The 264,875-nt window shown below is 42.2% G+C and overlaps 1 protein-coding gene across 3 annotated transcripts; it reads left to right on the top strand.

The window, feature by feature from the left end:
• Positions 1-29,698: 29,698 nt before the first annotated feature.
• Positions 29,699-163,427, top strand: LOC106592074 (collectin-12). Of its 3 annotated transcripts, none has more exons than XM_045694578.1 (13): positions 29,699-30,333; positions 46,679-46,732; positions 95,682-95,804; positions 112,027-112,113; positions 112,244-112,572; positions 118,602-118,718; positions 118,846-119,443; positions 128,717-129,625; positions 144,164-144,306; positions 147,004-147,113; positions 148,306-148,448; positions 157,858-157,925; positions 162,477-163,427. In XM_045694578.1, the coding sequence occupies exons 1-12, from the start codon at positions 30,327-30,329 to the stop codon at positions 157,875-157,877; spliced, it is 2,640 nt and encodes an 879-aa protein (XP_045550534.1). In that variant the 5' UTR covers positions 29,699-30,326; the 3' UTR covers positions 157,878-157,925; positions 162,477-163,427. The 3 variants fall into 3 exon arrangements, with proteins under 3 accessions (XP_045550534.1, XP_045550533.1, XP_045550535.1); XM_045694577.1 differs by lacking the exon at positions 162,477-163,427 and adding an exon at positions 160,093-160,566; XM_045694579.1 differs by lacking the exons at positions 128,717-129,625; positions 162,477-163,427 and adding an exon at positions 160,093-160,566 and having other exon boundaries at positions 29,704-30,333.
• Positions 163,428-264,875: the final 101,448 nt, after the last annotated feature.

Here is a 264,875-nt window from a genome sequence, read left to right as displayed (position 1 = left end):
GTCAGGGTTAGGTTTAGGGTCAAGGTAAGGGAGGGCTAGAGTCGCTACAAATATGTGAGCCTCCATACTTTGTTCTTAAATCGCTGTCTGTACCTTCTCCCCAACACTGCCTCCAGGTACTTCTTCATAGCCATCTGTTTCCTGTAGCGACTGTAGCCGTCTGTGAAGATGCCGTCTGAGTGACGCTTTGATAACGGCTCCGATTCATCCTCCATACTTCTCTCCTCACTGCATTGACATGGGACAACATATTAGTACAGCATGGTACTACATTCCGCTCTCCTCACTTAAACACATAATCATATTACTACGTCATACTATATGTCATATTAGTATATAGATCCTACTAAATAGATCTTACTACATACAGTAGATCCTACTACATACAGTAGATCCTACTACATACTGTAGATCCTACTACATAAATCCTACAACACACAGTAGATCCTACTACATACAGTAGATTCTACTACATACAATAGATTCTACTACATAGATACTACTACATAAAGTAGATCCTACTACATACAGTAGATCCTACTACATACAGTGGATTATACTACATAGATCCTATTACATACAGTAGATCCTACTACATACTGTATATCCTACTACGTACAGTAGACCGTACTACATACTGTAGATCCTACTACATACAGTAGATTTTACTACATACAGTAGCTCCTACTGTACTACATACGTCCTACTACATACAGTAGACTGTACTACATACTGTAGATCCTACTACATACTGTATATCCTACTACATACAGTAGACCGTACTACATACTGTAGATCCTCCTACATACAGTAGATTTTACTACATACAGTAGCTCCTACTGTACTACATAGATCCTACTACATACAGTAGCTCTTACTGTACTACATAAGTCCTACTACATACAGTAGGTCCTATTACATACAGTATATTCTACTACATACATCCTAATACATACAGTAGGTACTACAACATACTGTAGATCCTACTACACCTGGTACGGCAACTGCACCGCCCTCAACCGCAAGGATCTCCAGAGGGTGGTGAGGTCTGCACAACGCATCACCAGGGCTAACTTGCCCTCCAGGACACCTACAGCACCCGATGTCACAGGAAGGCCAAAAAGATCATCAAGGACAACAACCACCCGAGCCACTGCTTGTTCACCCCGCTATCATCCAGAAGGCGAAGTAGGAAAAGGTGCATCAAAGCTGGGACAGAGAGACTGAAAAACAGTTTCTATCTCAAGGCCATCAGACTGTTTAAACAGCCATCACTAACACAGAGAGGCTGCTGCCTACATACAGACTTGAAATCATTGGCCACTAACAAATGGATCACTAGTCACTTTAGTAATACCACTTTAATAATGTTTACATATCTTGCATTACTCATCTCATATGTTTATACCGTATTTTATACCATCTATTGCATCTGGCCTATGCCTCTCTGTCATTGCCCATCAATGTATTTACATGTATATATTTTCATTCCATCCCTTTACTTAGATTTGTGTGTATTAGGTAATTGTTGTTGAATTGTTAGATTACATGTTAGATATTACTGCACTGTTGGGAACTAGAAGCATAAGCATTTCGCTACACTCACATTAACATCTGCTAACCATGTGTATGTGAACAATAACATTGGATTTGACTTGAAGCTGTAGACCACACTATCTACCGAGAGACATAGCCGTCTATTTACCACCACAAACCAAAGCTGGCACTAAGACCGCACTCAATAAGCTGTATAAGGCCATAAGCAAACAAGAAAATGCTCACCCAGAAGAGGTGCTCCTAGTGGCCGGGGACTTTAATGCAGGCAATCTTAAATCCATTTAACCTAATTTCTACCAGTCACATGTGCAACCAGAGGGAAAAAGAGTCTAGACCACCTTTACTCCACACACAGAAACATGTACAAAGCTCTCCCTCCCCCTCCATTTGGCAAATCTGACCATAATTATATCCTCCGTATTCCGGCTTACAAGCAAAAACAAAAGCAGGAAGTACCAGTGACTCGCTCAATACGGAAGTGGTTGAATGATGCAGACGCTACGCTATACAGGACTGTTTTGCTAGCACAGACTGGATTATGTTCCGGGATTCATCCAATGGCATTGAGGAGTATACCCCCTCAGTCACCAGCTTCATCAATAATTGCTTTGACGACGTTGTCCCAACAGTGACAGTACGTACATATCCCAACTAGGAACCATGGACTACAGACAACATACGCACAGAGCTAGGCTAGAGCTGCCGCTTTCAAGGAGTGGGACACTAATCCGGACTCTTATAAGAAATACCGCTATGCCCTCAGACGAATCATCAAACAGGCAAAGCATCAATACAAGACTAAGATTGAATCCTATTATACCGGCTCTGACGCTTGTCGGATGTGGCAGAGCTTGCAAACTATTATAAACTACAAAGGGAAACGCAGCCGTGAGCTGCCCAGTGATGTGTCTACCATTTGGGCTAAATGCCTTTTGTGCTCGCTTCGAGGCACGCAACACTGAAGCATGCATGAGAACACCAGCTGTTCCGGACGACTGTTTGATCACGCTCTCCATAGCCAATGTGAGAAAGAGCTTTAAACAGGTCAGCATTGACAAGGCTGCGGGGCCAGATGGATTATCAGGACGTGTACTCAGAGCATGTGCGGACCAACTGGCAAGTGTCTTCACTGACATTTTCAACCTCTCCCTGACCAAGTCTGTAATAGCTACATGTTTCAAGCAGACCACTATAGTCCCTGGGATTCAAAATGGTCGGTTATCTGTTTGTTAACTTGGCATTCGAAGACCTTAGAAAGGCAGGGTAGGAAAAATATAGGTCTGTAGCAGTTTGGGTCTAGAGTGTCTCCCCCTTTAAAGAAGGGGATGACCGCGGCAGCTTTGCAATCTATGGGGATCTCAGACAATACGAAAGAGAGGTTGAACAGGCTAGTAATTGGGGTTGCAACAATTTCGGCAGATAATTTTAGAAAGAGAGGGTCCAGATTGTCTAGCCCAGCTGATTTGTAGGGGTCCAGATTTTGCAGCTCTTTCAGAACATCAGCTATCTGGATTTGGGTGAAAGAGAAATGGGGGAGGCTTGGGCAAGTTGCTGTGGGGGGAGCAGGGCTGTTGACTGGGGTAGGGGTAGCCAGTTGGAAAGCAAGGCCAGCTGTAGAAAAATGCTTATTGAAATTCTCAATTATCATGGATTTATCGGTGGTGACAGTGTTTCCTAGCCTCAGTGCAGTGGACAGCTGGGAGGAGGTGCTCTTATTCTCCATGGACTTTAGTGTCCCAGAACTTTGGGGAGTTTGTGCTACAGGATGCACATTTCTGGTTGAAAAAGATAGCCTTTGATTTCCTAAGTGCCTGTGTATATTGGTTCTTAACTTCCCTGAAAAGTTGCATATCGCTTGGGCTATTCGATGCTAATGCAGAACGCCACAGGATATTTTTGTGCTGGTCAAGGCCAGTCAGGTCTGGAGTGAAGCAAGGGCTATATCTGTTCCTGGTTCTGCATTTTTTTGAATGGGGCATGCTTATTTAACCTGTTGAGGGTAGGGGGCAGTATTGACACGGCTGGATAAAAAACGTACCCGATTTAATCTGGTTACTACTCCTGCCCAGTAACTAGAATATGCATATAATTATTGGCTTTGGATAGAAAACACTCCAAAGTTTCTAAAACTGTTTGAATGGTGTCTGTGAGTATAACAGAACTCAAATGGCAGGTCAAAACCTGAGAGATTCCTTTACAGGAAGTGGCCTGTCTGACCATTTATTGTCTTTCATTGACATCTCTTTCTAAAACTAAGGATCTCTGCGGTAACGTGACACTTCCCACGGCTCCAATAGGCTCTCAGAGCCCGGGAAAAACCTGAATGTCGTCATTCCAGCCCCAGGCTGAAACACATTATCGCCTTTCTCAAGTGGCCGATCAAGGGACTGTGGGCTTAGGCGCGTGCACTGGCCGCCCCCGTCTTTGTGATTTTTCCTCTGTTTACCGAAAATGAGATTCCCGGTCGGAATATTATCGCTTTTTTTACGAGATAAATTGCATAAAAATTGATTTTAAACAGCGGTTGACATGCTTCGAAGTACGGTAATGGAATATTTAGACATTTTTTGTCACGAATTGCGCCATGCGTGCGACCCTGATTTACCATTTCGGATAGTTTCTGGAACGCACAAACAAAACGCCGCTATTCGGATATAACGATGGATTATTTGGGACCAAACCAACATTTGTTATTGAAGTAGAAGTCCTGGGAGTGCATTCTGACGAAGACAACAAAGGTAATAACATTTTTGTTATAGTAAATCTGATTTTGGTGAAGGCTAAACTTGCCGGGTGTCTAAATAGCTAGCCCGTGATGGCTGGGCTATGTACTTAGAATATTGCAAAATGTGCTTTCACCAAAAAGCTATTTTAAAATCGGACATATCGAGTGCATAGAGGAGTTCTGTATCTATAATTCTTAAAATAATTGTTATGCTTTTTGTGAACGTTTATCGTGAGTAATTTAGTAAATTGTTAGTAAATTCCCCGGAAGTTTGCGGGGGGTATGCTAGTTCTGAACGTCACATGCTAATGTAAAAAGCTGTTTTTTGATATAAATATGAACTTGATTGAACAAAACATGCATGTATTGTATAACATAATGTCCTAGGTGTGTCATCTGATGAAGATCATCAAAGGTTAGTGCTGCATTTAGCTGTCTTCTGGGTTTTTGTGACATTATATGCTAGCTTGAAAAATGGGTGTCTGATTATTTCTGGCTTGGTACTCTGCTGACATAATCTAATGTTTTGCTTTCGCTGTAAAGCCTTTTTGAAATCAGACAGTGTGGTTAGATAAATGCTGTGAAATAGTCATATGTTTTTGTATTTTTGAGGAATTTGTAATTCCCGCCACGCCTATCATTGGATATTGGAGCAGGTGTTCCGCTAGCGGAACGTCTAGATGTAAGAGGTTAGCATCAGCTGTCAGAGCAGCTTCCTGATCATTGCACCTGTACACAGCCCATCTGTAAATAGCCCACCCGACTACCTCATCCCAATATTGTTATTTTTTTTGTTGCTCCTTTGCACCCCAGTATCTCTACTTGCACATTCATCTTCTGCACATTTATCACTCCAGTGTTTAATGCTATATTGTAATTATTTTGCCACTATGGCCTATTTATTGCCTTACCTGCCTTATCTTACCTTATTTGCACACACTGTATATAGACTTTTTCTATTGTGTTATTGACTGTACGTTTGTTTATCCTATGTGTAACTGTGTTTTTTGTGTCACTTTGCTTTATCTTGGCCAGGTCGCAGTTGTAAATGTGAACTTGATCTCAACTGACCTACCTGGTTAAATAAAGGTGAAATAATGAAAAATAAAAACATTGTTGGCGTGTGCCCCTGGCTATCCGTCAAAAAAAGAAATAATAATTGTGCCGTCTGGTTATTAGGGATAGGGTCTAGTTTCCTGAATTTCTGTTTGACATACATGTCCAAAGTAAACTGCCTGTTACTCAGGACCAGAAGCCAGGATGTACATATAATTGGGAGCATTTTATAGAAAACACTTTGAAGTTTCTAAAACTGTTAAAATAATATCTGAGACTATAACAGAACTGATATGGCAGGTGAAAATCAGAAGAAAATCCAACCTGAATTTTTTTTGTTGCACTCCCAGGCTCTTATAATGAAAACCTATTGTTTCTATGTACATCTGTCTCCCAGATTGCAATTCCTATGGCTTCCACTAGATGTCAGCAGTCTTTATTCAAGGTTTCAGGCTTGTTTTTTGAAAAACAAGCAAGAATTTTGAGTTTTGGTGAGAAGAGCAACAGAACAATATCATTCTTTCGGCGCGTGAGGGAGAGTGCACGCTTACTAATTTTCCTTTCCTTTTGAACATACTACTTTCCATATGAAATATTATAGTTTATTTACATTTTAGAGTATCTAAGGATTAAATAGAAGATGTTTAGCAGTATGTTTTTGGTCTCCTTTGTCTGCATGTTGAACGAGTGGATTACTGAAATTGATTGTGCCAACTAAACTGACTTTTGGGATATAAAGAAGGATTTTATTTACCAAAATGACCATTCATGTTTTAGCTGGGACCCTTGGGATTGCAAACAGAGGAAGATCTTCAAAAGTATGTGATTTATTTAATTGCTATTTGTGATTTTATGAAGCCTGTGCTGGTTGAAAGATATGTTGATGTGGGGCGCCGTCCTCAGAGAATCGTATGGTATGCTTTCGCTGTAAAGTCTATTTGAAATCGGACAACGCAGTTAGATTAACAAGAATTTAAGCTTTTAAATGATATAAGATACTTGTATGTTTCTGAATGTTTAATATTATCATTATTTATTTGAATTGCATGCCCTCCAATTTCACCGGATGTTGTTGGCTTGTGTCCCGCTAGCAGGAGTCCTATCCCTAAATATACGGAATTTGAAATGATTAAGGCTTATAGTCAAGTATGACAATTTAGTACTTTTCCACCACTGGATGTGGCTGGGGGTTATAGCATTTCTTTCACATGACGCATCAATTTAGACAAGTGTGTCTGGGTTAGTGTCATCAAATATTTTCTGTTTACCTGGAATGTTTCCTTATTGTAGAGCACTACCACTTTTAGTCTTAAACCTGTTAGGGCTAGGGGGCAGCATTGACACGGCTGGATAAAAAACATACCCGATTTAATCTGGTTACCACTCCTACCCAGTAACTAGAATATGCATATACTTATTACATATGGATAGAAAACACCCTAAATTTTCTAAAACTGTTTGAATGGTGTCTGTGAGTTTAAGAGAACTCAAATGGCAGGTCAAAACCTGAGAGATTCCTTTACAGGAAGTGGCCTGTCTGACCATTTCTTGAACTTCTTTTCCATCTCTATCATTTACTAAGGATCTCTGCTCTAACGTGACACTTCCCACGTCGTCCATAGGCGCTCAGAGCCCGGGAAAAAACAGAATGTCGTCATTCCAGCCCCAGGCTGAAACACATTATCGCCTTTCTCAAGTGGCCGATCAAGGGACACTGGGCTTATGCGCGTGACCCCGACCGCCCCGCCTTTGGGATTTTTTTCCTCTGTTTGCCGAAAAGGAGATTCCCTGTCGGAATATTATCGCTTTTCTATGAGAAAAATGTCGTAAAAATTGATTTTAAACAGCGGTTGACATGCTTCGAAGTACGGTAATGGAATATTTAGAATTTTATTGTCACGAATTGCGCCATGCGCGCGACACTTCTTTACTATTTCGGATAGTGTCTGGAACGCACGAACAAAACGCCGCTATTCGGATATAACGATGGATTATTTTGGACCAAACCAACATTTGTTATTGAAGTAGCAGTCCTGGGTGTGCATTCTGACGAAGACAACAAAAGGTAATCAAACTTTTATAATAGTAAATATGATTATGGTGAGTGCTAAACTTGCCGGGTGTCTAAATAGCGAGCCCGTGATGCCTGGGCTATGTACTTAGAATATTGCAAAATGTGCTTTCACCAAAAAGCTATTTTAAAATCGGACATATCGAGTGCATAGAGGAGGTCTGTATCTATAATTCTTAAAATAATTGTTATGCTTTTTGTGAACGTTTATCGTGAGTAATTTAGTAAAATGTTAGCGAATTCCCCGGAAGTTTGCGGGGGGTATGCTAGTTCTGAACGTCACATGCTAATGTAAAAAGCTGGTTTTTGATATAAATATGAACTTGATTGAACAAAACATGCATGTATTGTATAACATAATGTCCTAGGGTTGTCATCTGATGAAGATCATCAAAGGTGAGTGCTGCATTTAGCTGTCTTCTGGGTTTTGGTGACATTATATGCTGGCTTGAAAAATGGGTGTCTGATTATTTCTGGCTTGGTACTCTGCTGACATAATCTAATGTTTTGCTTTCGTTGTAAAGCCTTTTTGAAATCGGACAGTGTGGTTAGATTAACGAGAGTCTTGTCTTTAAATGGCTGTAAAATAGTCATATGTTTGAGAAATTGAAGTAATAGGATTTTTAAGGTTTTGAAAATCGCGCCACAGGCTGGCAGTGGCTGTTACGTAGGTGGGACGCAAGCGTCCCACCTAGCCCATAGAGGTTAAGCAGACCACCATAGATCCTATGTCCAAGAATGCCAAAGTAAACTGTCTAAATGACTACCGACCCAGAGCACTCACATCTGTAGCCTTGAAGAGCTTTGAAAAGCTGGTCATGCCTCACATCAACACCATCATCCCAGAAACCCTAGATCCACTCTAATTTGCATAACCCCCCAACAGATCCACAGATGACACAATCTCTATTGCACTCCACACTGCCCTTTCCCACCTGGACAAAAGGAACACCTATGTGACAATGCTATTCATAGACTACAGCTCAGCTTTCAACACCATAGTACCCTCCAAGTTTGTCACTAAGCTAAGGTCCCTTGGACTGAACACATCCCTTTGCAACTGGATCCTGGACTTCCTGATGGAACGCCCCCAGGTGGTGAGGATAGGCAACAACACATCCGCCACTCTGACCCTCAACATGTGGGCCCCTCAGAGGTGTGTGCTTTTCCCCCTCCTTCATTCCCTGTTCACCCACAACTCCTACACCATAATCAAGTTTGCCGATGACACAACTGTGGTTGGCCTGATCACAGACAACAATGAGAGTATATGGAGGAGAGCAAAGACCTGGAAGTGTGGTGCCAGAACAGCAAACTCTCTCTCAGCGTCATAACACAAAGGAGCTTATTGTGGACTACAGGAAACGGAGGGTCGAACACAATCACCATTCACATCGAAGGGGCTGTAGTGGAGTGGGTAGTGGAGTGGGTCGAGAGCTTCAAGTTCCTCGGTGTCCACATCGCTAAGGACCTATCATGGTCCAAACACAGCAACACAGTCATAAAGAGGGCATGACAATGCCTCTTCTCCTTCAGGAGGATGAAAAGCTTTGGCATTGGACCTCTGATCCTCAAAATGTTCTACAGCTGGAACATATGTATTTGTATTTATTATGGACCCCCATTAGTTCCTGCCAAGGCAGCAGTTACACTTCCTGGGGTTTATTATGGGTCCCCATTAGCTGATGCCAAGGTCACAGCTACTTTTCCTGGTGTCCAGCAAAATTAAGGCAGTTATACAATTTTAAAAACATTACAATACATTCATTACAGAATTCACAACACACTGTGTGCCCTCAGGCCCTACTCCACTACCACATATCTACAACGCAAAATCCATGTGTACGTGTGTGTATAGTGCATATGTTATTGTGTGTGTATGCATGTGTCTGACAGCATGTTGTCTGGCCACATCACCGCTTTGTACGGCAACTGCTCAGCATCCGACCGCAAGGCGCTACAGAGGGTAATGCGTACGGCCCAGTACATCACTGGGGCCAAGCTTCGTGCCATCCAGGACATCTATACCAGGAGGTGTCAGAGGAAGACCCTAAAAATGGCCAAAGACTCCAGACACCATGGTCATAGACTGTTCTCTCTGCTACTGCACGGCAAGCGGTACCGAAGCGCCAAGTCTAGATCCAAAAGGCTTCTTAACAACTTCTACCCCCAAGCCATTAGACTCCTGAACAGCTAATCAAATGGCTACCCGGACTATTTGCATTATCCCATCCCACCCCCTTTTTTACGTTGCTGCTACTCTTCCTTATTATCCATGCATATTCACTTTACCTCTACCTACATGTACATATTATTATTCGTTTTTATTTTATTTTTTATTTTAGTATATACTTTCTTAACCCTTATTTTTTCTTAAAACTGCATTGTTGTTAAGGGCTTGTAAGTAAGCATTTCACTGTAAGGTCTACACCAGTTGTATGTGAAAGGTGCATGTGAAAAATAACATTTTATTTAATTTGAAGAGACTGTGAAGGATTCTGAATGGGTGTAGACAAAGAAAAGCTCTCCAGCAGGTCTGCCAAAACAGTCAAGGGCCATTTGCAGTTTTATTGATTTTCAAAGCAGAATTACTTTCCCACTGTTCCTCAACTGTAGTGTATGATATACCATTTTCTAGCTCTGAGTCTCTACTTTTATCCACTGTAAAAAAACACAATTTCAAATGTTGCTACATAGGACCGAATCGAGCTGGTCGGTCGCTACTGTAGTTACCTCAGGTCCATTCTAGTTGAATAGTCAGCTACTGTATCAGGTAGTTTTTTTCCAGCACCACAACATCTCACTGGTATTCCTCTTGTTGTGTTTGATGACAGTAGTTACTGTGCCCCCAAGACAACAACCAACAATCCCTCTCATATTCACATGTACACATACTGCCTCGTTCTGCCACATTGCTCGCAGAATATTTATATATTCTTAATTCCATTTCTGTGTATTGTTGTGAAATTGTTAAATATTACTGTTAGATACTGTATTACTGCACTGTTAGAATTAGAAACACAAGCATTTCGCTACACCCGCAATACAGCCGCTTAACACGTGTATAGGACAAATAAAATTAGATTTGATTTTGACAACAACCAACCTCACCCTGTGATATTCACATGTATACATACTGCCCCAAGGACAACAACCAACCTCACCCTGTCATATTCACATGTATACATACTGCCCCAAGGACAACAACCAACCTCACCCTGTCATATTCACATGTACACATACTGCCCCAAGGACAACAACCAACCTCACCCTGTCATATTCACATGTACACATACTGCCCCAAGGACAACAACCAACCTCACGCTGTCATATTCACATGTATACATACTGCCCCAACGACAACAACCAACCTCACCCTGTCATATTCACATGTATACATACTGCCCCAAGGACAACAACCAACCTCACCCTGTCATATTCACATGTATACATACTGCCCCAAGGACAACATGGGACAGTATATGTATTCAGTATTCTTCTCACCAGTAGAAGCTAGCAGGTTGTTGTCCTTGTTACTGAGGTGTGTCAAGGTGTACTCACCAGTAGAAGCTAGCAGGTTGTTGTCCTTGGTATTGAGTAGTTTGTTTCTGATGTACTGTGTCACCGTGTGTGTGTTTACTGTTCTGTAGGGATTGTGCTGTTGATCTGTATTTGTCCTGTTCCACTTCTGCTGTTCCAGACTGGACTGTTGTAATCCTATTAGTTTCTTTATCACCTCATGGTCACAGATAATCCACTAGTCAACACATATAGGGTCGATTTCCTGGACACAGATTAAGTCTTGGATTAAGAAACACTTTCAATAGAGAATCCATAAAAAATGCTATTTAGTCTAGGATTACAGCTTTTTAGTCCAGGAATCAGTGTGCCCCTACGTAAGAACAAGCTATACGTGCTAAAGTGCTACCTAAAATATTTAATAGAAAAACCAAAACCTGTAACACCTTCCCCCTTACGACAACAAATATATCATATATTATCACAACCAACAGAAAATAACTTCCATTGCACAACATAATCAACTTAAAAGCATCCCTACTCAAATGTGTCGCCTTCTCCAATATAAACCGGCTGTCAACCATTAAATCCAAGACAAAAACAGCCATATTTTTTCTAACTACAGTACCAGTCAAAGGTTTGGACACACCAACTCATTTAAGGGTTTTTCATTACTTTTTACTATTTTCTACATTGTAGAACAATAGTGAAGGCATCAAACTATGAAATAACACATATGGAATCATGTAGTAACCAAAATAGTGTTAAACAAAATATATCTGATATTTGAGAGTCTTCAAAGTAGCCACCCTTTCCCTAGATGACAGCGTGCACACTCTTGGCATTCACCCCCCACCAGCTTCATGAGGTAGTTTTTCATGTCTTTGTTTTTGATGTCTTTGCTATTATTCTACAATTTAGAAAATAGTAAAAATAAAGAAAACCCTTGAATGAGTAGGTGTTTAAAAACCTTTGACTGGTACTGTATATACACTACTGTTCAAAGTTTGGGGTCACTTAGAAATGTCCTTGTTTTTGAAAGAAAAGCCATTTTTTGCCCATTAAAATAACATCAAATTAATCAGAAATACAGTGTAGACATTGTTAATGTTGTAAATTACTATTGTAGCTGGAAAGGGCAGATTCTTTATGGAATATCTACATAGGCGTACAATTATCAGCAACCATAACTCCTGTTTTCCAATGGCACGTTGTGTTAGCTAATCCAAGTTGATAATTTTAAAAGGCTAATTGATCATTAGAAAACCCTTTTGCAATTATGTTAGCACAGCTGAAAACTGTTCTTCTGATTAAAGAAGCAATAAAACTGTCCTTCTTTAGATTAGTTGAGTATCTGGAGCATCAGCATTTGTGGGTTCGATAACAGGCTCAAAATGTTCAGAAACAAAGCACTTTCTTCTGAAACCTGTCAGTCTGTTCTTGTTCTGAGAAATGAAGGCTATTCCATGCGAGAAACTGCCAAGAAACTGAAGATCTAGTACAATGCTGTGTACTACTCCCATCACAGAACAGCGCAAACTGGCTCTAACCAGAATAGAAAGAGGAGTGGAAGGCCCCGGTGCAAAACTGAGCAAGAGGCCAGGTACATTAGAGTGTCTAGTTTGAGAAACAGACGCCTCACAAGTCCTCAACTGGCAGCTTCATTAAATAGTACCTGCAAAACACCAGTCTCAACGTCAAAAGTGAAGAGGCGACTCCGGGATGCTGGCCAGTTTCCGCTGTTCTGTGAAGGGAGTAGTACACAGCGTTGTACTAGATCTTCAGTTTCTTGGCAATTTCTCACATTTGATTTGATCTGGAATTCCCAGGGTAGCTGGTTAGGCCCCTTGCTTTTTCCAATCTTTACTAACGACTCAACACTATACACGTCAGCTACTACAGCGACTGAAATGACTGCAACACTTAACAAAGAGTTGCAGTTAGTTTCAGAGTGGGTGGCAAGGAATAAGTTAGTCCTAAAAATGTTTAAAACTAAAAGCATTGTATTTTGGAAAAATCATTCAATAAACCCTAAACCTCAACTAAATCTTGTAATAAATAATGTGGAAATTGAGCAAGTTGAAATGACTAAACTGCTTGGAGTACACCTGGATTGTAAACTGTCATGGTCAAAACGTATTGATACAACTTTAGCTAAGACGAGGAGAAGTATGTCCTTAATAAAGCGCTGCTCTGCCTTCTTAACAACACTATCAACAAGGCAATTCCTGCAGGCCCTAGTTTCTACCTTCTTAACAACACTATCAACAAGGCAATTCCTGCAGGCCCTAGTTTTGTCACACCTTGACTACTGTTCAGTCGTGTGGTCAGGTGCCACAAAAAAGGACAGAACAGGGCAGCACAGCTGGCCCTAGGATGTACACAGAGAGCTAATATTGATAATATGGATGTCAATCTCTCCTGGATGAAGGTGGAGGAGAGATTGACTTCATCACTACTTGTATTATGAGAGGTATTGACATGTTGAATGCACCGAGCTGTCTGTCTGAACTACTGGCACACAGCTCGGACACCCATGCATATCCCACAAGACATGCCACAAGAGGTCTCTTCACAGTCCCCAAGTCCAGAATAGACTATGGGAGGCGCACAGTACTACATAGAGCCACGACTACATGGAACTCTGTTCCACATCAAGTAACTGATGAAAGCAGTAAAATTTGATTTTAAAAACAGATAAAAAAACATGTTATGGAACAGTGGGGAGTGTGAAACAAAACACAAACATTAGCACAGACACATGCATTCACACACTATAACATACGCACTATACACACACTTACGTATGCATGTAGTACTGTAGATATGTGGTAGTGGTGGAGTAAAGGACTGAGGGCACACAGTGTGTTGTGAAATCTGTGAATGTATTGTATAAACTGCCTTCATTTACAAGCTGCTGCTTGTTTTGATCATGCAGACTGGGACATGTTCTTGGTAGCCTCAGAGAATAATATAGACTTATACGCTTATTCGGTGAGTGAGTTTATAAGGAAGTACATAGGAGATGTTGTACCCACCCTAACCAGAAACTGTGGATAGATGTCGGCTTTTGCGCAAAACTGAAAGCGCGAACCACTGCATTTAACCATGGAAAGATGACTGGGAGTATGGCTGAATATAAACAGTGTAGTTATTCCCTCCGCATGGCAATCAAACAAGCAAAATGTCAGAATAGGGACAAATTGGAGTCGCAATTCAACGGCTCAGACACAAGACGTATGTGAAAGGGTCAACAGACAATCACGGACTACAAAATTAAAATCTGCCACGTCACGGACACCAACGTCTTGCTTCCAGACAAGCTAAACACCTTCTTTGTCCACTTTGAGGACATCACAGTGCCACTGACGTGGCCCGCTACCAGGGACTGTGGGCTCTCCTTCTCCGTGGCCGACGTTAATAAGACATTTAAATGTGTTAACCTTCGCAAGGCTGCGGGCCAAGATGGCATCCCTAGCCGCATCCTCAGAGCATGCGCAGACCAGCTGGCTGGAGTGTTTACGGACATATTCAGTCAATCCCTATCCCAGTCTGCTGTCCCCACATGCTTCAAGATGGCCACCATTGTTCTTGTACCCAAGAAGACAAAGGTAACTGAACTGAATGACTTTCGCCCCGTAGAACTCACTTCTGTCATCATGAAGTGCTTTGAGAGACTAGTTAAGGACCATATCACCTCCACCTTACCTGTAACCCTAGACCCACTGCAATTTGCATTCCGCCCCAATAGGTCCACAGACGATACAGTCACCACCACACTGCCCTATCCCATCTGGACAAGAGGAATACCTATTTAAGAATACTGTTCATTGACTACAGCTCAGCATTCAACTCCATAGTAGCCTACAAGCTCATCATTAAGCCCTGGGTCTCAACCCCGCCCTGTGCGATTGGGTCCTGGACTTCCTGACAGGGCTGCCCCCGGTGGTGAAGATTGGAAACACCATCACCTCTCCGCTGATCCTCAACACTGGGGCCCCACAACGGTGCGTGCTCAGCCCCCTCCTGTACTCCCTGTTCACCCATGACTGCGTGGCTAAGCACACCTCCAACTCGATCATAAAGTTTGCAGACAACACAACAGTAGTAGGCTTGATCACCAACAACGATGAGACAGCCTATAGAGAGAAGGTGAGGGCACTCGGAGTGTGGTGTCAGGACAACAACCTCTCACTCAACATCAACAAAACAAAGGAGATGATGGTGGACTTCAGGAAACAGCGGAGGGAGCACCCCCCATCCACATCGACAGGGACAGCAGTGGAAAAGGTGAAACATTTTAAGTTCCTCGGCGTACACATCATGGACAAACTGAAATGGTCCACCCAACCGCTCCAATCCAAGATGGCATAGCAGTCAGACGTCTTTGTCCTGTCGTGTCCCTTGTATATATCTTTTTACATCTTTTCGCATATCTTTTTAAAATATTTTCCTAAACCTCAACTTCAAAATACTCTCCTGCAACCCGACTCACCCAATGTGGCGTGGATCTGCTTTTTTTTCTAAAGTATTTCTATTTACTTCGGATCAGGAATCCCTCAACTGAAGCTAGCCAGCTAACTACCTACCAGCTATCAGTCAGCAAAACATTGCTAGCGATCATCAGCTAACCTTTAGCTCGGAAAGCTCTCGCCAGTTCGAACAACGTGACTCAAACCAGAACATATATATTTTTTCTCCTTATCCGTGGATTCCCACCGCAAACTCTGAACATTTTCATCTGGATCTTTGCAACTAGCTAACCGCAATCCCGGGTGACTACTCCTGGCTAGCGTTTCCATTCCGGAGCAAGCACCAATTAGCCTGAAGCTAGCCCGGCCAGGGCTCCTGTGCTACCACCGAAGCCCACTCCTGGGCAACAATATCCGGACCACTTCTACTGCCGATAAGGGGCACGGAACCCCGTAGGATCGCCTCTACGACTGGAATACCGACATAATCTACCTGAGGATTCCAACAGGCCCCTCAGGCGCGACGTCCGCTGAAGGCCCATTCTGCTAACCGCGACCTGTTAGCTACCTAGGTCTACTTGGAACCCTACTAATTCCACGACTGGTCTACCACCATCGTATCGACGCCACCGCACGAAGAGGCAAAAACAGACTTACCCCCATCGCGACGTCCCCCAAAGGCTAACTGCTAGCTTGCCTGCCCCGGTCTGCTAAACAATCCCTGTAAAGCCTTTTTGAAATTGGACAATGTGGTTAGATTAACAAGAGTCTTATCTTTCAAATGGAGTAAAATAGTCCTATGTTTGAGAACTTTGAATTATGACATTTTGTGGTTTTAAATTTGGTGCTCTGATGTGTCACTGGCTGTTGAATAGTGCGGGACGATTTTGTCCCACCTACCCTAGAGAGGTTAATCCAGGTCCTGCAGTGCCTAGCTCCACTCCCACTCCCCAGGTGCTCTCATTTGTTGACTACTGTAACCATAAAAGCCTTGGTTTCATGCATGTTAAAACCTGTTGAGGTTCCAATGGAACTGCGTGGCGCGAAATACAAAAACCTCAAAAATGCAATAATTGCAATAACTATTTTACACCATTTGAAAGATAAGACTCTCGTTAACCTGTTGGGGATAGGGGGCAGTATTTGCACGGCCGGATAAAAAACGTACCCGATTTAATCTGGTTACTACTCCTGCCCAGTAACTAGAATATGCATATAATTGTTTGATTTGGATAGAAAACACCCTAAAGTTTCTAAAACTGTTTGAATGGTGTCTGTGAGTATAACAGAACTCATTTGGCAGGCCAAAACCTGAGTAAATTCCAAGCAGGAAATGGCCTGTCTGAGAATTTGTAGTTCTTCTTTTGATTCTCTATCGAAACTACAGTATCTGTGGGGTTACGTTGCACTTTCTAAGGCTTCCATTGGCTCTCTAAAGCCTTCAGAAAGCGGATTGAGGTGTCTTCTGTCTCTGGGCAAAGTATAGTAGCTCAGTTTCTCAGTGGTCTGCTGGGTGACAAAGAGATTGGATATGCGCTTTCACGCGAGCACACTGTTTATTTCTCTATTTTGTTAGGTCAAGGTGTGGGGTGGGCATTCTATGTTTTGACCAGGTATGGTTTCCAATCAGAGGCAGCTGCCTATCGTTGTCTCTGATTGGGAACCATACTTAGGCAGCCCTTTTGCCCTCCTTAAGTTGTGGGATCTTATTTTTGTACTGCTTGGTAAGCCTGCAAGACGTGACGGTCATTTACCGTTGTTTATTATTTTGTTTAAGTGTTCTGAGTAAAAATAAATATCAAGATGAACACTTACCATGCTGCACCTTGGTCTACTCCTTTGGACAACCGTTACAATGTGAGGCTCTTGATCATAACTTTGATCATGACATTGGTGAGGAGGAGAGAGTCCTTGTTAACTTTGACACAAAGTAGTCTGTGATAAATAGCACAATATGTTTCATCTGAGTATTTGTTATAGTCAAAATAATCCATACATTATGCTTTTTCTTTTACCCAAAAATGTGTTGTATGAACTCAGGTCAATGAGGCCTACAGGCCATAAATAGCAAATAGAAGTTCAAAACTTGTAATGTTCACAATAACTTAAATTGATAAAAAGATCTAACACAACGTTAGGTGATAATATATGGATTATTATGGATTTATAATCAGCTATAATGGGGATGTCATTTTGGACCGGGAACACAGAATGAATTAACATGAAACGAACACAACAGGAGGGTTAAAACACTTGTGGGGAACTGCGTTTTAACCACCTCTCCCCACTGTCCTAGTTCCTAACATGTGCCTCTTGTGATAGACCTGCACTTTGCCCTATAAATCCCAACAAAAGAACACACATGTGTTTGTCCACTCAGTACACCAAACATTAGGAACACCTTCCTAATATCGAGTTGCACCCATCAAATTAATAGTGCAGTTTCATCAAAACGTATATGTCAAAGTAAACGATCCTGGATAAAATTAACACATTTACAATGAGGGAAAGACGTAAAAACACGAGGACTAGCTGTACCAAACGTTACGTTGTATTTGCAGGCTCTAACATTTTGCCCCATCCTAAAGTAGTTTAGACATGATTCTTCCTCCCCATGGCTGAGTATAGAGAGAAATCTGGTGTCTCCTCTTGCCCTGGAAGCGGTGATCTGCACTGATATATCCCTTAAACAATGTAATGTGGTGTATCCTATTGCCCTGGAAGAGGTGGTCCCTTAAACTGTCAGGTGAGTTGTAAAAAGTGGACCAAGGCACAGCGGGTGCAGTGCTCATCTTCTTCTTTTATTTTAATAAACGTGAACACTAAACAAAAAATAACAAACAACAATGAAAACAGTCCTGTAAGGCTACACAGCTATACATAGAAACAACTACCCACAAAACCCATGGAAAAAACACCCCTACTAAATAGGACCTTCAATTAGAGGCAACAAGGAACAGCTGCCTCCAATTGAAGGTCAACCCAATAAACTAAACATAGAAATAGAAGAACTAGAACAAACATAGAAATATATTAACATAGAACATAACCCCCCAAAAAACGAAACACACAAAACAAACACACCCCTGCCACGTCCTGACCAACTACAATAACAAAATGACCCCTTACTGGTCAGGACGTGACATAAACAATGTACATTTTGCTTTGATCCTATTATTGCTCACGTCATTTCTATTTGGTGCAAATTTGAAAAACATCGTAACTGGGAATCAAAATGGCTTGCCCATACTCCAATATTTAACGTCTTGTCATCAGGGGGGGGGCCATTTGCATCCACCCAATGGTCCACATGTGGAATACATACCGTCAATGATATCATGGACTGTAATGGTTTGAGAACATTCAGAGATTTGAAAGACACATACACATTACCAGGCAACTCCTTTAACTATATTTACAACTTACATCAGCTATGCTGAGTCGCTTGGGAAACTCAACTACAGAACCATCTTTGATGGGATTTATAAATAAATTATCTGGACTCCCGAAAGGACTGATCTCTATAATATATAAACAACTTTTGGAAAGCTCATGTAGTCAGATAGCCATTAAAAAGCATGGTCCACAGATCTAATTGAATCTGAACAATCCTTGAACTGGAACAGAATATCAATCAAATGTATTTATAAAGCCCTTCTTACATCAGCTGATGTCACAAAGTGCTATTCAGAAACCCAGCCTAAAACCCCAAACAGCAAGCAATGCAGGTGTAGAAGCACGGTGGCTAGGAAAAACTCCCTAGAAAGGCCAGAACCTAGGAAGAAAACTAGAGAGGAACCAGGCTATGAGGGGTGACCAGTAATCTTCTGACTGTGCCGGGTGGAGATTATAACAGAACATGGACAAGATGTTCAAATGTTCATAGATGACAAGCAGGGTCAAATAATAATAATCACAATGGTTGTAGAGGGTGCAACAGGGCAGCACCTCAGGAGTAAATGTCAGTTGGCTTTTCATAGTTGATCATTCAGAGTATCTCTACCGAGCCTAATGTCTCTAGAGAGTTGAAAACAGCAGGTCTGGTGAACAGGCCAGGGTTCCAGGCAGAACAGTTGAAACAGGAGAAACAGCACAACCAGGTGGACTGGGGACTGCAAGGAGTCATCGGGCCAGGTAGTCCTGAGGCATGGTCCTAGGGCTCAGGTCCTCTGAGAGAAAGAAAGAAAGAGAAAGTGAAAGAGAAAATTAGAGAGAGCATACTTAAATTCACACAGGACACCGGATAAGACAGGAGAAATACTCCAGATATAACAGACTGACCCTAGCCCCCGACACATAAAATATGGCAACATATACTGGAGGCTGAGACAGCAGGGGACGGGAGACACTGTGGCCCCGTTCGACAATAATCCCGGATAAGGCCAAACAGGCACCACTAGAGGGATATCTTCCACCACCAACTCACTATCCTGAGACAAGGCCGAGTATAGCCCACGAAGATCTCCCCCACGGCACGAACCCAAGGGTTCCAACCCGGACAGGAAGATCACATCAGTGACTCAACCGACTCAAGTGATGCACCCCTCCTAGGGACAGCATGGAAGAGCACCAATAACCCAGTGACTCAGCCCCTGTAATAGGGTTTGAGGCAGAGAATCCCAGTGGAGAGAGGGGAACCAGCCAGGCAGAGATGGCAAGGGCGGTTCGCTGCTCCCGTGCCTTTCCGTTCACCTTCACACTCGTGAGCCAGGCTACACTCAATCATAGGACCTACTGCAGAGATGAGTCTTCAATAAAGACCGAGTCTGGGTCTCTCACAACGAGAGGCATAGATAGACAGACCATTCCATAAAAATGGAGCTCTATAGGAGAAATCTCTGCCTCCAGCTGTTTGCTTAGAAATTCCAGGGACAGTAAGGAGGCCTGCGTACGTGTAGGTATGTACGGCAGGACCAAATCGGGAAGATAGTTAGGAGAATGCCATGTAACATTTTGTAGGTTAGCAGTAAAACCTTGAAATCAGCCCTAGCCTTAACAGGAAGCCAGTATATAGAGGTTCTAGTCAAGATTGTTGCAGCCGTGTTTAGCACTAACTGAAGTTTATTCAGTGCTTTATCAGGGCAGCTGGAAAGTAGAGCATTGCAGTAGTCTCACTCCTAGAAGTGACAAAAGCATGGATACATTTTTCTGCATCATTTTTGGACAGAAAGTTTCTAATTTTTGCATTGTTACGTAGATGGAAAAAAGCTGTCCTTGAAACAGTCTTGATATGTTTGTCGAAAGAGAGATAGGGGTCCAGAGTAACGCCAAAGTCCTTCACAGTTTTATTTGAGACGACTGTACAACCATCAAGATTAATTGTCAGATTCAACAGAAGATCTCTTTGTTTCTTTAGACCTAGAACAAGCATCTCTGTTTTGTCTGAGTTTAAAAGTAGAACATTTGCTTCCATCCACTTCCTTGTGTCTGAAACATAGGCTTCCAGGGAGGGCAATTTTGGGGCTTCACGATGTTTCATCGAAATGTACAGGTGTGTGTCGTCCACATAGCAGTGAAAGTTAACGTTATGTTTCAGAACGACATCAAGTGGTAAAATATATAGTGAAACCAATAGTGATCCTAAAACGGAGCCTTGAAGAACACCAAAATGTACAGTTGATTTGTCAACTGAGGACAAACCATCTACAGAGACAAACTGATATCTTTCCGACAGATAAGATTTAAACCAGGCCAGAACTTTTCCATGTAGACCAATTTGGGTTTCCAATCTCTCCCAAAGAATGTGGTGATCGATGGTATCAAAAGCAGCACTAAGGTCTAGAAGCACGAGGACAGATGCAGGGCCTCGGTCTGACGCCATTAAAAGTAATTTACCACCTTCACCAAGTGCAGTCTCAGTGCAACAGCTTTTTCAAAAAGTTTTGAGAGGAATCGGAGATTCGATATAGGCCGATAGTTTTATATATTTTCTGTGTCAAAGTTTGTCTTTTTCAAGAGCGGCTTCTTGAGCTTTTGAGATATCCCAGCGACTCCCCACTGACTTAGATGTGAGCCCCAGACCGAGGTGTTGTCCTGTATATCCGATGCAGGAGGTGCGAGCCCCAGACCGAGGTGTTGGCCTGTAGATCCGATGCAGGAGGTTTGAGCCCTAGAGCGAGGTGTTGACCTGTAGATCCGATGCAGGAGGTGTGAGCCCTAGAGCAAGGTGTTGGCCTGTAGATCCGATGCAGGAGGTGTGAGCCCCAGACCGAGGTGTTGTCCTGTAGATCCAATGCAGGAGGTGTGAGCTCCAGTATCTATTACAGGATGTCTTTGACATTTTGCAGAACCTGGGGAGAGCTATTATATACTGTACTCTGTACTACTTCTGCCTACAATTGTATTACTAAAGGAGGATTTTAATACTTAAATTCCTGACATTTAATCCTAGTAAAAATCCCCTGTCTTTGGTCAATTAGGATCACCACTTTAGTTTAAGAATGTGAAATGTCAGAATAATAGTAGAGAGAATGATTTATTTGAGATTGTATTTCTTTCATCACATTCCCAGTGGGTCAGAAGTTTACATACACTCAATTCGTATTTGATAGCATTGCCTTTAAATTGTTTAACTTGGGTCAAACATTTTGGGTAGCCTTCCATGAGCTTCCCACAATAAGTTGGGTGAATTTTGGCCCATTCCCCTTGACAGAGCTGGGGTAACTGAGTCAGGTTTGTAGGCCTCCTTGCTCGTACACACTTTTTTAGTTCTGCCCACAAATTTTCTATAGGATGGAGGTCAGGGCTTTGTGATGGCCACTCCAATACCTTTACTTTGTTGTCCTTAAGCCATTTTGCCACAACTTTGGAAGTATGCTTGGGGTCATTTTCCATTTGGAAGACCCATTTGCGACCAAGCTTTAACTTCCTGACTGATGTCTTGAGATGTTGCTTCAATATATCCAAATAATTGTCCAGTCCCTCCAGCAGCAAAGCACCCCCACAACATGCTGCCACCCTCGTGCTTTACGGTTGGGATCATGTTCTTCGGCTTGCAAGTCTCCCCCTTTTTCCTCCAAACATAATGATGGTCCTTATGGCCAAACAGTTCTATTTTTGTTTCATCAGACCAGAGGACATTTCTCCAAAAAGTACGATCTTTGTCCCCATGTGCAGTTGCAAACCGTAGTCTGGCTTTTTTAATGGCGGTTTTGGAGCAGTGGCTTCTTTGCTGAGCGGCCTTTCAGGTTATGTTGATATAGGACTCGTTTTACTGCGGATATACATACTTTTGTACCTGTTTCCTCCAGCATCTTCACAAGGTCCTTTGCTGTTGTTCTAGGATTGATTTGCACTTTTCACAACCAAAGTACATTCATCTCTAGGAGACAGAACGCGTCTCCTTCCTGAGCGTTGTGACGGCTGCGTGGTCCCATGGTGTTTATACTTGCGTACTATTGTTTGTACAGATGAACGTGGTACCTTCAGGCGTTTGGAAATTGCTCCCAAGGATGAACCAGACTGGTTTTCTCAGGTCTTGGCTGATTTCATTTGATTTTCCCATGATGTCAAGCAAAGAGGCACTGAGTTTGAAGGTAGGCCTTGAAGGTAGGCCTCGTACACTTCCAATTGACTCAAATTATGTCAATTAGCCTATCAGAAGCTTCTAAAGCCATGACATAATTTTCTGGAATTTTTCAAGCTGTTTGATGGCACAGTCAACTTAGTGTATGTAAACTTCTGACCCACTGGAATTGTGATTAAGTGAAATAATCTGTCTGTTAACAATTGTTGGAAAAAATACTTGTGTCATGCTCAAAGTAGATGTCCTAACCGACTTGCCAAAACTATAATTTGTTAACAAGCTATTTGTGGAGTGGTTGAAAAATTAGTTTTAATGACTCCAACCTAAGTGTATGTCAACTTCCGACTACAACTGTACACACAATATCCCATAATGACAAAGAGAAAACAGGTTTTTAGATATTTTTCCACATTTATTAAAAATAAAAAACAGAAACCCCTTATTTACCTAAGTATTCAGACTCTTTGCTATGAGACTCGAAAATACATTCTGTTTCCATTTTTTGAAAATTTATTTCACCTTAATTTAACCAGGTAAGCTAGTTGAGAACAAGTTCTCATTTACAACTGCGACCTGGCCATCTCCCGTCTGGATTACTGCAACTCGTTGTTGGCTGGGCTCCCTGCCTGTGCCATTAAACCCCTCCAACTCATCCAGAACGCCGCAGCCCGTCTGGTGTTCAACCTTCCCAAGTTCTCTCACGTCACCCCGCTCCTCCGCTCTCTCCACTGGCTTCCAGTCGAAGCTCGTATCCGCTACAAGACCATGGTGCTTGCCTACGGAGCTGTGAGGGGAACGGCATCTCCGTACCTTCAGGCTCTGATCAGGCCCTACACTCAAACAAGGGCACTGCGTTCATCCACCTCTGGCCTGCTCGCCTCCCTACCTCTGAGGAAGCACAGTTCCCGCTCAGCCCAGTCAAAACTGTTCGCTGCTCTGGCACCCCAATGGTGGAACAAGCTCCCTCACGACGCCAGGACAGCGGAGTCAATCACCACCTTCCGGAGACACCTGAAACCCCACCTCTTTAAGGAATACCTAGGATAGGATAAAGTAATCCTTCTAACCCCCCCCCTTAAAAGATTTAGATGCACTATTGTAAAGTGGTTGTTCCACTGGATATTATAAGGTGAATGCACCAATTTGTAAGTCGCTCTGGATAAGAGCGTCTGCTAAATGACTTAAATGTAAATGTAATAAAGCAAAGCAGTGATACACAAACAACAACACAGAGTTACACATGGATTAAAAAAGTGTACAGTCAATAACACAATAGAAAAAAAGAGTCTATATACAGTGTGTGAAAATGGTGTGAGGAGGTAGGCAATAAATAGGCCATAGTAGCGAAGTTATTCACAATTTAGCATATTAACACTGGAGTGATAAATGATCAGATGATGGTATGCAAGTAGAGATACTAGTGTGCAAAAGAGCAGAAAAGTAAATAAAAACAATGTGGGGATGAGGTAGGTAGATTGGGTGGGCTATTTACAGATGGACTATGTACAGCTGCAGCGATCGGTTAGCTGCTCAGATAGCTGATGTTTAAAGTTAGTGAGGGAAATATGAATCTAGAGCTTCAGCAATTTTTTGCAATTCGTTCCAGTCACTGGCAGCAGAGAACTGTAAGGAGGTGTTGGCTTTGGGGATGACCAGTGAGATATACCTGCTGGAGCGCGTGCTACGGTGGGTGTTGTTATTGTGACCAGTGAGCTGAGATAAGGCGGAGCTTTACCTAGCATAGACTTATAGATGACCTGGAGCCAGTGTGTCTGGCGACGAATATGTAGCGATTGATCATCCTTGAGATGTTTCTACAACTTGATTGGAGTCCACCTGAGTTAAATTCAATTGATTGGACATGATTTGGAAAAGCACACACTTGTCTATATAAGGTCTCAGAGTTGACATTGCATGTCATAGCAAAAACCAAACCATGAGGTGGAAGGAATTGTCCGTAGAGCTGGTGGTAGAATGGCCAGACGGAAGCCACTCCTCAGTAAAAGGCACATGAAAGCCCACTTGGAGTTGCCAAAAGGCACCTAAAGACTCTCAGACCATGAGAAAAAGTTCACTTTCCAATAGAACAACGACCCTAAGCACACAGCCAAGACAATGCATGAGTGGCTTTGGGACAAGTCTCTGAATGTCCTTGAGTTGCCCAGCCAGAGCCCGGACTTGAACCCAATCGAACATCTCTGGAAAGACCTGAAAATAGCTGTGCAGCATTGCTCACCATCCAACCTGACAGAGCTTGAGAGAATCTGCAGAGAAGAATGGGAGAAACTCCCCAAATACAGGTGTGCCAAGCTTGTAGAGTCATATCCAAGAAGACTCGAGGCTGCAATTGCTGCCAAAGGTGCTTCAACAAAGTACTAAGTAAAGGGTCTGAATACTTATGTAAATGTCATATTTCAGTTTCTTTTTTAAATACATTTGCAAAAAATTATGGGGTATTTTGTGTGGATTGATGAGGAAAGAATACAATTTAATACATTTTAGCATAAGACTGTACCTTAACAAAATTCAGAAAAAGTCAAGTGGTCTGAATACTTTCCGAAGGCACTGTATATACTGAACAAAAATATAAACGCAACATGTAAAGTGTTGGTCCAATGTTTCATGAGTTGAAATATAAGATCCCATAAATGTTCCATTCGCACAAAAGGCTTATGTCTCTCTAATTTTGTGCACAAATTTGTTTACATCTCTGTTAGTGAGCATTTCTCCTTTGCCAAGATAATCCATCCACCTAACATGTGTGGCATATAAAGAAGCTGATTAAACAGCATGATCATTACACAGGTGCACCTTGTGCTGGGGACAATTAAAGGCCACTTTAAAAACACAATGCCACAGATTTCTCAAGTTGAGGGAGTGTGCAATTGGCCTGCTGACTGCAGGAATGTCCACCAGAGCTGTTGTTTTAGAGAATTTGGCAGTACGTCCAACTGGCCTGACAACCACAGACTATGTGTAACCACGTCAACCCCTCCATATCTGGCTTCTTTACCTGCGGGATCGTCTGAGACCAGGCACCCGGACTGCTGATGAAACTGAGTATTTCTGTCTTCAACACAGCGCTTTTGTGGGGAAAAATGCAATCTGATTGTCACGTCCTGACCATAGAGAGCTCGTATTTTTCTATGGTAGAGTAGGTCAGGGCGTGACTGGGGGGTTTTGTGTAGTTTATTTATTTCTATGTTTGGTTCTAGTTTCTTTTTTCTATGTTGGTTTTTGTCTAGTTTAAATTTTCTGTTGTGTTCTAGGTTCTTTTTTCTATGCTGGGGTTTTGTCTAGTTTAAATGTTCTGTTATGTTCTAGGTTCTTTTTTATATTTTGGGGTTTTGTCTAGTTAAAATGTTCTGTTGTGTTCTAGGTTCTTTTTTCTAGGTTGGGGTTTTTGTATGATTCCCAATTAGAGGCAGCTGGTCATCGTTGTCTCTAATTGGGGTTCATATTTAAGTTGTTGTTTTTCCCACTAGTGTTTGTTGGAGATTATTTTGAGTTTATGCATGTTGCACCTCTTCATCACGGTTTGTTGTTTTTGTTTATAGTTTATTGTATGTCTTGCATAGTTTCACATAGAAATAAAGATGTGGAACGATACGCACGCTGCGCCTTGGTCTCCTTCATACGACGACCGTGACACTGATTGGCTGGGCCTGGCTCTGCAGTGAGTCGGCCTATGCGTTCCTGCCCAGTCATGTGAAATCCATAGATTAGGGCCTAATCTATTTCAATTGACTGATGTCCTTATTTGAACTGTAACTCACTAAAATCGTTAAAATTGTTGCATGTTGCATTTCTATTTTTGTACAGTATAGTTAGACTATTTAGACTGTGGTACTTTCTTTGTTTTCAGGACCACAGGGAAGGTAGGGGGGGGAAGGGGGGGGGTTACGGGCTAGACTTTCAGGACCACAGGGAAGGGGGGGTTACGGGGTAGACTTTCAGGCCCACAGGGAAGGAGGGGGAAGGGGTGGTATGGAGGAGACATTCAGGCCCACTGGGAAGGGCTGGTACTGGGGGAGACTTTCAGGCCCAAAGGGAAGGGCTGGTAGAGGGGGAGACTTTCAGGCCCAAAGGGAAGGGCTGGTACGGGGGGAGACTTTCAGGCCCAAAAGGAAGGGCTGGTACTGGGGGAGACTTTCAGGCCCACAGGGATGGGCTGGTACTGGGGGGAGACTTTCAGGCCCAAAGGGAAGGGCTGGTAGAGGGGGAGACTTTCAGGCCCAAAGGGAAGGGCTGGTACGGGGGGAGACTTTCAGGCCCAAAGGGAAGGGCTGGTACAGGGGGAGACTTTCAGGCCCAAAGGGAAGGGCTGGTACGGGGGGAGACTTTCAGGCCCAAAGGGAAGGGCTGGTACGGGGGGAGACTTTCAGGCCCAATGGGAAGGGCTGGTACTGGGGGGAGACTTTCAGGCCCAATGGGAAGGGCTGGTACTGGGGGAGACTTTCAGGCTCACAGGGAAGGGCTGGTACTGGGGGAGACTTTCAGGCTCACAGGGAAGGGCTGGTACTGGGGGAGACTTTTAGGCCCACAGGAAGGTCTGGTACTGGGGGGAGACTTTCAGGCCCAAAGGGAAGGGCTGGTAGAGGGGGAGACTTTCAGGCCCACAGGGAAGGAGGGGGAAGGGCTGGTAGAGGGGGAGACTTTCAGGCCCAAAGGGAAGGGCTGGTAGAGGGGGAGACTTGGAGGATGGATGGGTGGTCAGTCAACCTTGGTTGCTGGGCGGGATAGGAAGGGTTGGGAGGTGTGTGGGTTGGTTTCCAGGTGGGGAGGGAGAATGCAGGCAGGGGGATGAGGACTGAGGGGGGAAATGGGTTGAGGTTATCTTTGGAACTATTTTTAAAATTATTTTCTTGTACCTGTAACTGCCCCCTCAAAAAATTGAAAATGAAATAAAGTTGGTCACAATGTTTTTTTTAAATGAGGTCAAGGTATTGGGTTAAAAGTCAGCAACAAACAAACACGGTTGTAAACATAACAAAGCACCAGGAGAATGAGAGGAACACTGTTGATGAGAGAAACAGAAACATGTAGATACTGTCAGAGATGTAACTCAAAGCAGTTGTAGTTGAGTAATTGGTTATTTTGGGAAGCCGTCAGCTCTTGGGATGGAGATAGATCTCACTGTTGGCAGAGCCACAACAGATGTTGGAAACAAATATACTTGAGTTGGCAAAAACAGTGAGTTAGTTTGGGACAATGTTTGAAGATCCATATAAAAGCCACAGTCACTATTCTGTAACCCTAAACCTAAAGAGAATAGATTAGAACTACTACATGTTGAATTGAACAGGTAACAATCCTAGTTCCAATGCAGCCCTTCTACCACCCCTCAGAGCCTGGTTCCTCTCTAGGTTTCTTCCTAGGTTTTGGCCTTTCTAGGGAGTTTTTCCTAGCCACCGTGCTTCTACACCTGCATTGCTTGCTGTTTGGGGTTTTAGGCTGGGTTTCTGTACAGCACTTTGAGATATCAGCTGATGTAAGAAGGGCTATATAAATACATTTGATTTGATTTGATTAGTATTTGATTAGGTTAGTTCAGAACATAGAATACGGGTAATTGATAACTTAACTAACATAATCCCTAACCCCAAAACATAACCCTTGATCCCCAAACCTAACCCTAACCTCTACAAGCCCTTAACCCCCAAACCTAACCCTAACCCCAAACCTAACCCTAACCTCTACTAGCCCTTAACCCCCAACCCTAACCCCCAACCCTAACCCCTACTAGCCCTTAACCCCCAACCCAAACCCCAAACCTAACCACTCTAGGTGACTAATTTCATATCTGACATCTATGTGAGTGTGTGTGTGAGTCTGTGTGTGAGTGAGTGTGTGATTGTGTGCATGTGCGTGAGTGCGGGTGTGTGTGCAAGTGTGCGAGCGTGTGTGAGTGTGCGAGCGTGTGTGCGGGTGATTGTGTGCATTCCTGTGTTTGTGTTAGGTAGTGAAGGGGGGGGGGCAGATGGTATTTCAGAAACCCTGCAGGCGCGGCGCTTCTCTTCCTTCTATTTTTTTACTTTTTTGGTAGCATTCTCTAGAGAAAGAGACTTTCCCACCGAGCCGTGCATTAGAGAGACTTCCTCACCGAGCCGTGCGTTAGAGAGAGAGACTTCCCCACCGAGCCGTGCGTTAGAGAGACTTCCCCACCGAGCCGTGCGTTAGACAGAGAGACTTCCCCACCAAGCCGTGCGTTAGAGAGACTTCCCCACCGAGCCGTGCGTTAGAGAGAGAGACTTCCCCACCTAGCCGTGCGTTAGACAGAGAGACTTCCCCACCGAGCCGTGCGTTAGACAGAGAGACTTCCCCACCGAGCCATGCGTTAGAGAGACTTCCCCACCTAGCCGTGCGTTAGACAGAGAGACTTCCCCACCGAGCCGTGCGTTAGAGAGAGAGACTTCCCCACCGAGCCGTGCGTTAGAGAGACTTCCCCACCGAGCCGTGCATTAGAGAGAGAGACTTCCCCACCTAGCCGTGCGTTAGACAGAGAGACTTCCCCACCGAGCCATGCGTTAGACAGAGAGACTTCCCCACCAAGCCGTGCGTTAGACAGAGAGACTTCCCCACCTAGCCGTGCGTTAGAGAGAGAGACTTCCCCACCTAGCCGTGCGTTAGAGAGACTTCCCCACCTAGCCGTGCGTTAGAGAGACTTCCCCACCTAGCCGTGCGTTAGACAGAGAGACTTCCCCACCTAGCCGTGCGTTAGACAAAGAGACTTCCCCACCGAGCCGTGCGTTAGACAGAGAGACTTCCCCACCTAGCCGTGCGTTAGAGAGAGAGACTTCCCCACCTAGCCGTGCGTTAGACAGAGAGACTTCCCCACCGAGCCGTGCACCAGACAGAGAGACTTCCCCACTGAGCCGTGCGTTAGAGAGACTTCCCCACCTAGCCGTGCGTTAGAGAGACTTCCCCACCTAGCCGTGCGTTAGAGAGACTTCCCCACCTAGCCGTGCGTTAGACAGAGAGACTTCCCCACCTAGCCGTGCGCCAGACAGAGAGACTTCCCCACTGAGCCGTGCGCCGGACAGAGAGACTTCACCACCGAGCTGTTCATACCCGATACTAAAAGCAGAGAACAGAAGAGAAGACAAGAGCAGTATACAAGCTGCAACCTTTCATCTGTATTGCCTGTTCCCTTCAAGGTTGTTTCTATTATTAAGTTCCGTATGTGGATGAAAGAGTGATTCCCCGTGGCGGGGGTTTGATATGGAACTATAAGGACTTTCGTCACCTATTGTAGCAGACCACAGGGAGAGCAGAGCCGCTATCCAGGTGTCAGCAGGACTATCACCTCTTCCTAATCTTCAGGCCGATACTCTAGCGATCCAGTGGATGTAACTTCACATTCCAGGCTAGATTAGTAGCAGAGCAGCTCTCTACAACACCATGAAAGGTAGGCTACGTCATGACGATCCAGTAAACAACAACAACATTACTGCAACATAATCAATGTTTTCTATCATAGATGACCAACTATGTATTATAGCCTACTTCAACACAACATCCTGCAGTAGTTTGGTTATTATTGGTCAACACAACTTTATCCCACAGGTCCTGCAGTAGCTTAGTTGTTATTCCTAGCACACAATGACTACATCAAGCTTGTGACTCTACTAACTTGTTGGATGCATTTGCTGTTTGTTTTGGTTGTGTTTCATTAAGTAATGTAGATGCTACCATGATTATGGATAGTCCTGGATGAATCTTAAATAATGATGTGTGAGAAAGTTAGAAGCATGAATATCATACCCCCCCAAATTTATACCTCCCCTTTTACTGTAATGGTGAGAGATTAACATGTCTTGGGGGTATGATATAAAATGCTAACCTCCTCTGTTATTGTAATGGTGAGAGGTTAGCATGTCTTGGGGGTATGATATAAATGCTAACCTCCCCTGTTATTGTAATGGTGAGAGGTTAGCATGTCTTGGGGGTATGATATAAAATGCTAACCTCCCCTGTTATTGTAATGGTGAGAGGTTAGCATGTCTTGAGGGTATGATATAAAAAAAAAAAAAAAAAAAAAAAAAATGCATCCAACACGTTTGTAGAGTCATGAGCTTGATGTAGTCATTGCGTGCTATGAATATGGGACCAAATACTACATTTGACTACTTTAATACAGGAGGAGGCTGGTGGGAGGAGCTATAGGAGAAGGGGCTCATTGTAATGGCTGGAATGGAATTTAATGGAATGGTATATAACACAAACATATGGAAACCACATGTTTGACTCTGTACCATTAATGCCATTCCAGCCATTACAATGATCTCCTCCTCCTATAGCTACTCCCACCAGCCTCCTCTGTAATACACATACAGTAAGTGATTTTGTCCCAACACTTTCGGTCCCCTAAGGGGGGGGGGGGAGGGGGGCTATGTACAAAAAGTGCTGTATTTTCGAAGCAGTTCAACCGATGTGGATGAAAATGCCCTAAAATTAAAGCTGATAGTCTGGAGTTTAAACTCATAGTCATTGTATCATTTCAAATCCAAAGTGCTGGAGTACAGAGCAAAAACAAACAACAAAACATGTGTCACAGTCCCAATACTTTTGGAGCTTTCTGTATATCCCACAAGTCCTGCAGTAGTTTACGTGTTATTGTTCAACACAACGATATCCCACCAAGTCCTGCAATGCATTAGTAAGCTAATTGAGGTTTTCTAATCTCGATGCAGGAATGCAGAGAAGTGTTGCTTCTCACATCTGGATCGCATCAGCTGTTCGTGGGGACCAGGTTGAGGGTTGTTTGGAATCCTGTTGCAGAATATTAATCCATTGAGTTAAACGTCATGATGAGAGCAGAAATAACAGACAATACACATGCTTTAGATGGATATTAGCCTCCCTAGTCAAAATAGTTACTGACCATTGTAGTAAGCTAATTGGGAATAATCTACAAATACCTCCCCTTGTTTCTATCTGGGAGCCTCTAATCAGGTTAACTAGCTATAAGATCCACTATAAAGCCATTTAACTGGTCAGGTTCTCAGAAAGCTGCGATGGGAAATACTGACTCAGGATGATATAAAGAAATGAATAGTTCTACTGTATTTCCACTCTGATGTAACTATAAAAAGGTCCAGAACTGAGCCAGGGTTTCCGAACGGTGTGAACAAAGATTCCACTCTACCTGTGTCAAGCCAGAGGAATTAACAAAATATAGTATATGCCATTACAGTGACATTGACTCATACATTGTCATTAAAACAAGATATGTTAGGAGTTTGTCTAATGTTGTTTCCATGTATTTGTATTTGTAATTATTATGGATCCCCATTAGCTAAGGCAGCAACTACTCTTCCAGGGGATTATTATGGATCCCCATTAGTTACTGCCAAGGCAGCAACTACTCTTCCTGGGGTTTATTATGGTATCCATTAGTTCCTGCCAAGGCTGCAGCTACTCTTCCTGGGGTTTATTATGGATTCCCATTAGCTAAGGCAGCAGCTACTCTTCCTGGGGTTTATTATGGTATCCATTAGTTCCTGCCAAGGCAGCAGCTATTCTTCCTGGGGTTTATTATGGATCCCCATTAGTTCCTGCCAAGGCAGCAGCTACTCTTCCTGGGGTTTATTAAGGATCCCCATTAGTTCCTGCCAAGGCAGCAGCTACTCTTCCTGGGGTTTATTATGGATCCCCATTAGTTCCTGCCAAGGCAGCAGCTACTCTTCCTGAGGTCCAGCAAAATTAAGGCAGTTATACATTTTTTAAAACATTACAATGCATTCATAACAGATTTCACAACATATTAAGTGTGTGCCCTCAGGTCCCTGCTCTAGTAACACGTATCTACTACACAACATCAATGTGTGCGTGTGTGTATAGTGCGTATGTTATTGTGTGTTTGTATGCATGTGCCTATGTTTCTGTTAATTTACAGTGATTCATTTATACTGTTGTTAATGTGTTTAGTGAATAGTCTACAGGACAATAAGACCATCCATCACTTAGGTTTTTACCAGTCTAGTTTTTATAGTGGATGGTAATGGTTAGCTGTGAGGGTTTTACCAGTCTAGTTTTTATAGTGGATGGTAATGGTTAGCTGTGAGGGTTCTACCAGTCTAGTTTTTATAGTGGAGAGTAATGGTTAGCTGTGAGGGTTTTACCAGTCTAGTTTTTATAGTGGATGGTAATGGTTAGCTGTAAGGGTTTTACCAGTCTAGTTTTTACAGTAAATATTTACGGTTTGGGGTTAGGGTTCTACCAGTCTAGTTTTTATAGTGGAGGGTGAGGGTTCTACCAGTCTAGTTTTTATAGTGGAGAGTAAGGGTTAGAGGTGAGGGTTCTACAAGTCTAGTTTTTTACATTGGAGGGTTAGGGATAGGGGTTAGGGGACTTGACAGTCTAGTTTTTATAGTGGAGGTTAAGGTTTTGTCGTTAGGGTTTTACCAATCCATTTTTCATAGTGGAAGATTAAGGTTAGGGTTTTACCTGTGTTGTTTTTAGAGTGCAGGGTAAGGGTTAGTGGTTACCAGTCTATGTCACATCCTGACCATAGAACGCTTTTATTTTCTATGGTAGAGTAGGTCAGGGCGTGACAGGGGGTTTTGTCTAGTTTACATTTTCTATGTTGTGTGGTTCTAGTTTCTGTATTTCTATGTTTTTTGGGGGGGATGATCTCCAATTAGAGGCAGCTGATCATCGTTGTCTCTAATTGGGGATCATATTTAAGTTGTTGTTTTTCCCACTAGGGATTGTGGGAGAATATTTTGAGCTAGTGTATGTTGCACCTCTTCGTCACGGTTTGTTGTTTTGTTTATTAGTTTATTTGTATGTCTTGCATAGTTTCACAGTTAAATAAAAATGTAGAACGATTCACACACTGCGCCTTGGTCTCCTTCATCATACGACAAACGTGATAGTCTAGTTTTTTTAGTAGAGGGTAAGGTTTAGTGGGTAGGATTTTACCCGTCTAGTATTTATAGTTGAGGTTTAGGGTTTTACCAGTCTAGTTTTGATAGTGGAGGGTTAGAGTTAGTGGATACGTTTTTTTTCAGTCCAGTTTGTATTGTGGAGAGTAAGGATTAGTTTGTAAGGTTTTACCTGTCTAGTTTTATAGCGGAGGGTTAGGGGTTAGGGGTTAGGGTTTTACCAGTCTAGTTTTATAGCAGAGGGTTAGGGTTAGGGGTTAGGGTTTTACCAGTCTAGTTTTATAGCAGAGGGTTAGGGTTAGGGGTTAGGGTTTTACCAGTCTAGATTTTATAGTGGAGGATTAGGGGTTAGGGGTTAGGGTTTTACCTGTCTAGTTTTATAGTGGAGGGTTAGGGTTAGGGTTTTTACCAGTCTAGATTTTATAGTGGAGGGTAAGGGTTAGTGGTTAGGGTTTAGGGTTAGTGGTTTGGGTTTTACCAGTCTAGTTTTTATAGTGGAGGGTAAGGGTTAGTGGTTAGGGTTAGGGGTTAGGGTTTTACCAGTCTAGTTTTTAAAGTTGTGGTTTATGGTTAGTGGTTAGTGGTTTACCAGTCTAGTTTTTATAGTGGAGCGTAAGGGTTAGTGGTTAGGGTTTTACCAGTCCATTTTATAAAGGTTAATATAAAGGTTAATGGTTAAGGTTAATGGTTAGTGATTTACCAGTCTAGTATTTATATTGGATGGTAAGGGTGAGGGTTTTACCAGTCTAGTTTTATAGTGGAGCTTTAGGGTTTAGTGTTTTATAGTCTAGTTTTGATAGTGGAGAGTTAGGGTTAGTGGATACAGTTTATCCAGTCTAGTTAATATAGTGGAGTGTAAGGGTTGGTGGTGAGGGTTTAACCAGTCTAGTTTGTATAGTGGAGGGTTAGGGGTTAGGGGTTAGGGTTTTACCAGTCTAGTTTTATAGCAGAGGGTTAGGGTTAGGGGTTAGGGTTTTACCAGTCTAGTTTTATAGCAGAGGGTTAGGGTTAGGGGTTAGGGTTTTACCAGTCTAGATTTTATAGTGGAGGGTTAGGGGTTAGGGGTTAGGGTTTTACCTGTCTAGTTTTATAGTGGAGGGTTAGGGTTAGGGTTTTTACCAGTCTAGATTTTATAGTGGAGGGTAAGGGTTAGTGGTTAGGGTTTAGGGTTAGTGGTTTGGGTTTTACCAGTCTAGTTTTTATAGTGGAGGGTAAGGGTTAGTGGTTAGGGTTAGGGTTAGGGGTTAGGGTTTTACCAGTCTAGTTTTTAAAGTTGTGGTTTATGGTTAGTGGTTAGTGGTTTACCAGTCTAGTTTTTATAGTGGAGCGTAAGGGTTAGTGGTTAGGGTTTTACCAGTCCATTTTATAAAGGTTAATATAAAGGTTAATGGTTAAGGTTAATGGTTAGTGATTTACCAGTCTAGTATTTATATTGGATGGTAAGGGTGAGGGTTTTACCAGTCTAGTTTTATAGTGGAGCTTTAGGGTTTAGTGTTTTACAGTCTAGTGTTGATAGTGGAGAGTTAGGGTTAGTGGATACGGTTTATCCAGTCTAGTTAATATAGTGGAGTGTAAGGGTTGGTGGTGAGGGTTTAACCAGTATAGTTTCTATGGTGGAGGGTTACGGTTAGTGGTGAGGGTTTTACCAGTCTAGTTTGTATAGTGGAGGGTTAAGGTTAGTGGTGAGGGTCTTACCAGTCTAGTTTGTATAGTGGAGTGTTAAGGTTAGTGGTGAGGGTTTTACCAGTCTAGTTTGTATAGTGGAGGGTTAAGGTTAGTGGTGAGGGTCTTACCAGTCTAGTTTCTATAGTGGAGGGTTAAGGTTAGTGGTGAGGGTCTTAGCAGTCTATTTTTTTTAGTGGAGGGTTAAGGTTAGTGGTGAGGGTCTTACCAGTCTAGATTTTTGTGGAGGGTTAAGGTTAGTTGTGAGGGTCTTACCAGTCTAGTTTGTATTGTGGAGGGTTACGGTTAGTGGTGAGGGTCTTACCAGTCTAGTTTGTATTGTGGAGGGTTAAGGTTAGTGGTGAGGGTCTTACCAGTCTAGTTTCTATAGTGGAGGGTTAAGATTAGTGGTGAGGGTTTAACCAGTCTAGTTTCTATAGTGGAGGGTTAAGGTTAGTGGTGAGGGTTTTACCAGTCTAGTTTGTATTGTGGAGGGTTAAGGTTAGTGGTGAGGGTCTTACCAGTCTAGTTTGTATAGTGGAGGGTTAAGGTTAGTGGTGAGGGTTTTACCAGTCTAGTTTCTATAGTGGAGGGTTAAGGTTAGTGGTGAGGGTTTTACCAGTCTAGTTTGTATAGTGGAGGATTAAGGTTAGTGGTGAGGGTCTTACCAGTCTAGTTATTTTAGTGGAGGGTTAAGGTTAGTGGTGAGGGTCTTACCAGTCTAGTTTTTTAGTGGAGGGTTAAGGTTAGTTGTGAGGGTCTTACCAGTCTATTTTTTTTAGTGGAGGGTTAAGGTTAGTGGTGAGGGTCTTACCAGTCTAGTTTTTTTGTGGAGGGTTAAGGTTAGTTGTGAGGGTCTTACCAGTCTAGTTTGTATTGTGGAGGGTTACGGTTAGTGGTGAGGGTCTTACCAGTCTAGTTTTTATTGTGGAGGGTTAAGGTTAGTGGTGAGGGTCTTACCAGTCTAGTTTCTATAGTGGAGGGTTAAGATTAGTGGTGAGGGTTTAACCAGTCTAGTTTCTATAGTGGAGGGTTAAGGTTAGTGGTGAGGGTTTTACCAGTCAAGTTTGTATTGTGGAGGGTTAAGGTTAGTGGTGAGGGTCTTACCAGTCTAGTTTGTATAGTGGAGGGTTAAGGTTAGTGGTGAGGGTTTTACCAGTCTAGTTTGTATAGTGGAGGGTTAAGGTTAGTGGTGAGGGTTTTACCAGTCTAGTTTGTATAGTGGAGGGTTAAGGTTAGTGGTGAGGGTCTTACCAGTCTAGTTATTTTAGTGGAGGGTTAAGGTTAGTGGTGAGGGTCTTACCAGTCTAGTTTTTTAGTGGAGGGTTAAGGTTAGTTGTGAGGGTCTTACCAGTCTAGTATGTATTGTGGAGGGTTACGGTTAGTGGTGAGGGTCTTACCAGTCTAGTTTGTATAGTGGAGGGTTAAGGTTAGTGGTGAGGGTCTTACCAGTCAATTTTTTTTTAGTGGAGGGTTAAGGTTAGTGGTGAGGGTCTTACCAGTCTAGTTTTTTTGTGGAGGGTTAAGGTTAGTTGTGAGGGTCTTACCAGTCTAGTTTGTATTGTGGAGGGTTACGGTTAGTGGTGAGGGTCTTGCCAGTCTAGTTTGTATAGTGGAGGGTTAAGGTTAGTGGTGAGGGTCTTACCAGTCTAGTTTTTTTAGTGGAGGGTTAAGGTTAGTGGTGAGGGTCTTACCAGTCTAGTTTCTATAGTGGAGGGTTAAGGTTAGTGGTGAGGGTTTTACCAGTCTAGTTTGTATTGTGGAGGGTTAAGGTTAGTGGTGAGGGTCTTACCAGTCTAGTTTGTATAGTGGAGGGTTAAGGTTAGTGGTGAGGGTTTTACCAGTCTAGTTTCTATAGTGGAGGGTTAAGGTTAGTGGTGAGGGTTTTACCAGTCTAGTTTGTATAGTGGAGGGTTAAGGTTAGTGGTGAGGGTCTTACCAGTCTAGTTATTTTAGTGGAGGGTTAAGGTTAGTGGTGAGGGTCTTACCAGTCTATTTTTTTTAGTGGAGGGTTAAGGTTAGTGGTGAGGGTCTTACCAGTCTAGCTTTTTTTGTGGAGGGTTAAGGTTAGTTGTGAGGGTCTTACCAGTCTAGTTTGTATTGTGGAGGGTTACGGTTAGTGGTGAGGGTCTTACCAGTCTAGTTTGTATTGTGGAGGGTTAAGGTTAGTGGTGAGGGTCTTACCAGTCTAGTTTCTATAGTGGAGGGTTAAGATTAGTGGTGAGGGTTTAACCAGTCTAGTTTCTATAGTGGAGGGTTAAGGTTAGTGGTGAGGGTTTTACCAGTCTCGTTTGTATTGTGGAGGGTTAAGGTTAGTGGTGAGGGTCTTACCAGTCTAGTTTGTATAGTGGAGGGTTAAGGTTAGTGGTGAGGGTTTTACCAGTCTAGTTTCTATAGTGGAGGGTTAAGGTTAGTGGTGAGGGTTTTACCAGTCTAGTTTGTATAGTGGAGGATTAAGGTTAGTGGTGAGGGTCTTACCAGTCTAGTTATTTTAGTGGAGGGTTAAGGTTAGTGGTGAGGGTCTTACCAGTCTAGTTTTTTAGTGGAGGGTTAAGGTTAGTTGTGAGGGTCTTACCAGTCTATTTTTTTTAGTGGAGGGTTAAGGTTAGTGGTGAGGGTCTTACCAGTCTAGTTTTTTGTGGAGGGTTAAGGTTAGTTGTGAGGGTCTTACCAGTCTAGTTTGTATTGTGGAGGGTTACGGTTAGTGGTGAGGGTCTTACCAGTCTAGTTTTTATTGTGGAGGGTTAAGGTTAGTGGTGAGGGTCTTACCAGTCTAGTTTCTATAGTGGAGGGTTAAGATTAGTGGTGAGGGTTTAACCAGTCTAGTTTCTATAGTGGAGGGTTAAGGTTAGTGGTGAGGGTTTTACCAGTCTAGTTTGTATTGTGGAGGGTTAAGGTTAGTGGTGAGGGTCTTACCAGTCTAGTTTGTATAGTGGAGGGTTAAGGTTAGTGGTGAGGGTTTTACCAGTCTAGTTTGTATAGTGGAGGGTTAAGGTTAGTGGTGAGGGTTTTACCAGTCTAGTTTGTATAGTGGAGGGTTAAGGTTAGTGGTGAGGGTCTTACCAGTCTAGTTATTTTAGTGGAGGGTTAAGGTTAGTGGTGAGGGTCTTACCAGTCTAGTTTTTTAGTGGAGGGTTAAGGTTAGTTGTGAGGGTCTTACCAGTCTAGTATGTATTGTGGAGGGTTACGGTTAGTGGTGAGGGTCTTACCAGTCTAGTTTGTATAGTGGAGGGTTAAGGTTAGTGGTGAGGGTCTTACCAGTCAATTTTTTTTAGTGGAGGGTTAAGGTTAGTGGTGAGGGTCTTACCAGTCTAGTTTTTTTGTGGAGGGTTAAGGTTAGTTGTGAGGGTCTTACCAGTCTAGTTTGTATTGTGGAGGGTTACGGTTAGTGGTGAGGGTCTTGCCAGTCTAGTTTGTATAGTGGAGGGTTAAGGTTAGTGGTGAGGGTCTTACCAGTCTAGTTTTTTTAGTGGAGGGTTAAGGTTAGTGGTGAGGGTTTTACCAGTCTAGTTTGTATAGTGGAGGGTTAAGGTTAGTGGTGAGGGTTTTACCAGTCTAGTTTGTATAGTGGAGGGTTAAGGTTAGTGGTGAGGGTCTTACCAGTCTAGTTATTTTAGTGGAGGGTTAAGGTTAGTGGTGAGGGTCTTACCAGTCTATTTTTTTTAGTGGAGGGTTAAGGTTAGTGGTGAGGGTCTTACCAGTCTAGCTTTTTTTGTGGAGGGTTAAGGTTAGTTGTGAGGGTCTTACCAGTCTAGTTTGTATTGTGGAGGGTTACGGTTAGTGGTGAGGGTCTTACCAGTCTAGTTTTTATTGTGGAGGGTTAAGGTTAGTGGTGAGGGTCTTACCAGTCTAGTTTCTATAGTGGAGGGTTAAGATTAGTGGTGAGGGTTTAACCAGTCTAGTTTCTATAGTGGAGGGTTAAGGTTAGTGGTGAGGGTTTTTCCAGTCTAGTTTGTATTGTGGAGGGTTAAGGTTAGTGGTGAGGGTCTTACCAGTCTAGTTTGTATAGTGGAGGGTTAAGGTTAGTGGTGAGGGTTTTACCAGTCTAGTTTCTATAGCGGAGGGTTAAGGTTAGTGGTGAGGGTTTTACCAGTCTAGTTTGTATAGTGGAGGGTTAAGGTTAGTGGTGAGGGTCTTACCAGTCTAGTTTTTTTGTGGAGGGTTAAGGTTAGTTGTGAGGGTCTTACCAGTCTAGTTTGTATTGTGGAGGGTTACGGTTAGTGGTGAGGGTCTTACCAGTCTAGTTTTTATTGTGGAGGGTTAAGGTTAGTGGTGAGGGTCTTACCAGTCTAGTTTCTATAGTGGAGGGTTAAGATTAGTGGTGAGGGTTTAACCAGTCTAGTTTGTATTGTGGAGGGTTAAGGTTAGTGGTGAGGGTTTTACCAGTCTAGTTTGTATTGTGGAGGGTTAAGGTTAGTGGTGAGGGTCTTACCAGTCTAGTTTGTATAGTGGAGGGTTAAGGTTAGTGGTGAGGGTTTTACCAGTCTAGTTTCTATAGTGGAGGGTTAAGGTTAGTGGTGAGGGTTTTACCAGTCTAGTTTGTATAGTGGAGGGTTAAGGTTAGTGGTGAGGGTCTTACTAGTCTAGTTATTTTAGTGGAGGGTTAAGGTTAGTGGTGAGGGTCTTACCAGTCTAGTTTTTTAGTGGAGGGTTAAGGTTAGTTGTGAGTGTCTTACCAGTCTAGTTTGTATTGTGGAGGGTTACGGTTAGTGGTGAGGGTCTTACCAGTCTAGTTTGTATAGTGGAGGGTTAAGGTTAGTGGTGAGGGTCTTACCAGTCTATTTTTTTTTTGTGGAGGGTTAAGGTTAGTGGTGAGGGTCTTACCAGTCTAGTTTCTATAGTGGAGGGTTAAGGTTAGTGGTGAGGGTTTTACCAGTCTAGTTTGTATTGTGGAGGGTTAAGGTTAGTGGTGAGGGTCTTACCAGTCTAGTTTGTATAGTGGAGGGTTAAGGTTAGTGGTGAGGGTTTTACCAGTCTAGTTTCTATAGTGGAGGGTTAAGGTTAGTGGTGAGGGTTTTACCAGTCTAGTTTGTATAGTGGAGGGTTAAGGTTAGTGGTGAGGGTCTTACCAGTCTAGTTATTTTAGTGGAGGGTTAAGGTTAGTGGTGAGGGTCTTACCAGTCTATTTTTTTTAGTGGAGGGTTAAGGTTAGTGGTGAGGGTCTTACCAGTCTAGCTTTTTTTGTGGAGGGTTAAGGTTAGTTGTGAGGGTCTTACCAGTCTAGTTTGTATTGTGGAGGGTTAAGGTTAGTGGTGAGGGTCTTACCAGTCTAGTTTCTAAAGTGGAGGGTTAAGGTTAGTGGTGAGGGTTTTACCAGTCTAGTTTGTATTGTGGAGGGTTAAGGTTAGTGGTGAGGGTCTTACCAGTCTAGTTTGTATAGTGGAGGGTTAAGGTTAGTGGTGAGGGTTTTACCAGTCTAGTTTCTATAGTGGAGTGTTAAGGTTAGTGGTGAGGGTTTTACCAGTCTAGTTTGTATAGTGGAGGGTTAAGGTTAGTGGTGAGGGTCTTACCAGTCTAGTTATTTTAGTGGAGGGTTAAGGTTAGTGGTGAGGGTCTTTCCAGTCTAGTTTTTTAGTGGAGGGTTTAGGTTAGTTGTGAGGGTCTTACCAGTCTAGTTTGTATTGTGGAGGGTTACGGTTAGTGGTGAGGGTCTTACCAGTCTAGTTTGTATAGTGGAGGGTTAAGGTTAGTGGTGAGGGTCTTACCAGTCTATTTTTTTTAGTGGAGGGTTAAGGTTAGTGGTGAGGGTCTTACCAGTCTAGTTTTTTTGTGGAGGGTTAAGGTTAGTTGTGAGGGTCTTACCAGTCTAGTTTGTATTGTGGAGGGTTACGGTTAGTGGTGAGGGTCTTACCAGTCTAGTTTGTATAGTGGAGGGTTAAGGTTAGTGGTGAGGGTCTTACCAGTCTAGTTTCTTTAGTGGAGGGTTAAGATTAGTGGTGAGGGTCTTACCAGTCTAGTTTCTATAGTGGAGGGTTAAGGTTAGTGGTGAGGGTCTTACCAGTCTAGTTTCTATAGTGGAGGGTTAAGATTAGTGGTGAGGGTTTAACCAGTCTAGTTTCTATAGTGGAGGGTTAAGGTTAGTGGTGAGTGTTTTACCAGTCTAGTTTGTATTGTGGAGGGTTAAGGTTAGTAGTGAGGGTTTAACCAGTCTAGTTTCTATAGTGGAGGGTTACGGTTAGTGGTGAGGGTTTTACCAGTCTAGTTTGTATTGTGGAGGGTTAAGGTTATTGGTGAGGGTTTTACCAGTCTAGTTTCTATAGTGGAGGGTTACGGTTAGTGGTGAGGGTCTTACCAGTCTAGTTTGTATTGTGGAGGGTTAAGGTTAGTGGTGAGGGTCTTACCAGTCTAGTTTTTTAGTGGAGGGTTAAGGTTAGTGGTGAGGGTCTTACCAGTCTAGTTTGTATAGTGGAGGGTTAAGGTTAGTGGTGAGGGTCTTACCAGTCTAGTTTCTATAGTGGAGGGTTAAGATTAGTGGTGAGGGTTTAACCAGTCTAGTTTCTATAGTGGAGGGTTAAGGTTAGTGGTGAGGGTTTTACCAGTCTAGTTTGTATTGTGGAGGGTTAAGGTTAGTAGTGAGGGTTTAACCAGTCTAGTTTCTATAGTGGAGGGTTACGGTTAGTGGTGAGGGTTTTACCAGTCTAGTTTGTATTGTGGAGGGTTAAGGTTAGTGGTGATGGTTTGACCAGTCTAGTTTCTATAGTGGAGGGTTAAGGTTAGTGGTGAGGGTCTTACCAGTCTAGTTTGTATTGTGGAGGGTTAAGGTTAGTGGTGAGGGTCTTACCAGTCTAGTTTTTTAGTGGAGGGTTAAGGTTAGTGGTGAGGGTCTTACCAGTCTAGTTTGTATAGTGGAGGGTTAAGGTTAGTGGTGAGGGTCTTACCAGTCTAGTTTCTATAGTGGAGGGTTAAGATTAGTGGTGAGTGTTTAACCAGTCTAGTTTCTATAGTGGAGGGTTAAGGTTAGTGGTGAGGGTTTTACCAGTCTAGTTTGTATAGTGGAGGGTTAAGGTTAGTGGTGAGGGTCTTACCAGTCTATTTTTTTTAGTGGAGGGTTAAGGTTAGTGGTGAGGGTCTTACCAGTCTAGTTTTTTTGTGGAGGGTTAAGGTTAGTTGTGAGGGTCTTACCAGTCTAGTTTGTATTGTGGAGGGTTACGGTTAGTGGTGAGGGTCTTACCAGTCTAGTTTTTTTAGTGGAGGGTTAAGGTTAGTGGTGAGGGTCTTACCAGTCTAGTTTGTATAGTGGAGGGTTAAGGTTAGTGGTGAGGGTCTTACCAGTCTAGTTTCTATAGTGGAGGGTTAAGATTAGTGGTGAGGGTTTAACCAGTCTAGTTTCTATAGTGGAGGGTTAAGGTTAGTGGTGAGTATTTTACCAGTCTAGTTTGTATTGTGGAGGGTTAAGGTTAGTAGTGAGGGTTTAACCAGTCTAGTTTCTATAGTGGAGGGTTACGGTTAGTGGTGAGGGTTTTACCAGTCTAGTTTGTATTGTGGAGGGTTAAGGTTAGTGGTGAGGGTTTTACCAGTCTAGTTTCTATAGTGGAGGGTTACGGTTAGTGGTGAGGGTCTTACCAGTCTAGTTTGTATAGTGGAGTGTTAAGGTTAGTGGTGAGGGTCTTACCAGTCTAGTTTTTTAGTGGAGGGTTAAGGTTAGTGGTGAGGGTCTTACCAGTCTAGTTTGTATAGTGGAGGGTTAAGGTTAGTGGTGAGGGTCTTACCAGTCTAGTTTCTATAGTGGAGGGTTAAGATTAGTGGTGAGGGTTTAACCAGTCTAGTTTCTATAGTGGAGGGTTAAGGTTAGTGGTGAGGGTTTTACCAGTCTAGTTTGTATTGTGGAGGGTTAAGGTTAGTGGTGAGGGTCTTACCAGTCTAGTTTTTTTAGTGGAGGGTTAAGGTTAGTGGTGAGGGTCTTACCAGTCTAGTTTGTATAGTGGAGGGTTAAGGTTAGTGGTGAGGGTCTTACCAGTCTAGTTTCTATAGTGGAGGGTTAAGATTAGTGGTGAGTGTTTAACCAGTCTAGTTTCTATAGTGGAGGGTTAAGGTTAGTGGTGAGGGTTTTACCAGTCTAGTTTGTATAGTGGAGGGTTAAGGTTAGTGGTGAGGGTCTTACCAGTCTATTTTTTTTAGTGGAGGGTTAAGGTTAGTGGTGAGGGTCTTACCAGTCTAGTTTTTTTGTGGAGGGTTAAGGTTAGTTGTGAGGGTCTTACCAGTCTAGTTTGTATTGTGGAGGGTTACGGTTAGTGGTGAGGGTCTTACCAGTCTAGTTTGTATAGTGGAGGGTTAAGGTTAGTGGTGAGGGTCTTACCAGTCTAGTTTTTTTAGTGGAGGGTTAAGGTTAGTGGTGAGGGTCTTACCAGTCTAGTTTGTATAGTGGAGGGTTAAGGTTAGTGGTGAGGGTCTTACCAGTCTAGTTTCTATAGTGGAGGGTTAAGATTAGTGGTGAGGGTTTAACCAGTCTAGTTTCTATAGTGGAGGGTTAAGGTTAGTGGTGAGTGTTTTACCAGTCTAGTTTGTATTGTGGAGGGTTAAGGTTAGTAGTGAGGGTTTAACCAGTCTAGTTTCTATAGTGGAGGGTTACGGTTAGTGGTGAGGGTTTTACCAGTCTAGTTTGTATTGTGGAGGGTTAAGGTTAGTGGTGAGGGTTTTACCAGTCTAGTTTCTATAGTGGAGGGTTACGGTTAGTGGTGAGGGTCTTACCAGTCTAGTTTGTATAGTGGAGTGTTAAGGTTAGTGGTGAGGGTCTTACCAGTCTAGTTTTTTAGTGGAGGGTTAAGGTTAGTGGTGAGGGTCTTACCAGTCTAGTTTGTATAGTGGAGGGTTAAGGTTAGTGGTGAGGGTTTAACCAGTCTAGTTTCTATAGTGGAGGGTTAAGGTTAGTGGTGAGGGTTTTACCAGTCTAGTTTGTATTGTGGAGGGTTAAGGTTAGTAGTGAGGGTTTAACCAGTCTAGTTTCTATAGTGGAGGGTTAAGGTTAGTGGTGAGGGTTTTACCAGTCTAGTTTGTATTGTGGAGGGTTAAGGTTAGTGGTGAGGGTTTTACCAGTCTAGTTTCTATAGTGGAGGGTTACGGTTAGTGGTGAGGGTCTTACCAGTCTAGTTTGTATAGTGGAGGGTTAAGGTTAGTGGTGAGGGTCTTACCAGTCTAGTTTTTTAGTGGAGGGTTAAGGTTAGTGGTGAGGGTCTTACCAGTCTAGTTTCTATAGTGGAGGGTTAAGGTTAGTGGTGAGGGTCTTACCAGTCTAGTTTCTATAGTGGAGGGTTAAGATTAGTTGTGAGGGTTTAACCAGTCTAGTTTCTATAGTGGAGGGTTAAGGTTAGTGGTGAGGGTTTTACCAGTCTAGTTTGTATTGTGGAGGGTTAAGGTTAGTAGTGAGGGTTTAACCAGTCTAGTTTCTATAGTGGAGGGTTACGGTTAGTGGTGAGGGTCTTACCAGTCTAGTTTGTATTGTGGAGGGTTAAGGTTAGTGGTGATGGTCTTACCAGTCTAGTTTTTTAGTGGAGGGTTAAGGTTAGTGGTGAGGGTCTTACCAGTCTAGTTTGTATAGTGGAGGGTTAAGGTTAGTGGTGAGGGTCTTACCAGTCTAGTTTCTATAGTGGAGGGTTAAGGTTAGTGGTGAGGGTCTTACCAGTCTAGTTTGTATAGTGGAGGGTTAAGGTTAGTGGTGAGGGTTTTACCTTTCTAGTTTTTTTTGTGGTTGGTAAGGTTTAGTGGGTAGGATTTTAACCGTCTAGTATTTATAATGGTGATTTAGGTTTTAGGGTTTACCAGTCTCGTTTTGATAGTGGAGGGTTAAGGTTAGTGGTGAGGGTTTAACCAGTCTAGTTTGTATTGTGGAGGGTTAAGGTTAGTGGTGAGGGTTTTACCAGTCTAGTTTCTATAGTGGAGGGTTAAGGTTAGTGGTGAGGGTTTTACCAGTCTAGTTTGTATTGTGGAGGGTTAAGGTTAGTAGTGAGGGTTTAACCAGTCTAGTTTCTATAGTGGAGGGTTACGGTTAGTGGTGAGGGTTTTACCAGTGTAGTTTGTATTGTGGAGGGTTAAGGTTAGTGGTGATGGTTTGACCAGTCTAGTTTCTATAGTGGAGGGTTAAGGTTAGTGGTGAGGGTCTTACCAGTCTAGTTTGTATTGTGGAGGGTTAAGGTTAGTGGTGAGGGTCTTACCAGTCTAGTTTTTTTAGTGGAGGGTTAAGGTTAGTGGTGAGGGTCTTACCAGTCTAGTTTCTATAGTGGAGGGTTAAGGTTAGTGGTGAGGGTCTTACCAGTCTAGTTTCTATAGTGGAGGGTTAAGATTAGTGGTGAGGGTTTAACCAGTCTAGTTTCTATAGTGGAGGGTTAAGGTTAGTGGTGAGGGTTTTACCAGTCTAGTTTGTATAGTGGAGGGTTAAGGTTAGTAGTGAGGGTTTAACCAGTCTAGTTTCTATAGTGGAGGGTTACTGTTAGTGGTGAGGGTTTTACCAGTCTAGTTTGTATTGTGGAGGGTTAAGGTTAGTGGTGATGGTTTGACCAGTCTAGTTTCTATAGTGGAGGGTTAAGGTTTGTGGTGAGGGTCTTACCAGTCTAGTTTGTATTGTGGAGGGTTAAGGTTAGTGGTGAGGGTTTTACCTTTCTAGTTTTTTTTGTGGTTGGTAAGGTTTAGTGGGTAGGATTTTAACCGTCTAGTATTTATAATGGTGATTTAGGTTTTAGGGTTTACCAGTGTCGTTTTGATAGTGGAGGGTTAAGGTTAGTGGTGAGGGTTTAACCAGTCTAGTTTGTATTGTGGAGGGTTAAGGTTAGTGGTGAGGGTTTAACCAGTCTAGTTTTTATAGTGGAGGTTAAGGGTTAGTGTTTAGAGTTTTACCAGTATAACAGAATAACTTTCTCCTCCGTTATTGTAGTGCCAGTTATTTAAACAGGGCTAAGGTCTGTTTGTAGCGCCTGTTATTTAAACATGTTTGAGGTCTGTTTGTAGCGCCTGTTATTTAAACAGGTCAGAGGTATGTTGTAGGGCCTGTTATTTAAACAGGTCTGAGGTCTGTTTGTTGCGCCTGTTATTTAAACAAGTCTAAGGTCTGTTTGTAGCGCCTGTTATTTAAACAGGTCTGAGGTCTGTTTGTAGCGCCTGTTATTTAAACAGGTCTGAGGTATGTTGTAGTACCTGTTATTTCAATGGGTCAGAATTTTTACCTCTGGTCTGTATGACTCTGGTTACTTAACTTGTGTTTTCTCCTCACAGACGAATTGCTTGCTGATGAGGAGGAGGTGCAGTCTTTTGGATACAAGAGGTTTGGTGAGTAGTCGGTTACTGTTAGATACATACTCACGGTTGCTACGTCAGCCTAACAAAAGGGAAGGGTAAGAGAGGAGGGAGAAGGGGGTGATTGGATGGTGGAGGAGGGTTCTGGGTCTGCTCAATGTTAAGGTCCACCCAAAAAGAGAAAAGTGGCCCCTCAAAATACTTCCTCACGTGGAGGAATTTTTGAGAAAAGTGTAAATGCTTTCACTTATGGATTATGCTCGTTAGGGGTATAATGGTTAACCTGTTGGGGCTAGTTGGCAGTATTTGCACGGCCGGATAAAAAACGTACCCGATTTAAACTGGTTACTACTCTTGCCAGAAACGAGAATATGCATATAATTAGTAGATTTGGATAGAAAACACTCTAAAGTTTGAATGGTGTCTATGAGTATAACAGAACTCATATGGCAGGCCAAAACCTGAGAAGATTCCATACAGGAAGTTCCCTGTCTGACAATTTGTTGTCCTTCTGTTGCATCTCTATCAAAAATACAGCATCTGTGCTGTGACATTTTCTAAGGCTTCCATTGGCTCTCTAAAGCCGCCAGAAAGTGGAATGGGGTGTCTGCTGTCTCTGGGCGAAGAACAGCAGGAAAGTTTGTGAGTGATCAGCCTGGGGACAGTGAGACTGCTTTGAAAATGGCTGTGTGATTATTTTTGCGTCCCACCTTGCCCAGGGAGGTTAACCTCTTACATCTAGATGTTCCGCTAGCGGAACACCTGCTCCAATATCCAATGATGGGTGTGGCGCGAAATACAAATTCCTCTAAAATCCGAAAACTTCCATTTTTCAAACATATTACTATTTTACAGCATTTTAAAGACAAGACTCTCGTTAATCTAACCACACTGTCCGATTTCAAAAAGGCTTTACAGCGAAAGCAAAACATTAGATTATGTCAGCAGAGTACCCAGCCAGAAATAATCAGACTACCCATTTTTCAAGCTAGCATATAATGTCACAAAAAACAAAACCACAGCTAAATGCAGCACTAACCTTTGATGATCTTCATCAGATGACAACCCTAGGACATTATGTTATACAATGCATGCATGTTTTGTTCAATCAAGTTCATATTTATATCAAAAACCAGCTTTTTTACATTAGCATGTGACGTTCAGAACTAGCATACCCCCCGCAAACCTCCGGTGAATTTACTAAATTACTCACGATAAACGTTCACAAAAAAACATAACAATTATTTTAAGAATTATAGATACAGAACTCCTCTATGCACTCGATATGTCCGATTTTAAAATAGCTTTTCGGTGAAAGCACATTTTGCAATACTCTGAGTACATAGCTCGGCCATCACGGTTAGCTATTTAGACACCCACCAAGTTTAGCACTCACCAATATCAGATTTACTATTAGAAAAGTTTGATTACCTTTCCTGTTCTTCGTCAGAATGCACTCCCAGGACTTCTACTTCAATAACAAATGTTGGTTTGGTCCAAAATAATCCATCGTTATATCCAAATAGCGGCGTTGTGTTCGTGCGTTCTAGACACTATCCGAATGGTAAATAAGGGTCGCGCGCATGGCGCATTTCGTGACAAAATAATTCTAAATATTTCATTACCGTACTTTGAAGCATGTCAACCGCTGTTTAAAATAAATTTTTATGCCATTTTTCTCGTAAAAAAGCGATAATATTCCGACCGGGAATCTGTGTTTCGGTAAATAGAGGAAAGAAAACAAAGCATTCTGTCGACGCGGGCACGCGCCTGAGTCTCACAGTACTGTAACCAGCCACTACCCAAACACGCTACTTTGTTTCAACCAGAGCCTGCAAAGCCACGATTCAGCTTTTTGCCGCCTTCTGAGAGACCATGTGAGCCGTAGGAAGTGTCACGTAACAGCAGAGATCCTTTGTAATGGATAGAGATGGCAAAGAAGGCCAAGAAATGGTCAGACAGGGCACTTCCTGTACAGAATCTTCTCAGGTTTTGGCCTGCCAAATGAGTTCTGTTATACTCACAGACACCATTCAAACAGTTTTAGAAACTTTGGAGTGTTTTCTATCCAAAGCTAATAATTATATGCATATTCTAGTTTCTGGGCAGGAGTAATAATCAGATTAAATCGGGTACGTTTTTTTTATCCGGCTGTGAAAATACTGCCCCCTATCCATAACAGGTTAATTATAAACATCGTTTGACATGTTTTGACAAACTTTACCAGTAGTTTTAAGATGTATTCGTCTGCATGTTTTGACTGCCTTTGAGCCAGTGGATTACTGAACAAAACGCGCCAACAAAACTGAGTTTTTGGGATATAAAGAGGGACTTTATCAAACAAAATTACCATTTATTGTGTAGCTGGGACTCTTGTGACTGCAACCAGATGAAGATCTTCAAAGGTAAGTGATTCATTTTATCGCTATTTCTCACTTTCGTGACTCCTCTACTTGGTTGGAAAATGTTTGTATGCTTTTGTAAGCGGGGCGCTGTCCTCAGATAATCGCATGGTATGCTTTCGCCATAAAGCCATTTTGAAATCTGACAAAGCGGCTGGATTAACAAGAAGTTATTCTTTAAGCCGATGTATAACACTTGTATTTTTATGAATGTTTATTATGACTATTTCTGTATTTTGAATTTGGCGCTCTACAATTTCACCGGATGTTGTTGAGGTGGGTCACTAGCAGAACGCATGCGCCAGAAAGGTTAAGGATCATATCACCTCCACCTTACCTGGCACCCTAGATCCACTTCAATTTGCATACTGCCCCAATAGATCCATAGATGATGCAATCGCCATTGTACTGCTCTATCCTATCTGGACTACAGGAATACCTTTGTAAGAATGCTGTTCATTGACTACAGCTCAGCCTTCCACACCATAGGACCCTACAAGCTCATCATCAAGCTCGGGGCCCTGGGTCTGAACCCCGCCCTGTGCAACTGGGTCCGGGAATTCCTGACGAGCCGCCCCCAGGTGGTGAAGGTAGGAAACAACACCTCCACTACACTGATCCTCAACACAGAGTCCCCACAAGGGTGCATGCTCAGCCCCCACATGTACTCCCTGTTCACCCATGACTGCGTGGCCACGCACGCCTCCAACTCAATCATCAAGTTTGCTGACGACACAACAGTAGTAGGCCTCATTACCAACAATGATGAGACGGCCTACAGGGAGGAAGTGAGGGCTCTCACGGAGTGGTGCCAGGAAAACAACCTCTCCCTCAACGTCAACAAAAGGAAGGAGCTGATTGTGGACTTCAGGAGACCCCTTCCACATCGACAGGGCCGTAGTGGAGAAGCTTCAAATTCCTCTGCATACACATCACTTACAATCTGTAATGATCCACCCACACAAACAGTGTGGTGAAGAAGGTGCAACAGCACCTCTTCAACCTAGAAATTCAGCTTGGCCCATAAGACCCTCACTGTCTTGTACGGCAACTGCACCACCCATAACCACAGGGCCCTCAAGAGGGTGGTGCAGTCTGCCCAACGCATCTTAGTGGGCACACTGCCTGCCCTCCAGGACATCTACAGCTTTCGATGTCACAGGAAGGCCAAAAAGACTGTCAAGGACATTAACCACCGGAGCCTGCTCACACCGCTATCATCCAGAAGGCGAGGTCAGTACAGGTGCATCAAAGCTGGGACCGAGAGACTGAAAAACAGCTTATATCTCAAGGCCAGACTGTTAAACAGCCATCACTAGCCGGCCTCCGTCCAGTACCCTGACCTGAACTTAGTCACACTCACTATCTGGCTACCACCCAGTTACTCAAGTCTGCACCTTAGAGGCTGCTGCCCCATGTACATAGACATGGAATCACTGGTCAATTTAATAATGGAACACTAGTCACTTTAATAATGTTTACATACTGCTTTACTCGTTTCATATGTATATACTGTTTTCTACTGTATTTTAGTCAATGCCACTCTGACATTGCTCGTCGTAATATTTATATATTTCTTAGTTCCATTCTTTACTTTTGGATTTGTGTGTATTGTTGTGAATTGATAGATATTACTGCATTGTTGGAGCTATGAAAACCTGCATTAACATCTGATAAATATGTGTATGCTACCAATAACATTATTCTATTTTTTTTTTTTAGAAACAAGGGTTTCTTTAGAAACAAGGTTGGCTCAACTTACCCCACTATCCCTTATGTATGCTATAGCTAGTTCTCCACACAAAAATCCTAGTGTTGAGTAGGTTACATGCTGTCTTTGTGTTGGCATGGAATTGTCCACCAGCTTTTCTTATTCCAGGTACTTGGCATAAGGAAAAAACGGCAGGAATTTTCTTTGACCGACTTCCTGAGTCCAAATGAAACACAGCTGTTGAACATACAGCAGTAGACATCCTCTCTCTCTCTATCTCTTTCCTTCTCTCTCTCTCTCTTTCCTTCTCTCTCTCTCTCTCTTTCCTTCTCTCTCTCTCTTTCTTTCCTTCTCTCTCTCTTTCCTTCTCTCTCTCTCTCTCTCTTTCCTTCTCTCTCTCTCTTTCCTTCTCTCTCTCTTTCCTTCTCTCTCTCCATTTCCTTCTCTCTCTCCATTTCCTTCTCTCTCTCTCTTTCCTTCTCTCTCTCTCTCTCTCTCTCTTTCCTCCTCTCTCTCTTTCCTCCTCTCTCTCTTTCCTTCTCTCTCTCTCTTTCCTTCTCTCTCTCTTTCCTCCTCGCTCTCTCTCTTTCCTCCTCGCTCTCTCTCTTTCCTCCTCTCTCTCTCTCTTTCCTCCTCTCTCTCTCTTTCCTCCTCTCTCTCTCTTTCCTTCTCTCTCTTTCCTTCCTTCTCTCTTTCCTTCCTTCTCTCTTTCCTTCCTTCTCTCTTTCCTTCCTTCTCTCTCTCTTTCCTTCTCTCTTTCTCTTTCCTCCTCTTTCTCTTTCCTCCTCTTTCTCTTTCCTCCTCTCTCTCTTTTTCCTCCTCTCTCTCTCTTTCTCTCTTTCACTTTCCTTCTCTTTCCTTCTCTTTCCTCCTCTCTCTCTTTCCTCCTCTCTCTCTCTCTTTCCTTCTCTCTCTCTCTTTCCTTCTCTCTCTCTCTCTTTCCTTCTCTCTCTCTTTCCTTCCTTCTCTTTCATTCTCTCTCTCTCTTTCCTTCTCTCTCTCTCTTTCCTTCCTTCTCTCTTTCCTTCCTTCTCTCTTTCCTTCCTTCTCTCTTTCCTTCCTTCTCTCTCTCCGTTTCCTTCTCTCTCTCTTTTTCCTTCTCTCTCTCTTTCCTTCTCTCTCTTTCCTTCTCTCTCTCTCTTTCCTCCTCTCTCTCTCTTTCCTCCTCTCTCTCTTTCTCTCTTTCTCTCTTTCACTTTCCTTCTCTTTCTCTCTGTCCTTCTCTCTCTTTCTCTCTCTGTCCTTCTCTCTCTCTCTCTTTCTCTCTCTGCCCTTCTCTCGTTCTCTCTCTCTCGCCAGCCGTATTTCCCCCCTCCACCCTCCTCTAACATATACAGCCAGACTAGACACTGAGCAGCAAATGGAAATAGCATATTTCTATAAATATTTCTGGTATTTCAAGATGATCAAGTCCTGAGGCATCAATATGGGATGTATAGCCACTACACACACTACTGATACAAGTGTTGTGTTCCAGTGGGCACAGCGCGAGCAGGCTTGCCCACTGTAGTAGGGGGCAGGGAGTCTACCTCTCTAGGGGGTGTGGGACGCTACCGTCCCACCTGGCCAACATCCAGTGAAATTGCAGAGCGCCAAATTCAAAAACAGAAATACTCATTATAAAAATTCATGAAACACACAAGTGTTATACATCGGTTTAAAGATTAACTTCTAGTTAATCCAACCACAGTGTCAGATTTCAAAAAGGCTTCACGGCGAAAGCATACCATGCGATTATCTGAGAACAGCGTCCAGCAGACAAATCATTACAAACAGTTACCAGCCAAGTAGAGGAGTTACACAAGTCAGAAATAGTGATAACATTAATCACTTACCTTTGATGATCTTCATATGGTTGCACTCACAAGACTCCCATTTACTCAATAAATGTTCAGTTTGTTCGATAAAGTCCCTCTTTATATAAAAAAACCTCCATTTTGTTTGCGTGTTTTGTTCAGTAATCCACAGGCTCAAAGGCAGTCACAACAGGCAGACGAAAAATCCGAAAAGCATCAGTAAAGTTCGTAGAAACATGTCAAACGATGTTTATAATCAATCCTCAGGTTGTTTTTAGTCATAATAATCAATAACATTTCAACCGGACAATAGCTTCGTCAATATAAAAGGAAAACAAGAAAGGCGTGCTCTCGGTCGTGCGCATGAAAACCTCTGGGACACTGCAGTGTCCACTCATTCAAAGTGATCTTACTCCCTCATTTTTCAGAATACAAGCCTGAAACAATTTCTAAAGACTGTTGACATCTAGTGGAAGCCATAGGAAGTGCAATTTGAGTCCTAAGTCAATGGAATCTGTATAGGCAGTCAATGGAAAACAACAAACAACAAATCCCACTTCCTGGATGGATTTTTCTCAGGTTTTCGCCTGCCATATCAGTTCTGTTATACTCACAGACATTACTTTAACAGTTTTAGAAACTTTGGAGTGTTTTCTATGCAAATCTACGAATTATGCATATCCTAGCTTCTGGGCCTGAGTAACAGGCAGTTTACTTTGGGCACGCTTTTCGTCCGGACATGAAAATTGTGCCCCCTACCCTAGTGAGGTTAATTAACGCTGGTAGTGTTACAGGTGTTTTAACACTAGTAGGATTAGTGATATACCCCTTTGACGCGGTCAGCCATGATGTTTTCACAGATGTGTGTTTCCAAGGCTGATGCCTTCTTCAGCCTCCCCCCTTCTGACGATTAGAACAGTTTAACCATATTAAAATGACAGTTCAGTTCACGGAACAGAGTGGACCTTAAAATGAGAGACAGACGTAAATGAATCACTAATCACATTAAATAATCATCTTCAGAAATAACTTTGTCAAAGAAACAAAATAAGTAGGGCTTAACAACGACAGTGGAATGATTCTGAGACTATTTGTGGTTAAGTTGGTTAAACTCTTCCTAGAAGTCAGGGCGCATGGAGGAACATGTAAAGCTGCTGAACTTTATTCATATTCAAAATCCAATTCATTGAATTCTCCATGTAGTCTATATTAAAGGGCATTTTATTTAAAATTACATGCTTTTAAAATGAAGGGTGGAGCAGAATTTCTACTTAAAATATCAAAAAGGAATGCAAAAGGCCCTCATTTTGTGGAATGACCCCTCTATCACCAGGCTATCACAGATATAGTGGGTCACCACTAACACTAACACTAACCCAGTTGTGTTGTTACAGAAACATGGCTGTGTTGCGCTGTGTTTCTTGTGTTGTAGGGATTGTGTGTTTTGTTGTGTTGTGTAGTGTTGGAACCAGTTTAGGGAACAGAATCGAAAACCGGAAAATAACACAATTATTCAAATCAAATGATATTGGTCACGTACACATACTTAGCAGATGTTACTGCAGGTGTAGTGAAATGCTTGTGTTCCTAGCTCCATCAGTGGAGCAGCATCTAACAATTCACAACAATAAACAAACATACAAGTATAAGAATGGAATTAAGAAATATATAAATATTACGATGAGCAATGTCGGAATGGCATTGACAGTAGAATAGAATACAGTATATACAGTACCAGTCAAAAGTTTGGACACACCTACTCATTCAAGGGTTTTTCTTTATTTTGACTATTTTCTACATTGTAGAATAATAGTGAAGACATCAGAACTATGAAATAACACATACGGAATCATGTAGTAAGCACAAAAGTGTTAAACAAATCAAAATACATTTGACATTTGAGATTCTTCAAAGTAGCCACCCTTTACCTTGATGACAGCTTTGTACACTCTTGGCATTCTTTCACCCAGCTTCATGAGGTAGTCACCTGGAATGCATTTCAAATAACAGGTGTGCCTTGTTAAAAGTTAATTTGTGGAATTTCTTTCCCCCTTAAATGAGTGTTGTGTTGTAACAAGGTAGTGGTGGTATACAGAAGACAGCCCTATTTGGTAAAAGACCAAGTCCATATTATGGCAAGAACAGCTCAAATAAGCAAAGAGAAAAGACAGTCCATCATTACTTTAAGACATGAAGGTCAGTCAATACGGAAAATGTCAAGAACTTTGAAAGTTTCTTCCAGTCCAGTTCCAAAAACCATCAAGTGCTATGCTGAAACTGTCTCATGAGGACCGCCACAGGAAAGGAAGACCCAGAGTTACCGCTGCTACAGATGATAAGTTCATTAGAGCTATAAGGATCGGTGTCCCGCTAGCGGGACAACCTCCGGTGAAACTGGAGGGCGCACAATTCAAATAAATAATCATAAATATTATGGATTTTAAACATTTAGGTAAATATAAGTGTCTTATATCGGCTGAAAGCTTAAATTCTTGTTAATCTAACTGCACTGTCTGATTTACAGTAGCTATTACAGTGAAAACATGCCATGTGATTGTTTGAGGATGGCACCCCACATCAAAATATTTTACCACCGGCACAGGTTTCATACATTCACATATAACGATAAAATATTCACTTACTTTTTGAAAATCTTCCAAAAGGGTCACAGCTATAAAAGGGTCACAGCTATAACATGTAGTGTCATTTTGTTAGATAGAATTCACTGTAAAAGTCAGTTTAGTTGGCGCCATCCATTTCAGTTATCCACCCGTTCAACTTGCATAGAAAGGAATCCAAAAATCTACCCCTAAACTTTGTTTCAACAAGTCAAAATATGTTTCAATTTACTCCTCAGATACCCTGAAATGTAATCGAACTATAATATTTATTTCGGAAAGAAGTATGTTCAATAGGAAACCGATTTTAGCAGGTGCGTAATGTCTTCATGGCGTGTGCAAACACAAATTTGCAAGACTGTGTCCTTCTACTAAAACTGTTATTTCTTATTCATTTTTGAAGTTACACGCCTGAAATCTTGAACATAGACTGCTGACACCCTGTGGAAGCCATAGGAATTGCATCCAGGGAGCTAATTTTCAATATGACCTTTCTCTTGCATTTCTAAGAGGTTGGTCTCTCAAAAAAGAAAAATTATGGTAGGTTTTTCTTTGGATTTTCTCCTACCATATCTATTGTGTTATATTCTCCTACATTCTTTTAACATTTCTACAAACTTCAAAGTGTTTTCTTTCCAATGGTACCAATTATTTACATATCCTGGCTCCAGGGCCTGAGCTACATGCAGTTTACTTTGGGCACATCATTCAGGCAGGAAGTGGAGAAAAAAGGGGCCTAGCACCTCAGATTGCAGCCCAAATTAATGCTTCACAGAGTTCAAGTAACAGACACATCTCAACATCAACTGTTCAGAGGAGACTGTGTGAATCAGGCCTTCATGGTAAAATTGCTGCAAGAAACCACAACTAAAGGACACTAATAAGAAAAAGAGACTTGCTTGGGCCAAGAAACACGAGCAATGGACCTTAGAGCGGTGTAAATCTGTCCTTTGGTCTGATGAGTCCAAACTTGATATTTATGGTTCCAACTGCAGTGTCTTTGTGAGACTCAGAGTCGGTGAACGGATGATCTCCACATGTGTGGTTCCCACTGTGAAGCAAGGATGAGGAGGTTTGATGGTGTGGTGCTGCTTTGCTGGTGATACTGTCAGTGATTTATGTAGAATTAAAGGCACACTTAACCAGCATGGCTACCACAGCATTCTGCAGCGATACACCATCCCACCTGGTTTGCGCTAAGTGGGACTATCATTTGTTTTTCAACAAGACTATGACCCAACACACCTCCAGGCTGTGTAAGGACTATTTGACCAAGAAGGAAAGAAATGGAGTGCTGCATCAGATGACCTGGTCTCCATAATCACCCGACCTCAAACCAATTGAGATGGTTTGGGATGAGTTGAACCGCAGAGTGAAGGAAAACCAGGCAACAAGTGCTCAGCATATGTGGGAACTCCTTCAAGAATATTGGAAAAGCATTCCAGGTGAAGCTGGTTGAGAGAATTGCAAGAGTGTGCAAAGCTGTCATCAAGGCAAAGGGTGGCTACTTTGAAGAATCTCAGATATAAAATATATTTTGATTTGTTTAACACTTTTCTGGTTACTACATCAAATCAAACTTTGTCATCGAATATAAGTGTAAACCTTACCGTGAATTACTTACAAGCCCTTAACCAAAAGTGCAGTTCAAGAAGAGTTCAAAAAATATTTACCAAATAAACTAAAGTAAAACAAAATAAAAAGTAACACAATAACATACCAATAGTGAGGCTACATACAGGGGGTAACTGTCCGAGTCAGTGTGCAGGGGTACAGGTGAGTTGAGGTAATTTGTACATGTAGGTAGGGGTGAAGTGACTATGCATAGATAATAAACAGCCAGCAGCAAAAGTGAACAAAACAAATGGGGGGGGGGGTCAATGTAAATTCACTTTTGATCAATTGTTCAGCAATCTTATGGCTTTGGGGTAGAAGCTGTTGGGCTAGGTGGGACGCTTGCGTCCCACCTACTCAACAACCATTGTAATCCTGTGGCGCGATATTCAAATACCTTAGAAATGCTATTACTTCAATTTCTCAAACATATGACTATTTTACACCATTTTAAAGACAAGACTCTCGTTAATCTAACCACACTGTCCGATTTCAAAAAGGCTTTACAACGAAAGCAAAACATTAGATTATGTCAGCAGAGTACCAAGCCAGAAATAATCAGACACCCATTTTTCAAGCTAGCATATAATGTCACATAAACCCAAACCACAGCTAAATGCAGCACTAACCTTTGATGATCTTCATCAGATGACACACCTAGGACATTATGTTATACAATACATGCATGTTTTGTTCAATCAAGTTCATATTTATATAAAAAACCAGCTTTTTACATTAGCATGTGACTAGCATGTGACTAGCATTCCCACCGAACACTTCCGGTGAATTTACTAAATTACTCACGATAAACGTTCACAAAAAACATAACAATTATTTTAAGAATTATAGATACAGAACTCCTCTATGCACTCGCTATGTCCGATTTTAAAATAGCTTTTCGGTGAAAGCACATTTTGCAATATTCTCAGTAGATAGCCCGGCATCACAGGGCTAGCTATTTAGACACCCAGCAAGTTTAGCACTCACCAAAGTCAGATTTACTATAAGAAACATTTTATTACCTTTGCTGTTCTTCGTCAGAATGCACTCCCAGGACTTCTACTTCAATAACAAATGTTGGTTTGGTCCCAAATAATCCATAGTTATATCCAAGTAGCGGCGTTTTGTTCGTGCGTTCAAGACACTATCCGAATGGTAAAGAAGGGTGACGAGTACGACGCATTTCGTGACAAAAACATTCTAAATATTCCATTACCGTACTTCGAAGCATGTCAACCGCTGTTTAAAATCAATTTTTATGCCATTTTTCTCGTAAAAAAGCGATAATATTACGACCGGGAGTGGTGGTTTTCGTTCAAAGAGAGAGGAAATAAAAACATCTCGTGCACGAGCGCCAATCTGATGGTACTCTGACAGGCCACTATCCAAACACGCTAATGTGTTTCAGCCAGGGGCTGCCTCAATATCATTCAGCTTTTTCCCGGGTTCTGAGAGCCTATGGGAGCCGTAGGAAGTGTCACGTTACAGCAAAGATCCTCAGTCTTCAATAAAAAGAGCCAAGATGAACAAGAATTTGTCAGACAGGCCACTTCCTGTAAGGAATCTTCTCAGGTTTTTGCCTGCCATATGAGTTCTGTTATACTCAGACACCATTCAAACAGTTTTAGAAACTTTAGGGTGTTTTCTATCCAAAGCCAATAATTATATGCATATTCTAGTTACTGGGCAGGAGTAGTAACCAGATTAAATCGGGTACGTTTTTTATCCGGCCGTGTAAATACTGCCCCCTATCCCCAACAGGTTTTAAGAAGCCTCTTGGTCTAGGTGCTCCGGTACCGCCTGCCGTGCAGTAGCAGAGATCTATGACTTGGGTGACTGGAGTCTCTGACAATTTTATGGGCTTTCCTCTGACACCGCCTATTATATAGGTCCCGGATTGCAGGAAGCCTGGCCCCAGTGATGTACTAGGCCGTACGCACTACCCTCTGTAGCTCCTTACAGTCAGATGCCGAGCAGTTACGATACCAGGCAGTGATGCAACCGGTCAGGATGCTCTCGATGGTGCAGCTGTATAACTTTTTGAGGATCTGGGGACCCATGCCAAATATTTTCAGTCTCCTGAGGGGGAAAAGGTTTTGTTTTGCCCTCTTCATGACTGTCTTGGTGTATTTGCACCATGATAGTTTGTTAATGATGTGGACAACAAGGAACTTGAAACTCTCGACCCGCTCCACTACAGCCCCGTCGGTCCACCTTTTCCTGTAGGCAACGATTAGCTCCTTTGTGTTGCTCACATTGAGGGAGAGGTTGTTGTCGTGGCACCATACAGCCAGTTCTCTGACCTCCTCCATATAGGCTGTCTCATCGTTGCAGTTGATCACTGTTGTATCATCAGCAAACTTAATGATGGTGTAGGAGTTGTGTTTGGCCACGCAGTCGTGGGTAAACAGGGAGTACAGGAGGGGACTAAGTACACACCCTTGAGGGGCCCCAGTGTTGATGATCAGCGTGGCAGATGTGTTGTTGCCTACCCTTACCACCTGGGGGCGGGTTTCTGGGATAATGGTGTTGATATGAGCCATGACCAGCCTTTCAAAGCACTTCATGACTAACGACGTGAGTGCTACGTGGCAGTAATCATTTAGGCAGGTTACCTTCACTTCCTTGGGCACAGGGACTATGGTGGTCTACTTGAAACATGTAGGTATTACAGAATCGGTCAAGGAGAGGTTGAAAATGTCAGTGAAGACACTTGCAAGTTGGTCAGCGCATGCTTTGATAACGCCGAGAGCGTTATCACACATTCATCCAGAACAGCTGATGCTTTCGTGCATGTTTCAGTGTTGCTTGCCTCGAAGTGAGCATAAAAGGCATTTAGCTCATCTGGTAGGCTCGTGTCACTGGATAGCTCATGTCTGGGTTTCCCTTTGTAGTCCATAAATAGTTTTCAAGCCCTGCCACATGCGACGAGCGTCAGAGCCAGTGTAGTAGTATTCAATCTTAATCCTGTAACGACGTTTTGTTTGTTTGATCGTCTTTGGGCATAGCAGGATTTCTATACGTGTCCGGATTAGTGTCCCGCTCCTTGAAAGCGGCAGCTCTAGCTCGATGTGAATGTTGCCTGTAATCTATGGCTTCTGGTTGGGGTATGTACATACGGTCACTGTGGGGACGACGTCGTCGATGCACTCATTGATGAAGCCGATGAATGAGGTGGTATACTCCTCAATGCCATTGGATGAATCCCGGAACATATTTCAGTCTGTGTTAGCAAAACAGTCCTGTAGTATAGCATCCATGTGGATTGGACCTCTGGCAGTCTCTATGGGGGTGCCACAGGGTTAAATTCTTGGGCCGACTCTTTTCTCTGTATATATCAATGACGACGCTCTTGCTGCTGGTGATTCTCTGATCCACCTCTACGTAGACGAAACCATTCTGTAGACATCTGGCCCTTCTTTAGAGACTGTGTTAACAAACCTCCAGACGAGCTTCAATGCCATACAACTTTCCTTCCGTGGCCTCCAACTGCTTTGAAATGCCAGTAAAACTAAATGCATGCTTTTCAACCGATCACTGCCCAGACCCGCCCGCCCGACTAGCATCACTACTCTGGACGGTTCTGACTTAGAATATGTGGACAACTACAAATACCTAGGTCTATGGTTAGACTAAACTCTCCTTCCAGACTCATATTAAACATCTCTAATCCAAAATTAAATCTAGAATCGGCTTCCTATTTCGCAACAAAGCCTCCTTCACTCATGCTGCTAAACATACCCTCGTAAAACTGACCATCCTACCGATCCTTGACTTCGGCGATGTCATTTACAAAACAGCCTGCAACACTCTACTCAGCAAATTAGATGTAGTCTATCACAGTGCCATCCGTTTTGTCACTAAATCCCATATACTACCCACCACTGCGACCTGTATGCTCTCATTGGCTAGCCCTCACTAGATATTCGTCGCCAAACCCACTGGCTCCAGGTCATCTAAAATTCTTGGCTAGGTAAAGCCCCGCCTTATCTGAGCTCACTGGTCATCATAGCAACACTCACCCGTAGCACGTGCTCCAGCAGCTATATTTCACTGGTCATCCCCAAAGCCAACACCTACTTTGGCCACCTTTCCTTCCAGTTCTCTGCTGCCAATGACTGGAATGAATTGCAAAAATCACTGAAGCTGGAGACTCATATCACCCTCACTAACTTTAAGCATCAGCTGTCAGAGCAGCTTACAGATCACTGCACTTGTACACAGCCCATCTGGAAATAGCCCACCCCACTACCTCATCCCCATATTGTTATTTATTTTTGCTCTTTTGGACCCCAGTATCTCTACTTGCACATCATCATCTGCACATCTATCACTCCAGTGTTAATGCTAAATTGTAATTATTTCGCCGCTATGGCCTATTTATTGCCTTACCTACCTAATCTTACTACATTTGCACACACTGTATATAGATTTGTTTATCCCATGTGTAACTTTGTGTTGTTTTTGCTGCACTGCTTTGCTTTATCTTGGCCAGGTCTCAGTTGTAAATGAGAACTTCTTCTCAACTGGCCTACCTGGTTAAAGGTGAAAATAAAAAATAAAAATAAAATCTGACCACTTCCTGCTTTAGTTTTAGCTTGTAAGCAGGAATCAGGAGGATAGAATTATGGTCAGATTGGCCAAATGGAGGGCAAGGGAGAGCTTTGTATGCATCTCTGTGTGTGGAGTAAAGGTGGTCAAGAGGTTTTTTCCCCTCTGGTTACACATGTGACACACTGGTAAAAATGTGGTAAAACTGATTTAAGTTTCCCTGCATTAAAGTCCCAGGCCACTAGGAGTGCTGCTTCTGGATGAGAATTTTCTTGTTTGCTTACGGCCTTATAGAGTTGGTTGAGTGCGGTCTTAGTGCCAGCATCGGTAGACAGCTATGAATAATATAGATGAGAACTCTCTTGGTAGATAGTGTGGTCTACAGCTTATCATAAAGTACTCTACCTCTGGCGAGCAATACCTCGAGACTTCTTTAATATTAGACATCGCGCACCAGCTGTTACTGACAAAAAAACACACAACCCCACCCCTCGTCTTACCAGACGTAGCTTCTTCTCTGTTCTGTCTGTGCATGGAAAATTCTGCCAGCTCTATATTATCCGTGTTGTCGTTCAGCCAATACTCTGTGAAACACAAGATATTACAGTGTTTAATGTCCCGTTGGTAGGTTAATCGTAATTGTAGGTTATCAATTTTATTTTCCAATAATTGTCACGATTGTCGTTGGTAATGGAGGACCAAAACGCAGCAGGTATGTGTAAGCTCATCTTGACGTTTATTAACTCAGAATGAACGTACAAAATAACAAACAAGAGAACGAACGATCAACAGACAGTCTGGCAAGGCACAAGGCTAAACACAGAACAATCTCCCACAAATACACAGACAAACACACCCAACTAATATAGGACTTCCAATCAAAGGCAACACCACACAGCTGCCTTCAATTGGAAGTCCACCCCAATTAACTCAACATAGAAATAGATCAACCAGACTACACATAGAAATACATCAAAATAGACCATAACTGAAAACCCGGAAATAATAAATCAAACGCCCTCCTAACTAACACACCACCCTGAACCACATAAAACAAATAGCCTCTGCCACGTCCTGACCAAACTAAAATGACAATTAACCCTTATACTGGCCAGGACGTGACAGTACCCCCCCTTAAAGGTGCTAACCCCGGAAGCACCTTAAGAAAAACAACCCCAAACAACAACAAAAACAAAAATTCCCCCCTACTAAAGGGAGGGAAGGGAGGGTGGCTGCTGTCAACGACGGCACTGTGCTACACCCCCCCTCCCCAACCCACCTATATCTGGAGGTGGCTCCTGTTCTGGCCGTTCCAGGCAGTCGGGCCACTCTGGCAGACCCGGGGGGCAGTCGGGCCACTCTGGCATCGCCGGGGGGCAGTCGGGCCACTCTGGCATCGCCGGGGGGCAGTCGGACCACTCTGGCAGCTCGGGGCAGTCTGGCCAGTGGCAGCTCGGGGCAGTCTGGCAGCTCGGGGCAGTCTGGCAGCTCGGGGCAGTCTGGCAGCTCTGGCAGTTCCGGGCAGTCTGGCCACTCTGGCAGTTCCAGGCAGTCTGGCCACTCTGGCGGCTTCTGACTAGCGGGCGGCTCTGGCGGCTCCTGACTAGCGGGCGGCTCTGGCGACTGTTGACTGGCGGGCAGCTCTGGCGACTGTTGACTGGCGGGCAGCTCTGGCGACTGTTGACTGGCGGGCAGCTCTGGTGACTGTTGACTGGCGGGCAGCTCTGGTGACTGTTGACTGGCGGGCAGCTCTGGTGACTGTTGACTGGCGGGCAGCTCTGGTGACTGTTGACTGGCGGGCAGCTCTGGTGACTGTTGACTGGCGGGCAGCTCTGGCGACTTTAGACTGGCGAGGCTGGGTTTACGCACTAGATGCCTGATGCGTGGTGCTGGTACTGGATATGTCAGCTTTGAAACACACACCTTAGGGCTAGTGCGTGGAGTGGGAACAGGACGTACTGGACTGGGCTGACGCACTATAATCCTGGTGCGTGGTGCTGGTACTGGAAATGCCAGCTTGGGAACACGCACCTCCAGGCTAGTGCGGGGAGCGGGAACAGGACGAGTCGGACTGGGCTGATGAACTGGCACGCCAGCTAGCACGCCTCTCAGGACTATTAATAAAGGCTAACACAGGTGAAAACATTAGGACACGCTCTGTAGGGCGAATGTCGTGCCTAACACACCAACACAGTAGCTCTCTCATCCTTTTCTCCTCCAATTTTCCCATCAAATCAAATGTATTTATATAGCCCTTCGTACATCAGCTGATATCTCAAAGTGCTGTACAGAAACCCAGCCTAAAACCCCAAACAGCAAGCAATGCATGTGAAAGAAGCACGGTGGCTAGGAAAAACTCCCTAGGAAAAACTCCCTAGAAAGGCCAAAAACCTAGGAAGAAACCTAGAGAGGAACCAGGCTATGAGGGGTGGCCAGTCCTCTTCTGGCTGTGCAGGGTGGATATTATAACAGAACATGGTCAAGATGTTAAAATGTTCATAAATGACCAGCATGGTCAAATAATAATAATCATAGTAGTTGTCGAGGGTGCAACAAGCACGTCCGGTGAACAGGTCAGGGTTCCATAGCCGCAGGCAGAACAGTTGAGACTGGAGCAGCAGCACGGCCAGGTGGACTGGGGACAGCAAGGAGTCATCATACCAGGTAGTCCTGAGGCATGGTCCTAGGGCTCAGGTCCTCCGAGAGAAAGACAGAAAGAGAGAAAGAGAGAATTAGAGAGAGCATATTTAAATTCACACAGGACACCGGATAAGACAAGAGAAATACTCCAGATGTTAGAGACTGACCCTAGCCCCCCGACACATAAACTACTGCAGCATAAATACTGGAGGCTGAGACAGGAGGGATCAGAAGACACTGTGGCCCCATCCGATGATACCCCCGGACAGGGCCAAACTGGCAGGATATAACCCCACCCACTTTGCCAAAGCACAGCCCCCACACCACTAGAGGGATGTCTCCAACCACCAACTTACCGTCCTAAGACAAGGCCGAGTATAGCCCACAACGATCTCCGCCACGGCACAACCCAAGGGGGGGCGCCAACCCAGACAGGAAGACCACATCAGTGACTCAACCCACTCAAGTGACGCACCCCTCCCATGGACGGCATGGAAGAACACCAGTAAGCCAGTGACTCAGCCCCTGTAAAAGGGTTAGAGGCAGAGAATCCCAGTGGAAAGAGGGGAACCGGAAAGGCAGAGACAGCAAGGGCGCTTCGTTGCTCCAGCCTTTCCGTTCACCTTCACACCCCTGGGCCAGACTATACTTAATCATAGGACCTACTGAAGAGATAAGTCTTCAGTAAAGACTTAAAGGTTGAGACTGAGTCTGCGTCTCTCACATTGGTAGGCAGATCATTCCATAAAAATGGAGCTCTATAGGAGAAAGCCCTACCTCCAGCCGTTTGCTTAGAAATTCTAGGGACAATTAGGAGGCCTGCGTCTTGTGACCGTAGCGTACGTGTAGGTATGTACGGCAGGACCAAATCGGAAAGATAGGTAGGAGCAAGCCCATGTAATGCTTTGTAGGTTAGCAGTAAAACCTTAAAGTCAGCCCTTGCCTTAACAGGAAGCCAGTGTAGGGAGGCTAGCACTGGAGTAATATGATCAAACTTTTTGGTTCTAGTCAGGATTCTAGCAGCCGTATTTAGCACTAACTGAAGTTTGTTTAGTGCTTAATCCGGGTAGCCGGAAAGTAGAGCATTGCAGTAGTCCAGCCTAGAAGTAACAAAAGCATGGATTAATTTTTCTGCGTCATTTTTGGACAGAAAGTTTATGATTTTTGCAATGTTACGTAGATGGAAAAAAGCTGTCTTTGAAACAGTCTTGATATGTTCATCAAAAGAGAGATCAGGGTCCAGAGTAACGCCGAGGTCCTTCACAGTTTTATTTGAGACGACTGTACAACCATCCAGATTAATTGTCAGATTCAACAGAAGATCTCTTTGTTTCTTGGGACCTAGAAAAAGCATCTCTGTTTTGTCCGAGTTTAAAAGTAGAAAGTTTGCAGCCATCCACTTCTTTATGTCTGAAACACAGGCTTCTAGCGAGTGCAATTTTGGGGCTTCACCATGTTTCATTGAAATGTACAGCTGTGTGTCGTCCGCATAGCAGTGAAATGTAACATTATGTTTTCGAATGACATCCCCAAGAGGTAAAATATATAGTGAAAACAATAGTGGTCCTAAAACGGAACCTTGAGGAACACCGAAATTTACAATTGATTTGTCAGAGGACAAACCATTCACAGAGACAAACTGATATCTTTCCGACAGATAAGATCTAAACCAGGCCAGAACTTGTCCATGTAGACCAATTTGGGTTTCCAATCTCTCCAAAAGAATGTGGTGATCGATGGTATCAAAAGCAGCACTAAGATCTAGGAGCACGAGGACAGATGCAGAGCCTCGGTCTGACGTCATTAAAAGGTCATTTACCACCTTCACAAGTGCAGTCTCAGTGCTATGATGGGGTCTGAAACCAGATTGAAGCGTTTCGTATAAATTGTTTGTCTTCAGGAAGGCAGTGAGTTGCTGTGCAACAGCTTTTTCTAAAATTTTTGAGAGGAATGGAAGATTCGATATAGGCCGATAGTTTTTTTATAATTTCTGGGTCAAGATTCGGCTTTTTCAAGAGAGGCTTTATTACTACCACTTTTAGTGAGCTTGGTACACATCCGGTGGATAGAGAGCCGTTTATTATGTTCAACATAGGAGGGCCAAGCACAGGAAGCAGCTCTTTCAGTAGTTTAGTTGGAATAGGGTCCAGTATGCAGCTTGAGGGTTTGGAGGCCATGATTATTTTCATCATTGTGTCAAGAGATATAGTACTAAAACACTTTAGTATCTCCCTTGATCCTAGGTCCTGGCAGAGTTGTGTAGACTCAGGACAATGGAGCTTTGGAGGAATACCCAGATTTAAAGAGGAGTCCGTAATTTGCTTTCTAATGATCATGACCTTTTCCTCAAAGAAGTTCATAAATGTATTACTGCTGAAGTGAAAGCCATCCTCCATTTGCGAAGGCTGCTTTTTAGTTAGCTTTGCGACAGTATCAAAAATAAATTTCGGATTGTTCTTATTTTCCTCAATTAAGTTGGAAAAATAGGATGATCGAGCAGCAGTGAGGGCTCTTCGATACTGCACGGTACTGTCTTTCCAAGCTAGTCGGAAGACTTCCAGTTTGGTGTGGCGCCATTTCCGTTCCAATTTTCTGGAAGCTTGCTTCAGAGCTCGTGTATTTTCTGTATACCAGGGAGCTAGTTTCTTATGACAGATGTTTTAAATTTTTAGGGGTGCAACTGCATCTAGGGTATTGCGCAAGGTTAAATTGAGTTCCTCGGTTAGGTGGTTAACTGATTTTTGTCATCTGACGTCCTTGGGTAGGCAGAGGGAGTCTGGAAGGGCATCAAGGAATCTTTGGGTTGTCTGAGAATTTATAGCACGACTTTTAATGCTCCTTGGTTGGGGTCTGAGCAGATTATTTGTTGCGATTGCAAACGCAATAAAATGGTGGTCTGATAATCCAGGATTTTGAGGAAAAACATTAAGATCCACAACATTTATTCCATGGGACAAAACTAGGTCCAGAGTATGACTGTGGCAGTGAGTAGGTCCAGAGACATGTTGGACAAAACCCACTGAGTCGATGATGGCTCCGAAAGCCTTTTGGAGTGGGTCTGTGGACTTTTCCATGTGAATGTTAAAGTCACCAAAAGTTTGAATATTATCTGCTATGACTACAAGATCCGATAGGAATTCAGGGAACTCAGTGAGGAACACTGCATATGGCCCAGGAGGCCTGTAAACAGTAGCTATAAAAAGTGAGTGAGTAGGCTGCATAGATTTCATGACTAGAAGCTCAAAAGACGAAAACGTCATTGTTTTTTTTGTAAATTGAAATTTGCTATCGTAAATGTTAGCAACACCTCTGCCTTTGCCGGATGCACGGGGGTATGGTCACTAGTGTAACCAGGGGTGAGGCCTCATTTAACACAGTAAATTCATCAGGCTTAAGCCATGTTTCAGTCAGGCCAATCACATCAAGATTATGATCAGTGATTAGTTCATTGACTATAACTGCCTTGGAAGTGAGGGATCTAACATTAAGTAACCCAATTTTGAGATGTGAGGTATCACAAGCTCTTTCAATGATGGCAGGAATGGAGGAGGTCTTTATACTAGTGAGATTGCTAAAGCGAACACCGCCATTTTTAATTTTGCCCAACCTAGATCGAGGCACAGACACGGTCTCAATGGGGAAAGCTGAGCTGACTACGCTGACTGTGCTAGTGGCAGACTCCACTAAGCTAATTCCTTTATCGTCTCTGTTTCTCTCACCTCCCATTTTTCCCCGACTCGCTCTGGTTCCATCCTCGGCTCCGCCGATCTGTCCGTGTGCCCCCCCCAAAAAAAATCTTGGGGGTGCCTCTCCAGTTTAAACGCCAGTCGCGTTCCTCGGTTCTCACTGAATTCCCCTCGCTCCTTCCTCTGCTGCTTGGTCCTGGTAAGGTGGGAGATTCTGTCACGATTGTCGTTGGTAAAGGAGAACCAAAACACAGCAGGTATGTGTAAGCTCATCTCAACGTTTATTAACTCAGAATGAACGTACAAAATAACAAACAAGCGAACGAACGATCAGCAGACAGTCTGACAAGGCTAAACACAGATCAATCTCCCACAAATACACAGACAAACACACCCAACTAATATAGGACTTCCAATCAAAGGCAACACCACACAGCTGCCTTCAATTGGAAGTCCACCCCAATTAACTCAACATAGAAATAGATCAACCAGACTACACATAGAAATACATCAACATAGACCATAACTGAAAACCCGGAAATAATAAATCAAACGCCCTCCTAACTAACACACGACCCTGAACCACATAAAACAAATACCCTCTGCCACGTCCTGACCAAACTAAAATGACAATTAACCCTTATACTGGCCAGGACGTGACAATAATTGCATGTTAGCAGTAGAACAGGTGGCAGTGGGAGTATACTCACTCGCCTACGGATTCTCAGAAGGCAGGACCGGCGCCCTCTTTTCCTCCGTCTTTTCTTCACGCAAATGATGGGGATTTGGGCCTGTTCCCGGGAAAGCAGTATATCCTTCTCGTTGGGCTCATTAAAGCTTATTCCAGTTTGTGGTGAGTAATCTCTGTTCTGATGTCCAGAAGTTATTTTCAGTCATAAGAGATGGTAGCAGCAACATTGTGTACAAAATAAGTAAAAAAATGAGTTACAAACAATGCAAAAAAACGAACTGAAGAGCACAGTTGGTTAGGAGCATGTAAAACGTCAGCCATCCTCTTTGGTGACATCTTAAATGTGATGGTTCCCGTTTTAAGTTTTGTGCGAATGCTGTCATCTATCCATGGTTTTTGGGTTGGGTAGGTTTTAATAGTCACAGTGGGAACAACATCCGCTATACACTTCTTGATGAACTCAGTCACAGTGTCAGTGTATATGTCAATGCTATTCTCAGAGGCAACCCGGAACATATCCCAGTCCGCATGATCAAAACAATTTTGAAGCATGGATTCTGATTGGTCAGATTCCAATTCTGATTGATTAGCATGGGTTCTTCCTGTTTGAATTTCTGCCTATAGGAAGTGAGGAGCAAGATGGGAGGGCAGGAGGAGGGCCTTGTAGCCATCCTGGAAGGGGGAGTATCAATGGTCGAGAGTTTTTGATGCCCGAGTACTACAGGCAATGAACTTCGGTAGCGTTTTCCTCAAATTTGCTTTGTTAACCTGTTAGGGCTAGGGGGCAGCATTGACACGGCTGGATAAAAAACATACCCGATTTAATCTGGTTACCACTCCTACTCAGTAACTAGAATATGCATATACTTATTACATATGGATAGAAAACACCCTAAATTTTCTAAAACTGTTTGAATGGTGTCTGTGAGTATAACAGAACTCAAATGGCAGGTCAAAACCTGAGAGATTCCTTTACAGGAAGTGGCCTGTCTGACCATTTCTGGAACTTCTTTGCCATCTCTATCATTTACTAAGGATCTCTGCTCTAACGTGACACTTCCCACGTCGTCCATAGGCTCTCATAGCCCGGGAAAAAAGAGAATGTCGTCATTCCAGCCCCAGGCTGAAACACATTATCGCCTTTCTCAAGTGGCCCATCAAGAGACACTAGCTTATGCGCGTGACCCCGACCGCCCCCGCCTTTGGGATTTTTTTCCTCTGTTTGCCGAAAAGGAGATTCCCTGTCGGAATTTTATCGCTTTTCTACGAGAAAAATGACGTAAAAATTGATTTTAAACAGCGGTTGACATGCTTCGACGTACGGCAATTGAATACTTTGAATTTTATTGTCAGGAATTGCGCCAAGCGCGACACTTCTTTACTATTTCGGATAGTGTCTGGAACGCATCGAACAAAACGCCGCTATTCGGATATAACGATGGATTATTTTGGACCAAACCAACATTTGTTATTGAAGTAGACGTCCTGGGTGTGCATTCTGACGAAGACAACAAAAGGTAATGACATTTTTATAATAGTAAATATGATTATGGTGAGTGCTAAACTTGCCAGGTGTCTAAATAGCGAGCCCGTGATGCCTGGGTTATGTACTTAGAATATTGCAAAATGTGCTTTCACCAAAAAGCTATTTTAAAATCGGACATATCGAGTGCATAGAGGAGGTCTGTATCTATAATTCTTAAAATAATTGTTATGCTTTTTGTGAACGTTTATCGTGAGTAATTTAGTAAAATGTTAGCGAATTCCCCGTAAGTTTGCGGGGGGTATGCTAGTTCTGAACGTCACATGCTAATGTAAAAAGCTGGTTTTTGATATAAATATGAACTTGATTGAACAAAACATGCATGTATTGTATAACATAATGTCCTAGGGTTGTCATCTGATGAAGATCATCAAAGGTGAGTGCTGCATTTAGCTGTCTTCTGGGTTTTGGTGACATTATATGCTGGCTTGAAAAATGGGTGTCTGATTATTTCTGGCTTGGTACTCTGCTGACATAATCTAATGTTTTGCTTTCGTTGTAAAGCCTTTTTGAAATCGGACAGTGTGGTTAGATTAACGAGAGTCTTATCTTTAAATGGCTGTAAAATAGTCATATGTTTGAGAAATTGAAGTAATAGGATTTTGAAGATTTTGAAAATCGCGCCACAGGCTGGCAGTGGCTGTTACGTAGGTGGGACGAATTCGTCCCGCCGGTCCCATAGAGGTTAAAACCCCCAGCTACAATAAATGTGGCCACAGGATATGTGGTTTCCAGTTTGCACAAAGTCCAGTGTAGTTCCTTGAGGGCCGTCGTGGTATCTGCTTGAGGGGGAATATACACGGCTGTGACTATAACCGAATAGAATTCTCTTGGAAGGTAATACGATCGGCATTTGTTTGTGAGGTATTCTAGGTCGGGTGAACAAAAGGACTTGAGTTCCTGTACGTTATCACAGTCACACCATGAGTAGTTAATCATGAAACATACACCACCGCCTTTCTTCTTCCCAGAGAGTTCTTTATTCCTGTCTGCACGATGTACTGGGAACCCAGCAGGATGTATGGAAGGGGACAGTATATCTGGAGAGAGACATGATTTTGTGAAATAGAGTATGTTACAGTCCCTAGTGTCTCTCTGGAAGGAAATCCTTCCCCTGAGCTCATCTACTTTATTGTCCGGAGACTGAACATTAGCTAGTAATATACTCAGAAGCTGTGGATGGTGTGCACGCCTCCTGAGTCAGACTTGAAGTCCACTCCGAATACCTCTTCTCTGCCGGCGGCAACTTGAAGCAGCCTCTGGGATAAGTTACATTGCCCTGGGGGGTACGAACAAAGGATCCAATTCGGGAACATCGTATTTCAGGTTGGAATGCTGGTTAGTTACCGCCGCTCTGATATCCAAACGTTTTTTCCGGCTGTATGTAATAACACAAGAAACATTCTGGGCTAATAATGTAAGAAATAACACACAAAAAAAACAAAATAGTGCAAAGTTGCTTAGGAGCTAGAAGCAGAGCTGCCATGTCTGTCGGCGCCATCTTGGAGGAGCAGAATCCAAACCAGAAACAAAATTGATCTACACTGTTCCTGTCATGTCTATTCCTGCTCCCTCCCTCCAGCGCCCAACGTCGCCAATCTATTAACCACCGGTCCTGGCAACCCACATTCCGCACACCTGATCCCCATCGTTAAGCACACTTGGACTTCATCACTATCCTGATTACTCTCCCGTCATATAGCCCTCACCAACCTCAGTCATCAGGCAGTATTGGTTCTGTTTTCATGTCCTGACACTTCTCTTGTTTTGTAACTCTCCATGTTCATTATTATAAAACTCACCATCTGACTCAGGGAGTCAGGAAGTACCACCTGCTTCCTAACTCCCTGCGTCTTCATTGCAGCTTGGATGGAAAATTACTGTGGATAATAGCTGACGATATTGCCACTCCTATTTGCCATATCTTCAATTTAAGCCTACTAGAAAGTGTGCGCCCTCAGGCCTGGAGGGAAGCAAAATTTATTCTGCTACCTAAGAATAGTACTGGCTCAAATAGCTGACCAATCAGTCTGTTACCAAACCTTAGTAAAGTTTAGAAAGAAATGGTGTTTGACAAGATACAATGCTATTTAACAGTAAACAAATTCACAAAAGACTTCAGCACGCTTATAGTGAGGACATTCAACAAGCACAGCACTTACACAAATGACTGATGATTGGCTGAGAGAAATTGATGACAAAAAGATTGTGGGGGCTGTTTTGTTAGACTTCAGTGCGGCTTTTGAAATTATCGATCATAGTCTGCTGCTGGAAAAACATATTTGTTATGGCTTTATATCCCCTGCTATATTGTTGATAAAGAGTTACCTCTAACAGAACACAGAGGGTTTAATAGAAGCCTCTCTGACATAATCCAGGTAGAACCAGGAATTCCCCAGGGCAGTTGTCTAGGCTCCTTACTTTTTTCAATCTTTACTAATGAATTGCCACTGACTTTGTGTAAAGCTAGTGTGTCTATGTATGCGGATTGAAATTACTGCAACACTTAATAAAAAGCTGCAGTTAGTTTCAAAATGGGTGGCAAGGAATAAGTTAGCCCTAAATATTTCAAAAACTTAAAGCATTTAATTTAGGACAAATCATTCACTAAACCCTAAACCTCAACTAAATCTTGTAATAAATAATGTGGAAATTGAGCAAGTTGAGGTGACTAAACTGCTTTGAGTAACCCTGGATTGTAAACTGTCATGGTCAAAAATATTGATACAACAGTAGCTAAGATGGGGAGAAGTCTGTCCATAATAAAGTGTTACTCTACCTTCTTAACAGCACTATCAACAAGGCAGATCCCTACATGCTCTAGTTTTTTAAGGGGTTGATCAGCTTAATATTGAGGATAGATTGTTGCTTCCATCAGTGTAATTGTCTGCATCATTTCCAATCCCCCATATATTTTTGGGGGTACATATATACAGTATCTCACAAAAGTGAGTACACCCCTCACATTTTTGTAAATATTTGAGTATATCTTTTCATGTGACAACACTGAAGAAATGATACTTTGCTACAATGTAAAGTAGTGAGTGTACAGCTTGTATAACAGTGCAAATTTGCTGTCCCCTCTAAATAACTCAACACACAGTCTTTAATGTCTAAACCGCTGGCAACAAATGTGAGTACACCCCTAAGTGAAAATGTCTTTTCTTTCTGTCTTTTCAGGTAGATTAAACTGAAATTGCAACCAACTTTCTAAGGCTTGTTTAAAAAATAACGATATTTTGGAGATTATTTCCTTTTCAAACAACCGAAAGTGAGCAGGTGTAATCTGAATAAAGGGAAAAAGGCCATTCTTGAAAATAGGATGAGACATTCCTTCCAATTTACTAGAGATCCAGTTTAGAGTTAAGTATAACTTTGTCTGACTGATGCCTTTTTAAAAATGTATTTCACCTTTATTTAACCAGGTAGGCTAGTTGAGAACAAGTTCTCATTTACAACTGTGAACTGGACAAGAATAAAGGAAAGCAGTTCGACACATGCAGCAACACAGAGTTACACATGGAATAAACAAACATACAGTCAATAATACAGTAGAAAAAAAGTCTATATAGGTGTGCAAAAGGTAAGATAACCTCTATGGGCTAGGTGGGACGCTTGCGTCCCACCTACGTAACAGCCACTTGCAGCCTGTGGCGCGATTTTCAAAACCTTAAAAATCCTATTACTTCAATTTCTCAAACATATGACTATTTTACAGCTATTTAAAGACAAGACTCTCGTTAATCTAACCACACTGTCCGATTTCAAAAAGGCTTTACAACGAAAGCAAAACATTAGATTATGTCAGCAGAGTACCAAGCCAGAAATAATCAGACACCCATTTTTCAAGCCAGCATATAATGTCACCAAAACCCAGAAGACAGCTAAATGCAGCACTCACCTTTGATGATCTTCATCAGATGACAACCCTAGGACATTATGTTATACAATACATGCATGTTTTGTTCAATCAAGTTCATATTTATATCAAAAACCAGCTTTTTACATTAGCATGTGACGTTCAGAACTAGCATACCCCCGCAAACTTCCGGGGAATTCGCTAACATTTTACTAAATTACTCACGATAAACGTTCACAAAAAGCATAACAATTATTTTAAGAATTATAGATACAGACCTCCTCTATGCACTCGATATGTCCGATTTTAAAATAGCTTTTGGTGAAAGCACATTTTGCAATATTCTAAGTACATAGCCCAGGCATCACGGGCTCGCTATTTAGACACCCGGCAAGTTTAGCACTCACCATAATCATATTTACTATTATAAAAGTTTGATTACCTTTTGTTGTCTTCGTCAGAATGCACACCCAGGACTGCTACTTCAATAACAAATGTTGGTTTGGTCCAAAATAATCCATCGTTATATCCGAATAGCGGCGTTTTGTTCGTGCGTTCCAGACACTATCCGAAATGGTAAAGAAGTGTCGCGCGCATGGCGCAATTCGTGACAATAAAATTCTAAATATTCCATTACCGTACTTCGAAGCATGTCAACCGCTGTTTAAAATCAATTTTTACGCCATTTTTCTCGTAGAAAAGCGATAATATTCCGACAGGGAATCTCCTTTTCGGCAAACAGAGGAAAAAAATCACAAAGGCGGGGGCGGTCGGGTCACGCGCATAAGCCCAGAGTCCCTTGATCGGCCACTTGAGAAAGGCGATAATGTGTTTCAGCCTGGGGTTGGAATGACGACATTCTGTTTTTTCCAGGGCTCTGAGCGCCTATGGACGACGTGGGAAGTGTCACGTTAGAGCAGAGATCCTTAGTAAAAGATAGAGATGGAAAAGAAGTTCAAGAAATGGTCAGACAGGCCACTTCCTGTAAAGGAATCTCTCAGGTTTTGACCTGCCATTTGAGTTCTGTTATACTCACAGACACCATTCAAACAGTTTTAGAAACTTTAGGGTGTTTTCTATCCATATGTAATAAGTATATGCATATTCGAGTTACTGGGTAGGAGTGGTAATCAGATTAAATCGGGTATGTTTTTTATCCAGCCGTGTCAATACTGCCCCCTAGCCCTAACAGGATAAGGGAGGTAAGGCAATAAATAGGATGTGTTGGCGAAGTAATTACAATATACCAATTACATTTACATTTACATTTAAGTCATTTAGCAGACGCTCTTATCCAGAGCGACTTACAAATTGGTGCATTCACCTTATGATATCCAGTGGAACAACCACTTTACAATAGTGCATCTAAATCTTTTAAGGGGGGGGTAGAAGGATTACTTTATCCTATCCTAGCTATTCCTTAAAGAGGTGGGGTTTCAGGTGTCTCCGGAAGGTGGTGATTGACTCCGCTGTCCTGGCGTCGTGATGGAGCTTGTTCCACCATTGGGGTGCCAGAGCAGCGAACAGTTTTGACTGGGCTGAGCGGGAACTGTGCTTCCTCAGAGGTAGGGGGGCCAGCAGGCCAGAGGTGGATGAACGCAGTGCCCTTGTTTGGGTGTAGGGCCTGATCAGAGCCTGAAGGTATGGAGGTGCCATTCCCTTCACAGCTCCGTAGGCAATCACCATGGTCTTGTAGCGGATGCGAGCTTCAACTGGAAGCCAGTGGAGAGAGCGGAGGAGCGGGGTGACGTGAGAGAACTTGGGAAGGTTGAACACCAGACGGGCTGCGGCGTTCTGGATGAGTTGTAGGGGTTTAATGGCACAGGCAGGGAGCCCAGCCAACAGTGAGTTGCAGTAATCCAGACGGGAGATGACAAGTGCCTGGATTAGGACCTGCGCCGCTTCCTGTGTGAGGCAGGGTCGTACTCTGCGAATGTTGTAGAGCATGAACCTACAGGATCGGGTCACCGCCTTGATGTTAGTGGAGAACGACAGGGTGTTGTCCAGGATCACGCCAAGGTTCTTAGCACTCTGGGAGGAGGACACAAGGGAGTTGTCAACCGTGATGGCGAGATCATGGAACCGGCAGTCCTTCCCCGGGAGGAAGAGCAGCTCCGTCTTGCCGAGGTTCAGCTTGAGCTGGTGATCCGTCATCCACACTGATATGTCTGACAGACATGCAGAGATGCGATTCGCCGCCTGGTTATCAGAAGGGGGAAAGGAGAAGATTAGTTGTGTGTCGTCTGCATAGCAATGATAGGAGAGACCATGTGAGGATATGACAGAGCCAAGTGACTTGGTGTATAGCGAGAATAGGAGAGGGCCTAGAACAGAGCCCTGGGGGACACCAGTGGTAAGAGCGCATGGTGCGGAGACAGATTCTCGCCACACCACCTGGTAGGAGCGACCTGTCAGGTAGGACGCAATCCAAGCGTGGGCCGCGCCAGAGATGCCCAACTCGGAGAGGTTGGAGAGGAGGATCTGATGGTTCACAGTATCAAAGGCAGCAGATAGGTCTAGAAGGATGAGAGCAGAGGAGAGAGAGTTAGCTTTAGCAGTGCGGAGAGCCTCCGTGACACAGAGAAGAGCAGTCTTAGTTGAATGCCCAGTCAATTAAACACTGTAGTGAATGAAGTGCAGAAGATGAATGTGCAAGTAGAAATACTGGGGTGCAAAGGAGCAAGATAAATAAATAAATAAATACAGTATGGGGATGAGGTAGTTGGATGGGCTGTTTACAGATGGGCTATGTACAGGTGCAGTGATCTGTGAGCTGCTCTGACAGCTGGTGCTTAAAGCTAGTGAGGGAGATATAAGTCTCCAGCGACGAGAGCGTACAGGTCGCAATGGTGGGTGGTATATGGGGCTTTGGTGACAAAACAGATGGCACTGTGATTGACTACATCCAATTTGTTGAGTAGAGTGTTGGAGGCTATTTTGTAAATGACATCGCCGATATTGGACAACCTTTTACTCCTCTAAATAGTTTAACACATTCTGAGATGTAGCCATTATTTACTATTTTACACCTCGGGTTACTATACATAACTTTAACCCATTTTATAAGAGATTCCCCCAAATTGAAATATTCTAGGCATTTATATATAACCTCCAGCCGTACTTTATCAAAAGCCTTTTCAGCTATGAAAGCCAGGCCTGGTGTCCCCGATATTTCATCGTATTCTATTGTTTCCAGTACTTGTCTTATATTATATCCAATGTATCGTTCATGTAAAAAACCTGTCTGATTAGGATGAATAATATCTGACAATACTTTTTTAATTCTATGCACCAAGCATTTTGCTAGGATTTTTGCATCACAACTGTCACATCCTGACCAGGAGAGGGAGGTATGGTATCAGTTTTGGGTCAGGATGTGGCAGGTTTTTTGTATGTTAAGGGGTTTGTGTTGGTGATTAGACTCCCAATTGAAGGCAGGTGTGTTGAGTTGCCTTTGATTGGGAGTCTTATATAGTGGTGTGTGTTTTTCTTTGGGGTTGTGGGTAGTTGTTTGTGATCACTGCTTGTTTAGCCTGTTATGCTGTTGCTGTCGTGAGCATTGTTTTGTTTTCCAGTGGATACTTTACATGTTTTTTCATCAATAAACATGAGTATCCACATTCCCACTGCGTCTTGGTCCTCCTTTCCCAACGACGGTTGTTACAACAACACTGAAGTGTAAGAGGTCTCCAATTATTTATTCTTAAAGTACTTTACTTTCTCTTTAAAAATATCATTCGCTGAATCATGTGTGACTCCATCATTTGTAACAAGTTTAAAAAAAAACATTTTGGTAGCATTTCTATATTGAAGATTGAACATTTTTTCCCCTTATATTCCATTCAGTTTGCTTTATTTTTATAATATATTACACTGAATAAGTATATCTTCTTTATAATATATTTCTTGAATATGTTCCTCCATTTATTTTGTTTTTCTGCTAACTTATTCTGTGCCTCTATGGTACAGTTTTTTATTGCTATCTAACTGTACTGTTAGTCCTTCAATTTCCTTTGTTAATATGAACTCTTTTGATCTAAATTGCTTTTGTTTTATAGATGAGTATTGAATTGCATGGCCCCTAAAGGCACATTTAAAAGTGTCCCATACAATAAGGGGATCTGCTGTACCTAGGTTATGTTGGAAAAAGTCAGTTATAAATTCTTCTGTCCTAGTTCTAAACAATTTATCATCTAGTAGGCTTTAATTAAATGTCCAATATCCTCATCCAAGTGGAAATTCTGTAAGAGTAATATATATGCCAATTATGGGATGATCCGACCGCATTCTGTCCCCTTTCAACACTTTTTAAACTTTTGGTGCCAGAGTGAATGGCATAAGAATGTAGTTGTCAATGGTGTGCGTACTGGGAGCGGAGTCAGGTGCAGGAGAACAGAGAGTTGTGGACAGCCGCACATTTTATTTAGGCAGGAGAAACCAACAGACGGACGCCACTGCGTCAAAACCTCCAGCCAATTGGCAAAAGTGCAAAACGTGCAAACAGTCACAATAATTATGTTCAAACAAATAAACATACCTCGTTATAAAACCCGGAACAAACGAACACCAGTCTTGCGCCTCAAAATTGACACGTAACAAAAAACAATTTCCCACAAGGACATGAGGAGGACCAGAGGAATAAATACATGTAGTGTGATTGGGAAATGAAAACCAGGTGTGCAGGGAACAAGACAAATGGATAAATGAAAATGGAGCGGCGATGGCTAGAAAGCCATTGACGTCGATCGCCGAACGCCGCCCGAACAAGGAGAGGAGCCGACTTCGGCGGAAGTCGTGACAGTACCCCCCCGCTTGACGCACGGCTCCAGCAGCGTGCCGACACCGGCCTCGGGGACGACCCGGAGGGCAAGGCGCAGGGCGATCCGGCCGGCGACGGTGGAACTCCCGCAGCAGTTCAGGGTCCAACACGTCTGCCACCAGAACCCAGCACCTCTCCTCCGGACCGTACCCCTCTCACTCCACGAGGTACTGAAGGCCCCCTGCCCGACGCCTCAAATCCAGGATGGACCGGATGGAGTACGCCGGGGCCCCCTCGATGTCCAGAGGAACCTCCCGCACCTCAGACTCCTGGTGCGGACCAACCACCACCGGCCTGAGGAGAGACACATGGAACGAGGGATTAATATGGTAATCGGGGGGAAGCTGTAACCTGTAACATACCTCGTTAACTCTCCTCAGGACTTTAAATGGCCCCACAAACTGCGGACCTAGCTTCCGGCAGGGCAGGCGGAGGGGCAGGTTTTGGGTCGAGAGCCAGACCCCGTCCCCCGGTGCGAACACCGGGGCCTCACTGGGGTGACGGTCCACGCTGGTCTTTTGGTGCAGTGCGGCCTGCTGGAGGTGACCATGGGCGGCTTCCCATGTCTCCTCCACGTGCCTGAACCAGTCGTCCACCACAGGAGACTCGGTCTGACTCTGATGCCACGGTGCCAGAACCAGCTGGTACCCCAATACACACTGAAAGGGGGAGAGGTTAGTGGAGGTGTGGCGGAGCGAGTTCTGTGCCATCTCTGCCCAGGGCACGAACGCTGCCCACTCCCACGGCTGGTCCTGGCAATAGGACCGCAGAAACCTGCCCACATACTGGTTCACTCTTTCCACCTGCCCATTACTCTCAGGGTGGAAACCCGAGGTGAGGCTGATCGAGACCCCAAGATGTTCCATGAACGCCCTCCAGACTCTCGAAGTGAACTGGGGACCTCGATCAGACACTATATCCTCAGGCACCCCGTAGTGCCGAAGGATGTGTGTAAACAGGGCCTCCACAGTTTGTAGGGCCGTAGGGAGCCCGGGCAGAGGGAGGATATGACAGGACTTAGAAAAACGATCCACAACGACCAGGATCGTGGTGTTTCCCTGTGAGGGAGGAAGATCCGTCAGAAAATCCACCGACAGGTGTGACCAAGGCCGTTGTGGAACGGGTAAGGGATGTAGCTTACCTCTGGGCAGGTGTCTAGGAGCCTTACACTGGCCGCACACTGAGCAGGAGGAAACATAAACCCTCACGTCCTTAGCCAAGGTGGGCCACCAGTACTTCCCAGTCAGACAGCGCACCGTCCGACAGATCCCCGGATGACCAGAGGAGGGTGATGTGTGGGCCCAATAGATCAACTGGTCACAGACTGCAGACGGAACGTACTGACGCCCGACGGGGCACTGGGGTGGAGCGGGCTCTGTACGCAACGCCTGCTCAATGTCCGTGTCCAGCACAGTGCCAGGGAATGAAAACCAGGTGTGCACGGAACAAGACTAAACAAATGGATATATGAGAAATGGAGCGGCAATGGCTAGAAAGCCATTGACGTCGATCGCCGAACGCCGCACGAACAAGGAGAGGAGCCGACTTCGGCGGAAGTCGTGACAGTAGTCAAGACGACTAGCTTGATTAAGCCTCCGCCATGTATATCTCACTAGGTCAGGGTATTTAAGTCTCCACATATCCACTAATTCCAATATATCCATGACATTCATGATTTCCTTAAGTGCCTGAGGTTGATAGTGTTGTTTGTAGAGTTGATCAATTCTTATTTATATTTTCAAAGAAGCTTAGATCATTATTATTTGGACCGTATAGGTTAATAAGCCATCTCTGTTTATTGTCCAATAACGTATTTAAAATAATCAATTTTCCTTGATGATCTGTTTGGACAATCTGCACATTTGGATCAAAATTACTGTTAAAACCATCACCACTTTTGAATTTCTTTTCCCATGGAAGAAATATATTTCACCCCTCCCCCCGTCCTTTTTCCACAAAACTTCATCTAAAATTGTTGAATGAGTTTCCTGTAAACAATAGATATTATATTCCTCTTTTAGCCACGTAAATATTGATCGTCTTTTCTTATTATCTGCCAAGCCATTACAATTATAACTGGCTGTACTTATTTCACCACTTACCATAATGAGACACAACTTTCAATTCTATTTATCAAAATATATGTTTGTAAACGTTCCATTAAAAAGTAACATGATGATTGAGTGTCTATATAGCTGTACCATGATATTTGCATTGCTACTAAGTAAATCTCCAATTGGTCCCCACTATTCCACCCGCTAAAAGCCCTCCTCATCCCGAGTTGGGTTGTCATCCCAATGCCTGGCAGACCACCCCCGACGACCCATATCCCATAACCCTGAAAAGACGGATCCATCCTTGGAAAAGAGCACACAGTGCCATTTACAGAACAGAAGTAGATCAAGCCAAATGCATTTCCATCGCCCTCACCTCGATTTGGATTATATACAGTGGGGAGAACAAGTATTTGATACACTGCCGATTTTGCAGGTTCTCCTACTTACAAAGCATGTAGAGGTCTGTAATTTTTTATCATAGGTACACTTCAACTGAGAGACGGAATCTAAAACAAAAATCCAGAAAATCACATTGAATGATTTTTAAGTAAATAATTAGTATTTTATTGCATGACATAAGTATTAGATACATCAGAAAAGCATAAGAAAAGCATATTTGGTACAGAAACCTTTGTTTGCAATTACAGAGATCATACGTTTCCTGTAGTTCTTGACCAGGTTTGCACACACTGCAGCAGGGATTTTGGCCCACTCCTCCATACAGACCTTCTCCAGATCCTTCAGGTTTCGGGGCTGTCGCTGGGCAATACGGACTTTCAGCTCCCTCCAAAGATTTTCTATTGGGTTCAGGTCTGGAGACTTGCTAGGCCACTCCAGGACCTTGAGATGCTTCTTACGGAGCCACTCCTTAGTTGCCCTGGCTGTGTGTTTTGGGTCCTTGTCAAGCTGGAAGACCCAGCCACGACCCATCTTCAATGCTCTTACCGAGGGAAGGAGGTTGTTGGCCAAGATCTCGCGATACATGGCCCCATCCATCCTCCCCTCAATACGGTGCAGTCGTCCTGTCCCCTTTGCAGAAAAGCATACCCAAAGAATGATGTCTCCACCTCCATGCTTCACGGTTGGGATGGTGTTCTTGGGGTTGTACTCATCCTTCTTCTTCCTCCAAACACGGCGAGTGGAGTTTAGACCAAAAAGCTCTATTTTTGTCTCATCAGACCACATGACCTTCTCCCATTCCTCCTCTGGATCATCTAGATGGTCATTGGCAAACTTCAGACGGGCCTGGACATGCGCTGGCTTGAGCAGGGGGACGTTGCGTGCGCTGCAGGATTTTAATCCATGACGGCGTAGTGTGCTACTAATAGTTTTCTTTGAGACTGTGGTCCCAGCTCTCTTCAGATCACTGACCAGGTCCTGCCGTGTAGTTCTGGGCTGATCCCTCACCTTCCTCATGATCATTGATGCCCCACGAGGTGAGATCTTGCATGGAGCCCCAGACCGAGGGTGATTGACCGCCATCTTGAACTTCTTCCATTTTCTAATAATTGTTGCCTTCTCACCAAGCTGCTTGCCTATTGTCCTGTAGCCCATCCCAGCCTTATGCAGGTCTACAATTTTATCCCTGGTGTCCTTATACAGCTCTCTGGTCTTGGCCATTGTGGAGAGGTTGGAGTCTGTTTGATTGAGTGTGTGGACAGGTGTCTTTTATATAGGTAACGAGTTCAAACAGGTGCAGTTAATACAGGTAATGAGTGGAGAACAGGAGGGCTTCTTAAAGAAAAACGAACAGGTATGTGAGAGCTGGAATTCTTACTGGTTGGTAGGTGATCAAATACTTATGTCATGCAATAAAATGCAAATTAATTACTTAAAAATCATACAATGTGATTTTATGGATTCCGTCTCTCACAGTTGAAGTGTACCTATGATAAAAAATTACAGACCTCTACATGCTTTGTAAGTAGGAAAACCTGCAAAATCGGCAGTGTATCAAATACTTGTTCTCCCCACTGTATAGCCATAAAAAAAAAAAATAAAAAAAATATATATATATATATAGTGATATTTTAAATCCTCTCTTATTTTCCATAATTAGCTATTAATATTTGTAGTAATATAGGCAATTTATGCAAAGGATTTTACCTCTCACCAGTCTCGCCACTACCAAAATTACATTATTGCAAGCAATTATTATATTAGCAAACAATTGTTGTGAATCATCCTCTATTGTCCCTAATATCTATTACTCCTTCGCAGCAGTTGTGGGATACGCACACACACCCACATACTCATACACACTCAACCCTTTCCCCCCACACAACCACAGGCTCACATTCTCAACAGTTGCACCATCCCAGAGCCCAACTCAAGAAAGGTCTTGATTTACGAATGCATATACAGCTGCAGCTGTATGAGAAGGCCTGCAAGACTGCAAAAAAAATAGGCAGAAATTGAGAGATTTTATTAACCATTGCCACGTTCTAGATGATGGAGGTCAAATGTACACCTTTTCCCTGAAACACCCATAACACGGTCCCCCGTATTGACCATATTCCCAAGCATCTCCATGCAGTCAGACTTTTGATTTTGTGCCACCAGGGCCACAATAATATACCCCCTCTCTGAATGTCCGAGTGTGACCCCATGGGTTACTGCAGCTAGTGTTGCCAGCACTGCCACTGCCTGGGTGGGGGCACCCCACCGGAATCCCCACCGGCTAGATACAAGGTCGTCAAGGTTCTCATTAGCAGCTTTGAGAATGTCCTTGTATAGTATGCTCTCCCTTTAGGGGGCTTTGGCTTTGCAGGACCAACCCTGCCAAGCAGGCTCAGAATCTTGAGGGGGCAGTGCTGCTCTAGGTCTCTGACCGCATTTTGGCTGCATACAGACCCCTTACAGCAGGCCAACAAAACATTTTTTTACATTTTAGCAGACGCTCTTATCCAGAGCGACTTACAGTAGTGAGTGCATACATTCCATAAAAAAATTTTTCTCCGTACTGGTCCCCCGTGGGAATCAAACCCACAACCCTGGCGTTGCAAACACCATGCTCTACCAACTGAGCCACACAGTTAGGGACTTCTCCTTAGTATCTGGGTCATTCAGGTGGGTGTCTAGGGTAAAGGGTTGTGTACCGTACCATTAATATAGGATCATAAATAAATATATTAGATATATAATTTATTTTAAAATGCTATTCCACCATGATAGGACAATAAATAAATAATGTATTATATGTATAATTCATTATAAATAGTATATCCATCATCTGAACAACATTGAAAGCTCTCTCACACCCCGGCTCACAGCAATACATTGGTTCTGGGATATGCATTTCCTTTCTCACTCAACACCACACTTTCCCCCCCCCCCCCCAAAAAAAAAAAACACACACACCATCCACACATACTGTGCCTTCTGTTTACTGAGTTTTTATCTTCACCATGTTGAATTAGTGCTTTTGTGTTCCAATTAGTTATATTTGAAGATAGATAGAAAAGCTATATTTTCTATTATATTAATACAATTCATAACCGGGCTTGAATTGTGTTTCATTATTTTCCTTGTGTCATCGACGTGTGTGTAGGTGGCAAGGAAGTCAGGCGCAGGAGAAACCAACTTGGTAAAACTGGAGTTATTTAATAAAGAATAAACGAACACGAACTCCAAAACCAACGTACATAAAAATAACATGGGTAAAGAAAATACCCGTCGCTCACCAATACAAAATACACGAAACCGATAACAAATAAAACAATCTCGGACAAGGACATGAGGGAAAACAGAGTGTTAAATACACAACATGTAATGAATGGGATTGAAATCAGGTGTGTAGTAAAATTAGACAAAACCAATGGAAAATGAAAAATGGATCAGTGATGGCTTGAAGACCGGTGACGTCGACCGCCGAGCATCACCCGAACAACGAGGGGCATCGACTTCGGCAGAAGTCGTGACACCTCGTCTATAACAACTTTGTAATTTTAAAATAACCATGGAGTAGTCTTTGTGTCTCTGAACAACTGGTTATCAATATATAGTTTATCGACGACAAGAGCTACTCGTTTCCCTTTTAATCTATTTTCCTTGAAAATTGGATACAGAACTTTACGCCGTTCTGCAAATTCCTTCGGGGACTGGTCATTCATGCCAATTTTGGTCCCAGCAAGTCTTTTACCCAGGCTTTGAACAATTATTTGATCTTTAAAGGAAGCAAATTGGGCAATGATTGGGCGTTCATAACTCTGCCCTCTCTGTTCCGAAGCGGTGTACATGTTCGAGTTGGATTTTGTCGATAGCTTGGCGTGGAATTTGAAGCGCTGTAAGGAGGAACTCTCTAACTACAGATTCAGGAACTTCTCCTTCTTTCTCTTGGATACCTGTAAGTACCAGATTCTCTCTCATGGATCTAGCCTGTATGTCAACTAAGGCTTCTCTCAGAACGGTGTTCTCCTTTTTAAGTTCATTCACTTCTGTCGCGTCCTGACCAGTAAAGGGGTTATTTGTTATTATAGTTTGGTCAGGACGTGGCAGGGGGTATTTGTTTTATATGGTTTTGAGTGTGTGTTTATGTAGAGGGGTATTTGATTTATGTATTCCGGGATTTTTGGTTTAGTTCTATGTTGTATAGTTCTATGTCTGTTCTAGGGTATTTAGATCTATGTTTAGGTAATTGGGATTGGGGCCTTCAATTGGAGGCAGCTGGTTATCGTTGCCTCTGATTGAAGGTCCTATATTTAGGAGTATGTTTATTATGGGGATTGTGGGAGGTTGTTCTTAGCACTGCTGTATTTAGCCTGCAAGACTGTTAGTTCCTTGTTTTGTTTATTTTTAAGTGTTCACTAATAAAGTTAAGATGAGCACTCGACCCGCTGCGCCTTGGTCCACTTACTACGACGATCTTGACAATTTCTGCTCAATCTTATTGACTGTCCCTTTAAGCTTGTTTGTTTCCTTCTTCAATGTCGCAGATTTTTCATCTCGAGGCTTACCTTCAACTCTTTTATATCCTTACTGACTAATTCAAGTATAGCCAGTTTGTCATTTATTTATTTTAACAGATCGGTTTTGACCTTTACCATTCCCGGTGGTGAAAATATTAAATTGTCTGTCTGTAGAAGAGTCACTTTTTCATTTTGAAATCGGTTCCCCGGTCTTACTCTCCGTCATGTTTGGGTGTTGCTTGTTTTCATAATATTTATTGATACATTTCTCTAGTTTTAAGATTTGTTTTGTGTTATTATCCAGACTGAAGGTTATTACCCACCAGATTGTGTAGTGCTAATATTTAGTCTAACTTGCCGATATTGAATATTATGTTTTTATCTTGAGATGCTCTACATAACTACGTTCAGTGTGCCATTACCTGTCTCAGTCCTGCCCTGCTGTTTCCACACTTGGACTACTGGTCATGTGCCGTGCTGCCCTGTTCTGAGCCAATTGTAATTTTCCTAATATTATGCATGTCAATCTCTCCTGACTCAAAGTTGAGGAGTGGAGGAGTGATTGACGTCATCACTACTTGTATTTGTGAGAGGTATTGACATGTTGAAAGCACTGAGCTGTCTGTTTAATTAACTAGCACACAGCTCAGACACCCATATGTACCCCACAAGACATGCCACCAGAGGTCTCTTCATAGTCCCAAGTCCAGAACAGACTATGGAAGGCCCACAGCACTACATAGAGCCATTACTACATGGAACTATTCCACATCAGGTAACTGATGAAGCAGTAGAATCAGATTTAAATAACAGATACAAATACTTATAGCACAGCAAGGACTGTGAAGCAACACAAACATAGGCACAGACACATGCATACACACACACAATAACATATGCACTATACACACATGTACACACAGATTTTGGGTAGATATGTGGTGGTGGAGTAGGGGCCCAAGGGCACACACTTAGTGTGTTGTGAAATCTGTTATGAATGTATTGTAGTGTTAACTGCCTTAATTTTGTCTGAACCCAGGAAGAGTAGCAGCTAATGGGGATCCATAATAAATACAAATACCAATACAATACAGAAAACTGCTTGTTGAATTATTGAAGCAGCAGATGATTACACCATCTTCCAGACTGTCGAGGAACAGGGTCATCTACTCCACCAACACCACGACCAGCTGGCTCTACTGGGTACGACCACAAAAGAGGTCCTCCACGTTCTCCAACGCCTCGACACCACCAGCGAGGTTCTCCATACCTCTGACGGAGGGCCTCCTACCATGGGTCGTCACGGTATGCCCGTCCCCCAGCCTACCCAGCCGTCCAGGTCAGCGATGCCCGACTGTCCCTTCCGGAAAAATATGACCGCACTCCATTGAAATGCCGTGACTTCCTACTCCAGTGCTCCCTCTATTTATTCTATCAGACGGGCGCCCCAACCACCGAGAGGTCCAAGGTTGCCACGGTCTTTTCCCTGCTGACCGGACGGGCATTGGAGTGGGCTACGGCTGTCTGGAGGACTTCGGCCGTCTGGAGGACTATGGCCTTCCTGAGGACATCGTTTCCGACCATGCCCCCCAATTCACGTCGTAGATCTGGAAAGCCTTTATGGAAAAGCTGGGGGCCACGGTCAGCCTCAAATACGACATTATTGCTTCTGTTTTCATGTCCAGACGCTTCTCTTGTTTTTTAACTCTCCATGTTCGTTATTATTAAACTCCCCATCTGCAACTGCTTCCTGACTCCCTGCATCTTCATTACAGTTCCAGAACAGAACCATTAATAAAAAATTATGGGAGCCGGTTAATAGCATTTTTTTTCAGTCCCACAAAAAACAGCAACAAAGCGCCTCTATCTTGTCAGAGTGAGGGATTTCTCAGAAACGTATTCCAACATCTGCATGCCAGCTGGACATCTTTGTCACTGTGTGTGTGTGTAGGCTACCTCTGAAGCATAGCCTACTGACAACGTTACAAGCATGATTTAGAAATTAGGATGAGAGATGTTTAATTAGAGAAGAATAGATTAACTTTTTCAATGCTAGTTAAGGATACTATAGTTATCACATTTGACATTGGATTTATTAACTTCAAAAAAGGTAAGACGTGTTTTTAGTTCTAGTGCTGCGCTGCACACACCAGCATTGCTAGTTAGCTAGCTAATGTTGGCTCCGGTCCAACATTAAGCCAACTGGGAAGTTCAAAGGCATTCAAAGTTCCTACATAGAAGCCGCTCCTCCGTAGGTATAATTCTTTGGGCCTAATTTAGATAACACATCATAACAACAAGATGCCCAGAGCTTCAAGCCAAGCTTCCCCCACCAGCAAAATTGAAGTCACACGTCGTGCCCTACATTGTCCATAGTATTTACATATGTATTTATTATGGATCCCCATTAGCTGATGCCAAAGCAGCAGCTACTCTTCCTGGAGTCCAGCAAAATTAAGGCAGTTTACACATTTTAAAAAACATTACAATACATTTACAGATTTCACAACACACTCTGTGCCTTCAGGCCCCTACTCCACCACTACCACATATCTACAGTACTAAATCCATGTGTATGTGTGTGTATAGTGTGTGTGTTATCGTGTGTGTGTGTATGCATGTGTCTGTGCATGTGTTTGTGTTGCTTCACTGTTTCATAAGGTGTTTTTGTGGCATGTCTTGTGGGGTATGCTTGGATGTCCAAGCTGTGTGCCAGTAGTTCAGACAAACATTCAACATGTCAATACCTCTCATAAATACAAATCAAATGTTATCAGTCACATGCGTCGAATACAACAGGACCTTATAGTGAAATGCTTATTTACGAGCCCCTAACCAACAATGCAGTTTAAAATATACGGATAAGAATAAGAAATAAAAGTAACAAGTAATTAAAGAGCAGCAGTAAAATAACAATAGTGAGACTATATACAGGGGGGTACTGGTACAGAGTCAATGTGCGGGGGCACCGGTTAGTCGAGGTAATATGTACATGTAGGTAGAGTTATTAAAGTGACTATGCATAGATGGTAACAACAGAGAGTAGCAACAGTGTAAAAGAGGGGGAGAAGGCGTAGGGGGGGTAGTAAAGCAAATAGTCTGGGTTCCATTCTACAGACGTGAGTGCTACTGGTCGGTAGTCATTTAGGCAGGTTACCTTAGTATTCTTGGGTACAGGCACTATGGTGGTCTGCTTAAAACATGTTGGTATTACAGACTCGGACAGGGAGAGGTTGAAAATGTCAGTGAAGACACTTGCCAGTTGGTCAGTGCATGCTCGCAGTACACATCTTGGTAATCCGTCTGGCCTTGCGGCCTTGTGAATGTTGACCTGTTTAAAGGTCTTACTCACATCGACTGTGGAGAGTGTGATCACACAGTCTTCCGGAACAGCTGGTGCTCTCATTCATTCCTCAGTGTTATTTGCCTCGAAGTGAGCGTAGAAGTAGTTTAGCTCGTCTGGTAGGCTCGTGTCACTGGGCAGCTCTCGGCTCTTTGTAGTCTGTAATGGTTTGCAAGCCTTGCCACATCCGGTGAGCGTCAGAGCCGGTTTAGTATGATTTGATCTTAGTCCTGTATTGACGCTTTGCCTGTTTGATGGTTCGTAGGAGGGCATAGCGGGATTTTTTATAAGCCTCCGGGTTAGAGTCCCGCTCCTTGAAAGCGGCAGCTCTAACCTTTAGCTCAGTGCAACTATTGCCTGTAATCCATGGCTTCTGGTTGGGGTATGTACGTACGGTCAATGTGGGGATGACGTCATTGATGCACTTATTGATGAAGCCAATGACTGATGTGGTGTACTCCTCAATGCAATCGGAGGAATCCAGGAACATATTCAAGTGTGTGCTAGCAAAACAGTCCTGTAGCTTAGCATCTGATTCATCTGACCACTTTTTTATTGATCTAGTCACTGGTGCTCAATGCTTTAATTTTTGCTTGTAAGCAGGAATCTGGAGAATATAATTATGGTCAGATTTGCCAAATGTAGGGCGAGGGAGAGCTTTGTATGTGTCTCTGTGTGTGGACTAAAGGTGGTCCAGAGTTTTATTCTCTCTGGTTGCACATTTAACATGCTGATAGAATTTTGGTAACGTTTTCTTGTTTTCTTATGGTGGAAAACAGCTCATTCAATGCTGTCTTAGTGCCAGCCTCCGTCTGTGGTGGTATGTAAACAGCTACCAAAAATACAGATGAGGTAGATAGTGTGGTCTACAGCTTATCGTAAAATAATCTACCTCAAGCGGGCAATAGCTCGAGACTTTCTTAGATATCGTGCACCAGCTGTTACTTACAAAAATACATAGTCCGCCGCCACTTGTCTTACCAGACGCCACTGTTCTATCCTGCCGGTCCAGCGTATAACCAGCCAGCTGTATGTTGATAGTGCCGTCATTCATCCGTTCATCCGTTGGTAGTTTAATCTTCCATGTAGGTCATCTATTTTATTCTCCAGTTTGTACGTTTGCTAGCAGAATGGAAAGAAGTGGAGGTTTTTCGATCGCCTATGAATTTTCAGAAGGCAGCCCGCCCTCTGGCCCCTTTTTCTCTGCCTCCTCTTCACGCAAATCACAGAGATCTGGTCCTGTTCCCGAGAAAGCAGTATATCATTCGCTCGTCAGACTTGTTAAAGGAGAAAAAGGATTCTGCCAGTTCTTGGTGAGTAATCGCAGTCCTGATGTCCAGAAGCTCTTTTCGGTCATAAGAGACGGTAGCGGCAACATTATGTACAAAATAAGTTATAAACAATGCAAATAAACAAACAAAAAAACACAATAGGTTGGGACACATAAACGTCAGCCTTCTTCTCTGGCACCATTGTTACACAATTGTTACAAGTGGTGACGAAGTCAATCTCCCCTTCCCTTTGAGCCAGGAGAGATTGGCATCCATATTTTTAATATTAGCTCTCTGTGTACATCCAAGGCCAGCCGTGCTGCCCTGTTCTGAGGCAATTGCAATTTTCCTAAGTCCTTTTTTGTGACACCTGACCACACGACTGAACAGTAGTCAAGGTGCGACAAAACTAGGGCCAGTAGGACCTGCCTTGTTGATAGTGTTGTTAAGAAGGCAGAAACTAGGGCCTGTAGGACCTGCCTTGTTGATAGTGCTGTTAAGAAGGTAGAGCAGTGCTTTATTATGGACAGACTTCTCCCAATCTTAGCTACTGTTGCGTCAATATGTTTTGACCATGACAGTTTTACAACCCAGGGTTACTCCAAGCAGTTTAGTCACCTCAACTTGCTCAATTTACACATTATTCATTACAAGATTTAGTTGCGGTTTAGGGTTTACTTAATGATTTGTCCCAAATAAAATGCTTTAAATGTTTTAAATATTCAAGACTAACTTATTTCTTACTACCCATTCTGAAACTAACCTCAGCTCTTTGTTAACCTGTTAGGGCTAGGGGGCAGCATTGACACGGCTGGATAAAAAACATACCCGATTTAATCTGGTTACCACTCCTACTCAGTAACTAGAATATGCATATACTTATTACATATGGATAGAAAACACCCTAAATTTTCTAAAACTGTTTGAATGGTGTCTGTGAGTATAACAGAACTCAAATGGCAGGTCAAAACCTGAGAGATTCCTTTACAGGAAGTGGCCTGTCTGACCATTTCTGGAACTTCTTTGCCATCTCTATCATTTACTAAGGATCTCTGCTCTAACGTGACACTTCCCACGTCGTCCATAGGCTCTCATAGCCCGGGAAAAAAGAGAATGTCGTCATTCCAGCCCCAGGCTGAAACACATTATCGCCTTTCTCAAGTGGCCCATCAAGAGACACTAGTTTATGCGCGTGACCCCGACCGCCCCCGCCTTTGGGATTTTTTCCTCTGTTTGCCGAAAAGGAGATTCCCTGTCGGAATTTTATCGCTTTTCTACGAGAAAAATGACGTAAAAATTGATTTTAAACAGCGGTTGACATGCTTCGACGTACGGCAATGGAATACTTTGAATTTTATTGTCAGGAATTGCGCCAAGCGCGCGACACTTCTTTACTATTTCGGATAGTGTCTGGAACGCATCGAACAAAACGCCGCTATTCGGATATAACGATGGATTATTTTGGACCAAACCAACATTTGTTATTGAAGTAGACGTCCTGGGTGTGCATTCTGACGAAGACAACAAAAGGTAATGACATTTTTATAATAGTAAATATGATTATGGTGAGTGCTAAACTTGCCGGGTGTCTAAATAGCGAGCCCGTGATGCCTGGGCTATGTACTTAGAATATTGCAAAATGTGCTTTCACCAAAAAGCTATTTTAAAATCGGACATATCGAGTGCATAGAGGAGGTCTGTATCTATAATTCTTAAAATAATTGTTATGCTTTTTGTGAACGTTTATCGTGAGTAATTTAGTAAAATGTTAGCGAATTCCCCGTAAGTTTGCGGGGGTATGCTAGTTCTGAACGTCACATGCTAATGTAAAAAGCTGGTTTTTGATATAAATATGAACTTGATTGAACAAAACATGCATGTATTGTATAACATAATGTCCTAGGGTTGTCATCTGATGAAGATCATCAAAGGTGAGTGCTGCATTTAGCTGTCTTCTGGGTTTTGGTGACATTATATGCTGGCTTGAAAAATGGGTGTCTGATTATTTCTGGCTTGGTACTCTGCTGACATAATCTAATGTTTTGCTTTCGTTGTAAAGCCTTTTTGAAATCGGACAGTGTGGTTAGATTAACGAGAGTCTTATCTTTAAATGGCTGTAAAATAGTCATATGTTTGAGAAATTGAAGTAATAGGATTTTGAAGATTTTGAAAATCGCGCCACAGGCTGGCAGTGGATGTTACGTAGGTGGGACGAATTCGTCCCGCCGGTCCCATAGAGGTTAAGTGTTGCAGTGCTTTCACTTGCTTTAGTAGCTGATGTGTATAGTGTTGAGTCCTCTGTATACATAGACACACAGGCTTTACTCAAAGCCAGGGGCATGTCGTTAGTAAAGATTTCAAAAAGTAAGGTGCCTTGACAGCTACCCTGGGGAATGCCTGATTATGTTGGAGAGGCTTCCATTAAAGAACACCCTCTGTGTTCTGTTAGACAGGTAAACCTTGATCCACAATATAGCAGGGGGTGTAAAACCATAACTCATAACTTTTTCCAGCAGCAGATTATGATTGATAATGTCAAAAGCTGAACTGAAGTCTAACAAAACAGCTTCCACAAGCTTTTTATTGTCAATTTCTCTCATCCAATCGTCAGTCATGTGTATAAGAGCCGTACATGTTGAATGCCCTCCCTATAAGTGGGCTGAAAATCTCTTGTTCATTTGTTTATTGTGAAATAGCATTGTATCTGGTAAAACACAATTTTGTCCAAAAGTTTACTAAGGGATTGTCTACCATTATGATTAAACCATGATGTTACGGCAAAATTAAATTTGCTCTTAACAACCTTCCTATACAGATGTAATCACTTAATCGCTCCATAGCAAGCTGCTCTATCTGCACTGATTGGTGAAGTAATTTAATGAACTTAATGTAGAAAAATATATATTTCAGAGGTTTAAAAAGGAACAGAAAGGAACAATATAATCCAATCCTTTTTTTATTTATTTGAACCAGTTCGGAACTTTATTTTGCTGGTCGGAAAAGTGGAACCAAACTAAAAAAATATTATGGTTCTGTTCAAAACTAATGGTCTGGAAAATAATTTGGGTTGTGTATTAAAATGGTTGTGTGTTGTAATGGTTGTGTCTTATAAAGGTTATGTGTTGTAATGGCTGTTTGTTGGAATATATTTTTATTTATTTATTTAACTAGGCAAGTCAGTTAAGAACAAACTCTTATTTACAATGACGGCCTACCGGGGAACAGTGGGTTAACCTCTATGGGACCGGCGGGACGAATTCGTCCCACCTACGTAACATCCACTGCCAGCCTGTGGCGCGATTTTCAAAATCTTCAAAATCCTATTACTTCAATTTCTCAAACATATGACTATTTTACAGCCATTTAAAGATAAGACTCTCGTTAATCTAACCACACTGTCCGATTTCAAAAAGGCTTTACAACGAAAGCAAAACATTAGATTATGTCAGCAGAGTACCAAGCCAGAAATAATCAGACACCCATTTTTCAAGCCAGCATATAATGTCACCAAAACCCAGAAGACAGCTAAATGCAGCACTCACCTTTGATGATCTTCATCAGATGACAACCCTAGGACATTATGTTATACAATACATGCATGTTTTGTTCAATCAAGTTCATATTTATATCAAAAACCAGCTTTTTACATTAGCATGTGACGTTCAGAACTAGCATACCCCCGCAAACTTACGGGGAATTCGCTAACATTTTACTAAATTACTCACGATAAACGTTCACAAAAAGCATAACAATTATTTTAAGAATTATAGATACAGACCTCCTCTATGCACTCGATATGTCCGATTTTAAAATAGCTTTTTGGTGAAAGCACATTTTGCAATATTCTAAGTACATAGCCCAGGCATCACGGGCTCGCTATTTAGACACCCGGCAAGTTTAGCACTCACCATAATCATATTTACTATTATAAAAATGTCATTACCTTTTGTTGTCTTCGTCAGAATGCACACCCAGGACGTCTACTTCAATAACAAATGTTGGTTTGGTCCAAAATAATCCATCGTTATATCCGAATAGCGGCGTTTTGTTCGTGCGTTCCAGACACTATCCGAAATAGTAAAGAAGTGTCGCGCGCTTGGCGCAATTCCTGACAATAAAATTCAAAGTATTCCATTGCCGTACGTCGAAGCATGTCAACCGCTGTTTAAAATCAATTTTTACGTCATTTTTCTCGTAGAAAAGCGATAAAATTCCGACAGGGAATCTCCTTTTCGGCAAACAGAGGAAAAAATCCCAAAGGCGGGGGCGGTCGGGGTCACGCGCATAAGCTAGTGTCTCTTGATGGGCCACTTGAGAAAGGCGATAATGTGTTTCAGCCTGGGGCTGGAATGACGACATTCTCTTTTTTCCCGGGCTATGAGAGCCTATGGAAGACGTGGGAAGTGTCACGTTAGAGCAGAGATCCTTAGTAAATGATAGAGATGGCAAAGAAGTTCCAGAAATGGTCAGACAGGCCACTTCCTGTAAAGGAATCTCTCAGGTTTTGACCTGCCATTTGAGTTCTGTTATACTCACAGACACCATTCAAACAGTTTTAGAAAATTTAGGGTGTTTTCTATCCATATGTAATAAGTATATGCATATTCTAGTTACTGAGTAGGAGTGGTAACCAGATTAAATCGGGTATGTTTTTTATCCAGCCGTGTCAATGCTGCCCCCTAGCCCTAACAGGTTAACTGCATTGTTCAGGGGTAGAATGACAGATTTTTACCTTGTCAGCTCGGGGATTTGATCCAGCAACCTCTTGGTTACTGGCCCAACGCTCAAACCACTCAAACCACTGCTGCCCCTTATAGCTGTATGTGTTGTAATGGTTGTGTGTTCTAATAGTTGTGTGTTGTAATGGTTGTGTGGTGTAATGGTTGTGTGTTGTAATGGTTGTGTGTTGTGATGGTTGTGTGTTGTAATGGTTGTGTGGTGTAATGGTTGTGTGTTGTGATGGTTGCTGGCCCAACGCTCAAACCACTCAAACCACTGCTGCCCCTTATAGCTGAATGTGTTGTAATGGTTGTGTGTTGTAATGGTTGTGTGTTGTGATGGTTGTGTGTTGTCATGGTTATGTGTTGTAATGGTTGTGTGGTGTAATGGTTGTGTGTTGTAATGGTTGTGTGTTGTGATGGTTGTGTGTTGTAATGGTTGTGTTGTAATGGTTGTAATGGTTGTGTGTTGTAATGGTTGTGTGTTGTAATGGTTGTGTGTTGTGATGGTTGTGTGTTGTGTGCTGTAATGGTTGTGTGTTGTAATGGTTGTTTGTTGTAATGGTTGTGTGTTGTGTGTTGTAATGGTTGTGTGTTGTAATGGCTGTGTGTTGTAATGGTTGTGTGTTGTAATGGTTGTGTGTTGTAATGGTTGTGTGTTGTGTGTTGTAATGGTCGTGTGTTGTCTGTTGTAATGGTTGTGTGTTGTAATGGTTGTTTGTTGTAATGGTTGTGTGTTGTGTTTTATATTTCCAGGGATCCAGGAAGGCCCTGAATGCAGCAAGTGTAAGAATGACTGGGCTCTGAGAGCTGCTATAGCTCTGCTCTATGTACTATGTGCCCTGCTCACCATTGCCGTGGCTTTGCTCGGACATAAAGGTATGTTTGTCTGTCTGTCTATGTGTCTGTATATCTATCTGTCTGTATGTCTATCTGTCTGTCTTTATTTCATCAGCTTGGGTAACAGTCCAAGTAAATAACCCGGTTAGTAGACCCTACTCTAAATAGCATCCTAAACACACACGGGAGACCGGGGTTAGGGTTGGGATTAGAGTTAGAGTCGTGGCTGTGTTTCTGTTGGTTGAATGTTTTAAAGGCTGTAGGGTTTCACCCCAATAATGAAAGGATAGCATTACATCTATGAGACAACATGGACCTGACTAACACAACACTACATCAATGAGACAACATGGACCTGACTAACACAACACTACATCAATGAGACAACATGGACCTGACTAACACAACACTACATCAATGAGACAACATGGACCTGACTAACACAACACTACATCACTGAGACAACATGGACCTGACTAACACAACACTACATCACTGAGACAACATGGACCTGACTAACACAACACTACATCACTGAGACAACATGGACCTGACTAACACAACACTACATCACTGAGACAACATGGACCTGACTAACACAACACTACATCACTGAGACAACATGGACCTGACTAACACAACACTACATCACTGAGACAACATGGACCTGACTAACACAACACTACATCACTGAGACAACATGGACCTGACTAACACAACACTACATCACTGAGACAACATGGACCTGACTAACACAACACTACATCACTGAGACAACATGGACCTGACTAACACAACACTACATCACTGAGACAACATGGACCTGACTAACACAACACTACATCACTGAGACAACATGGACCTGACTAACACAACACTACATCACTGAGACAACATGGACCTGACTAACACAACACTACATCACTGAGACAACATGGACCTGACTAACACAACACTACATCACTGAGACAACATGGACCTGACTAACACAACACTACATCACTGAGACAACATGGACCTGACTAACACAACACTACATCACTGAGACAACATGGACCTGACTAACACAACACTACATCACTGAGACAACATGGACCTGACTAACACAACACTACATCACTGAGACAACATGGACCTGACTAACACAACACTACATCACTGAGACAACATGGACCTGACTAACACAACACTACATCACTGAGACAACATGGACCTGACTAACACAACACTACATCACTGAGACAACATGGACCAGACTAACACAACACTACATCACTGAGACAACATGGACCTGACTAACACAACACTACATCACTGAGACAACATGGACCTGACTAACACAACACTACATCACTGAGACAACATGGACCTGACTAACACAACACTACATCACTGAGACAACATGGACCTGACTAACACAACACTACATCACTGAGACAACATGGACCTGACTAACACAACACTACATCACTGAGACAACATGGACCTGACTAACACAACACTACATCACTGAGACAACATGGACCTGACTAACACAACACTACATCACTGAGACAACATGGACCTGACTAACACAACACTACATCACTGAGACAACATGGACCTGACTAACACAACACTACATCACTGAGACAACATGGACCTGACTAACACAACACTACATCACTGAGACAACATGGACCTGACTAACACAACACTACATCACTGAGACAACATGGACCTGACTAACACAACACTACATCACTGAGACAACATGGACCTGACTAACACAACACTACATCACTGAGACAACATGGACCTGACTAACACAACACTACATCACTGAGACAACATGGACCTGACTAACACAACACTACATCACTGAGACAACATGGACCTGACTAACACAACACTACATCACTGAGACAACATGGACCTGACTAACACAACACTACATCACTGAGACAACATGGACCTGACTAACACAACACTACATCACTGAGACAACATGGACCAGACTAACACAACACTACATCACTGAGACAACATGGACCTGACTAACACAACACTACATCACTGAGACAACATGGACCTGACTAACACAACACTACATCACTGAGACAACATGGACCTGACTAACACAACACTACATCACTGAGACAACATGGACCTGACTAACACAACACTACATCACTGAGACAACATGGACCTGACTAACACAACACTACATCACTGAGACAACATGGACCTGACTAACACAACACTACATCACTGAGACAACATGGACCTGACTAACACAACACTACATCACTGAGACAACATGGACCTGACTAACACAACATTACATCACTGAGACAACATGGACCTGACTAACACAACACTACATCACTGAGACAACATGGACCTGACTAACACAACACTACATCACTGAGACAACATGGACCTGACTAACACAACACTACATCACTGAGACAACATGGACCTGACTAACACAACACTACATCACTGAGACAACATGGACCTGACTAACACAACACTACATCACTGAGACAACATGGACCTGACTAACACAACACTACATCACTGAGACAACATGGACCTGACTAACAACACACTACATCACCGAGACAACATTAATCAGACTAACACAACACTACATCACTGAGACAACATGGACCTGACTAACACAACACTACATCACTGAGACAACATGGACCTGACTAACACAACATTACATCACTGAGACAACATGGACCAGACTAACACAACACTACATCACTGAGACAACATGGACCTGACTAACACAACACTACATCACTGAGACAACATGGACCTGACTAACACAACACTACATCACTGAGACAACATAGACCAGACTAACACAACATTACATCACTGAGACAACATGGACCTGACTAACACAACACTACATCACTGAGACAACATGGACCTGACTAACACAACACTACATCACTGAGACAACATGGACCTGACTAACACAACACTACATCACTGAGACAACATGGACCTGACTAACACAACACTACATCACTGAGACAACATGGACCTGACTAACACAACACTACATCACTGAGACAACATGGACCTGACTAACACAACACTACATCACTGAGACAACATGGACCTGACTAACACAACACTACATCACTGAGACAACATGGACCTGACTAACACAACACTACATCACTGAGACAACATGGACCTGACTAACACAACACTACATCACTGAGACAACATGGACCTGACTAACACAACACTACATCACTGAGACAACATGGACCTGACTAACACAACACTTCATCACTGAGACAACATGGACCTCACTAACACAACACTACATCACTGAGACAACATGGACCAGACTAACACAACACTACATCACTGAGACAACATGGACCTGACTAACACAACACTACATCACTGAGACAACATGGACCTGACTAACAATACACTACATCACTGAGACAACATGGACCTGACTAACACAACACTACATCACTGAGACAACATGGACCTGACTAACACAACACTACATCACTGAGACAACATGGACCTGACTAACACAACACTACATCACTGAGACAACATGGACCTGACTAACACAACACTACATCACTGAGACAACATGGACCTGACTAACACAACACTACATCACTGAGACAACATGGACCTGACTAACACAACACTACATCACTGAGACAACATGGACCTGACTAACACAACACTACATCACTGAGACAACATGGACCTGACTAACACAACACTACATCACTGAGACAACATGGACCTGACTAACACAACACTACATCACTGAGACAACATGGACCTGACTAACACAACACTACATCACTGAGACAACATGGACCTGACTAACACAACACTACATCACTGAGACAACATGGACCTGACTAACACAACACTACATCACTGAGACAACATGGACCTGACTAACACAACACTACATCACTGAGACAACATGGACCTGACTAACACAACACTACATCACTGAGACAACATGGACCTGACTAACACAACACTACATCACTGAGACAACATGGACCTGACTAACACAACACTACATCACTGAGACAACATGGACCTGACTAACACAACACTACATCACTGAGACAACATGGACCTGACTAACACAACACTACATCACTGAGACAACATGGACCTGACTAACACAACACTACATCACTGAGACAACATGGACCTGACTAACACAACACTACATCACTGAGACAACATGGACCTGACTAACACAACACTACATCACTGAGACAACATGGACCTGACTAACACAACATTACATCACTGAGACAACATGGACCTGACTAACACAACACTACATCACTGAGACAACATGGACCTGACTAACACAACACTACATCACTGAGACAACATGGACCTGACTAACACAACACTACATCACTGAGACAACATGGACCTGACTAACACAACATTACATCACTGAGACAACATGGACCTGACTAACACAACACTACATCACTGAGACAACATGGACCTGACTAACACAACACTACATCACTGAGACAACATGGACCTGACTAACACAACACTACATCACTGAGACAACATGGACCTGACTAACACAACACTACATCACTGAGACAACATGGACCTGACTAACACAACACTACATCACTGAGACAACATGGACCTGACTAACACAACACTACATCACTGAGACAACATGGACCTGACTAACACAACACTACATCACTGAGACAACATGGACCTGACTAACACAACACTACATCACTGAGACAACATGGACCTGACTAACACAACACTACATCACTGAGACAACATGGACCTGACTAACACAACACTACATCACTGAGACAACATGGACCTGACTAACACAACACTACATCACTGAGACAACATGGACCTGACTAACACAACACTACATCACTGAGACAACATGGACCTGACTAACACAACACTACATCACTGAGACAACATGGACCTGACTAACACAACACTACATCACTGAGACAACATGGACCTGACTAACACAACACTACATCACTGAGACAACATGGACCTGACTAACACAACACTACATCACTGAGACAACATGGACCTGACTAACACAACACTACATCACTGAGACAACATGGACCTGACTAACACAACACTACATCACTGAGACAACATGGACCTGACTAACACAACACTACATCACTGAGACAACATGGACCTGACTAACACAACACTACATCACTGAGACAACATGGACCTGACTAACACAACACTACATCACTGAGACAACATGGACCTGACTAACACAACACTACATCACTGAGACAACATGGACCTGACTAACACAACACTACATCACTGAGACAACATGGACCTGACTAACACAACACTACATCACTGAGACAACATGGACCTGACTAACACAACACTACATCACTGAGACAACATGGACCTGACTAACACAACACTACATCACTGAGACAACATGGACCTGACTAACACAACACTACATCACTGAGACAACATGGACCTGACTAACACAACACTACATCACTGAGACAACATGGACCTGACTAACACAACACTACATCACTGAGACAACATGGACCTGACTAACACAACACTACATCACTGAGACAACATGGACCAGACTAACACAACACTACATCACTGAGACAACATGGACCTGACTAACACAACACTACATCACTGAGACAACATGGACCTGACTAACACAACACTACATCACTGAGACAACATGGACCTGACTAACACAACACTACATCACTGAGACAACATGGACCAGACTAACACAACACTACATCACTGAGACAACATGGACCTGACTAACACAACACTACATCACTGAGACAACATGGACCTGACTAACACAACACTACATCACTGAGACAACATGGACCTGACTAACACAACACTACATCACTGAGACAACATGGACCTGACTAACACAACACTACATCACTGAGACAACATGGACCTGACTAACACAACACTACATCACTGAGACAACATGGACCTGACTAACACAACACTACATCACTGAGACAACATGGACCTGACTAACACAACACTACATCACTGAGACAACATGGACCTGACTAACACAACACTACATCACTGAGACAACATGGACCTGACTAACACAACACTACATCACTGAGACAACATGGACCTGACTAACACAACACTACATCACTGAGACAACATGGACCTGACTAACACAACACTACATCACTGAGACAACATGGACCTAGACTAACACAACACTACATCACTGAGACAACATGGACCTGACTAACACAACACTACATCACTGAGACAACATGGACCTGACTAACACAACACTACATCACTGAGACAACATGGACCTGACTAACACAACACTACATCACTGAGACAACATGGACCTGACTAACACAACACTACATCACTGAGACAACATGGACCTGACTAACACAACACTACATCACTGAGACAACATGGACCTGACTAACACAACACTACATCACTGAGACAACATGGACCTGACTAACACAACACTACATCACTGAGACAACATGGACCTGACTAACACAACACTACATCACTGAGACAACATGGACCTGACTAACACAACACTACATCACTGAGACAACATGGACCTGACTAACACAACACTACATCACTGAGACAACATGGACCTGACTAACACAACACTACATCACTGAGACAACATGGACCTGACTAACACAACACTACATCACTGAGACAACATGGACCTGACTAACACAACACTACATCACTGAGACAACATGGACCTGACTAACACAACACTACATCACTGAGACAACATGGACCTGACTAACACAACACTACATCACTGAGACAACATGGACCTGACTAACACAACACTACATCACTGAGACAACATGGACCTGACTAACACAACACTACATCACTGAGACAACATGGACCTGACTAACACAACACTACATCACTGAGACAACATGGACCTGACTAACACAACACTACATCACTGAGACAACATGGACCTGACTAACACAACACTACATCACTGAGACAACATGGACCTGACTAACACAACACTACATCACTGAGACAACATGGACCTGACTAACACAACACTACATCACTGAGACAACATGGACCTGACTAACACAACACTACATCACTGAGACAACATGGACCTGACTAACACAACACTACATCACTGAGACAACATGGACCTGACTAACACAACACTACATCACTGAGACAACATGGACCTGACTAACACAACACTACATCACTGAGACAACATGGACCTGACTAACACAACACTACATCACTGAGACAACATGGACCTGACTAACACAACACTACATCACTGAGACAACATGGACCTGACTAACACAACACTACATCACTGAGACAACATGGACCTGACTAACACAACACTACATCACTGAGACAACATGGACCTGACTAACACAACACTACATCACTGAGACAACATGGACCTGACTAACACAACACTACATCACTGAGACAACATGGACCTGACTAACACAACACTACATCACTGAGACAACATGGACCTGACTAACACAACACTACATCACTGAGACAACATGGACCTGACTAACACAACACTACATCACTGAGACAACATGGACCTGACTAACACAACACTACATCACTGAGACAACATGGACCTGACTAACACAACACTACATCACTGAGACAACATGGACCTGACTAACACAACACTACATCACTGAGACAACATGGACCTGACTAACACAACACTACATCACTGAGACAACATGGACCTGACTAACACAACACTACATCACTGAGACAACATGGACCTGACTAACACAACACTACATCACTGAGACAACATGGACCTGACTAACACAACACTACATCACTGAGACAACATGGACCTGACTAACACAACACTACATCACTGAGACAACATGGACCTGACTAACACAACACTACATCACTGAGACAACATGGACCTGACTAACACAACACTACATCACTGAGACAACATGGACCTGACTAACACAACACTACATCACTGAGACAACATGGACCTGACTAACACAACACTACATCACTGAGACAACATGGACCTGACTAACACAACACTACATCACTGAGACAACATGGACCTGACTAACACAACACTACATCACTGAGACAACATGGACCTGACTAACACAACACTACATCACTGAGACAACATGGACCTGACTAACACAACACTACATCACTGAGACGACATGGACCTGACTAACACAACATTACATCACTGAGACAACATAGACCAGACTAACACAACATTACATCACTGAGACAACATGGACCAGACTAACACAACACTACATCACTGAGACAACATGGACCTGACTAACACAACACTACATCAGTGAGACAACATGGACCAGACTAACACAACACTACATCACTGAGACAACATGGACCTGACTAACACAACATTACATCACTGAGACAACATGGATCAGACTAACCTTTACACAACACTACATCACTGAGACAACATGGACCTGACTAACACAACACTACATCACTGAGACAACATGGACCTGACTAACACAACACTACATCACTGAGACAACATGGACCTGACTAACACAACACTACATCACTGAGACAACATGGACCTGACTAACACAACACTACATCACTGAGACAACATGGACCTGACTAACACAACACTACATCACTGAGACAACATGGACCTGACTAACACAACACTTCATCACTGAGACAACATGGACCTCACTAACACAACACTACATCACTGAGACAACATGGACCTGACTAACACAACACTACATCACTGAGACAACATGGACCTGACTAACACAACACTACAACACTGAGAAACATGGACCTGACTAACAATACACTACATCACTGAGACAACATGGACCAGACTAACTCAACACTACATCACTGAGACAACATGGACCTGACTAACAAAACACTACATCACTGAGACAACATGGACCTGACTAACACAACATTACATCACTGAGACAACATGGACCTGACTAACACAACACTACATCACTGAGACAACATGGACCTGACTAACACAACACTACATCACTGAGACAACATGGACCTGACTAACACAACACTACATCACTGAGACAACATGGACCTGACTAACACAACACTACATCACTGAGACAACATGGACCTGACTAACACAACATTACATCACTGAGACAACATGGACCAGACTAACACAACACTACATCACTGAGACAACATGGACCTGACTAACACAACACTACATCACTGAGACAACATGGACCTGACTAACACAACACTACATCACTGAGACAACATGGACCAGACTAACACAACACTACATCACTGAGACAACATGGACCTGACTAACACAACACTACATCACTGAGACAACATGGACCTGACTAACACAACACTACATCACTGAGACAACATGGACCTGACTAACACAACACTACATCACTGAGACAACATGGACCTGACTAACACAACACTACATCACTGAGACAACATGGACCTGACTAACACAACACTACATCACTGAGACAACATGGACCTGACTAACACAACACTACATCACTGAGACAACATGGACCTGACTAACACAACACTACATCACTGAGACAACATGGACCTGACTAACACAACACTACATCACTGAGACAACATGGACCTGACTAACACAACACTACATCACTGAGACAACATGGACCTGACTAACACAACACTACATCACTGAGACAACATGGACCTGACTAACACAACACTACATCACTGAGACAACATGGACCTGACTAACACAACACTACATCACTGAGACAACATGGACCTGACTAACACAACACTACATCACTGAGACAACATGGACCTGACTAACACAACACTACATCACTGAGACAACATGGACCTGACTAACACAACACTACATCACTGAGACAACATGGACCTGACTAACACAACACTACATCACTGAGACAACATGGACCTGACTAACACAACACTACATCACTGAGACAACATGGACCTGACTAACACAACACTACATCACTGAGACAACATGGACCTGACTAACACAACACTACATCACTGAGACAACATGGACCTGACTAACACAACACTACATCACTGAGACAACATGGACCTGACTAACACAACACTACATCACTGAGACAACATGGACCTGACTAACACAACACTACATCACTGAGACAACATGGACCTGACTAACACAACACTACATCACTGAGACAACATGGACCTGACTAACACAACACTACATCACTGAGACAACATGGACCTGACTAACACAACACTACATCACTGAGACAACATGGACCTGACTAACACAACACTACATCACTGAGACAACATGGACCTGACTAACACAACACTACATCACTGAGACAACATGGACCTGACTAACACAACACTACATCACTGAGACAACATGGACCTGACTAACACAACACTACATCACTGAGACAACATGGACCTGACTAACACAACACTACATCACTGAGACAACATGGACCTGACTAACACAACACTACATCACTGAGACAACATGGACCTGACTAACACAACACTACATCACTGAGACAACATGGACCTGACTAACACAACACTACATCACTGAGACAACATGGACCTGACTAACACAACACTACATCACTGAGACAACATGGACCTGACTAACACAACACTACATCACTGAGACAACATGGACCTGACTAACACAACACTACATCACTGAGACAACATGGACCTGACTAACACAACACTACATCACTGAGACAACATGGACCTGACTAACACAACACTACATCACTGAGACAACATGGACCTGACTAACACAACACTACATCACTGAGACAACATGGACCTGACTAACACAACACTACATCACTGAGACAACATGGACCTGACTAACACAACACTACATCACTGAGACAACATGGACCTGACTAACACAACACTACATCACTGAGACAACATGGACCTGACTAACACAACACTACATCACTGAGACAACATGGACCTGACTAACACAACACTACATCACTGAGACAACATGGACCTGACTAACACAACATTACATCACTGAGACAACATGGACCTGACTAACACAACACTACATCACTGAGACAACATGGACCTGACTAACACAACACTACATCACTGAGACAACATGGACCTGACTAACACAACACTACATCACTGAGACAACATGGACCTGACTAACACAACACTACATCACTGAGACAACATGGACCTGACTAACACAACACTACATCACTGAGACAACATGGACCTGACTAACACAACACTACATCACTGAGACAACATGGACCTGACTAACACAACACTACATCACTGAGACAACATGGACCTGACTAACACAACACTACATCACTGAGACAACATGGACCTGACTAACACAACACTACATCACTGAGACAACATGGACCTGACTAACACAACACTACATCACTGAGACAACATGGACCTGACTAACACAACACTACATCACTGAGACAACATGGACCTGACTAACACAACACTACATCACTGAGACAACATGGACCTGACTAACACAACACTACATCACTGAGACAACATGGACCTGACTAACACAACACTACATCACTGAGACAACATGGACCAGACTAACACAACACTACATCACTGAGACAACATGGACCTGACTAACACAACACTACATCACTGAGACAACATGGACCTGACTAACACAACACTACATCACTGAGACAACATGGACCTGACTAACACAACACTACATCACTGAGACAACATGGACCTGACTAACACAACACTACATCACTGAGACAACATGGACCTGACTAACACAACACTACATCACTGAGACAACATGGACCTGACTAACACAACACTACATCACTGAGACAACATGGACCTGACTAACACAACACTACATCACTGAGACAACATGGACCTGACTAACACAACACTACATCACTGAGACAACATGGACCTGACTAACACAACACTACATCACTGAGACAACATGGACCTGACTAACACAACATTACATCACTGAGACAACATGGACCTGACTAACACAACACTACATCACTGAGACAACATGGACCTGACTAACACAACACTACATCACTGAGACAACATGGACCTGACTAACACAACACTACATCAATGAGACAACATGGACCAGACTAACACAACACTACATCACTGAGATAACATGGACCTGACTAACCTTTACACAACACTATATCACTGAGAGAACATGGACCTGACTAACACAATACATCACTGAGACAACATGGACCTGACTAACACAACACTACATCACTGAGACAACATGGACCTGACTAACACAACACTACATCACTGAGACAACATGGACCTGACTAACACAACACTACATCACTGAGACAACATGGACCTGACTAACACAACACTACATCACTGAGACAACATGGACCTGACTAACACAACACTACATCACTGAGACAACATGGACCTGACTAACACAACACTACATCACTGAGACAACATGGACCTGACTAACACAACACTACATCACTGAGACAACATGGACCTGACTAACACAACACTACATCACTGAGACAACATGGACCTGACTAACACAACACTACATCACTGAGACAACATGGACCTGACTAACACAACACTACATCACTGAGACAACATGGACCTGACTAACACAACACTACATCACTGAGACAACATGGACCTGACTAACACAACACTACATCACTGAGACAACATGGACCTGACTAACACAACACTACATCACTGAGACAACATGGACCTGACTAACACAACACTACATCACTGAGACAACATGGACCAGACTAACACAACACTACATCACTGAGACAACATGGACCTGACTAACACAACACTACATCACTGAGACAACATGGACCTGACTAACACAACACTACATCACTGAGACAACATGGACCTGACTAACACAACACTACATCACTGAGACAACATGGACCTGACTAACACAACACTACATCACTGAGACGACATGGACCTGACTAACACAACATTACATCACTGAGACAACATAGACCAGACTAACACAACATTACATCACTGAGACAACATGGACCTGACTAACCACAACACTACATCACTGAGAAAACATGGACCTGACTAACACAATACTACATCAATGAGACAACATGGACCTGACTAACCTTTACACAACACTACATCACTGAGACAACATGGACCAGACTAACACAACACTACATCAGTGAGACAACATGGACCTGACTAACACAACACTACATCCCTGAGACAACATGGACCAGACTAACCTTTACACAACACTACATCAGTGAGACAACATTACCATTGGACAAACAATATACACAAAAGCAAATACCTCCAATTTCAATGGCAGATCATCCAAAACATGTTGGAAATTGCAGATGCCTAATGGACCATGTAATAAACCAAAAATCTTATAGATGGCGCGTGCGCTCTACCGTCAGAAACCATATCGCAGATTGACAGAAATTCACATCTCAATGTTGAAATTACAAATATCAAAACCATCGTAAAAAGTATTTTTTCAGTTTTTTTCTAATTGTTTGTAAATTATCTATTACTAACAAACCATATGGATATATTTTTGTCTTATTTTATGTGATTTTGTCCATAAGGCCTATGTTATGTCTGTATCAAGCATATAATACCCCAAATGCGCGAAAGTTCCACTTTTACATATGATCATAGGAAGTCAGGTTCCAAACCCAAAAGTCAGTGAAACATGTCCAAATGGCATATTTAACATCCAAATGCTACATGTAAGTATTGAAAGTACCAAATCAGGATGTCATGTTCATTTGCCACATATGATCACAGAAAGTCAGGTTCCAAACTCCAAAGTCAACAAACCATGTCCAAATGGCCTTTATAATGACCAAATGGTATATATCAGTATGTTAAGTCCCAAATCAGCCTAGAAGGTCTATTTGCCATGTTTGAGTATTGGAAGTCAGAATTTTCATTTCAAAGTAGTGAACCAACAATCCAACTGAACTGCTATGTTCTAGCACTGAGATATGGCCTGCCCAATTCAGGATATTTCCACTGGAAATCCCTTTTCAAATATATTGAAAATCGACACTGTTCAATGCAGTATAATATGCTGGCGCTGGCAATATACTATATGTGCAATGGACACTGTGGGAAATCCCTATTTATATATATTGACATTGGAGACTGTCCAATGTCGTATAACATGTTGGCAACATATTGTATGTGTAATGGACACTTTCGATTAACCATATATTACAATGGGCATTTACTATCACAAATTGGACATGCTGTTACATTGCTGAAATGCCCAATTGTTGGGCTCATTGAACTCGGGACAGACTAGCAGAGCTATTTTTTTCTCTCCCTCACTCGTTGGTGTTGATTTCAGCCTGTCTATTTGGTGATGGTAAATAACTGCTTAAATACATTGGAAATGGACAGTGTCCATTAGACATTTGCAGTATGAAATGTTAGCACTGGCAATATATAATATGGCCAATGGACACTGCCCAAAAGCAATATATTACAATTGTCATTTACCGTCACGAATTGGACATGCAGTTAAAGGGCTTAAATGAATAGTCCACTACAGGGACACTACAGTACATGTACACTCTATCTGTGCTGTCCTTGGACTGTTTTGCTCTACGACCTCCACAAGTGTCAGGAGAGTCATCTGAAGTTGATACAGCCAATCTGCCAACTTCTGAATGTACCGCCCAAATCATTTGGACTACACACTAATATGACGCCTCTGCAAAGATGAGACTCTCACGAACATGTACATGTTTGGCTCTAGGATGCCCACAGGCCTCACAAGACTCCACCACAGGCCTCACAAGGTCCCCCGGTACCAGTTGAAAAAATGTATGGAACTATATATGGAGACTGTTTACATGGGGTTAAATACATAGAAGAAAAATAACACGTTTGTTGATCTTATATTTGTCAGCTATAGGACAAACACTTCAGAACAAACTTCCTTTAGATTTTTTTGGGGGACTACCTGTTGTTCCTTGTAGTGACATGTTTTAAAAAACATATAGCTTAGTAGATGTGGAATTGACTCAGAGAGAATGCTTGTGCGTGCACTGATGTAATGCAACAATATTCAAGTAATAGGCCGTTTTAAAACTCTGCAGGCGCAATTATTTACAATAACAAATAGGGTAACACCTGAAAACCAGATGGATATGTGTAAATTAGACACTCATTTGGTTCTTATATTACTGTAGCATAGTCTACTGTATGCTGCAGCAAATGTAGGGACTACCTGTCACAAGAAAAGATTTTACCATGATGAGATAATAGGTCTACCTGCATTGTGAACCCCGTGGGAATCTAACCCACAACCTTAGTGTTGCAAGTGCCATGTTCTACCAACAGCCAAACGGGTCCATAAATCTAGGTAAATCTGTAACCGGGTTCCTGTCATTCAACCCTACTGACTGACTAGTGGAGGGATGTTGTACTGGATACCTGGCAGGATGACAGAATGACTGACTGACTGACTGGCTGGTTACCTTACTGACTGACTGACTGACTGATTACCTGACTGACTGACTGACAGGTTACCTGACTGACTAACTAGTGGAGGGATGGTGTACTGGATACCTGGCAGGATGACAGAATGACTGACTGACTGACTGACTGGCTGGTTACCTTACTGACTGACTGACTGACTAGTTACCTGACTGACTGACTGACTGACTGGTTACCTGACTGACTGACTGACTGACTGACTGGTTACCTGACTGACTGACTGGTTACCTGACTGACTGACTGGTTACCTGGCTGACTGTCTGGCTGACTGGCTGTCTTACTGGTTCCCTTACTGACTAACTGGCTGACTGGTTACATGACGGACTGACTGACTAACTGGGTGGCTGACTTACTAGCTGGCTAACCTGCTGACTGGCTAGCTGGCTGAATTGCTGGCAGACTAACTGACTGACTGATTCCCTTACTGACGAATTGGCTGACTGGTTACCTGACTTACTGACTGGCTGGCTGACTGGTTTCCTTACTGACTAATTGGCTGAATGGTTACTTGACTGACTGACTAACTGGCTGGCTGTTTTCGTCCTAGTGGTCCAGCGAGTGGACAATGTGACAGAAGAGATGCAGAACTATGGTGGGAAGATCACAGCGGTGGAAACAGACTTGAAGAAGCTTGGTGAGTCTTCAGTGTGTTAGCTAGTGTGACATTCTGTTGTTACTCTATGACTATTGTTGTTATTTTTGATGATGTTGTTATGTTGTTGTTGATGATGATGATGTTGTTGATGTCGTTGTTGACTATGTAGATGACCAGACAGGGGAGAAGGCCGCCAACGCCAGCAGTGATATCTCAACCTTTAAGTCAGACATCCAAACGCTTCAGAGCCAGCTAGACAACGTGTCCCAGAGGGCCTCTACTAACCATGCTGTGCTGAATCAGCTACAGGTCACAGGAGAGGACATGCAGAGTAGCCAGGCGTCCCTACAGAGTTTACTGGACGGCAGCACTGCCTCACTACACAGTGTCAACACTACCCTGGCCTCATATGGAGGGATAATAGGAGGGCTGCAGACAGATTCCACCAGGCTGCAGGACGGACTACAGAGACAAGTCCAGGAGCAGGGGCAGACACAGGTCTAGTATCTATTAAAAACAAACATTTTAAGTAAGAAGTAGGCATTGATCTGAAGCTGAAAAAGAAAGGAAATCCACGTGTTCGACACAGTCAGTCATATAGATATAGAGGTCTTTAGAGCCTGTCTGCATTCCTGATTTCGGTATCTGTTAGCTTACCTGTGTGATATTCAATTAAGCTCAGAACCATTTGTTTTGCAAACATGGTCCTGTTTTATCAAATGCTGTGCTGAACAATGGATAGATCACTACCTCTGTCAAATTACTATGTAGCTTAAAACCACTTGAGTGTCACCTGAATAATTCTTCTTAAAGGAATGTACTGGCAATTCTTCAGAGGCCACTGATAGCACACGCTGAAATCAAACGGAAGTACACGGGGCTGGACTTCCTTTGCGCAAGGCGGAAGAATTTCAACGTAACACAGGAAAAACAAAACGGCTGTTTTCCCTTTGTTAGCTTAGCATCTAGTGCAAGCTAATCCTACTTTGTACACTTTCAGGCATAACATAGGATCCCCTTCAGCAAGGGAAAGGTTTGACTTATAACGTATTATGTTCAAACCCTTTTCGCCGTTATTTTGACGATTTTTAACCGGAACGCTCAGCAAACAACGAAATGCACCGTGGTCTACTTGCGTGGAAATGCAAGAGAGAGAGATAATTATCGCTGGTCAAGCTAATATCTACTCAATTTCAATCGGCTGGCTCTTTGTCCTTGCTCGAGAAATTAATAATGACCGAGCCTACCCGCGGAGGCAGAAATAGCCCTTCGTTTGGCCAAATGCTCTATTTCTCAAATTTCTATAATTAGCTTTCTCAGCCCGAGTACTAGAAATGTATAGCTTACGCTACCCACTGGCTACGTCAGAGAACAACACGGAGGCAGTCTTCAGAATACACACACCACCAATAATTCCTGTCTACAATAATGTGTATAATAAACTGGGTGTAGTATGTAATCTGCTCTTCAGTTTTATATAGGCTGAATCAAAATGAAAGCATCATCCTTTTTTAGATTCCTCGCATGGGGCGTCATTAATGTCATGTCTTTGCTATGCCGGATTAAGTGATATGACATGCTATTATATAAAATCCTTAATCTGTAATTAATATTATCTGATTAAACTAATCATGTAAATGTAATTAACTAGAAAGTCGGGGCACCACGGAAGAATGTTTATGGAGCTGTTGTCTTCCAAATAAACTCTTAAAGACCTGGTAATCTTTTATATCAATAGCAGTCAATTATTAATCGTCACCTTATTCAGTCTCAACTGAACGTCGTAACATTCTTGGTTATCTTCACGAACCCTGGCTAACAAGTTGATTCAGCAATACAACATTTGGTTTTATTATTTATTTACTAAATACCTAAATAATCACACAGAATTACATATACACAGGATGGATCATATATTGATTACTAATTATGCCATACAAGGAAACGTCCCTGGGGGACAGAACCGATATGACGGATGGTTACACAAAGAAAGCGGGTTGGGTTTATCTTATGCATTCTAAATAACCGCCTATTTGGAAAAGGAAAATGCAAGAAATATTTACTCTGAGCTGCGCTTCGATAGATAGGTCATAGATGGAAGGCTGGGTTGCTCAACAGAGATCTTGTCCTTTGAAGAATATGTCTTGTGGTAGAATGGGTACGTTGTAGTACCGTCGTTGTGTGGTAGAATGGCTACGTTGTGGTACCCTGTCGTTCTGAAGAGATTGTCCATCCTTTCCTAGCCCACGTTTACAGCTGCTGCTGATAACTCGACGTCTAGGATGTATCACTTCCTTAGTGAATAAGAGTTTAAAGTTCTTACCAAGTTGCCGTACTATAAGCTCATGCTATATTCTGGCTGGTGTAGTCAAAATTCATCCTTCTAGCTTGTCGATTGTCACATCCACGTTAAAATTCTCCCATCTAAACGTATGGACATCAGTCCTCACACCACGAGGGACACAATGTTAATTTCGTTAGGTTGTAGTCATTCAACCATTTGCAACCAGAACTCACGCTGAGGTTGGCTTAGTTCTGTAGTTGATATTAGCCTTTTTAACGTATGGACAGCAGTCCTCACGTCATTGGGAAAATAAGTTGACTTTCGTCAAGGGGCTTTGTAGTGGTGGAGAGAAGGGCGTGTTTCATAGTTCACAACCAGGTATTTATGGGGGGATAAACCTCACCAACAGGGCAACGTCATGACACTACCCATGCCCTCCGTCACTAAAATGTCACAGATGCCATAACACATACCTTTTTCCAGCAGCAGACTATGATGGATAATGTCAAAAGCTGCACTGAAGTCTAACAAGACAGTCTCCACAATCATTTTATCATCAATTTCTCTCAGCCAATCATCAGTCATTTGTGTAAGTGCTGTCCTTGTTGAGTGTCCTTACCTACAAGTGTGCTGAGAGTCTGTTGTCAATTTCTTTACTGTGAAATAGCATTGTATCTGGTCAAACACTATTTTTTCCTAAAGTTTACTAAGGGTTGGTAACAGGCTGATTGGTCGGCTATTTGAGCTAGTTAAGAGGGCTTTACTATTCAAGTTTATTACTTCCCTGCCTGGGCTGATGAGACAGTGGATTGCGCAGTCAGATGGAACAGAGTAAATAGGCATTTTAACGTCATAGATTTAGCCGGTGGTATCTTGTGGAATAGACACCAGCTGGAATGCGCTTTTAACCAATCAGCATTCACGATTAGACAATTAATAATTGTCGAAACACATTGCTTGCTATAGATTTTTCACAAACATTCTATGAATTCAGGAAAACATGAAAATGACTTGCTTGTGCTCGCTTGTCAGAAAGTGTCATTCTTCCTGTGGGTGTATATGAACAGATTTTAATCAAATGTAATGTTGCTAAAACATTGTCAGCTCCACTAATAATGTGAGAAATTACACATTTAAACAAACTTACTCAGTCCGAAAGGTGTCAAGTCTAATGGTCACTGTAGTCTAATGCTTGGGTGTTGAGCTAGGTTGGTAATGCTTAGCCTAGGTATTGAGCTAGGTCGGTAATGCTTAGCCTAGGTATTGAGCTAGGTTGGTAATGCTTAGCTTGGTTGTTGAGCTAGGTTGGTAATGCTTAGCCTAGGTGTTGAGCTAGGTCGGTAATGCTTAGCCTAGGTGTTGAGCTAGGTCGGTAATGCTTAGCCAAGGTATTGAGCTAGGTTGGTAATGCTTAGCCTAGGTATTGAGCTAGGTCGGTAATGCTTAGCCTAGGTATTGAGCTAGGTTGGTAATGCTTAGCTTGGTTGTTGAGCTAGGTTGGTAATGCTTAGCCTAGGTGTTGAGCTAGGTCGGTAATGCTTAGCCTAGGTTTTGAGCTAGGTCGGTAATGCTTAGCCTAGGTATTGAGCTAGGTTGGTAATGCTTAGCTTGGTTGTTGAGCTAGGTTGGTAATGCTTAGCCTAGGTGTTGAGCTAGGTCGGTAATGCTTAGCCTAGGTATTGAGCTAGGTTGGTAATGCTTAGCTTGGGTGTTGAGCTAGGTCGGTAATGCTTAGCCTAGGTATTGAGCTAGGTTGGTAATGCTTAGCCTAGGTATTGAGCTAGGTCGGTAATGCTTAGCCTAGGTGTTGCGCTAGGTTGGTAATTGTTAGCTTGGTTGTTGAGCTAGGTTGGTAATGCTTAGCTTGGGTGTTGAGCTAGGTTGGTAATGCTTAGCCTAGGTGTTGAGCTAGGTCGGTAATGCTTAGCCTAGGTATTGAGCTAGGTTGGTAATGCTTAGCTTGGTTGTTCAGCTAGGTCGGTAATGCTTAGCCTAGGTACTGAGCTAGGTCGGTAATGCTTAGCCTAGGTATTGAGCTAGGTTGGTAATGTTTAGCCTAGGTGTTGAGCTAGGTTGGTAATGGTTAGCTTGGTTGTTGAGCTAGGTTGGTAATGCTTAGCTTGGGTATTGAGCTAGGTTGGTAATGCTTAGCCTAGGTATTGAGCTAGGTTGGTAATGGTTAGCTTGGGTGTTGAGCTAGGTCAGTAATGCTTAGCCTAGGTATTGAGCTAGGTTGGTAATGCTTAGCCTAGGTATTGAGCTAGGTTGGTAATGCTTAGCCTGGGTATTGAGCTAGGTTGGTAATGGTTAGCTTGGGTGTTGAGCTAGGTCGGTAATGCTTAGCTTGGTTGTTGAGCTAGGTTGGTAATGCTTAGCCTAGGTGTTGAGCTAGGTCGGTAATGCTTAGCCTAGGTGTTGAGCTAAGTCGGTAATGACATGGGAACAAAGGGCACATATATACAAGTACAATCAGTGGGAATAAGGGCCAGGTGTCCGCAATGAAAGTTCCAGAGGGATCCATGACAGGTACATGGTTCTCGGGGAGTGTGTTCTGTACCTCCAATCAAGCTGATTTGCGAATTTTCATTGACATTGGTGTCTTATGTGACTCACCAGCTGGATTCAGTCTTATGTAGCAACATTTGAATTTCTGTTTTTTACATTGGATAAAAGTAGATACTCAGAACTACAAAATGGTATAGCATACACTGCATTTGAGGAAACAATGGGAAAGTAATTAAGCTTTGAAAGTTGATCAACTTGTAAACTCACTTTTGAGAAAAACGTCTTTCAATGTTTTGGTACAACTATTGGAGAGCCCTTCGTTGTCTACACCCATTCAGCATTGTTCACACTCTCTTAAGCCTTAGACCAACCCATCTCTTTAAGGGTTGATCCAACCGTTCTGTACTAACTTCCAGACATCTAAGAGAGAGAGAGAGAGAGAGAGAACAGCTCACTGAACCTTACTCGCCCCATTGCTCTATCTGTGGTTTCACGTTCAGAGCGCACATTGGACACTCTGGCTAATGAGTAGGGTTGTTCCGAAAGCTCTAACCTCACAACTACAGTCAAACACCCAACTGGCTAACATTGGCTAGCTACGTCCTGACACATAATGAGAGAACACCCCACTCAGACTATTTTACTCCCCCTAGCAGAGCTGGTTAGGCTGCTTTCATGATATCCAGAGCGTTGGTAACTAACTGTGCTGCTGGCAACAATTGAATTACGCTTTGTTGCCGATGTTTACTGACACCAGACATATTCAACGTGTGTTGAACGTTCAAATGCATCAGTTATTCTGCGCTCTGGTACACTAAGACGATAAGAAATGTAGCGAGTTAGCTAGCTAGGGAAACAATGAATCCCAACGCATGACGTAACGTTAGTTAGCGAGCCAGCCAGCTAACGTTAGCTAACTGTACACTTTAACTTGAAATGAAAATACTGTCAAAATTAGAGTGGAGTCTTTTGTTATGACATGTAGCTAGCTAGCTAAACAATGGACCATAAACTCATGACGTTACTACCCTGCATGAATCTGGAGGTAGCTAACCAACCATGTTATATGGCTATAACTAGTCAAGCAAATGTGTCTGAGATACGAACAACAAGATCATACACATAACGTTAGCTAGCGAGCCAGCCAGCTAAAGTTAGCTAGTAAACAGTACACTTGAAACTTGATATTAGGTTTATGCAGATTTACTACGCACATTTTTTTTTTAAAGCCGCGTTCGACACAATTACCTAGACATACTGACCAGCTCCAATAGACAGAAGCCTGCTATATGGCAGACTAATCCAAACTCATCTCCCGGCATGTCCAGCCCACTCATTATCTCAGCCAATCGTGGCTAATGGGAAGGTTGCTCACTCTTTCTGTGGGTAAACCAACTAGGCTTGTATTTTAACAATTTTATTTGTATTTACAGATAGCATTCAAGTTTGATATTAAGGGACATGAAAGTTCACATGTTCGAGAAGGCATTTCTGCCAAAAAATGCATTTTGATGAAAATATATTTTTTACGTTCAAACGGCTCTCCTGTGAAGTCGTGACTTACGACATACGCCTAGTTTTCTGAATCGGGTCACATTTTTGCTTAGATATTATGGTTTTAATTTAACATTGAGCATCAATCAATGCCTACTATTAAAATATAGCTTCAGTCAAAGCCTACTATTAATATATAGCTTCAATCAAAGTGCCCCTAATGATATATAACTATGTTTTCCAGGTGGATATCAGTAGTCTGAACAGGACACAGGCTCAGCGGGGCCGTCTACTCAGTGCCCTGCAGCGCAGTGTGGAGGATGCAGGACAGGCCGTGCAGAGACTGAAGAACAACTTTCATGTGGGATTGAGATACCACTCCTAACCCTGACCACACCACACCACACTGTAGTCATTAGGATTAGTGTTATTATAATACTAATGATGATGTTTATAATGATGACGATGATTATTATTATTATTTACAGGGCCTGCAGCAGACAGCCAGACAGACCCAGGCGGACACTGATTGGTTGAGAGAGAAGGTCCAGAACCTGCAGGTGTTGACAGCCAATAACTCGGCCTTGGCTCAGTCCAATGGGGAGGTGCTGGAGGACATGGGTCTGCAGCTGAACACTCTGATCAATCAGATCAAGAACACCTCCTTCCTGACTGAGGGACACAAGCAGAGCCTGCGCCTCTTCGAGGACCAGCAGAAAGACCACGAAAACACCACCTCCTCACGCTTTGACGAGATGGAGGCACGCCTCGACAGCCACGAGGGGGACATCAACCGCGTAACGGGGAACTTCAGCTTTGCCAATCAGCTCCTGGGAATAATCAGCTCTGAACTGAACAGCCTGCGCACCTGTGCTGAGACGGTGACTCACCACTCTGACCTGCTGTTGGGGCTGAATGGTAGTGTAGCGGAGGTCCAAGGGGCCGGGCTGGAGCTCCGAGCCCAGCAGGATGAGCTGACGGACAGGCTGGACAGGGAGATCAACAACCTGTCGGTCTTTATGGAGGAGATGAAGATGGTGGACAGAAAACAATCCCAACTCATCAGCAACTTCACCATCCTACAGGGTAATAGATAGCATACTATACAGATGACAATACTATTAAATTCAATAATACTATAGTAGTTATCAGCAACTTTACCATCCTACAGGGTAATATATCGTATACTATACATTTATTACTACTATTATACAGTATATAATACAACTATAATAATCATCACCAACTTCACTGTCCGATAGGGTAACGAATAGTATATTATAATATAATAATACTATTATATATAATAATACTATCGTAATCATCACCAACTTCACCAACCTACAGGATAATATATAGTATACTATACATATAATTATAATATTATATAGAATACAACTATAGTAATCATCACCAACTTCACCCTCCTACAGGGTTACATACAGAATACTATACATATAATAATAGTATTATATAATACTACTATAGTAATCATCACCAACTTCACCATCCTACAGGGTAATATATAGAATACTATACATATAATAATAGTATTATATAATACTACTATAGTAATCATCACCATCTTCACCACCCTACAAGTTCATATACAGTACCAGTCAAAAGTTTGGACACACCTACTCCTTCAAGGGTTTTCTTTATTCTTACTATTTTCTACGTTGTAGAATAATAGTGAAGACATCACAACTATGAAATAACACATACGGAATCATATAGTAACCAAAAAAGTGTTAAACAAATCAAAATCAAAATCAATTTTATATTGGAGGTGGCAGCGTAGCCTAGTGGTTAGAGTGTTGGACTAGTAACCGAAAGGTTGCAAGATCAAATCCCTGAGCTGACAAGGCACAAATCTGTTGTTCTGCCCCTGAGCAAGGCAGTTAACCCACTGTTCCTAGGCTGTCATTGAAAATAAGAATTTGTTCTTAACTGACTTGCCTAGTTAAATAAAGGTTAATAAAAATAACTCAAAGTTTCCTTGATGACAGATTTGCATGCTCTTGGCATTCTTTAAACCAGCTGCATGAGGTAGTCACCTGGAATGCATTTCAAATAACAGCTGTGCCTTGTTAAAAGTTCATTTGTGGAATTTATTCCTTCTTAATGGATTTGAGCCAATCAGTTGTATTATTGTAAAGGACACCAAAAAGAAGAAGAGACTTGCTTGGGCCAATAAACACGAGCAATGGACATTAGAGCGGTGGAAATCTGTTCATTCAGACCAAATTTGAGATTTTTGGTTCCAAACACCGTGTCTTTGTGAGACGCAGAGTAGGCGAATGGATGATCTTCGCATGTGTGGTTCCAATTGTGAAGCATGGAGGAGGAAGTGTGATGGTGTGGGGGTGCTTTGCTGATCACACTGTCTGTGATTTATTTAGAATTCAAGGCACACTTAACCAGCTTGGCTACCACAGCATTCTGCAGCGATACGCCATCCCATCTGGTTTGCGCTTAGTTGGACTATCATTTGTTTTTCAACAGGACAATGACCCAAAACACACATCCAGGCTATGTAAGGGCTATTTGACCAAGAAGGAGAGTGATGGAGTGCTGCATCAGATAACCTGGCCTCCACAATCACCCGATCGCAACCCAATTGAGATGGGTTGGGATGAGTTGGACCGCAGAGTGAAGGAAAAGCAGCCAACAAGTGCTCAGCATATGTGGGAAAGACTATTGGAAAAGCATTCCAGGTGACAACCTTGTGAAGCTGGTAGAGAGAATGCCAATAGTGTGCAAAGCTGTCATCAAGGCAAAGGGTGGCTACTTTGAAGAATCTCAAAGATAAAATATATTTTGATTTGTTTAAAACTTTTTGACTACTAAATGATTCAATATGTGTTATTTCATAGTTTTGGTGTCTTCACTATTATTCTACAATGTAGAAAATAATACAAATAAAGAAAAATCCTTGAATGAGTAGTTGTGTCCAAACCTTTGACTGGTATTGTATATATTGTGGCATACAGCAGGTCAGCCACCAGGGTGAGACTCGTCGAGGCCTGGTGACAGACGGAGTATACATCAAGAGGCGATGGCTCCATCTGCTGGACGTGCCAGGTCTCGACGGGCTCTCCGGACAGGACTAATTGGGGCTGATTGGGGATTGGTGAGTAATCAGGGGCTGATTGCTCACCAGCTGTACAAGTCCCATAAAGCTGCCTGAAGGGCAGCACACAGGAGAGAGACTGGGGGACGAAAGGACTCCCGTATAGTTGAGGACGGTACCAGAGGTAACAGGAGGGAGTTCAGTTTTTGATCCCCACAGGATACAGCAAGACCCAGAGCTCAGAAGACGGTATCCCGGGGAGGGTCTCTTGGGGGAGACCTATTATTTTCTTTTGGACTATTATTTTAATAAACACCTTTGAAACTGAGCTAATCCTACTTTGTCCATGTATGATCAGTGTAAATGTTTTGACCCAACCCCCTGGTCTGCCACAAGTGGTGGGAATGCGGGCATTCTGAAATCGTGGTCAGATCAGGGTTGACGTTTACGCAGCATCAGCATGGACGAGTTGATAGCTCAGTTCATCCGGGTCCAACAAGCCCAACAGGCGGTTCAGGAACGAACGCTGGAGGAACAGCGGCTACAAAACGTCCACCTCAATGAGGAAATCAGGAAACTACAAGGAGGAGCGTCTGCTGAATTACATCCAAACGAGTTTTTAACCTCTATGGGACCGGCGGGACGAATTCGTCCCACCTACGTAACAGCCACTGCCAGCCTGTGGCGCGATTTTCAAAATCTTCAAAATCCTATTACTTCAATTTCTCAAACATATGACTATTTTACAGCCATTTAAAGATAAGACTCTCGTTAATCTAACCACACTGTCCGATTTCAAAAAGGCTTTACAACGAAAGCAAAACATTAGATTATGTCAGCAGAGTACCAAGCCAGAAATAATCAGACACCCATTTTTCAAGCCAGCATATAATGTCACCAAAACCCAGAAGACAGCTAAATGCAGCACTCACCTTTGATGATCTTCATCAGATGACAACCCTAGGACATTATGTTATACAATACATGCATGTTTTGTTCAATCAAGTTCATATTTATATCAAAAACCAGCTTTTTACATTAGCATGTGACGTTCAGAACTAGCATACCCCCGCAAACTTACGGGGAATTCGCTAACATTTTACTAAATTACTCACGATAAACGTTCACAAAAAGCATAACAATTATTTTAAGAATTATAGATACAGACCTCCTCTATGCACTCGATATGTCCGATTTTAAAATAGCTTTTTGGTGAAAGCACATTTTGCAATATTCTAAGTACATAACCCAGGCATCACGGGCTCGCTATTTAGACACCCGGCAAGTTTAGCACTCACCATAATCATATTTACTATTATAAAAATGTCATTACCTTTTGTTGTCTTCGTCAGAATGCACACCCAGGACGTCTACTTCAATAACAAATGTTGGTTTGGTCCAAAATAATCCATCGTTATATCCGAATAGCGGCGTTTTGTTCGTGCGTTCCAGACACTATCCGAAATAGTAAAGAAGTGTCGCGCGCTTGGCGCAATTCCTGACAATAAAATTCAAAGTATTCAATTGCCGTACGTCGAAGCATGTCAACCGCTGTTTAAAATCAATTTTTACGTCATTTTTCTCGTGAAAAAGCGATAAAATTCCGACAGGGAATCTCCTTTTCGGCAAACAGAGGAAAAAATCCCAAAGGCGGGGGCGGTCGGGGTCACGCGCATAAGCTAGTGTCTCTTGATGGGCCACTTGAGAAAGGCGATAATGTGTTTCAGCCTGGGGCTGGAATGACGACATTCTCTTTTTTCCCGGGCTCTGAGAGCCTATGGACGACGTGGGAAGTGTCACGTTAGAGCAGAGATCCTTAGTAAATGATAGAGATGGCAAAGAAGTTCCAGAAATGGTCAGACAGGCCACTTCCTGTAAAGGAATCTCTCAGGTTTTGACCTGCCATTTGAGTTCTGTTATACTCACAGACACCATTCAAACAGTTTTAGAAAATTTAGGGTGTTTTCTATCCATATGTAATAAGTATATGCATATTCTAGTTACTGAGTAGGAGTGGTAACCAGATTAAATCGGGTATGTTTTTTATCCAGCCGTGTCAATGCTGCCCCCTAGCCCTAACAGGTTAATCAAGCTAACAGAAGATGAAGACATCGAAACCTACCTCTGTACGTTTGAACGGACAGCTCTACGGGAAGGATGGCAGAAGTGGGCAGAAGTGGGACTGCCCAAAAGGCGTATTGGGACCTGAACGATGAACAGGCGGCTAACTATGACGGACTCAAACGGGAGATACTCAGCCACTACGGGTACAGCCTGGCCCATCGGGCTCAACTATTCCATGACTGAAGGTTCGTAGCCGACGCATCCCCCCGAGCCCAGATGAGCAACCTACTGCGCGTCACCAGGGGATGGCTCCTAACCGACGTATCCACCCTCTCCATCCTAGACAAAGTGGTCCTGGATCACGTCCTACGGGCACTACCCCACGACATGAAGAGGGCAGCAAGTCTATGCACTCCCCAGACCTTGGAGGGTCTCCTGGAAGCAGTGGAGATGCATCAGAACACTCAGGCCCTGCTGAGTGGAAGCCGGGCTGAGTCGGTGACCCGTTGAACCAGGATACTGAACGTGGTAGGAAGATGTCCATTTCCTGTGTTCACAGGGACACAAAGCGGTATCCAACCATATGGGCCAACATCGTGACGCCACAAGGGAACTGCCAGATGATGGTGGGTGCAGTATCAGAGTTTTGTACCTCTCCTAGTGGGACGAGATTGTCCTCTGTTTCGTGGCCCTGTGGGGGCACGAGCTGAGGAAGAAGGTACGAGCCGGCCGAAGACAAGAGCGTGGACGACCCATCACCTATGCGGCCCGGAAGCAAATGGTTGATCAACCTGTATCTATGTGTCTGGAGTCAGAGTCGGAGGGGGTGCCGGAACTTGACCCCCTTGGGGAACCACGGGAAGAAGAGCCCAGCCTCCCCCTCCTCGATTTCGAGGGGCCAGTCGAGACATCCCCTGGGGGCCAAATGGGACAATTCGGGACGGCCCAGTGGGAGGATCCTAACTTGAAAGCCGCTGCAGCCCAAGTGATAGCGGTGGATGGACAGCTACTTGCGGGGTGAATGACTGGTAATTCCCCCATTTCCAAATCAAGAATAACCTTTTGTATCAGGTGTCGCACCAACAGGGGGAACTTCGAGAGGTATTGTTTCTGCCCAGACGGTACGTGGGAACCGTTCTTCAGCTGGCCCACCTATTGGGGGCGCACCTGGGAATGGACAAGACCCGGGAACAGATCGCCGCCGGTTTCACTGACCCGAGATGAAGAGGGCCATGGAAGATTACTGTCGCAGCTGCCCGAAGTATCAAATGACTGCCCCAAAGGCACACTTCCATCGATCATCGAGGTGCCCTTTGAACTCATCGCCATGGACATAGTGGGACCCCTGGTAAAAACAGCACGAGGACACCAGTACATCCTGGTAATAGTGGACTATGCCACCCGGTATCCCGAGGCCATTCACCTACGGGCGGCAGTATCCAAGGGAATCGCCCAGGAGCTGTTCCACCTCTTTAGCCGGGTGGGCATCCCGAACGAGATCCTGACAGACCAAGTTACAGAGTTTATGTCCCGCCTAATGAAAGATTTGTGTGCCCTCCTGCAGATCAAGTAGATCTGGACCTCCGTTTTCCACCCGCAGATGGATGGGCACATCGAGCGGTTAAATAAAACGCTCAAACAAATGCTGCGGAAGGTCATCGAGCAGGACGGGAAGAACTGGGACCAGCTACTACCCCACCTAATGTTCTCAATCCGAGAAGTACCCCAGTCCTCCACTGGGTTTTCCCCTTTCGAACTCCTCTACGGGAGGAGGCCACAAGGCCTACTGGACCTCGCCAAAGCCCAAACGACCCCCTTACGCAGCGTGGTAGAGAACGTGGAGACGATGAGGGAGCGGATGACAGCCATATGGCCAGTCGTGAGGGAACATATGGAGAAGGCCCAACGTGCCCAAGCCCAGGTTTAAAATCGGGGAGCCCACCCCCGAGAATTCTACGTGGGAGACAGGGTGTTGGTCTTAATCCCCACGACCGACAGTAAGTTCCTGGCAACATGGCACGGGCCATACGAGGTGATCGAGAAGCTGGGACCTGTTAATTACCGCATACGGCAGCTGGGGAGACAGAAACCCCAACAGATTTACCACGTGAACCTGTTGAAGAAGTGGCACGAGAGGACAGCCTTGGCCGTGTTATGGTCGGGACCCAGGATGCCAACGGTACCAGTGGTGGTGCCAAGCAATGAGGACCTCGACCCAGCCCAGAAGCAAGAGTTCAGGGAGCTCATCGATCGGGAACACAGCAGTGTTCTCCGAGAAGCCGGGCCGCACAACCCTCATTGAACACCACATCCGTACCCGGCCAGGGGAAACGGTACGAAAGAGGCCATATTGGAAACAGGAAGAGGAGGCTATGCTGAGGATGGGGGTCATTGAAGAGTCTCACAGTGCATGGTGCAGCCCCATTGTGTTGGTGCCCAAACCGGATGGTAGCCTGCGCTTCTGTAATGATTTCCGGGGTGTGAACGACATAAGCTTGTTCAACGCCTACCCCATGCCGAGGGTGGACAAGCTCATCGACCGATTGGGAAAGGCCCAGTACATCAGTACCCTTGACCTGACCAAAGGATATTGGCAGGTACCGTTGGCAGCCTCCTCCCGGTAGAAGACGGAGTTTTCGACACCAGACGGGTTGTATCAGTACCGGGTGCTCCCGTTTGGACTCCACGGAGCCCCGCCCACATTCCAGCGACTGATGAACAAAGTACTTCGACCACACCAGCAGTACGCAGCAGCATATCTGGATGATATCATCATCCACAGCCAAGGTTGGGAAGAGCACCTGATGTGCCTCCAGACGGTGCTGGACGCACTCAGACAAGCCGGGATGACTGCGAACCCCAAAAAATGCAAACTAGTGTTTGTGGAGGTGGAGTACCTTGGTTATTTGATCGGACAGGGGAACGTCAAGCCCCAGGAGAGGAAGGTTCATGCGGTACGTGACTGGCCCGTTCCACACACCAAGACACAGATCAAGTCCTTCCTGGGACTGGCAGGATACTATAGCCGGTTTATCCCCAACTTTGCAGCTTTAGCTTCCCCTCTCACTGATCTAACCAGGGCCCGCCTCCTGAAAACAGTGAAATGGACGGACGAGACAGAAGCAGCATTCAGACGTCTGAAGGAAGCGCTGTGCTCCCATCCGATTCTCGTAACGCCCGATTTCCAGGTGCCGATGTTGGTCCAGACGGATGCATGTGATATGGGACTAGGGGTCGTTCTGTCCCAGATACACGATTGGGAGGAGCACCCCATCATGTACATCAGAAGAAAGCTGGTTCATTGAGAAGAAAAGTACTCTATTGTTGAGAAAGAGTGTCTAGCGGTGAAGTGGGCGCTTGACACTCTCAAGTATTATCTGTTAGGTACCCACTTCACCCTGGTCACGGACCATGCTCTCCTGGTTTGGAAGACCAGGGGAAAGGACTCAAACAATCGGGTCACCAGGTGGTTCTTGTCCCTTCAATGCTTATTTTTCTGTTGTGCACAGGTCAGGGGTGAAGCATGGAAACGCGGATGCCCTATGGAGAAGGGAGACATACGTTGCACTGATGACGGGGGGGGGGTGTACAGCAGGTCAGCCACCAGGGGGAGACTCGTCGAGGTGATGGTTCCAACTGCTGGACCTTTTCTTTTGGACTATTATTTTAATAAACACCTTTGAAACTGAGCTAATCCTACTCTGTCCGTGTCTGATCTGCGTAAACGCTTTGACCCAACCCCTGGTCTGCCACATTTTATATATATATATATATATATATATATATATATATATATATATATATATATATATATATATATATATATATATCACAAAAGTGAGTACACCCCTCACATTTTTGTAAATATTTGAGTATATCTTTTCATGTGACAACACTGAATAAATGACACTTTGCTACAATGTAAAGTAGTGAGTGTACAGCTTGTATAACAGTGTAAATTTGTTGTCCCCTCAAAATAACTCAACACAAAGCCATTAATGTCGAAACCGCTGGCAACAAGAGTACACCCCTAAGTGAAAATATCCAAATTGGGCCCAATTAGCCATTTTCCCTCCCCGGTGTCATGTGACTCGTTAGTGTTACAAGGTCTCAGGTGTGAATGGGGAGCAGGTGTGTTAAATTTGGTGTCATCGCTCTCACACTCCCTCATACTGACTGGTCACTGGAAGTTCAACATGGCACCTCATAGCAAAGAACTCTCTGAGGATCTGAAAAAAAGAATTGTTGCTCTACATAAAGATGGCCTGGGCTATAAGAAGAATGCCAAGACCCTGAAACTGAGCTGCAGCACGGTGGCCAAGACCATACAGTGGTTTAGCAGGACAGGTTCCACTCAGAACAGGCCTCGCCAAGGTCGACCAAAGAAGTTGAGTGCACGTGCTCAGCGTCATATCCAGAGGTTGTCTTTGGGAAATAGACGTATGAGTACGGAGTACAAAGATAAGTGTGTCTTGGCTACAGTCAAGCATGGTGGTGGGAGTGTCATGGAGCTACAGTTCATTGAGGGAACCATGAATGCCAACATGTACTGTGACATACTGAAGCAGAGCATGATCCCCTCCCTTTGGAGACTGGGCCGCAGGGCAGTATTCCAACATGATAACGACCCCAAACACACCTCCAAGACGACCACTGCCTTGCTAAAGAAGCTGAGGGTAAAGGTGATGGACTGGCCAAGCATGTCTCCAGACCTAAACCCTATTGAGCATCTGTGGGGCATCGTCAAACGGAAGGTGGAGGAGTGCAAGGTCTCTAACATCCACCAGCTCCGTGATGTCGTCATGGAGGAGTGGAAGAGGACTCCAGTGGCAACCTGTGAAGCTCTGGTGAACTCCATGCCCAAGAGGGTTAAGGCAGTGCTGGAAAATGATGGTGGCCACACAAAATATTGACACTTTGGGCCCAATTTGGATATTTTCACTTAGGGGTGTACTCACTTTTGTTGCCAGTTGATCATATTACTCCAGTACTAGCCACTCTACAATGGCTTCCTGTTAATGGCTGTGTGTTGTTTTATTTTGAGGGGACAGCACATTTACACTGTTATACAAGCTGTACACTCACTACTTTACATTGTAGCAAAGTGTAATTTCTTCATTTCTTCAGATATAATCAAATATTTACAGAAATATGAGGGGTGTACTCACTTTTGTGATATACTGTATATGTGTGTAATAGAATGTTCCCCTCCTGTGTTTCAGGTCCTCCGGGACCAAGGGGGGCCAGAGGCGACAAGGGACTTCAGGGGCCCATAGGCCAGCAGGGTCAGAAGGGGGAGCGAGGGGACAAGGGGGTGGCGGGGCTGCAGGGCCCTAAAGGAGAGAAGGGTTCTGATGGCCCCCCAGGGGTGGCAGGGCTGAAGGGGCACCCAGGGGCCCTGGGAAGCCTCGGTCCTAAAGGCTACAGGGGTTCTGGGGGTCGGCTTGGGACCTCAGGGGAGAAGGGAGAACCTGGAGCTCAGGGCCTGGTGGGCAGAGATGGACAGGCTGGTCCTCAGGGAGCCCAAGGCCCTCAGGGGGCGAGAGGCCAAGATGGATCCTCAGGAACAGAGGGACCTCGTGGGCTGGTAGGACCCATCGGCCCACTGGGGCCTCCAGGGTTACCTGGCCTCCCTTTTCGAGTTGTAATACCCCCTATGGTGACAAACTCCCCTATAATGGTGCAGGCCCCCCGTATGGAGCCAGATGAGCCTGGGCAGCCAGAGGAACCATATCAGCCTGGGCAGCGGGGGGGACCAGATCAGCCTGGGCAGCCAGAGGAACCAGATCAACATGAGCAGCAAGGGGAACCAGATCAGCCTATGCAGCCAGGGGAACCAGATCAACCTGGGCAGCCAGGGGAACCAGATCAACCTGGGCAGCCAGAGGAACCAGATCAGCCTGGGCAGCCAGGGGAACCAGATCAGCCTGGGCAGCCAGGGGAACCAGATCAGCCTGGGCAGCCAGGGGAACCAGATCAACCTGGGCAGCCAGAGGAACCAGATCAGCCTGGGCAGCCACAGGAACCAGATCAACCTGGGCAGCCTAAAGAATCAGTGGTGCCTGCTGTGGAACCAAAAGCCTCTGTTTCTCAACAGGTCCAACCTTCTCGCTCAACCACACCTGCTCCAGGTGAGCCCATTAGGATGTACAATATATGTTCTCTATGTTCAGAAATGATTGGAAAATGTTGTTGTTGTGGGACACTAACATAGCGCTTTTCCAGGCTGCCCGTCCCAGTGGAGCAGCTTCATCCCCAGCTGCTACTACTTCTGGATTCTGTAAAAATATATGTTATTGTTGTGGGATACTAACAGGGTCGATGTTGTACCAGGCTGATATAGTGTTATTGTAGTAAAGAAGCTGATATAGTGCTGTGATACAGTAATAACCAGGCTGATATAGTGTTGATATAGTAACGAAGCTGACATAGTGTTGCAAAACAGTAGTAACCAGGCTGATATAGTGTTGTGATACAGTAGAAACAAGACTGATTTAGTGTTGTGATACAGTAGTAACCAGGCTGATATAGTGTTGTGATAGTAACTAGGCATATATAGTGTTGTGATACAGTACTAACCAGGCTGATATAGTGTTGTGATAGTAACCAGGTTGATATAGTGTTGTGATACAGTAGTAACCAGGCTGACATAATGTTGTGACACAGTAATACCCAGGCTGATATAGTGTTGTGATAGTAACCAGGCTGATATAGTGTTGTGATAGTAACCAGTCTGATATAGTGTTGTGATAGTAACCAGGCTGATATAGTGTTGTGATAGTAACCAGGCTGATTCAGTGTTGTGATAGTAACCAGGCTGATATAGTGTTGTGATAGTAACCAGGCTGATATAGTGTTGTGATAGTAACCAGGGTGATATAGTGTTGTGATAGTAACCAGGCTGATATAGTGTTGTGATAGTAACCAGGCTGATATAATGTTGTGATGTGATAGTAACCAGGCTGATATAATGTTGTGATGTGATAGTAACCAGGCTGATATAATGTTGTGATACAATAGTAACCAGGCTGATATAGTGTTGTGATAGTAACCAGGCTGATATAGTGTTGTGATAGTAACCAGGCTGATATAGTGTTGTGATAGTAACCAGGCTGATATAGTGTTGTGATAGTAACCAGGCTGATATAGTGCTGTGATACAATAGTAACCAGGCTGATATAGTGTTGTGATAGTAACCAGGCTGATATAATGTTGTGATACAATAGTAACCAGGCTGAAATAGTGTTGTGATAGTAACTAGACATATATAGTGTTGTGATACAGTAGTAACCAGGCTGATATAGTGTTGTGAAAGTAACCAGTCTGATATAGTGTTGTGATACAATAGTAACCAGGCTGAAATAGTGTTACTATAGTAACCAGGCTGATATAGTGTTGTGATAGTAACTAGGCATATATAGTGATGTGATACAGTAGTAACCAGGCTGACGTCATGTTGTGACAAAGTAATACCCAGGCTGATATAGTGTTGTGATAGTAACCAGGCTGATATAGTGTTGTGATAGTAACCAGCCTGATATAGTGTTGTGATAGTAACCAGGCTGATATAGTGTTGTGATACAATAGTAACCAGGCTGATATAGTGTTGTGATAGTAACCAGGCTGATATAGTGTTGTGATACAATAGTAACCAGGCTGAAATAGTGTTACTATAGTAACCAGGCTGATATAGTGTTGTGATAGTAACTAGGAATATATAGTGTTGAGATACAGTAGTAACCAGGCTGACGTAATGTTGTGACACAGTAATACCCATGCTGATATAGTGTTGTGATAGTAACCAGGCTGATATAGTGTTGTGATAGTAACCAGGCTGATATAGTGTTGTGATAGTAACCAGGATGATATAGTGTTGTGATAGCAACCAGGCTGATAAAGTGTTGTGATAGCAACCAGGCTGATATAGTGTTGTGATACAATAGTAACCAGGCTGATATAGTGTTGTGATAGTAACCAGGCTGATATAGTGTTGTGATACAATAGTAACCAGGCTGATATAGTGTTGTGATAGTAACCAGGCTGATATAATTTTGTGATACAATATTAACCAGGCTGATATAGTGTTGGGATAGTAACCAGTCTGATATAGTGTTGTGATACAATAGTAACCAGGCTGAAATAGTGTTACTATAGTAACCAGGCTGATATAGTGTTGTGATATGAACTAGGCATATACAGTGTTGTGATACAGTAGTAACCAGGCTGACATAATGTTGTGACACAGTAATACCCAGGCTGATATAGTGTTGTGATAGTAACCAGTCTGATATAGTGTTGTGATAGTAAGCAGGCTGATATCCTGTTAGGGCTAGGGGGCAGTATTGACACGGCCGGATAAAAAACGTACCCGATTTAATCTGGTTACTACTCCTGCCCAGTAACTAGAATATGCATATAATTATTGGCTTTGGATAGAAAACACCCTAAAGTTTCTAAAACTGTTTGAATGGTGTCTGTGAGTATAACAGAACTCAAATGGCAGGCCAAAACCTGAGAAGATTCCATGCAGGAAGTGGCCTGTCTGACAAGTTGTGTTTCATCTTGGCTCTTTTTATTGAAGACTGAGGATCTTTGCTCTAACGTGACACTTCCTACGGCTCCCATAGGCTCTCAGAGCCCGGGAAAAAGCTGAACGATATCGAGGCAGCCTCTGGCTGAAACACATTATCGCTTTTGGCAAGTGGCCGATCAGAGTACTATGGGCTTAGGCGCGTGCCCGAATTGACCGAATGCTTTATTTTCTTTCGTCTGTTTACCTAAACGCAGATTCCCGGTCGGAATATTATCGCTTTTTTATGAGAAAAATGGCATAAAAATTGATTTTAAACAGCGGTTGACATGCTTCGAAGTACGATAATGGAATATTTAGATTTTTTTGGTCACGAATTGCGCCATGCTCGTAACCCTTATTTACCCTTTCGGATAGTGTCTTGAACGCACGAACAAAACGCCGCTGTTTGGATATAACTATGGATTATTTTGAACCAAACCAACATTTGTTATTGAAGTAGAAGTCCTGGGAGTGCATTCTGATGAAGAACAGCAAAGGTAATAACATTTTTCTTATAGTAAATCTGACTTTGGTGAGTGCTAAACTTGCTGGGTGTCTAAATAGCTAGCCCTGTGATGCCGGGCTATCTACTGAGAATATTGCAAAATGTGCTTTCACCGAAAAGCTATTTTAAAATCGGACATATCGAGTGCATAGAGGAGTTCTGTATCTATAATTCTTAAAATAATTGTTATGCTTTTTGTGAACGTTTATCGTGAGTAATTTAGTAAATTCACCGGCAGTGTTCGGTGGGAATGCTAGTCACATGCTAGTCACATGCTAATGTAAAAAGCTGGTTTTTGATATAAATATGAACTTGATTGAACAAAACATGCATGTATTGTATAACATAATGTCCTAGGGTTGTCATCTGATGAAGATCATCAAAGGTTAGTGCTGCATTTAGCTGTCTTCTGTGTTTTTGTGACATTATATGCTAGCTTGAAAAATGGGTGTCTGATTATTTCTGGCTGGGTACTCTGCTGACATAATTTAATGTTTTGTTTTCGTTGTAAAGCCTTTTTGAAATCGGACAGTGTGGTTAGATTAACGAGAGTCTTGTCTTTAAAATGGTGTAAAATAGTCATATGTTTGAAAAATTGAAGTTTTTGCATTTTTGAGGTTTTTGAATAACGCGCCACGGGATTACACTGGCTGTTACGTAGGTGGGACGATTTGGTGCCACCTACCCTAGAGAGGATATAGTGTTGTGATAGTAACCAGGCTGATATAGTGTTGTGATAGTAACCAGGCTGATATAGTGTTGTGATACAATAGTAAACAGGCTGATATAGTGTTGTGATACAATAGTAACCAGGCTGATATAGTGTTGTGATACAATAGTAACCAGGCTGATATAGTGCTGTCATAGAAACCAGGCTGATTCAGTGTTGTGATAGTAACCAGGCTGATATAGTGTTGTGATAGTAAGCAGGCTGATATAGTGTTGTGACAGTAACCAGGCTGATTCAGTGTTGTGACAGTAACCAGGCTGATATAGTGTTGTGATCAATCAGATTTTATCACATACACTTGTTTAGCAGATTTTATTGTGGCTGTTGCGAAATGCCTATGTTTCTAACTCCGACAATGCAGTAATATCTAGCAAGTAATATCTAACAATTTCACAACATATACACAATAAGTAAAGTAATGGAATTAAGAATATATACATATATGGACGAGTAATGTCAGAGCGGCATAGACTAAGATACAGTAGAATACAATACAGTGTATACATATTTACATTTACATTTACATTTAAGTCATTTAGCAGACGCTCTTATCCAGAGCGACTTACAAATTGGTGCATTCACCTTATGATATCCAGTGGAACAACCACTTTACAATAGTGCATCTAAATCTTTTAAGGGGGGGGTTAGAAGGATTACTTTATCCTATCCTAGGTATTCCTTAAAGAGGTGGGGTTTCAGGTGTCTCCGGAAGGTGGTGATTGACTCCGCTGTCCTGGCGTCGTGAGGGAGCTTGTTCCACCATTGGGGTGCCAGAGCAGCGAACAGTTTTGACTGGGCTGAGCGGGAACTGTGCTTCCTCAGAGGTAGGGAGGCGAGCAGGCCAGAGGTGGATGAACGCAGTGCCCTTGTTTGGGTGTAGGGCCTGATCAGAGCCTGAAGGTACGGAGGTGCCGTTCCCCTCACAGCTCCATAGGGGAACTATGTCAACTCATGTTCGGTATGTACTCAATCCAAATCTCACCGACTTGCTCCAGCAGGTAAACTACTCCACCTTCCCCTCCATCAGTGGCCTTGGTCACATCTGTCCATAGACTTTGTAACAGATCTCCCCCTTTCTGATGGTTTTACCACTATTCGGATTGTTGACAGATTCTCAAAATCTTGCAGTTTTATCCCTCTCTGGTCTACCTACCACTCTCCAGGTCGCTGAGGCACTATTCTAGCACAATTCTTCTGGTACTATGGCCTTCCGGAGGACATTGTTTCCGACCGTGGTCCCCAATTCACGTTGCGGGTCTGGAAAGCCTTTATGGAGAAGCTGGGGGCCACGGTCAGCCTCACATTCGGGTACCGGCCTCAGTCTAACGGGCAGATGGAGAAGAACAACCAGAAGCTGTGGAGGTTCCTAAGGAGTCACTGCCAGGACCGGCAGGCTGAGTGGGAACCCACTTTGTCACTCGTCCACCGGGCTGACTCCCTTACAGTGCATCCTGGGATATCAGCTGGCCCTGGCTCTGTGGACTCCGAGCCAGACCGAGGCCCCTGCAGTTGACGAGTGGTACCAGTGGAGGTATGGAACGCCACCCACCTGAGGCTCCAGCATGCCTTCTGCCGTCAGAACGATCAGGCAGACCGCCACCCCTCCCCCTCCTGGACTTCCGACGTCATGGGGGTTGGCTCCCGTATCTGGTGGACTGGGAGAGGTACGGTCCAGAGGAGCGGTGTTGGGTTCCAGTGGATGACTTTCTAGATCCCAACATCATCCGAGATATCTCCCTTCGTTGTCCGGACTGACCCGCTCCTCGCCCTTGTGGCCTTCTCCCTGGCCCGTGTAGTCCTGCGGCTGGAGCTGCACATTGGTGGGAAAGGGGGTGGGGGAGAAGTCACGTCTAATCCCACGCTAGCGCTCGCCGTCGCCGGTTTACTAACCACCGGTACTGGCAACCCATCAAGACGCACACCTGGCAACCCTCATTACACACACCTGCGCCTCATGAAGCACACATGGACTTCATCACTACCCTTAATTACTTCTCATTTATCTAGCACTCCCTAGCATCAGGCAGTATTGGTTATGTTGTCATGTCCAGATGCTTCTCTTGTTTTGTAACTCTCCATGTTCGTTATTATTAAACTCACATATGAGATGAGCAATGCAAAATATGTGAACTTTATTAAAGTGACTAGTGTTCCATTTATTAAAGTGGCCAGTGATATCAAGTCTATGTATATAGGCAGCAGTCTTAAATGTGCTAGTGATGGCTATTTAACAATCTGATGGCCTTGAGACATAAGCTTTTTTTCAGTCTCGGTCCCAGCTTTGATCAGTCAATCAATCAATCAATCAATCAATCAATCAATCAATGAATCAATCAATCAATCAATCAATCAATCAATCAATCAATCAAATGTATTTATAAAGTCCTTTTTACATCAGTAGATGTCACAAAGTGCTGTACAGAAACCCAGCCTAAAACCCCAAACAGCAAGCAATGCAGATGTAGAAGCACGGTGGCTAGGAAAAACTCCCTACAAAGGCAGGAACCTAGGAAGAAACCTAGAGAGGAACCAGGCTCTGAGGGGTGTCCAGTCCTCTTCTGGCTGTGCCGGGTTGAGATTATAACAGTACATGGCCAAGATGTTCAAACGTTCATAAATGACCAGCAGGGTCAAATAATAATAATAATCACAGTGGTTGTTAAAGTCACTAACTACACCTACATGTCCATATTGCCTCAAGTAGCCCGACTAACTGGTGCATGTATAGAGCCTAGCTACTGTTATAGCCTCGCTACTGTATATAGCCTCACTACTGTTATTCTCACTGTTTTTATTTCTTTAGCATTTCACTGTAACGTCTACAACTGTTGTATTCGGCGCACGTGACAAATAAACTTTGATTTGATTTGTAGAGGGTGCAACAGGTCAGCACCTCAGGAGTAAATGTCAGTTGGGTTTTCATAGCCAAGCATTCAGAGTTAGAGACAGCAGGTGCGGTAGAGAGAGACAGTCGAAAACAGCAGGTCCGGGACAAGGTAGCACGTCCGGTGAACAGGTCAGGGTTCCATAGCTGCAGGCAGAACTGTTGAAACTGGAACAGCAGCAGTGACAACCAGCAGTGACAACCCACTCAAGTGACGCACCCCTCCCTTCCTGATAAACTCAGTCAACATATCAGTATATTCGTTAACCTCTTACATCTAGACGTTCCGCTAGCGGAACACCTGCTCCAATATCCAATGATAGGCGTGGCGCGAATTACAAATTCCTCAAAAATACAAAAACTTCAATTTTTCAAACATATGACTATTTCACAGCATTTTAAAGACAAGACTCTCCTTTATCTAACCACACTGTCCGATTTCAAAAAGGCTTTACAGCGAAAGCAAAACATTAGATTATGTCAGCAGAGTACCAAGCCAGAAATAATCAGACACCCATTTTTCAAGCTAGCATATAATGTCACAAAAACCCAGAAGACAGCTAAATGCAGCACTAACCTTTGATGATCTTCATCAGATGACACACCTAGGACATTATGTTATACAATACATGCATGTTTTGTTCAATCAAGTTCATATTTATATCAAAAAACAGCTTTTTACATTAGCATGTGACGTTCAGAACTAGCATACCCCCGCAAACTTCCGGAGGAATTTGCTAACAATTTACTAAATTACTCACGATAAACGTTCACAAAAAGCATAACAATTATTTTAAGAATTATAGATACAGAACTCCTCTATGCACTCGATATGTCCGATTTTAAAATAGCTTTTTTGTGAAAGCACATTTTGCAATATTCTAAGTACATAGCCCAGCCATCACGGGCTAGCTATTTAGACACCCGGCAAGTTTAGCACTCACCAATATCAGATTTACTATTATAAAAGTTTGATTACCTTTTGTTGTCTTCGTCAGAATGCACTCCCAGGACTGCCACTTCAATAACAAATGTTGGGTTGGTCCAAAATAATCCATCGTTATATCCGAATAGCGACGTTTTGTTTGTGCGTCCCAGACACTATCCGAATGGTAAAGAAGGGTCGCGCGCATGGCGCAATTCGTGACCAAAAAATTCTAAATATTCCATTACCGTACTTCGAAGCATGTCAACCGCTGTTTAAAATCAATTTTTATGCCATTTTTCTCGTAGAAAAGCGATAATATTCCGACCGGGAATCTCCTTTTCGGCAAACAGAGGAAAAAATCACAAAGACGGGGGCGGCCAGGTCACGCGCCTAAGCCCACAGTCCCTTGATCGGCCACTTGAGAAAGGCGATAATGTGTTTCAGCCTGGGGCTGGGATGACGACATTCACGTTTTTCCCGGGCTCTGAGTGCCTATGGACGACGTAGGAAGTGTCACGTTAGAGCAGAGATCCTTTGTAAAAGATAGAGATGGCAAAGAAGTTCCAGAAATGGTCAGACAGGCCACTTCCTGTAAAGGAATCTCTCAGGTTTTGACCTGCCATTTGAGTTCTGTTATACTCACAGACACCATTCAAACAGTTTTAGAAACTTTAGGGTGTTTTCTATCCATATATAATAAGTATATGCATATTCTAGTTACTGGGTAGGATTAGTAACCAGATTAAATCGGGTACGTTTTTTATCCAGCCGTGAAAATACTGCCCCCTAGCCATAAGAGGTTAATATTATTCTCAGAAGCTACCCGGAACATATCCCAGTTGTCATGACGTTGCCCTGTTGGAGAAGTTTATGACCCCCATAAATACCTTTCCCCCTTTCCTCTCTCTACTCTACAGATTTGACTCTTGGAAAGCCCTTTGTTAACATGGAGAGAGTCTGGTAACATCAGAAAGGTGGGGAACGGAACCATATTTCAGTAATCCAACCAGATGAAAATATTCGTTGGTACTTAAAGAATATGATGCAGATCAGTTGTCGTCTGAGACATTATTACTGATGATAGGGTGACATAAACTGTATCTTGGAAAGTCTAAACATTCTAGTTATCAGATTCACATGGAATTGTTGTGCAATTTAAATGTTTAAATATGAAACTATTTGTGAAAAGATTAATGTAATTTTAGCTTCTAAATGAGAGAATTGTTTTCATAAAAATAAACTCTGCTCACTCAGTGGCCCCGCCCAAGTGAACAGACATTGGTTGTGAACTATGAAACACGCCTTCTCCCTTCTCTCCACCACTACAAAAGCCCCTTGACGAAAGTCAACTTATGTTCCCGATGACGTGAGGACTGCTGTCCATACGTTACATGGGCTAATATCAACTACAGAACTAAGCCAACCTCAGTGTGAGCTCTGGTTGTGAAAGGTTGAACGACAACAACCTAACGAAATTAGTATCTTGTTCCCGGTGACGTGGGGACTGCTGTCCATACGTTAAAGAGGGAGAATTTCACCATGGAGGTGACGATCGACATGCTGGAAGGATGAATTTCGACTACACCAGCCAGAATATAGCATGAGCTTATGGTATGGCAACTTGGTATAAACTTTGAACTTTTATTCACTAAAGAAGTGATACATCCTAGACGTCGAGTTAGCAGCAACAGCTGTAAACGTGGGCTAGGAAAGGACGGATAACCTCTTCAGAAAGACAGGGTACCACAACGTAGCCATTCTACCACACAACGACGGTACTACAACATACCCATTCTACCACAAGACATATTCTTCAAAGGACAAGGGAGATCTCTGCTGGGCAACCCAGCCTTCCATCTACGACCAATCTATCGAAGCGCAGCTTAGCTCAGAGTAAATATTTCTTGCATTTTCCTTTTCCAAATGGCCGGTTATTAGAATGCATAAGATTCTGCATTTTCGATAGCATAGCTTCACAAGGTCCGATAGAGACCCAATCCTTTTGTTTCTTAGTCTTCCCGCGCTTTCATTCAAACCCAACCCGCTTTCCTTGTGTAACCAGCCGTCATATCGGTTCCGTCCGCAAGGGACGTTTCCTTGTATGACATAATTAGTAATCAATATATGATCCATCCTGTGTATATGTAATTCTGTGTGATTATTTAGGTATTTAGTAAATCAATAATTAAACCAAATTTTGTATTGCTGATTCAACTTGTTAGCCAGGGTTTGTGAAGATAACCAAGAATTCTATGATATTCAGATGAGACTGAATAAGGTGACGATTAATAATTGACTGCTATTGATATAAAAGATTACCAGGTCTTTAACCCCTGTGCGGCCTCGGACATCCAGCAAAAAATCATATCGCCATTAGCATAACAACATTTAATATGTATATATATATTTTTTTCAAATTATATCGTTTTATAGATACACCTCTCCTGAATCGAACCACCTTGTCAGATTTCAAAAAGGCTTTACAGCAAAAGCAAAACATTAGATTATGTTAGAGGAGTATATCGTAAAAGTAGCCACATAGCCATTTTCCGACCAACCACATGCATCACAAATAACCAAAAAACAGCTAAATGCAGCACTAACCTATGACAGTCTTCATCAGATGACACACCTAGGACATCATGTTACACAATACATGCATTCTTTTGTTCGATAAAGTTCATATTTATATATAAAAACAGCATTTTACATCGGTGCGTAACGTTGACTAACTATTTTTCCTCAAATGCATCCGATGAAACAGAGCTACAATTTACTAAATTACTATTCGAAAACATTTTTAAAATGTAATATTGTCATTCTAAGATTTATAGATGAATATCTCTTGAAAGCACCTGTAATGCCAGATTTAAAAATAACTTTACTGGGTAATCACACTTTGCGATAAAAGGGGATGCGATACTCAGAACAATAGGCTAGCAATAGCAATAGGCTAGCCATCTTGGAACAATCGCATATCACATCTAGTCTTGTATACTATTGTCAATAATCCCTTACCTTTGGTTGTCTTCATCAGAAAGCACTTCCAGGAATCCCAGGTCCACAACAAATGTATTTTCGTTCGAAAAAATTACTCCTTTATGTTCCAAGAGCTTGTTCTTGTTAGCGCGTCTGAAGGCTGATCCAAATGCTTCGTCGGCCACGGGACAGCCATTTCGAGAAAATGCATTTTTTTCCCATTTAGGTTCGTTCAAACATGTCAAACCTTGTATAACATAAATCTTCAGGGCGTTTTTCAACAAGAGAGCCAATAAGATTCGAGGGGGACGATTGCATTGTGTTTCAAAACGTTTCGAAAGGGGAGGGTAACCAGGGGCGCCGGCGTCATAATGGTGATGGCCCTCTCCGTGTGACCACGTTCCACAGCGTCTCATTCATTCAGTTTTAACAGTAGAAGGCTCAAACCAATTTGTGAAGACGGGGCATCTAGTGGAAGCAATAGGAAGTGCTCAATGAACCATAGCTCACGGTATGATTAATAGGCAACGTGATGAAGTTGAGTTCGCAATTCAGAATTCCACTTCCTGTTTCCATCTGTCTCGGGGTTTTGACTGCCATATGAGTTCTGTTATACTCACAGACACCATTCAAACAGTTTTAGAAACTTTAGGGTGTTTTCTATCCACAAGTATTAATTATATGCATATCCTAGCTTCTGAGTTTGAGTAGGAGGCCGTTTAAAATGGGCACAATTTTTTTTCAAAAATCGCTTTAGCGCCCCCTATCCTAGGGGAACGCCAAGAGGTTAAGAGTTTATTTGGAAGACAACAGCTCTATAAACATTCTTCCGTGGTGCCCCGACTTCCTAGTTAATTACATTTACATGATTAGTTTAATCAGGTAACATTAATTACAGAGAAAGTATTTTATAAAATAGCATGCATCACTTAATCCAGCATAGCAAAGACATGACACAGTCCACGCAATCAAAACAATCTTGAAGCGTGGATTCCAATTGTTCCGACCAGCGTTGAGTAGTCCTTAGTACGGGTACTTCCTGTTTGAGTTTCTGCCTATAGGAAGGGAGGAGCAAAATGAAGTCATTGTCAGATTTGCTGAATAGAGGGTGGGGGAGGGCCTTGTAGGCGTCGCTGAAGTTGGAGTAACAGTGGTTGTATGTTTTAGCAGTGGGAGTACTACAGGTAGCCTCTTTCTAAAATTAAAATTTGCTTTGTTAAAATCCCCAGCTACAATAAATGCAGTTTGTATTAAGTCCAGTGAAGTTCTTTGAGGTCCGTCATGGCTTTGAGGCACGGCAGCCCTCTCTGTCGCCACAGTTTTTTGATTACAGTAATTACCAGGCTGATACTACCCCAGAGTAACTGTGTTATATTCCAGACTGCTCGGCTCAGTGGACCAGCTTCAGGTCCAGCTGCTACTACTTCTTCAACACTGTGGTGTTGGGGTACTAACATGTTGTTATAGTGTTGGGGTACTAACAGGGTTCATGTTGTTATAGTGTTGGGGGTACTAACAGGGTTCATGTTGTTATAGTGTTGGGGTACTAACAGGGTTCATGTTGTTATAGTGTTGGGGGTACTAACAGGGTTCATGTTGTTATAGTGTTGGGGTACTAACAGGGTTCATGTTGTTATAGTGTTGGGGTACTAACAGGGTTCATGTTGTTATTGTGTTGGGGTACTAACAGGGTTCATGTTGTTATAGTGTTGGGGTACTAACAGGTTTCATGTTGTTATAGTGTTGGGGTACTAACAGGGTTCATGTTATAGTGTTGGGGGTACTAACAGGGTTCATGTTGTTATAGTGTTGGGGGTACTAACAGGGTTCATGGTGTTATAGTGTTGGGGGTACTAACAGGGTTCATGTTGTTATAGTGTTGGGGTACCCACAGGGTTCATGTTGTTATAGTGTTGGGGGTACTAACAGGGTTCATGTTTTTATAGTGTTGGGGGTACTAACAGTGTTCATGTTGTTATAGTGTTGGGGGTACTAACAGGGTTCATGTTGTTATAGTGTTGGGGGTACTAACAGGGTTCATGGTGTTATAGTGTTGGGGGTACTAACAGGGTTCATGTTTTTATAGTGTTGGGGTACCCACAGGGTTCATGTTGTTATAGTGTTGGGGGTACTAACAGGGTTCATGTTGTTATAGTGTTGGGGGTACTAACAGGGTTCATGGTGTTATAGTGTTGGGGGTACTAACAGGGTTCATGTTGTTATAGTGTTGGGGTACCCACAGGGTTCATGTTGTTATAGTGTTGGGGGTACTAACAGGGTTCATGTTGTTATAGTGTTGGGGGTACTAACAGGGTTCATGTTGTTATAGTGTTGGGGTACTAACAGGGTTCATGTTGTTATAGTGTTGGGGTACCAACAGGGTTCATGTTGTTATAGTGTTGGGGTACTAACAGGGTTCATGTTGTTATAGTGTGGGGTACTAAAAGGGTTCATGTTGTTATAGTGTTGGGGGTACTAACAGGGTTCATGTTTTTATAGTGTTGGGGGTACTAACAGTGTTCATGTTGTTATAGTGTTGGGGGTACCCACAGGGTTCATGTTGTTATTGTGTTGGGGGTACTAACAGGGTTCATGTTGTTATAGTGTTGGGGTACTAACAGGGTTCATGTTGTTATAGTGTTGGGGTACTAACAGGGTTCATGTTGTTATAGTGTTGGGGTACTAACAGGGTTCATGTTGTTGTAGTGTTGGGGTACTAACAGGGTTCATGTTGTTATAGTGTTGGGGTACCCACAGGGTTCATGTTGTTATTGTGTTGGGGTACTAACAGGGTTCATGTTGTTATAGTGTTGGGGTACTAACAGGGTTCATGTTGTTGTAGTGTTGGGGTACTAACAGGGTTCATGTTGTTATAGTTTGGGGTACCCACAGGGTTCATGTTGTTATTGTGTTGGGGTACTAACAGGGTTCATGTTGTTGTAGTGTTGGGGTACTAACAGGGTTCATGTTGTTATAGTTTGGGGTACCCACAGGGTTCATGTTGTTATTGTGTTGGGGTACTAACAGGGTTCATGTTGTTATAGTGTTGGGGTACTAACAGGGTTCATGTTGTTATAGTGTTGGGGTACCCACAAGGTTCATGTTGTTATAATGTTGGGGTACTAACAGGGTTCATGTTGTTGTAGTGTTGGGGTACTAACAGGGTTCATGTTGTTATAGTTTGGGGTACCCACAGGGTTCATGTTGTTATTGTGTTGGGGTACTAACATGGTTCATGTTGTTATAGTGTTGGGGTACTAACAGGGTTCATGTTTTTATAGTGTTGGGGTACCCACAAGGTTCATGTTGTTATAATGTTGGGGTACTAACAGGGTTCATGTTGTTATAGTGTTGGGGTACTAACTGGGTTCATGTTGTTATAGTGTTGGGGTACTAACTGGGTTCATTTTGTTATAGTGTTGGTGTACTAACAAGGTTCATGTTGTTATAGTGTTGGGGGTACTAACAGGGTTCATGTTGTTATAGTGTTGGGGGTACTAACGGGGTTCATGTTGTTATAGTGTTGGGGTACTAACAGGGTTCATGTTGTTATAGTGTTGGGGTTCTAACAGGTTTCTTGTTGTTATAGTGTTGGGGTACCCACAGGGTTCATGTTGTTATAGTGTTGGGGGTACTAACAGGGTTCATGTTGTTATACTGTTGGGGTACTAACAGGGTTCATGTTGTTATAGTATTGGGGGTACCAACAGGGTTCATGTTGTTATAGTGTTGGGGTACTAACAGGGTACATGTTGTTATAGTGTTGGGGTACCCACAGGGTTCATGTTGTTATAGTGTTAGGGTACTAACAGGGTTCATGTTGTGGTACTAACAGGGTTCATGTTGTTATAGTGTTGGGGTACAAACAGTGTTCATGTTACAGATGTAGGACCTTAATTTGATCACCCTGATGCAGGGGAACTTGATTTTCCCATATAATTTTTTGGGTCAATCCCTACAAAAAGGTCAATGAATTATAATCCACATAATAATTCACATTTCCTGTTGCTGTAGGATTATTTTCCTGCTGTAGCAAACTCACTAAATTAAGATTCTACATCTGTAATCCAGGCTGCCCGTCCCATTGGAGTGGCTTCAGTTCCAGATGCTACTTCTTCTCTTCTGGTCTTCAGAGACTCAACTTTGACGAGGCTCACGACTTCTGTTCCAACATGACATCATCCATGATTATAGTGAGGGATCTGGAGGAGCAGGTAGGTCTAGTCACACCTAACCCCTAATCCCTAACGTTGACCTGGAGGAACAGGTACACTAAATCTAGTCAGACCTAACCCCTAATCCCTTACCTATAACCTCAACATGACATCATCCATGGTCATCCTGGAGGAATAGGTACACCTCACCCCTGACCCTTTACCCCTGACCCCTAACTCCTAACTCCTAACCTGGAGGAGCAGGTAGGTCCAGTAACACTTGATCCCTGACCCCTAACGTTGACCTGGAGGAACAGGTACACTAAGTCTAGTCACACCTAACCCCTGACCTTAAATAATAAGACCCTGAGAAATGTAAACCCATACTGACTGAATAACAACAAGACCCTGAGATATTTAAACCCATACTGACTGAATAACAACAAGACCCTGAGATATTTAAACCCATACTGAGTGAATAACAACAAGACCCTGAGATATTTAAACCCATACTGAGTAAATAACAACAAGACCCTGAGATATTTAAACCCATACTGACTGAATAACAACAAGACCCTGAGATATTTAAACCCATACTGACTGAATAACAACAAGACTCTGAGATGTTTAAACCCATACTGACTGAATAAAGTGGTCATCAACAAGACTCTGAGATATAGTTGAAGTCGGACGTTTACATTCACCATAGCCAAATACACTTAAACTCAGTTTTTCACAATTCCTGACATTTAATCCCAGTAAAAATTCCCTGTTTTAGGTCAGTTAGGATGACCACTTTATTTTAAGAATGTGAAATGTCAGAATAATAGTCAAGAGAAGGATTTATTTCAGCTTTATTTCTTTCATCACATTCCCAGTGGGTTAGAAGTTTACATACACTCAATTAGTATTTGGTAGCATTGCCTTTAAATTCTTTAACTTCGGTCAAACGTTTCGGGTAGCCTTCCACAAGAATCCCGCAATAAGTTTGGTGAATTTTGGCCCATTCCTCCTCACAGAGCTGGTGTAACTGAGTCAGGTTTGTAGACCTCCTTGCTCGCACACACTTTTTTCGTTCTGCCCACAAATGTTCTATAGGATGGAGGTCAGGGCTTTGTGATGGCCACTCCAATACCTTGACTTTGTTGTCCTTAAACCATTTTGCCACAACTTTGGAAGTATGCTTGGGATCATTGTCCATTTGGAAGACCCATTTGCGACCAAGCTTTAACCTCCTGACTGATATCTTGAGATGTTGCTTCAATATATGCACATAATTTTCCTTCCTCAAGTAGCCATCTATTTTGTGAAGTGCACCAGTCCCTCCTGCAGCAAAGCACCCCCACAACATGATGCAGCCACCCCCATGCTTCCCGGTTGGGATTGTGTTCTTCGGCTTGCAAGCCTCCCCCTTTTTCCTCCAAACATAACGATGGTCATTATGGCCAAACAGTTCTATTTTTGTTTCATCAGACCAGAGGACATTTCTCCAAAAAGTACGACCTTTGTCCCCATGTGCAGTTGCAAACCGTAGTCTGGCTTTTTTATGGCGGTTTTGGAGCAGTGGCTTCCTTGCTGGGCTACTTGTCAGTTTATGTTGATATAGGACTCGTTTTACTGTGGATATAGATACTTTTGTACCTGTTTCCTCCAGCATCTTCACAAGGTCCTTTGTTGTTGTTCTGGGATTGATTTGCACTTCTCGCACCAAAGTACGTTCATCTCTAGGAGACAGAACGCTTCTCCTTCCTGAGCGGTATGACGGCTGCGTGGTCCCTTGGTGTGTACTATTGTTTGCACAGATGAACGTGGTACCTTCAGGCATTTGGAAATTGCTCCCAAGGATGAACCAGACTTGTGGAGGTCTACACATTTTTTTATGAGGTCTTGGCTGATTTCTTTTGATGTTTTCATGATGTCAAGCTAAGAGGCACTGAGTTTGAAGGTAGGCCTTGAAATACATCCACAGGTACACTTCCAATTGACTCAAATTATGTCAATTAGCCTATCAGAAGCTTCTAAAGCCATTACATAATTTTCTGGAATTTTCCAAGGCCGTTTAAAGGCACAGTCAACTTAGTGTATGTAAACTTCTGACCCACTGGAATTGAGGTACAGTGAAATTATCTGTTTGTAAACAATTGTTGGAAAAATTACGTGTCATGCACAAGGTATATGTCCTAACCGACTTGCCAAAACTATAGTTTGTTAACAAGAAATTTGTGGAGTGGTTGACAAAACAGTTTTAATGACTCCAACCTAAGTGTATGTAAACTTTCGACTTCGACTGTATTTAAACCCATACTGACTGAATAACAACAAGACCCTGAGATATTTAAACCCATACTGACTGAATAACAACAAGACCCTGAGATATTTAAACCCATACTGACTGAATAACAACAAGACCCTGAGATTTTTAAACCCATACTGACTGAATAACAACAAGACCCTGAGATATTTAAACCCATACTGACTGAATAACAACAAGACTCTGAGATGTTTAAACCCATACTGACTGAATAACAACAAGACTCTGAGATATTTAAACCCATACTGACTGAATAACAACAAGACCCTGAGATATTTAAACCCATACTGACTGAATAACAACAAGACCCTGAGATTTTTAAACCCATACTGACTGAATAACAACGAGACCCTGAGATATTTAAACCCATACTGAGTAAATCATATTTACATGAATGATCACAGTGTCACTAACATCCTTATTAATGCGCGTTGTGTGTTTTTCAGCAATGGGTAAGGAAGCAGATAGCAGGAAAAGGCTACTTCTGGCTGGGGCTGATGGACCGAGAGGACGAGAATGTCTGGAAGTGGGTGGATGGAACTCTGCCCGTCTTCACGTGAGTCACAATCAGCTCGTCGGGTATTTAAGGCCTAAATTATGCCTGACAGTCAACTCTGTCTCCCAGGCTGCGTGCCTCCCCCAAGACCACAGCCAATCGCATGCAAGGAATAACGCAGCTAACTTGGCTATTATTTTGAGCGAGCTAGCTGGTGAGTGAGGTAGTTTTGTTAGCTAGCTTGCAAGCTAGCCTGTTATCTATCCTGGTTGTTAACTAGCTTGCAAGCTAGGACGGTATCTATCCTGGTTGTTAGCTTGCATAAGTTGTATGTTTATAATTGTAAGGGACACTGTGGATAGTATTTACATTTACAGAGTGGGTGAGCTCCATTCCTGACAGGCTGATCAGATTCAATTTCAGAGTCTGATAAATCAGGATTATACCTTGTAGGCTGATTCATATATAAAGCTCCTTGCAGGCAGATTAGCAGTGAGTGCCGTTTAGGCTGATGCAGATCTGATCCAGGGGGAGAGCTCTATTCCTGCCATGCTGATCTGATTCAATTGCAACCTCAGAGGCTGATGTCAGGATGCTGCCTTGTAGGCTGTTTCATAGGTAAGGCTCCTTGCAGACAGCCAACCCTCTGAGGCTGCTATTGAATCTGATCAGGCTGTCAGGAACAGAGCTCACCCACTCTGTACATTTAAATATTATCCACAAAATATGAAGTGTCCTTTATAATTATACACGTATTAATTATGCAAGCTAAAAACCAGCATAGATAATAAGCTTGTTTGCTAGCTAGCTAGCAAGACTACCTAGCTAAATAGCTAGCTCCCTCACTCACAAGACTAGCCAAATTAGCTGAGTTGTTCCTTGCGTGCGATTGGCTGTGGACTTGGGAGAGGCACACAGCCTGGGAGACAGTGCTGCCTGTCAGGCATCGTTCAGAGTTTAACTTTCCTCGTTACACCACCAGCCAATCAGACCACAGATGTATCTATGGTACTAAGCTCTGATTGGTTGTCTTGACTTAAAGGAGCAAAATATAGCAATCGCTTTGCCATGACCTGGTTGCTAAAATTAGATTTAAACCGCTGAGAAATATATTTTTAATAACCAAAAATATTGTATTTTCAGCTATTTGAGGACTGTGCTCTATGTGAATTTGGTCAGATTGCTTTAAGAGAGCTTTAAGAGACATTATATGTACAGTGATAAACATACTGTATATGGTGAGTTTCTATAGGAAGTGGAAGCCAGGCCAGCCAGACAACTGGTCACATGGTCATGAGGAGGGAGAAGACTGTGCCGGGCTGATCCACGAGGCCAACTGGAATGACTTCTTCTGCACTGACCGCATCGGATTCATCTGCCAAAGAGCCTACGCTTGTTAGTAACTTCTGAGTAACCACCTAGTAACCTCTTAGTAACCTTCTAGTAGGCTCTTAGTTATCTCCTAGTAGCCTCCTAGTAACCTCCTAGTAACCTCCTAGTAGCCTCCTAGTAGCCTCTTAGTAGCCTCCTAGTAACCTAGTAGCCTCCTAGTAACCTCCTAGTAACCTCCTAGTAACCACCTAGTAACCCCTAGTAACCTCCTAGTAGCCTCCTATTAGCCTCCTAGTAACCACCTAGTAACCTCCTAGGAGCCTCTTAGTAGCCTCCTAGTAGCCTCCTAGTAGCCTCCTAGTAGCCTCCTAGTAGCCTCCTAGTAATCTCCTAGTAACCTCCTAGTAGCCTCCTAGTAACCTCTTAGTAACCTCTTAGTAGCCTCTTAGTAGCCTCCTAGTAACCTCCTAGTAACCCCTAGTAACCTCCTAGTAGCCTCTTAATAAACTGCTAGTAACCTCTAAGTAGACTTTTAGTAACCTCTTAATAAACTCCTAGTAACCTCTAAGTAAACTTTTAGTAACCTCTTAGTAACCTTGTAGTAACAGCGTAGTAGGCTTTAGTAACTTCCTAGTAACCTCACTGTAACCCCCTAGTAGCTTCCTAATAACTTCTTAGTAACCCACTAGTAACCCCTGTCGTGTCTTTGGGGCACCATTAAACTGAAGACATGTTTATCAATTAACTCCCTGTAACTCCCGTCAGTAATGGGTTATACTGAATGTGCTTTGCTAAAGCAGATTTTACTGATGAATCTATTTATGATAAATCAAACCTGTAAAGGCTATCTGGGAATTAACTTTCAATTAACCTGAGATCTTTGCTTCATCTACGTTAAGTTTGGAAAAAGTTAATCATGTCTCATTGTAGAAGCCCAATCAATTTTGGATATTATTTAAAAGATCCACTTGAAAAGGTAAATCTGGCAATTTCACTTGTTAGTTAAATTGAATGAGATGTCATATCCAGTCAATTGCGATTGTCTGGATATCTTACCGTGATCCACGTTTGGATTTCCCCTAGAGATGTACTGGCAATTCTTCACCACCAGGGTATAGAATACTGAAATTAAACAGATGTACAAAGGTCGGGACTTCCGTCGCGCTAGCGGAGGAACTTTAAACGTGGTACGGGGAGGGTAAAATGTTCCCTCTCTGTTAGCTTGCAGTAATGCTAAGCTATTGCTACTTGGTTCAGGAGTATCACTTCCAAGCACCAAAATAGGGTCCTCTCACAATGGAAAGGGTGGGTTTTCTAGTGACGTCTCACCTTAACCCCATTCAGCATATTCTGCTAGCGTTTATGTTGACCGGAGCGACACGGTACTTAAATACAGATACGGATACGGTCTGCCCACACTGTCTTAGTGCGGTAGGCGAATTATTCGGCTCGGTCACCGGACAGTTATCTTCTAATTTCTAACCTTACTCTAGAAGTTAATATTGACCGACAGAAATTGTACCGTTTGGCCTAACGGACTAAATCTGGAATTTATCCCTCACTGCTATCGACATAAGACCGGAGCAGCTCTATATAGCTTCTCCCAATGGAAAATACACACAATCACCTTTTGTATAGATAGCAGGCTGTTTGTACAATTCTGTTTGCACAATTGATATATAGAATTTCACAGCAAAGTCCAATTCTATCTTAGATTCCTCGCACGGGGGCTCCATAATGTATTATCAAAATGACCCAACGTGCGTTTTAGTTTTAGAGTCCTCACAGGGGGCACCATATATGTCGTGTCTTTGGGCCACGATTAAACTAAAGACGTTTATCAATTAACTCCCTGTAATTATTATCACGCGATTAACCTCTCTAGGCTAGGCGGGACGAATTCGTCCCACCTACGTAACAGCCACTGCTATCCTGTGGCGCGATTTTCAAAACCTTAAAAATCCTATTACTTCAATTTCTCAAACATATGACTATTTTACAGCCATTTAAAGACAAGACTCTCGTTAATCTAACCACACTGTCCGATTTCAAAAAGGCTTTACAACGAAAGCAAAACATTAGATTATGTCAGCAGAGTACCAAGCCAGAAATAATCAGACACCCATTTTTCAAGCCAGCATATAATGTCACCAAAACCCAGAAGACAGCTAAATGCAGCACTCACCTTTGATGATCTTCATCAGATGACAACCCTAGGACATTATGTTATACAATACATGCATGTTTTGTTCAATCAAGTTCATATTTATATCAAAAACCAGCTTTTTACATTAGCATGTGACGTTCAGAACTAGCATACCCCCCGCAAACTTCCGGGGAATTCGCTAACATTTTACTAAATTACTCACGATAAACGTTCACAAAAAGCATAACAATTATTTTAAGAATTATAGATACAGACCTCCTCTATGCACTCGATATGTCCGATTTTAAAATAGCTTTTGGTGAAAGCACATTTTGCAATATTCTAAGTACATAGCCCAGGCATCACGGGCTCGCTATTTAGACACCCGGCAAGTTTAGCACTCACCATAATCATATTTACTATTATAAAAGTTTCATTACCTTTTGTTGTCTTCGTCAGAATACACACCCAGGACTGCTACTTCAATAACAAACGTTGGTTTGGTCCAAAATAATCCATCGTTATATCCGAATAGCGGCGTTTTGTTCGTGCGTTCCAGACACTATCCGAAGTAGTAAAGAAGTGTCACGCGCATGGCGCAATTCGTGACAATAAAATTCTAAGTATTCCATTACCGTACTTCGAAGCATGTCAACCGCTGTTTAAAATCAATTTTTACGACATTTTTCTCGTAGAAAAGCGATAATATTCCGACAGGGAATCTCCTTTTCGGCAAACAGAGGAAAAAAATCCCAAAGGCGGGGCGGTCGGGGTCACGCGCATAAGCCAGTGTCCCTTGATCGGCCACTTGAGAAAGGCGATAATGTGTTTCAGCCTGGGGCTGGAATGACGACATTCTGTTTTTTCCCGGGCTCTGAGCGCCTATGGACGACGTGGGAAGTGTCACGTTAGAGCAGAGATCCTTAGTAAATGATAGAGATGGAAAAGAAGTTCAACAAATGGTCAGACAGGCCACTTCCTGTAAAGGAATCTCTCAGGTTTTGACCTGCCATTTGAGTTCTGTTATACTCACAGACACCATTCAAACAGTTTTAGAAAATGTAGGGTGTTTTCTATCCATATGTAATAAGTATATGCATATTCTAGTTACTGGGTAGGAGTGGTAACTAGATTAAATCGGGTATGTTTTTTATCCAGCCGTGTCAATGCTGCCCCCTAGCCCTAACAGGTTAAACTGATTAATCGTTTAATTGTAATTAACTAGGAGATCGGGGCACCAAGGAAAATATTCAGATTACAAAGTTATAATTTTCCTAATATAACTTTCCTATATTATAACATTATATATTATATTATATTAAAGTATAGGCCGATTATCTTCTGGTTTAAATGGTGTATTTTACCTCGCGTCCAGTCTCATTCCAAACGTCGTATATTGTTGTATCTGCACGAATCCAGCCTTTACTAAAGTCATCCATACATCAATTGTCTTAAAATCATTTATTTACTAAACTAAGTAATTCACAGAAAGCATACAAACAGTAATTATCGTCACAAAGAATTGGTAGAGTAATGTGCCCTAGTGGGCTAAACAGGCATGGCGGGTGTCTTGTTAAACAAAGGGTCATAAAGGGCAGCTGAGGAGGCACACAGAGTTCATTAATATTAACAATTGATATGCTAAGCCTTTGCACATGAACGCTCACTCATTCGGGAACAATTGCAATCAATATATATTTACGCTCAGTGTGTCGTCGGGATCCTTGTTGGAGAGTCGTTCTGTTGGAGAGTTCTCTCTCTCTCTCGGTTAGATTGGATCTTTCAAAGCGGCATTCATTAATGTCGTTATAGAATGGATGTTTCGTTGGTCTTTGCGTTCAATGATATAATTTACTTAGCTGCAGACTAATAATTAATATCAAAGACTTGTTCTTATTCTGTCGGTATCGGTAGTCTAAAAGTTAACCTGTTGGGTCTAGGGGGCAGCATTTGCACGTCTGGATAAAAAAAATGTACCCGATTTAATCTGGTTACTAATCCTACCCAGTAACTAGAATATGCATATACTTATTATATATGGATAGAAAACACTCTAAAGTTTCCAAAACTGTTTGAATGGTGTCTGTGAGTATAACAGAACTCATTTGGCAGGCAAAACCCTGAGACATTTTCTGACAGGAAGTGGATACCTGATGTGTTGTATTGACTTTAAAGCTATCCCATTGAAAGACACAGGGGTTTAGGAATATTTTGGCACTTCCTATTGCTTCCACTAGATGTCACCAGCCTTTACAAAGTGTTTTGAGTCTTCTGGAGGGAGATCTGACCGAACAAGAGCCATGGAACGGTGATGTCCCATTAGACACCTGGCGCGCTACTTCATGTTGGGTACCCTCGTTCCAATACGTTATAAAAGGCTATGCATTCGTCCACCTTGAATATTATTCATGTTCTGGTTAAAAAGGCCCTAATGATTTATGCTATACAACGTTTGACATGTTTGAACGAACGGAAATATATTTTTTCCCCTCGTTCATGACGAGAAGTCCGGCTGGCTTACATCATGTGCTAACGAGACGGAGATTTTTGGACATAAATGATGAGCTTTTTTGAACAAAACTACATTCGTTATGGACCTGTGATACCTGGAAGTGACATCTGATGAAGAGAATCAAAGGTAATGGATTATTTACATAGTATTTTCGATTTTAGATCTCCCCAACATGACGTCTAGTCTGTATCGCACGCGTATTTTTCTGGGCACAGTGCTCAGATTATTGCAAAGTGTGATTTCCCAGTAAGGTTATTTTTAAATCTGGCAAGTTGATTGCGTTCAAAAGATGTAAATCTATAATTCTTTAAATGACAATATAATATTTTAACAATGTTTTCTAATTTTAATTATTTAATTTCTGACGCTGACTTGACTGCCGGTTATTGGAGGGAAACGATTTCCTCAACATCAATGCCATAGTAAAACGCTGTTTTTGTATATAAATATGAACTTGATAGAACTAAAAATGCATGCATTGTCTAACATAATGTCCTAGGAGTGTCATCTGATGGAGATTGTAAAAGGTTAGTGTATCATTTTAGCTGGTTTTATGGTTTTGGTGACCCTGTCTTTGACTTGACAAAACATTACACACAACTCTTGTAAATGTACTGTCCTAACATACTCTAAATTTATGCTTTCGCCGTAAAACCTTTTTGAAATCGTAAAACGTGGTTAGATTAAGGAGATGTTTATCTTTCAAATGGTGTAACATAGTTGTATTTTTGAAAAATTTGAATTTTGACATTTATTTGGATTCAAATTTGCCGCTCTTGAAATGCACCTGCTGTTGATGGAGTGCACCACAGGTGGCACGCTAGCGTCCCACCTAGCCCCAAGAGGTTAACTTTCAGTAGAGGAATTGGGTGGTCAAACTTTGGCTCTCTCTTCTGAGGTAAGCTGGTCTAAAGAAATAACTTCTAGGTGGGGTTATATACGTGAACATTGAACAGGCTTGTCACATGACGCCTTGTCCATGTCCTGGGGGGTGCGTGCCGATGACTGAGCTAAGCTTGGTACAGAAATACAATTCTATCACATTAACATCAGTACATAGCATCTCAATGTATTACAAATAGGTTTATCCTTATTAATACATTTTATACCACCATTTGGATGCAAGTCCCATAGCTGAGGCTATTATATAAACAGTTTTATGGTAATATGGCTATATTGTCTCTTCTGAGTATCACAAAATTGTACCAAGCGGACCAGTTCGTAGCTGGATTCTTCACCAATTTTTTATACCTTCTCCAGAACATAAATGTCGTTCGGTTCCCCAATTCTGTGAGTTGGAAGAATTTCCTGTGTCTCTCTATGGGCCATGTGGCAGGAGATTCTCCTTTGGAATTTTACCACGCCTTCACACAGGGCCTGGGTGGGGGGAGATAGGTTGGGGGATGGTGCAAGGGGGAGGGGTTCAACTGTCCTCCCTGTACTCAAAGAGGGCAACATCATGACACCCCATAGTAACAGCTTAGTAGGTTTTCAGTAACTTCAAAATAACCTCTTAGTAACCTCTTAGTAACCTCTAGTAACCTCCTAGTAGCCTCCAAGTAGCCTCCTAGTAACCCCTAGTAACCCCCTAGTAACCCCCTAGTAGCGTCCTAGTAACCTCCTATTAGCCTCCTAGTAACCTCCTAGTAGCCTGCTAGTAACCCCCTAGTAACCCCTAGTAACCCCCTAGTAACCTCCTAGTAGCCTCCTAGTAACCTCTTAGTAACCCCTAGTAACCTATTAGTAACCCCTAGTAGCCTCCTAGTAGCCTCCTAGTAGCCTCTTAGTAACCCCCTAGTAACCTCCTAGTAGCCTCCTAGTAGCCTCTTAGTAACCTCCTAGTAACTCCTAGTAACCCCCTAGTAACCTCCTAGTAGCCTCCTAGTAGCCTCTTAGTAACCTCCTAGTAACTCCTAGTAACCCCCTAGTAACCTCCTAGTAACCTCCTAGTAGCCTCTTAGTAACCTCCTAGTAGCCTTTTAATAACCTCCTAGTAGTCTCTTAGTAACCTCCTAGTAACCTCCTAGTAGCCTCCTAGTAGCCTCCTAGTAACCTCCTAGTAACCCCTAGTAGCCTCCTAATAGCCTCCTAGTAGCATCCTAGTAGCCTCCAAGTAGCCTCCTAGTAACCTCTTAGTAACCCCTAGTAACCTCCTATTATCCTCTTAGTAACCTCTTAGTAACCTCTTAGTTATCCCTAGTAACCCCTAGTAACCTCCTAGTAGCCTCCTAGTAGCCTCTTAGTAACCTCCTAGTAACCTCTTAGTAACCCCTAGTAACCTCCTAGTAGCCTCCTAGTAACCTCCTAGTAACCCCCTAGTAACCTCCTAGTAACCTCCTAGTAGCCTCCTAGTAGCCTCCTAGTAGCCTCTTAGTAACCTCCTAGTAACCTCCTTGTAACCTCCTTGTAACCTCTTAGTAACCCCTAGTAACCCCTAGTAGCCTCCTAGTAACCTCCTAGTAACCTCCTAGTAGCCTCCTAGTAACCTCCTAGTAACCTCTTAGTAACCCCATAGTAACAGCTTAGTAGGCTTTCAGTAAATTCATAGTAACCTCCTAGTAGCCTCCTAGTAACCTCCTAGCAACCCCTAGTAACCCCCTAGTAACCTCCTAGTAACCTCTTAGTAACCTCCTAGTAGCCTCCTAGTAGTCTCTTAGTAACCCCCTAGTAACCTCCTAGTAGCCTCCTAGTAGCCTCCTAGTAGCCTCCTAGTAACCCCCTAGTAACCTCCTAGTAACCTCTTAGTAACCTCCTAGTAACCCCTAGTAACCTCCTAGTAGCCTCCTAGTAGCATCCTAGTAGCCTCCTAGTAGCCTCATAGTAACCTCTTAGTAACCCCTAGTAACCTCCTAGTAGCCTCCTAGTAACCTCCTAGTAACCCCTAGTAACCCCCTAGTAACCTCCTAGTAGCCTCCTAGTAACCTCCTATTAGCCTCCTAGTAACCTCCTAGTAGCCTCCTAGTAGCCTCCTAGTAGCCTCCTAGTAACCTCTTAGTAACCCCATAGTAACAGCTTAGTAGGCTTTCAGTAACTTCATAGTAACCTCTTAGTAGCCTCCTAGTAGCCTCCTAGTAACCTCCTAGTAACCTCCTAGTAGCCTCCTAGTAACCCCTAGTAACCCCCTAGTAACCTCCTAGTAACCTCCTAGTAGCCTCCTAGTAACCTCCTATTAGCCTCTTAGTAATCTCCTAGTAACCTCTTAGTAACCCCTAGTAGCCTCCTAGTAGCCTCCTAGTAAACTCCTAGTAGCCCCCTAGTAACCTCCTAGTTAGCTCCTATTAACCTCTTAGTAACCCCTAGTAGCCTCCTAGTAGCCTCCTAGTAACCTCCTAGTAACCTCCTAGTAGCCCCCTAGTAACATCTTAGTAACCCCTAGTAACCCCTAGTTATCTCCTAGTAGCCTCCTAGTAGCCTCCTAGTAACCTCCAAGTAGCCCCCTAGTAACATCCTGGTAACATCTTAGTAACCCCTAGTAACCACTAGTAAACTCCTAGTAGCCTCCTAGTAGCCTCCTAGTAACCCCTAGTAACCTCCTAGTAGCCCCCTAGTAACCTCCTAGTAACATCTTAGTAACCCCTAGTAACCCGTAGTAACCTCCTAGTCACCTCCTAGTAACCTCCTAGTAGCCCCCTAGTAACCTCCAAGTAGCCCCCTAGTAACCTCCTAGTAGCCCCCTAGTAAACTCCTAGTAGCCTCCTAGTAACCCCTAGTAACCTCCTAGTAGCCCCCTAGTAACCTCCTAGTAACATCTTAGTAACCCCCTAGTAACCTCCTAGTAGCCCCCTAGTAACCTCCTAGTAACCTCCTAGTAGCCCCCTAGTAACCTCCTAGTAGCCCCTAGTAACCTCCTAGTAGCCTCCTAGTAACCCCTAGTAACCCCTAGTTACCTCCTAGTAACCTCCTAGTAGCCTCCTAGTAACCCCTAGTAACCTCCTAGTAGCCCCCTAGTAACCTCCTAGTAGCCCCCTAGTAACCTCCTAGTAGCCCCCTAGTAACCTCCTAGTAGCCCCCTAGTAGGCGGCAGGTAGCCTAGTGGTCACAGCATTGGGCCAGTAACCGAAAGTCGACAAGGTGAAAAATTTGTTGAGGTGCCATTGAGCAAGGTACTCTAACTTGCTCCAGGGGCACCCCAACTCCAGAACAGACTATGGGAGGCGCACAGTACTACATAGAACCATGACTACATGGAACTCTATTCCACATCAAGTAACTGATACAAGCAGTAAAATTTGATTTAAATAAACAGATAAAAATACACCATATGGAACAGCGGGGACTGTGAAGCAACACAAACGTAGGCACAGACTCATGCATACAAACACACAATAACATACGCACTATATACACACGTACACATGGATGTTGTGTACGTGTACCTGCTCTACTATATGTGATAGTAGAGCAGGGACCTGAGCACACACTTAATATGTTGTGAAATCTGTTATGAATGTATTGTAATGTTTTAAAAAAAAGTAGAACTGCGTTAATTTTGCTGGACCCCAGGAAGAGTAGGAACTAATGGGGATCCATAATAAATACAAAAATACAAATACAAATACTAATATGGTTGACCTTGTAAAACAACACATCACCCTGCACCAATGTGGTGTTTGTGGCAATAAAACATTTTTATTACCTCTTAGTAACCCCCTAGTAACCCCTTAGTAACCCCTTAGTAACCCCCTAGTAACCCCTTAGTAACCCCCTATTAACACCTTATTAAACCCCTTATTAAACCCCTTATTAACCCCTTAGTAACCCCTTAGTAACCCCCTAGTAACCCTTTAACTATGTTTATATCTGTGTCTCTGCAGTGAAAAGTCCAGGTTTATAACATCTGCTGGTGAGAAGAACACATGGTGAAGGACCTGAGGAAACTGAGGTAATGTGTCATTACCATCTGGCCATGGTGCCTGGGATCTGGGACTGGGACTAGTATCACCATGGTGCCTGGTACCTGGGACTGGGACTGGTGTCACTGTTATACCTGGACCTGTAGCTCTGGGACTGGTGTCACTGTAATACTTGTACCTGTAGCTCTGGGACTGGTGTCACTGTTATACCTGGACCTGTAGCTCTGGGACTGGTGTCACTGTTAAACCTGGACCTGTAGCTCTGGGGCTAGTATCACTGTTATACCTGGACCTGTAGCTCTGGGACTGGTATCACCATAGTGCCTGGACCTGTAGGTCTGGGACTGGTGTCACTGTTATACCTGGACCTGTAGCTCTGGGACTGGTGTCACTGTTATACCTAGACGTGTAGCTCTGGGACTAGTGTCACTGTTATACCTGGACCTGTAGCCCTGGGACTGCTATCACCATAGTGCCTGGACCTGTAGCTCTGGGACTGGTGACACTGTTAAACCTGAACCTGTAGCTCTGGGACTAGTGTCACTGTTATACCTGGACCTGTAGCTCTGGGACTAGTATCACCATGGTGCCTGGACCTGTAGCTCTGGGACTGGTGTCACTTTTATACCTGGACCTGTAGCTCTGGGACTGGTGTCACTGTTATACCTGGACCTGTAGCTCTAGGACTAGTATCACCATGGTACCTGGACCTGTAGCTCTGGTACTGGTGTCACTGTTATACCTGAACCTGTAGCTCTGGGACTGGTGTCATTGTTATACCTGGACCTGTAGCTCTGGGACTGGTGTCACTGTTATACCTGGACCTGTAGCTCTGGGACTAGCGTCACTGTTATACCTGGACCTGTAGTTCTGGGACTGGTGTCACTGTTATGCCTGGACCTGTAGCTCTGGGACTAGTGTCACTGTTATACCTGGACCTGTAGCTCTGGGACTAGTGTCACTGTTATACCTGGACCTGTAGCTCTGGGACTGGTGTCACTTTTATACCTGGACCTGTAGCTCTGGGACTGGTGACACTGTTATGCCTGGACCTGTAGCTCTGGGACTGGTGTCACTGTTATACCTGGACCTGTAGCTCTGGGACTAGTGTCACTGTTATACCTGGACCTGTAGCTCTGGGACTGGTATCACCATGGTACCTGGACCTGTAGCTCTGGGACTGGTGTCACTGTTATACCTGGACCTGTAGCTCTGGGACTGGTGTCACTGTTATACCTGGACCTGTAGCTCTGGGACTGGTATCACCATGGTACCTGGACCTGTAGCTCTGGGACTGGTGTCACTGTTATACCTGGACCTGTAGCTCTGGGACTAGTGTCACTGTTATACCTGGACCTGTAGTTCTGGGACTGGTGTCACTGTTATACCTGGACCTGTAGCTCTGGGACTGGTGTCACTGTTATACCTGGACCTGTAGCTCTGGGACTGGTATCACCATGGTACCTGGACCTGTAGCTCTGGGACTGGTGTCACTGTTATACCTGGACCTGTAGCTCTGGGACTAGTGTCACTGTTATACCTGGACCTGTAGCTCTGGGACTGGTATCACCATGGTACCTGGACCTGTAGCTCTGGGACTGGTGTCACTGTTATACCTGGACCTGTAGCTCTGGGACTGGTGTCACTGTTATACCTGGACCTGTAGCTCTGGGACTAGTATCACCATGGTGCCTGGAACTGTAGCTCTGGGACTGGTATCACCATGGTACCTGGACCTGTAGCTCTGGGACTGGTGTCACTGTTATACCTGGACCTGAGCTCTGGGACTGGTGTTACTGTTATACCTGGACCTGTAGCTCTGGGACTAGTATCACCATGGTGCCTGGACCTGTAGCTCTGGGACTTGTGTCACTGTTATACCTGGACCTGTAGCTCTGGGACTGGTGTCACTGTTATACCTGGACCTGTAGCTCTGGGACTGGGACTGGTGTCACTGTTATACCTGGACCTGTAGCTCTGGGACTGGGACTGGTGTCACTGTTATACCTGAACCTGTAGCTCTGGGACTGGTGTCACTGTTATACCTGGACCTGTAGCTCTGGGACTGGTGTCACTGGTCAAAAGGCAATTGTACTGCAGTCAGAGAAAATATTCAATCCATAATTTAGTCTTTCCCTGTTTGTACCAATCACACTGATCACAGATTGTATTTTCCTTTCACTTTTACATTTACAGTCATTTGGCAGACGCTCTTATCCAGAGCGACTTACAGCAGTGAGTTCATACATTTTCTTGTACTGGTCCCCCATGGGAATCGAACCCACAACACTGGCATTGCAAGTGCCATGTTCTACCCACGATGATTTCTGGCACACACTCATTATCCACAATGTAAATAAGTTGCAATTACTTGTTTATTTTATGTTTAGTCCATTTTATTTTAGGATTGGAGATATCTACTCCTTCATATCCATTATCAATATCTACATTATTACTCTAAAAATCTATCAAATCAAAGTGTGATTGATAATATTGTAAAAGACTATTGCTTAATGTGTACAGTTTTAGGAAATTCTTTGTGCTTTTTTCTGAGATGAAAAACATGCCCCCATCTCACACACATTAGACCCAATGTAAATACATTGTTTATTTTATGTATGCTACATTTTATTTTAGGATTGTTTGCAATAAAGTACATTCACAGTTAAAGCAACAGTTTGGTTTATTGGATAGTTCTCTGATTAAAATGAAGGACGGAATGGAAGTCGGCAGACCTGCAACCCTTGGGAGTGTGTGCAGGTTTTGTCATCTGGCCTCCTAGTAACCTCCTAGTAACCTCCTAGTAGCCTCCTAGTAACCCCTAGTAACCCCCTAGTAACCTCCTAGTAACCTCCTAGTAGCCTCCTAGTAACCTCCTATTAGCCTCTTAGTAATCTCCTAGTAACCTCTTAGTAACCCCTAGTAGCCTCCTAGTAGCCTCCTAGTAACCTCCTAGTAGCCCCCTAGTAACCTCCTAGTTAGCTCCTATTAACCTCTTAGTAACCCCTAGTAGCCTCCTAGTAGCCTCCTAGTAACCTCCTAGTAACCTCCTAGTAGCCCCCTAGTAACATCTTAGTAACCCCTAGTAACCCCTAGTTATCTCCTAGTAGCCTCCTAGTAGCCTCCTAGTAGCCTCCTAGTAACCTCCTAGTAGCCTCCTAGTAACCTCCAAGTAGCCCCCTAGTAACATCCTGGTAACATCTTAGTAACCCCTAGTAACCACTAGTAAACTCCTAGTAGCCTCCTAGTAGCCTCCTAGTAACCCCTAGTAACCTCCTAGTAGCCCCCTAGTAACCTCCTAGTAACATCTTAGTAACCCCTAGTAACCTCCTAGTAACCTCCTAGTCACCTCCTAGTAACCTCCTAGTAGCCCCCTAGTAACCTCCTAGTAGCCCCCTAGTCTCCTCCTAGTAGCCCCCTAGTAACCTCCTAGTAGCCTCCTAGTAACCCCTAGTAACCTCCTAGTAGCCCCCTAGTAACCTCCTAGTAACATCTTAGTAACCCCTTAGTAACCTCCTAGTAGCCCCCTAGTAACCTCCTAGTAACCTCCTAGTAGCCCCCTAGTAACCTCCTAGTAGCCCCTAGTAACCTCCTAGTAGCCTCCTAGTAACCCCTAGTAACCCCTAGTTACCTCCTAGTAACCTCCTAGTAGCCTCCTAGTAACCCCTAGTAACCTCCTAGTAGCCCCCTAGTAACCTCCTAGTAGCCCCCTAGTAACCTTCTAGTAGCCCCCTTGTAACCTCCTAGTAGCCCCCTAGTAGGCGGCAGGTAGCCTAGTGGTCATAGCATTGGGCCAGTAACCGAAAGTCGACAAGGTGAAAAATTTGTTGAGGTGCCATTGAGCAAGGTACTCTAACTTGCTCCAGGGGCACCCCAACTCCAGAACAGACTATGGGAGGCGCACAGTACTACATAGAACCATGACTACATGGAACTCTATTCCACATCAAGTAACTGATACAAGCAGTAAAATTTGATTTAAATAAACAGATAAAAATACACCATATGGAACAGCGGGGACTGTGAAGCAACACAAACGTAGGCACAGACTCATCCATACAAACACACAATAACATACGCACTATATACACACGTACACATGGGTGTTGTGTACGTGTACCTGCTCTACTATATGTGATAGTAGAGCAGGGACCTGAGCACACACTTAATATGTTGTGAAATCTGTTATGAATGTATTGTAATGTTTAAAAAAAAAGTAGAACTGCGTTAATTTTGCTCGACCCCAGGAAGAGTAGGAACTAATGGGGATCCATAATAAATACAAAAATACAAATACAAATACTAATATGGTTGACCTTGTAAAACAACACATCACCCTGCACCAATGTGGTGTTTGTGGCAATAAAACATTTTTATTACCTCTTAGTAACCCCCTAGTAACCCCTTAGTAACCCCTTAGTAACCCCTTAGTAACCCCCTAGTAACCCCTTAGTAACCCCCTATTAACACCTTATTAAACCCCTTATTAAACCCCTTATTAACCCCTTAGTAACCCCTTAGTAACCCCTTAGTAACCCCCTAGTAACCCTTTAACTATGTTTATATCTGTGTCTCTGCAGTGAAAAGTCCAGGTTTATAACATCTGCTGGTGAGAAGAACACATGGTGAAGGACCTGAGGAAACTGAGATAATGTGTCATTACCATCTGGCCATGGTGCCTGGTATCTGGGACTGGGACTAGTATCACCATGGTGCCTGGAACCTGGGACTGGGACTGGTGTCACTGTTATACCTGGACCTGTAGCTCTGGGACTGGTGTCACTGTAATACTTGTACCTGTAGCTCTGGGACTGGTGTCACTGTTATACCTGGACCTGTAGCTCTGGGACTGGTGTCACTGTTATACCTGGACCTGTAGCTCTGGGACTGGTGTCACTGTTATACCTAGACCTGTAGCTCTGGGACTGGTGTCACTTTTATACCTGGACCTGTAGCTCTGGGACTGGTGTCACTGTTATGCCTGGACCTGTAGCTCTGGGACTAGTGTCACTGTTATACCTGGACCTGTAGCTCTGGGACTGGTGTCACTGTTATACCTGGACCTGTAGCTCTGGGACTGGTGTCACTGTTATACCTGGACCTGTAGCTCTGGGACTGGTATCACCATGGTACCTGGACCTGTAGCTCTGGGACTGGTGTCACTGTTATACCTGGACCTGTAGCTCTGGGACTAGTGTCACTGTTATACCTGGACCTGTAGCTCTGGGACTGGTGTCACTGTTATACCTGGACCTGTAGCTCTGGGACTGGTGTCACTGTTATACCTGGACCTGTAGCTCTGGGACTGGTATCACCATGGTACCTGGACCTGTAGCTCTGGGACTGGTGTCACTGTTATACCTGGACCTGTAGCTCTGGGACTAGTGTCACTGTTATACCTGGACCTGTAGCTCTGGGACTGGTATCACCATGGTACCTGGACCTGTAGCTCTGGGACTTGTGTCACTGTTATACCTGGACCTGTAGCTCTGGGACTGGTGTCACTGTTATACCTGGACCTGTAGCTCTGGGACTAGTATCACCATGGTGCCTGGACCTGTAGCTCTGGGACTGGTACTGGTTCACCATGGTACCTGAACCTGTAGCTCTGGGACTGGTGTCACTGTTATACCTGGACCTGAGCTCTGGGACTGGTGTTACTGTTATACCTGGACCTGTAGCTCTGGGACTAGTATCACCATGGTGCCTGGACCTGTAGCTCTGGGACTTGTGTCACTGTTATACCTGGACCTGTAGCTCTGGGACTGGTGTCACTGTTATACCTGGACCTGTAGCTCTGGGACTGGGACTGGTGTCACTGTTATACCTGGACCTGTAGCTCTGGGACTGGGACTGGTGTCACTGTTATACCTGAACCTGTAGCTCTGGGACTGGTGTCACTGTTATACCTGGACCTGTAGCTCTGGGACTGGTGTCACTGGTCAAAAGGCAATTGTACTGCAGTCAGAGAAAATATTCAATCCATAATTTAGTCTTTCCCTGTTTGTACCAATCACACTGATCACAGATTGTATTTTCCTTTCACTTTTACATTTACAGTCATTTGGCAGACGCTCTTATCCAGAGCGACTTACAGCAGTGAGTTCATACATTTTCTTGTACTGGTCCCCCATGGGAATCGAACCCACAACACTGGCATTGCAAGTGCCATGTTCTACCCACGATGATTTCTGGCACACACTCATTATCCACAATGTAAATAAGTTGCAATTACTTGTTTATTTTATGTTTAGTCCATTTTATTTTAGGATTGGAGATATCTACTCCTTCATATCCATTATCAATATCTACATTATTACTCTAAAAATCTATCAAATCAAAGTGTGATTGATAATATTGTAAAAGACTATTGCTTAATGTGTACAGTTTTAGGAAATTCTTTGTGCTTTTTTCTGAGATGAAAAACATGCCCCCATCTCACACACATTAGACCCAATGTAAATACATTGTTTATTTTATGTATGCTACATTTTATTTTAGGATTGTTTGCAATAAAGTACATTCACAGTTAAAGCAACAGTTTGGTTTATTGGATAGTTCTCTGATTAAAATGAAGGACGGAATGGAAGTCGGCAGACCTGCAACCCTTGGGAGTGTGTGCAGGTTTTGTCATCTGGAGCTGAAAAATAGAGAGATGGGGAGGGAGAGGGAGGGAGGGGAGGGAGAGAGGGAGGGAGGGGAGGAAGAGAGGGAGGGAGAGGGAGGGGAAGAGGAAGAGGGAGGGGAGGGAAGGGAAGGGAAGGGAGGGAGGAGGGAGGAGGGAGGGAGGGAGGGAGGGAGGGAGGGAGGGAGGGAGGGAGGGAGGGAGGGAGGGAGGGAGGGAGGGAGGGAGGGAGGAGGGAGGGAGGGAGGGAGGGAGGGAGAGAGGGAGGGAGGGGGAGGAAGAGAGGGAGGGGAGGGAGGGGAGGAAGAGAGGGAGGGAGAGAGGGAGGGAAGAGAGGGAGGGAGGGGAGGGAGGAAGAGAGGGAGGGGAGGGAGAGAGGGAGGGGAGGGGAGGGGAGGGAGGGGAGGGAGAGAGGGAGGGTGGGAGGGGAGGAAGAGAGGGAGGGAGAGAGGGAGGGGAGGGAGGGGAGGGAAAGTGCAGTTTAAAGGTTCATCATTAATAACTGAAGACAAAGACGAAGAGATGAGGAAAGATGGGGAGGAAGAGTGCAGTTTAAAAGTCTTTCATTAATAACTGACACAATTCTATAATTAATACATAGAATAATAATACATAAGAGTGACCAATAGTTACTGTTTTGTGATTGTTTAGTAATAGTTACTGTATTGTGATTGATTAGTGTTTTATTTACTCAATCTTAGTGCTCCAACGAGGAATCGAACCGTGTCTCAAAAGCAGCAGAAAAGGTCAAATAAGGTCACCAAAATGTCTGTTACGGCTATACACAACTGGCTCCTACTAAGCCACACATAAGGTGTATAAATACTTTCAAAATAGTGTTTGTTTTGAGTTAACAGTGAAGCCATAAGATGGAGACAAAACCTTTGTCATGTATCCTGTCTCTATGGCAACAATCTTATTTCCCTTTTGCAATAATGAAGAGTTGAAGGTGGGAAATCCTTTCAATGAGATGTCATGCTCTTAGTGAGCAGTGCTGCTGTCCTAGCTAGGTTATGGTTAGGGTTACTCTTCCCATATAGGTTACACTGCCCACATAGGCTACACTGCCCACATAGGCAAACACTGTCCACAAGTTACACTGCCCACATAGGCAAACACTGTCCACATAGGCCAACACTGTCCACATAGGCCAACACTGCCCACATAGGCCAACACTGCCCACATAGGCCAACACTGCCCACATAGGCCAACACTGCCCACATAGGCCAACACTGCCCACATAGGCCAACACTGCCCACATGTGACCGACCACCTGGATTCGGTCCTATGTATCAACATTTGAAAATGTGTTTTTTACACTGGTTAAAAGTAGAGACTCAGAGCTAGAAAATTGTATATGATACACTACAGTTGAGGAACAATGGGAAAGTAATTCTGCTTTGAAAGTTAATAAACGTGTAACCCCACTTTTGAGAAAATGGCCTTGAATATTTTGGTACGCACAATGCCATCGGAAGTACCAAATAAAAATGTGATTAAAATTCAAAAATAAATTAAATAAAAAAAACATTTTCTTCACATATGGCTGGGACAGTGTGGTTAGATAAAGGAGAGTCTTGTCTTTAAAATGCTGTGAAATAGTCATATGTTTGAAAAATTGAAGTTTATGTATTTTTGAGGAATTTGTCATTCGCGCCACGCCTATCATTGGATATTGGAGCAGGTGTTCCGCTAGCGGAACGTCTAGATGTAAGAGGTTATTAACCGCTCTAGGGCCGGCGGGACGAATTTGTCCCACCTACGTAACAGCCAGTTGAATCCTGTGGCGCGATTTTCAAATACCTTAGAAATGCTATTACTTCAATTTCTCAAACATATGACTATTTTACAGCTTTTTAATTAAAGACAAGACTCTCGTTAATCTAACCACACTCTCCGATTTCAAAAAGGCTTTACAACGAAAGCAAAACATTAGATTATGTCAGCAGAGTACCCAGCCAGAAATAATCAGACACCCATTTTTCAAGCTAGCATATAATGTCACAAAAACCCAGAAGACAGCTAAATGCAGCACTAACCTTTGATGATCTTCATCAGATGACACACCTAGGACATTATGTTATGCAATACATGCATGTTTTGTTCAATCAAGTTCATATTTATATCAAAAACCAGCTTTTTACATTAGCATGTGACGTTCAGAACTAGCATACCCCCCGCAAACCTCCGGCGAATTTACTAACAATTTACTAAATTACTCACGATAAACGTTCACAAAAAGCATAACAATTATTTTAAGAATTATAGATACAGAGCTCCTCTATGCACTCCATATGTCCGATTTTAAAATAGCTTTTTGGTGAAAGCACATTTTGCAATATTCTAAGTAGATAGCCCGGCATCACAGGGCTAGCTATTTAGACAGCCACCAAGTTTAGCACTCACCAAAGTCAGATTTACTATTACAAAAGTTTGATTACCTTTCCTGTTCTTCGTCAGAATGCACTCCCAGGACTTCTACTTCAATAACAAATGTTGGTTTGGTCCAAAATAATCCATAGTTATGTTCCAACAGCGGCGTTTTGTTTGTGCGTTCTAGACACTATCCGAATGGAAAATAAGGGTCATGCGCACGCCGCATTTCATGACAAAAGATTTCTAAATATTTCATTACCGTACTTCGAAGCATGTCAACCGCTGTTTAAAATCAATTTTTATGCCATTTTTCTCGTAAAAAAGCGATAATATTCCGACCGGGAATCTGCAATTAGGTAAACAGACGAAAGAAAATATATCACTGGGTCGACTCGGGCACGCGCCTAATTCCTTTGTCCTCTGATCGGCCACTTGGCAAAGGCGATAATGTGTTTCAGCCTGGGGCTGCCTCGATATCGTTCAGCTTTTTCCCGGGCTCTGAGAGCCTATTGGAGCCATAGGAAGTGTCACGTTACAGCTAAGATCCTGAGTCTTCAATAAACAGAGCCAAGAACAACAACACCTTGTCAGACAGGCCACTTCCTGCATGAAATCTTCTCAGGTTTTTGCCTGCCATATGAGTTCTGTTATACTCACAGACACCATTCAAACAGTTTTAGAAATGTTAGGGTGTTTTCTATCCAAAGCCAATAATTATATGCATATTCTAGTTACTGGGCAGGAGTAGTAACCAGATTAAATCGGGTACGTTTTTTATCCGGCCTTGTAAATACTGCCCCCTAGCCCTAACAGGTTAACTCACTGTTCCTAGGCTGTCATTGAAAATAATAATTTGTTCTTTCAACCTGTTACGGCTAGACGTTCCGCTAGCGGAACATCTCGACAACATCAGATGAAATTGCAGAGAGCAAAATTCAAATTAATTTATTTGAAATATTTTACTTTCATAAAATCACAAGTGCAATACATCAAAATAAAGCTTAACTTCTTGTTAATCCAGCCGCCGTGTCAGATTTCAAAAAGGCTTTACTGCGAAAGCAAACCATGCGATTATCTGAGGACAGAGCCTCATCATACAAATACATGACAAACATATTTCAACCAGGGAGGTGCGACACGAAAGTCAGAAACAACGATATAATTCATGCCTTACCTTCAAAGATCTTCTGTTGGCACTCGCAAATGTCCCAGAAACATCACAAATGGTCCTTTTGTTCGATAAATTCCTTCTTTATATCCCCAAAATGTCAATTTATTTGGCGTGTTTGATTCAGAAATACACCAGTTCCAACTCGCCCAACATGACTACAAATTATCTAATAAGTTACCTGTAAACTTGGTCCAAACATTTCAAACAACTTTCCTAATCCAACCTTAGGTATCCTAAAACTTAAATAATCGATCAAATTTAAGACGGAACATACTGTTTTCAATAGCAATTAAAAACAACGTGGAGCGAGCTCCAGGTCGCGCTCAACAAACAATAGAGTCCACTTGGCTTGACACTTAGAAAGAACAGACGTACTTCTTCATTTCTCAAAAGAAAAACATCAACCAATTTCTAAAGACTGTTGACATCTAGTGGAAGCCATAGGAACTGCAACCAGGTTCCTCATAAATATAGTTTCCCATAGAAACCGAATTAAAAACATAGTGACCTCAATTCTTTTTTTTCCTGGATGGTTTGTCCTCGGGGTGTCGCCTGCCAAATAAGTTCTGTTGTACTCACAGACATAATTCCTTTGTCCTCTGATCGGCCTCTTGCCAAACGCGATAATGTGTTTCAGCCAGAGGCTGCCTCGATATCATTCAGCTTTTTCCCGGGCTCTGAGAGCCTATGGGAGCCGTAGGAAGTGTCACATTATAGCAAAGATCCTCAGTCTTCAATAAAAAGAGCCAAGATGAAACACAACTTGTCAGACAGGCCACTTCCTGCATGGAATCTTCTCAGGTTTTGGCCTGCCATATGAGTTCTGTTATACTCACAGACACCATTCAAACAGTTTTAGAAACTTTAGGGTGTTTTCTATCCAAAGCCAATAATTGAGTAGAAGTAGTAACCAGATTAAATCGGGTACGTTTTTTATCCGGCCGTGTCAATACTGCCCCTAGCCCTAACAGGTTAACTCTAATGAACTTATCCTCTGCAGCAGAGGTAACTCTGGATCTTCCTTTCCTGTGGCGGTTCTCATGAGAGCCAGTTTCATCATAGCGACTGCACTTGAAGAAACTTTCAAAATTCTCGAAATTTTCCGCATTGACTGAACTTCATGTCTTAAAGTAATGATGGACTGTCATTTCTCTTTGCTTATATGAGCTGTTCTTGCCACAATATGGACTTTACCAAATATATTCTGTATACGACTCCTACCTTGTCACAACACAATTGATTGGCTCAAATGCATTAAAAAGGAAAGACATTCCACAAATTAACCTTTTTACAAGACACTCCTGTTAATTAATTGAAATCCATTACAGGTGACTACCTCAGGAAGAGGGTTGAGAGAATGCCAAGAGTGTGCAAAGCTGTCAAGGCAAAGGGTGGCTACTTTGAAGAATTTCAAATATAAAATTCACTTTGATTTGATTTGTTATTTCATAGTTTGGATGTTTTCACTATTATTCTACTATGTAGAAAATAGTAAAAATAAATTAAAAGCCTTGAATGAGTAGGTGTGTCCAAATTTTTGACTGAAACTATATATAAAAATACAAAAATCTTGTAGATCTTATGAGCCTTTGCTTTGCTGAGCAGTTTCCTTTCAGAAGTGTCCTGCCTGCCGCTATCAGAGAATTAGATCTGTGAATAATGTAAAGTGAAGTTATTGCTAGTTGAAAAGACAAATTGTAGAACACAAAGGAAAATGGTAGCAGATAAATAGTAAGCTGGTTAATTAAGACTGCATTTTAGGATCCCTATTTCCCCAACATAATGGCAATGTCTTCACATTTCATTCAGGCTAATCTATTGTTTCTAATTATGTAAATGTGGGTAGCATAGTATGCTGTGATCAACTGCTGGTAGTTAAAACTTAAAAAGTATATATTTTTACTCATGGAACTCTGATGTCATCCCATTGTTTCCTATAGGGGAAATAGGGGTATGACTGTCTATTTAGCCAAATATCTCACAATGTGTATATTTAGATTTTTTTTTCAAGTCGGACACCATTTTAATCAGGAGAATCTCCTCTTTGTAATTACCACGTTTATGTGTACAAACAATAGTACGCAAGTATAAACACCATGGGACCACGCAGCTGTCATACCGCTCAGGAAGGAGATGCGTTCTGTCTCCTAGAGATGAACGTACTTTGGTGCGAAAAGTGCAAATCAATCCCAGAACAACAGCAAAGGACCTTGTGAAGATGCTGGAGGAAACAGGTACAAAAGTATCTATATCTACAGTAAAACGAGTCCGATATCAACTTAACCTGAAAGGCCGCTCAGCAAGGAAGAAGCAACTGCTCCAAAACCGCCATAAAAAACCCACAATACGGTTTGCAACTGCACATGGGAACAAATATCGTACTTTTTGTCCTCTGGTCAGATGAAACAAAAATAGAACTGTTTCGCCATAATGACCATCGTTACGTTTGAAGGAAAAAGGGGGAGGCTTGCAAGCCAAAGAACACCATCCCAACTGTGAAACACGGGGGTGGCAGCATCATGTTATGGGGGTGCTTTGCTGCAGGAAGGACTGGTGCACTTCACAAAATAGATGGCTTCATGAGGAAGGACAATTATGTGGATATATTGAAGCAACATCTCAAGACATCAGCCAGGAAGTTAAAGCTTGATTGCAAATGGGTCTTCCAAATGGACAATGACCCCAAGCATACTTCCAAAGTTGTGGCAAAATGGCTTAAGGACAACAAAGTCAAGGTATTGGAGTGGCCATCACAAAGCCCTGACCTCCATCCTATAGAAAGTTGTGGGCAGAACTGAAAAAGAGTGTGCGAGCAAGGAGGCCTACAAACCTGACTCAGTTACACCAGCTCTGTCAGGAGGAATGGGCCAAAATTCACCCAACTTATTGTGGGAAGCTTGTGGAAGGCTAACAGAAAAGTTTGACCCAAGTTAAACAATTTAAAGGCAATGCTACCAAATACGGATTGAGTGTATGTAAACTTCTGACCCACTGGGAATGTGATGAAAGAAAAATAAAAGCTGAAATAAATCATTCTCTCTACTATAATTCTGACATTTCACATTCTTAAAATAAAGTGGTGATCCTAACTGACCTAAAACAGGGAATTTTTACTAGGATTAAATGTCAGGAATTGTTGAAAACTGAGTTTATATGTATTTGGCTAAGGTGTATGTAAACTTCCGACTTCAACTGTATGTAAGTGGGCAGCGAGCTCGGTTGTCATTGGTCACTAGACCAGAAATAGTCAAAGCTTTCATTTTTTCCTTACTTCCTAATAAGGTGGACATAAGCATAGTTGACAGCAAGTTGCGCATGTTAACTTGTACTAGTGATTCACCGATATGACATTTTTTGGCCGATACCGATATCCAATATTTTCCTTGCCCCCCCAAAAAACGATTCCAATATGACATTTTATTGCTGCATTTCAAGCATTCTAGCACAGTTAAATAGTTAACACACACACACGGACACAGCGGTCTAAGGCACTGTATCTCAGTGCAAGAGGTGTCACTACAGTCCCTGGTTCGAATCCAGGCTGTAAGACGTCTGGTCGTGATTGGGAGTCCCATAGGGCGGCGCACAATTGGCCCAGCGTTGTCCGGGCCGTCATTGTAGATTAAGAATTTGTTCTTAACTGACTTGCCTAGTTAAATAAAGGTTTTACACACACTGACCAAAATGTTATTTTGGTGGCATTTATGTATGTCCCCATTACCAGTAAAACAGCATCAAAACCTATTTCTTTCACTTACTTGCTGTGCTGTTTCGTTGTTCATTTGTTCAGTCGTTTCATTCTCAACCAGGATTTCTATGGAACGCTGTTTGGGTCTTTGCATGTCAAAAAGGTACTATTTAACCCTATTTGACGTGTCAAATAAGTTTGTTGACTAATCAGGATCTGAATATGACTGCACGTCACATAATAATTTAACGCGTTCATTAATGTTTTAAGTAGTTATTACACATTGCTTACACTATCACTCGTATTTCATATCTCACAACGATTCATCAATACGTATGCTATGATGCTGGTAAAGTTGTCTCATGTGAGCCGCGCCAAGAGTGAGCTGGCGCGGCTCACTCTTGGATTGCGTCCTACCTGACAGGTCGCTCCTACCAGGTTGCGTGGCGAGAATCCGTCTCCACACCACGTGCTCTCACCACTGGTGTCCTCCGGGGCTCAGTTCTAGGCCCTCTACTATTCTCGCTATACACCAAGTCACTTGTCTCTGTCATATCCTCACATGGTCTCTCCTATCATTGCTATGCAGACGACACACAGTTAATCTTCTCCTTTCCCCCTTCTGATAACCAGGTGGCGAATCGCATCTCTGCATGTCTGGCAGACATATCAGTGTGGATGACGGATCACCAGCTCAAGCTGAACCTCGGCAAGACGGAGCTGCTCTTTCTCCCGGGGAAGGACTGCCCTTTCCATGATCTCGCCATCACGGTGGACAACTCCATTGTGTCCTCCTCCCAGAGTGCTAAGACCCTCGGCGTGACCCTGGACAACACCCTGTCGTTCTCCGCTAACATCAAGGCGGTGACCCGATCCTGTAGGTTCATGCTATACAACATTCGCAGAGTACGACCCTGCCTTACACAGGAAGCGGCGCAGGTCCTAATCCAGGCATTTGTCATCTCCCGTCTGGATTACAGCAACTCCCTGTTGACGGGGCTCCCTGCCTGTGCCATTAAACCCCTACAACTCATCCAGAACGCCGCAGCCCGTCTGGTGTTCAACCTTCCCAAGTTCTCTCATGTCACCCCGCTCCTCCGCACACTCCACTGGCTTCCAGTTGAAGCTCGCATCTGCTACAAGACCTGGGTACTTGCCTACGGAGCTGTGAGGGGAACGGCACCTCCGGACCTTCAGGCTCTGATCAGGCCCTACACCCAAACAAGGGCACTGCGTTCATCCACCTCTGGCCTGCTGGCCCCCCTACCTCTGCGGAAGCACAGTTCCCGCTCAGCCCAGTCAAAACTGTTCGCTGCTCTGGCACCCCAATGGTGGAACAAGCTCCCTCACGACGCCAGGACAGCGGAGTCAATCACCACCTTCCGTAGACACTTGAAACCCCACCTCTTTAAGGAATACCTGGGATAGGATATAGTAATCCTTCTAACCCCCCCCCACAAAAAAATATATATATAGATATACTATTGTAAAGTGGTTGTTCCACTGGATATCATAAGGTGAATGCACCAATTTGTAAGTCGCTCTGGATAAGAGCGTCTGCTAAATGATGTAAATGTAAATGTAAATGTCTCACACACCTACAGTGTTGGTCATTAACAAAAAGCTAGCTAGCTCATGATGCAAACAATGTTCTTCCCCAAAAACATATGTTTCAGTAGCTATAGTTAGCTAACTAACTATATAGCTAGGTGTCATCCTCTAAAATAACTCTCATTTATAAGACAGTTCTTATTTGATTAATGGAGGTCAGACCCCTCTATGTGAAGCTAGACACAATAAGGATTAGCCACAATAGTGGACTTTGCGGTTAGCCTTCAAAATAAAAGTATGGCATAATTCTACTATTTGTATCACTGTCAATGACACTTTTATTTTAAAGGCAAACTGCAGATTCCACTATTGTGGCTAATTCTTATTGTGACTTGCTTCACAACACATAACCTGATCCGGTCGAGCCTCACTAGCCTGATGAAGCTAGCTGGCTGCTTATAACGTTAGCTTTGGGCAACAGGGTTAAGTAGCTGGCTAGCTATTTATTTTCATGAACTGAAGTTCAATTTCAATATGTGAACAACAAATGGAAACCTAGCTAATACTTACTCACAAGGATTCCTAAATCATTGCTAAGAATAATGAAAATGACTGCAGTTTCTACTGGTCATTGCTTTCAGGCTGGTTTACTGGTGTTCTTCCATGCCGTCCCTGGGAGGGGTGCGTCACTTGAGTGGGTTGAGTCACTGACGTGGTCTTCCTGTCTGGGTTGCTGGCTATACTCGGCCTTGTCCCGGGATGGTATGTTGGTGGTTGGAGATATCCCTCCAGTGGTGTGGAGGCTGTGCTTTGGCAAAGTGGGTGGGGTTATATCCTACCTGTTTGGCCCTGTCCGGGGGTTTCATCGGATGGGGCCACAGTGTCTCCTGACCCCTCCTGTCTCAGCCTCCAGTATTTATGCTGCAGTAGTTTATGTGTCGGGGGCTAGGGTCAGTCTGTCACATCTGGAGTATTTCTCTTGTCTTTTCCGGTGTCCTGTGTGAATTTAAATATGCTCTCTCTAATTCTCTCTTTCTCTTTCTTTCTTTCTCTCTCTCGGAGGACCTGAGCCCTAGGACCATGCCTCAGGACTACCTGGCTTGATGACTCCTTGCTGTCCCCAGTTCACCTGGCCGTGCTGCTGCTCCAGTTCCAACTGTTCTGCCTGCAGCTATGGAACCCTGACCTGTTCCGCGGACGTGCTACCTGTCCCAGACCTGTTGTCCCAGACCTGCTGGAACCCTGACCTATTCACCGTACATGCTACCTGTCCCAGACCTGCTGTTTTCAACTCTCTAGAGACAGCAGGAGCGGTAGAGATACTCTCAAAGATTGGCTATAAAAAAGCCAACTGACACTTACTCCTGTGTTACTGACTTGTTGCACCCTCGACAACTACTATGATTATTATTATTTGACAATGCTGGTCATTTATGAACATTTGAACATCTAGGCCATGTGCTGTTATAATCTCCACCCGGCACAGCCAGAAGAGGACTGGCCACCCCTCATAGCCTGGTTCCTGTCTAGGTTTCTTCCTAGGTTTTGGCCTTTCTAGGGAGTTTTTCCTAGCCACCGTGCTTCTACACCTGCATTGCTTGCTGTTTGGGGTTTTAGGCTGGGTTTCTGTACAGCACTTTGTGATATCAGCTGATGTAAGAAGGGCTATATAAATACATTTGATTTGATTTGATTTTGTATTGGTGCTTGCTAGGTACCCCAGAAGTTGTGGTCGAACAAATGATGCTTTATTACCAACTTGGTATTGTAAACACATCGTTCGTGGCCGGTGTTTGCTTGTTTGCAGACTTTTTTTGTACAGCTTTGACAGTGCTACTATCTTTTTTGACACACAAAGACCCAAACGGCATTCCATAGTATGTATGTCGTGAAGCTATTAGCAGTGACGCTATTACTGTGTAACTCCGGTAGGGCAACATCTGAAAAATAGCGCACTTGGTAGTGTGTACCGATGCTCGACCAGTCGGCGAAAGCCAACATCACCCACGACAGAGAACGGATGATTGTCAACTGCAATGAATTCCATTATCTTGGCTTTAATTGATATCACCTTAGTTGTCTCGCTGAAATGTTGTTACTCTTTCAAATGACTGCTCAACTTGTTGACTGCTCGATCCACACAGCAGACAATGTGGGCTAGTTTAGGAATGCTGTGTTGCAAGTATAGCGCAACATTTTTCATGGCTTCATTACGTCATGTACCTATGTTATATAGGTGTGCACGTCAGCTTTGACATCAGTTTTGCACATCAGGGCTTTATATCGTGCATCCCTAATTTTGTTACGTTTTACAGCCTTATTCAAAAAAATATGAAATAGTTTTTTTCCCCTCATCAATCTACACACAATACCCCATAATGACCAGGCAAAAACAGGTTTTTAGAAATGTTGTCAAATTTATAAAAAAATGGAAATAAAATGAAGTATCACATTTACATAGGTATTCAGACCCTTTACTCAGTACTTTGTTGAAGCACCTTTGGCAGCGATTACAGCCTCGGGTCTTTTTGGGTATGACGCTACAAGCTTGGCACACCTGTATTTGGGTAGTTTCTCCAATTCTTCTCTGCAGATCCTCTCAAGCTGGATGGGGAGAGTCGGATGGGGAGAGTCGCTGCAAAGCTATATGCAGGTCTCTCCAGAGATGTTCGATCAGGTTCAAGTCTGGGCTCTGGCTGGGCCACTCAAGGACATTCAGAGACTTGTCCCGAAGCCACTCCTGCGTTGTCTTGGCCGTGTGCTTAGGGTGGTTGTCTTGTTGGATGGTGGAACCTTCACCCCAGTCTGAGGTCCTGAGCAGGTTTTCATCAAGGATCTCTCTCTGTACTTTGCTCTGTTCATCTTTCCCTCGATCCTGACTAGTCTCCCAGTCCCTGCCGCTGAAAAACATCGCCACAGCATGATGCTGCCACTATTATACTTTACCGTAGGGATGGTGCCGGGTTTCCTCCAGACGTGACGCTTGGCATTCAGGCCAAAGAGGTCAATCTTGGTTCCATCAGACTAGAGAATCTTGTTTCTCATGGTCTGGGAGTCTTTAGGTGGCTTTTGGCAAATTCCAAACGGGCTGTCATGTGCCTTTTACTGAGGAGAGGCTTCTTCCGTCTGGCCACTCTACTATAAAGGCCTAATTGGTGGAGTGCTGAAGAGAGGGTTGTCCTTCTGGTAGGTTCTCCCATGTCCACAGAGTAACTCTGGAGCTCTGTCAGAATGACCATCAGTTTCTTGGTCACCTACCTGACCAAGGCCCTTCTCCCCTGATTGCTCCGTTTGGCTGGACAGCCAGCTCTAGGAAGAGTCTTAGTGGTTCCAAATGTAAGAATATTTGAAAATAAATACACAACGCAGAGGACTGGAGGTCAATAGGGAATTAACGATCAATGGAAATACAGGGACAAGGAAGAATGACCATCTGCCATCTAGTTTCCAGCATAACAACTATGATTTGTTCTCTTTGAATACATCTATTTTTCAATGCTTCAATGCTGCAGACGTTTTGTGGTACCCTTCCCCAGATCTGTGCCTCGACACAATCCTGTCTTGGAGCTCTACGGACAATTCCTTCGACCTCATGGCTTGGTTTTTGCTCTGATATGCACTGTCAACTTTGGGACCTTAATATAGACAGGAGTTGTGACTTTCCAAATCATGTCCGATCAATTGAATTTACCACAGGTGGACTCCAATCAAGTTGTAGAAACATGTCAAGGATGATCAATGGAAACAGGATGCATATGAGCTCGAGTCTCATAGCAAATGGTCTGAATACTTATGTAAATTATGTATTTCTGTTTTATTTTTAATACATTAGCAAACATTTCTAAACATATTTTCGCTTTGTCATTATGGGGTATTGAGGATTACATTTGTTTTTAATTCGTTTTAGAATTAGGCTGTAAAGTAACAAAATGTGGAAAAGGGAAGGGGTCTGAATACTTTCCGAATGTACTGTATTTGTCTGATTGGTCCACAACAAAATGTGATTTTGATTTAGAGGAGAAATAGAGCTAAAAGCCCAAACTGTCAAGAGTTATGCCCCATATTACCAGATCTACCTTGTTCCCTGTCAAGAGTTATGCCCCATATTACCAGATCTACCTTGTTCCCTGTCAAGAGTTATGTCCCATATTACCAGATCTACCTTGTTCCCTGTCAAGAATTATGTCCCATATTACCAGATCTACCTTGTTCCCTGTCAAGAGTTATGCCCCATATTACCAGAGTTACCATGTTCCCTTTCTATTGTGAATTGGCGTACATTTGTATATTTTATAGACCATGTTACGAGCTGTTTTTAAACTACTCGCATGCCGTTAGTTTTTGGTTTAAATACAAACGACCCTGTTAGGTGGTTACCTGGCTAGCTAGCTAACAATATGGTTCCTTGGCTATGCACACCTTTGGATGGCACAGGGAAAAGGGATAGATGGCCTACTGAAAGAGATGCTTTAAAGCTAGGATCAATGTAATTCTAAGATAAATCTGAATTTAAAAAATCGCTCTTTTTCTGATGTTCCTTATTCTGCCCAACTTTTGGGAGCAGTGTGTCTGTGAGCGAGAGAATGAGAAAGGATGTCGCCTTTTTCTCAATTGGATTTGCTCAAATTCTGCGTCTTCTCTGGCCTCCTTTTGAAAAAAGCCAAAGGTAATAGAGGCGATGGGAAAATGCGCTTGTATGAAAACTCTCCTTCTCCAATCGCACGTCATCATGCAAATTACGTTTACATTGTGTAATCCCAGAATGAATATTTAAAGTGATAAAAACATTTAGCTAATTGTGCCAGACATTTATAGATAAAAGGAGTATAGCATTTTTTCTACGTTTCATGCTTTTCTCATTTGAGAAAACAATAGCTGATTTTAAAGAGGGTGTGGCAGATTTCAAAACTCTTCCGCAAAAGACTTCAGTGGGACACACTTGTGCTTCCTCGCCAAGAGGAAGCTATCGAGGAGGGGAGGTCAGTCTTTCATTTACCTTCTAACAAATTGACACTCCTTAACCACTTATCTGTTTCACACGGGACAGAGGAGAGAGTGGCGGAGGACTTTTTCCCAAATGAGAAAAGGCCTACAGATGGTATAGGCCGAGTGTGTTTTCTCCTTACTGCCACAATGACAATGCAGACCGTGATGCGTTTCATTCCTCCTGCCCAATCACAGGCAGGCCTTTTGATATGAGTAAATTAGCTGTTTTCTGCAGTAGCCTGTTCTATTACACAGTAAAAAGTGTTACATCCAATGTGTTGTATTGATTGGAGGTGTGACTTGGGGACAGGTTTTAGTGCAGCAATATGACTGGGGGCGGGGCCACCCCTGTGGTGCCATCATACTGCTCTCTATCGTGGTGCTTGTCCTGGTATCACATTGTTAGTAAAATGTTGGTATTGTGACAACCACATTCTGAAAATAGGCACATTTTCTTGCAGTTTAAATAGATTTTTCATGTGTTCCTGTGAAAGAAATTGCCACTTTTTTGGTCCTTTGCCGGTTTGCATCCCTGCTTCTAATGTTCATTATGTGTTGCCTCTCCAGGTGCAGACCCGCAGTGCTGATGAACCCATGACCACCTTTGTCTTCTGTAATGACTGTGGAAACAAATGGATGGTACGTTGCCCAATATACACTCTAAACACACTATTATACACACACACACACACACACACACACACACACACACACACACACACACACACACACACACACACACACACACACACACACACACACACACACACACACATACACACACACACAAACATTCTACACACACAAACTCCACACTCACACTATACACACACACACACACACACACACACAATCTACACACGCACAAACACACTCTATATACACACAAACACTCGATACACACACACACACACTCACACTATACACACACACACACACACACACACAACACTCTTCACACACAAACATTCTACACACACAAACTCCACACTCACACTATACACACACACACACTCACACACACACACTCTATACACACACACACTCTACATACACACACACAAACACTCTACACACACAAACACTATACACCCTCTCTAGAAAACACATTAAGTTACTGTTTCACTACAATCTTTTATCTGCATGTTTTACTTCTGTTTACAACTAAATAAACACGATTGTTGTTCCCACGGTAACCCACTGTTTAGTGTCTCAATGTAATGTTCTGTTCCCACGGTAACCTACTGTTCAGTGTCTCAATGTAATGTTCTGTTCCCACGGTAACCCACTGTTTAGTGTCTCAATGCAATGTTCTGTTCCCACGGTAACCCACAGTTCAGTGTCTCAATGTAATGTTCTGTTCCCACGGTAACCCACTGTTCAGTGTCTCAATGTAATGTTCTGTTCCCACGGTAACCCACTGTTCAGTGTCTCAATGTAATGTTCTGTTCCCACGGTAACCTTGTTCTTCTTGGCTGCTTGCTTTTTAGTTCTGTTGAGGAAATGAGCAGGAAGAGGAGAGCTTGTGGATTGAGATACTAGTGGACCTTCCAGACCAGGCTTAAAGTCAGGTTCAGGCTGCTACAGTCACTGCTAGCTACAGCACAGGATCTGACCCCTGGTCCCTGCAGCACCAACTGACCTACTGCCACATACAGACACACGCACTGTTTCTATTGGAAGATATTGTCCATAGCCAAGCCTGTGTTTTAACCTGACTTTCTTCCTTTTAGCCACGCACACCCTCAGCTGTTCCGATGATGATCAATATTGTTGTCTCACTGTTTCTTCATTTACCATCCATACATTTATATATGTAGTATTAACATTTTGACAAACTTGGATCTACAAGTTTTTCGTCAACTCTCATGAAAATGTTTAATTCCCAGTAATATGATGTTTGATTAAATTACATTTTAAATTAAAAAGATCAATCCCTCTGGTTTTGTTTACGTCTTCAACAAGTTCTGGTACAAACGTCCAAGATGGTTTCCCAGACCAACATTCAAGGTAGAGGCAGCGATGTACAAAGTAAACATCAATACTTTCACAACAACTAAGAACGTGAAGCGCAATGCTTAACTTTTTTGCAGCTAATAGCTATCTTGTTGACGCAGAGTAAAGCGTACCCGTGCACATACAGATGTACTTTGTGAGTGCAACGTCTTGCTTTCTACTCATCCTGCTGCTCGTGGTAACGTCATATCACTGATTCCCAGATAAAGCCAGATACTCAATTCTATATAATCTGTCCTCTCCAGTGATACTCTGTTCTATATAATCTGTCCTCTCCAGTGATACTCTGTTCTATATAATCTGTCCTCTCCAGTGATACTCTGTTCTATATAATCTGTCCTCTCCAGTGATACTCTGTTCTATATAATCTGTTCCTCTCCAGTGATACTCTGTTCTATATAATCTGTCCTCTCCAGTGATACTCTGTTCTATATAATCTGTTCCTCTCCAGTGATACTCTGTTCTATATAATCTGTCTTCTCCAGTGATACTCTGTTCAATATAATCTGTTCCTCTCCAGTGATACTCTGTTCTATATAATCTGTCCTCTCCAGTGATACTCTGTTCTATATAATCTGTCCTCTCCAGTGATACTCTGTTCTATATAATCTGTTCCTCTCCAGTGATACTCTGTTCTATATAATCTGTTCCTCTCCAGTTATACTCTGTTCTATATAATCTGTCCTCTCCAGTGATACTCTGTTCTATATAATCTGTTCCTCTCCAGTGATACTCTGTTCTATATAATCTGTCCTCTCCAGTGATACTCTGTTCTATATAATCTGTCCTCTCCAGTGATACTCTGTTCTATATAATCTGTGTTCCATTTTCCTCATGCAGCACGACATCTCATTCGCCTAGTTGATCAGGCTGTTGATTGTGTAATGTTATTCCACTCCTCTGCAATGGCTGTGCGATATTGGCGGGAACTGGAACATGCTGTCATCTTCATACACACTGTCTGCCATCTGACCAGTACAGTTGAAACAGGGATTCATCTGTGAAGAGCCCAATTCTCCAGCGTGCCAGTGGCCATCGAAGGTGAGCATTTGCCCACTGAAGTCGGTTACAACACTGAACTGCAGTCAGGTCAAGACTCTGGTGAGGACGACGATCACGCAGATGAGTTTCACTGAGACGGTTTCTGACAGTTTGTGCAGAAATTCTTTGGTGGTGCAAACCCACAGTTTCATCAGATGTCCAGGTGGCTGGTCTCAGACCATCCCACAAGTGAAGAAGCCGGATGTGGAGGTCCTGGGCTGACGTGGTCTGCGGTTGTGAGGCCGGTTGGACATACTGCCAAATTCTCTATATTCAATTAGCTGGCAACAGCTCTTTTGGACTTCCCTGCAGTCAGCATGCCAATTGCATGCTCCCTCAAAACTTGAGACGTCTGGCATTGTGCTGTGACAAAACTGCACATTTTAAAGTGGCCTTTTATTGTCCCCAGCACAAGGTGCACCTGTGTAATGATCATGCTGTTTAATCAGCTTCTTGATACACCACCCCTGTCAGGGTTGGGTAGGTTACTTTCTAAATGTAATCCGTTAGTTACTAGTTACCTGTCCAAAATTGTAATCAGTAACATAACTTTTGGATTACCCCAAACTCAGAAACGTAATCTGATTACATTCCGTTACTTTTAGATTACTTTCCCTTTAAGAGGCGTTAGAAGAAGACAAAAATGTATGTTACCAATTGAACGACATCTATCGCAGGATAAATAAATGTTAAAGTTTACAAAGCAGGACATATATGAATGTTTAATTGTACTTAATGGGTTGGTTAGGTAGGCTTCTTCTAACCCATCGCTTTCTATTACATATAATAATATGATTAAATTATATCTTTACATTAAAAACCAAAGTCTATCAGAATTCCAGTCATTCCAATAAATGTTATACCCCTTGATCTTCAAGAATAGGACTTGGAAATATGGACGTATAGATTAGCCAAATTGTTTTACCTGAGCATGACCCCAAAACTAAGGATTTATTAGCCAGCCCTACTCTGTTGTTTAAGATTGTGTTGTCATGGACGACTGATTGGGCTCATTGATTAGAGTTGAAATAAATGCTGCGCTCAGGGAATGGCTTTGAGCACTACTGAAAAGGGCTATTTACATGGGAAAAATGAATGCCATAAGAAAATGCAGCAATAGGCCTCTTGTTTACTTTTTTGTTGGCGACACTTTGATATCTTGATAATATACAGCTGTTTAAAGGGCAAATCCACAGATGAAACAATAACAAAACGGTCGCCCCGCCTCTGTTTTGGTACAAAACTGAGGGATGGGCCTGGAGAAATGTAACCACTCTCAGACTAATAGACAGAGCTATGGATGCAAGGACTGACCATCCATGATATCAAAATTATTTTAATCATGTTGTGAGGCTATACATTGTTTGTTCACATTTACAATGTTTACCAACATTGGAGAAAAACAAGCTTATATTTTGGGTTCTCATAGAGTGGGACAGTTGAACTAAGATCATGAGGCATTTCAAAGTTATATTATTCAAAAATCAATGGATACACAGTACCAGTCAAAAGTTTGGACACACCTACTCATTCAAGAATCTTCTTTATTTTTACTATTTTCTACATTGTAGAATAATACTGAAGACATCAAAACTATGAAATAACTTAAATGGAATCATGAAGTAACCAGAAAGTGTCAAACAAATCAAAATATATTTTAGATTATTCAAAGTAGCCACCATTTGCATTGATGACAGCTTTGTACACTCTTGGCATTCTTTCACCCAGATTCATGAGGTAGTCACCTGGAATGCATTTCAATTAACAGGTGTGCCTTGTTAAAAGTTCATTTGTGGAGTTTCTTTCCTTAATGCTCCCGAGTGGCGCAGCGGTCTAAGGCACTGCACCTCAGTGCAAGAGGCATCATTACAGTCCCTGGTTCAAATCCAGGCTGTATCACATCCAGCCGTGATTGGGAGTCCCGTAGGGCGGCGCACAATTGGCTCAGCGTTGTCCAGGTTTGGCCGGGGTAGATCGTCATTGTAAATAAGAATTTGTTCTTAACTGACTAGCCTAGTTAAATAAATAAATAAAAATGCATTTGATCCAATCAGTTGTTGTGACCACCCCTACCTTGTCACAACACAACTTATTGGATCAAACACATTAAGAAGGAAAGAAATTCCACAAATTAACTTTTAACAAGGCACACCTGTTAATTGAAATGCATTCCAGGTGACTAGGTTCATGAAGCTGGGTGAAAGAATGCCAAGAGTGTACAAAGCTGTCATCAAGGTAAAGGGTGGCTACTTTGAAGAATCTCAAATTTAAAATATATTTTGATTTGTTTAACACTTCTTTTGGTTACTACTTGATTCCATATTTGTTATTTCATAGTTTTGATGTCTTCACTATTATTCTACAATGTAGAAAAAAGTACAAATGTATAATAACCCTGGAATGAGTAGGTGTGTCCAAACTGTTGACTGGTAGTATTTATGTACATTCATGGCCAAATGTTTTGAGAATGGCACAAATATTAATTTTCACTAAGTCTGCTGCCTCAGTTTGATTTAGATTGAGCAATAAAATCCATACTGTTGTTCCATAGGCTGGGATCCGCACCATGCAGCTGTTATTCTATAGGCTGGGATCCACACTATGCAGCTGTTATTCTATAGGCTGGGATCCACACTATGCAGCTGTTATTCTATAGGCTGGGATCCACACTATGCAGCTGTTATTCTATAGGCTGGGATCCACAGTATGCAGCTATTATTCTATAGGCTGGGATCCACACTATGCAGCTGTTATTCTATAGGCTGGGATCCGCACCATGCAGCTGTTATTCTATAGGCTGGGATCCACACTATGCAGCTATTATTCTATAGGCTGGGATCCACACCATGCAGCTGTTATTCTATAGGCTGGGATCCACACTATGCAGCTATTATTCTATAGGCTGGGATCCACACTATGCAGCTGTTATTCTATAGGCTGGGATCCACACCATGCAGTTGTTATTCTATAGGCTGGGATCCACACTATGCAGCTGTTATTCTATAGGCTGGGATCCACACTATGCAGCTGTTATTCTATAGGCTGGGATCCACACCATGCAGTTGTTATTCTATAGACTGGAATCCACACTATGCAGCTGTTATTCTATAGGCTGGGATCCACACAATGCAGCTGTTACTCTACAGGCTGGGATCCACACCATGCAGCTGTTATTCTATAGGCTGGAATCCACACTATGCAGCTGTTATTCTATAGGCTGGGATCCACACTATGCAGCTGTTACTCTATAGGCTGGGATCCACACTGTGCAGCTGTTGTAAGAGCGCATTTTTCACTGGCTGTCCACTGGTTTCAAAAACAATGATTTGTAGTCAGCTTAAACTCTTGAATTCTACCATTACTGGGTTCAAATACACATTTAGATTTGTGAACAGCCATCCACAACAACCACAATCCGTAAGGCACAAATAGCTAAATGAGAGAGCAGCAGTGTGATTTCATCACATCAATGCGCTATGTAGATATCAATAATAAGTGATATCCGTATCACCGTAGACTACACCACTGCTCTCGTCCTTACCTCCAAGCGTTTATTCAAGTTGGATAATCTTTGGATGCCGACAGCAGTCGCACCATTGGAAGACATAGCTTGGACTGTAGCCTACCAAAGCCTATTTCTGCTCTTTTCCCACGATCCATCAAACACATTTGGTGTGTCATCATAGTTGTCTCTGACTTGTGGTCAGACTTGCTCGGGTGGAACGAACTTAAACTTGCTGAGTTGAATGTTGTCATTGAGAAAACTGAAGTGTCAAAGATTTGTTTTCGCAAAACATCCTTTCTGAATTTAAAAAAGTCACCTCGTTTTTCAAAAGTATCAATTCTGATTACAATATTTTTGTTGGTAATGTAACGGAATACAGTTACCGTTTTTTTGTAATCCTTACATATTATCCGTTACTCCCCAACCCTGACCTGTCAGGTGGATGGATTATCTTGACAAAGGAGAAATGCTCATTAACAGGGATGTAAACAAATTTGTGAACAACATTTGAGAGAAATAAGCTTTTTGTGTATATGTACAATTTCTGGGATCATTTATTTTAGCTCATGAAATATGGGACCAACACTTTACATGTTGTGTTTATATTTTTGTTCAGTGTATTTCATTTCTGTTCCCTTCCATTGATACTCTGTAATATATATGGTCGATGTTCCTGTCCGTTGATGTTGTGTCATTGGTCTGATGAATGTTAATGTCCCCGCATATAGATGAGGTCAGATAACTGATTGGAGGGCTGTGATTGGTTGAGCCAGTAGGACACAATAGAGCCTCTTCCTTTGTGGTGTCCAGGTGCAGACACTTCAAGGCATGAAGAGAGATGGGGGCTCTGTCCTCTTCTACACACAACACTGCAACAAACTCACCGAATCACCCACAGAAGAACAAACAGTCCAGAAAGGAGTCACTCTCCTCCAGTCTGTTTTAAAACACCCACTGGTCACTAAAGACAAGATATCATAGAACTACAGAGGAGTCACTCTCCTCCAGCCTGTTTAAAAAAATACATTACCACCCAGTACAATGATTGTGCTTTATTTTATTTTATCTTTATTTTATTTTAAAGACTTTAAATGCCCACATAATTTTCTTGGAATAAAACAGAAAAAAACTAGACCATATATACTGTAAACATTCACATATTATTTGATTAAAAAGGTATCCCTTAGTTAGTAAACTTACCGCAAAAGAGCACAGTTGATTATGAACAGAAAAAATGAACCTGTATAGCAGTGGCTCACCAAACCCTAACCTTTGGATTTTGAGGTTGATCTATGGTCAATTCATCAGCTCGTCCCAAATGGCACCCTATTCCCAATAGTGCACTACTTTTGACCAGGGCCTATAGGGCTCAGGTCAAAGGTAGTGCCCTATATAGGGGCAAGAGTGCCATTCGGACACGTGATTTCCCAACCCTCCTGGGGAAACACCAGGCTACACGTATTAGTTCTAGCCCTGCCCTATTTGACACCTAGGTCAGCTGGCCAAGGGCTTGGCGGTGAGGTAATCAGGTGTGTTAGTATAGGGCTGAAACAAAGATGTGGAATGTCTGGTCTCCCAAGAAGGTTGAGACGCTGTTGTAGGACAATTAGAAGTACTGTACCACCATGAAGCATGTTGGCAGACCGAGGACTGCACACGGCTACCTCCCGATTCTTCACCCTTCTCCCAAAGGATGCACTTGCACACTCCACATCGTGGATGTAAAGGCTAGAGGGAGTTTCCACCATTGTGAAATCCATGACCGTTTGTTCCATGACTGTTTGTTCTATGACCGTTTGCACCTGTGCACTTCAGAAGAAGGGTAGAGAATCAGGACACAGTCAACCTGTCCCACCTTGCCTCATAAAGGTCTAGCTCATCAAAGAAAGTCAACCTGTCCCTCCTTGCCTCATAAAGGTCTAGCTCATCAAAGAGAGTCAACCTGTCCTTCCTTGCCTCATAAAGGTCTAGCTCATCAAAGAGAGTCAACCTGTCCTTCCTTGCCTCATAAAGGTCTAGCTCATCAAAGAGAGTCAACCTGTCCTTCCTTGCCTCATAAAGGTCTAGCTCATCAATGAGAGTCAACCTGTCCTTCCTTGCCTCATAAAGGTCTAGCTCATCAAAGAGAGTCAACCTGTCCTTCTCTGATTCATTAAGTCATGTTATTCCTTATCCCTCCATTCATGATGATAGATGAACCTAACCTGAGAACTAGTGTTTTTCCTTCCCCATTCATGATGATAGATGAACCTAACCTGAGGACTACTGTGGTTCCATCCCCGTCCATCATGATAGAAGATGAACCTAACCTGAGCACTAGTGTAAGATTCAAAGCTAGGGCCTATCAAGCCTTTAGCTCTGTGGACTAATGTGGTCTTGAGGCACTCAAATTACTCTGGTTCGATACCCGGTTTGTTTGGTCACGTCTAGAATGAATAAACACAAACCTCATGCAGTCCTTCAGCCAATTAGAAGGACAGGTCTCCACAGCACGGTATTCCCTATATAGTGCACTACTTTAGATCAGGGACCATTAACACCCTATTCCCTATATACTGCACTACTTTAGATCAGGGACCATTAACACCCTATTCCATATATAGTGCACTATTATAGAGCAAGGCCCATTAGCACTCTGTTCCCTATATAGTGCACTACTTTAGACAAGGGCACATTAGCACCCTATTCTCTACAGTACACTAGGGTGCCATTCCAGATGCAGACTGGTGGAGAGATGACGTCACAACAGGATCTGATGTCAAAGCACTTCCCCAGAGAGAGAGGTTCTTGTCTTTCAGTGTCTGTGATGCACCAACATATTAAACTAGAAAATAAAACAGAATAATGTCATTATTAAACACTTGGCTAGTTCAATTTAAGTTAGAAAACTGGATTTCTAAATAATAATAATAACACTGTTTATTTGGTAGGTTTGGTGTCACTTTTAGGCTGGCGACCCTGGTCTGCTGCTGGGCTGCATCTGGCAGTCCCTTTTGATTAGAAACTCATCTGACTTTTGAGACGCAGGACTAAGTGTGAGATATACTGTAAGGGACGGTTTCCTGGTACACAGATTAAGCCTAGTCCTGTGTCAAACAACAATCTCATTTGACAATCTTCATTGAAAGTGTTTTTTTCACCCAGGAATAGGCTTAATGTCTGTTCGGAAAACTGGCCATAACTGTGGAGCCGTTGCAGTGTCACCCCGCTGTTCTACTGGCCATCAGGAGAAACAATTACTAACAGAGATCATTATCTTGCCCTAATTGGACTACTGTTAACAGATCATTATCTAGCCCTAACTGGAATACTGTTAACGGATCATTATCTAGCCCTAACTGGACTACTGTTAACGGATCATTATCTAGCCCTAACTGGACTACTGTTAACAGATCATTATCTAGCCCAAACTGGACTACTGTTAACAGATCATTATCTAGCCCTAACTGGACTACTGTTAACGGATCATTATCTAGCCCTAACTGGACTACTGTTAACAGATCATTATCTAGCCCTAACTGGACTACTGTTAACGGATCATTATCTAGCCCTAACTGGACTACTGTTAACGGATCATTATCTAGCCCTAACTGGACTACTGTTAACGGATCATTATCTAGCCCTAACTGGACTACTGTTAACGGATCATTATCTAGCCCTAACTGGACTACTGTTAACGTATCATTATCTAGCCCTAACTGGACTACTGTTAACAGATCATTATCTAGCCCTAACTGGACTACTGTTAACAGATCATCATGTATCCCTAACTGGACTACTGTTAACAGATCGTCATCTAGCCCTAACTGGACTACTGTTAACAGATCATTATCTAGCCCTAACTGGACTACTGTTAACAGATCGTTATCTAGCCCTAACTGGACTACTGTTAACAGATCGTCATCTAGCCCTAACTGGACTACTGTTAACGGATCATTATCTAGCCCTAACTGGACTACTGTTAACAGATCGTCATCTAGCCCTAACTGGACTACTGTTAACGGATCATTATCTAGCCCTAACTGGACTACTGTTAACGGATCATTATCTAGCCCTAACTGGACTACTGTCAACAGATCGTTATCTAGCCCAAACTGGACTACTGTTAACGGATCATTATCTAGCCCTAACTGGACTACTGTTAACGGATCATTATCTAGCCCTAACTGGACTACTGTTAACGGATCATTATCTAGCCCTAACTGGACTACTGTTAACGGATCATTATCTAGCCCTAACTGGACTACTGTTAACGGATCATTATCTAGCCCTAACTGGACTACTGTTAACAGATCATTATCTAGCCCTAACTGGACTACTGTTAACGGATCATTATCTAGCCCTAACTGGACTACTGTTAACGGATCATTATCTAGCCCTAACTGGACTACTGTTAACGGATCATTATCTAGCCCTAACTGGACTACTGCTAACGGATCATTATCTAGCCCTAACTGGACTACTGTTAACGTATCATTATCTAGCCCTAACTGGACTACTGTTAACAGATCATTATCTAGCCCTAACTGGACTACTGTTAACAGATCATCATGTATCCCTAACTGGACTACTGTTAACAGATCGTCATCTAGCCCTAACTGGACTACTGTTAACAGATCATTATCTAGCCCTAACTGGACTACTGTTAACAGATCGTTATCTAGCCCTAACTGGACTACTGTTAACAGATCGTCATCTAGCCCTAACTGGACTACTGTTAACGGATCATTATCTAGCCCTAACTGGACTACTGTTAACAGATCGTCATCTAGCCCTAACTGGACTACTGTTAACGGATCATTATCTAGCCCTAACTGGACTACTGTTAACGGATCATTATCTAGCCCTAACTGGACTACTGTTAACGGATCATTATCTAGCCCTAACTGGACTACTGTTAACAGATCATTATCTAGCCCTAACTGGACTACTGTTAACGGATCATTATCTAGCCCTAACTGGACTACTGTTAACGGATCGTTATCTAGCCCTAACTGGAATACTGTTAACGGATCATTATCTAGCCCTAACTGGACTACTGTTAACAGATCATTACCTAGCCCTAACTGGACTACTGTTAACGGATCGTTATCTAGCCCTAACTGGACTACTGTTAACGGATCATTATCTAGCCCTAACTGGACTACTGTTAACAGATCATTATCTAGCCCTAACTGGACTACTGTTAACGGATCATTATCTAGCCCTAACTGGACTACTGTTAACAGATCATTATCTAGCCCTAACTGGACTACTGTTAACGGATCGTTATCTAGCCCTAACTGGACTACTGTTAACAGATCGTCATCTAGCCCTAACTGGACTACTGTTAACGGATCATTATCTAGCCCTAACTGGACTACTGTTAACGGATCATTATCTAGCCCTAACTGGACTACTGTTAACGGATCATTATCTAGCCCTAACTGGACTACTGTTAACGGATCATTATCTAGCCCTAACTGGACTACTGTTAACGGATCATTATCTAGCCCTAACTGGACTACTGTTAACGGATCATTATCTAGCCCTAACTGGACTACTGTTAACGGATCATTATCTAGCCCTAACTGGACTACTGTTAACGGATCATTATCTAGCCCTAACTGGACTACTGTTAACAGATCATTATCTAGTCCCTAACTGGACTACTGTTAACGGATCATTATCTAGCCCTAACTGGACTACTGTTAACAGATCATTATCTAGCCCTAACTGGACTACTGTTAACGGATCATTATCTAGCCCTAACTGGACTACTGTTAACGGATCATTATCTAGCCCTAACTGGACTACTGTTAACGGATCATTATCTAGCCCTAACTGGACTACTGTTAACGGATCATTATCTAGCCCTAACTGGACTACTGTTAACGGATCATTATCTAGCCCTAACTGGACTACTGTTAACGGATCATTATCTAGCCCTAACTGGACTACTGTTAACGGATCATTATCTAGCCCTAACTGGACTACTGTTAACGGATCATTATCTAGCCCTAACTGGACTACTGTTAACGGATCATTATCTAGCCCTAACTGGACTACTGTTAACGTATCATTATCTAGCCCTAACTGGACTACTGTTAACAGATCATTACCTAGCCCTAACTGGACTACTGTTAACAGATCATCATGTATCCCTAACTGGACTACTGTTAACAGACCGTCATCTAGCCCTAACTGGACTACTGTTAACAGATCATTATCTAGCCCTAACTGGACTACTGTTAACAGATCATTATCTAGCCCTAACTGGACTACTGTTAACAGATCGTCATCTAGCCCTAACTGGACTACTGTTAACGGATCATTATCTAGCCCTAACTGGACTACTGTTAACAGATCATTATCTAGCCCTAACTGGACTACTGTTAACGGATCATTATCTAGCCCTAACTGGACTACTGTTAACAGATCATTATCTAGCCCTAACTGGACTACTGTTAACGGATCATTATCTAGCCCTAACTGGACTACTGTTAACGGATCATTATCTAGACCTAACTGGACTACTGTTAACGGATCATTATCTAGCCCTAACTGGACTACTGTTAACAGATCATTATCTAGCCCTAACTGGACTACTGTTAACGGATCATTATCTAGCCCTAACTGGACTACTGTTAACGGATCATTATCTAGCCCTAACTGGACTACTGTTAACAGATCGTTATCTAGCCCTAACTGGACTACTGTTAACAGATCGTCATCTAGCCCTAACTGGACTTCTGTTAACAGATCATTATCTAGCCCTAACTGGACTACTGTTAACAGATCATTATCTAGCCCTAACTGGACTACTGTTAACAGATCATTATCTAGCCCTAACTGGACTACTGTTAACAGATCATTATCTAGCCCTAACTGGACTACTGTTAACAGATCGTTATCTAGCCCTAACTGGACTACTGTTAACGGATCATTATCTAGCCCTAACTGGACTACTGTTAACAGATCATTATCTAGCCCTAACTGGACTACTGTTAACGGATCATTATCTAGCCCTAACTGGACTACTGTTAACGGATCATTATCTAGCCCTAACTGGACTACTGTTAACGGATCATTATCTAGCCCTAACTGGACTACTGTTAACAGATCATTATCTAGCCCTAACTGGACTACTGTTAACAGATCATTATCTAGCCCTAACTGGACTACTGTTAACAGATCATCATCTAGCCCTAACTGGACTACTGTTAACAGATCATTATCTAGCCCTAACTGGACTACTGTTAACAGATCGTTATCTAGCCCTAACTGGACTACTGTTAACAGATCATTATCTAGCCCTAACTGGACTACTGTTAACAGATCATTATCTAGCCCTAACTGGACTACTGTTAACAGATCATTATCTAGCCCTAACTGGACTACTGTTAACAGATCATTATCTAGCCCTAACTGGACTACTGTTAACAGATCATTATCTAGCCCTAACTGGACTACTGTTAACGGATCGTTATCTAGCCCTAACTGGACTACTGTTAACAGATCATTATCTAGCCCTAACTGGACTACTGTTAACAGATCATTATCTAGCCCTAACTGGACTACTGTTAACAGATCGTTATCTAGCCCTAACTGGACTACTGTTAACGGATCATTATCTAGCCCTAACTGGACTACTGTTAACGGATCATTATCTAGCCCTAACTGGACTACTGTTAACAGATCATTATCTAGCCCTAACTGGACTACTGTTAACAGATCATTATCTAGCCCTAACTGGACTACTGTTAACAGATCATTATCTAGCCCTAACTGGACTACTGTTAACAGATCATTATCTAGCCCTAACTGGACTACTGTTAACAGATCATTATCTAGCCCTAACTGGACTACTGTTAACGGATCATTATCTAGCCCTAACTGGACTACTGTTAACAGATCATTATCTAGCCCTAACTGGACTACTGTTAACGGATCATTATCTAGCCCTAACTGGACTACTGTTAACGGATCATTATCTAGCCCTAACTGGACTACTGTTAACATATCATTATCTAGCCCTAACTGGACTACTGTTAACAGATCATCATCTATCCCTAACTGGACTACTGTTAACAGATCGTTATCTAGCCCTAACTGGACTACTGTTAACAGATCATTATCTAGCCCTAACTGGACTACTGTTAACAGATCGTTATCTAGCCCTAACTGGACTACTGTTAACAGATCGTTATCTAGCCCTAACTGGACTACTGTTAACGGATCATTATCTAGCCCTAACTGGACTACTGTTAACAGATCATCATCTAGCCCTAACTGGACTACTGTTAACGGATCATTATCTAGCCCTAACTGGACTACTGTTAACGGATCATTATCTACCCCTAACTGGACTACTGTTAACAGATCATTATCTAGCCCTAACTGGACTACTGTTAACGGATCATTATCTAGCCCTAACTGGACTACTGTTAACGGATCATTATCTAGCCCTAACTGGACTACTGTTAACAGATCATTATCTAGCCCTAACTGGACTACTGTTAACGGATCATTATCTAGCCCTAACTGGACTACTGTTAACAGATCATTATCTAGCCCTAACTGGACTACTGTTAACAGATCATTATCTAGCCCTAACTGGACTACTGTTAACAGATCATTATCTAGCCCTAACTGGACTACTGTTAACAGATCATTATCTAGCCCTAACTGGACTACTGTTAACAGATCATTATCTAGCCCTAACTGGACTACTGTTAACAGATCATTATCTAGCCCTAACTGGACTACTGTTAACAGATCATTATCTAGCCCTAACTGGACTACTGTTAACAGATCATTATCTAGCCCTAACTGGACTACTGTTAACGGATCATTATCTAGCCCTAACTGGACTACTGTTAACAGATCATTATCTAGCCCTAACTGGACTACTGTTAACGGATCATTATCTAGCCCTAACTGGACTACTGTTAACGGATCATTATCTAGCCCTAACTGGACTACTGTTAACAGATCATTATCTAGCCCTAACTGGACTACTGTTAACGTATCATTATCTAGCCCTAACTGGACTACTGTTAACAGATCATTATCTAGCCCTAACTGGACTACTGTTAACAGATCATCATGTATCCCTAACTGGACTACTGTTAACAGATCGTCAATTAGCCCTAACTGGACTACTGTTAACAGATCATTATCTAGCCCTAACTGGACTACTGTTAACGGATCATTATCTAGCCCTAACTGGACTACTGTTAACAGATCGTCATCTAGCCCTAACTGGACTACTGTTAACAGATCATTATCTAGCCCTAACTGGACTACTGTTAACAGATCATTATCTAGCCCTAACTGGACTACTGTTAACAGATCATTATCTAGCCCTAACTGGACTACTGTTAACAGATCATTATCTAGCCCTAACTGGACTACTGTTAACAGATCATTATCTAGCCCTAACTGGACTACTGTTAACAGATCATTATCTAGCCCTAACTGGACTACTGTTAACAGATCATTATCTAGCCCTAACTGGACTACTGTTAACGGATCATTATCTAGCCCTAACTGGACTACTGTTAACAGATCATTATCTAGCCCTAACTGGACTACTGTTAACAGATCATTATCTAGCCCTAACTGGACTACTGTTAACAGATCATTATCTAGCCCTAACTGGACTACTGTTAACAGATCGTTATCTAGCCCTAACTGGACTACTGTTAACAGATCATTATCTAGCCCTAACTGGACTACTGTTAACGGATCATTATCTAGCCCTAACTGGACTACTGTTAACGGATCATTATCTAGCCCTAACTGGACTACTGTTAACGGATCATTATCTAGCCCTAACTGGACTACTGTTAACAGATCATTATCTAGCCCTAACTGGACTACTGTTAACAGATCATTATCTAGCCCTAACTGGACTACTGTTAACAGATCATTATCTAGCCCTAACTGGACTACTGTTAACAGATCATTATCTAGCCCTAACTGGACTACTGTTAACAGATCATTATCTAGCCCTAACTGGACTACTGTTAACAGATCATTATCTAGCCCTAACTGGACTACTGTTAACAGATCATTATCTAGCCCTAACTGGACTACTGTTAACAGATCATTATCTAGCCCTAACTGGACTACTGTTAACAGATCATTATCTAGCCCTAACTGGACTACTGTTAACAGATCATTATCTAGCCCTAACTGGACTACTGTTAACGGATCATTATCTAGCCCTAACTGGACTACTGTTAACGGATCATTATCTAGCCCTAACTGGACTACTGTTAACGGATCATTATCTAGCCCTAACTGGACTACTGTTAACGGATCATTATCTAGCCCTAACTGGACTACTGTTAACAGATCATTATCTAGCCCTAACTGGACTACTGTTAACAGATCATTATCTAGCCCTAACTGGACTACTGTTAACGGATCATTATCTAGCCCTAACTGGACTACTGTTAACAGATCATTATCTAGCCCTAACTGGACTACTGTTAACGGATCATTATCTAGCCCTAACTGGACTACTGTTAACAGATCATTATCTAGCCCTAACTGGACTACTGTTAACGGATCATTATCTAGCCCTAACTGGACTACTGTTAACAGATCATTATCTAGCCCTAACTGGACTACTGTTAACGGATCATTATCTAGCCCTAACTGGACTACTGTTAACGGATCATTATCTAGCCCTAACTGGACTACTGTTAACAGATCATTATCTAGCCCTAACTGGACTACTGTTAACAGATCATTATCTAGCCCTAACTGGACTACTGTTAACGGATCATTATCTAGCCCTAACTGGACTACTGTTAACAGATCATTATCTAGCCCTAACTGGACTACTGTTAACGGATCATTATCTAGCCCTAACTGGACTACTGTTAACGGATCATTATCTAGCCCTAACTGGACTACTGTTAACGGATCATTATCTAGCCCTAACTGGACTACTGTTAACAGATCATTATCTATCCCTAACTGGACTACTGTTAACGGATCATTATCTAGCCCTAACTGGACTACTGTTAACAGATCATTATCTAGCCCTAACTGGACTACTGTTAACGGATCATTATCTAGCCCTAACTGGACTACTGTTAACGGATCATTATCTAGCCCTAACTGGACTACTGTTAACGGATCATTATCTAGCCCTAACTGGACTACTGTTAACGGATCATTATCTAGCCCTAACTGGACTACTGTTAACAGATCATTATCTAGCCCTAACTGGACTACTGTTAACAGATCATCATGTATCCCTAACTGGACTACTGTTAACAGATCATTATCTAGCCCTAACTGGACTACTGTTAACAGATCATTATCTAGCCCTAACTGGACTACTGTTAACAGATCATCATCTAGCCCTAACTGGACTACTGTTAACAGATCATTATCTAGCCCTAACTGGACTACTGTTAACAGATCATTATCTAGCCCTAACTGGACTACTGTTAACAGATCATTATCTAGCCCTAACTGGACTACTGTTAACAGATCGTCATCTAGCCCTAACTGGACTACTGTTAACGGATCATTATCTAGCCCTAACTGGACTACTGTTAACGGATCATTATCTAGCCCTAACTGGACTACTGTTAACAGATCATTATCTAGCCCTAACTGGACTACTGTTAACGGATCATTATCTAGCCCTAACTGGACTACTGTTAACAGATCATTATCTAGCCCTAACTGGACTACTGTTAACAGATCATTATCTAGCCCTAACTGGACTACTGTTAACAGATCATTATCTAGCCCTAACTGGACTACTGTTAACAGATCATTATCTAGCCCTAACTGGACTACTGTTAACAGATCGTTATCTAGCCCTAACTGGACTACTGTTAACAGATCGTTATCTAGCCCTAACTGGACTACTGTTAACAGATCATTATCTAGCCCTAACTGGACTACTGTTAACAGATCGTCATCTAGCCCTAACTGGACTACTGTTAACAGATCATTATCTAGCCCTAACTGGACTACTGTTAACAGATCATTATCTAGCCCCTAACTGGACTACTGTTAACAGATCATTATCTAGCCCTAACTGGACTACTGTTAACGGATCATTATCTAGCCCTAACTGGACTACTGTTAACAGATCATTATCTAGCCCTAACTGGACTACTGTTAACAGATCATTATCTAGCCCTAACTGGACTACTGTTAACAGATCATTATCTAGCCCTAACTGGACTACTGTTAACAGATCATTATCTAGCCCTAACTGGACTACTGTTAACAGATCATTATCTAGCCCTAACTGGACTACTGTTAACAGATCATTATCTAGCCCTAACTGGACTACTGTTAACAGATCATTATCTAGCCCTAACTGGACTACTGTTAACGGATCATTATCTAGCCCTAACTGGACTACTGTTAACAGATCATTATCTAGCCCTAACTGGACTACTGTTAACGGATCATTATCTAGCCCTAACTGGACTACTGTTAACGGATCATTATCTAGCCCTAACTGGACTACTGTTAACGGATCATTATCTAGCCCTAACTGGACTACTGTTAACGGATCATTATCTAGCCCTAACTGGACTACTGTTAACGGATCATTATCTAGCCCTAACTGGACTACTGTTAACAGATCATTATCTAGCCCTAACTGGACTACTGTTAACGGATCATTATCTAGCCCTAACTGGACTACTGTTAACGGATCATTATCTAGCCCTAACTGGACTACTGTTAACAGATCATTATCTAGCCCTAACTGGACTACTGTTAACAGATCATCATGTATCCCTAACTGGACTACTGTTAACAGATCATTATCTAGCCCTAACTGGACTACTGTTAACAGATCATTATCTAGCCCTAACTGGACTACTGTTAACAGATCGTTATCTAGCCCTAACTGGACTACTGTTAACAGATCATTATCTAGCCCTAACTGGACTACTGTTAACGGATCATTATCTAGCCCTAACTGGACTACTGTTAACAGATCATTATCTAGCCCTAACTGGACTACTGTTAACAGATCATTATCTAGCCCTAACTGGACTACTGTTAACAGATCATTATCTAGCCCTAACTGGACTACTGTTAACAGATCATTATCTAGCCCTAACTGGACTACTGTTAACAGATCATTATCTAGCCCTAACTGGACTACTGTTAACAGATCATTATCTAGCCCTAACTGGACTACTGTTAACAGATCATTATCTAGCCCTAACTGGACTACTGTTAACAGATCATTATCTAGCCCTAACTGGACTACTGTTAACAGATCATTATCTAGCCCTAACTGGACTACTGTTAACAGATCATTATCTAGCCCTAACTGGACTACTGTTAACAGATCATTATCTAGCCCTAACTGGACTACTGTTAACGGATCATTATCTAGCCCTAACTGGACTACTGTTAACGGATCATTATCTAGCCCTAACTGGACTACTGTTAACGGATCATTATCTAGCCCTAACTGGACTACTGTTAACAGATCATTATCTAGCCCTAACTGGACTACTGTTAACAGATCGTTATCTAGCCCTAACTGGACTACTGTTAACGGATCATTATCTAGCCCTAACTGGACTACTGTTAACAGATCATTATCTAGCCCTAACTGGACTACTGTTAACAGATCATTATCTAGCCCTAACTGGACTACTGTTAACAGATCATTATCTAGCCCTAACTGGACTACTGTTAACAGATCATTATCTAGCCCTAACTGGACTACTGTTAACAGATCATTATCTAGCCCTAACTGGACTACTGTTAACAGATCATTATCTAGCCCTAACTGGACTACTGTTAACAGATCATTATCTAGCCCTAACTGGACTACTGTTAACAGATCATTATCTAGCCCTAACTGGACTACTGTTAACAGATCATTATCTAGCCCTAACTGGACTACTGTTAACGGATCATTATCTAGCCCTAACTGGACTACTGTTAACAGATCATTATCTAGCCCTAACTGGACTACTGTTAACAGATCATTATCTAGCCCTAACTGGACTACTGTTAACAGATCATTATCTAGCCCTAACTGGACTACTGTTAACAGATCATTATCTAGCCCTAACTGGACTACTGTTAACAGATCATTATCTAGCCCTAACTGGACTACTGTTAACAGATCATTATCTAGCCCTAACTGGACTACTGTTAACAGATCATTATCTAGCCCTAACTGGACTACTGTTAACAGATCATTATCTAGCCCTAACTGGACTACTGTTAACGGATCATTATCTAGCCCTAACTGGACTACTGTTAACAGATCATTATCTAGCCCTAACTGGACTACTGTTAACAGATCATTATCTAGCCCTAACTGGACTACTGTTAACAGATCATTATCTAGCCCTAACTGGACTACTGTTAACGGATCATTATCTAGCCCTAACTGGACTACTGTTAACAGATCATTATCTAGCCCTAACTGGACTACTGTTAACAGATCATTATCTAGCCCTAACTGGACTACTGTTAACAGATCATTATCTAGCCCTAACTGGACTACTGTTAACAGATCATTATCTAGCCCTAACTGGACTACTGTTAACAGATCATTATCTAGCCCTAACTGGACTACTGTTAACAGATCATTATCTAGCCCTAACTGGACTACTGTTAACAGATCATTATCTAGCCCTAACTGGACTACTGTTAACAGATCATTATCTAGCCCTAACTGGACTACTGTTAACAGATCATTATCTAGCCCTAACTGGACTACTGTTAACAGATCATTATCTAGCCCTAACTGGACTACTGTTAACAGATCATTATCTAGCCCTAACTGGACTACTGTTAACAGATCATTATCTAGCCCTAACTGGACTACTGTTAACAGATCATTATCTAGCCCTAACTGGACTACTGTTAACAGATCATTATCTAGCCCTAACTGGACTACTGTTAACAGATCATTATCTAGCCCTAACTGGACTACTGTTAACAGATCATTATCTAGCCCTAACTGGACTACTGTTAACAGATCATTATCTAGCCCTAACTGGACTACTGTTAACAGATCATTATCTAGCCCTAACTGGACTACTGTTAACAGATCATTATCTAGCCCTAACTGGACTACTGTTAACAGATCATTATCTAGCCCTAACTGGACTACTGTTAACAGATCATTATCTAGCCCTAACTGGACTACTGTTAACAGATCATTATCTAGCCCTAACTGGACTACTGTTAACAGATCATTATCTAGCCCTAACTGGACTACTGTTAACAGATCATTATCTAGCCCTAACTGGACTACTGTTAACAGATCATTATCTAGCCCTAACTGGACTACTGTTAACAGATCATTATCTAGCCCTAACTGGACTACTGTTAACAGATCATTATCTAGCCCTAACTGGACTACTGTTAACAGATCATTATCTAGCCCTAACTGGACTACTGTTAACAGATCATTATCTAGCCCTAACTGGACTACTGTTAACAGATCATTATCTAGCCCTAACTGGACTACTGTTAACAGATCATTATCTAGCCCTAACTGGACTACTGTTAACAGATCATTATCTAGCCCTAACTGGACTACTGTTAACAGATCATTATCTAGCCCTAACTGGACTACTGTTAACAGATCATTATCTAGCCCTAACTGGACTACTGTTAACAGATCATTATCTAGCCCTAACTGGACTACTGTTAACAGATCATTATCTAGCCCTAACTGGACTACTGTTAACAGATCATTATCTAGCCCTAACTGGACTACTGTTAACAGATCATTATCTAGCCCTAACTGGACTACTGTTAACAGATCATTATCTAGCCCTAACTGGACTACTGTTAACAGATCATTATCTAGCCCTAACTGGACTACTGTTAACAGATCATTATCTAGCCCTAACTGGACTACTGTTAACAGATCATTATCTAGCCCTAACTGGACTACTGTTAACAGATCATTATCTAGCCCTAACTGGACTACTGTTAACAGATCATTATCTAGCCCTAACTGGACTACTGTTAACAGATCATTATCTAGCCCTAACTGGACTACTGTTAACAGATCATTATCTAGCCCTAACTGGACTACTGTTAACAGATCATCATCTAGCCCTAACTGGACTACTGTTAACAGATCATTATCTAGCCCTAACTGGACTACTGTTAACAGATCATTATCTAGCCCTAACTGGACTACTGTTAACGGATCATTATCTAGCCCTAACTGGACTACTGTTAACAGATCGTTATCTAGCCCTAACTGGACTACTGTTAACAGATCATTATCTAGCCCTAACTGGACTACTGTTAACAGATCATTATCTAGCCCTAACTGGACTACTGTTAACAGATCATTATCTAGCCCTAACTGGACTACTGTTAACAGATCATTATCTAGCCCTAACTGGACTACTGTTAACAGATCATTATCTAGCCCTAACTGGACTACTGTTAACAGATCGTTATCTAGCCCTAACTGGACTACTGTTAACAGATCATTATCTAGCCCTAACTGGACTACTGTTAACGGATCATTATCTAGCCCTAACTGGACTACTGTTAACAGATCATTATCTAGCCCTAACTGGACTACTGTTAACAGATCATTATCTAGCCCTAACTGGACTACTGTTAACAGATCATTATCTAGCCCTAACTGGACTACTGTTAACAGATCATTATCTAGCCCTAACTGGACTACTGTTAACAGATCATTATCTAGCCCTAACTGGACTACTGTTAACAGATCATTATCTAGCCCTAACTGGACTACTGTTAACAGATCATTATCTAGCCCTAACTGGACTACTGTTAACAGATCATTATCTAGCCCTAACTGGACTACTGTTAACAGATCATTATCTAGCCCTAACTGGACTACTGTTAACAGATCATTATCTAGCCCTAACTGGACTACTGTTAACAGATCATTATCTAGCCCTAACTGGACTACTGTTAACAGATCATTATCTAGCCCTAACTGGACTACTGTTAACAGATCATTATCTAGCCCTAACTGGACTACTGTTAACAGATCATTATCTAGCCCTAACTGGACTACTGTTAACAGATCATTATCTAGCCCTAACTGGACTACTGTTAACAGATCATTATCTAGCCCTAACTGGACTACTGTTAACAGATCGTTATCTAGCCCTAACTGGACTACTGTTAACAGATCGTTATCTAGCCCTAACTGGACTACTGTTAACAGATCATTATCTAGCCCTAACTGGACTACTGTTAACAGATCGTCATCTAGCCCTAACTGGACTACTGTTAACAGATCATTATCTAGCCCTAACTGGACTACTGTTAACAGATCATTATCTAGCCCCTAACTGGACTACTGTTAACAGATCATTATCTAGCCCTAACTGGACTACTGTTAACAGATCATTATCTAGCCCTAACTGGACTACTGTTAACGGATCATTATCTAGCCCTAACTGGACTACTGTTAACAGATCATTATCTAGCCCTAACTGGACTACTGTTAACAGATCATTATCTAGCCCTAACTGGACTACTGTTAACGGATCATTATCTAGCCCTAACTGGACTACTGTTAACGGATCATTATCTAGCCCTAACTGGACTACTGTTAACAGATCATTATCTAGCCCTAACTGGACTACTGTTAACAGATCATTATCTAGCCCTAACTGGACTACTGTTAACAGATCGTTATCTAGCCCTAACTGGACTACTGTTAACAGATCATTATCTAGCCCTAACTGGACTACTGTTAACAGATCATTATCTAGCCCTAACTGGACTACTGTTAACAGATCATTATCTAGCCCTAACTGGACTACTGTTAACAGATCATTATCTAGCCCTAACTGGACTACTGTTAACAGATCATTATCTAGCCCTAACTGGACTACTGTTAACAGATCATTATCTATCCCTAACTGGACTACTGTTAACAGATCATTATCTAGCCCTAACTGGACTACTGTTAACAGATCATTATCTAGCCCTAACTGGACTACTGTTAACAGATCATTATCTAGCCCTAACTGGACTACTGTTAACAGATCATTATCTAGCCCTAACTGGACTACTGTTAACAGATCATTATCTAGCCCTAACTGGACTACTGTTAACAGATCATTATCTAGCCCTAACTGGACTACTGTTAACAGATCATTATCTAGCCCTAACTGGACTACTGTTAACGGATCATTATCTAGCCCTAACTGGACTACTGTTAACGGATCATTATCTAGCCCTAACTGGACTACTGTTAACAGATCATTATCTAGCCCTAACTGGACTACTGTTAACGGATCATTATCTAGCCCTAACTGGACTACTGTTAACGGATCATTATCTAGCCCTAACTGGACTACTGTTAACAGATCATTATCTAGCCCTAACTGGACTACTGTTAACAGATCATTATCTAGCCCTAACTGGACTACTGTTAACAGATCATTATCTAGCCCTAACTGGACTACTGTTAACAGATCATTATCTAGCCCTAACTGGACTACTGTTAACAGATCATCATCTAGCCCTAACTGGACTACTGTTAACAGATCGTCATCTAGCCCTAACTGGACTACTGTTAACAGATCATTATCTAGCCCTAACTGGACTACTGTTAACAGATCATTATCTAGCCCTAACTGGACTACTGTTAACAGATCATTATCTAGCCCTAACTGGACTACTGTTAACGGATCATTATCTAGCCCTAACTGGACTACTGTTAACAGATCATTATCTAGCCCTAACTGGACTACTGTTAACAGATCATTATCTAGCCCTAACTGGACTACTGTTAACAGATCATTATCTAGCCCTAACTGGACTACTGTTAACAGATCATTATCTAGCCCTAACTGGACTACTGTTAACAGATCATTATCTAGCCCTAACTGGACTACTGTTAACAGATCATTATCTAGCCCTAACTGGACTACTGTTAACAGATCATTATCTAGCCCTAACTGGACTACTGTTAACGGATCATTATCTAGCCCTAACTGGACTACTGTTAACAGATCATTATCTAGCCCTAACTGGACTACTGTTAACAGATCATTATCTAGCCCTAACTGGACTACTGTTAACAGATCATTATCTAGCCCTAACTGGACTACTGTTAACAGATCATTATCTAGCCCTAACTGGACTACTGTTAACGGATCATCATCTAGCCCTAACTGGACTACTGTTAACAGATCATTATCTAGCCCTAACTGGACTACTGTTAACAGATCATTATCTAGCCCTAACTGGACTACTGTTAACAGATCATTATCTAGCCCTAACTGGACTACTGTTAACAGATCATTATCTAGCCCTAACTGGACTACTGTTAACAGATCATTATCTAGCCCTAACTGGACTACTGTTAACAGATCATTATCTAGCCCTAACTGGACTACTGTTAACAGATCATTATCTAGCCCTAACTGGACTACTGTTAACAGATCATTATCTAGCCCTAACTGGACTACTGTTAACAGATCATTATCTAGCCCTAACTGGACTACTGTTAACGGATCATTATCTAGCCCTAACTGGACTACTGTTAACAGATCATTATCTAGCCCTAACTGGACTACTGTTAACAGATCATTATCTAGCCCTAACTGGACTACTGTTAACAGATCATTATCTAGCCCTAACTGGACTACTGTTAACAGATCATTATCTAGCCCTAACTGGACTACTGTTAACGGATCATTATCTAGCCCTAACTGGACTACTGTTAACAGATCATTATCTAGCCCTAACTGGACTACTGTTAACAGATCATTATCTAGCCCTAACTGGACTACTGTTAACAGATCATTATCTAGCCCTAACTGGACTACTGTTAACAGATCATTATCTAGCCCTAACTGGACTACTGTTAACAGATCGTTATCTAGCCCTAACTGGACTACTGTTAACGGATCATTATCTAGCCCTAACTGGACTACTGTTAACAGATCATTATCTAGCCCTAACTGGACTACTGTTAACAGATCATTATCTAGCCCTAACTGGACTACTGTTAACAGATCATTATCTAGCCCTAACTGGACTACTGTTAACAGATCATTATCTAGCCCTAACTGGACTACTGTTAACAGATCATTATCTAGCCCTAACTGGACTACTGTTAACAGATCATTATCTAGCCCTAACTGGACTACTGTTAACAGATCATTATCTAGCCCTAACTGGACTACTGTTAACAGATCATTATCTAGCCCTAACTGGACTACTGTTAACAGATCATTATCTAGCCCTAACTGGACTACTGTTAACAGATCATTATCTAGCCCTAACTGGACTACTGTTAACAGATCATTATCTAGCCCTAACTGGACTACTGTTAACAGATCATTATCTAGCCCTAACTGGACTACTGTTAACAGATCATTATCTAGCCCTAACTGGACTACTGTTAACAGATCATTATCTAGCCCTAACTGGACTACTGTTAACAGATCATTATCTAGCCCTAACTGGACTACTGTTAACGGATCATTATCTAGCCCTAACTGGACTACTGTTAACAGATCATTATCTAGCCCTAACTGGACTACTGTTAACAGATCATTATCTAGCCCTAACTGGACTACTGTTAACAGATCATTATCTAGCCCTAACTGGACTACTGTTAACAGATCATTATCTAGCCCTAACTGGACTACTGTTAACAGATCGTTATCTAGCCCTAACTGGACTACTGTTAACAGATCGTTATCTAGCCCTAACTGGACTACTGTTAACGGATCATTATCTAGCCCTAACTGGACTACTGTTAACAGATCGTCATCTAGCCCTAACTGGACTACTGTTAACGGATCATTATCTAGCCCTAACTGGACTACTGTTAACAGATCATTATCTAGCCCTAACTGGACTACTGTTAACGGATCATTATCTAGCCCTAACTGGACTACTGTTAACAGATCATTATCTAGCCCTAACTGGACTACTGTTAACAGATCATTATCTAGCCCTAACTGGACTACTGTTAACAGATCATTATCTAGCCCTAACTGGACTACTGTTAACAGATCATTATCTAGCCCTAACTGGACTACTGTTAACAGATCATTATCTAGCCCTAACTGGACTACTGTTAACAGATCATTATCTAGCCCTAACTGGACTACTGTTAACGGATCATTATCTAGCCCTAACTGGACTACTGTTAACAGATCATTATCTAGCCCTAACTGGACTACTGTTAACAGATCATTATCTAGCCCTAACTGGACTACTGTTAACGGATCATTATCTAGCCCTAACTGGACTACTGTTAACAGATCATTATCTAGCCCTAACTGGACTACTGTTAACAGATCGTTATCTAGCCCTAACTGGACTACTGTTAACAGATCGTTATCTAGCCCTAACTGGACTACTGTTAACAGATCATTATCTAGCCCTAACTGGACTACTGTTAACAGATCATTATCTAGCCCTAACTGGACTACTGTTAACAGATCATTATCTAGCCCTAACTGGACTACTGTTAACAGATCGTTATCTAGCCCTAACTGGACTACTGTTAACAGATCATTATCTAGCCCTAACTGGACTACTGTTAACAGATCATTATCTAGCCCTAACTGGACTACTGTTAACAGATCATTATCTAGCCCTAACTGGACTACTGTTAACAGATCATTATCTAGCCCTAACTGGACTACTGTTAACAGATCATTATCTAGCCCTAACTGGACTACTGTTAACAGATCATTATCTAGCCCTAACTGGACTACTGTTAACAGATCATTATCTAGCCCTAACTGGACTACTGTTAACAGATCATTATCTAGCCCTAACTGGACTACTGTTAACAGATCATTATCTAGCCCTAACTGGACTACTGTTAACGGATCATTATCTAGCCCTAACTGGACTACTGTTAACAGATCATTATCTAGCCCTAACTGGACTACTGTTAACAGATCATTATCTAGCCCTAACTGGACTACTGTTAACAGATCATTATCTAGCCCTAACTGGACTACTGTTAACAGATCATTATCTAGCCCTAACTGGACTACTGTTAACAGATCATTATCTAGCCCTAACTGGACTACTGTTAACAGATCATTATCTAGCCCTAACTGGACTACTGTTAACAGATCATTATCTAGCCCTAACTGGACTACTGTTAACAGATCGTTATCTAGCCCTAACTGGACTACTGTTAACGGATCATTATCTAGCCCTAACTGGACTACTGTTAACAGATCGTCATCTAGCCCTAACTGGACTACTGTTAACGGATCATTATCTAGCCCTAACTGGACTACTGTTAACAGATCATTATCTAGCCCTAACTGGACTACTGTTAACAGATCATTATCTAGCCCTAACTGGACTACTGTTAACAGATCATTATCTAGCCCTAACTGGACTACTGTTAACAGATCATTATCTAGCCCTAACTGGACTACTGTTAACGGATCATTATCTAGCCCTAACTGGACTACTGTTAACGGATCATTATCTAGCCCTAACTGGACTACTGTTAACAGATCATTATCTAGCCCTAACTGGACTACTGTTAACAGATCATTATCTAGCCCTAACTGGACTACTGTTAACGGATCATTATCTAGCCCTAACTGGACTACTGTTAACAGATCATTATCTAGCCCTAACTGGACTACTGTTAACGGATCATTATCTAGCCCTAACTGGACTACTGTTAACGGATCATTATCTAGCCCTAACTGGACTACTGTTAACAGATCATTATCTAGCCCTAACTGGACTACTGTTAACAGATCATTATCTAGCCCTAACTGGACTACTGTTAACAGATCATTATCTAGCCCTAACTGGACTACTGTTAACGGATCATTATCTAGCCCTAACTGGACTACTGTTAACAGATCATTATCTAGCCCTAACTGGACTACTGTTAACAGATCATTATCTAGCCCTAACTGGACTACTGTTAACAGATCATTATCTAGCCCTAACTGGACTACTGTTAACAGATCGTTATCTAGCCCTAACTGGACTACTGTTAACAGATCATTATCTAGCCCTAACTGGACTACTGTTAACAGATCATTATCTAGCCCTAACTGGACTACTGTTAACAGATCGTTATCTAGCCCTAACTGGACTACTGTTAACGGATCATTATCTAGCCCTAACTGGACTACTGTTAACGGATCATTATCTAGCCCTAACTGGACTACTGTTAACAGATCATTATCTAGCCCTAACTGGACTACTGTTAACAGATCATTATCTAGCCCTAACTGGACTACTGTTAACAGATCATTATCTAGCCCTAACTGGACTACTGTTAACAGATCATTATCTAGCCCTAACTGGACTACTGTTAACGGATCATTATCTAGCCCTAACTGGACTACTGTTAACAGATCATTATCTAGCCCTAACTGGACTACTGTTAACGGATCATTATCTAGCCCTAACTGGACTACTGTTAACAGATCATTATCTAGCCCTAACTGGACTACTGTTAACAGATCATTATCTAGCCCTAACTGGACTACTGTTAACAGATCGTTATCTAGCCCTAACTGGACTACTGTTAACAGATCATTATCTAGCCCTAACTGGACTACTGTTAACGGATCATTATCTAGCCCTAACTGGACTACTGTTAACAGATCATTATCTAGCCCTAACTGGACTACTGTTAACGGATCATTATCTAGCCCTAACTGGACTACTGTTAACAGATCATTATCTAGCCCTAACTGGACTACTGTTAACAGATCATTATCTAGCCCTAACTGGACTACTGTTAACAGATCATTATCTAGCCCTAACTGGACTACTGTTAACAGATCATTATCTAGCCCTAACTGGACTACTGTTAACAGATCATTATCTAGCCCTAACTGGACTACTGTTAACAGATCATTATCTAGCCCTAACTGGACTACTGTTAACAGATCATTATCTAGCCCTAACTGGACTACTGTTAACAGATCATTATCTAGCCCTAACTGGACTACTGTTAACAGATCATTATCTAGCCCTAACTGGACTACTGTTAACAGATCATTATCTAGCCCTAACTGGACTACTGTTAACAGATCATTATCTAGCCCTAACTGGACTACTGTTAACGGATCATTATCTAGCCCTAACTGGACTACTGTTAACAGATCATTATCTAGCCCTAACTGGACTACTGTTAACAGATCATTATCTAGCCCTAACTGGACTACTGTTAACGGATCATTATCTAGCCCTAACTGGACTACTGTTAACAGATCATTATCTAGCCCTAACTGGACTACTGTTAACAGATCATTATCTAGCCCTAACTGGACTACTGTTAACGGATCATTATCTAGCCCTAACTGGACTACTGTTAACAGATCATTATCTAGCCCTAACTGGACTACTGTTAACAGATCATTATCTAGCCCTAACTGGACTACTGTTAACGGATCATTATCTAGCCCTAACTGGACTACTGTTAACGGATCATTATCTAGCCCTAACTGGACTACTGTTAACGGATCATTATCTAGCCCTAACTGGACTACTGTTAACAGATCATTATCTAGCCCTAACTGGACTACTGTTAACAGATCATTATCTAGCCCTAACTGGACTACTGTTAACAGATCATTATCTAGCCCTAACTGGACTACTGTTAACAGATCATTATCTAGCCCTAACTGGACTACTGTTAACAGATCATTATCTAGCCCTAACTGGACTACTGTTAACAGATCATTATCTAGCCCTAACTGGACTACTGTTAACAGATCATTATCTAGCCCTAACTGGACTACTGTTAACGGATCATTATCTAGCCCTAACTGGACTACTGTTAACAGATCATTATCTAGCCCTAACTGGACTACTGTTAACAGATCATTATCTAGCCCTAACTGGACTACTGTTAACAGATCATTATCTAGCCCTAACTGGACTACTGTTAACAGATCATTATCTAGCCCTAACTGGACTACTGTTAACAGATCATTATCTAGCCCTAACTGGACTACTGTTAACAGATCATTATCTAGCCCTAACTGGACTACTGTTAACAGATCATTATCTAGCCCTAACTGGACTACTGTTAACAGATCATTATCTAGCCCTAACTGGACTACTGTTAACAGATCATTATCTAGCCCTAACTGGACTACTGTTAACAGATCATTATCTAGCCCTAACTGGACTACTGTTAACAGATCATTATCTAGCCCTAACTGGACTACTGTTAACAGATCATTATCTAGCCCTAACTGGACTACTGTTAACGGATCATTATCTAGCCCTAACTGGACTACTGTTAACAGATCATTATCTAGCCCTAACTGGACTACTGTTAACAGATCATTATCTAGCCCTAACTGGACTACTGTTAACGGATCATTATCTAGCCCTAACTGGACTACTGTTAACGGATCATTATCTAGCCCTAACTGGACTACTGTTAACAGATCATTATCTAGCCCTAACTGGACTACTGTTAACAGATCATTATCTAGCCCTAACTGGACTACTGTTAACGTATCATTATCTAGCCCTAACTGGACTACTGTTAACAGATCATTATCTAGCCCTAACTGGACTACTGTTAACAGATCATCATGTATCCCTAACTGGACTACTGTTAACAGATCGTTATCTAGCCCTAACTGGACTACTGTTAACAGATCATTATCTAGCCCTAACTGGACTACTGTTAACAGATCGTTATCTAGCCCTAACTGGACTACTGTTAACAGATCATCATCTAGCCCTAACTGGACTACTGTTAACAGATCATTATCTAGCCCTAACTGGACTACTGTTAACTGATCATTATCTAGCCCTAACTGGACTACTGTTAACAGATCATTATCTAGCCCTAACTGGACTACTGTTAACAGATCATTATCTAGCCCTAACTGGACTACTGTTAACAGATCATTATCTAGCCCTAACTGGACTACTGTTAACAGATCATTATCTAGCCCTAACTGGACTACTGTTAACAGATCATTATCTAGCCCTAACTGGACTACTGTTAACAGATCATTATCTAGCCCTAACTGGACTACTGTTAACGGATCATTATCTAGCCCTAACTGGACTACTGTTAACAGATCATTATCTAGCCCTAACTGGACTACTGTTAACAGATCATTATCTAGCCCTAACTGGACTACTGTTAACAGATCATTATCTAGCCCTAACTGGACTACTGTTAACAGATCATTATCTAGCCCTAACTGGACTACTGTTAACAGATCATTATCTAGCCCTAACTGGACTACTGTTAACAGATCATTATCTAGCCCTAACTGGACTACTGTTAACAGATCATTATCTAGCCCTAACTGGACTACTGTTAACAGATCATTATCTAGCCCTAACTGGACTACTGTTAACAGATCATTATCTAGCCCTAACTGGACTACTGTTAACAGATCATTATCTAGCCCTAACTGGACTACTGTTAACAGATCATTATCTAGCCCTAACTGGACTACTGTTAACAGATCATTATCTAGCCCTAACTGGACTACTGTTAACAGATCATTATCTAGCCCTAACTGGACTACTGTTAACGGATCATTATCTAGCCCTAACTGGACTACTGTTAACAGATCATTATCTAGCCCTAACTGGACTACTGTTAACAGATCATTATCTAGCCCTAACTGGACTACTGTTAACAGATCATTATCTAGCCCTAACTGGACTACTGTTAACAGATCATTATCTAGCCCTAACTGGACTACTGTTAACGGATCATTATCTAGCCCTAACTGGACTACTGTTAACAGATCATTATCTAGCCCCTAACTGGACTACTGTTAACAGATCATTATCTAGCCCTAACTGGACTACTGTTAACAGATCATTATCTAGCCCTAACTGGACTACTGTTAACAGATCGTTATCTAGCCCTAACTGGACTACTGTTAACAGATCATCATCTAGCCCTAACTGGACTACTGTTAACGGATCATTATCTAGCCCTAACTGGACTACTGTTAACAGATCGTCATCTAGCCCTAACTGGACTACTGTTAACAGATCATTATCTAGCCCTAACTGGACTACTGTTAACAGATCGTTATCTAGCCCTAACTGGACTACTGTTAACAGATCATTATCTAGCCCTAACTGGACTACTGTTAACAGATCATTATCTAGCCCTAACTGGACTACTGTTAACAGATCATTATCTAGCCCTAACTGGACTACTGTTAACGGATCATTATCTAGCCCTAACTGGACTACTGTTAACAGATCATTATCTAGCCCTAACTGGACTACTGTTAACGGATCATTATCTAGCCCTAACTGGACTACTGTTAACAGATCATTATCTAGCCCTAACTGGACTACTGTTAACAGATCATTATCTAGCCCTAACTGGACTACTGTTAACGGATCATTATCTAGCCCTAACTGGACTACTGTTAACAGATCATTATCTAGCCCTAACTGGACTACTGTTAACAGATCATTATCTAGCCCTAACTGGACTACTGTTAACAGATCATTATCTAGCCCTAACTGGACTACTGTTAACAGATCATTATCTAGCCCTAACTGGACTACTGTTAACGGATCATTATCTAGCCCTAACTGGACTACTGTTAACAGATCATTATCTAGCCCTAACTGGACTACTGTTAACAGATCATTATCTAGCCCTAACTGGACTACTGTTAACAGATCATTATCTAGCCCTAACTGGACTACTGTTAACAGATCATTATCTAGCCCTAACTGGACTACTGTTAACGGATCATTATCTAGCCCTAACTGGACTACTGTTAACAGATCATTATCTAGCCCTAACTGGACTACTGTTAACAGGATCATTATCTAGCCCTAACTGGACTACTGTTAACAGATCATTATCTAGCCCTAACTGGACTACTGTTAACAGATCGTTATCTAGCCCTAACTGGACTACTGTTAACGGATCATTATCTAGCCCTAACTGGACTACTGTTAACAGATCTTTATCTAGCCCTAACTGGACTACTGTTAACAGATCGTTATCTAGCCCTAACTGGACTACTGTTAACGGATCATTATCTAGCCCTAACTGGACTACTGTTAACGGATCATTATCTAGCCCTAACTGGACTACTGTTAACAGATCATTATCTAGCCCTAACTGGACTACTGTTAACGGATCATTATCTAGCCCTAACTGGACTACTGTTAACAGATCATTATCTAGCCCTAACTGGACTACTGTTAACAGATCATTATCTAGCCCTAACTGGACTACTGTTAACAGATCATTATCTAGCCCTAACTGGACTACTGTTAACGGATCATTATCTAGCCCTAACTGGACTACTGTTAACAGATCATTATCTAGCCCTAACTGGACTACTGTTAACAGATCATTATCTAGCCCTAACTGGACTACTGTTAACAGATCATTATCTAGCCCTAACTGGACTACTGTTAACAGATCATTATCTAGCCCTAACTGGACTACTGTTAACAGATCATTATCTAGCCCTAACTGGACTACTGTTAACAGATCATTATCTAGCCCTAACTGGACTACTGTTAACAGATCATTATCTAGCCCTAACTGGACTACTGTTAACAGATCGTTATCTAGCCCTAACTGGACTACTGTTAACAGATCATTATCTAGCCCTAACTGGACTACTGTTAACAGATCATTATCTAGCCCTAACTGGACTACTGTTAACAGATCATTATCTAGCCCTAACTGGACTACTGTTAACAGATCATTATCTAGCCCTAACTGGACTACTGTTAACAGATCATTATCTAGCCCTAACTGGACTACTGTTAACGGATCATTATCTAGCCCTAACTGGACTACTGTTAACAGATCATTATCTAGCCCTAACTGGACTACTGTTAACAGATCATTATCTAGCCCTAACTGGACTACTGTTAACAGATCATTATCTAGCCCTAACTGGACTACTGTTAACAGATCATTATCTAGCCCTAACTGGACTACTGTTAACAGATCATTATCTAGCCCTAACTGGACTACTGTTAACAGATCATTATCTAGCCCTAACTGGACTACTGTTAACAGATCATCATGTATCCCTAACTGGACTACTGTTAACAGATCATTATCTAGCCCTAACTGGACTACTGTTAACAGATCATTATCTAGCCCTAACTGGACTACTGTTAACAGATCGTTATCTAGCCCTAACTGGACTACTGTTAACAGATCATTATCTAGCCCTAACTGGACTACTGTTAACAGATCATTATCTAGCCCTAACTGGACTACTGTTAACAGATCATTATCTAGCCCTAACTGGACTACTGTTAACAGATCGTTATCTAGCCCTAACTGGACTACTGTTAACAGATCATTATCTAGCCCTAACTGGACTACTGTTAACAGATCATTATCTAGCCCCTAACTGGACTACTGTTAACAGATCATTATCTAGCCCTAACTGGACTACTGTTAACAGATCGTTATCTAGCCCTAACTGGACTACTGTTAACAGATCATTATCTAGCCCTAACTGGACTACTGTTAACAGATCATTATCTAGCCCTAACTGGACTACTGTTAACAGATCATTATCTAGCCCTAACTGGACTACTGTTAACAGATCATTATCTAGCCCTAACTGGACTACTGTTAACGGATCATTATCTAGCCCTAACTGGACTACTGTTAACAGATCATTATCTAGCCCTAACTGGACTACTGTTAACAGATCATTATCTAGCCCTAACTGGACTACTGTTAACAGATCATTATCTAGCCCTAACTGGACTACTGTTAACAGATCATTATCTAGCCCTAACTGGACTACTGTTAACAGATCATTATCTAGCCCTAACTGGACTACTGTTAACAGATCATTATCTAGCCCTAACTGGACTACTGTTAACAGATCATTATCTAGCCCTAACTGGACTACTGTTAACAGATCATTATCTAGCCCTAACTGGACTACTGTTAACAGATCATTATCTAGCCCTAACTGGACTACTGTTAACAGATCATTATCTAGCCCTAACTGGACTACTGTTAACAGATCATTATCTAGCCCTAACTGGACTACTGTTAACGGATCATTATCTAGCCCTAACTGGACTACTGTTAACGGATCATTATCTAGCCCTAACTGGACTACTGTTAACAGATCATCATCTATCCCTAACTGGACTACTGTTAACAGATCATTATCTAGCCCTAACTGGACTACTGTTAACAGATCATTATCTAGCCCTAACTGGACTACTGTTAACAGATCATTATCTAGCCCTAACTGGACTACTGTTAACAGATCATTATCTAGCCCTAACTGGACTACTGTTAACAGATCATTATCTAGCCCTAACTGGACTACTGTTAACAGATCATTATCTAGCCCTAACTGGACTACTGTTAACAGATCATTATCTAGCCCTAACTGGACTACTGTTAACAGATCATTATCTAGCCCTAACTGGACTACTGTTAACGGATCATTATCTAGCCCCTAACTGGACTACTGTTAACAGATCATTATCTAGCCCTAACTGGACTACTGTTAACAGATCATTATCTAGCCCTAACTGGACTACTGTTAACGGATCATTATCTAGCCCTAACTGGACTACTGTTAACAGATCATTATCTAGCCCTAACTGGACTACTGTTAACGGATCATTATCTAGCCCTAACTGGACTACTGTTAACAGATCATTATCTAGCCCTAACTGGACTACTGTTAACAGATCATTATCTAGCCCTAACTGGACTACTGTTAACAGATCATTATCTAGCCCTAACTGGACTACTGTTAACAGATCATTATCTAGCCCTAACTGGACTACTGTTAACAGATCATTATCTAGCCCTAACTGGACTACTGTTAACGGATCATTATCTAGCCCTAACTGGACTACTGTTAACGGATCATTATCTAGCCCTAACTGGACTACTGTTAACAGATCATTATCTAGCCCTAACTGGACTACTGTTAACAGATCATTATCTATCCCTAACTGGACTACTGTTAACAGATCATTATCTAGCCCTAACTGGACTACTGTTAACAGATCATTATCTAGCCCTAACTGGACTACTGTTAACAGATCATTATCTAGCCCTAACTGGACTACTGTTAACAGATCATTATCTAGCCCTAACTGGACTACTGTTAACAGATCATTATCTAGCCCTAACTGGACTACTGTTAACAGATCGTTATCTAGCCCTAACTGGACTACTGTTAACAGATCGTCATCTAGCCCTAACTGGACTACTGTTAACGGATCATTATCTAGCCCTAACTGGACTACTGTTAACGGATCATTATCTAGCCCTAACTGGACTACTGTTAACGGATCATTATCTAGCCCTAACTGGACTACTGTTAACAGATCATTATCTAGCCCTAACTGGACTACTGTTAACGGATCATTATCTAGCCCTAACTGGACTACTGTTAACAGATCATTATCTAGCCCTAACTGGACTACTGTTAACAGATCATTATCTAGCCCTAACTGGACTACTGTTAACAGATCATTATCTAGCCCTAACTGGACTACTGTTAACGGATCATTATCTAGCCCTAACTGGACTACTGTTAACAGATCATTATCTAGCCCTAACTGGACTACTGTTAACAGATCATTATCTAGCCCTAACTGGACTACTGTTAACAGATCATTATCTAGCCCTAACTGGACTACTGTTAACAGATCATTATCTAGCCCTAACTGGACTACTGTTAACAGATCGTTATCTAGCCCTAACTGGACTACTGTTAACAGATCATTATCTAGCCCTAACTGGACTACTGTTAACAGATCATTATCTAGCCCTAACTGGACTACTGTTAACAGATCATTATCTAGCCCTAACTGGACTACTGTTAACAGATCATTATCTAGCCCTAACTGGACTACTGTTAACAGATCATTATCTAGCCCTAACTGGACTACTGTTAACAGATCATTATCTAGCCCTAACTGGACTACTGTTAACAGATCATTATCTAGCCCTAACTGGACTACTGTTAACAGATCATTATCTAGCCCTAACTGGACTACTGTTAACAGATCATTATCTAGCCCTAACTGGACTACTGTTAACAGATCATTATCTAGCCCTAACTGGACTACTGTTAACGGATCATTATCTAGCCCTAACTGGACTACTGTTAACAGATCATTATCTAGCCCTAACTGGACTACTGTTAACGGATCGTTATCTAGCCCTAACTGGACTACTGTTAACGGATCATTATCTAGCCCTAACTGGACTACTGTTAACAGATCATTATCTAGCCCTAACTGGACTACTGTTAACGGATCGTTATCTAGCCCTAACTGGACTACTGTTAACAGATCATTATCTAGCCCTAACTGGACTACTGTTAACAGATCATTATCTAGCCCTAACTGGACTACTGTTAACAGATCATTATCTAGCCCTAACTGGACTACTGTTAACGGATCATTATCTAGCCCTAACTGGACTACTGTTAACAGATCATTATCTAGCCCTAACTGGACTACTGTTAACGGATCATTATCTAGCCCTAACTGGACTACTGTTAACAGATCATTATCTAGCCCTAACTGGACTACTGTTAACAGATCATTATCTAGCCCTAACTGGACTACTGTTAACGGATCATTATCTAGCCCTAACTGGACTACTGTTAACGGATCATTATCTAGCCCTAACTGGACTACTGTTAACAGATCATTATCTAGCCCTAACTGGACTACTGTTAACAGATCATTATCTAGCCCTAACTGGACTACTGTTAACGGATCATTATCTAGCCCTAACTGGACTACTGTTAACAGATCATTATCTAGCCCTAACTGGACTACTGTTAACAGATCATTATCTAGCCCTAACTGGACTACTGTTAACAGATCATTATCTAGCCCTAACTGGACTACTGTTAACAGATCGTCATCTAGCCCTAACTGGACTACTGTTAACAGATCATTATCTAGCCCTAACTGGACTACTGTTAACAGATCATTATCTAGCCCTAACTGGACTACTGTTAACGGATCATTATCTAGCCCTAACTGGACTACTGTTAACGGATCATTATCTAGCCCTAACTGGACTACTGTTAACAGATCATTATCTAGCCCTAACTGGACTACTGTTAACGGATCATTATCTAGCCCTAACTGGACTACTGTTAACGGATCATTATCTAGCCCTAACTGGACTACTGTTAACAGATCATTATCTAGCCCTAACTGGACTACTGTTAACAGATCATTATCTAGCCCTAACTGGACTACTGTTAACAGATCATTATCTAGCCCTAACTGGACTACTGTTAACAGATCATTATCTAGCCCTAACTGGACTACTGTTAACAGATCATTATCTAGCCCTAACTGGACTACTGTTAACAGATCATTATCTAGCCCTAACTGGACTACTGTTAACAGATCATTATCTAGCCCTAACTGGACTACTGTTAACAGATCATTATCTAGCCCTAACTGGACTACTGTTAACAGATCATTATCTAGCCCTAACTGGACTACTGTTAACGGATCATTATCTAGCCCTAACTGGACTACTGTTAACGGATCATTATCTAGCCCTAACTGGACTACTGTTAACGGATCATTATCTAGCCCTAACTGGACTACTGTTAACAGATCATTATCTAGCCCTAACTGGACTACTGTTAACAGATCATTATCTAGCCCTAACTGGACTACTGTTAACAGATCATTATCTAGCCCTAACTGGACTACTGTTAACAGATCATTATCTAGCCCTAACTGGACTACTGTTAACAGATCATTATCTAGCCCTAACTGGACTACTGTTAACGGATCATTATCTAGCCCTAACTGGACTACTGTTAACAGATCGTTATCTAGCCCTAACTGGACTACTGTTAACAGATCATTATCTAGCCCTAACTGGACTACTGTTAACAGATCATTATCTAGCCCTAACTGGACTACTGTTAACAGATCATTATCTAGCCCTAACTGGACTACTGTTAACAGATCATTATCTAGCCCTAACTGGACTACTGTTAACAGATCATTATCTAGCCCTAACTGGACTACTGTTAACAGATCATTATCTAGCCCTAACTGGACTACTGTTAACGGATCATTATCTAGCCCTAACTGGACTACTGTTAACAGATCATTATCTAGCCCTAACTGGACTACTGTTAACAGATCATTATCTAGCCCTAACTGGACTACTGTTAACGGATCATTATCTAGCCCTAACTGGACTACTGTTAACAGATCATTATCTAGCCCTAACTGGACTACTGTTAACAGATCATTATCTAGCCCTAACTGGACTACTGTTAACAGATCATTATCTAGCCCTAACTGGACTACTGTTAACAGATCATTATCTAGCCCTAACTGGACTACTGTTAACAGATCATTATCTAGCCCTAACTGGACTACTGTTAACGGATCATTATCTAGCCCTAACTGGACTACTGTTAACAGATCATTATCTAGCCCTAACTGGACTACTGTTAACAGATCATTATCTAGCCCTAACTGGACTACTGTTAACAGATCATTATCTAGCCCTAACTGGACTACTGTTAACAGATCATTATCTAGCCCTAACTGGACTACTGTTAACAGATCATTATCTAGCCCTAACTGGACTACTGTTAACAGATCATTATCTAGCCCTAACTGGACTACTGTTAACGGATCGTTATCTAGCCCTAACTGGACTACTGTTAACAGATCATTATCTAGCCCTAACTGGACTACTGTTAACAGATCATTATCTAGCCCTAACTGGACTACTGTTAACAGATCATTATCTAGCCCTAACTGGACTACTGTTAACAGATCATTATCTAGCCCTAACTGGACTACTGTTAACGGATCATTATCTAGCCCTAACTGGACTACTGTTAACGGATCATTATCTAGCCCTAACTGGACTACTGTTAACAGATCATTATCTAGCCCTAACTGGACTACTGTTAACAGATCATTATCTAGCCCTAACTGGACTACTGTTAACAGATCATTATCTAGCCCTAACTGGACTACTGTTAACAGATCATTATCTAGCCCTAACTGGACTACTGTTAACAGATCATTATCTAGCCCTAACTGGACTACTGTTAACGGATCATTATCTAGCCCTAACTGGACTACTGTTAACAGATCATTATCTAGCCCTAACTGGACTACTGTTAACAGATCATTATCTAGCCCTAACTGGACTACTGTTAACGGATCATTATCTAGCCCTAACTGGACTACTGTTAACAGATCATTATCTAGCCCTAACTGGACTACTGTTAACAGATCGTTATCTAGCCCTAACTGGACTACTGTTAACGGATCATTATCTAGCCCTAACTGGACTACTGTTAACGGATCGTTATCTAGCCCTAACTGGACTACTGTTAACAGATCATTATCTAGCCCTAACTGGACTACTGTTAACAGATCATTATCTAGCCCTAACTGGACTACTGTTAACAGATCATTATCTAGCCCTAACTGGACTACTGTTAACAGATCGTTATCTAGCCCTAACTGGACTACTGTTAACGGATCATTATCTAGCCCTAACTGGACTACTGTTAACAGATCATTATCTAGCCCTAACTGGACTACTGTTAACAGATCATTATCTAGCCCTAACTGGACTACTGTTAACAGATCATTATCTAGCCCTAACTGGACTACTGTTAACAGATCATTATCTAGCCCTAACTGGACTACTGTTAACGGATCATTATCTAGCCCTAACTGGACTACTGTTAACAGATCATTATCTAGCCCTAACTGGACTACTGTTAACAGATCATTATCTAGCCCTAACTGGACTACTGTTAACAGATCATTATCTAGCCCTAACTGGACTACTGTTAACGGATCATTATCTAGCCCTAACTGGACTACTGTTAACGGATCATTATCTAGCCCTAACTGGACTACTGTTAACAGATCATTATCTAGCCCTAACTGGACTACTGTTAACAGATCGTTATCTAGCCCTAACTGGACTACTGTTAACGGATCATTATCTAGCCCTAACTGGACTACTGTTAACAGATCGTTATCTAGCCCTAACTGGACTACTGTTAACAGATCGTCATCTAGCCCTAACTGGACTACTGTTAACAGATCATTATCTAGCCCTAACTGGACTACTGTTAACAGATCGTCATCTAGCCCTAACTGGACTACTGTTAACGGATCATTATCTAGCCCTAACTGGACTACTGTTAACAGATCATTATCTAGCCCTAACTGGACTACTGTTAACGGATCATTATCTAGCCCTAACTGGACTACTGTTAACAGATCATTATCTAGCCCTAACTGGACTACTGTTAACGGATCATTATCTAGCCCTAACTGGACTACTGTTAACAGATCATTATCTAGCCCTAACTGGACTACTGTTAACAGATCATTATCTAGCCCTAACTGGACTACTGTTAACGGATCATTATCTAGCCCTAACTGGACTACTGTTAACAGATCATTATCTAGCCCTAACTGGACTACTGTTAACAGATCATTATCTAGCCCTAACTGGACTACTGTTAACGGATCATTATCTAGCCCTAACTGGACTACTGTTAACAGATCATTATCTAGCCCCTAACTGGACTACTGTTAACAGATCATTATCTAGCCCTAACTGGACTACTGTTAACAGATCGTTATCTAGCCCTAACTGGACTACTGTTAACAGATCATTATCTAGCCCTAACTGGACTACTGTTAACAGATCATTATCTAGCCCTAACTGGACTACTGTTAACAGATCATTATCTAGCCCTAACTGGACTACTGTTAACAGATCATTATCTAGCCCTAACTGGACTACTGTTAACAGATCATTATCTAGCCCTAACTGGACTACTGTTAACAGATCATTATCTAGCCCTAACTGGACTACTGTTAACGGATCATTATCTAGCCCTAACTGGACTACTGTTAACGGATCATTATCTAGCCCTAACTGGACTACTGTTAACGGATCATTATCTAGCCCTAACTGGACTACTGTTAACAGATCATTATCTAGCCCTAACTGGACTACTGTTAACAGATCATTATCTAGCCCTAACTGGACTACTGTTAACGGATCATTATCTAGCCCTAACTGGACTACTGTTAACGGATCATTATCTAGCCCTAACTGGACTACTGTTAACAGATCATTATCTAGCCCTAACTGGACTACTGTTAACAGATCATTATCTAGCCCTAACTGGACTACTGTTAACAGATCATTATCTAGCCCTAACTGGACTACTGTTAACGGATCATTATCTAGCCCTAACTGGACTACTGTTAACGGATCGTTATCTAGCCCTAACTGGACTACTGTTAACGGATCATTATCTAGCCCTAACTGGACTACTGTTAACAGATCATTATCTAGCCCTAACTGGACTACTGTTAACAGATCATTATCTAGCCCTAACTGGACTACTGTTAACAGATCATTATCTAGCCCTAACTGGACTACTGTTAACAGATCATTATCTAGCCCTAACTGGACTACTGTTAACAGATCATTATCTAGCCCTAACTGGACTACTGTTAACAGATCATTATCTAGCCCTAACTGGACTACTGTTAACAGATCATTATCTAGCCCTAACTGGACTACTGTTAACAGATCATTATCTAGCCCTAACTGGACTACTGTTAACAGATCATCATCTAGCCCTAACTGGACTACTGTTAACGGATCATTATCTAGCCCTAACTGGACTACTGTTAACAGATCATTATCTAGCCCTAACTGGACTACTGTTAACGGATCGTTATCTAGCCCTAACTGGACTACTGTTAACAGATCATTATCTAGCCCTAACTGGACTACTGTTAACGGATCATTATCTAGCCCTAACTGGACTACTGTTAACGGATCATTATCTAGCCCTAACTGGACTACTGTTAACGGATCATTATCTAGCCCTAACTGGACTACTGTTAACAGATCATTATCTAGCCCTAACTGGACTACTGTTAACAGATCATTATCTAGCCCTAACTGGACTACTGTTAACAGATCATTATCTAGCCCTAACTGGACTACTGTTAACAGATCATTATCTAGCCCTAACTGGACTACTGTTAACAGATCGTTATCTAGCCCTAACTGGACTACTGTTAACAGATCGTTATCTAGCCCTAACTGGACTACTGTTAACGGATCATTATCTAGCCCTAACTGGACTACTGTTAACGGATCATTATCTAGCCCTAACTGGACTACTGTTAACAGATCATTATCTAGCCCTAACTGGACTACTGTTAACAGATCATTATCTAGCCCTAACTGGACTACTGTTAACGGATCATTATCTAGCCCTAACTGGACTACTGTTAACAGATCATTATCTAGCCCTAACTGGACTACTGTTAACGGATCATTATCTAGCCCTAACTGGACTACTGTTAACAGATCATTATCTAGCCCTAACTGGACTACTGTTAACAGATCATTATCTAGCCCTAACTGGACTACTGTTAACAGATCATTATCTAGCCCTAACTGGACTACTGTTAACAGATCATTATCTAGCCCTAACTGGACTACTGTTAACAGATCATTATCTAGCCCTAACTGGACTACTGTTAACAGATCATTATCTAGCCCTAACTGGACTACTGTTAACAGATCATTATCTAGCCCTAACTGGACTACTGTTAACAGATCGTTATCTAGCCCTAACTGGACTACTGTTAACAGATCATTATCTAGCCCTAACTGGACTACTGTTAACAGATCGTTATCTAGCCCTAACTGGACTACTGTTAACAGATCGTCATCTAGCCCTAACTGGACTACTGTTAACGGATCATTATCTAGCCCTAACTGGACTACTGTTAACAGATCATTATCTAGCCCTAACTGGACTACTGTTAACAGATCATTATCTAGCCCTAACTGGACTACTGTTAACAGATCATTATCTAGCCCTAACTGGACTACTGTTAACGGATCATTATCTAGCCCTAACTGGACTACTGTTAACGGATCATTATCTAGCCCTAACTGGACTACTGTTAACAGATCATTATCTAGCCCTAACTGGACTACTGTTAACAGATCATTATCTAGCCCTAACTGGACTACTGTTAACAGATCGTTATCTAGCCCTAACTGGACTACTGTTAACAGATCGTTATCTAGCCCTAACTGGACTACTGTTAACAGATCATTATCTAGCCCTAACTGGACTACTGTTAACAGATCATTATCTAGCCCTAACTGGACTACTGTTAACAGATCATTATCTAGCCCTAACTGGACTACTGTTAACAGATCATTATCTAGCCCTAACTGGACTACTGTTAACAGATCATTATCTAGCCCTAACTGGACTACTGTTAACAGATCATTATCTAGCCCTAACTGGACTACTGTTAACGGATCATTATCTAGCCCTAACTGGACTACTGTTAACGGATCATTATCTAGCCCTAACTGGACTACTGTTAACAGATCATTATCTAGCCCTAACTGGACTACTGTTAACAGATCATTATCTAGCCCTAACTGGACTACTGTTAACAGATCGTTATCTAGCCCTAACTGGACTACTGTTAACAGATCATTATCTAGCCCTAACTGGACTACTGTTAACAGATCATTATCTAGCCCTAACTGGACTACTGTTAACAGATCATTATCTAGCCCTAACTGGACTACTGTTAACGGATCGTTATCTAGCCCTAACTGGACTACTGTTAACAGATCATTATCTAGCCCTAACTGGACTACTGTTAACAGATCATTATCTAGCCCTAACTGGACTACTGTTAACAGATCATTATCTAGCCCTAACTGGACTACTGTTAACGGATCATTATCTAGCCCTAACTGGACTACTGTTAACAGATCGTTATCTAGCCCTAACTGGACTACTGTTAACAGATCATTATCTAGCCCTAACTGGACTACTGTTAACGGATCATTATCTAGCCCTAACTGGACTACTGTTAACAGATCATTATCTAGCCCTAACTGGACTACTGTTAACAGATCATTATCTAGCCCTAACTGGACTACTGTTAACAGATCATTATCTAGCCCTAACTGGACTACTGTTAACAGATCATTATCTAGCCCTAACTGGACTACTGTTAACAGATCATTATCTAGCCCTAACTGGACTACTGTTAACGGATCATTATCTAGCCCTAACTGGACTACTGTTAACAGATCATTATCTAGCCCTAACTGGACTACTGTTAACAGATCGTCATCTAGCCCTAACTGGACTACTGTTAACGGATCATTATCTAGCCCTAACTGGACTACTGTTAACAGATCGTTATCTAGCCCTAACTGGACTACTGTTAACAGATCGTTATCTAGCCCTAACTGGACTACTGTTAACGGATCATTATCTAGCCCTAACTGGACTACTGTTAACAGATCGTTATCTAGCCCTAACTGGACTACTGTTAACGGATCATTATCTAGCCCTAACTGGACTACTGTTAACAGATCATTATCTAGCCCTAACTGGACTACTGTTAACAGATCATTATCTAGCCCTAACTGGACTACTGTTAACGGATCATTATCTAGCCCTAACTGGACTACTGTTAACAGATCATTATCTAGCCCTAACTGGACTACTGTTAACGGATCATTATCTAGCCCTAACTGGACTACTGTTAACGGATCATTATCTAGCCCTAACTGGACTACTGTTAACAGATCATTATCTAGCCCTAACTGGACTACTGTTAACGGATCATTATCTAGCCCTAACTGGACTACTGTTAACAGATCATTATCTAGCCCTAACTGGACTACTGTTAACAGATCATCATGTATCCCTAACTGGACTACTGTTAACAGATCGTTATCTAGCCCTAACTGGACTACTGTTAACAGATCGTTATCTAGCCCTAACTGGACTACTGTTAACAGATCATTATCTAGCCCTAACTGGACTACTGTTAACAGATCATTATCTAGCCCTAACTGGACTACTGTTAACGGATCATTATCTAGCCCTAACTGGACTACTGTTAACGGATCATTATCTAGCCCTAACTGGACTACTGTTAACGGATCATTATCTAGCCCTAACTGGACTACTGTTAACGGATCATTATCTAGCCCTAACTGGACTACTGTTAACAGATCATTATCTAGCCCTAACTGGACTACTGTTAACAGATCGTTATCTAGCCCTAACTGGACTACTGTTAACAGATCGTTATCTAGCCCTAACTGGACTACTGTTAACAGATCATTATCTAGCCCTAACTGGACTACTGTTAACGGATCATTATCTAGCCCTAACTGGACTACTGTTAACAGATCATTATCTAGCCCTAACTGGACTACTGTTAACGGATCATTATCTAGCCCTAACTGGACTACTGTTAACAGATCATCATGTATCCCTAACTGGACTACTGTTAACAGATCGTTATCTAGCCCTAACTGGACTACTGTTAACAGATCGTTATCTAGCCCTAACTGGACTACTGTTAACAGATCATTATCTAGCCCTAACTGGACTACTGTTAACAGATCATTATCTAGCCCTAACTGGACTACTGTTAACAGATCATTATCTAGCCCTAACTGGACTACTGTTAACGGATCATTATCTAGCCCTAACTGGACTACTGTTAACAGATCGTTATCTAGCCCTAACTGGACTACTGTTAACGGATCATTATCTAGCCCTAACTGGACTACTGTTAACGGATCATTATCTAGCCCTAACTGGACTACTGTTAACAGATCATTATCTAGCCCTAACTGGACTACTGTTAACGGATCATTATCTAGCCCTAACTGGACTACTGTTAACGGATCATTATCTAGCCCTAACTGGACTACTGTTAACAGATCATTATCTAGCCCTAACTGGACTACTGTTAACAGATCATTATCTAGCCCTAACTGGACTACTGTTAACGGATCATTATCTAGCCCTAACTGGACTACTGTTAACGGATCATTATCTAGCCCTAACTGGACTACTGTTAACGGATCATTATCTAGCCCTAACTGGACTACTGTTAACAGATCATTATCTAGCCCTAACTGGACTACTGTTAACAGATCATTATCTAGCCCTAACTGGACTACTGTTAACAGATCATTATCTAGCCCTAACTGGACTACTGTTAACGGATCATTATCTAGCCCTAACTGGACTACTGTTAACAGATCATTATCTAGCCCTAACTGGACTACTGTTAACGGATCATTATCTAGCCCTAACTGGACTACTGTTAACGGATCATTATCTAGCCCTAACTGGACTACTGTTAACAGATCGTTATCTAGCCCTAACTGGACTACTGTTAACGGATCATTATCTAGCCCTAACTGGACTACTGTTAACGGATCATTATCTAGCCCTAACTGGACTACTGTTAACGGATCGTTATCTAGCCCTAACTGGACTACTGTTAACAGATCATTATCTAGCCCTAACTGGACTACTGTTAACGGATCATTATCTAGCCCTAACTGGACTACTGTTAACAGATCGTTATCTAGCCCTAACTGGACTACTGTTAACAGATCATTATCTAGCCCTAACTGGACTACTGTTAACAGATCATTATCTAGCCCTAACTGGACTACTGTTAACAGATCGTTATCTAGCCCTAACTGGACTACTGTTAACAGATCATTATCTAGCCCTAACTGGACTACTGTTAACAGATCATTATCTAGCCCTAACTGGACTACTGTTAACAGATCGTCATCTAGCCCTAACTGGACTACTGTTAACGGATCATTATCTAGCCCTAACTGGACTACTGTTAACGGATCATTATCTAGCCCTAACTGGACTACTGTTAACAGATCATTATCTAGCCCTAACTGGACTACTGTTAACGGATCATTATCTAGCCCTAACTGGACTACTGTTAACGGATCATTATCTAGCCCTAACTGGACTACTGTTAACAGATCATTATCTAGCCCTAACTGGACTACTGTTAACAGATCATTATCTAGCCCTAACTGGACTACTGTTAACAGATCGTTATCTAGCCCTAACTGGACTACTGTTAACAGATCGTTATCTAGCCCTAACTGGACTACTGTTAACAGATCATTATCTAGCCCTAACTGGACTACTGTTAACGGATCATTATCTAGCCCTAACTGGACTACTGTTAACAGATCATTATCTAGCCCTAACTGGACTACTGTTAACAGATCATTATCTAGCCCTAACTGGACTACTGTTAACAGATCATTATCTAGCCCTAACTGGACTACTGTTAACAGATCATTATCTAGCCCTAACTGGACTACTGTTAACAGATCATTATCTAGCCCTAACTGGACTACTGTTAACAGATCGTTATCTAGCCCTAACTGGACTACTGTTAACAGATCGTTATCTAGCCCTAACTGGACTACTGTTAACGGATCATTATCTAGCCCTAACTGGACTACTGTTAACAGATCATTATCTAGCCCTAACTGGACTACTGTTAACGGATCATTATCTAGCCCTAACTGGACTACTGTTAACAGATCATTATCTAGCCCTAACTGGACTACTGTTAACAGATCATTATCTAGCCCTAACTGGACTACTGTTAACAGATCGTTATCTAGCCCTAACTGGACTACTGTTAACAGATCGTTATCTAGCCCTAACTGGACTACTGTTAACAGATCATTATCTAGCCCTAACTGGACTACTGTTAACAGATCATTATCTAGCCCTAACTGGACTACTGTTAACAGATCATTATCTAGCCCTAACTGGACTACTGTTAACAGATCATTATCTAGCCCTAACTGGACTACTGTTAACGGATCATTATCTAGCCCTAACTGGACTACTGTTAACGGATCATTATCTAGCCCTAACTGGACTACTGTTAACGGATCATTATCTAGCCCTAACTGGACTACTGTTAACGGATCATTATCTAGCCCTAACTGGACTACTGTTAACGGATCATTATCTAGCCCTAACTGGACTACTGTTAACGGATCATTATCTAGCCCTAACTGGACTACTGTTAACAGATCATTATCTAGCCCTAACTGGACTACTGTTAACGGATCATTATCTAGCCCTAACTGGACTACTGTTAACAGATCATTATCTAGCCCTAACTGGACTACTGTTAACAGATCATTATCTAGCCCTAACTGGACTACTGTTAACGGATCATTATCTAGCCCTAACTGGACTACTGTTAACAGATCATTATCTAGCCCTAACTGGACTACTGTTAACGGATCATTATCTAGCCCTAACTGGACTACTGTTAACAGATCATTATCTAGCCCTAACTGGACTACTGTTAACAGATCATTATCTAGCCCTAACTGGACTACTGTTAACAGATCATTATCTAGCCCTAACTGGACTACTGTTAACAGATCATTATCTAGCCCTAACTGGACTACTGTTAACAGATCGTTATCTAGCCCTAACTGGACTACTGTTAACAGATCATTATCTAGCCCTAACTGGACTACTGTTAACAGATCGTTATCTAGCCCTAACTGGACTACTGTTAACAGATCGTTATCTAGCCCTAACTGGACTACTGTTAACAGATCATTATCTAGCCCTAACTGGACTACTGTTAACGGATCGTTATCTAGCCCTAACTGGACTACTGTTAACGGATCATTATCTAGCCCTAACTGGACTACTGTTAACAGATCATTATCTAGCCCTAACTGGACTACTGTTAACAGATCGTTATCTAGCCCTAACTGGACTACTGTTAACAGATCATTATCTAGCCCTAACTGGACTACTGTTAACAGATCATTATCTAGCCCTAACTGGACTACTGTTAACGGATCATTATCTAGCCCTAACTGGACTACTGTTAACAGATCATTATCTAGCCCTAACTGGACTACTGTTAACAGATCGTTATCTAGCCCTAACTGGACTACTGTTAACAGATCGTTATCTAGCCCTAACTGGACTACTGTTAACGGATCATTATCTAGCCCTAACTGGACTACTGTTAACAGATCATTATCTAGCCCTAACTGGACTACTGTTAACGGATCATTATCTAGCCCTAACTGGACTACTGTTAACAGATCATTATCTAGCCCTAACTGGACTACTGTTAACGGATCATTATCTAGCCCTAACTGGACTACTGTTAACAGATCATTATCTAGCCCTAACTGGACTACTGTTAACAGATCATTATCTAGCCCTAACTGGACTACTGTTAACAGATCGTTATCTAGCCCTAACTGGACTACTGTTAACAGATCATTATCTAGCCCTAACTGGACTACTGTTAACGGATCATTATCTAGCCCTAACTGGACTACTGTTAACGGATCATTATCTAGCCCTAACTGGACTACTGTTAACAGATCATTATCTAGCCCTAACTGGACTACTGTTAACAGATCATTATCTAGCCCTAACTGGACTACTGTTAACAGATCATTATCTAGCCCTAACTGGACTACTGTTAACAGATCATTATCTAGCCCTAACTGGACTACTGTTAACAGATCGTTATCTAGCCCTAACTGGACTACTGTTAACGGATCATTATCTAGCCCTAACTGGACTACTGTTAACAGATCATTATCTAGCCCTAACTGGACTACTGTTAACGGATCATTATCTAGCCCTAACTGGACTACTGTTAACAGATCGTTATCTAGCCCTAACTGGACTACTGTTAACAGATCGTTATCTAGCCCTAACTGGACTACTGTTAACGGATCATTATCTAGCCCTAACTGGACTACTGTTAACGGATCATTATCTAGCCCTAACTGGACTACTGTTAACGGATCATTATCTAGCCCTAACTGGACTACTGTTAACAGATCATTATCTAGCCCTAACTGGACTACTGTTAACAGATCATTATCTAGCCCTAACTGGACTACTGTTAACAGATCATTATCTAGCCCTAACTGGACTACTGTTAACAGATCATTATCTAGCCCTAACTGGACTACTGTTAACAGATCATTATCTAGCCCTAACTGGACTACTGTTAACGGATCATTATCTAGCCCTAACTGGACTACTGTTAACAGATCATTATCTAGCCCTAACTGGACTACTGTTAACGGATCATTATCTAGCCCTAACTGGACTACTGTTAACGGATCATTATCTAGCCCTAACTGGACTACTGTTAACAGATCATTATCTAGCCCTAACTGGACTACTGTTAACGGATCATTATCTAGCCCTAACTGGACTACTGTTAACGGATCATTATCTAGCCCTAACTGGACTACTGTTAACGGATCATTATCTAGCCCTAACTGGACTACTGTTAACAGATCATTATCTAGCCCTAACTGGACTACTGTTAACAGATCATTATCTAGCCCTAACTGGACTACTGTTAACGGATCATTATCTAGCCCTAACTGGACTACTGTTAACAGATCATTATCTAGCCCTAACTGGACTACTGTTAACAGATCATTATCTAGCCCTAACTGGACTACTGTTAACAGATCATTATCTAGCCCTAACTGGACTACTGTTAACGGATCATTATCTAGCCCTAACTGGACTACTGTTAACAGATCATCATGTATCCCTAACTGGACTACTGTTAACAGATCGTCATCTAGCCCTAACTGGACTACTGTTAACGGATCATTATCTAGCCCTAACTGGACTACTGTTAACGGATCGTTATCTAGCCCTAACTGGACTACTGTTAACAGATCGTTATCTAGCCCTAACTGGACTACTGTTAACGGATCATTATCTAGCCCTAACTGGACTACTGTTAACAGATCGTTATCTAGCCCTAACTGGACTACTGTTAACGGATCATTATCTAGCCCTAACTGGACTACTGTTAACAGATCATTATCTAGCCCTAACTGGACTACTGTTAACAGATCATTATCTAGCCCTAACTGGACTACTGTTAACAGATCATTATCTAGCCCTAACTGGACTACTGTTAACGGATCGTTATCTAGCCCTAACTGGACTACTGTTAACAGATCGTTATCTAGCCCTAACTGGACTACTGTTAACGGATCATTATCTAGCCCTAACTGGACTACTGTTAACAGATCTTTATCTATCCCTAACTGGACTACTGTTAACAGATCATTATCTAGCCCTAACTGGACTACTGTTAACGGATCATTATCTAGCCCTAACTGGACTACTGTTAACAGATCATTATCTAGCCCTAACTGGACTACTGTTAACGGATCATTATCTAGCCCTAACTGGACTACTGTTAACGGATCATTATCTAGCCCTAACTGGACTACTGTTAACAGATCATTATCTAGCCCTAACTGGACTACTGTTAACAGATCATTATCTAGCCCTAACTGGACTACTGTTAACAGATCGTCATCTAGCCCTAACTGGACTACTGTTAACAGATCATTATCTAGCCCTAACTGGACTACTGTTAACAGATCATTATCTAGCCCTAACTGGACTACTGTTAACAGATCGTTATCTAGCCCTAACTGGACTACTGTTAACAGATCATTATCTAGCCCTAACTGGACTACTGTTAACAGATCATTATCTAGCCCTAACTGGACTACTGTTAACGGATCATTATCTAGCCCTAACTGGACTACTGTTAACGGATCATTATCTAGCCCTAACTGGACTACTGTTAACGGATCATTATCTAGCCCTAACTGGACTACTGTTAACGGATCATTATCTAGCCCTAACTGGACTACTGTTAACAGATCATTATCTAGCCCTAACTGGACTACTGTTAACAGATCATTATCTAGCCCTAACTGGACTACTGTTAACGGATCATTATCTAGCCCTAACTGGACTACTGTTAACGTATCATTATCTAGCCCTAACTGGACTACTGTTAACAGATCATTATCTAGCCCTAACTGGACTACTGTTAACAGATCATCATGTATCCCTAACTGGACTACTGTTAACAGATCGTTATCTAGCCCTAACTGGACTACTGTTAACAGATCGTTATCTAGCCCTAACTGGACTACTGTTAACGGATCATTATCTAGCCCTAACTGGACTACTGTTAACGGATCATTATCTAGCCCTAACTGGACTACTCTTAACAGATCATTATCTAGCCCTAACTGGACTACTGTTAACAGATCATTATCTAGCCCTAACTGGACTACTGTTAACAGATCATTATCTAGCCCTAACTGGACTACTGTTAACGGATCATTATCTAGCCCTAACTGGACTACTGTTAACAGATCATCATGTATCCCTAACTGGACTACTGTTAACAGATCGTTATCTAGCCCTAACTGGACTACTGTTAACAGATCATTATCTAGCCCTAACTGGACTACTGTTAACGGATCATTATCTAGCCCTAACTGGACTACTGTTAACGGATCATTATCTAGCCCTAACTGGACTACTGTTAACGGATCATTATCTAGCCCTAACTGGACTACTGTTAACAGATCATTATCTAGCCCTAACTGGACTACTGTTAACAGATCATCATGTATCCCTAACTGGACTACTGTTAACAGATCGTTATCTAGCCCTAACTGGACTACTGTTAACAGATCGTTATCTAGCCCTAACTGGACTACTGTTAACGGATCATTATCTAGCCCTAACTGGACTACTGTTAACAGATCATTATCTAGCCCTAACTGGACTACTGTTAACAGATCATTATCTAGCCCTAACTGGACTACTGTTAACAGAACGTTATCTAGCCCTAACTGGACTACTGTTAACAGATCGTCATCTAGCCCTAACTGGACTACTGTTAACGGATCATTATCTAGCCCTAACTGGACTACTGTTAATGGATCATTATCTAGCCCTAACTGGACTACTGTTAACAGATCATTATCTAGCCCTAACTGGACTACTGTTAACAGATCATTATCTAGCCCTAACTGGACTACTGTTAACAGATCATTATCTAGCCCTAACTGGACTACTGTTAACAGATCATTATCTAGCCCTAACTGGACTACTGTTAACAGATCATTATCTAGCCCTAACTGGACTACTGTTAACAGATCATTATCTAGCCCTAACTGGACTACTGTTAACAGATCATTATCTAGCCCTAACTGGACTACTGTTAACGGATCATTATCTAGCCCTAACTGGACTACTGTTAACAGATCATTATCTAGCCCTAACTGGACTACTGTTAACAGATCATTATCTAGCCCTAACTGGACTACTGTTAACAGATCATTATCTAGCCCTAACTGGACTACTGTTAACAGATCATTATCTAGCCCTAACTGGACTACTGTTAACGGATCATTATCTAGCCCTAACTGGACTACTGTTAACAGATCATTATCTAGCCCTAACTGGACTACTGTTAACAGATCATTATCTAGCCCTAACTGGACTACTGTTAACAGATCATTATCTAGCCCTAACTGGACTACTGTTAACGGATCGTTATCTAGCCCTAACTGGACTACTGTTAACAGATCATTATCTAGCCCTAACTGGACTACTGTTAACAGATCATTATCTAGCCCTAACTGGACTACTGTTAACAGATCATTATCTAGCCCTAACTGGACTACTGTTAACAGATCGTTATCTAGCCCTAACTGGACTACTGTTAACAGATCGTCATCTAGCCCTAACTGGACTACTGTTAACGGATCATTATCTAGCCCTAACTGGACTACTGTTAACGGATCGTCATCTAGCCCTAACTGGACTACTGTTAACGGATCATTATCTAGCCCTAACTGGACTACTGTTAACGGATCATTATCTAGCCCTAACTGGACTACTGTTAACGGATCATTATCTAGCCCTAACTGGACTACTGTTAACGGATCATTATCTAGCCCTAACTGGACTACTGTTAACGGATCATTATCTATCCCTAACTGGACTACTGTTAACGGATCATTATCTAGCCCTAACTGGACTACTGTTAACGGATCATTATCTAGCCCTAACTGGACTACTGTTAACGGATCATTATCTAGCCCTAACTGGACTACTGTTAACGGATCATTATCTAGCCCTAACTGGACTACTGTTAACGGATCATTATCTAGCCCTAACTGGACTACTGTTAACGGATCATTATCTAGCCCTAACTGGACTACTGTTAACAGATCATCATGTATCCCTAACTGGACTACTGTTAACAGATCGTTATCTAGCCCTAACTGGACTACTGTTAACAGATCGTTATCTAGCCCTAACTGGACTACTGTTAACAGATCATTATCTAGCCCTAACTGGACTACTGTTAACAGATCATTATCTAGCCCTAACTGGACTACTGTTAACAGATCATCATCTAGCCCTAACTGGACTACTGTTAACGGATCGTTATCTAGCCCTAACTGGACTACTGTTAACAGATCGTTATCTAGCCCTAACTGGACTACTGTTAACGGATCATTATCTAGCCCTAACTGGACTACTGTTAACAGATCATTATCTAGCCCTAACTGGACTACTGTTAACAGATCATTATCTAGCCCTAACTGGACTACTGTTAACAGATCATCATGTATCCCTAACTGGACTACTGTTAACAGATCATTATCTAGCCCTAACTGGACTACTGTTAACAGATCGTTATCTAGCCCTAACTGGACTACTGTTAACAGATCGTCATCTAGCCCTAACTGGACTACTGTTAACGGATCATTATCTAGCCCTAACTGGACTACTGTTAACAGATCGCCATCTAGCCCTAACTGGACTACTGTTAACAGATCATCATGTATCCCTAACTGGACTACTGTTAACAGATCGTTATCTAGCCCTAACTGGACTACTGTTAACAGATCGTTATCTAGCCCTAACTGGACTACTGTTAACAGATCATTATCTAGCCCTAACTGGACTACTGTTAACAGATCATTATCTAGCCCTAACTGGACTACTGTTAACAGATCATTATCTAGCCCTAACTGGACTACTGTTAACAGATCATCATGTATCCCTAACTGGACTACTGTTAACGGATCATTATCTAGCCCTAACTGGACTACTGTTAACAGATCGTTATCTAGCCCTAACTGGACTACTGTTAACAGATCGTCATCTAGCCCTAACTGGACTACTGTTAACAGATCATTATCTAGCCCTAACTGGACTACTGTTAACGGATCATTATCTAGCCCTAACTGGACTACTGTTAACGGATCATTATCTAGCCCTAACTGGACTACTGTTAACAGATCGTTATCTAGCCCTAACTGGACTACTGTTAACGGATCATTATCTAGCCCTAACTGGACTACTGTTAACAGATCGTTATCTAGCCCTAACTGGACTACTGTTAACGGATCATTATCTAGCCCTAACTGGACTACTGTTAACGGATCATTATCTAGCCCTAACTGGACTACTGTTAACGGATCGTTATCTAGCCCTAACTGGACTACTGTTAACAGATCATTATCTAGCCCTAACTGGACTACTGTTAACAGATCATTATCTAGCCCTAACTGGACTACTGTTAACAGATCATTATCTAGCCCTAACTGGACTACTGTTAACGGATCATTATCTAGCCCTAACTGGACTACTGTTAACGGATCATTATCTAGCCCTAACTGGACTACTGTTAACAGATCATTATCTAGCCCTAACTGGACTACTGTTAACGGATCATTATCTAGCCCTAACTGGACTACTGTTAACAGATCATTATCTAGCCCTAACTGGACTACTGTTAACGGATCATTATCTAGCCCTAACTGGACTACTGTTAACAGATCATTATCTAGCCCTAACTGGACTACTGTTAACGGATCATTATCTAGCCCTAACTGGACTACTGTTAACGGATCATTATCTAGCCCTAACTGGACTACTGTTAACGGATCATTATCTAGCCCTAACTGGACTACTGTTAACGGATCATTATCTAGCCCTAACTGGACTACTGTTAACGGATCATTATCTAGCCCTAACTGGACTACTGTTAACAGATCATCATGTATCCCTAACTGGACTACTGTTAACAGATCGTCATCTAGCCCTAACTGGACTACTGTTAACAGATCATTATCTAGCCCTAACTGGACTACTGTTAACAGATCGTTATCTAGCCCTAACTGGACTACTGTTAACAGATCGTCATCTAGCCCTAACTGGACTACTGTTAACGGATCATTATCTAGCCCTAACTGGACTACTGTTAACAGATCGTCATCTAGCCCTAACTGGACTACTGTTAACGGATCATTATCTAGCCCTAACTGGACTACTGTTAACGGATCATTATCTATCCCTAACTGGACTACTGTTAACAGATCATTATCTAGCCCTAACTGGACTACTGTTAACGGATCATTATCTAGCCCTAACTGGACTACTGTTAACGGATCATTATCTAGCCCTAACTGGACTACTGTTAACGGATCATTATCTAGCCCTAACTGGACTACTGTTAACGTATCATTATCTAGCCCTAACTGGACTACTGTTAACGGATCATTATCTAGCCCTAACTGGACTACTGTTAACAGATCATTATCTATCCCTAACTGGACTACTGTTAACAGATCGTTATCTAGCCCTAACTGGACTACTGTTAACAGATCGTTATCTAGCCCTAACTGGACTACTGTTAACGGATCATTATCTAGCCCTAACTGGACTACTGTTAACAGATCATTATCTAGCCCTAACTGGACTACTGTTAACAGATCATTATCTAGCCCTAACTGGACTACTGTTAACGGATCATTATCTAGCCCTAACTGGACTACTGTTAACAGATCATCATCTAGCCCTAACTGGACTACTGTTAACAGATCGTTATCTAGCCCTAACTGGACTACTGTTAACAGATCGTTATCTAGCCCTAACTGGACTACTGTTAACGGATCATTATCTAGCCCTAACTGGACTACTGTTAACAGATCATTATCTAGCCCTAACTGGACTACTGTTAACAGATCATTATCTAGCCCTAACTGGACTACTGTTAACAGATCGTTATCTAGCCCTAACTGGACTACTGTTAACAGATCATTATCTAGCCCTAACTGGACTACTGTTAACGGATCATTATCTAGCCCTAACTGGACTACTGTTAACGGATCATTATCTAGCCCTAACTGGACTACTGTTAACAGATCATTATCTAGCCCTAACTGGACTACTGTTAACGGATCATTATCTAGCCCTAACTGGACTACTGTTAACGGATCATTATCTAGCCCTAACTGGACTACTGTTAACAGATCATTATCTAGCCCTAACTGGACTACTGTTAACGGATCATTATCTAGCCCTAACTGGACTACTGTTAACAGATCATTATCTAGCCCTAACTGGACTACTGTTAACAGATCATTATCTAGCCCTAACTGGACTACTGTTAACGGATCATTATCTAGCCCTAACTGGACTACTGTTAACGGATCATTATCTAGCCCTAACTGGACTACTGTTAACGGATCATTATCTAGCCCTAACTGGACTACTGTTAACAGATCATTATCTAGCCCTAACTGGACTACTGTTAACAGATCGTTATCTAGCCCTAACTGGACTACTGTTAACAGATCGTTATCTAGCCCTAACTGGACTACTGTTAACAGATCATTATCTAGCCCTAACTGGACTACTGTTAACAGATCATTATCTAGCCCTAACTGGACTACTGTTAACGGATCATTATCTAGCCCTAACTGGACTACTGTTAACAGATCGTTATCTAGCCCTAACTGGACTACTGTTAACAGATCGTTATCTAGCCCTAACTGGACTACTGTTAACAGATCATTATCTAGCCCTAACTGGACTACTGTTAACGGATCATTATCTAGCCCTAACTGGACTACTGTTAACAGATCATTATCTAGCCCTAACTGGACTACTGTTAACAGATCATTATCTAGCCCTAACTGGACTACTGTTAACAGATCATTATCTAGCCCTAACTGGACTACTGTTAACGGATCATTATCTAGCCCTAACTGGACTACTGTTAACAGATCATTATCTAGCCCTAACTGGACTACTGTTAACAGATCATTATCTAGCCCTAACTGGACTACTGTTAACAGATCATTATCTAGCCCTAACTGGACTACTGTTAACAGATCATTATCTAGCCCTAACTGGACTACTGTTAACAGATCATTATCTAGCCCTAACTGGACTACTGTTAACGGATCATTATCTAGCCCTAACTGGACTACTGTTAACAGATCATTATCTAGCCCTAACTGGACTACTGTTAACAGATCATTATCTAGCCCTAACTGGACTACTGTTAACAGATCGTTATCTAGCCCTAACTGGACTACTGTTAACGGATCATTATCTAGCCCTAACTGGACTACTGTTAACAGATCATTATCTAGCCCTAACTGGACTACTGTTAACAGATCATTATCTAGCCCTAACTGGACTACTGTTAACAGATCATTATCTAGCCCTAACTGGACTACTGTTAACGGATCATTATCTAGCCCTAACTGGACTACTGTTAACAGATCATTATCTAGCCCTAACTGGACTACTGTTAACAGATCATTATCTAGCCCTAACTGGACTACTGTTAACGGATCATTATCTAGCCCTAACTGGACTACTGTTAACGGATCATTATCTAGCCCTAACTGGACTACTGTTAACGGATCATTATCTAGCCCTAACTGGACTACTGTTAACGGATCATTATCTAGCCCTAACTGGACTACTGTTAACGGATCATTATCTAGCCCTAACTGGACTACTGTTAACAGATCATTATCTAGCCCTAACTGGACTACTGTTAACAGATCATCATCTAGCCCTAACTGGACTACTGTTAACAGATCGTTATCTAGCCCTAACTGGACTACTGTTAACAGATCATTATCTAGCCCTAACTGGACTACTGTTAACAGATCGTTATCTAGCCCTAACTGGACTACTGTTAACAGATCATTATCTAGCCCTAACTGGACTACTGTTAACAGATCATTATCTAGCCCTAACTGGACTACTGTTAACAGATCATTATCTAGCCCTAACTGGACTACTGTTAACGGATCATTATCTAGCCCTAACTGGACTACTGTTAACGGATCATTATCTAGCCCTAACTGGACTACTGTTAACGGATCATTATCTAGCCCTAACTGGACTACTGTTAACAGATCATTATCTAGCCCTAACTGGACTACTGTTAACGGATCATTATCTAGCCCTAACTGGACTACTGTTAACGGATCATTATCTAGCCCTAACTGGACTACTGTTAACGGATCATTATCTAGCCCTAACTGGACTACTGTTAACAGATCATTATCTAGCCCTAACTGGACTACTGTTAACAGATCATTATCTAGCCCTAACTGGACTACTGTTAACAGATCATTATCTAGCCCTAACTGGACTACTGTTAACGTATCATTATCTAGCCCTAACTGGACTACTGTTAACAGATCATTATCTAGCCCTAACTGGACTACTGTTAACAGATCATCATCTATCCCTAACTGGACTACTGTTAACAGATCGTTATCTAGCCCTAACTGGACTACTGTTAACAGATCATTATCTAGCCCTAACTGGACTACTGTTAACGGATCATTATCTAGCCCTAACTGGACTACTGTTAACGGATCATTATCTAGCCCTAACTGGACTACTGTTAACGGATCATTATCTAGCCCTAACTGGACTACTGTTAACGGATCATTATCTAGCCCTAACTGGACTACTGTTAACAGATCATCATGTATCCCTAACTGGACTACTGTTAACAGATCGTCATCTAGCCCTAACTGGACTACTGTTAACAGATCATTATCTAGCCCTAACTGGACTACTGTTAACGGATCATTATCTAGCCCTAACTGGACTACTGTTAACGGATCATTATCTAGCCCTAACTGGACTACTGTTAACGGATCATTATCTAGCCCTAACTGGACTACTGTTAACAGATCATTATCTAGCCCTAACTGGACTACTGTTAACGGATCATTATCTAGCCCTAACTGGACTACTGTTAACGGATCATTATCTAGCCCTAACTGGACTACTGTTAACAGATCATCATCTAGCCCTAACTGGACTACTGTTAACAGATCGTTATCTAGCCCTAACTGGACTACTGTTAACAGATCGTTATCTAGCCCTAACTGGACTACTGTTAACGGATCATTATCTAGCCCTAACTGGACTACTGTTAACAGATCATTATCTAGCCCTAACTGGACTACTGTTAACAGATCATTATCTAGCCCTAACTGGACTACTGTTAACAGATCATTATCTAGCCCTAACTGGACTACTGTTAACAGATCGTCATCTAGCCCTAACTGGACTACTGTTAACAGATCATTATCTAGCCCTAACTGGACTACTGTTAACGGATCATTATCTAGCCCTAACTGGACTACTGTTAACGGATCATTATCTAGCCCTAACTGGACTACTGTTAACAGATCATTATCTAGCCCTAACTGGACTACTGTTAACAGATCATTATCTAGCCCTAACTGGACTACTGTTAACAGATCATTATCTAGCCCTAACTGGACTACTGTTAACAGATCATTATCTAGCCCTAACTGGACTACTGTTAACAGATCATTATCTAGCCCTAACTGGACTACTGTTAACAGATCATTATCTAGCCCTAACTGGACTACTGTTAACAGATCATTATCTAGCCCTAACTGGACTACTGTTAACGGATCATTATCTAGCCCTAACTGGACTACTGTTAACGGATCATTATCTAGCCCTAACTGGACTACTGTTAACAGATCATTATCTAGCCCTAACTGGACTACTGTTAACAGATCATTATCTAGCCCTAACTGGACTACTGTTAACAGATCATTATCTAGCCCTAACTGGACTACTGTTAACGGATCATTATCTAGCCCTAACTGGACTACTGTTAACAGATCATTATCTAGCCCTAACTGGACTACTGTTAACAGATCATTATCTAGCCCTAACTGGACTACTGTTAACAGATCATTATCTAGCCCTAACTGGACTACTGTTAACAGATCATTATCTAGCCCTAACTGGACTACTGTTAACAGATCATTATCTAGCCCTAACTGGACTACTGTTAACGGATCATTATCTACCCTAACTGGACTACTGTTAACAGATCGTTATCTAGCCCTAACTGGACTACTGTTAACAGATCGTTATCTAGCCCTAACTGGACTACTGTTAACAGATCATTATCTAGCCCTAACTGGACTACTGTTAACAGATCATTATCTAGCCCTAACTGGACTACTGTTAACAGATCATTATCTAGCCCTAACTGGACTACTGTTAACAGATCATTATCTAGCCCTAACTGGACTACTGTTAACGGATCATTATCTAGCCCTAACTGGACTACTGTTAACGGATCATTATCTAGCCCTAACTGGACTACTGTTAACGGATCATTATCTAGCCCTAACTGGACTACTGTTAACAGATCATTATCTAGCCCTAACTGGACTACTGTTAACGGATCATTATCTAGCCCTAACTGGACTACTGTTAACAGATCATTATCTAGCCCTAACTGGACTACTGTTAACGGATCATTATCTAGCCCTAACTGGACTACTGTTAACGGATCATTATCTAGCCCTAACTGGACTACTGTTAACGGATCATTATCTAGCCCTAACTGGACTACTGTTAACAGATCATTATCTATCCCTAACTGGACTACTGTTAACAGATCGTCATCTAGCCCTAACTGGACTACTGTTAACAGATCATTATCTAGCCCTAACTGGACTACTGTTAACAGATCGTTATCTAGCCCTAACTGGACTACTGTTAACAGATCGTCATCTAGCCCTAACTGGACTACTGTTAACGGATCATTATCTAGCCCTAACTGGACTACTGTTAACAGATCGTCATCTAGCCCTAACTGGACTACTGTTAACGGATCATTATCTAGCCCTAACTGGACTACTGTTAACGGATCATTATCTATCCCTAACTGGACTACTGTTAACGGATCATTATCTAGCCCTAACTGGACTACTGTTAACGGATCATTATCTAGCCCTAACTGGACTACTGTTAACGGATCATTATCTAGCCCTAACTGGACTACTGTTAACGGATCATTATCTAGCCCTAACTGGACTACTGTTAACAGATCATTATCTAGCCCTAACTGGACTACTGTTAACGGATCATTATCTAGCCCTAACTGGACTACTGTTAACGGATCATTATCTAGCCCTAACTGGACTACTGTTAACGGATCATTATCTAGCCCTAACTGGACTACTGTTAACGGATCATTATCTAGCCCTAACTGGACTACTGTTAACGTATCATTATCTAGCCCTAACTGGACTACTGTTAACAGATCATTATCTAGCCCTAACTGGACTACTGTTAACAGATCATCATGTATCCCTAACTGGACTACTGTTAACAGATCGTCATCTAGCCCTAACTGGACTACTGTTAACGGATCATTATCTAGCCCTAACTGGACTACTGTTAACAGATCGTTATCTAGCCCTAACTGGACTACTGTTAACAGATCGTCATCTAGCCCTAACTGGACTACTGTTAACAGATCATTATCTAGCCCTAACTGGACTACTGTTAACAGATCGTCATCTAGCCCTAACTGGACTACTGTTAACGGATCATTATCTAGCCCTAACTGGACTACTGTTAACGGATCATTATCTAGCCCTAACTGGACTACTGTTAACGGATCATTATCTAGCCCTAACTGGACTACTGTTAACAGATCATTATCTAGCCCTAACTGGACTACTGTTAACGGATCATTATCTAGCCCTAACTGGACTACTGTTAACAGATCATTATCTAGCCCTAACTGGACTACTGTTAACAGATCATTATCTAGCCCTAACTGGACTACTGTTAACAGATCATTATCTAGCCCTAACTGGACTACTGTTAACAGATCATCATGTATCCCTAACTGGACTACTGTTAACAGATCATTATCTAGCCCTAACTGGACTACTGTTAACAGATCGTTATCTAGCCCTAACTGGACTACTGTTAACGGATCATTATCTAGCCCTAACTGGACTACTGTTAACAGATCATTATCTAGCCCTAACTGGACTACTGTTAACAGATCATTATCTAGCCCTAACTGGACTACTGTTAACAGATCATTATCTAGCCCTAACTGGACTACTGTTAACAGATCATTATCTAGCCCTAACTGGACTACTGTTAACAGATCATTATCTAGCCCTAACTGGACTACTGTTAACAGATCATTATCTAGCCCTAACTGGACTACTGTTAACAGATCATTATCTAGCCCTAACTGGACTACTGTTAACAGATCGTTATCTAGCCCTAACTGGACTACTGTTAACGGATCATTATCTAGCCCTAACTGGACTACTGTTAACAGATCATTATCTAGCCCTAACTGGACTACTGTTAACAGATCATTATCTAGCCCTAACTGGACTACTGTTAACAGATCATTATCTAGCCCTAACTGGACTACTGTTAACAGATCGTTATCTAGCCCTAACTGGACTACTGTTAACAGATCATTATCTAGCCCTAACTGGACTACTGTTAACGGATCATTATCTAGCCCTAACTGGACTACTGTTAACAGATCATTATCTAGCCCTAACTGGACTACTGTTAACAGATCATTATCTAGCCCTAACTGGACTACTGTTAACGGATCATTATCTAGCCCTAACTGGACTACTGTTAACAGATCATTATCTAGCCCTAACTGGACTACTGTTAACGGATCATTATCTAGCCCTAACTGGACTACTGTTAACAGATCATTATCTAGCCCTAACTGGACTACTGTTAACAGATCATTATCTAGCCCTAACTGGACTACTGTTAACAGATCATTATCTAGCCCTAACTGGACTACTGTTAACAGATCATTATCTAGCCCTAACTGGACTACTGTTAACAGATCATTATCTAGCCCTAACTGGACTACTGTTAACAGATCATTATCTAGCCCTAACTGGACTACTGTTAACAGATCATTATCTAGCCCTAACTGGACTACTGTTAACGGATCATTATCTAGCCCTAACTGGACTACTGTTAACGGATCATTATCTAGCCCTAACTGGACTACTGTTAACGGATCATTATCTAGCCCTAACTGGACTACTGTTAACGGATCATTATCTAGCCCTAACTGGACTACTGTTAACAGATCATTATCTAGCCCTAACTGGACTACTGTTAACGGATCATTATCTAGCCCTAACTGGACTACTGTTAACGGATCATTATCTAGCCCTAACTGGACTACTGTTAACGGATCATTATCTAGCCCTAACTGGACTACTGTTAACAGATCATTATCTAGCCCTAACTGGACTACTGTTAACAGATCATTATCTAGCCCTAACTGGACTACTGTTAACGGATCATTATCTAGCCCTAACTGGACTACTGTTAACAGATCATTATCTAGCCCTAACTGGACTACTGTTAACAGATCATTATCTAGCCCTAACTGGACTACTGTTAACAGATCATTATCTAGCCCTAACTGGACTACTGTTAACAGATCATTATCTAGCCCTAACTGGACTACTGTTAACAGATCATTATCTAGCCCTAACTGGACTACTGTTAACAGATCATTATCTAGCCCTAACTGGACTACTGTTAACAGATCATTATCTAGCCCTAACTGGACTACTGTTAACAGATCATTATCTAGCCCTAACTGGACTACTGTTAACAGATCGTTATCTAGCCCTAACTGGACTACTGTTAACAGATCATTATCTAGCCCTAACTGGACTACTGTTAACAGATCATTATCTAGCCCTAACTGGACTACTGTTAACGGATCGTTATCTAGCCCTAACTGGACTACTGTTAACGGATCATTATCTAGCCCTAACTGGACTACTGTTAACAGATCATTATCTAGCCCTAACTGGACTACTGTTAACGGATCATTATCTAGCCCTAACTGGACTACTGTTAACGGATCATTATCTAGCCCTAACTGGACTACTGTTAACGGATCATTATCTAGCCCTAACTGGACTACTGTTAACAGATCATTATCTAGCCCTAACTGGACTACTGTTAACGGATCATTATCTAGCCCTAACTGGACTACTGTTAACAGATCATTATCTAGCCCTAACTGGACTACTGTTAACAGATCATTATCTAGCCCTAACTGGACTACTGTTAACAGATCATTATCTAGCCCTAACTGGACTACTGTTAACAGATCATTATCTAGCCCTAACTGGACTACTGTTAACAGATCATTATCTAGCCCTAACTGGACTACTGTTAACAGATCATTATCTAGCCCTAACTGGACTACTGTTAACAGATCATTATCTAGCCCTAACTGGACTACTGTTAACAGATCGTTATCTAGCCCTAACTGGACTACTGTTAACGGATCGTTATCTAGCCCTAACTGGACTACTGTTAACGGATCATTATCTAGCCCTAACTGGACTACTGTTAACGGATCATTATCTAGCCCTAACTGGACTACTGTTAACGGATCATTATCTAGCCCTAACTGGACTACTGTTAACGGATCATTATCTAGCCCTAACTGGACTACTGTTAACGGATCATTATCTAGCCCTAACTGGACTACTGTTAACAGATCATTATCTAGCCCTAACTGGACTACTGTTAACGGATCATTATCTAGCCCTAACTGGACTACTGTTAACAGATCATTATCTAGCCCTAACTGGACTACTGTTAACAGATCATTATCTAGCCCTAACTGGACTACTGTTAACGGATCATTATCTAGCCCTAACTGGACTACTGTTAACAGATCATTATCTAGCCCTAACTGGACTACTGTTAACAGATCATTATCTAGCCCTAACTGGACTACTGTTAACAGATCGTTATCTAGCCCTAACTGGACTACTGTTAACAGATCATTATCTAGCCCTAACTGGACTACTGTTAACAGATCATTATCTAGCCCTAACTGGACTACTGTTAACAGATCGTTATCTAGCCCTAACTGGACTACTGTTAACAGATCATTATCTAGCCCTAACTGGACTACTGTTAACAGATCATTATCTAGCCCTAACTGGACTACTGTTAACAGATCATTATCTAGCCCTAACTGGACTACTGTTAACAGATCATTATCTAGCCCTAACTGGACTACTGTTAACAGATCATTATCTAGCCCTAACTGGACTACTGTTAACAGATCATTATCTAGCCCTAACTGGACTACTGTTAACAGATCATTATCTAGCCCTAACTGGACTACTGTTAACGGATCATTATCTAGCCCTAACTGGACTACTGTTAACAGATCATTATCTAGCCCTAACTGGACTACTGTTAACGGATCATTATCTAGCCCTAACTGGACTACTGTTAACAGATCATTATCTAGCCCTAACTGGACTACTGTTAACGGATCATTATCTAGCCCTAACTGGACTACTGTTAACGGATCATTATCTAGCCCTAACTGGACTACTGTTAACAGATCATCATCTAGCCCTAACTGGACTACTGTTAACAGATCATTATCTAGCCCTAACTGGACTACTGTTAACAGATCATTATCTAGCCCTAACTGGACTACTGTTAACAGATCATTATCTAGCCCTAACTGGACTACTGTTAACGGATCATTATCTAGCCCTAACTGGACTACTGTTAACAGATCATTATCTAGCCCTAACTGGACTACTGTTAACGGATCATTATCTAGCCCTAACTGGACTACTGTTAACAGATCATTATCTAGCCCTAACTGGACTACTGTTAACGGATCATTATCTAGCCCTAACTGGACTACTGTTAACAGATCATTATCTAGCCCTAACTGGACTACTGTTAACAGATCATTATCTAGCCCTAACTGGACTACTGTTAACAGATCATTATCTAGCCCTAACTGGACTACTGTTAACGGATCATTATCTAGCCCTAACTGGACTACTGTTAACAGATCATTATCTAGCCCTAACTGGACTACTGTTAACAGATCATTATCTAGCCCTAACTGGACTACTGTTAACAGATCATTATCTAGCCCTAACTGGACTACTGTTAACAGATCATTATCTAGCCCTAACTGGACTACTGTTAACAGATCGTTATCTAGCCCTAACTGGACTACTGTTAACAGATCATTATCTAGCCCTAACTGGACTACTGTTAACGGATCATTATCTAGCCCTAACTGGACTACTGTTAACGGATCATTATCTAGCCCTAACTGGACTACTGTTAACGGATCATTATCTAGCCCTAACTGGACTACTGTTAACGGATCATTATCTAGCCCTAACTGGACTACTGTTAACGGATCATTATCTAGCCCTAACTGGACTACTGTTAACGGATCATTATCTAGCCCTAACTGGACTACTGTTAACGGATCATTATCTAGCCCTAACTGGACTACTGTTAACGGATCATTATCTAGCCCTAACTGGACTACTGTTAACAGATCATTATCTAGCCCTAACTGGACTACTGTTAACGGATCATTATCTAGCCCTAACTGGACTACTGTTAACAGATCATTATCTAGCCCTAACTGGACTACTGTTAACGGATCATTATCTAGCCCTAACTGGACTACTGTTAACGGATCATTATCTAGCCCTAACTGGACTACTGTTAACAGATCATTATCTATCCCTAACTGGACTACTGTTAACAGATCGTTATCTAGCCCTAACTGGACTACTGTTAACAGATCATTATCTAGCCCTAACTGGACTACTGTTAACAGATCGTTATCTAGCCCTAACTGGACTACTGTTAACAGATCATTATCTAGCCCTAACTGGACTACTGTTAACAGATCATTATCTAGCCCTAACTGGACTACTGTTAACAGATCGTCATCTAGCCCTAACTGGACTACTGTTAACAGATCATTATCTAGCCCTAACTGGACTACTGTTAACAGATCATTATCTAGCCCTAACTGGACTACTGTTAACGGATCATTATCTAGCCCTAACTGGACTACTGTTAACAGATCATTATCTAGCCCTAACTGGACTACTGTTAACGGATCATTATCTAGCCCTAACTGGACTACTGTTAACAGATCATTATCTAGCCCTAACTGGACTACTGTTAACGGATCATTATCTAGCCCTAACTGGACTACTGTTAACGGATCATTATCTAGCCCTAACTGGACTACTGTTAACGGATCATTATCTAGCCCTAACTGGACTACTGTTAACAGATCATTATCTAGCCCTAACTGGACTACTGTTAACAGATCATTATCTAGCCCTAACTGGACTACTGTTAACATATCATTATCTAGCCCTAACTGGACTACTGTTAACGGATCATTATCTAGCCCTAACTGGACTACTGTTAACAGATCATTATCTATCCCTAACTGGACTACTGTTAACAGATCGTCATCTAGCCCTAACTGGACTACTGTTAACAGATCATTATCTAGCCCTAACTGGACTACTGTTAACAGATCGTTATCTAGCCCTAACTGGACTACTGTTAACAGATCGTCATCTAGCCCTAACTGGACTACTGTTAACGGATCATTATCTAGCCCTAACTGGACTACTGTTAACAGATCGTCATCTAGCCCTAACTGGACTACTGTTAACGGATCATTATCTAGCCCTAACTGGACTACTGTTAACGGATCATTATCTAGCCCTAACTGGACTACTGTTAACGGATCATTATCTAGCCCTAACTGGACTACTGTTAACGGATCATTATCTAGCCCTAACTGGACTACTGTTAACGGATCATTATCTAGCCCTAACTGGACTACTGTTAACGGATCATTATCTAGCCCTAACTGGACTACTGTTAACAGATCATTATCTAGCCCTAACTGGACTACTGTTAACAGATCATTATCTAGCCCTAACTGGACTACTGTTAACAGATCATCATCTAGCCCTAACTGGACTACTGTTAACAGATCGTTATCTAGCCCTAACTGGACTACTGTTAACAGATCATTATCTAGCCCTAACTGGACTACTGTTAACGGATCATTATCTAGCCCTAACTGGACTACTGTTAACAGATCATTATCTAGCCCTAACTGGACTACTGTTAACAGATCATTATCTAGCCCTAACTGGACTACTGTTAACAGATCATTATCTAGCCCTAACTGGACTACTGTTAACGGATCATTATCTAGCCCTAACTGGACTACTGTTAACAGATCATTATCTAGCCCTAACTGGACTACTGTTAACAGATCATTATCTAGCCCTAACTGGACTACTGTTAACAGATCATTATCTAGCCCTAACTGGACTACTGTTAACAGATCATTATCTAGCCCTAACTGGACTACTGTTAACAGATCATTATCTAGCCCTAACTGGACTACTGTTAACAGATCATTATCTAGCCCTAACTGGACTACTGTTAACGGATCATTATCTAGCCCTAACTGGACTACTGTTAACAGATCATTATCTAGCCCTAACTGGACTACTGTTAACAGATCATTATCTAGCCCTAACTGGACTACTGTTAACAGATCATTATCTAGCCCTAACTGGACTACTGTTAACGGATCATTATCTAGCCCTAACTGGACTACTGTTAACAGATCATTATCTAGCCCTAACTGGACTACTGTTAACAGATCATTATCTAGCCCTAACTGGACTACTGTTAACAGATCATTATCTAGCCCTAACTGGACTACTGTTAACAGATCATTATCTAGCCCTAACTGGACTACTGTTAACAGATCATTATCTAGCCCTAACTGGACTACTGTTAACAGATCATTATCTAGCCCTAACTGGACTACTGTTAACGGATCATTATCTAGCCCTAACTGGACTACTGTTAACGGATCATTATCTAGCCCTAACTGGACTACTGTTAACAGATCATTATCTAGCCCTAACTGGACTACTGTTAACAGATCATTATCTAGCCCTAACTGGACTACTGTTAACAGATCATTATCTAGCCCTAACTGGACTACTGTTAACAGATCATTATCTAGCCCTAACTGGACTACTGTTAACAGATCATTATCTAGCCCTAACTGGACTACTGTTAACGGATCATTATCTAGCCCTAACTGGACTACTGTTAACAGATCATTATCTAGCCCTAACTGGACTACTGTTAACAGATCATTATCTAGCCCTAACTGGACTACTGTTAACAGATCATTATCTAGCCCTAACTGGACTACTGTTAACGGATCATTATCTAGCCCTAACTGGACTACTGTTAACAGATCATTATCTAGCCCTAACTGGACTACTGTTAACAGATCATTATCTAGCCCTAACTGGACTACTGTTAACAGATCATTATCTAGCCCTAACTGGACTACTGTTAACGGATCATTATCTAGCCCTAACTGGACTACTGTTAACAGATCATTATCTAGCCCTAACTGGACTACTGTTAACAGATCATTATCTAGCCCTAACTGGACTACTGTTAACGGATCATTATCTAGCCCTAACTGGACTACTGTTAACAGATCATTATCTAGCCCTAACTGGACTACTGTTAACGGATCATTATCTAGCCCTAACTGGACTACTGTTAACGGATCATTATCTAGCCCTAACTGGACTACTGTTAACAGATCATTATCTAGCCCTAACTGGACTACTGTTAACAGATCATTATCTAGCCCTAACTGGACTACTGTTAACAGATCATTATCTAGCCCTAACTGGACTACTGTTAACAGATCGTTATCTAGCCCTAACTGGACTACTGTTAACAGATCGTTATCTAGCCCTAACTGGACTACTGTTAACAGATCGTCATCTAGCCCTAACTGGACTACTGTTAACAGATCATTATCTAGCCCTAACTGGACTACTGTTAACAGATCATTATCTAGCCCTAACTGGACTACTGTTAACAGATCATTATCTAGCCCTAACTGGACTACTGTTAACGGATCATTATCTAGCCCTAACTGGACTACTGTTAACGGATCATTATCTAGCCCTAACTGGACTACTGTTAACAGATCATTATCTAGCCCTAACTGGACTACTGTTAACGGATCATTATCTAGCCCTAACTGGACTACTGTTAACAGATCATTATCTAGCCCTAACTGGACTACTGTTAACAGATCATTATCTAGCCCTAACTGGACTACTGTTAACGGATCATTATCTAGCCCTAACTGGACTACTGTTAACGGATCATTATCTAGCCCTAACTGGACTACTGTTAACAGATCATTATCTAGCCCTAACTGGACTACTGTTAACAGATCATTATCTAGCCCTAACTGGACTACTGTTAACAGATCATCATCTAGCCCTAACTGGACTACTGTTAACAGATCGTTATCTAGCCCTAACTGGACTACTGTTAACAGATCATTATCTAGCCCTAACTGGACTACTGTTAACGGATCATTATCTAGCCCTAACTGGACTACTGTTAACAGATCATTATCTAGCCCTAACTGGACTACTGTTAACGGATCATTATCTAGCCCTAACTGGACTACTGTTAACGGATCATTATCTAGCCCTAACTGGACTACTGTTAACGGATCATTATCTAGCCCTAACTGGACTACTGTTAACAGATCATTATCTAGCCCTAACTGGACTACTGTTAACGGATCATTATCTAGCCCTAACTGGACTACTGTTAACGGATCATTATCTAGCCCTAACTGGACTACTGTTAACAGATCATTATCTAGCCCTAACTGGACTACTGTTAACGGATCATTATCTAGCCCTAACTGGACTACTGTTAACGGATCATTATCTAGCCCTAACTGGACTACTGTTAACGGATCATTATCTAGCCCTAACTGGACTACTGTTAACAGATCGTCATCTAGCCCTAACTGGACTACTGTTAACGGATCATTATCTAGCCCTAACTGGACTACTGTTAACAGATCATTATCTAGCCCTAACTGGACTACTGTTAACAGATCGTCATCTAGCCCTAACTGGACTACTGTTAACAGATCATTATCTAGCCCTAACTGGACTACTGTTAACGGATCATTATCTAGCCCTAACTGGACTACTGTTAACAGATCATTATCTAGCCCTAACTGGACTACTGTTAACAGATCATTATCTAGCCCTAACTGGACTACTGTTAACAGATCATTATCTAGCCCTAACTGGACTACTGTTAACAGATCATTATCTAGCCCTAACTGGACTACTGTTAACAGATCATTATCTAGCCCTAACTGGACTACTGTTAACAGATCATTATCTAGCCCTAACTGGACTACTGTTAACAGATCATTATCTAGCCCTAACTGGACTACTGTTAACGGATCATTATCTAGCCCTAACTGGACTACTGTTAACGGATCATTATCTAGCCCTAACTGGACTACTGTTAACAGATCATTATCTAGCCCTAACTGGACTACTGTTAACAGATCATTATCTAGCCCTAACTGGACTACTGTTAACAGATCATTATCTAGCCCTAACTGGACTACTGTTAACAGATCGTTATCTAGCCCTAACTGGACTACTGTTAACAGATCGTTATCTAGCCCTAACTGGACTACTGTTAACAGATCATTATCTAGCCCTAACTGGACTACTGTTAACAGATCATTATCTAGCCCTAACTGGACTACTGTTAACGGATCATTATCTAGCCCTAACTGGACTACTGTTAACAGATCATTATCTAGCCCTAACTGGACTACTGTTAACAGATCATTATCTAGCCCTAACTGGACTACTGTTAACAGATCATTATCTAGCCCTAACTGGACTACTGTTAACAGATCATTATCTAGCCCTAACTGGACTACTGTTAACAGATCATTATCTAGCCCTAACTGGACTACTGTTAACAGATCATTATCTAGCCCTAACTGGACTACTGTTAACAGATCATTATCTAGCCCTAACTGGACTACTGTTAACGGATCATTATCTAGCCCTAACTGGACTACTGTTAACAGATCATTATCTAGCCCTAACTGGACTACTGTTAACAGATCATTATCTAGCCCTAACTGGACTACTGTTAACAGATCATTATCTAGCCCTAACTGGACTACTGTTAACAGATCATTATCTAGCCCTAACTGGACTACTGTTAACAGATCATTATCTAGCCCTAACTGGACTACTGTTAACAGATCATTATCTAGCCCTAACTGGACTACTGTTAACAGATCATTATCTAGCCCTAACTGGACTACTGTTAACAGATCATTATCTAGCCCTAACTGGACTACTGTTAACAGATCATTATCTAGCCCTAACTGGACTACTGTTAACAGATCGTTATCTAGCCCTAACTGGACTACTGTTAACAGATCATTATCTAGCCCTAACTGGACTACTGTTAACAGATCATTATCTAGCCCTAACTGGACTACTGTTAACGGATCATTATCTAGCCCTAACTGGACTACTGTTAACGGATCATTATCTAGCCCTAACTGGACTACTGTTAACAGATCATTATCTAGCCCTAACTGGACTACTGTTAACAGATCATTATCTAGCCCTAACTGGACTACTGTTAACAGATCATTATCTAGCCCTAACTGGACTACTGTTAACGGATCATTATCTAGCCCTAACTGGACTACTGTTAACAGATCATTATCTAGCCCTAACTGGACTACTGTTAACAGATCATTATCTAGCCCTAACTGGACTACTGTTAACAGATCATTATCTAGCCCTAACTGGACTACTGTTAACAGATCATTATCTAGCCCTAACTGGACTACTGTTAACGGATCATTATCTAGCCCTAACTGGACTACTGTTAACAGATCATTATCTAGCCCTAACTGGACTACTGTTAACAGATCATTATCTAGCCCTAACTGGACTACTGTTAACAGATCATTATCTAGCCCTAACTGGACTACTGTTAACAGATCATTATCTAGCCCTAACTGGACTACTGTTAACAGATCATTATCTAGCCCTAACTGGACTACTGTTAACAGATCATTATCTAGCCCTAACTGGACTACTGTTAACAGATCATTATCTAGCCCTAACTGGACTACTGTTAACGGATCATTATCTAGCCCTAACTGGACTACTGTTAACAGATCATTATCTAGCCCTAACTGGACTACTGTTAACAGATCATTATCTAGCCCTAACTGGACTACTGTTAACGGATCATTATCTAGCCCTAACTGGACTACTGTTAACGGATCATTATCTAGCCCTAACTGGACTACTGTTAACGGATCATTATCTAGCCCTAACTGGACTACTGTTAACGGATCATTATCTAGCCCTAACTGGACTACTGTTAACAGATCATTATCTAGCCCTAACTGGACTACTGTTAACAGATCATTATCTAGCCCTAACTGGACTACTGTTAACAGATCATTATCTAGCCCTAACTGGACTACTGTTAACAGATCGTCATCTAGCCCTAACTGGACTACTGTTAACAGATCATTATCTAGCCCTAACTGGACTACTGTTAACAGATCGTTATCTAGCCCTAACTGGACTACTGTTAACAGATCATTATCTAGCCCTAACTGGACTACTGTTAACAGATCATTATCTAGCCCTAACTGGACTACTGTTAACAGATCGTTATCTAGCCCTAACTGGACTACTGTTAACAGATCATTATCTAGCCCTAACTGGACTACTGTTAACAGATCATTATCTAGCCCTAACTGGACTACTGTTAACGGATCATTATCTAGCCCTAACTGGACTACTGTTAACAGATCATTATCTAGCCCTAACTGGACTACTGTTAACGGATCATTATCTAGCCCTAACTGGACTACTGTTAACGGATCATTATCTAGCCCTAACTGGACTACTGTTAACAGATCATTATCTAGCCCTAACTGGACTACTGTTAACGGATCATTATCTAGCCCTAACTGGACTACTGTTAACGGATCATTATCTAGCCCTAACTGGACTACTGTTAACGGATCATTATCTAGCCCTAACTGGACTACTGTTAACAGATCATTATCTAGCCCTAACTGGACTACTGTTAACGTATCATTATCTAGCCCTAACTGGACTACTGTTAACAGATCATTATCTAGCCCTAACTGGACTACTGTTAACAGATCATCATCTATCCCTAACTGGACTACTGTTAACAGATCGTCATCTAGCCCTAACTGGACTACTGTTAACAGATCATTATCTAGCCCTAACTGGACTACTGTTAACAGATCGTTATCTAGCCCTAACTGGACTACTGTTAACAGATCGTCATCTAGCCCTAACTGGACTACTGTTAACGGATCATTATCTAGCCCTAACTGGACTACTGTTAACAGATCGTCATCTAGCCCTAACTGGACTACTGTTAACGGATCATTATCTAGCCCTAACTGGACTACTGTTAACGGATCATTATCTATCCCTAACTGGACTACTGTTAACAGATCATTATCTAGCCCTAACTGGACTACTGTTAACAGATCATTATCTAGCCCTAACTGGACTACTGTTAACAGATCATTATCTAGCCCTAACTGGACTACTGTTAACGGATCATTATCTAGCCCTAACTGGACTACTGTTAACGTATCATTATCTAGCCCTAACTGGACTACTTTTAACAGATCATTATCTAGCCCTAACTGGACTACTGTTAACAGATCATCATGTATCCCTAACTGGACTACTGTTAACAGATCGTTATCTAGCCCTAACTGGACTACTGTTAACAGATCATTATCTAGCCCTAACTGGACTACTGTTAACGGATCATTATCTAGCCCTAACTGGACTACTGTTAACAGATCATTATCTAGCCCTAACTGGACTACTGTTAACAGATCATTATCTAGCCCTAACTGGACTACTGTTAACAGATCATTATCTAGCCCTAACTGGACTACTGTTAACAGATCATTATCTAGCCCTAACTGGACTACTGTTAACAGATCATTATCTAGCCCTAACTGGACTACTGTTAACAGATCATTATCTAGCCCTAACTGGACTACTGTTAACAGATCATTATCTAGCCCTAACTGGACTACTGTTAACAGATCATTATCTAGCCCTAACTGGACTACTGTTAACAGATCATTATCTAGCCCTAACTGGACTACTGTTAACAGATCATTATCTAGCCCTAACTGGACTACTGTTAACAGATCATTATCTAGCCCTAACTGGACTACTGTTAACAGATCATTATCTAGCCCTAACTGGACTACTGTTAACAGATCATTATCTAGCCCTAACTGGACTACTGTTAACGGATCATTATCTAGCCCTAACTGGACTACTGTTAACAGATCATTATCTAGCCCTAACTGGACTACTGTTAACAGATCATTATCTAGCCCTAACTGGACTACTGTTAACAGATCATTATCTAGCCCTAACTGGACTACTGTTAACAGATCATTATCTAGCCCTAACTGGACTACTGTTAACAGATCATTATCTAGCCCTAACTGGACTACTGTTAACAGATCATTATCTAGCCCTAACTGGACTACTGTTAACAGATCATTATCTAGCCCTAACTGGACTACTGTTAACAGATCATTATCTAGCCCTAACTGGACTACTGTTAACAGATCATTATCTAGCCCTAACTGGACTACTGTTAACAGATCATTATCTAGCCCTAACTGGACTACTGTTAACGGATCATTATCTAGCCCTAACTGGACTACTGTTAACAGATCATTATCTAGCCCTAACTGGACTACTGTTAACAGATCATTATCTAGCCCTAACTGGACTACTGTTAACAGATCATTATCTAGCCCTAACTGGACTACTGTTAACAGATCATTATCTAGCCCTAACTGGACTACTGTTAACAGATCATTATCTAGCCCTAACTGGACTACTGTTAACAGATCATTATCTAGCCCTAACTGGACTACTGTTAACAGATCATTATCTAGCCCTAACTGGACTACTGTTAACAGATCATTATCTAGCCCTAACTGGACTACTGTTAACAGATCATTATCTAGCCCTAACTGGACTACTGTTAACAGATCATTATCTAGCCCTAACTGGACTACTGTTAACAGATCATTATCTAGCCCTAACTGGACTACTGTTAACAGATCATTATCTAGCCCTAACTGGACTACTGTTAACAGATCATTATCTAGCCCTAACTGGACTACTGTTAACAGATCATTATCTAGCCCTAACTGGACTACTGTTAACAGATCATTATCTAGCCCTAACTGGACTACTGTTAACAGATCATTATCTAGCCCTAACTGGACTACTGTTAACAGATCATTATCTAGCCCTAACTGGACTACTGTTAACAGATCATTATCTAGCCCTAACTGGACTACTGTTAACAGATCATTATCTAGCCCTAACTGGACTACTGTTAACAGATCATTATCTAGCCCTAACTGGACTACTGTTAACAGATCATTATCTATCCCTAACTGGACTACTGTTAACAGATCATTATCTAGCCCTAACTGGACTACTGTTAACAGATCATTATCTAGCCCTAACTGGACTACTGTTAACGGATCATTATCTAGCCCTAACTGGACTACTGTTAACAGATCGTCATCTAGCCCTAACTGGACTACTGTTAACAGATCATTATCTAGCCCTAACTGGACTACTGTTAACAGATCATTATCTAGCCCTAACTGGACTACTGTTAACAGATCATTATCTAGCCCTAACTGGACTACTGTTAACGGATCATTATCTAGCCCTAACTGGACTACTGTTAACAGATCATTATCTAGCCCTAACTGGACTACTGTTAACGGATCATTATCTAGCCCTAACTGGACTACTGTTAACAGATCATTATCTAGCCCTAACTGGACTACTGTTAACAGATCATTATCTAGCCCTAACTGGACTACTGTTAACAGATCATTATCTAGCCCTAACTGGACTACTGTTAACAGATCATTATCTAGCCCTAACTGGACTACTGTTAACAGATCATTATCTAGCCCTAACTGGACTACTGTTAACAGATCATTATCTAGCCCTAACTGGACTACTGTTAACGGATCATTATCTAGCCCTAACTGGACTACTGTTAACAGATCATTATCTAGCCCTAACTGGACTACTGTTAACAGATCATTATCTAGCCCTAACTGGACTACTGTTAACAGATCATTATCTAGCCCTAACTGGACTACTGTTAACAGATCATTATCTAGCCCTAACTGGACTACTGTTAACAGATCATTATCTAGCCCTAACTGGACTACTGTTAACAGATCATTATCTAGCCCTAACTGGACTACTGTTAACAGATCATTATCTAGCCCTAACTGGACTACTGTTAACAGATCATTATCTAGCCCTAACTGGACTACTGTTAACAGATCATTATCTAGCCCTAACTGGACTACTGTTAACAGATCATTATCTAGCCCTAACTGGACTACTGTTAACAGATCATTATCTAGCCCTAACTGGACTACTGTTAACAGATCATTATCTAGCCCTAACTGGACTACTGTTAACAGATCATTATCTAGCCCTAACTGGACTACTGTTAACAGATCATTATCTAGCCCTAACTGGACTACTGTTAACGTATCATTATCTAGCCCTAACTGGACTACTGTTAACAGATCATTATCTAGCCCTAACTGGACTACTGTTAACAGATCATTATCTATCCCTAACTGGACTACTGTTAACAGATCGTTATCTAGCCCTAACTGGACTACTGTTAACAGATCATTATCTAGCCCTAACTGGACTACTGTTAACAGATCATTATCTAGCCCTAACTGGACTACTGTTAACAGATCGTCATCTAGCCCTAACTGGACTACTGTTAACAGATCATTATCTAGCCCTAACTGGACTACTGTTAACAGATCATTATCTAGCCCTAACTGGACTACTGTTAACAGATCATTATCTAGCCCTAACTGGACTACTGTTAACAGATCATTATCTAGCCCTAACTGGACTACTGTTAACAGATCATTATCTAGCCCTAACTGGACTACTGTTAACAGATCATTATCTAGCCCCTAACTGGACTACTGTTAACAGATCATTATCTAGCCCTAACTGGACTACTGTTAACAGATCATTATCTAGCCCTAACTGGACTACTGTTAACAGATCATTATCTAGCCCTAACTGGACTACTGTTAACAGATCATTATCTAGCCCTAACTGGACTACTGTTAACAGATCATTATCTAGCCCTAACTGGACTACTGTTAACAGATCATTATCTAGCCCTAACTGGACTACTGTTAACAGATCATTATCTAGCCCTAACTGGACTACTGTTAACAGATCATTATCTAGCCCTAACTGGACTACTGTTAACAGATCATTATCTAGCCCTAACTGGACTACTGTTAACAGATCATTATCTAGCCCTAACTGGACTACTGTTAACAGATCATTATCTAGCCCTAACTGGACTACTGTTAACAGATCATTATCTAGCCCTAACTGGACTACTGTTAACAGATCATTATCTAGCCCTAACTGGACTACTGTTAACAGATCATTATCTAGCCCTAACTGGACTACTGTTAACAGATCATTATCTAGCCCTAACTGGACTACTGTTAACAGATCATTATCTAGCCCTAACTGGACTACTGTTAACAGATCATTATCTAGCCCTAACTGGACTACTGTTAACAGATCGTTATCTAGCCCTAACTGGACTACTGTTAACAGATCGTCATCTAGCCCTAACTGGACTACTGTTAACGGATCATTATCTAGCCCTAACTGGACTACTGTTAACAGATCATTATCTAGCCCTAACTGGACTACTGTTAACGGATCATTATCTAGCCCTAACTGGACTACTGTTAACAGATCATTATCTAGCCCTAACTGGACTACTGTTAACAGATCATTATCTAGCCCTAACTGGACTACTGTTAACAGATCATTATCTAGCCCTAACTGGACTACTGTTAACAGATCATTATCTAGCCCTAACTGGACTACTGTTAACAGATCATTATCTAGCCCCTAACTGGACTACTGTTAACAGATCATTATCTAGCCCTAACTGGACTACTGTTAACGGATCATTATCTAGCCCTAACTGGACTACTGTTAACAGATCATTATCTAGCCCTAACTGGACTACTGTTAACAGATCATTATCTAGCCCTAACTGGACTACTGTTAACAGATCATTATCTAGCCCTAACTGGACTACTGTTAACAGATCATTATCTAGCCCTAACTGGACTACTGTTAACAGATCATTATCTAGCCCTAACTGGACTACTGTTAACAGATCATTATCTAGCCCTAACTGGACTACTGTTAACAGATCATTATCTAGCCCTAACTGGACTACTGTTAACAGATCATTATCTAGCCCTAACTGGACTACTGTTAACAGATCATTATCTAGCCCTAACTGGACTACTGTTAACGGATCATTATCTAGCCCTAACTGGACTACTGTTAACAGATCATTATCTAGCCCTAACTGGACTACTGTTAACAGATCATTATCTAGCCCTAACTGGACTACTGTTAACAGATCATTATCTAGCCCTAACTGGACTACTGTTAACAGATCATTATCTAGCCCTAACTGGACTACTGTTAACAGATCGTCATCTAGCCCTAACTGGACTACTGTTAACGGATCATTATCTAGCCCTAACTGGACTACTGTTAACAGATCATTATCTAGCCCTAACTGGACTACTGTTAACAGATCATTATCTAGCCCTAACTGGACTACTGTTAACGGATCATTATCTAGCCCTAACTGGACTACTGTTAACAGATCATTATCTAGCCCTAACTGGACTACTGTTAACGGATCATTATCTAGCCCTAACTGGACTACTGTTAACAGATCATTATCTAGCCCTAACTGGACTACTGTTAACAGATCATTATCTAGCCCTAACTGGACTACTGTTAACGGATCATTATCTAGCCCTAACTGGACTACTGTTAACGGATCATTATCTAGCCCTAACTGGACTACTGTTAACAGATCATTATCTAGCCCTAACTGGACTACTGTTAACGGATCATTATCTAGCCCTAACTGGACTACTGTTAACAGATCATTATCTAGCCCTAACTGGACTACTGTTAACGGATCATTATCTAGCCCTAACTGGACTACTGTTAACGGATCATTATCTAGCCCTAACTGGACTACTGTTAACAGATCATTATCTAGCCCTAACTGGACTACTGTTAACAGATCATTATCTAGCCCTAACTGGACTACTGTTAACAGATCATTATCTAGCCCTAACTGGACTACTGTTAACAGATCATTATCTAGCCCTAACTGGACTACTGTTAACGGATCATTATCTAGCCCTAACTGGACTACTGTTAACGGATCATTATCTAGCCCTAACTGGACTACTGTTAACGGATCATTATCTAGCCCTAACTGGACTACTGTTAACAGATCATTATCTAGCCCTAACTGGACTACTGTTAACAGATCATTATCTAGCCCTAACTGGACTACTGTTAACAGATCATTATCTAGCCCTAACTGGACTACTGTTAACGGATCATTATCTAGCCCTAACTGGACTACTGTTAACAGATCATTATCTAGCCCTAACTGGACTACTGTTAACAGATCGTCATCTAGCCCTAACTGGACTACTGTTAACGGATCATTATCTAGCCCTAACTGGACTACTGTTAACAGATCGTCATCTAGCCCTAACTGGACTACTGTTAACGGATCATTATCTAGCCCTAACTGGACTACTGTTAACAGATCATTATCTAGCCCTAACTGGACTACTGTTAACAGATCATTATCTAGCCCTAACTGGACTACTGTTAACAGATCGTTATCTAGCCCTAACTGGACTACTGTTAACAGATCATTATCTAGCCCTAACTGGACTACTGTTAACGGATCATTATCTAGCCCTAACTGGACTACTGTTAACGGATCGTTATCTAGCCCTAACTGGACTACTGTTAACAGATCATTATCTAGCCCTAACTGGACTACTGTTAACAGATCATTATCTAGCCCTAACTGGACTACTGTTAACAGATCATTATCTAGCCCTAACTGGACTACTGTTAACAGATCATTATCTAGCCCTAACTGGACTACTGTTAACGGATCATTATCTAGCCCTAACTGGACTACTGTTAACGGATCATTATCTAGCCCTAACTGGACTACTGTTAACAGATCATTATCTAGCCCTAACTGGACTACTGTTAACAGATCATTATCTAGCCCTAACTGGACTACTGTTAACAGATCATTATCTAGCCCTAACTGGACTACTGTTAACAGATCATTATCTAGCCCTAACTGGACTACTGTTAACAGATCATTATCTAGCCCTAACTGGACTACTGTTAACAGATCATTATCTAGCCCTAACTGGACTACTGTTAACAGATCATTATCTAGCCCTAACTGGACTACTGTTAACAGATCATTATCTAGCCCTAACTGGACTACTGTTAACGGATCATTATCTAGCCCTAACTGGACTACTGTTAACAGATCATTATCTAGCCCTAACTGGACTACTGTTAACGGATCATTATCTAGCCCTAACTGGACTACTGTTAACAGATCATTATCTAGCCCTAACTGGACTACTGTTAACAGATCATTATCTAGCCCTAACTGGACTACTGTTAACGGATCATTATCTAGCCCTAACTGGACTACTGTTAACAGATCATTATCTAGCCCTAACTGGACTACTGTTAACGGATCATTATCTAGCCCTAACTGGACTACTGTTAACAGATCGTTATCTAGCCCTAACTGGACTACTGTTAACGGATCATTATCTAGCCCTAACTGGACTACTGTTAACAGATCATTATCTAGCCCTAACTGGACTACTGTTAACGGATCATTATCTAGCCCTAACTGGACTACTGTTAACAGATCATTATCTAGCCCTAACTGGACTACTGTTAACGGATCATTATCTAGCCCTAACTGGACTACTGTTAACAGATCATTATCTAGCCCTAACTGGACTACTGTTAACGGATCATTATCTAGCCCTAACTGGACTACTGTTAACGGATCATTATCTAGCCCTAACTGGACTACTGTTAACGGATCATTATCTAGCCCTAACTGGACTACTGTTAACAGATCATTATCTAGCCCTAACTGGACTACTGTTAACGGATCATTATCTAGCCCTAACTGGACTACTGTTAACGGATCATTATCTAGCCCTAACTGGACTACTGTTAACAGATCGTTATCTAGCCCTAACTGGACTACTGTTAACGGATCATTATCTAGCCCTAACTGGACTACTGTTAACAGATCATTATCTAGCCCTAACTGGACTACTGTTAACGGATCATTATCTAGCCCTAACTGGACTACTGTTAACGGATCATTATCTAGCCCTAACTGGACTACTGTTAACAGATCATTATCTAGCCCTAACTGGACTACTGTTAACAGATCATTATCTAGCCCTAACTGGACTACTGTTAACAGATCATTATCTAGCCCTAACTGGACTACTGTTAACAGATCATTATCTAGCCCTAACTGGACTACTGTTAACGGATCATTATCTAGCCCTAACTGGACTACTGTTAACAGATCATTATCTAGCCCTAACTGGACTACTGTTAACAGATCATTATCTAGCCCTAACTGGACTACTGTTAACAGATCATTATCTAGCCCTAACTGGACTACTGTTAACAGATCATTATCTAGCCCTAACTGGACTACTGTTAACAGATCATTATCTAGCCCTAACTGGACTACTGTTAACAGATCATTATCTAGCCCTAACTGGACTACTGTTAACAGATCGTTATCTAGCCCTAACTGGACTACTGTTAACAGATCATTATCTAGCCCTAACTGGACTACTGTTAACAGATCATTATCTAGCCCTAACTGGACTACTGTTAACAGATCATTATCTAGCCCTAACTGGACTACTGTTAACGGATCATTATCTAGCCCTAACTGGACTACTGTTAACAGATCGTTATCTAGCCCTAACTGGACTACTGTTAACAGATCATTATCTAGCCCTAACTGGACTACTGTTAACGGATCATTATCTAGCCCTAACTGGACTACTGTTAACAGATCATTATCTAGCCCTAACTGGACTACTGTTAACAGATCATTATCTAGCCCTAACTGGACTACTGTTAACAGATCATTATCTAGCCCTAACTGGACTACTGTTAACGGATCATTATCTAGCCCTAACTGGACTACTGTTAACGGATCATTATCTA

This window comes from Salmo salar, chromosome ssa14 (genome assembly GCF_905237065.1).
Source record: "Salmo salar chromosome ssa14, Ssal_v3.1, whole genome shotgun sequence".
Lineage (NCBI taxonomy): Eukaryota > Metazoa > Chordata > Actinopteri > Salmoniformes > Salmonidae > Salmo > Salmo salar.
This window is presented reverse-complemented; position numbering and strand designations above follow the sequence as displayed.

Coding starts and splice junctions, on each gene's coding strand:
- LOC106592074 (XM_045694578.1), top strand. Junction 95,805..112,026: donor GGCTTTGCTCGGACATAAAG/GTATGTTTGTCT, acceptor TTTTCGTCCTAG/TGGTCCAGCGAGTGGACAAT. Junction 112,114..112,243: donor AACAGACTTGAAGAAGCTTG/GTGAGTCTTCAG, acceptor TTGACTATGTAG/ATGACCAGACAGGGGAGAAG.